This window comes from Gopherus flavomarginatus, chromosome 23 (genome assembly GCF_025201925.1).
Source record: "Gopherus flavomarginatus isolate rGopFla2 chromosome 23, rGopFla2.mat.asm, whole genome shotgun sequence".
Classification (NCBI taxonomy): domain Eukaryota; kingdom Metazoa; phylum Chordata; order Testudines; family Testudinidae; genus Gopherus; species Gopherus flavomarginatus.
The window spans coordinates 17,537,331-17,793,403 of NC_066639.1; the positions used below are offsets into that span (position 1 = coordinate 17,537,331).

The following is a 256,073-nucleotide window of genomic DNA, read 5'->3' on the forward strand; positions in this document are numbered from 1 at the left end:
CACTGCAACACAACACATACTGCAACACCCTGTCCTACACATACAATACCCCTATACACTGCAACACCCCGTCCTGCCCACTGCTACACAACACAACACTCTGCTACACCCCGTCATACACACTGCAACACAACACACAGGGCTACACCCCATCCTGTACATTGCTACATAACACACACTGCAACACAACAATCCATCCTACATACTGCAACACAACACCCCATCCTACACACCGCAACACAACACACTGATATATAACTCACGCTGCTACACCCTGTCCTACAGACTGCAACACAACACATGCAGTTATACCCCGTCCTGTACACTACAACACAACACACACTGCAACACCCCTATACACTGCAACACAACACATACTGCAACACAACACCCTGTCCTACACACTGCTACACAACACACACTGCAACACCCTATCCTGTACACTGCAGTACAAACTGCCACACAACACACGCTGCAACACAATATACTGCTACACAACACACACTGCAACACTCCATCCTACACATTGCACCACAACATACACTGCAACACCTCATTCTGTACTCTGCACCACAACAACCCATCCTACACACTACTACACAATACACACTGCACCACAACACACACTGCACCACAACACACTGTCCAACATGCTATAGCACAACGCACACTGCAACACACCATCCTACAGACTGCAACACAACACACACTGATGTAAATATTGCAACACAACACACTCCAACACACACACTGCAATACACTGCCCTACATACTACAACACAACACATGCACACACTGCAACACTACAGCACAATCCAACACACTGTCTTACATACTGCAGCACAGTCCAACACAACAGTGTCCTACACATTGCAACACAAACACTTCAACACAACAGTGGCCAACATTCTGCAACTTAATCCAACACACAGATACTGCAACACTACAACACAATGCCCTACACATTGCAACACAATCCATCACACACACACACACACACACACACACACACACACCAGTGTCCTACTCAATGCAAAAGTCCAACACAGTCCAACGCTCCACAACACACGACTCCCCTCGCCTTCCAAACACACACAAAATGCTGTACACACTGCAACACAACACACTGCAATATCATTCAACACACCATCACACATGACACCGTTTGGCTCTTCCCCTCCCCCGCACACTGTGACACAGTGTACCACAGCACAATATTGTGATGTACAAGACAACACTCTAGAGTACAACAGCAGGCTGTTGCATTGCAGTGAATTGCAGTATAGTCTGGTGTGTTGCGTAGGTCGTGTTGAATGCACAGCCCACTGTGTCTGTGAAACGCACATGATGCAATGCCCCGGGACAGCGCAATGCACAACAGATGGGGACTGTGAAATGCACCACAACGCCCCACAGCACAACACAATGCAGTGTCCCTAGGGCCCAGCAATGCACTACACACATCGGGGCTGTGAAATGCAACAACACAACACACAGGACTTGGTGGCAGTCCTACCCATCCCCCACACCCCCAGTCTCCTGTTGTGTGGGGGGGTCCTACCCCCCACTGCCCTCCCTTATCTCTGCCTCCCCCATCACGCATCCAGCCCTGGCAGGAGGCCCCCCTGGCATCACCAGGCCAGGCATGTGCGGCCCCTTAATGAGTGTTTTGTCCCCGGGTCCTAATGACCCAGCAACAGAGTCATTAGCGGAGCTGCCAGGAAAGCAGGACACTGCTGGTGCCAGAAGTGGGATTCCTGTGCCTAGCCCCCCTGGGCTGAGACAAATGCCCCATTCAAAGCCTGGGGGCCCTGAGGGGGCCAGGGGTGTATGTGTGTGTGTGTGTGGTCTTCCAAGGGCAACACACACAGGATGATCCCACCAGGGCCAAGCCCTCCCTCCCGTGCCCTTCCTGCCAGCCACATGTAAACACTGCCCGCCTCCGGGGTCCCAGACGGGGACAGGGGGCTGGGTTAGGCAAAGAGCCGACCCCCACCCCATAACTCCTCCTCGAGCCAGGCAAAGCTCTGGACCTCCTCCACACTTGGTGCAGAGTGTATGGGGGGGAGGCCACTGTTGGTGTTCAATCCGGACTGACTCCCAATTCAACTCGCAGGGACAGCAGGACCATGAGGTTTTTTTTGGTTAGGCGGGGTGGTAAAACCAGAGAGTTGAGTCCCCCCCACGCTTTTTCCGCTCCTCCTCCGTCCCCCCACCCCCGTAGCCAGCAGGCAGCTGGGGCGCCCGTCGCCCAACCCAGCAGCCCGGCGCCGTGGCTTAGTTGGTTAAAGCGCCTGTCTAGTAAACAGGAGATCCTGGGTTCGAATCCCAGCGGTGCCTGCAGCGGGGGGAGGGGTGCTCCTTTTTCCTGGGCGGGGACCCCCAAAAAAATCACAGCCCCACCCCCGGGGACCCCCAAAAATCACAGCCCCACCCCTGCCCTTTTGCTGCGGGAAGGATTCGCGGAGTCGGGTAGCTGCAGCAAAAGGCCAGTCGCGAGCACACGCAGGTGCGGGGGCGGGACAGCCCGGTGCATGAAGGGGGAGGGACCCAGGCGTCCGGTGAAGTAGGGGCGGGAGAACCTAGGACATGAAGGGGGAGGGACCCAGGCGTCCGGTGAAGTGGGGCCGGGAGAACCTAGGGCATGAAGGGGGAGGGACCCAGGCGTCCGGTGAAGTCGGGGCGGGAGAACCTAAGGCATGAAGGGGGGAAGGGACCCAGGCGTCCGGTGAAGTCGGGGCCGGAGAACCTAGGACATGAAGGGGGAGGGACCCAGGCGTCCAGTGCATGGAGGGCAGGAGCCCGGTGCATGAAGGGAGAAGGGACCCAGGCGTCCGGTGAAGTCGGGGCGGGAGAACCTAGGGCATGAAGGGAGAAGGGACCCAGGCGTCCGGTGAAGTCGGGGCGGGAGAACCTAAGGCATGAAGGGAGAAGGAACCCAGGCGTCCGGTGAAGTCGGGGCGGGAGAACCTAGGGCATGAAGGGGGAGGGACCCAGGCGTCCGGTGCCTCGTGACATGGAGAGGAGTGAGAGAAGGTGCCCCCCCTCCCAGCACCTCATCTCCCCTGGCACAGGCCCCCGCCCAGCCCCCCTGTCCCACTTTCCCAGGGCTGGAAATTTCCATGAGTCACAGAGCAGCAGCCCCCCCCCCCCCCGGCCAGTCCCTTCGGGGGAGGAGCTGGTGTCTGTGCGCACAGGCATGCGCCCCCCTCCCATTTGTCACTCCCAAATCCTTCATCCCAGCCTGATCTCGGGGGTGAGGGGGTCTGGGCAGGGCCCGTATCTCAGCTGGGGGGTCTGGGCAGCCCCTGCTGCCGGTCTGTGGAGGGGAGGGACAGCGGGGGGGGGGAGGGCTGGTTTGCATCCCTGGCGCTGCAGAGGCATAAAAATCCCTGGAGGCTGGAGGTGCAAAATAAACTCAGAGCGTTTATTGAGGGCAGGAAGCGGCTCCCCCCCGGGTGGGGGCGGCCGCAGGGCTCGCAGCAGCAGGACAAGGGGGGGGCCCGGCCCGGCCCGGGGGTGCAGCGCGAGCCAGGTGACCCCGAGCCGGCCGGACAGGGGGAGGGGCCTGCGTGGGGGGCGCAGGACCCCCAGACAAGGCCAAACTGGCAGGATCCTGTGGACTGGGTGCAGGGGGGGGTCCCCCGCTGATGCTAAACTGGCAGGGGGGTGAAGCAAGAAGGGTCCTTACACCACGCCGAGCTGGCAGGAGGCCGAGGAGTCAGCACAGGGGTCCGGCTCGGGATCTCTACACCACGCAGGGACGGGGGGGCCCGGGGGCCCAGCCGGGGCCTTACACCACGCTGAGCTGGCAGGAGCTGGAGGGGTCCAGCTGGGGGTCTCTACACCAAACAGGGATGGCAGGAGGCCGGGGGGGCCTGGGGGCCTAGCCGGGGGGCCCTACACCACGCTGAGCTGGCAGGATGCCTGGAGGTGCCCAGGGGCCCGGCTGGGGGACCCTACACCACACCAAGCTGGCAGGAGTCCAGGAGGTGCCCGGGGGCCCAGCCGGGGGGCCCTACACCACGCTGAGCTGGCAGGATGCCTGGAGGTGCCCAGGGGCCCGGCTGGGGGACCCTACACCACACTGAGCTGGCAGGAGGCTGCGGGGGACCCAGGGGGACAGCCAGGGGGTCCTACACCACGCTGAGCTGGCAGAAGGCCGGGGAGCCAGCACAGGGGTCCGGCTGGGCGTCTCTACACCGCGCAGGGACGGCAGGAGGCTGGAGGGGTCCGGCCGGGGATCTCTACACCGCACAGGGACGGCAGGAGGCCGGGGGGGCCCGGGGGCCCATCCGGGGGCCCTACACCACGCTGAGCTGGCAGGAGGCTGCGGGGGACCCAGGGGGACAGCCAGGGGGTCCTACACCACAGTGAGCTGGCAGGAGGCCGGGAGGTGCCCAGGGGCCCAGCCGGGGGGCCCTACACCACGCTGAGCTGGCAGGAGTCCAGGAGGTGTCCGGGGGCCCTACACCAGGCTGAGCTGGCAGGAGGCCGGAGGGGGCCGTCCGGGGGCCCTACACCACGCTGAGCTGGCAGGAGTCCAGGAGGTGCCCGGGGGCCCTACACCAGGCTGAGCTGGCAGGAGGCCGGAGGGGGCTGGCCGGGGGCCCTACACCACGCTGAGCTGGCAGGAGGCCTGGAGGTGCCCAGGGGCCCGGCTGGGGGGCCCTACACCATGCTGAGCTGGCAGGAGGCCGCGAGGTGCCCGGGGGCCCTACACCAGGCTGAGCTGGGAGGGGGCCGGAGGGGGCCGGCCGGGGGCCCTACACCACGCTGAGCTGGCAGGAGGCCGCGAGGTGCCCAGGAGCCCTACACCACGCCGAGCTGGCAGGAGGCCGCGAGGTGCCCGGGGGCCCCACATCACGCCGAGCTGGCAGGAGGCCGCGAGGTGCCCGGGGGCCCCACATCACGCCGAGCTGGCAGGAGGCCGCGAGGTGCCCGGGGGCCCTACACCATGCTGAGCTGGCAGGAAGCCGCGAGGTGCCCGGGGGCCCCACATCACGCCGAGCTGGCAGGAGGCCGCGAGGTGCCCGGGGGCCCTACACCACGCTGAGCTGGCAGGAGTCCGCGAGGTGCCCAGGGGCCCTACACCACGCTGAGCTGGCAGGAGGCCGGAGGGGGCCTGCCGGGGGCCCTACACCACGCTGAGCTGGCAGGAGGCCGCGAGGTGCCCGGGGGCCCTACACCACGCTGAGCTGGCAGGAGGCCGCGAGGTGCCCGGGGACCCCACACCACGCTGAGCTGGCAGGAGGCCGCGAGGTGCCCGGGGGCCCCACACCACGCTGAGCTGGCAGGAGGCCGCGAGGTGCCCGGGGGCCCCACACCACGCTGAGCTGGCAGGAGGCCGGAGGGGGCCTGCCGGGGGCCCTACACCACGCTGAGCTGGCAGGAGGCCGGCAGCCCACAGCTGACTTTGTGGCGGTCGAAGAGCTGGCGAAGCTGCTCGACGTACAGCCCGTGGTAGTGAGCGACCTCGGCGCGGGTGGGGCGGGGGCGGCGCGGCACCGGGATGGGGCTCCCCACTGTGGAGAGAGGGGGGGTTAGCAGGGGGCTGGGATCCCCCACCCCTGCCCGGCCCAGGGACTGGGACCACCCCCTCCTCAGGCTCCTCACCCACGACGGTGACAGGCGAGGGGAAGGGCAGCGGCCCGCGCCCCCAGAACAGGCAGGGCGCGAAGCCCGTCAGGTCCTTGAAGCGGAGCTGCAGGTGCCGGAGCCGGCTGCCCGGCCGGAAGATGAGCTGCCGGAAAACCTCGTTCTCCCCGAAGGAATAGACGGGAACCAGGGCGGCCCTGCCACAAGACGTGGGGGGGCGGGGGGGTTAGAGCAGGGGAGCAGCACCAGCCTCCACCCGACACGGTGCACCCCCAGCAATGCAGCACCCACCCCTGTGCCCTCCAGAATGCACTGGCCTGGTGCCCACCCCAGCGTGCCCCCCAGCAATGCAGCACGCGCCCCAGTGCCCCCCGCAATGCACTGGCCTGGTGCCCGCCCCAGCCTGCCCCTCAGCAACGCAGTACCTGTCCCCGGCACCAGCTCACCCACCCCAGTGCCCCCCGCAATGCACTGGCCTGGTGCCCGCCCTAGCATGCCCCCCAGCAATGCAGCACCCACCCCAGTGCCCTCCTGCTGCAATGCACTGGCCTGGTGCCTGTCAATCTGCCCCCCAGCAATGCAGCATGCGCCCTGTGCCCCCCACAATGCACCGGCCTGGTGCCCACCCCAGCATGCCCCCCCAGCAATGCAGCACCTGTCCCTGGCACCAGCTCACCCACCCCAGTGCCCCCTGCAATGCACCGGCATGGTGCCCGCCCTAGCATGCACCCCAGCAATGCAGCACCCACCCCAGTGCCCTCCGCAATGCACCTTCCTGGTACCTGCCCTAGCGTGTGCCCCAGCAACACAGCACCTGCCCTGTGCCTCAGCTCACCCGTCCCAGTGCCCCCCACAATGCACCTTCCTGGTGCCTGCCCTAGTGTGCCCCCCCAGCAACACAGCACCTGCCCTGTGCCCCAGCTCACCTGTCCCAGTGCCCCCCGCAATGCACCAGCCTGGTGCCCACCCTAGCGTGCCCCCCAGCAATGCAGCACCCGCCCCAGTGCCCCCTCCCGCAATGCACCAGCCTGGTGCCTGTCCCAACCTGCCCCCCCAGCAATGCAGCACCCGTCCCCGGCACCAGCCCACCCGCCCCAGTGCCCTCCAGCAACACAGCACCCGCCCCAGTGCCCCCCCCTGCAATGCACTGGCCTGGTGCCCGCCCCAGCATGCCCCCCAGCAATGCAGCACCAGTTTCCGGCACCAGTTCACCCACCCCAGTGCCCCCCACAATGCACTGGCCTGGTGCCCACCCCAGCGTGCCCCCCAGCAGTGCAGCACCCGCCCGGTGCCCCAGCTCACCCGCCCCAGGCACCGGTGTCCCCCGACCCCTGCCCAGCCCTGTCTCAACACCCCCCCAATGCAATCACATGGCACCCACCCAATGCACCATCCTCGTGCCCCCTCAGTGTGCCCCACAGCAATGCAGCACCCGCCCTGTGCCCCAGCTCACCTGCCCCAGGCGCCAGTGTCCCCCCACCCCTGCCCACCCAGTGCCCAGCCACCCCCCCAATGCAATTACATGGCACCCACCCAATGCACCGGCCTGGTGCCCACCTCACGTGCCCCCAATGCACCTGTCCATATCTCAGGGCACCCAACCTGGACCCACCCAGCACCCGCCTCGTGCCCCAGCTCCCACACCCAATGCTCCAGCCTCCCACCACCCCGCTGGTACCCACCCGTGCTGCAGCGCCAGGCGCACAAAGCCGGAGCGGCGTTGCAGGGTGACGCGGTGCTGCCCGGGGGCGCAGTCCAGCGACTCAGCCGCGCCCCCCACCACGATCACCACCGCGTTGCCGGGCCGGGCAAGCAGGAAATCCAGGCTGGGGCGGCTCACGGGACACATCCCTGCGGGGGGTGGGGGGATAGTGAGCTGGGGGGTTGGCTGAAGCAGCAACCTCTCTCCACCCTGGGGTCAAACACCCTCTTTTCCCCAGGGAACAAGCTGGCAGCTCCCCCAGGTCCACTCCAGAGGACAATTAACCCCCCCCAGAGCATGGGGAGCCAAACGGGGGACAAGTCCCACTTCCCCGGTGAGGCAGGTGAGGAGCCTGGACATGGGGGGGTCCCTCGGGGGGGCACAGGGGTAAGTGCAGTGGGTGACCCCCAAATAAACTTATTATAGCTGGAAGAGGCAGAGGCCAGAAGAGAGACCCCCCTATAGGGATGGGAGACCCCCCCACACACACATACACACCCTATAGCACATGGCCATGGGAAGGGAGCTACAGGCTTCTCCCTCCATGTCCTCCTCCCCAGAGCCCAAGTCCATCCCCCTTGTCCCTGCCCCCCTCCCAAGCCCACCATGTCCCATTGGGAGGGGAGTGTCTCTATGCCCCCCATCCCTGCCGCCCCCACTCCCCAGAGCCCACCATGTCCCGGGGTGGGAGTGTCCCTGCCTCCCCAGAGTGCCCCCATGCCCCAAGGGGAGGGGAGTGTCTCTGTGCTACCCATCCCTGCCCCCCCAGAGCTCCCCATGTCCCAGGGTGGGGGTGTCTGTGGCCCCCATCCCTGCCCCCCCAGGCCCAGGGCAGGGGTGTCCCTGCCACCCCCCAGAGTCCTCCATACCCAGGTGGGGGTGTCCCTGCCCCCCCGGAGCCCTCATGCCTGGGGTGGGGGTGTCTGTGCCCCCCATCCCTGCTGCCCCCCCGAGCTCCTCCTGCCCCAGGGCGAGGGGAGTGTCGCTGTGCCCCCCATGCCGGGGTGTCTCTGCCCCCCAGACCCCCCATGCCCAGGTGGGGGTGTCCCTGCCCCCCAGAGTCCCTCCTGCCCCAGGACGAGGAGAGTGTCGCTGTGCCCCCCATGCCGGGGTGTCTCTGCCCCCCAGAGCCCCCCTGCTGGGGCCCCGCCCCTCACCAAAGCCCATCATGTACTCGCGGTAGAGGGGCAGGCGGAAAAGCCCCGCCAGCAGCGCCAGGCTGGGCCGCAGGCCGGGGAAGAGACAGGAGAAGCCGGGGCCCTCGGTGCAGAAGGCGGCCGCGGCCCCCACGCACATGATGCCGTGGGGGTGGGAGCCCAGCACGTAACTCCGGTCGGGGGGCAGCGCCGCCGTCTTCACCAGCTGCGGGGGGCAGAGGGGGGAAAGGTCAGCGAGGGATGTGGGGGTCAGGAAGGGGCCAGGGATCATTGTGGGGCAGAGAGAGCAGCAGACTCAGCCTGGGGGCTGGAGGGGATAAAGGGGGGTGCTGAGGGGTCACTGTGGGAACGGGGGTTCATGGAGCGGTTGGTGTGGGGCAGAGGGGGGAGCAGGGGGGCAGCCCCTGGAGGCAGGAAATGGGTGGGGAGAGATGGACAATTTGGACAGAAGACATGAGCCAGTAGGGGCAAGGGAGGGTCGGACAGACAGGCAGTCCGGGGGGGGTTGAATATTCAGACTCTGATGCGACCTCCCCAACATACCCACCCTGTCCCAGCCCCACTGCCCCAACCCCCCCTTCCTGCCTCCACTGCTCCTCAATCCCCTCACCCCCCGCCCCATTCCTTACCCCCTTGAGCTGAGCAGATGCCCCCTGAGACCCCCCCCCCATTACCTTGACGGGGTAATAATCAGTCAAATGCTGCCAGACTCGCCAGCGTCGCATCCAGTCTGAACGTCGGCCGCCTGCAGGGAGAGATATGGGGGGAGGAATGGGGCCTGTCCCCTCTGGGGGGGTGCTGGCTCCCACTGGCCCCAGGGCAGGGACTGGCTGGCTCAGGGGGGTGGGGAATGAGGTAGGGGCCTGTCCCCTCTGTGGGGCACTGGCTCCCACCTGGCCCCAGGACTGGGACTGGCTGGCTCCGGGGGCCGGGGAATGGGGCAGAGACTGGCTGGCTCCAGCAGGGATGGTGGGGAACGGGGTCGGGGGGCAGGGACACTCACCTCTCTCTGGGGTGTCGCGGTCGAGCACCCACCACATGAAGTACAGCACAGAGACGGCCCAGAGACGGGTGAAGAGCAGATAGAACAGCAGGGACGTGAAGAAGGCACCTGTCGGGGGAGGACAGAGCTGAGGGCCGGCCCCACACTGAGGTGTCCAACGAGGAGATTGTAGAACAAATGGATCCATCACACAGCGACCCGCCGCAAGGCCCAGCCGGGATCACCCCAGATCTGCAGGAACTCGGGAAACTGCAGAGTGTGTCACCTATCACCTAACTCAGCCGCTGGACCCGATGCCTGGAGGCCAGCTAACCTAACGCCAAGGTGATCCCGGCAATCACAGGCCAGTAAGCCTGACTTCAGTACCGGGCAAACTGGCTGAAACTCTAGCAAAGAACAGAATTGTCAGACAGGGAGATGAACAGAACTTGGGGAAGAGTCACCGTGGTTTTAGTAAAGGGAAATCGCGCCTCACCAATCTACTAGAATTCGTGGAGGGGCTGAACAGACACGTGGCCCAGGGGGACCCAGTGGATAGAGGGTATTTCGATTTCCGGAAAGCCTTTGCCCAGCCCCCTCCCCTAAGGCTCTTAGGCAAAGTCAGCTGTGATGGGACAGGAGGGGAGGTCCCCTCCTGGATCAGTAACTGGGTAACAGACAGGAAACAAAGGGTAGGAACAAATGGGCAGTTTTCAGCGTGGAGAGAGGGAAATCGTGGTGCCCCCAGGGGCCTGTGCCGGACCCCGTCCTGTTCAACAGAGTCATAAACCATCTGGATAAAGGGGGAAGAGTGAGGTGGCAACATCTGCAGATGATACAAAACTGCTCAGGATAGTTCAGTCCCAGGCAGGCTGGGGAGAGCTACAAAGGGATCTCCCAGAACTGGGTGACGGGGCAACAACGTGGCAGGTGAAATTCAGTGTTGATCAATGCAAAGTGATGCACATTGGAAACATCATCCCAACTCGGCATCTCCAGGGATGGGGGCTGAATGAGCTGTTCCCGCTCAGGAGAGATCTTGGAGTCCCTGTGGAGAGGTCTCTGCAAACAGCCACTCCAGGTGCAGCCGCAGCCGGAAATGCGACCAAAAAGTTGGGAATCATTAAGAAAGGGAGAGAGAATCGGACAGAAAATATCCTGTTGCCTCTCTATAAATCCATGGGACGCCCACCCCTCGAATACTGTGGGCAGGTGTGGTCGCCCCATCGCAGAAAGGATCTAGTGGGACTGGCAAAGGTTCAGAGAAAGGCAGCACTGGTGATCCAGGGTACAGAACTGTAGAGAAATCCCTGTGTTGAGCTATTTTCATACAACTTTGTATCAGACCCCTGTGTAGGAAAACGTATAGAGAACCTAGTGTCCAGCCCTGGGATAACGTTGTAGCCCCTAAGGAGAGTTACAGTAGAAGAAACATGTCTTTTTGCGAGCAGAATAAGATCCCCCCCCCACTCCCTTAATCAATTGCCCCGTTGAATGACCGAGGTGTGAATGAGCAAGGTGGGAAGGCAGCACCTCCAGACAGCTGCACCCCTTGCAGAGGAGCTGGGAGCCAGACCCAAGGACACTAAAACGTGTCAAGTGGGCTCAGGAAAGAGGAGCAGACACTGACGGCCTCCCTGGGGGGTTAGAAGCCAGCACCTGCTTTTGGAAACACCTCGGTGCAGCATTGGGACAACCCTCAGAAGAAAGCAGGACAAAGGCCCAACAGACACAGATTTCGGAGCTGGTAGAGATTTTCAGGAGAGAGAAGCTGCTATAAATGTGAGCCCGTGCACAGGACCCTGAGTCTCGTCTTGTCAACATGGAGCATCGATCCGGATCGGCAGAAACCCGGCTCCACCCCTCCCGCAGCTAACTCACCTGGCCAGTGCAGTTAGGGGGAGCAGCTAGTTGGTAACAAGACGACGACGCAGTGGGTGAGTGTGAGCTAAGAGGTGAAAACATTATCTGGAAGTTATAGCTCATCTGCATAGGATACAGTGGTAACCAATACCTGGATTACTAAGAAATGTGCCGTTTTGCCCTAATCCCCCTGAAAAGATCCTGCACAGAACTTTAAGTACAAGAGAACGGCTCCCGTCCGAGGCCAGACTACGAAGACGGAGCCTGGTCAGCTTGGAACAGAGACGCCTCAGGGGGGATCCGATCGAGGGCTATAAAACCAGGAATGGTGCACAGAAAGTGAAGAGGGAAGTGTTATTTACCCCTTCACACAGCATAAGGCCCCAGGGGTTGCCTGACGAAATTAACAGGCAGCAGGCTTAATACAAACGAGATGAAACGCTTTGTTAACCTGTGGAACTCCTTGCCAGGGGATGTTCTGACCAGCGTATTTGGCAGCACCCACCTCCCTCATTGCAAGAGTCAGACCCCCCCTCCCCCTGCCCCTGCCCCTCTTGGCCTCACTTACCGAAGAAGAGGAAGGTCATAACCCACTGAAACACGCTCAGCAGCTCAAGGTGCTTCTTCAGGGCGCCAGTCATCCTGCTTGGGGGAGCCTGGCTCCACAAAGCCCCTGGCTGGGATGAGAGAACCGAGTCCGGGCCCGGCCGGGCACCTCCTCACCCAAGGACCCCTCGCCCGGCACTGAAATGCAGCCACCTGTGGGGTAGGGGAGCTGGTGACACAGGGACCCCCTCACCTGGTGATGAGATGTGCCCACCTCTGGGGCGGGGCGGCCGGTTACCCAGGGACCCCTCGCCTGGTGCTGAGATGCAGCCACCTCTGGGATGGGGCGGCTGGTTACCCAGGGACCCCTCGCCCAGCGCTGAGATGCAGCCACCTCTGGGGTAGTAGAGCTGGTGACACGGACACCTAGCCTGGCACTGAGATGCGCCCACCTCTGGTGCTGGGCGGCCAGTTACCCAGGGACCCCTCGCCCAGCGCTGAGATGCAGCCACCTCTGGGGCAGGAGAGCTGGTGACACAGGGACACCTAGCCCGGCACTGAGATGCAGCCACCTCTGGTGCTGGGCGGCTGGTTACCCAGGGACCCCTCGCCTGGTGCTGAGATGCAGCCACCTCTGGGGTGGGGCGGCTGGTTACCCAGGGACCCCTCGCCTGGTGCTGAGATGCAGCCACCTCTGGGGCGGGGTGGCCGGTGATGCAGGGATCCCTCGCCCAGCACTGAGATGCAGCCGCCTCTGGGTGGGGCACGGGGCTGGTTATATGTTCCTGGCTCTGAGACAGGGCATGGGGACTGTTACCCTACAACCCCCCCCCGCCAGACTCACCCAGCCCCTGCCCTCCCAACCCCTCCCCCCGAGCCTGGCCCCTGCCCCCCAGCAGCAAGGGGCTCTCACCACCAACTCCACGCCCAGGGGGCTGCTCCCAGCTCCGGATCCACGTCCCACTCACGATGACGCACTTTGGCCCCGGAAGCGACATGAGACTCCGGCGGGGCAGGAGATAAGCGTGGGGGCGGGAGGGAGAGATTCAGAGCGAGGACATGGTGCTGATCGGACACCTGGGTTCTCTCCCGGGCTCCAGGAGGGGAGTAGGGGCTGATGGGTTAGAGCAGGGGGGGCTGGGAGCCAGGACTCCTGGGTTCTCTCCCGGGCTCCAGGAGGGCAGTGGGGGCTGGTGGGTTAGAGCAGGGGGGCCTGGGAGCCAGGACTCCTGGGTTCTCTCCCCGGCTCTGGGAGGGGAGTGGGGGCTGGTGGGTTAGAGCAGGGGGGCCTGGGAGCCAGGACTCCTGGGTTCTCTCCCCGGCTCTGGGAAGGGAGTGGGGGCCAGGACTCCTGCTAGACTTAGGCACCTCTCTTCCCCTGTCTGCACCTCATTTTCCTCAGGGTTTAACAAGCTACCAGCTGCCTTCACTTGGCCCAGGGAGACCCCCGCATGCCCAGCCCTGATCCGAGGTGCAGAGCTGGGTGGGGCATGATCAGGGCAGAGTCCAGGCCCCTCCTCGACCCACTGCAGCCCCTTACACAGCCCCTAGCCCAGCTGCAGGGGGCACCCCACCTCTCCCACCCAGCCTCAGACACGAGCTGGCACACAGTTGCCAGTTCAGTCCCCCAAGCTGCAGAGAGGGGCAGGCCCCCTCCCTACTTGTAGCTGGCTAGGTAAAGTATCTCAAACAGGCCTGTGTGGGGGGAGCTGGGATATTTTGCAGAACAGCTGGTGTTTCTGGTGTCAGCCACTAGGAGGCGCACATCCCCCTTCAAACCAGCCAGGACGCCAGGGTAGATGGGCCCCTCAGCGGATGAGTTCGATGGTGGTACCATAAAGCCCGGGGGGGGGGCAGGCCCCAGGCCGTTGTGTCCTGCTCTGGGCATCCCCTCCCACACAGCAGCGAGCAGACCGGGGAAAAGGCAATGAACAGAGACCTGCTCCCGTCCACGGAGCGACTGGAAGGACTAGGGCTGCTGGCTGGAGGAAGAGACGACTCCGGGGGCACCATACGACACGGGGCTGTAAAACCAGGCCTGGCGGTTCCTCCTTCCCCTCACACCTGAGCCAGCAGCACCTGCCAGCGGGGTTAACACAAACCAAAGGAAGCCGTGGTTGGCCACACAACTAACCTGTGGGACTCCCTGCCAGGGGACAGAGGTCAAACCCCAGCTCAGTGCCTGGAGGGCAGCCCCCCATGCTGGGTGTCCCTATGCCCGGACAAGACACCAAGGGGATTCCCCCCACACTGTTACCCTGTTCTCTGCAATCCCCCTGGAGTCGTGGGACCAGCCAGCGTCAGACAGGACACAGGGCAAGACAGACCATGGGGCTAACCGAGCTTGGGAGCTCATGTTTGTAAGGAAGAGGATGTAATGCAGTTAGAACATAGGGGGTCAGAAGGGAACCCAGGAGTCCTGGCTCCCAGCCCCCCCTGTTCCAACCCACCAGCCCCCACTCCCCTCCCAGAGCCAGGGGGAGAACCCAGGAGTCCTGCTCCCAAGCAGATGTCCCCAGTCCCAGTGCCACGCTGCCTCGGTTTCTCAATGCCTGGCCTGTCTGCTTGTGCCCTTTGCCCAGCCCTGGGCTGAGTTTGCAGAAAGATAAATGTTTAACTGGCCCCAGGCCAAGGCCCTGGGCCCACCAAGCCCCCACCACCTTTGAGTGCCTCAGGGCAAGGGACTGGCCTTTCAGTCAGGACTCCTGGGTTCTCTCCCTGGCTCTGGGAGGGGAGTGGGGGCTGGTGGTTAGAGCACGGGGGGGCTGGGAGCCAGTACTCCTGGGTTCTCCCCCGCCAGGCTCTGCCCCTAAGTTGCTGTGTGACCTGAGGCAGGGTGGAGGCAGCACTCCCCTCCCTACACAAACCCTGGTAGCCCATCACCCCCTGCCTCATACTCCTGGTGCCACCCCCCAGCGCCCCCCCTTCCCCCCCCACAGAGCACGCCAGCCAACTGCACAGGAAGGTCTTTTATTGCACGCCCCATGGGGCTGGAGTTAGTTTGGCCCAGTAACCAGGGAGCTGGCACCAGGCCGGGGGGGGGGCAGATGCTGCCCAGACAGCCCTGGGGCCCACAGCCACAGTTGCACAACCACTGCCCTATTGCAGTAGGGTGAATCCAGGGGGGGTGGGAGTGGGGGGGCAGGAGAAAGGGCAGTCTCTGCCCCCCCATACCCTCTGACTCAGAGCGAGGCTGGCTGGCAGCACACCCCACAGCCCCTCCCCTGCCCCACACCCCTGCTGATGGGCAGCCAGACCCTGGGGCAAAAGTGGGGGGGGCAGGGAGCAGCCCAGCCTGGCCCAGGGGGTTGGGGTTCCTCCAAGTTCCCCCTGTAGGGCCCCCTCCCCACTGAAGGGGGAACCAAAACAAGCCTCCAAGGGCTCCCCATGGGGGGGAACCAATAAGAACTGCCCCCCAGCAGAGCAGCCCCCGGTGCTCCCCACAGGGCCTGTCCCCCACATCAGGGCCCTGGCATGGGGGGCAGCGCCCCTAGATGAGATTGAGGTGCTTCTCCGGGGGGACCCCGTACTTGGTCTTGTGCTCCTCGAAAAGCGCGATGAGCCGCTCCAGGTAGGTGGCGTGGAGCCGGTCGACGGCCTGGTGGGACGGGCAGGGCGTCCTGGGCACCAGAATGGGCGCCCCCACTGGGGGAGGAGACAGGGTTAGCGGCAGATCCCCCCCCAGAGACGCACCGGTAAAGCCTGGCTCTGTATGGGGCAATAGTAATGATCCCCTGGGGCGGGCATGGGGGGACTGGGTCAGAGAACAGCTGGCAAGGCCCCCGTCCTGCCAGACACTGCAGACAGACACGCCCCAGCCGCCAGCTCCCCCCACAGCCCAGCTGGGGTCTCTTCCCGCTCCCCGCCCCCACCACCGCCCCCCCGGCACACAGCTCCCCGCTACTGCTGTTCAGCACAGGATGTGCCAACTTCAGCACCCCAAACTTGCTGCAGGGAGAGAACCCAGGAGTCCTGGATCCCAGCACCCCCCTGCTCTAACCATCAGTCCCTACTCCTCTCCCAGAGCCGGGGACAGAACCCAGGAGTCCTGGCTCCCAACGCCCCTGCTCTAACCCCCCAACCCCCACTCCCCTGCCAGAGCTGGCAGGAGAACCCAGGAGTCCTGGCCCCCATTCCCCTGCTCTAACCCACCAGCCCCCACTCCCCTCCCAGAGCCGGGGAGAGAACCCAGGAGTCCTGGCTCCCAGCCCTCCCTGCTCTAACCCACCAGCCCGCACTCTCCTGCCAGAGCCAGAGAGAGAACCCAGGAGTCCTGGCTCCCAGCCCCCCTGCTCCAACCACCAGCCCCCACTGCCCTCCCAGCACCGGGGAGAACCCAGGCATCCTGACTCCCCGCCCCCGGCCCGGCTCACCCACGGTGTGGATGGGGCGCCGGAAGGGCAGCAGGCCGAAGCTGTACTGAAAGACGCCGCGGGCGTGGAACAGGGGCAGCGCCAGCCCCATGAGCTTCTGCAGCCGCTCCTGGACGGCCCGAACCAGCGAGCCCCGGGGGTTCGGCACCTGGTGGAACAGCTCGTTCTCCCCGAAGGAGAACACGGGCACCAGGGCGGCGCTGCGGGGAGAGGGGCGGGTCAGGGGCGGCCTCCCGGAGCCATGGCCCTCACTCCCCATGTCCTGGCCCCCTTGCACCGGCTGCTGCTCTGCCCGGGACCCCTCCCCCAGATGCCTGCCCAATGCCCCTCCTCCAGCCCCTGCCCAATGCCCCCCTCTCCTCCAGCCACTGCCCCCGATCTGTGCCCTGCCCTATGTCCCCCTCTCCTCCAGCCACTGCGCCCCTGGTCTGTGCCCTGCCCTATGCCCCCCTCTCCTCCAGCCACTGCGCCCCTGGTCTGTGCCCTGCCCTATGTCCCCCTCTCCTCCAGCCACTGCCCCCCTGGTCTGTGCCCAGCCCGATGCCCCCTCTCCTCCAGCCACTGCCCCCGATCTGTGCCCTGCCCAATGCCCCCCTCTCAGCCAGCAACTGCACTCAAGCTGTGCCTGGCCCAACACCCCCCTCTCCTCCAGCCACTGCCCCCCCCATCTGTGCCCTGCCTGATGCCCCCTCTCCTCCAGCCACTGCCCCCCCCATCTGTGCCCTGCCTGATGCCCCCTCTCCTCCAGCCACTGCCCCCCCCATCTGTGCCCTGCCCTATGCCCCCCTCTCCTCCAGCCACTGCGCCCCTGGTCTGTGCCCTGCCCTATGCCCCCCTCTCCTCCAGCCACTGCGCCCCTGGTCTGTGCCCTGCCCTATGCCCCCCTCTCCTCCAGCCACTGCGCCCCTGGTCTGTGCCCTGCCCTATGCCCCCCTCTCCTCCAGCCACTGCGCCCCTGGTCTGTGCCCTGCCCTATGCCCCCCTCTCCTCCAGCCACTGCGCCCCTGGTCTGTGCCCTGCCCTATGCCCCCCTCTCCTCCAGCCACTGCGCCCCTGGTCTGTGCCCTGCCCTATGCCCCCCTCTCCTCCAGCCACTGCGCCCCTGGTCTGTGCCCTGCCCTATGCCCCCTCTCCTCCAGCCACTGCCCCCGATCTGTGCCCTGCCCAATGCCCCCCTCTCAGCCAGCCACTGCACCCAAGCTGTGCCCGGCCCAACACCCCCCTCTCCTCCAGCCACTGCCCCCCCATCTGTGCCCTGCCTGATGCCCCCTCTCCAATACCCCCCACTCCTCCAACCACTGCCCCCCTGATCTGTGCCCTGCCCAATGCCCCCCTCTCCTCCAGCCTCTGCCCCCCGATCTGTGCCCAGTTCAACACCCTCTCCCCAATACCCCCCATTCAGTGCCCTGCCCGACGGCCCCTGCCCAATGCCCCCCACTTCTCCAGCCACGGCCCCCCCATCTGTGCCCTGCCTGATGCCTCCTCTCCTCCAGCCACTGCCCCCGAGCTGTGCCCAGCCCAACTCCCCCAGCCTCTGCCCCCCATCTGTGCCCTGTCTGACTCCACCAACTCCTCCTGCCTCTGCCCCCCATCTGTGCCCTGCCCGATGCCCCCTCTCCAATACCCCCATTCAGTGCCCTGCCCAATGCCCCCCCACTTCTCCAGCCACTGCCCCCCCAGTCTGTGCCCGGCCCGACATCCCCTCCCCAGTGCCCCCCACTCCTCCAGCCACTGCCCCACAGTTCCAACATCCCAGATCTGTGCCCCTCCGGACACCCCCCCGCTCCACCCTGCTCCCCCAGCCCCCCACACCTCCCCTGCACATCCAGCCCTCAGGATTCCTGCATCCCCACCTGCCCCCAAGTCCTCCCCTGCTGCACCCCTCCACTTTGTCACCCCCTCCCCAGCCCCCTGAAATCCCGAGCCCCCGCATACCATAATCCCATGCGTGTCAATTCCATGCCCCCCCAGGAGTCCCCCCCAACCTGAGCCATTCCCGCTCCCTTCCTCCACCGCCCCCCCCAGCCATTCCCCGCCCCCAGCTCACCCGTGCTGCAGGGCTGCCTTGATGAACCCCTTGCGGCTGAGGATCTGGAGGGTCAGTGCCCCGGGCCGGGCTTCCAGCGACTCAGGGGGGCCCCCCACTGCGATCACAGCCACCTGCCCCCCACCCTCGTGGCCCAGGAGGTAGGAGACACTGGCCTTGTCCGAGGAGACCAGACCTGGAGCGAGAAAACAGGACAGTTACCGCGCTGCCTGGGCTGAGAACCCAGGAGTCCTGGCTACCCTCCACCCCACAACTAAACCCCACACCCCTCCCAGAGCAGGGGAGAGAACCCAGGAGTCCTGGCTACCCCGCACCCCTCAACTAAACCTCACACCCCTCCCAGAGCCGGGGAGAGAACCCAGGAGTCCTGGTTCCCAGCCCCTCTGCTCTGACCCACCAGCCCCCACTCCCCTCCCAGAGCCGGGGAGAGAACCCAGGAGTCCTGGCTCCCAGCCCCCCTGCTCTAACCCACCAGCCCCCACTCTCCTGCCCGAGCCGGGGAGAGAACCCAGGAGTCCTGGCTCCCAGCCCCCTCCTGCTCTGACCCACCAGACCCCACTCCCGTCCCAGAGCCAGGGAGAGAACCCAGGAGTCCTGGCTCCCAGCCCCCTGCTCTAACCCACCAGCCCCCACTCCCCTCCCAGAGCTGGGGAGAGAACCCAGGAGTCCTGGCTCCCAGCGCCCCCTGCTCTGACCCACCAGCCCCCCCTCCCCTCCCAGAGCCAGGGGGTGAACCCAGGAGTCCTGGCTCCCAACCCCCCCTTCCCTCCCCGCCCCAGGAGAGAACCCAGGCGTCCGGGCGCGCTCACCCCCGCTCATGATGTAGTCGCGGAAGAGGGGCAGGCGGAACCAGAAGGGCAGCATGAGCAGGTGGGGCGTGAGCCCCGGGAACAGCTCCCCGAACCCCGTGGCCTCGGTGCAGAAGTTCCCGAAGGCGCCGGCCACCAGCACCCCGTGGGGGTGGAACCCGAAGAGGTAATTGCGGGAGGGGTCCAGGGGCGCCGTCTTCACCAGCTGCGGAGAGAGGGGAGGGCTGAGGGGGGGCCCCCAACATGGGGCAGGGAAAGCGGGGGTGTCAAGACACCGCAGGGTAGGGGGACCCCCCAGGATGCAGCAGCCCCCCTGCCAAGGACCACTGGGGGGACACAATAGGGGGCCTGGGGCCCAGCCCCCCCTAAGGGTCACCGGGGGGGACCCGCGATACCGGGCCGGGAGGGGGCAGCCCGGGCTCTCACCGTGATGGGGAAATAGTCACGGAAGTGCCGCCACACGGCCCAGCGGCGGACCCAGGGCGAGCGGCGCCCCCCGCGGGCCGGGGTCTCCCGGTCCAGGTAGAGCCAGGCAGCGTAGAGCAGGGCGGGCAGCCAGAGCTCCCCCAGCAGCGCCAGCAGGAACAGGGCCAGGCAGCACTGGGCTGGGGGGGAGAGGGGGGAGTTAGGGACCAGCCCCCTCTGCACCCAGCCCCCCCCGTGGGGCAGGCTGCTCCCCCCTGCACCCAACCCCCCCCCGTGGGGCTGCTCCCCCCTGCAGCCAACCCCCCCCCACCATGGGGCAGGCTGCTCCCCCCTGCACCCAACCCCCCCCGTGGGGCTGCTCCCCCCTGCAGCCAACCCCCCCCCACCATGGGGCAGGCTGCTCCCCCCTGCACCCAACCCCCCCCGTGGGGCTGCTCTCCCCCGCAGCCCACCCCCATGCACCCAACCCCCCACCATGGGGCTGCTCCCTCCTGCAGCGCCCCCATGTACCCACCCCCCATTGTACCTGCCCCAGTCCCCTCAGGCCTCCCCAACTCCGGTCTGCTCCCCCATGTACCCACCCCCATTGCATCAGCCCCACTCCTCCCCAGGGCTGCTCCTCCCATGCACCCACCCCACATTGCACCAGCCCCACTCCACCCCGGGGCTGCTCCCCCCTGCAGCCCCTCTCCCAAATGCACCCCCAACTCCGAGCTGCTCACCCCAATGCATTCCCCCAACACACCAGCCCCACTCCTCCCCAGAGCGGCTCCACCCCATGCATCATCCCCCAACACACCAGCCCCACTCCTCCCCAGGGCTGCTGCCCCCAGACACCCCGAACTCCAGGGTGTTGCCCCCATGCGTCCCCCCATGTACCCACCCCTGATTGCCCCCAATGCACCAGCCCCAGTTTCTCCCCCACAGCTACTGCCCCCGATGCACCCCCGGGATGCTTCACCCCATGCATGGCCCCCATATACTCCGCATATTCCCTCAATGCACCAGCCCCACTCCCCCCCACAGAGACACCCGCTGCCCCACTCCCCCCCATGCACCCCACAACTGGTGCTTACTTTCCCCTCACCCCCCAAAAAATGCCCCCTCCCGAACTGGCCCTGAGTCCAGGGTGGCACATACCGGCCCTAGGGGTAGGTGCGGGGCAGGAGGCGTCTCTCCCCCCACTCACTCTCCCTGCAGCCCCACAAGCGCTGAGAACAGCAGCAGGGATCCTTCCCCCCCGCAGCAGGTAGGGGGCGCTTTGCAGCGGATGGGGGGGTCATATCTCAGCACCCACCTGGCCCCCTCCCCGCACCTGTTAACACCCCCCCACACACACAGAACTCCAAGCGGGGAGCCTACTTGGGAGACACCGCACAACAGGCGGGGTTAGGGGGCAGAGGAGACACCCCTCAGTCAGCATGGGGGGAGCTCAACTCCCACATTTCAGTATCTGGCGTCCCCCCAGTCACTAGACTGCGGGGGGGTCTCAACCCCCACTCCGGAGAAGGGACCCAGGCGTCTGGGAAGGGGAGCTAAGGCTTAGGGGGGAACCCCGTCCCCCTGCAGAGCCTCCCCTAGAGGGACCCCCCGAGCAGCTGCCCCCCAGCACCCCCCGTACCCCCAGCGCCCCTCACCCAGCGCCAGGAAGGAGAAGACCCATTGCAGGACCGCGGCGGTCTGCAGCCGGCGCCGCAGCGGGAGGCGCAGCGGGGCAAAGCGGATCGGCATGGCCGGGCCGGGCCGACAGCGGGACCAGGCTGGGAGCAGCGTGGGGGGCTGGGAGCGCGGGGCCAGCCTGGGGCATTTAACCCATTGCACCGGCCCCGCCCCCTGAACTGACCACGCCCCCGACACGACCCCTTCTGAACGGCCCCTCTCCCACCTGCGCGGCACCGCCCCTCTGCATTGTCCCCGCCCCTTGCACTGACCACGCCCCTCCCTGCGCCGGCCCCGCCCCCTGAACAGACCACGCCCCCGACACGACCCCTTCTGAACGGCCCCTCTCCCACCTGCGCGGCCCCCGCCCCTCTGCATTGGCCCTGCCCCTGAACTGACCCCGCCTCTTGCACTGACCACGCCCCTCCCTGCGCCGGCCCCGCCCCTGAACTGACCCCGCCCCCTGCACTGACCACGCCCCTCCTGCGCCGGCCCCGCCCCTCTGCACTGACTCCGCCCCTACCCGCGCCGGCCCCGCCCCCTGAACTGACCCCGCCCCCTGCACCAACACCTCCTAAACGGCCCCTGTCCCCCCTAGACGGCCCCTTCCCTCTGCATTGACCCCGCCCCTCCCTGCACCAGCCACGCCCCCTGAACACACCCCTCCTGAACTGCCCCCTCCCCAGACCTGTCCCCTCTGCACCACTCCCTCACCTCCCTGCACCGTCCCCTCCCCAATCCGGCCCCACCCACTGAGGTGGCCCCTCCCTGAGTGACCAGACTGGTTCCCACCCCCACCCCCCGAAACCGTGCCTGTATGATGCCCAAGGGCAGGGGTGGAGTGGGCCTGGGGGCCCTGAGGGTGGGTGAGTCCTGGCTCCCGGACCAGTCGCTATTTTCCCTGTAGAGGGGGCTGTTGCTGATCAAACCCGCCGTGACCCCAGGCTGGCCGGGATCAGAATTCAAACCCACCTGGAAAAGCTGGAGGCCCAAACTCAGCACAGAGCAGGGCCCAGGGCCGCCCGTGGGAAGCGAACCCAAAAGACCGGCCGCGCCCTGGGGGGCAGGTGGTCCCAGGCGTCCCAGCCAACATCACGGGGTGCTGGGGCCTCCGCTCCTCTGGCCCAAGGGAACTTTCTGTGATCAGGGGAGAGCTCGTCTGGGCTGGAGACGAAACCTTCTCTGAGGGCCGGTCGGCGACTGTGGGACAAACTCACCCAGGCGCGAGGACCCCCCTGCGCAAGGTGCTGTTCTCTGCCTGGCTGTCTCTCCCACAAACACCCCCCTCCGGGTACATCCATATTCCCAAACCGCCCCCTACACACACCCCACTGTGCCCAAGCAGGAACGTCCTTAACGCTCTCTGAATACTGTGTGCGTGACTCGGTTTCCCCCGTGTGTTACACAAGTATCTAGGGGGCGGGATCGGTGCAGGGCAAGTGTGATGGCGATGGGCTAACGGGGCACAGAGACCGGCCCATGGTCTGTAGCCCGGCACCCCATGGCTGGGCCTGTCCCCTGCGAGGAGCTGGCCGGAGGGGCTGGGAACGAAGCATCCAGGGGACTGGTTTGCCCAGGAGAGAGTCAAAGCCTGGAGGTGTGGGGGCAGCTGGGGTGGGCCTCAGGGGGCAGAGGCTGAGGCTCTGGGTCCCCTCCTAGACGGACACTGCTGCAGGTCCCTGCTCCCGGTGCTAACAACCTCGGTCCTACACCACATTCCCCATGGCTCAGAACCCGGCTGCCTGTGGGGGGGGGGGGACAGAGCCCTTTTGGGGGTGTCACAGGGGTCCCCGGGGGTCCTACCCAGGGGGACTCACTGTGGGGAGCACACAGGGGGCTGAGGGCTCCCAGGTCAGACACAGGGGCTGGGGGGCTTAGCAGAGGGGAGGGGCACTGAGATGGGGCAGTAAATGCAGGGGGAATTCAGACCCCTGGCGCGGGACCAGGTTGCCCCCCTCCAATGAGGAGGGCAGATTTCACACTGTGTGTGTGTGGTGTGTGTGTGTGTAGCACAGTGGGGGGGGGCAGGTCTCTGCGGAGCAGGCCCAGTGTGTGGGGGTGTCGGGGGTGGCTGGGGGTGCAGACAGTGTGCAAGTTGTGTGACACACACCGCTGCGGTACACACCCACACACTCCAAAGGTCAGACAGGCTTTATTGGGGTGAGGGGCAGGCCAGGCCCTGCCCCTGGACAGACGATCAGACAGACACACACACACAGCCCTGGGGGAGGGGGACAATCCTCCCACGATGGGGGGTCCCAGCTTCCAGCCTGGTCTGGGCCCCACAGGGCTTGGGCCCTGCCCCCCCACATGCTCCTTGGAGAAGAATGGAGGAAACACCTGGAGGGAGACACCCCCAAACCTCCCCCAGGCTCTGCCCCCCCAAACCTCACAATGCAGGCCCCCCCCAGGCCCCCATGTCCAACCCAGCTCCAACTCAGGGACCACCCCCCATTCGCCCTCAATCCAGCTCTCCCCCCTCCCATTACCTGCCCTTTCCCTCCAGGGTGGCCCTTCTCCAGCCCCCAGCCCCTCCCCTGGGGATCCAGGCTCCCCCTGGCCCTAGTGGACCCGGACGGCTGAGTAAAGGGTCTCGTCCGTGGGGGCCCCGCGGGGCTCTGGCTGCCTTGGGGCAGTGCCAGGCTCCGAGAAGGCCAGGGCGGCGTAGAGCAAGCCGGGTTCCTCGGGGTCCGGGGGGCGCTGGGGCTGGGGGACATCCTGGCCTGGAATGAGAGGTGGGGCGTGAGCCGGGCTGGGGACAGCAGGGTATGGCTGGGGGCGAGGGACAGAGGGGGGCTGGGATGAGTGAAGGGATGGGGACTGGAGGGAGGGAGGAGGTTGGATGGGTGGAGGAGGCTGGGGGATGGAGGGGATGGAGGGGGACAGAGATGGGGAGTGAGTAAGGGGGAGGGGGACAGAGAGAGGGAGGGGCGAGGGCAGGGGGGACAGAGGGGAGCTGGGGTGAGTGAAGGGATGGGGGCTGGAGGGAGGGAGGGGTTGGCTGGATGGAGGAGGCTGGGGGGATGGATGGGGTGGAGTGGGACAGAGATGGGGAGTGAGTGAGGGGAAGGGAGATGGAGAGAGGGAGAGGGGAGGGCGGGGGGCCTGGGGTGGATGGATAGAAGGGGTGGGGTGGAGGAACAGGGACAGGGATGGATGGAGTCAGGTAGGAGGGGGTGGGTAGATAGATGGAGGGGGACAGGCAGAGGGGCTGGGGAGGGACAGGCAGAGGCAGAGGGGATGGGGCGGATAGAGGGGGATGGATGGAGAGGGACGGGGATAGAGGGAGATGGAAGGAGGGAGAGAGGGATGGAGGAGGTGGGGCAGAAGGAGGGGGACGGACAGAGGGGACAGGGCAGATGGAGGGGGATGGATAGAGGGGGAGGGACAGATAGAAGTGGATGGGGCAGATGGAGAAGGGGATTGGCAGAAGGAACGGTGTGGATAGAGGGGGGTGCGGTGGGGAGGGATGGGTAAAAGGGACGGTGTGGATGGTTGGAGGGGGATGGGTAGAGGGTTTGGGGCAGATGGAGGGGGGTGGGCAGAGGGGACAGGGTGGCTGGAGGGGGGAGGGACGGGAGAAGGGGATGGGGACGGGGCAGATGGAGGGGGATGGGCAGAGGGGACGGGGTGGCTGGGGGGGGGGGAGGGACAGGAGAAGGGGACGGGTGCCCTTCAGGGGCACCCCAGGGGCTCTCACCTCCCACCCCGATCTCCATGTACTCGCCTCCGCCTTCGGCCTGCAACTGGCCATGTGCCCTCCTGCAAGACAGACCCACGGACAGTCACTGGTGGGGGCCCCCAGGGCCAAGTGGGCCCCAGCCCCCCACCCCCATCGGCACTGGCTGGCAGCTGCGGGGGATGAGTGGGGAGCAGCTGGGGCTGGTGTCACTCGGCCACAGGCCTGATGCCAGGGGGATGGGCACAGCTGCTGAAGACTGGGGCAATCCCCTGCAGAGGTGCTGGAGGCTGCTGCCTCACATGGGGCATAGGCAATGGAGGGTTGTAAATCAGGGGGCACGGGGCTCAGAGGGGCTAATTCAGCCCCCCAAGAGGGAATATGGGCCCCCTGCAGGAGCCCCCCCTGCACCCTTTATTTTTATCTGGGGCCCCAGGCCAGGGGCTGGAGTTTCCAGCTGTCCAGAAACCCCTACGTATGGGGCTCCACAGCTCTGGATCCAGCCCTTCCGCAGCCCCCTTGGGTGCAGGATCAGGCCCCTTGGGTTGGTGGGCAGCGGGGAGCAGAAAGGGGAGACTCACCGGGCCGAGGGGTCTTTCTGCCGACCGCCTGAAAGAAAGGGAGAGGAGTTAATAGCCCCCAGGTACACCCCATGGGGGGCAATGCCGGGGGCAGAGTGTGGGGGGCTCAGGGAGATGGGGGGTGTCTGGGAATAGATAGATAGATAGAGGGGGTGGATGGGAGTGGATGGATAGATAGAGGGGGTGGATGGGGCTAGATGGATAGATAGAGGGGGTGGGTGGGGATGGATAGATAGAGGGGGTGGCTGGGAAAAGATAGATAGATAGATGGGGTGGATGGATGGACGGACAGTCACGCTTTGTATCTCATGATGCAGCAGCGGGAGCAGTGCATTCTGGTTAGGATCACACCTTACTGCCCGTGTCACACTCCCAGCAGGATACACACACGTGCCGGACATGCCTGGCTCAGGGTTTGCCTCCTCTCGCTGTTCCCATCCCTGCAGTGCCCAGGGAATTTCCCACAATGCCTTGCACGGGTACCCGGCTGCTCCCTTGGGGCTGACCAATGAGGGGCTGGATGCCCTGGTGGTTTGTGTCCCCCCACCCCGAGCTGCACCCCCAGGGGTGCCGGTACCTGTTCTCTTCTGGGCTCCATACACGGCCAGCCCGATGATCCCGGCCAGCAGGATGGCCCCCGCCAGCGCCCCCCCAATCACCGGGGCTGCCCCCAGCCCGGCTGGCCGCTGCGTCGTAGCTGTGGCTGGGGTCGTCACCTGCTCCGTCGAGGGGACATGGGTTGTAGAGGCTTGGGCTGGGAGCGAGACCAAGGGGGGGCAGTAGGTCAAGATGTGGCCCCTCGCCCACGTGTGTGCACAGCCAGAGGCACACACTCACACACACAAGCTCTGGCTCTCACACATTCAGCGCACATCCCAGGTGTGCGAGCATGTGCAGCATGTCTGTGGACACCAGGCCCTCCCTAGGAGACACTGTACCATGGACGCACGTGTTCTCACACACACACTCACACGCTTGTGCTTCCCACACCCAGACACCCTCAGCCCTGCACAGTCAGACACACGCTCATTTTGGAACATGCATGTTTGCACACGCACATTCATGCACATCCATCCTTGCACACTCACCAATGCTGCTGCTCTGACACATTCCCACACACTCATTTACACAAACATGTTCATGCATGTGCATCATTGCACACTCACTGCCGCACAACTGACACTTGTTCTGGCACAAACATTCACTCACCGACATACCCCGCTGCTGTGGGATGGGGCCAGAGACCGATCCAGAAAAGGGGACGCCCAGGCGGACGGGGGAGGACACAGCCGGGCATGGGAAGGGATCTCGGTGGGGGTGCCCCTGAGCTCCAGCCATGGGGTGCCATGGATTTGGGGCGCAGTGCTCAGGGAGCTGGGAACACACAGAGGGTCTCAGGGCTGGGGATGGGGGTGGGATTCACCAGGACACAGGAGGGTGTGAAGCTGGGTAGGAGCAGGAGACATGGGGGAAGCCGGGGGGGGGGCACCTGTCACCGTGAGGTTGGTCCCAGGGTGGCTGCGCCAGTGCTCCCATTGGCCATTGTTCGTCTGCACCCGGACTTGGCAGACGTACTCGCTGGTGTCCGACTCCTGCAGCCGGTTGATGTGGATCGAGGCCCTTCGGCTCCCCCATGGGTCCCCGACCAGGGCGATGCGGCCCCTGTAATCCCAGCGGGTGAACCCCTCGGTGTGATTGTAGATAAACTGGCCATAGAATCCCCCTCGTCTCCAGTAAACCCGGAGGTCCCACAGCGGCTCGATCTCACGGGGGTAGGTGAAGGCGCAGGGCAGGGTGACGGAGCCCCCGGCCGGCACCGACAGGGACTCGGGCTGGGTTATCGTGTACCGGGGATCCTGGGCAGCCACTGCAAAGAGCCCCAGAGACACACTCCTGTCACTGCGGCCGGCCCCAGGGTCCCACTCGCAGCCAGTCGGGTGCAGAGGGGACCCCCGGACCCAAGCAATAGGGCAGGTGGGTTTATTATTAGTTGTTGGTATCCTGTCGTGCCTGGGAACCACCACTGGGTGCCCATCGTGCCAGGCATTTCCCCGGGAACCAGGTCACATCCTCATCGCAGGGCTTCCTCCCAAGCAGCTGGAGCTGGGCCCTGTCCCGGATCAGAGCCAGGCCCAGCTCACTCCTTCTGCTGGGGAACAAGATGCCTGGGGAGACGGGCCCCTGGGGAGGCCGGGAGGCCGGGGGAGATGGGCCCCTGGGGAGGCCGAGAGGCCAGAGGTGATGGGCCCCTGGGGAGACTGGGAGGCTGTGGGAGACGGGCCCCTGGGGAGGCCGGGAGACCGGGTGAGATGGGCCCTGGGGAGGCCGGGAGGCTGGGGGAGATAGGCCCCTGGGGAAGCCAGGAGGTTGGGGAAGATGGGCCCCTAGGGAGGCCAGGTGAGATGGGCCCCTGGGGAAGCCGGGGGAGATGGGCCACGGGGAAGTCAGGAGGCCGGGGGAGATGGGCCCTTGGGGAAGCCGGGGGAGATGGGTCCCTGGGGAAGCCGGGAGGCCGGGGCAGATGGGCCCCTGCCCTGAGGATTTGGCACTGGCCGAGCACACCTACCTCCAAGCAGGATCCCCGCCAGGAGCAGCAGGGCTGGGTGTCCCGGTGGCAGCAGCATCTCTGGGTGCACGGGGCTGGGCCTCTGACTCCCCGGAGCTCTGGCCACCCCGCCCAGCACCCCTGACCAGGGCGGGGGCCGGACGCAAGCTGGAAAACAGGACGCGGGAGCTGGTTGCAATACCGCGAGGAGGAAACCGAGGGAGGCGGGTGCGGCGGGGGGGGGGGAGAAATTGGGCAATTGGGCACAGAGCAGACCAGCGTCGTAGTCACTTCCCTTCCACCACCAGCCCCGTGGTGGGAGCTTCCCAGCTGCCCCCGGCCCACACAGCTGGGGTGGGCACTGGGCCCTGGGGTGCAGGGCCAGGTGTCATTCAGGGGATGGGGGCTGCAGGGGGCATGTAGGGCACAGGGGGGCTGGAGGACATGGGGGAATCGTTGGGGCCTGCATAATTGGGTGGGGGGCTGCAGGGGACATGGGAACTCGGGGTAGGAGGGACGCCGGAGCTGTGGGGGAGGGGACTGGGGGGCAAAAGGGATGCTGGAGCTGTGGGGGAGGGAGGAAGGGACGCTGGAGCTGTGGGGGAAGAGACCGGGGGGGGCTGGGGGAAGGGACACTGGAGCTGTGGGGGAGGGGACCGGGGGGGCGGAGTGCCAAGTTGCACTATAATTAGCTGCCCCAGTTCCCCTTTTCCCACGACCCAGCACCTCAGCTGGACCCGCAGAGGAACCAGTGTCTCTGGGCCGGGGGGTATCCCCCCCTGTAGGGGGAGGGGGTCTGGGGACCCCTGCAAATCTGTGGCAGGGCTCAGCGATCACACCGCAGTCCTGGCCACCCCCCGGGAACCACCCCCCAGCATACGGGCCACCACAAAGTCACTAGCACTTGTGAACTGGTGTGAAACCAAACCTCACGGGGCAGCAGGCCGCAGTAACCCGGCTGTGATGGTGACCTGGCCCTTCCCCCCACTCCTGCCCCCAGCCTGTTCCCAGACCCTCTGACCCAGCCAGACTCAGGTTCTGCCCCCAGTTGGCCCCCCAACCTACCCCTCCTCCTCTAACCACCTGACCCCGCTCCTCTCCCAGAGCCAGGGAGAGAACCCAGGAGTCCTGGCTCCCAGCCCCTCCTGCTCTAACCACCAGCCCCCACTCCCCTCCCAGAGCCAGAGAGAGAACCCAGGAGTCCTGGGTCCCAGCCCCCCCTGCTCTGACCCACCAGCCCCCACTCCCCTTCCCAGAGCCGGGGAGAGAACCCAGGAGTCCTGGCTCCCAGCCCCCCTGCTCTGACCCACCAGCCCCTACTCCCCTCCCAGAGCTGGGGAGAGAACCCAGGAGTCCTGGCTCCCAGCCCCCCCTGCTCTAACCCACCAGCCGCCTCTCCCCTCCCAGAGCTGGGGAGAGGACCCAGGAGTCCTGGCTCCCAGGCCCCCTGCTCTGACCCACCAGCCCCCATTCCCCTTCCCAAAGCCAGGGAGAGAACCCAGGAGTCCTGGCTCCCAGCCCCCCCTGCTCTAACCCACCAGCCCCCACTCTCCTCCCAGAGCCGGGGAGAGAACCCAGGAGTCCTGGCTCCCAGCCCCCCTGCTCTGACCCACCAGCCCCCACTCCCCTCCCAGAGCCGGGGAGAGAACCCAGGAGTCCTGGCTCCCAGCCCCTCTGCTCTGACCCACCAGCCCCCACTCCCCTTCCCAGAGCCAGGGAGAGAACCCAGGAGTCCTGGCTCCCAGCCCCCCCCCGCTCTAACCACCAGCCCCCACTCCCCTCCCAGGGCTGGGGAGAGAACCCAGGAGTCCTGGCTCCCAGCCCCCCCTGCTCTAACCCACCAGCCGCCTCTCCCCTCCCAGAGCTGGGGAGAGAACCCAGGAGTCCTGGCTCCCAGCCCCCCCTGCTCTAACCCACCAGCCGCCTCTCCCCTCCCAGAGCTGGGGAGAGAACCCAGGAGTCCTGGCTCCCAGCCCCCCCTGCTCTAACCACCAGCCCCCACTCCCCTCCCAGGGCTGGGGAGAGAACCCAGGAGTCCTGACCCCTGCTACCCCCTCCTCCCGCCCCCCCCCGTGCAGTGTCTCATTGGCCCACGTCAGGGGGGGGATTTCACACAGGAAGGCCCAAGGTGTCACCAGCTTCCTCAAATAAGCAGGGCGGGGTGGGGAGCAGAGCCAGTGGGGCCATGAGCCGGGAGCTGCTGCTGCTGCTGTCCCTGGTGGGGGGTGAGCCCTGGGGCGTGGCACGGGAGTGCACAGAACTGGGGCATGGCCCCCTTGTCACTGGCGAGACCCGAAGAGCAGGGGATGCTGGGGGGACAGGGAGGGAGGAGGGGCATGGGAATGGGGCGGGGACACTGGGAGCGGCTGGCAGGGGTAGGGGAATGGGGCACGGGCACAGGGAGGGGCTGGCTGCGGCGGGGTGAATGGGGATGGGGAGGGGGCATGGGGAGGGGCTCAATGGGGGGGGGCCTGGGGCTGGGCTGGCTTGTGCAGTGTGGGGGCTGGGGGGCTGGAAGGGGGCTGGGGGGTGTTTGTGCCCCACTGGCTGCGGGTGGGACCCCGGGGCTGGCTGCTGTGACAGGACTGTGTCTCTGGGGCTCTTTGCAGTGGCTGCCCAGGATCCCCGGTACACGATAACCCAGCCCGAGTCCCTGTCGGCGCCGGCCGGGGGCTCCGTCACCCTGCCCTGCGCCTTCACCTACCCCCGTGAGATCGAGCCGCTGTGGGACCTCCGGGTTTACTGGAGACGAGGCGGGTACTATGGCCAGTTTATCTACAATCACACCGAGGGGTTCACCCGCTGGGATTACAGGGGCCGCATCGCCCTGGTCGGGGACCCATGGGGGAGCCGAACGGCCTCGATCCGCATCGACCGGCTGCAGGAGTCGGACGCCAGCGAGTACGTCTGCCAAGTCCGGGTGCAGAAGAACAATGGCAAATGGGAGCACTGGTGCAGCCTCCCTGGGACCCAACTCACAGTGACAGGTGAGAGGGGATGAGCCGTGGGGTGCACCGGGATGCCACGTAGGGGGGAGAGAGAGAGAGAGAGCTGTTACCAGGCACAGATCCCCCACATCCATGGGGAAGGGGAGGTCACCCATATCCATATGGGATGTGGGAGGAAGCAGGATCCCACCATATCCAGGGGGCTGTTGGGGGAAGTAGAGTCTCCCATATCTTGGGGGCCATAAAGGGGAGCAGAGACCCCCCATATCCGGAGGGCTGGGGGGTAAGGGGTCACTGCACCCTTTGAGCAGGGGAGTGGGTGGGTTTGGGGGGACAGAATTTGCCAGGGGAGCCCGGACTCACCTGCTGTCCCTGCTCCTTCCCCAGGGCGGGAAGCTCCCAGCCCCACCAACAGCACATGGTGGCACCCAGAAATGGTCACAACTGATGTGGGGGGTGCAAGGAGAACCTACCCCCGACGCATCAACACTGTTCGCCTCGTCCTCATCGGCCTCGTCCTGCTGCTTTCCAAGGCCGGCGTCTCTGTCGTGGTCTTTGCCCTGGGCCGGCGGCTGGGCTGAGGTCACAGCCCGAAAAGCGTCACCGGGAGGGTGTCTGGGAGCGACGCACCGTCGGCATCAGGATTCAAACTCACCTCCCTGGTGCAGAGCTCTTGGCCAGGCATCCCAGGGGAATGACACCGTCCAGCAGCAGTAGAATGGCTGTTATCCTCCAGCAAAACACCCACTAGCCAGAGCAGAGAGGGATGGATAGTGTGCATGGAGGGGAGGGGGGAGTGTGGGGATAGCTAGATAGAGGGGGGGATGACGTTGCACTCCATATGATTGTATGGAAATATGCTAATGAGCGTGACTATAATGTAACTGGAATATGCTTCATGCGAAAGTCTCTTGTAAGGTATCATTACAGAGCTTGTAATCTGCTGAGTGTGACCATCCTGTTTGTATAAATGTACCACTCTTCTATCTGGGACTAGAAAGAAGAAATAGAACTCTGAGGGCCTATTGTAATTGTGCAAAGTGGGGGCCATTAATGGTGCTTTGGAAGCTTGATGGCTCCCATCAACCAGGACAATTGGCTGTAAATGGCTCTGTTTTACCTGTAAGTCTTCCTGTGAGTCAGGCCAGGAAGGATGGAGCTTGGGGGTCCCACAGGACATGTGCCCATGTCACCTGGAACTGGAACCCATCTCAAACCCGGGGCTTTTCCATTTAGTGGGGGGGGGGGCCCAGAGAGACAAAAGATTCCCGCCCTGTGCCAAAGCTATAAGAGGGGTTGGAGCAGGACAAAGGGGGCCAGTCATGAGCAATCCCCCAGCCACCACCTGGGCTGGAACAAGGGCTGCACCGGGGAAAGGACCGAGCCCAGACTAGGAAGGAGTCTGGTCTGTTACAGAAGCTCATTGGAACGACTCTGAGGGTGAGATTTGAGCTGTATTAAGTTTCTTAATATACTAGGCTCAGACGTGTGTGATTTTGTTTTATTTTGCTGGGGCCACTTAGGGATCTGGGGCAAAATCAGTACTTGGTCCTGCTGGCGAAGGTAGGGGGCTGGACTCAATGACCCTTTGGGGTGCCTCCCAGCCCTATGAGATAGGAATATCTCTATATATTATTTATTAAACGAAGCACTCTCTCCCTGGCTGAGAGAGCAAATCAAGCAGGCTGTTTATCTGTAGGACCTACAGGAAGAGGGGAGGGGGCCTCGCTGAGACGGGTTTTCCCCCTGAGCAGCAGGGCCCAGGGGAAGGGATGGGCAGGCAGCAGGCACAGATACAGAGTGACGGACGCACAGTCAGGGCCGGAGCTGCGAGGAACCGCAGTGCTGGTGACGTGCCCACGGGATGAAATAGGCCACCACCACAGGATGCCACACAACATCCGCTTCCCCTACCCTTTTATCAGCACCATCCTCGTGTCCCAGGGCAGGAAACCACTGCTGCTGAGGCCCTGTTCTGAAATGGACCCAGGTGTTTGGGGGCAGGGGGGGAGCTGTCACCATCTCCACGACCCTCCCAGGATCTGGCCAAGATCATCCCCTGGGGGCCAGGGCCCTTAATGCCCCGGGCGTCACAGAGGGACGGGGAATCGGTATCTCAAAGTGTCGCACAAGAGCATGAAAGCGAGACCCTGGCGTGGCACCGAGCAGGGACAGCTCTGGTGCCGGTACCGGGAGGGGATGGCTCTCACGGTCTCTAGGAGGAACCCATGTCCATGTCGTAATCCGGAAGCTGGAGACTCCACCTCAGGAGCTTGGCATTGGCCCCTTTCATCTGGTGTAGCCCCATTGGGGCGAATGGTCGGGGTACATCACGGGAGAGGCCCAGGGGCTGGCGGATGGCTGGATCACCCCTGAGACCAGCATCTCCCCGATCTCGCTCTCCAGGTTCTAGGCTCTTTTCCCTGACACCCAGAACAGGAAGCATCTTACGCGGGCTCCTGTCTCCACCCTGTGGACAGTCAGGTTAATCAGCCCAGGCCGGTGGGAGAACAGCTGCCGGTATGAACCCAGCACCTCTCGGATCTCAGCCTTCTGGGCCAGGGTTAGCAGGTCCGATCGGAGAGGGGAATTGATCCCAGCAAGGGCCGGCCCCAGTCTCAGGGAATAGATCAATCAGGGGATCATCTCCCTACTCCTGCCACTGGCCACCCACAGCCAGCACCAACTTCTCCCTGTCCCAGTTTGGCTTCATCACGTTGACATGGTGCACCCGGCAGCTGTGTGCCCGGATGGACAGTTCCACCACATAGTTCACCTCGTTCACCTGTCCGATGACCTTGAAGTGTCCGTCCCAGGCGGTTTGTTCTTCCTCAGGTCCTTCCCTCTGCAGTGGGGAACCGACACCCCCAGCAGGGCACAGCCCCCGGTATCAGGGCAGAGGGTCCCTCGCTGGATCTGGCTATAGGTGATGACTAGGGCGCTCCAGGGGCCATCCGGCCAATCTGCCAGGTCACTCCCCATCAGCATCTCGGTTGACCTCCGACAGCCCCTCATACTCCTCCTCCTTCTCTGTGTCTCGCTTCCTGGGCCAAAGGTGTCACCTGGTCTCACCCCCCTCCCAGGTCTCAGGTTACACAAGTGCCAACAGCCTCACCTGCCCCAGGGCCTCAGCAAAATCACCCCCCCAAAGTACTGGTGCAGCACACAAGGAAACTGAGGCACACACGGTATTAGTATAGGACAGTAAGACTCACATGCAACATAACAAGATGAATAAAACCCGACTTTGTCACAACTGGGTTTGCCATTGTCTCCAGAGACCCAAGACAGCCAGGCACCGGTCCCCCCTGTGGCATGCCCAGCCTGAGAGCGAGCCGCCTTTTCCCACCACACTGCATATGGGGGAAACTGAGGCAGGCACAGTCTTCACAGTAAATGTTACAGAAAATTCCCACTCCGTCACAACGGCTCCAGGGCTGGTGGCACCAGGAGGAGTTGGCTCCAGCCATGAGGTCCCATGTATGGCATGAGGGGTGGACAATATCCTGTCTTCACAGAGGTGGGGACGGTTGTGATGTTCCCCTCTGGTGTTATCCGGACCGATGATCTGCTAGGTCACCCCAATCCTTGACTCTGGGAGCCAGCCTGACCCTGCTTTGCTGGGAGAGCCCCCACTCCTGGGCTGGTCACGCACAGCCTCTGGCGTGTCAGCTGCTCCTTGGATCGTGCAGCCGAATGACACTGGCCAATATCTCTGGTCCCAGACACGACCCTGGGAACCTCCATCTGGCAGTGCCCAGCTGTGCCCGCTGGATGCTGCAAGCTTATATGAGCTCGTCAATTTAACAAAGAAACTGATATGTACCAGGCTTGTTATCCCAAGGGGAGTCTCTGCCACGCTGCAAACCAAACGCACGGCTTCAGGCAGAATAAACAGACAGATTTATTAATGCTAAAGATAGATTTGAAGTGATTATAAGTCAAAGCACAACAAGTGAAGTCAAAGCAAACGCATTCTATGCTGATCGTAACACTTTCAATGCCCTGACAAACTCACAAACAACCAGGAGTCTGATGGCACCTTAAAAACTAACAGATTTATTTTGGCAGAAGCTTTTGTGGGTAAAAAACCCACTTCTTCAGATGCATCCGATCTGATTCTTCAGAAGCAACCCACATCTGAAGAAGTGGGGTTTTTACCTACGGAAGCTTATGCCCAAATAAATCTTTACGGTGCCACCAGACTCCTTGTTTTTGTGGCTACAGACTAACACGCCTACCCCCCGATACTGACAAACCTGGATGTTTTCCACCACAGGCTGGCTGGCTGCTCTTCAGCCAGGCTGTCCCCTTCGATCAGCGCTCCAGTCACTTGGCGCTGGTGTCTGTAGCTGGAGGTGGAAGAGAGAGCGAGAGCCTGGCAAACGTCTCTCCCTTTTATCGTGTCTTTTCTTCCCTCTTGGTATTGCCCCCTCCCCTTCAGAGCCAGGGGAGCATTACCGGGTCTCTCTAAGCAAGGCTGAGCAATTCCCTTGGTGGGGCCTCAGGCAGGTGCGTCATTGCAATGTAGCTCCCTTGCTGGACAAGGGTTGGTTGACACCCGCCTGGGCACTGGTTACTTTCCTTGCTGTTGCCTCTGGGGAGCTAATATCTGACTGGTTCCCCCAACTTACAGCACATTTTAGTGGCAACCACACAACACAGTTCCCATAACTTCATATGCATCAATGACAGACATATCTGGAGAGAGAAATGACTTCCAGCAGCTCATAACCTTTCCCCCGATACCTTACAAGGCACGCGTTATAGGTGAGATCATGATGATATGAAAATAAGAAATATGGAGGTTACAGGAGGCTCCCCCCAGGTAGAGAATGTCACAATGGTCTCTCAAGCTTTGCGGGGCGCCGAGTCCCGAGGGGAAGGAAGCCAGTGTCACGTCCTGTGCCGGCAGCCCAATGTGACGATGTGGGGTGTTTTTCACCTTGTTATGTTGCATGTGAGTCTTACTGTCCTGTACCAATGCTGTGTGTGCCTCAGTTTCCCTGTGTACTGCACCAGTGCCTTGATGGTGGGAGTTGGGTGTGTGACTTTTACGGAGGCCCTCGGGAGCAGGTGAGGCTGCCCAGCTGTCTGCAGGTAGGCGATGGACGGGGCCCTTCCTAACCAGAGAACCAGTGGAGGGATGCGACCAGGTGACCCGGGAAGCAGGACAAAGACCAGAGGAGGAGCAATGGGCACGCTGGCAGCAGCACAGCTCAGGACAGTCTGCTGTGGGGAGACTGGAAGAGGGGGAGCCCTGGGCATCCTGCCCGGGGGCCCCCCAAATGGACTTGGCTGAAAGTCACTGATGTTTGTGCTGACGAGTTCCGCTCTATTGTTGTACAGACAAAACTGCACAGGATCTTTTCCGGGGGCAAGACAAAGATGCCACATTTATTCTGATAACAATCTGATCTATGATCAATAACTAATATCTTAATCCTTATACACGCACATTATACCTAATACCTATACACACACACACACACACACACACACGTGTTCGTTCGTTCTGCAGCTGCTGCATAGTTCCCAGTCCTGGACATAGCTCGAGTTCATGGCTTGATTTCCCAGCTTGGGTTCGTAGCTCGTGGCGGTAACTGGCCAGGAAAGCCGGGCACAAGGACGAGTTGGGTCTCTGTTGGGCCTGCACCGATGCCCGTCCATGTTGGCAGCAGAACATTACCCTCCAACATCTCCCATCTCACCCATCCTTCTTGTAGGCTTTAGTTTGAATCCAGAGTCTCTAGGTCTTGCTGTGTCAGGGTGCCTCTGGGTGTGGTGATTGATCACCCGTCAATTGCAGGCCTGACTTTCAGCGTTGGACCTGGCTTTGATCTTCCTTCTATTGTACCTTTTCTCTTTAGGGTGGACTCCTCTTACTTTGTTAGGGCTCTTGTCTGCATCTTCAGCCGGTGGGGTTTGAACTTTTATCTCATCAGGACAGGCTGGGGCTGGAGTTTGATTCCATCATCCATCCATGCCTCAGTCACACAGCGAAACTAAACTAATAAGATTACAGCAGGGTTTGCACAATTGAAGGTTGGAGGAAGCTTTTACAAAATGGAGTGAGTGTTTGAAAACGGGGTTTGAATTACACTATGGCAAACAGTGAACAGAAGGTACAATGTAGGCAAGTGCAGTGGATGGCGAACAGCAAACAGAAGTTATATTGATAAAGTGAACAATTAAAAACAATTTCATATATCGGTTCTACACTATGCCGTGTTCCTGTCGACTGACAAACCTTCTGATCTCCCGGCTGGCCGAGAGTCACGTCTCACACACAGCGTTGGGATGCAGGGCCCGCTGGCTGCCCCAGGAGACAGACTGCTCCCAGAGAGAGGAGGCTCCCCCAGAGTCTGGGCTGGCTTCGTAGGGAGCAGTTCCAGAGCACAAGGGGGCACATAGGGCACAGGGGGTGGAGGACATGGGGCCTGCATAATTGGGTGGGGGCTGCAGGGGACATGGGAACTCAGGGGGAGGGGCGCTGGAGCTGTGGGGGAGGGGACCGGGGGGCCAGGGTGTAAAGCTGCACTATAATTAGCTGCCTCAGTTCCCCTTTTCCCACGTCCCAGCAGCTCAGCTGGACCCACAGAGGAACCAGCGTCTCTGGGCCGGGGTATCCCCCCCCGTGGGGGGAGGGGGTCTGGGGACCCCTGCACATCTGGGGCAGGGCTCAGCGATCACACCGGAGTCCTGGCCACCCCCCAGGAACCAGCCCCCGGCACACAGAGCGCCCCAGGGTCAGGGCCGTCCTTAGGCATAGGCAACATAGGCAGCTGCGTAGGGCACCTGAAAATTTGGGGCACCACTAGGTCTTAGTGTCCACCGCTTCTTTTCCTATCCCTGTTCTGACCCTTCCTGCAGGCTCCCACAGATGGCTGCTCTAGCCTGGTGAGTCTTCCTTGGGAGGGAATCTAGTAGTTAAAAGTAAAAAAACCTCCAGCCTAAATAAGCAGGCTAGCGTGTCTGGCTCCACAAGGCAGGGTGTTGGAGTCCCAAGCTGGCAGGGGAACCAGGCTCAGAGGTCATTTCAGCACATCAGTTGACGGTCCCAAGGTGGTGCCTGTGATCAAATCCGCCCTCCTGCTTGGCCCAGCTCCGCCTCCTGCTCCCATCTTCCGCAGCACTTGGGAATCTCCCACGATGCACTGCAGGGGCGCTGGTACCCGGGGTACCCCACGGCTCCCTGCACCCACCAGCAATGAACGTGGTGGCAGCGGGAGACGGGTGCAGTGAGGTGGCATCAACACCTGCCCTGCTGCTGTTAACAAATAAAGCACCTGCCCCCTGGCCAAGAGAGCGAATCAAGCAGCCTGTTTATCTGTAGGACCTACAGGAACAGGGGTGGCCTCGCTGAGACCAGGTTACCCCCTGAGCGCTGGGGCCCTAGGGAAGGGGTGGGCGGGAAGCAGACAGACAGACACAAAGCAATGGACGGACACTCAGGGCCGGAGCTGCGAGGAACCACAGAGCTGGTGACACACCCATGGGGTGAAATCAGCCACCACCACAGGATGTGACACAACATAGCAGCAGCATCTTCGCAGTCCGGGGCCAGGCAGGAAACCACTGTTGCTGAGGCCCTGCTCTGAAACGGACCCAGGAGTTCGGGGGGGCGGGGGCGAGGGGCAGCTGTCGCTGTCCCCAAGACCCTCCCAGGACCTGGGCAAGATCATCCCCTGCAGGCCAGGGCCCGAGATGGCCCATAATGCCCTGGCCAGCTCCAGGGCAGCACCGAGGGGCGAACGGCTGCAGACCTGGCACCGGGAGGGGAAGGCTCTGCGGGTGGCACTGGGGAGGGACAGCTCTCACGGTCTCTAGGATGAACCCGTCAGTGTACTAGAGCCCCGCGGGGGTCTCCTCCTTCCTCCAGGGTCAGCCCTGCGGCTTCACCGCCTCCCCAGGCTGGAGATCGGAGCCTGCAGCCCCCCCGATGCTGTCCATGAGCTCCAGTCCCTGGGGGGGGACTCGCCCACTCCGTCACTCACAGCCGCTGCCAGAACCAAACAAAGCACCCGCCTCTTGGCCGAGAGAGCGAATCAAGCAGCATGTTTATCTGTAGGACCTAGAGGAACGGGGGCGGGGGGGGGCTCACTGAGACCAGTTTCCCCCCCGGGTGGTTTATTTGTGGAGAACACAGAGGTTCAGCCTGGCCCACCCAGGTCACCCAGAGCCCAGCCCGGCTTGGTTCTTGGCTTTCTGGCTGGGCCCACCCAGCCGGCTGCCTGCGGGCGGGGGCTGTTCATGGTCGCTCGGTACCAAATGTCCCGGTCACTCACTTTGCCATTGTCTCCAGAGATTGGGACAGCCCGGCGCCGGCCCCCCCTATGTTGTGCCCAGCCCGAGAGCGAGCCGCCTTTTCCCACCACGCTGTGTGTCTGGGGAAACTGAGGCACACACAGTCTCCACAGAAAATGTTCCAGACAATTCCCATCCTGTCACAACGGCTCTGGGGCGGGTGGCTCTGGGAGAGGTTGGCTCCAGCCATGGGATCCTGCGCGTGGCACGAGGGGTGGACAACGTCCTGTCTTCGCAGAGGCGGGACGGTCCCTCAAGCTTTGGGGGGCGCCAAATCCCAAGGGGAAGGAAGTCAGCGTCAGGTCCGGGCACTACTCCTCACGCCCCTGCTCCCAGCGCGTGGCCCTGCTCTTCCCCGGGCCCTGCCCTCTGTCCCGGCCAGGCCGGGGGACTACAGTAGGGTGCAGGGGCCCCCCGTGGGCTGCGGCGCTGGACTGGGGGGTGAAATAGTCCAAGTTGATGAGTACGTAGGGGGCGGAGAAAGAGTTGCGCCGCCCCGGCAGCCCCTGCTGCACCCACAGAGCCATGGGGGTCTCCTGGTAACACAAGATGAGCATTAGGGAGGGGGACCTGCCCCACTTACCGCTCCCACTAGGGCAGAGCCCCCCACTGCACCCCCCACAGAGACTGCAAGCTCCCAGCATGCAATGGGGCCTGCATTCCCCCCCACTGAGACTACAACTCCTAGCATGCAATGGGGCCCAGCATCCCCCCACAGAGACTGCAAGCTCCCAGCATGCAATGGGGCTCAGCTGCCCCCCCACTGAGACTACAACTCCCAGCATGCAATGGGGCCCAGCTGCCCCCCCCACTGAGACTACAACTCCTAGCATGCAATGGGGCCCAGCATCCCCCACAGAGACTGCAAACTCCCAGCATGCAACAGGGCCCAGCTACCCATCTGTGCCCCTAGGGGGCTGCAACTCCCAGCATGCAATGGGGGCCAGCATTCTCCACTGAGACTACAAACTCCCAGCATGCAACAGGGCCCAGCTATCCACCAGTGCCCCTCGGGGGCTGCAACTCCCAGCATGCAATGGGACCCAGCAAAGTGTCATTCCCCATGCCACCCGAAGGAGACTACAATTCCCAGCATGCAATGGAAGCTGAGCTGGATGCTGCCATGAAGCAGGGCATCCCGCTGCACCATGGGATACATAGTCCCAAAGGGTTGCCGTTCTGCACGCTCCCTGGGGCAGGGTCCGTGCGTTAGGGGGCTCAGGCCGCAGCCCGGACCCGTGCCCCACGGAGGCCCTGCAGGATCCAGGCTGTGGGGGCAGGACAGGGGCGGGACTGAGCCGAGTGGCAGGCGAGGACCTGAAAACAGAGGTGGTTTCCTGTTCAGTGATGCTGCAGCCCATGTTTTCCAGCAGGCGTCTAGGTGGTGGTGGTGGGTGAATAGATGTGTGTGAGGGGGTGAATAGAGCAGAGCCCATCCGCTTTGTAGAGTCCCAGAGCAGGGGGGCGGCTAATGTCCATGCCCTCCCTCCCCCTCCCAGGGGCTGGCTCGTACTGATCCCTCTGCCCCATGGAGGACTGGCCACGGGGGCCTCGGTGCCCCAGGCCAGCAGACAAAGTGCATGAGGTGCACCCCCCTCATCAGGGTCCTCAGTGTCATCCCACCCCTCAGCCCCGTGGAGAGCAAGGCAGCGTCACCTGAGAGCTGGGCAGGTCGGGGTGGGGATGAGAGACCTTCAGTTTCCTACAGAGAAAGAGAGGGGGGTACGGTGAGGGAGTGGGGAGAGAACCCAGGCATCCTGGCTCCCAGCCCCCACCTGCTCTAACCCACGAGCCCCCGCTCCCCTCCCAGAGCCGGGGAGAGAACCCAGGAGTCCTGGCTCCCAGCCCCCCCTGCTCTAACCCACCAGCCCCCACTCCCCTCCCAGAGCCGGGGAGAGAACCCAGGAGTCGTGGCTCCCAGCCCCCCCTGCTCTAACCCACCAGCCCCCACTCCCCTCCCAGAGCTGGGGAGAGAACCCAGGAGTCCTGGCTCCCAGCCCCCCCTGGTCTAACCCACCAGCCCCCACTCCCCTCCCAGCACTGGGGAGAGAACCCAGGAGTCCTGGCCCCCAGCCACCTCCCGAAGGCAGGGGTGTCCTGTCCCCTCCCCTGTCCTGCTGTGGGGGTTGCTGGGATTGGGGGGGTTCGTGTCTCCTACCTCCGCCTCCTTGTCCACTCCCGCAGGAGGTGGCCCAGCAGCAGGACGCTCCCCAGCAGGAAGAAGCCCCCGGTGCCCAGCGTCCCCAGCACGTCGGGGCGCAGGAAGGTGCGGCCCAAGGAGTGGGGGGCCGGGGAGGGGTCAGTGGCTGCAGGGGGGGAGATGGATTGGAGAGTGTCCAGGGACGGAGAGTGTCCAACCATCCCTCCAGCCCTTCCTCCATCCCCCCTCACCCCTCCATCCCTCCCATGCTCCGCACCCCACTTCCACCCCTCCCTCCAACCGTCCACCCCACCGCCCGGGACGGCTGCCCCACGCACCGGGCTCGGGGATCAGGACCTGCAGGCACTGCTCCGACACGCCGGAGGGGAAGGTGGAGAACTTGCAGCAGTAGCTGGTGTCGTTGTGCGCGAGCTCCAGGCTGGGCACCGTGAGCCCCACCTGCCCGTCGTCGGACACATTGGTGATCCGCAGGCGGCCCCGGACAGCGGGGAGCACGTGGGCCCCGTGTGTGGGGTGTATCACGGCCAGGTCCTCACGGCTCCAGTTCTGGCCCCAGCGCCACCAGCTCACCAGGGTGATGTGCTCCTGGCCCGGGAAGGCGCAGTGAAGCTGCAGGGGGGACCCCAGGGCCACGGGGTCCTCGGCCCAGAGCTTCAGCCCTGCCTTGCTGGTCCCTAGTGGGGAGAGAGGAGAGGGGTTAGACCCCTAGAACCACTGGTCCCCCTGCCTCGCTCCCAGCCCCCTGCTCTAACCACCAACCCCCAGCCCCCTTCCAGAGCTGGGGAGAGAACCCAGGAGTCCTGGCTCCCAGCCCCCCTGCTCTGACCCACCAGCCCCCACTCCCCTCCCAGAGCCAGGGAGAGAACCCAGGAGTCCTGGCTCCCAGCCCCCCTGCTCTGACCCACCAGCCCCCACTCCCCTCCCAGAGCTGGGGAGAGAACCCAGGAGTCCTGGCTCCCAGCCCCCCCTGCTCTGACCCACCAGCCCCCACTCCCCTCCCAGAGCTGGAGAGAGAACCCAGGAGTCCTGGCTCCCAGCCCTCCTGCTCTGACCCACCAGCCCCCCTCCCCTCCCAGAGCTGGGGAGAGAACCCAGGAGCCCTGGCTCCCAGCCCTCCTGCTCTGACCCACCAGCCTCCCCTCCCCTCCCCGAGCTGGGGAGAGAACCCAGGAGTCCTGGCTCCCAGGCCCCTGCTCTGACCGGTGTCCAGGCACTGGCTGAGGAGCAGGGCGACGAGTGGGAAGCTGCCGGGCCCGGCCATGGTGCCGTGGGAGCACAGGCAGCAGCAATCGCAGCTTTTGCTTCCCCCCTCGCCGGCAAACAGGAAAGCGCCTCCTCCCACACGCCCCGCAGGCTCCGGGGCCCTGCCAGCCCCACATCTCCGGCCTCACCGATGGGCTGCCTTGTGCCTGCTGCTAACCACATCGTGCAGGGCCGGTCCCTTTTCCTCGCACGCACACCCAGCCCCGTGCAAAGCTCTCGCACAGCCTGTGCCAGGCACGCCAGTCCCGGGTCACCAGGGTCACGCCTGCCTCGTCCCAGCTGGTGTGCCCAGCTCCTGGTGAAGGCATGGGAACAGAGACTCCCCCACACACAGCTGAGCCCTGGCAACACCCTACACGGGGCGGTCAGAGTCCGCAGTTGGGAGAGGTGACGTTATGTTTTTCTGAATACTGTGTGGGTGCCTCAGTTTCCCCATATGCATTTCTTAAGTATCTAGGTGGGGGGGATTAGGGGGTGTGATTGTTGCAGAGCCCTAGAGGGCCCATGTCTCCCCCACCCCCACCCCACAGCCCAGGACACTTCCCCCCACACACACTTCACAAGAGCTCCTCTGTTTTCAGTCAAGTTTTTGTAACTGAACTGGCATGTGGGGGGTCCAGAGTCAGCAGCCAAGCGCAGTGCATTGTGGGCTGGCCAAGGCCAGTGCATTGTGGGCCAGCCAAGCCCAGTGCATGGTGGGATGGTGCGTGGGGGTGAGAGTGCACAGCTGTGCGAGTGCACACCCATGGGCATGTCTGCCTCACGCCGTGCGCAGGGCAGTGCACAGCCGTGCACGTGTGTCAGTGCGTACGCGTGTTTCAGAACCGCAGGGCTGGAGGCCGGAAGGAACCACTCGACCCACCTTCGTTACTGACGACCCGGAAGAAAACGATCTCGAACGCTCCTGGGTCAGCGTCCTAACCCATGAAGCCCAAGATGGAATGGGAGTTCGTGTCTGCTGCAGACACAAGGAACAGGATGACCGGCTCCGTAACCATCTATCTACGAGGTGTGGGGGGGAACTGCCGAATCACGGGGGTTGCAAGTTGAGTGACGTATTCTGGAGTCTCGAGCTGCCCTTGAGATGACAATTTCCTAGCTCAAAAAGCGTCGCAGTCGAAACAGGGCAAATCCTCGATTAGACCCTGTCTTGGCAGAGAGAGACACTGAGCACAGAACTAAAAATGAATGGTCACTTTAGGTACCGTAATCACAGCTTTATCACATTGCTAACGTGCAAAGTCCCAACCTGCACTAGATCTGCTGGACGCTTTACAAGAGAGCGTTTCACAAAGCGGAAGACATTTCTGCCTGACCTCAGCTGGGAGGAAGAATTTAATTAGAAAAAAGTTAATGATACTCAGAAAGCCACATTTCCACCATCGAAAGGAAGAAGTGCATATTGGTTAGAAAAATAACCTGGTTTAGAGGAGGAAGTGAAGGCAGCTAGAAAAAAGTAAAAATAAATAAATGGAAGAGAGAGAAAGTTGGCTGTAATGAAAATGGATCCGAAGCTAGAGATTGTAGAAAATTGTTAAGGGAAGCGAAGAGACACCAGGAGAAATCTGTGACTGGCAGAGTTAAGGACAAAGAAAAGTGTTTTTAAAAGTACATTAGGAACAAAAAGAAATTCTGACAATGGTATTGGTTCATTACAGGAGTGACACAGTAGAATTATCATCAGTAATAATACAGACGGCAGAAGTGTTTACTAATTATCTCTGTTCTGTATTTGAGGTTGCTGTCATCACGTCACATGATCACTTCATTCATATTGATTCTAGTCAGGCTTTTGTCAAGTCCCACATGCCAGGCTCGTAAGCAAACCAGGGAAATGTGCTCCCGATGCAGTTCCAAAGAGTCGTCGTTAAAGGTTTGTGGTCGAACTGGGAGGGCGATTCTACTGGGGTCCCACAGGGGCCAGTCCTGGGTCTGTTCGGTATCCTCATTAAGGACTCGGCTAAAAGAGTGGAGAGGATGCTCCTAAAAGCGGCAGAAGCTGGGCGGGGTCGCAAGCACTGGGTCGTTCTAGGCCTGTCGGCCTGATACCTTCCCAGGCAAGAGAACGGAGTGGCCGATACAGGATTCGACTGCTAACGAATTAAGCAGGATATTATAATTAGGGCCAGTCCCCGCGGCTGTATGGAGAACTGATCCAGTCCAGCCAAGGCGCGCTCTGCTTGTGCGGCGAGGACGGGTGCGGCTGGCGAAGGTCGCAGGGCGGCTGTGACAGCCTTAGGCGTCAGCGGGACTAACGCGCGCCGTGCCAAACGAACCCGGCCCGCGTCCTGTGGCTGAGAAGCGGACCCCCGGCCAAGCCTCCCCGTGGGAGGGTGAACGGGATCCGGCGTGGCCCAGGCCCGGCAGACAACCTCAGCTCACCCCCTCCATTGAGTTTGCAGAACACCCAGAAATTGGAGAGGAATTCAATCACGTCAGATGACCCACGGCAGCCCCCCGGAGCTCTCATGTGGCCACGGGCAGAGACCGAGGGGCCCCCGGCGCCCTGGGGGTGAGACGGGCCCAGAGGATCTAGCAATGCTCTGCCCCACGAATTACTGAGCTGGGGGGTGGGGGGAAATCCCTTCCCTGCTCCCCACCCGGTGTCCCAGCTCGTGCGAGCCAGCTGGACGGAGCGTGGGTGCACGAGGGGTGTGTGCGGTAAGCCCCACAGCCAGGGGCTGCACTTCCCTCTTTCGTGCACCCCCCAGCCCCTCTTGGGGGGGGTTTGCAGCCCCAAGGGGAAGGACCCTCCCTGCACCCCCAACAACCAGTGGGACAAGGCTGGGCCCACCCGGCAGCCAATCACCTCGCTCCCCATGCGCCAGCCCTCCATGACATCACAGCTCAGTCCTCTATGACATCACTGTAGGGTGGGAAGTTGGGGGGGGAGCAGAGCCAGCAACACACCCCTCCCCCAGCAGGTCGGGGGGGGGACGGCTAACTCCCCCCCAGCCCTTGACCCCAGACCCCTCTAATACCTCATCCTTGCCCCCTCCAAGGGCCCCACCCCCACCCTGGGGAGTGCGGGCCCCAGCCTCCCTTTCCCGCTCCACTATGAGGTCACAGGCCCTGGGTGCTGCCTCACAGCAGGACCCCCCCCAGCCATGGGGCTGCCCCCCAGGACAGAAGCTGCTGCCAGTCATGCCCTGCGACTCCTGCCAGCGCCTGGGCGACGCCATGCTGGGGGTCCTGGGCCTGCTGGTGCTGCTGTGTGTGGGGCTGAACACGACCAGGCTGGTGAGAGCCTGGGGGGCCGGCCCCATGGACCTGCCCCCCAGCCAGTTACCCCCCAGCAGGGCGCTCTCCCGCCCTGCACTCAGAAATACCCTCATGGGGGGACACCGGGCTGGGGGAGCCAGTGAGTCTGCAGGGGGGATACTGGGTTGAGGGGAGACATCTGGAGGGGGTGGGCTGAGGGGGGGAGGACATGGGCTGGGTCTGAGAGTAGGGGACACCGGGCTGGGTCTGAAGGGACCGGGGGGTCTGATCCATTTTCCTCCCCTCCAGCTCTGGCTGCACCTGACACCCCTTGTCCAGCATCTGCTCCACCTCTGTCCCCCAAAATGTGAGTCAAGTGCAGAGTCAGGGCAGAGCCCCCCCTACTCCCAGCATCCTCGGAGGCAGAGCCCCCCTAACCCCAACGTCCTCTGGGGCAGGCCCCCCTTCTCCCAGCGTCCTCTGGGGCAGAGCCCCCCTAACCCCAGCATCCCCCAGGGCAGGAACCCCTCTCTCCCAGCCGCCTGTGGGTCAGGGGCCCCCTTCCCCCAGCGTCCTCCGGGGCAGAGCCCCCCTAACCCCAGCATCCCCCAGTGCAGGAACCCCTCTCTCCCAGCCTCCTGCGGGGCAGGGGCCTCCTTCACCCAGTGTCCTCCGGGGCAGAGCCCCCCTAACCCCAGCATCCCCCAGTGCAGGAACCCCTCTCTCCCAGCCTCCTGCGGGGCGGGGGCCCCCCAACCCCAGCATCCCCCAGTGCAGGAACCCCTCTCTCCCAGCCTCCTGCGGGGCAGGGGCCCCCTTCACCCAGTGTCCTCCGGGGCAGAGCCCCCTCAACCCCAGCATCCCCCAGGGCAGGAACCCCTCTCTCCCAGCCGCCTGTGGGGCAGGGGCCCCCTTCCCCCAGCGTCCTCCAGGGCAGAGCCCCCCTAACCCCAGCATCCCCCAGCACAGGAACCCCTCTCTCCCAGCCTCCTGCGGGGCGGGGGCCCCCCAACCCCAGCGTCCCCCAGCACAGGAACCCCTCTCTCCCAGCCTCCTGCGGGGCAGGGGCCCCCTTCACCCAGTGTCCTCCGGGGCAGAAGCCCACTCATCCAGCATCCGGGGCAGCCCCCCCACTTCCCCTCTACTAGCATCCTCCATGGCAGGACCCCACTTGTCCCAGAATCCTCTAGGGCAGAGACCCCCCCCCCACCGAACTGTGGGGGGGGGACACTCTGCTCCCACAATGCCCTGGGGCAGGGGAGGACCAGGGGGCCCACGATCTCAGGCTGGTGTGGGGCTGACACTCCCTTTCTCTCCCCTTCTAGTGGATGCTCTGAGCAGACCAGCTGCCTCCCCGGCCAGGCCCCACAGCCCTCCAGCAATGCCAGGAGCTTGGGGGGCCTCCAGCCCCACGGAGGCCAGCCGAAGACCCCGTCCGGGGGCCCATCTCAGATCCAAATGCCCCCCAGCCAGTGCCCCCACCAGCCTCAAGATGGAGGAGCCCTGGGCACGTCCTGGAGCCCACCCAGCTGTGCCCCACACCCTGGGGGGCCACCCGGCCCCACGCCCCGCCCACCATGCCCACATCTATGTGAGCCCTGGCTGGAGCCTGCTGCCCCCCAGCCCAGGCGGGGTCACCTCCGAGGGCTGGCAAGGGGACTCTGCTGGGGAGGGAGTCTCCGTGTGCCCCCCCAGCCCCTCCTTCGCTTGCTGGAACCGGGAGGGCTCAGGGGTCCTGCGCTAGCCCCCCCACGGGGGACAATAAACTGCAGAGTGTGGAGCGGCTGGGGGTGACTCTCTGAGAAAGGGTGACCCCCCCAATTCCACCCAGCCCCACAGCTCCCCCTCCAGGGGCAACTGGGGGGAGAATGGGGGGCTGGCCCTGGCCCCTGTGAGCTTGGGGGGCCCCCCTAGCCCTAGCCCATGGTGATGGCTGACGGACCCTCATCAGGGGAGATCTAGGGGAGTGCAGGGCTGACTAGTGTGGGGGAGAAACTCCCCCCTCCCCCATTCCCAGCCCCCTACCTTAAACCCCAGGGGCCGCTCAGCTCCCCTGCGATGGGCTCTGCCCCACTCTGGCACTGGGCCAATATGGGACTGCGCCCCATGGCCCCAGGGAGAAGGCAGAGAAACGCCCTGTCTCTCTCCCCGTCCAAGAGGGGGGATGAGGGGCCAGGATGCCTGGGTTCCCTGGAGGCAGAGCTGGGCCCCGCAGGCAGGGGGATGGGGGGGCCAGGACTCCGGGGTTCCCCAGAGGCAGAGCTGGGCCCCGCAGGCAGGGGGACAGGGGGACAGGACTCCGGGGTTCCCCAGAGGCAGAGCTGGGCCCCGCAGGCAGGGGGACGGGGGGCCAGGACTCCGGGGTTCCCCAGAGGCAGAGCTGGGCCCCGCAGGCAGGGGGACGGGGGACCAGGACTCCGGCAGAGCTGGGCCCCGCAGGCAGGGGGACGGGGGGCCAGGACTCCGGGGTGCCCCGGAGGCAGACAGGCAGCAGAGATGAAGGCAGGGCTGGTTTATTGGGAGTTAGCAGGTTTACAGCACGGTATTCACAGCTATGTACACGGGGGGGCAGCCCCCTTGTCACCCCCCCACTCCAGCCAGGCGGGCACTGCAGGTGAGCGTGGATCCGTTAGCCTCTGGCGCCCCCCGCTGGCCTTTGCTGCCAGTGCAGCCACCCCCCACACGCCGGGGGGGGGGCCTGGGGTCAGATCCCCCCCATCACCGACCCCAGCCCCGGGGACACCATGGGGGAAGGGGGGGTCGCTGTGGCCCAGGTCACTGGGAGGGCTGGGGTGACCCAGCCACGCCCCCCTGTGCCCCGTTGGCCTTGCCAAAGGGGCTGGGGGTGCCAGGGGGGGCTTGAGGGCTGTCGCCAGGCTCCTGCTTGATGGTGGGGTTGCTGGCGGGGGCCAGGCCGGGCAGCGCCAGGCCCGGCGGGGCCGAGGGGGAGAGCTGGGCCCCGGGGGGACCCCCCGCTTTGCCCCCCTCGCCCGGGGGCGGCAGCGAGACCACGATGTACTTCTGCAGGTTGCCCGTCACCGTGGCGCTGGGCGCTGTCTGGGCCGTGGAGACCAGCTTCACCACGGGCTGCACCCCGGCCGCCGTGGTGCTGATGGGGGAGCTGGCCGTGCCCAGCGGGCTGCTGCTGAAGGTGATCACCTGCCAACGACAGACACGGGGTCAGCCGAGGGACAGACCCGCCCACGCCAGCCTGCCCCCCAGGACCCACCCGAGGCAGCATGGGGGAGCCCTGCCCTCCCCCCATACCAGCCTACGCCCCAGGGACCACTCAGGGCAGCATGGGGGAGCCCTGTGCCCCCCATGCCAGCCTTCCCCCCAGGCCAGTACGAGGGAGCCACCACCACGCCAGCCTGCCCCCCAGGATCCACCCGGGGCAGCATGGGGGAACCTTCCCCCCAGGGCAGCATGGAGGAGCCCTGCCCTCCCTCGAGCCGCGCCTCCCCCCAGGACCCACCCAGGGTAGGATGGGGGAGCCTGGCCCTCCCCCTACCCTCCATGCCAACCTGCCTCCCAGGCCAGGGATCTGATATGCTGAACACCAGGCAGCTCCGAGAGGGGGGATCCAGAGGGGCAGATGTGGGGGCCGAGGGGCAGCGCAGGCTGGAAAGGCGGCTCCGCGGTGACCCTGCCCGACACCCCGGATGGGGGGGTGTGGCTGGGTGGCCGAGCCAGGCTGCGGAGTGGGGAAACTGAGGCAGAGATGGCGCAGGCCCGTAGCTGACCATGGCGCTGGAGCAAAAACGTCCCCCCCAGCCCCGTACCTGCTGGGAGGCGCTGCTGCCGGAGGCGGAGGACATGACAATGTACTTGGTGGGAGGCGGGGAGGGCTGGGTGGGGGTGGAGGGGCGGCCGGACACCAGGGTCTGCACGGGCAGCGTGATGGAGCTGGGCACTTTGATGATGCTCGGGGCCCGCGGGGGACCCTGGGGGGCCTGGGACAGGGTCAGCGTCGGGCGGGGCTGCCGGGGGGGAGAAATAGGCGTGGTCAGACAAACCCACTCCAGTACCCTCCCCGTGCCCTGTCACCCGTCCCCAAGTACAGGCCTCAGCCCCACAGCCTTCTCCCTCGCAGTGCCCACGGGAACCCCCCCCCTCCTCCTGCCCCTCCACAACCCCCCCAACGGACTCTCATCAGCCTGCCCTATAGGTCCCTCCCAACTGACCTCTGCTGCCCTCCACCTGGATCCCCAACTCAGAATCAGTTCCCTGCCCCCCATGACATCTTTTGTCCCCCCCAGCTCCAGTTCCAGCCCGTGCCTTGTCCCTCGTGAGCCTGCTGCCCCCCCCCACAGCCAGGTACTCACCCCAGAGCCAGCCACCCGCCTGCCCCTCCCCACTGACCTCTCTCCCCCTCCACCTGGATCCCCACCCCAGAATCAGCTCTCTGGCCCCAGGCACCCCAGAATCAGCTCCCTGCCCCCCATGATATCCTCTGCCCCACCCGGATCGTTCCCTGCCCCCAGGCTCCCGGTTCCAGCCCGTGCCTTGTCGCCCCCGCCACAGCCAGGTACCCACCCCAGAGCCAGCCGCCCAGCCGCCCACCCGCCCGTCCCTCCCCAGAGCGAGGAGCCGTACCTGGGTGATGGTGAGGGTGGTGCGGTTGACCTGCTGGGCTTGCATCGCGGCCTGCGCCCGGGCTTTCACCACGTGGGTGCAGAGCAGGGAGCCCAGAGACCCGAAGTCGGCCTTGTACGAGTCCTGGTTGTCGGGCGGCGGGCGGATCTTGGCCAGCACCGGGGCACAGTGCTTCTGTGGGGTGGGTGGAGGGGAGAGGTGAGCAGGAACCTGGCAGGTCAGGAGGGAGGCGGGGGAGGAGAGGTGCAGAGTGGGTGGGGCCCAGGAGAAAGGGGCGGAGCCCCAGGCTGTGGGATGGACCACAAAGGGGCGGAGTCTCATGGACTAGGCGGGACTAGAGAGAAAAAAACAGGGAGTAGGAGGAGCTCCAGGGGATACTAAATTGCAGCGCCATATACAGAGCCCCCAGGCCACGCCCCCACTCCAGGCCACACCCCCTGACACCAGGCCACGTCCCCCACCCCCAGCACTCACCAGCAGCAGACTCTGGACATGGTCGGCCCCAATCTTGTCGATGTTGCTGACAACCGGCCCCTCCACGATGGCGCGCACCCGCTCGCCCTCCACCTGCAGCCGCGGCAGGATCAGGGTCTTGATCACCTGGGAAGAGGAGCTGTCAGCTGGGAGGCCACCCCAACACCCGCCCCTCCCAGCATGCCCCAGGGTCTGTCCCCCCCCACCGCCACCCTCAGCAGCCCCCTTCTCCCCCGCGGGCCCGGGGTCTCACTCACGTCGTGACCCAGCTCGGCCAGCCCAGCGATGGAGCCGTACCGCGTGGTCCAGGGCGTCTTCTCGTCCACCCAGCTCTGCGGGGACAAAGGCGGGGTGAGTCCTGCATCCCTAGCCCCGCCCCCTCTCCCCAGGCCCCGCCCACCTTGGTGATGCAGGACTGGATGGTGGTGGTGCTAGGCCCCGCCCCTCTCCCAGGCCCCGCCCCCTCTCCCAGGCCCCGCCCACCTTGGTGAAGGTCTTGGGGATGCAGGACTGGATGTTGGTGGTGGTGCTAGGCCCCGCCCCCTCCCCCAGGCCCCGCCCCCTCCCCCAGGCCCCACCCACCTTGGTGAAGGTCTTGGTGATGCGGGACTGGATGTTGGTGGTGGTGCTAGGCCCTGCCCCCTCCCCCAGGCCCCCCCCCTCCCCCAGGCCCCGCCCACCTTGGTGAAGGTCTTGGAGATGCAGGACTGGATGTTGGTGGTGGTGCTAGGCCCCGCCCTCTATCCCAGGCCCCACCCCCTCCCCCAGGCCCCGCCCACCTTGGTGAAGGTCTTGGTGATGCAGGACTGGTTGGTGGTGGTGGTGCTAGGCCCCGCCCCTCTCCCAGACCCCGCCCCCTCCCCCAGGCCCCACCCACCTTGGTGAAGGTCTTGGTGATGCGGGACTGGATGTTGGTGGTGGTGCTAGGCCCCGCCCCTCTCCCAGGCCCCACCCCCTCCCCCAGGCCCCGCCCACCTTGGTGAAGGTCTTGGTGATGCGGGACTGGATGTTGTTGGTGGTGGTGCTGAAGTTCTTACAGATCTGGGCGATGAGGCGGGCAGCGAAGTCCCGCAGGGCCCAGTGATTGTCCACGTCCGGCCGCAGGCAGAGCTGCCGGCTCACGATACAGGTCATCACGGCCGGGATCAGCTCGTGCAGCTGCGGGGGGCAGGGGAGAGGGGTTAGCCGCTGCCAGGACCCAGGTCCCGTCGCCTCCCGCTGCCCAGCAGGGACACAGAGGGCAGAGAACCCAGGAGTCCCGGCTCCCAGCCCCGCCCCCCGAAGAGATGAGCCAGGACCCCAGCGTCCGGGAGGCCACTCACGTATTTCTCCAGGTACAGGGTGGGGTTGTCCATCAGCGCCTTCACCATCCGCATCAGGTAGATGAGCAGCGCCAGGTTATTCTGCACCACGTTCACACGCACCTGGGGGGAGACCTGGTCAGGGGGACGGCGCTGGGGGGCTGGCCCAGCTCCCCACCCCCCCAAGGGGCCCTCCAGACTACAGGGGGAGTCACAGCCTGGGGGGCTCAGCCCAGCTCCCCACCCCTCCACAGGTGCCCCCCCCCCCCAAGCCTACAGGGGAGACAGGCCAGGGGATCACAGCCTGGGGGCTCAGCCCACCCCCCAACAGGGTCCCCCCAAGCCTAGAGAGGTCAGACGGGGGTCAGGGATCACACTTGGGGGGCTCAGCCCAGCTCCCCACCCCCCCACAGGTCCCCCCCAACCTTGAGAGGACAGATGGGGGTCAGGGATCACACCTGGGGGGCTCGGCCCAGCTCCCAATACCCCCCATGGGTCCCCCCCAGCCTAGAGGGGACAGACAGGGTCAGGGATCACACCTGGGGGGCTCGGCCCAGCTCCCAACACCCCCATGGGTCCCCCCCAGCCTAGAGGGGACAGACGGGGGTCAGGGATCACACCTGGGGGGCTCGTCCCAGCTCCCCACCCCCCCATGTCCTCCCCAACCTAGAGAGGACAGACGGGGGTCAGGGATCACATCTGAGGGGGGCTCGGCCCAGCCCCCCCTTACCCCTTCGGAGATGAAGGTGCTGAAACGAGGTAACATCTGGTAGAGCCCGGGGTCGGTGGCGATGCTCTGCAGGGCCTCCTGGGGGAGGCAGAGAGAGAACGGCCCGTCAGCGCTGGGGGGCCCGGGGATGGGGGCCCTGTCGCACACAGGAAGGGTGCATCCAGGCTCTGTGGGGGGACAGGCCAGCAGGAACCCCTGGGGGGCAGGGGGAGGCACTCACGGCTCTCTTGGCCTCGCAGGAGCCCACGCAGGCCTCAGTGATCTCCTTGTAGTACAGCTGCTGCTCCACCGACAGCTCATGGATACTGCGCGGCTTCAGCTTCAGCGGGGCCCCCTCCAGCACGGGGGCCTTCTTCTCCTTCCCTGGGGGGCCAGGGTGTGAGCAGAGCCCCGCCCCTTCCTGCTAGCCCCGCCCCTGGGACATAGCCCTGCACACTCCAGCACGGAGGCCTTCTTCTCCTCCCCTGGGGGGCCAGGGTGTGAGCAGAGCCCCGCCCCTTCCCACTAGCCCCGCCCCTGGGACATAGCCCTGCACACTCCAGCACGGGGGCCTTCTTCTCCTTCCCTGGGGGGCCAGGGTGTGAGCAGAGCCCCGCCCCTTCCTGCTAGCCCCGCCCCCTCCAGCATGGGGGCCCGCCTTCTCCTTCCCTGGGGGGCAGGGTGTGAGCAGAGCCCCGCCCCCCGGGACACATCCCTGCCCCCTCCAGCATGGGGGGCCGCCTTCTCCTTCCTGGGGGGGGCAGGTGTGAGCAGAGCCCCACCTCTTCCCAGTAGCCCTGCCCCCGGGACACAGTCCTGCCCCCTCCAGCACAGGGGCCTTCTTCTCCTTTCCTGGGGGGGGGCAGAGTGTGAGCAGAGCCCCGCCCTCTCCGACTAGCCCTGCCCCCTGGGACATAGCCCCATCCCCTCCAGCACAGGGGCCGTCTTCTTCCCAGGAGGGCGGAGGGTGTGATCAGAGCCCCACTCCTCCAGTATGGGGGGTGGTGCTTTCTCCTTCCCTGGAGGGACAGGGGCATTAGACAGTGCAGTCACTCCCCCACTAACGGCTCCCCTCCACATTGACATAGAGCCACCCCCAGCTCCCACCCTTCCCTCCCCCTGCCAGGCCCCTCCCTCTCCTGGCCCTGCTGCCCCCCTGCCCACCTTTGCCATCCGGGGTGGCTGCGCTCTGCCCCTGGCCCTTGAGGGGGCCGTTCTCCTCCTGCCCGGGCTTTGTGGATTTCAGCGGCTCTGTAGCCTCCGCTTTCTGCTGCTCCTTGGGGGCTGGAGAGAGACACGGAGCTGGGTCACGAGCCAGCCCCTCGCGTGGGCGGCTGTTTGCACAGGGACGCCTCACCCGGCGTGAGTTGCAGCCACCTCTGGGGCGGCGCAGCTGGTTACACAGGAACCCCTTGCCTGGCGCTGAGATGCAGCCACCTCTGGGGCGGGGCACAGGGCTCCACCAAGGGCATTTCTCTGTCGGGAACACACAAACTTTTGAACAGCCGCATTTCGGGGAGCGTGGCGGGCATCACCCGGAAAAGCTCGTCTGTTGTGGTGAGCGGCCGGCCGGCCAGGCCAAGCTCACAGAAGGAACAGAATGCAGAGGAAGCAGAAGGTCCGGTTCCCCGTGGGGCAGCACAGCGGGCGCTGCGCCCGGACACTTGGATCGACGACTCACCTGGGGGCGGGTTCTCGGGGATGGCAGGCTGGGTGCCTTCGATGCTGAGCCAGTGAGCTGGAAGGAAGCGGAGAGCAGAGTGACAGCTGGCCCAGAGGGAACCCCCCAGGTCTTCCCTTCCAGGCACGCTTGCCCCCCGAGTGCCCTCCCCCCACGGCGCCCCCACCTTTGAGGCAGACGTCCAGCGGGACGCGGGGCAGCGGCGTGTTAATGATGTCGCTCAGATCCACTTCCTTCTCCTCGTAGAAGTAGAGCTCCCGCCCGCCCCCGCTGGCGTAGCGGAAGGGGATGAACTCCTGGGCGTGGAAGCCATAGAGCGGCTGCGGGGGAGAGGGGAACACAGCTCTAAGACGCGTTCGCGGCGCCGCTACGGGCCAGTTTGGCTAAGCAGGGACGAGAGCCGAGCGGTCGCCCGGGCATCCGGCGACAGATGCAGCCAGGTCAGAACACAGCTAACAAGCTGTCCTGGTGTCTGATCAATGCAGCTCACCCCCATTCCTCGCAGGGCTTCCCATCAGCCGCCAGGCAAATGCCACCAGTCTGCCAAAGGATGAAACCTCGGCCCACCCCTCTGCTTCAGGCCCAGAGAGAGTGTTGGCTGGGGCCTCAAGAGCTCCCCCCCGCGAAGGCATTTCCGGGTCCTCTCATCTGTGCAAGCCCTCAGGCTGCGCCTGGCCCTGACGTCAAACATGGCCTGGCTCCGTGGCTTTCTGTTCCGACTGGAACGGCCCCCGGTACGATACGCACCGGGCCCGTGGGGGAGGCCGACTGGAACGGCCCCCGGTACGATACGCACCGGGCCCGTGGGGGAGGCCGACTGGAACGGCCCCCGGTACGATACGCACCGGGCCCGTGGGGGAGGCCGACTGGAACGGCCCCCGGTACGATACGCACCGGGCCCGTGGGGGAGGGGTTCGCCAGCCGCCTCCAGGCCCCATTCTCAGGAACAGACATATCTATACCGGAAAATAACTCCCTGCACGTCACAGGGGTCTTGCCATGGCGACTAGCAGGCTGCCAGGCCTTGGGAGGGACCCCCCAGAGCTCCCAGGCTCCTCTGCTCCAGGAATTCAGGGCCCCCCCGAACAGCCCAAGCGTGTGCCCCACCCAGAAACACCCTGAGCTGCAGGACCCACCCCCTAAGGACAGACACCCAACCCTTAGAGCAAGGGGCCTCCTAGCACGGAGCCCAACCAGCTCATGAAGCCCAGCCCAGACCCTGCCCCGCAGGCACAACACCGCAGGCCCCCTGCCCCACCAGCTTCTCAGCAGCAGGGGCTGGAGCAGGGGGTCTCCCCCACCCCGTTACCTCCACGTTTTTCAGTTTCAAGGCGAAGTCCACGTCGCCCGTGGTCAGCTTGCGGCGTTTGCTCATGTGCATGAACTTCAGGGCATCCTGTGGGGAGACGGGGGAGGGGGTCGGTCTCACGTGGGGGGCAGGGCAAGCACAGCAGGGGGCGGCCCCTCTTCGCCCCAAGGGCCCCTGGGCAGGCGAGGGTGGGAGCAGAGCGGTGGGAGGAGGGCAGGGTCCGGTGGGGGGCACTGGGGTTGTCGTAGGGCCGGGATGGGGCCACACCCTGGGGCGTGGGGGACTTTCTCTGGGGGTGGCTGTAGGTACGGGCAGTGTGTGGCGGGGGGGTTGTGAGGGGCTCCCCCCAGGGCAGAGGCCCCCCCCGTACCTGGGCGATCTCCTTGATGCGGTAGCTGACCTCGTCGGCCAGCAGCTGGGAGGTCTCCTCGGGCACCTGGGCGATGCCCACGGCCTCCGCCATCACCTTCATGGACTCGGCCGGCAGCAGCGTGTGGCTCAGCTTCAGCTTCTTCTCCTCCGCCATCCCGGTCCGGGGAGCCGCTGACACCTGCGGGGGGGGGGCGGGGTGAGAAACGGGCCGGGGGGGCGGCAGCGGCAGGCGGGAGCTGGGCCAGGCTGCGTCTCCCTCGCACCCGGAGCCGGCGGAGCCCCAGGGCCAGGGCGAGGGGCCCCCACCTGATCTCGGCTTGTGCCCCCCCGGCCTCCCCCGCGAGCTCCCCCCTCGCCGGCCTCCCCTTCTCCCCAGCTCCTCTCCCCCGCCGGCCTCCCCCTCCCCCAGCTCCTCCCTCCCCCGCCGGCCTCCCCCTCGCCCAGCTCCTCCCTCCCCCGCCGGCCTCCCCCTCCCCCCAGCTCCTCCCTCACCCGCCGGCCTCCCCCTCCCCCCAGCTCCTCCCCCCCCGCCGGCCTCCCCCTCAGCTTCCTCCCCCCTCGCTGGCCTCCCCCTCCCCCCAGCTCCTCCCTCCCCCGCCGGCCTCCCCCTCCCCCAGCTCCTCCCCCCCCGCCGGCCTCCCCCTCAGCTTCCTCCCCCCTCGCTGGCCTCCCCCTCCCCCCAGCTCCTCCCTCCCCCGCCGGCCTCCCCCTCCCCCCAGCTCCCACCCCCCGCCGGCCTCCCCCCTCCCCCAGCTCCTCCCCCCCCGCCGGCCTCCCCCTCCCCCAGCTCCTCCCCCCCACGCCGGCCTCCCCCTCGCCAAGCTCCTCCCCCCCCGCCGGCCTCCCCCTCCCCCCAGCTCCTCCCCCCCCCGCCGGCCTCCCCCCCCAGCTCCTCCCCCTCCCCCGCCGGCCTCCCCCTGCTGCCAGCTCCTCCCACCCCCGCTGGCCTCCCCCCCCAGCTCCTCCCCCCCCCGCCGCCTCCCCCTGCTGCCAGCTCCTCCTCCCCCCGCCGGCCTCCCCCTCCCCCAGCTCCTCCCTCCCCCACCGGCCTCCCCCTCCCCCCAGCTCCTCCCACCCCCGCCGGCCTCCCCCCCAGCTCCTCCACCCCCCGCCGGCCTTCCCCCCCAGCTCCCCCTCCCCGCCGGCCTCCCCCTCCCCCCAGCTCCTCCCCCCCCGCCGGCCTCCCCCTCCCGCCAGCTCCTCCCTCCCCCGCCGGCCTCCCCCTCCCCCCAGCTCCTCCCCCCTCGCCGGCCTCCCCCTCCCCCCAGCTCCTCCCCCCCCGCCGGCCTCCCCCTCCCCCCAGCTCCGCCCCCCCCGCCGGCCTCCCCCTCCCCCCAGCTCCTCCCCCCCGCCGGCCTCCCCCTCCCCCCAGCTCCTCCTCCCCCCCGCCGGCCTCCCCCTCCCCCCAGCTCCTCCTCCCCCCCGCCGGCCTCCCCCTCCCCCCAGCTCCTCCTCCCCCCCGCCGGCCTCCCCCTCCCCCCAGCTCCTCCCCCCCCCGGCCTCCCCCTCCCCCCAGCTCCTCCCCCCCCCGCCGGCCTCCCCCTCCCCCAGCTCCTCTCCCCCCGGCCTCCCCCTCCCCCCAGCTCCTCCCCCCCCGCCGGCCTCCCCCTCCCCCTCCCCCCAGCTCCGCCCCCCCCGCCGGCCTCCCCCTCCCCCCAGCTCCGCCCCCCTGCCGGCCTCCCCCTCCCCCCAGCTCCTCCCCCCCCCGCCGGCCTCCCCCTCCCCCTCCCCCTCCCCCCAGCTCCTCCCCCCCCTCCCCCTCCCCCTCCCCCCAGCTCCTCCCCCCCCGCCGGCCTCCCCCTCCCCCCAGCTCCGCCCCCCCCGCCGGCCTCCCCCTCCCCCCAGCTCCTCCTCCCCCCCGCCGGCCTCCCCCTCCCCCTCCCCCCAGCTCCTCCCCCCCCCGCCGGCCTCCCCCTCCCCCTCCCCCCCAGCTCCTCCCCCCCCCCGCCGGCCTCCCCCTCCCCCTCCCCCCAGCTCCTCCCCCCCCCGCCGGCCTCCCCCTCCCCCCTCCCCCCAGCTCCTCCCCCCCCGCCGGCCTCCCCCTCCCCCCAGCTCCTCCCCCCCCCCGCCGGCCTCCCTCTCCCCCCAGCTCCGCCCCCCCCGCCGGCCTCCCCCTCGCCCAGCTCCTCCCCCCCCGCCGGCCTCCCCCCAGCTCCTCCCCCCCCGCCGGCCTCCCCCTCCCCCCAGCTCCGCCCCCCCCGCCGGCCTCCCCCTCCCCCCAGCTCCGCCCCCCCCGCCGGCCTCCCCCGCTCACCTCTCACTCCCGCTCCCCGCTCGCCGCCGCCGCCATCTCGCTCCCGCCCCGCCCCCTCCCGGTCCTGGCAGATGCCCAGTCCCCGCCCATCGCCCTGAGGCAGCCCCGGGCTCCGCTCACACCGCCGGGCCCGGATCCTCTTCTCCCCCGACCCCGCACCCGGATCCCCCCTGAGCCCGGCCGCTGCCCGCCCCTCGAGCCCGCGCCCCCGCCGGCCCCTCACTACACCCCTGCCAGGACCCGAGCACCCGAGGGGAGGGGCCGGCGCTGGAGACTGACCGCTGCCTAGACAGGGCACTGCGCAAGCGCGGGATGGGCGGAAGACTGCAATGCGCATGCGTCGAGGCAGGCAACGGAACTGCGCATGCGTACCTCGCGCTTATTCATTCTACCGAGCATGCGCAACATTGGGCTGAGGTGATGTTATTACGCATGCGCATTTGGGCCCCCCGGCCTTTGGCTTACGATGCTCATGCGCAGTGTGGTCCTTTGTTAAAACAGGCGGTGCTACAGAGCTTTCCCCAGCCCAGCCCCCCTGTTGCGCATGCGCTTCCCCCCCATGGACCGAGGCGTCTACGCGCATGCGCCAACCGTCCCGGCGCTGAGTGCGCATGCTCGATGCCAGCTCCCCGTTAAAGGGCCAGCGCCGCTATTTCCCTGCCGGGGCGGGGGCGCAGCCATGTGGCTCCCCCTGCTGGGGCTGCTGCTGCTCGGGGCGCTGAGGCAGGGGGCGGGGCAAGAGGAGGAGGAGGAGGAGGAGGACGACGAGAGGCGGCCCACCCCCTGCGAAGGTAAAGGGGGAGGGGCTCCTAAAGGGGCCACGCCCCCTGCCTGGGGCTGTAGGGACCGGTCCATATGGGGCTATAGGGACCGGTCCATATGGGGCTATAGAGACCGGCCTGTATGGGGCTATGGGGACCAGGGGCAGGGCCTGCAGAGCTCTGCCAGCTAATCGGGGCAGGCTGGCTTAGTGCACACCCTTGAGCTCTCCCCAGATAGTCATATGGGGCTATAGAGACCGGTCCATATGGGGCTATAGAGACTGGCCCGTATGGGGCTACAGGGACCAGAGGCAGGGCCTGCAGGGCTGCGCCAGCTAATTGGGGCAGGCTAGCTTAGTGCACAGCCTTGAGCTCTCCCCAGATAGTCATACAGGGCTATAGAGACCGGTCCATATGGGGCTCTATGGACCAGGGAGGGGCTGCAAGGCCCAGGCAAGGGAAGGGGGCATAGCCGTGCTATGCAAGCCAAGCAGGGCCTGGCTGGGTCAGGGTAGGGTGGGAGAGGTGACCAGGCCGTCCCTATGGGGCTATAGGGGACCAGGGATGGCCCCAGTGGGTGGGCATGGGGCAGTGTGGCCACAGACAGTGGCACATGGGCCAGGCAGGCGGCTAACACCCCCACCCCACCCCCCGCAGTGTGCAAGTACCTGAGCCTGGAGCTGCAGGAGACCCTGGCACAGAGCGGCCGCTCCAAGGAGGTGCTGGAGCTGGGGCAGGTGCTGGACTCGGGCAAGCGGAAGAGACGCATCCAGTACAACACCTCGTAAGTGGGGGGAGGAGCTGGGGTCCCGGACGCCTGGGTTCTCTCCCGGCTCTGGGAGGGGAGTGGGGGCTGGTGGGTCAGAGCAGGGGGGCTGGGAGCCAGGACTCCTGGGTTCTCTCCCCAGCTCTGGGAGGGGAGTGGGGGCTGGTGGGTCAGAGCAGGGGGGCTGGGAGCCAGGACTCCTGGGTTCTCTCCCCAGCTCTGGGAGGGGAGTGGGGGCTGGTGGGTCAGAGCAGGGGGGCTGGGAGCCAGGACTCCTGGGTTCTCTCCCCAGCTCTGGGAGGGGAGTGGGGGCTGGTGGGTCAGAGCAGGGGGGGCTGGGAGCCAGGACTCCTGGGTTCTCTCCCCGGCTCTGGGAGGGGAGTGGGGGCTGGTGGGTTAGAGCAGGGGGGGCTGGGAGCCAGGACTCCTGGGTTCTCTCCCCGGCTCTGGGAGGGGAGTGGGGGCTGGTGGTTAGAGCAGGGGGGCTGGGAGCCAGGACTCCTGGGTTCTCTCCCCGTCTCTGGGAGGGGAGTGGGGGCTGGTGGGTTAGAGCAGGGGGGGCTGAGAGCCTGGACACCTGGGTCCCTGTGATGTGGCCCTCTCAATTCGCTGCTCCCAAAAGCACTGCGCAGCCCAGCTGGCCGTTCGCCTCTGACCCCTGCTCTGCACAGAGCGTCTCTCTTTGTCTGCCCTGTAAACGTACCTGAGGTTATTTAACAAGTGGGGATGGGGGGGACCCCAGCAGGGAGACGTATCGAAAACCTGCACAGCCTGGAACTATAACCCGTGTCCTAGAGCCTAGACTGAATTATTCCCCACACACACACACCAGCCCCCGAGCGCTCAGTAGAACCGGGCCCTCAGCGTGTCGTGAGTCCTAGAAACCCAATATTCTTTTTACCCAAAACCCAGAATTTTCTTTTTTTTGCTAACGTCCAAAAGCAAATCTTATTTTTTTAACCAAACCAAATTTCTATCCAAAATTGTTCAGTTTCTTTTAGACCAAAACCAGGAAAATTTCACCCTTTGCACAAAACCGGTTTGCTTGGGGCGATTTACTAGGGTGGGGAAAATGATGCTGACTCAAGAGAGGCCCCTGTCGCATCCCCCACCAGGATCCGGGCCCCAAGCCAGCCAGGATCCGGACCCAGCCCAGAGCCCCAATCCTGGCTCCAGTCCGACCAGCTGCGAGGGGGGGTTTAGACTCAAACCTGACCTCAGCTTTGCGGAACAAACGCTTTGTGACAACCCCGATTCAACTCGTCCCCCAAAGCCTCACCCCCCCCCCTTCTGTCCGCCTAGGGAAACCCGGCTGGCCGAGGCCCTAGAAACCGTGTGTGAGCGATTCCTGCATTACAGCGTCCATGCCGAGCGCCCGGGCAGCCTGCGGTATGCCAAGGTACGGCCAGGAGCCAGGACTCCTGGGTTCTCTCCCCGGCTCTGGGAGAGAAGTGAGGGCTGGTGGGTCAGAGCAGGGGGGGCTGGGAGCCAGGACTCCTGGGTTCTCTCCCCGGCTCTGGGAGAGAAGTGGGGGCTGGTGGGTCAGAGCAGGGGGGGCTGGGAGCCAGGACTCCTGGGTTCTCTCCCCGGCTCTGGGAGAGAAGTGGGGGCTGGTGGGTTAGAGCAGGGGGGCTGGGAGCCAGGACTCCTGGGTTCTCTCTCCGGCGCTGGGAGGGGAGTGGGGGCTGGTGGGTTAGAGCAGCAGGGCCGGGAGCCAGGACTCCTGGGTTCTCTCTCCGGCGCTGGGAGGGGAGTAGGGGCTGGTGCGTTTGAATGGAGGGAGGGGTTTGGTAGCCCAGGACTCCTGGGTTCTCCTCTCTCCCCGCAGGGTCAGAGCCAGACCATGAACACCCTGAAGAACCTGGTGAACAAGGGGGTGAAGGTGGATCTGGGGATCCCCCTGGAGCTCTGGGACGAGCCATCGGTGGAGGTGACGCAGCTGAAGCAGCAGGTGAGAGTGTGGGGTGACGAGTCCGGGGGATGGGGGGCAGTGGGCTCCACGCGGCATCAGAACAAGAACTAGCAACCAGCAGCCGAAACCGGACGAATTCCCCTGAGAAACGAGTGAGATGAGCTGGGTGAGGCCACGTCCGTCACTGGACCGGTGGTGGGTGGGGACGACCAATCCTCAGGAGGCCGCTTCTGAGGGGGGCATCCCAGGCAGGGGGGATCTCCCCCTGCCCCCCATCTCTCACGCCCTGGGGCCGACCCGGCGCTGACCACCCTGCAAGGGCTGGATCGTTCCCAACGCGGGTAAATCAGCCTGGGGCCCGGTTCCGCAGCACCCGGGGGCGTCTCCTTCTCCTGGTGGCTTCCAGGCCGGCCCGGCGCCTCTCCGGGACACGCAGGCGACTGGTTTCCCCCCGGGGGGCCAGGGTCTCTGGGCTGGGCTGTGCGGGCCGGGGGGTTACTGGGGCCTTGTGACCTTCCGCCCCATGGCCGGGTCCCCTCTCCCCACAGTGCGAGACGATGCTGGAGCAGTTCGAGGCCGTGCTGGAGGACTGGTACTTCCACCACCAGGAGACGGCGCTGGGAGCCTTCCTGTGCGAAGGGCACGTGCTGGCGTCGGGGGAGAGAGGTGGGTAAACCACCCCCCTACCTGCACCCCCAGCTCTGCCGGTGCCCTTCACTCCCGACCCACAGCCCCTGCTAGCCCAGCCCTGCCGGTGCCCCTCGGCCCTGACCCACAGCCCCTGCTAGCCCGGCCCTGCCAGTGCCCCTCGGCCCTGACCCACAGCCCCTGCTAGCCCAGCCCTGCTACCCCGGCCCTGCGTCTCCCAGCCCTGCCGGTGCCCCTTGGCCCTGACCCACAGCCCCCGCCAGCCCGACCCTGCTGGTGCCCCTCGGCCCTGACCCACAGCCCCCGCCAGCCCAGCCCTGCCAGTGCCCCTCGGCCCTGACCCACAGCCCCCGCCAGCCCAGCCCTGCCAGTGCCCCTCGGCCCTGACCCACAGCCCCCGCCAGCCCAGCCCTGCCAGTGCCCCTCGGCCCTGACCCACAGCCCCTGCGAGCCCAGCCCTGCCAGTGCCCCTCGGCCCTGACCCACAGCCCCCGCCAGCCCAGCCCTGCCAGTGCCCCTCGGCCCTGACCCACAGCCCCCGCCAGCCCGGCCCTGCCGGTGCCCCTCGGCCCTGACCCACAGCCCCTGCGAGCCCAGCCCTACTGGTGCCCCTCGGCCCTGACCCACAGCCCCTGCGAGCCCGGCCCTGCCGGTGCCCCTCGGCCCTGACCCACAGCCCCCGCCAGCCCGGCCCTGCCGGTGCCCCTCGGCCCTGACCCACAGCCCCCGCCAGCCCGGCCCTGCTGGTGCCCCTCGGCCCTGACCCACAGCCCCTGCGAGCCCAGCCCTACTGGTGCCCCTCGGTCCTGACCCACAGCCCCTGCTAGCCCAGCCCTGGGCTCCCCCAGCCCTGCCAGTGCCCCTCACTCCCAACCCACGGCCCCCGCTAGCCCAGCCCTGCCTGTGCCCCTCACTCCCGACCCACGGCCCCCGCTAGCCCCAGCCCTGCCTGTTCCCCTCACTCCCGACCCACGGCCCCCGCTAGCCCCAGCCCTGCCTGTTCCCCTCACTCCCGACCCACGGCCCCCGCTAGCCCCAGCCCTGCCAGTGCCCCTCACTCCCGACCCACGGCCCCCGCTAGCCCCAGCCCTGCCTGTTCCCCTCACTCCCGACCCACAGCCCCCGCTAGCCCGGCCCTGCCCCCACCCCCCAGCTCAGCCAGTGCCCATCACTCCTGATCCGCAGCCCCTGCCAGCCCTGCCCTGGGCTCTCTGAACACACAGGAGATTTTTCTGTTCTGCCAAATCCCCTTCCCCCTGCTGTTGTGTTGGCTGCTGCCCCACCCCAGAGGCAGCTGCCTCCTGTCACAGACTCGCAGATCGTGCCCACTCTCAGCCCCGTGCGGTCCGTGGGGGGTGCCCCTTTCAGTGTGACAGCCCTTCTCAGGGGGGCCCCTCTCTCCTGGGGTCAGGCCCCTCCACCTCCCGGAGCCGCACCTCTCTGAGCCTCAGCACGTCTGTCTCTGCCGTGGGCCCCCTCAGGGAGTCCCCTCGCTCTGGGGCCCTGGGCCTCTTCACCCCCAAAGGGGTTGATGCCCCCTGCTCTCTAGACCAGAGCGACTCTCAGCCAGCATAAAACAGGAGGGTTTATTGAGAGTTGAACCCAGCACAGGAAACTCTCCAGGCCTCAGGCCTGGCCTCCCTCAGCCCAGCACATCCCAGTCTCCCTGCAGCCAGGGGGGCTCTGCCTGCTCCCCGCCTCCAGCCCCGAGCCCCCCTGCTTCCCAGCTGGGCATCCGATACCCCCGGCCCCAAGCCCCCTCTGTCCACTGGCTTCTCTCCAGGGAGACAGGGTCATAAACAGGGTGACCTGGGTCTCCTCTCCTCTCAGCCACCTCTGGCCGGTCAGGTCACCGGGGTCCTCTCCCCGCAGTCCATTGTCCCCCCACGGGCCAGAACCAGCTGTGACTCCTGAGCTGGGTCTCCGGGTCGTCAGTCGCTGGGGTCTCCATCCTCCAGGCCATCGGCTGGGGTCCCAAGTCCCTCTCCAGTCCTGTGTCCCAACGAACTCCCTCTCCCCTCCCCTCCCTAAACCCGTAGCACCCGGGGAAACTGAGTCCCACCCCCTGTGCATGCAACCCCCTGGAAAACACAGAAAACCCCAAGAAAACCCCCCACTTCATCACACCTACACAGCCAAGGAGGGGAGGCCCCAGGCCTATTAACTACTCTCTGCCCCCACAGGGTGTCTGAGCGAGGTCTGGACAGGGAGGAAGGGTGATGAGGGAGCCCAGGAAGAGGAGGAGGAGGAGGAAGAGACAGCGAAACAGCCTAGCCCACCCACCAGGCATGCAGCTCATGTCCCCGGGGAACTCTGAGTGGGGGGGAGGGGGGTTGGTACATTCAGGGGGAAGGACTTTGATACCCCTTGGTGCCTTCTCCACCCTCCCCCCAGGGGCTGGGGGTCCCTGCTGGGGACAGGGGGGGAGGGAGGGATCTGTCTTTTTGGTGCCTTATGCACTGCGGCCTGGGGTGGGGGTGAAATTCCCCCTCCCCCTGCCCCGTTGTTCTGTCCGTGTGTCTGTCCGTCTCTGTTTTTTATACAGAAATGCCGGGTTCGGTGCCACAGTGAAATAGTTTTTTTGTTGTCGTTGGCTTGTTCCCGTGGGGGGCGGGAGAGCTGGACTGGGGGGGAGGAAGTGGGGGGAGAGCTGCGCTGTGGGGGCAGGGAGAGCTGGGCTGTAGGGGGGGTGCGGGGGGCAGGAGGGAGCTGGTCTGAAAGGGGGGCTGGAGGGGGGTTGGGGGTTTGTGACCGGGGTCCTAGTGGGGACCCAGCTATGGTCACTCAATGAGGGTGAACGGCCAAGAAGGGGGCAGACAAACCCCAATCGCTGGTGGAGATTCCAGCACTGAGATTCACCAGCCCGCACAGAACGGCTCCTTCGTTACCGCGCTGGTCCCTCGGGCGTCCAAACGCCGCAGCTCCCGTACAGCGATCCCGCCTCAGGCCCCCAGCCAGGTACCCACGGCAAATATGATGGAAATTTCTGTACTTCCTATTCCATCCTAGAAAAGAACAGGTTCTGCCCACCCCGAAGGGTCCGCGGGTAGTGACTAGTCCCGATCGTACCCAAGTACACGCTGCAGCCAGTTCTTAACTGAGATAACCGTTATTGGAGAACAGACGAGAGAGACCCGGGTTGAGAGACGACCATACATGCAGACGTGAGCGCCGTCGTGCGAGGTGCGGATTCACGGCGGAGAGGGGGAGCTGTGCACTTGCAGAGGCCCCAAAGCTCGTATTCAGAGCGGAACGGGGACCTCAGGCGTGTGACTCGGGCTTCCCCCGCTGAACAGGGTCAGGACCCAAGGATCTTTTCTACCATCCCATGTCCTGTCTGGGCAGTGGGGAGCTCCTCGGGGGACGGAGGCATTCGGGGGACTTTGAAGCAGGCCCCGCACCGGTGCTTAGCTGCAGGAATGAACATAAGGCGATTTGCTGGTTCCTCCACCATTCACGGAGCATCTCAAAGAGAGACGGATGCCGCGATATCCCCTGTTCACAATTCATTTCAGTGATACCCGAATGCAGCCGAGACAGGGACTCTGGGTGACGCTGTCACATGTAAACACACAAACATGGTCTCCCCACGTCTTCTGTGGGTTATTTATTTGGCAGGATGTTTAACCCTTTCCAGGCATGTGGCACAGGAGGGCAGAGGGAGCTGGGCTGTGAGGGGGGCAGCAAGGAGGTTGGGGGGGGTGCAAGCTGGGCTGGAAGAGGGGGCAGGAGGGGATTTGGGGACACGGGGGCAGAAGGGGAGTTAGGGAGCTGCACTGTATGGGGCAGGGGTGCAGGAAGGAACCAGACACAGACAGCTTGTTTGCTCAGGAAGGCGCCCCGTCGTCACGCGTGGCAGCCCTTTTATTAGCTTCAGTTACAGCATTAGCATGATCAACAGCCCTGTTTACTATCCTCCTATTGGTGGCCTTGGGACTCTCCCCTTTGTTTCCCACACTCCGCGGCATGAGCATAGAACGTGCTGTACTGATCAGAGAAAGGGTTTGTGTAAGGAACAATCATCTGGTGGTTTGCCAGCCAGGACCGATCCCTACATCTCCCCCTTTAGTTTTAAGGATACGAAGCATAATTTTGTTTGGCCCATGGACAACCTCGGGTGCATAAGGAGATTAAGGAGGGGATACATTGAATACCACAGCAGGTGAGTATGAGGAACAACAGGCAGAGTCCTCCATAGGTTATGAGCTGATGCAGCCAACCCCATCCTGGCAGCCAACTAGACAGCCAATCCCACCAGGAGGAAAAGGGATCATTGTGAATCTGTATTTGAGCCGTGAGATTTTTTATTACGGCTAATTGATTATCAATAGCGTGAGAGTGATCAGAAATATTAAAACAACACATATCATTAACCTTTTCACAGCCATAGTGATGTAATAGAAGAAGATAATCAATAGCAGCTCTATTTTGCAAAATGCCATGGCGCAATTCGGTTTGTTCCTCATTGAGCAATGCCACAGCAATAGAAGTAGCATTAAGGGCTTTAACTGCTAAACACGCTAGCCGGTTAATATTGTTGCCATTAATAATGGTTAGGCCAGGTATACCAACCAGGGAGGTGGCCAAGGCTACATACTCGGTTTTGGAAAGAAGGTGAACTTCGGAATCACACTCGGAGGTTAATTGAGAATAAGAGCGCTTACTTCGCATTGCCTGTTCAGGTCGAGGGGCAAAGATGAGAGACAATCGGCTAACGCAACAGCGGGTGCCATCAGTGAGATTGGCAGGAATATAATTGAAAGTTCGATCAGCACAGGTCCAAAACCATCCAGGGGGCAGCTTTATATATTTATATAAATAAGAAGCATTATATTGCGTAGAGCAATTAAGGGGGGAGTCGGGCAGGGTGACACAGGTATGCGCAGTGCAATTAGTCATACGCACACAACTGGCGTTCAAATCAGCAACGTAAGGGGTAAGCAACTGAATGGCCCCATTTGGAAGGTGTTGGGATTGAGGTCCCCAGTTGTGATAGGCTGAAAAGCCCAGATTTTTAATCGTGGTGTTGCTTTTTAAACTGGAATAGAACCATGTGCTGTTTTCTATTTCGTTTGCATTGTGGCAAACTGGGATGAGACATGTCCCAAGAAGCTGTCCTACCGCTGTTTGCTGGGAAAGACAAAATTTAGTGCGATTGATAGATAGGGCCAGGGCTTCCCACACGTTAGCGGCCGGGGGTAATTTAGAACGCATCGGTGCCCCATAACCTGAAGGCAGACAAACAACAAACATCATTATACATAACATCACACAAGAATTAGCATTCAGGCAAGCAATAAGAGCAGTTAACAAATTCTCTGGGGTTTTCTCCTTTTCCTGTTGTTCCAGCAGACGCTCAGCTTGCTGTGAGAGGGACTTTTTGTCCCCACGTCACTGGTGCATTGGGAGTACCGCGACGCCGTTCTTGAGACAGCGTAACCGTTGTTGTTAATAACTGATTGAAATCAGGAATGGGATTGTTAAGACCCTGGTGCCACGCCATGCTGCGGGCCGCCTGTGAGGTCCTCTTTCCACGGACGGATGTAACGGGCTGGGACCCACACAGGCCCCTCAGGTGTGTTGACGGCTGCGTAACCTCGCCCCCAGGTAATCAAGGGGACTGGGGCACTCCACGTTGTTCCAGGGAGTTGCCGATACGTTACTTTAGGGGCGGGGAGTTCTTCCTTGCACCGAAAGTGTTTCTGTAAACGGGATACATAATGGGTACCATCAAAGACAAGATTCAAATGATTAATTGTATAGAGCACATGTGCTAACCACTCCTCTTTGTCCGGTAATGTGGGCGGGATTCCCCCTTTTGTTTTTTGTTGGAGGAGAGCTGTTTTTAGGGTGCGGTTGGCGCGCTTAACGATGGCTTGACCCTGCGAGTTGTAGGGGATGCCAAAAGTGTGCACGACGCCCCAACGGGAGCAGAAGTCAGCGAATTGCTGAGAGCAATAAGCCGGCCCATTATCAGTTTTTAACTTGGCCGGGATGCCCATAACAGAAAAACAACGGACAAAATGGTTGATAACGTGTTGAACACGTTTACCTTTGTGGGGCGTGACCCAAAGGTAACCGGAATAGGTGTTAATAGTAACATGAAGAAAATTTCACGGGGAAAAAGGGGGAAAACGTGTGACATCCATTTGCCAAAGCTGATTGGCGCCGAGACCGCGGGGGTTAATTCCGGTGGGGGGGGTAGGAGCGGAGGGAGGAACATTGCGGGCATTGTTGGACAACAGCTTTAGCGTCTTCCAAGGGGATGGAGAACTCCCGAGTGAGGGCTTTAGCATTTTGATGATGGAAGGCATGGCTGGTGATAGGGGAATGATCCCAGGAAATACGCACTTGTGCATCAGCATAAGCATTGCCCTCTGACAGGACCCCGGGAAGAGGAAGGTGGCTACGAATATGTGCAATGAAAAACGGTTGAGACCGGGAGCGCAAAAGTTGTTGGAGGGTAAGAAAGAGGGCAAGGAGTGGTTGTTCCATGAGCGGAGTCACATAGCTACCAGCTATAGCGGTACCAACATTAGCAACATAAAGACTGTCCGTAATAACGTTAAGGGGGACAGTAGAGAAGTGAGAAAAGGCCAAACAAAGGGCAGCAAGTTCTGCCCGTTGAGGGCTTGTTTGGGGAGGGGTAAAACGCGAATGCCACTGCGTACCACTACGCCAAGAGACTACACCGCGGGTTGGACTGCCATCAGTAAAGACCGTAAGAGCACTAACTATCGGGGTATGCTGGCAAAGATTACGAAACACAGTAGGAATGTGACGGATAGCATGCAGCCGAGGATTTTTGTTAGTGTGATAGGAAAGGGAGCCCACAAAACCGGCGAGAGCCAGTTGGAGGGCATCGGAGAAAGCGAGAGCTGACTCGGTACCGCGTAGCGGGAGCGGGAGAACAATTTCCACGGGATCCAGTGCAAAAAGGGCACGACAGCGGTGCCGGGCCCTTGGTAATGAGTTGGGCGATCATGAGCTTCAGAGGGGATAGGGTATTGGGAGGGGAATGCGGGAGATAAAGCCATTCAAGGATTTGCAGTGGGGAAGTACCGGGGTCCTGAGCCACAATGGCACAAGGTTGTAGGGTGTTACAGAGACAAATTAATTTTGGTGGTACATTTTTACAGGCACGGTCCACCCAATGGCGGGCCAGGAGCTGGTTAAGCTTAGCTAAAGCGGCCAATTGCTTGGTGGAGAGGGTAATAAGATCAGAGGGATGAGTGCCCTGGGTAAGGGCCAAAAAGAGGGGGCGCAGGGTACTGGTAGTGATTTGGTAATACGGACGTAACCAATTGATGGCCCCCAAGAGCTGTTGTAGGACCACATAGGTGACCGGGTTGGGTATTTGTAGCGAGGGAATGATCGGAGTGGAATAGGCAGCCTGAGGCTTATGGCCCAAATATTGGAACGGCTTATGGAGTTGGACCTTTTCCGGGGCAATTTGCAGGCCATAAGTTCCAAGGGAGGAGGTTAGCTGTTCAAGCCAATCTTGTGGGAGGACTGGGGCAGCAACCAGAATATCATCCATATAATGGTAAACAAGGAGAGAGGGGAAGAGTTGTCGAAAAGAAGACAGAGCTGTATCCACATAGTGTTGGCACAAAGTGGGGCTATTAAGCATGCCTTGGGGAAGAACGGTCCATTGATAACGATGAGTTGGTCGAGAATTATTAAGAGTGGGGACAGTAAAGGCAAAGTACTTTTTGTTTTGCTCCTGAAGAGGGATTGGAAAAAAAACAATCCTTTAAGTTAATCACGGCCAGTTGGAAGCCTTGTGGGATAAGATTGGGATTTGGGGTACCACATTGTAGGGGGCCCATGGGTTCTAGGATTTTATTAATAGCTTGCAAATTGTGTAATAGCCGCCATTTTCCTGATTTCTTTTTTATTACAAAAACAGGAGTATTATAGGGACTGGTAGTGGGTTTAAGATGTTGTGCCTTGCACTGTTCCCGAACTAAGGTGGAGAGTGCGGTCAGCTTTTCGGCGGGCAGGGGCCATTACTCCACCCAAACAGGGGAGTGTGTTTTTCAGGTGAGGGCTAGTGCAGTGGGAGTGGTTGCCATATAAAAACAAACCAGATTAACTTAACTAAAAGGTTGAAAAAATTCACGATATAGGTGGTCCAGCTGCTCCCAGTCGGGACTTAAGGAAGTTAAAGTGAGGCACCAGTTACGGTCCCTGCTATATTCAGCCTTATAAAACGCCGCAGGCGGGTGGCTAGGATTGGTGGGTATAAAATATACTTCAAAACGGCCCCGTATTTGTCGAATGCAGAGAAAGGGGCGCAAGACCGCAAGACAGGCGGTGTGTGATAGGGAGCGCCAGACAAACAACCGGATACGATGATTGGGGTGGCATATTAATCTATAGGCACATTGTGCTTCCGGGTTGGAATTAGAACGGTGGACCCCTTCGTTAAGGAGGAGGGTGACGAAGGCCGAATAAATGTCAGATGGGGCCCAAGCTTTACTATAGTAGTGATTGCAATATGGGTGCATTGACTTACGGTAAAACAAGCGTAGCCCCTAGTTGAGAAAGAAGATCCCGGCCCCACAAATTAAATTCTACGGGAAGAATGCATGGTTTAATCTGGGCCACTGTCTGCTGTGTCGTAGGGTTTACCACCGGCAGCCAGTTGCTACTTCGTCTAGAGGCTTGGCTGCCCCCGACACCCCACACCGAGGGGGCCACCTCGGAGGGCCAGGAGGGGTTCCACTCCTTGCCTGCGATTACGGAGACGTCAGCACCCATGTCTAAGAGCCCCGTCAAGGCCTTACCGTGAATTTGATAGAGGTATGTAGGCTTACGGACGTGTATTTGCTGAATCACGGCAGCGACTTGAGGATGATAAGTCGCGGTATCGGACGCCACTCCACCGTTAGTTCGGAGATGCAGGGGCTCGGCACACGTGGAACCAAATCCCCCTTTTTGTTCCTGTTGGGACACTGCAGGACAATAATAAGGGAGCAACAACAGTTGGGACCAGGATTCCCCTTTTTTAAGGGACAGCGGAAGCTGCCCCCAATATTGGGCATAGATGGTGCCGCTATAATTAGCGTCAATCACCCCTGGGACAGTCATAATGCCTTTATAATGGGCAGAGGAGCGGGGGAGCACGAGCCCCACCGTTCCGGGAGGGAGGGGGCCCCGAAGCTGAGTGGGCATCAGGAGTACTTCTCCGGGGAGCTGAGAGCTCATGTCTTGTGCGTTTTCCAAATTGATGCCCGCACTGCCAGAGGTGGCAGGGGGGGGAAAACCGCCCCCTCCCTCGGTTAGACCGGGGCCCGAGGGGGGCCCGACCGGGAGTTTCCCGAGGGGGCAGAGCGGCACTGATTAGCCCAATGGAAGCCTTTGTTACACTTGGGACATTTTTTATTTGGGCGCCCTCCACCTTTTCCTCCCGGTGGTTGCCCTCGGTCTCTGCTGGCCCCTCCTCCTGGCGCCCGGCACTCGCGGCGGAAATGACCTGGCTTATTACAATTGAAGCAATTACCTAGAGGCTTGCTGCCGGCGCGTAAGGCGCCGGCAAGTAACGCCATGGTGTGGGTTTGTGTCCCCACTTCGGCGCAAGCCTGAATTATGTCCGCCAGAGAGTACTGTGCGCGATGAATGACTGTCTGAAGGATGCGACGGCAATCAGCATTGGCTTGTTCAGCCGCCAGTCGGCGGAGTAGTTCCTCTTGGGCTTCTGGGTTGTCGATTTGCCGGGCAATGGCTTCTTTTAACCGATCCACAAATTGATGGAAAGGCTCAGAGGAACCCTGTCGAATGCTAGTAAAGGATGACAAGGGTTTACCCGTGATAGGAACCCGGCGAAACGCCCGCATGACGGAGAGTGCGGTGCGTTTAAAGGACGCTGCCGGGAGTTGCAGTTGTGCCGTCACCTCCGCGAATGCACCCGACCCGTATATCTGGTCGGGAATGTTATCCGCAGAGGAGATGGCCAACGCCGCAGCCCGGAACTCGCTGTCCCATACAACATATTGGGCAGGGGATAAAATCATTCGGAACAGATGTTTCCAGTCCGTTGGCAATATAACATAAGTATTGCCTAATCCTTCGATAAGACCCTCCACATAAGTAGATCGGAGGCCAGATTGGCGGACCCCTTTATTTAGCTCACTAATGATCGCATACTGTAATGGGTGATGGGTGGCGGTTGCCTCCACTTGAGCGTTTGTGCCAGAAGTGACCGGGTAAAGGGCTGGGAGTTCGCCCTCCCACTCCTCCAACAAGGGAGAAGCGCCCGCCGCCATCGCCTGCTGGAGGGCTGCTTGCACCGCGCTCTGAGCCGGCGGGGGCGGCGGGGGCGGCGACGGCAGCGAGGAGTCGGGGGAGGTGAGGCCGGGGGCCGTCGCCACGGGCGCAGAACAAGGGGTTTTCGCCTCTGAGGCATAGGAAGGGGGTGGGATAGAGGTGGGAGAGGCAAGCGGGGGCGCCTCCTTCCGCAGACGCCCGATTGCCTCTGCACAATGTTGGCACAGCAAGATGTGTTGGACGGGCGCTCGTGGCTCTCTTAGGAGCCGTTCGCCCACGCTCTGCCAGTCAGAAACCTCGAGAGACCCTCCCTCGGGGTACCAAGGGCATTTAACCTCTATTACGTGGAGCAATTCCTCCACTTGTCGCTGCGATGCTGTCGTGCGACCGGTTACCTTGAGTAATTGAACCAGCTCTTTCGCATGAGCCTTCTGTTGCACGGATAAACCCCCCCCCATACTCACGAGGGAGTGCGAAGACGCACTGCGGTGCAGCACGGCTCGGCCAGCCGGTGGGTACGGAGGAGATGCGGGAAGGAACCAGACACAGACAGCTTGTTTGCTCAGCAAGGCGCCCCGTGGTCAGGCGTGGCAGCCCTTTTATTAGCTTCAGTTACAGCATTAGCGTGATTAACAGCCCTGTTTACTATCCTGCTATTGGTGGCCTTGGGCCTCTCCCCTTTCCTTCCTCCCATGCAAAGAGCAGAAGCGCAGCGCGTGTTGTGATTAGACAAAGGGCTTCGTAGGGAACAGTCACCTGCTGCCTTGCCAGCCAGGACCGATCCCCACAGCTGTGCAGGGGCAGGAAGGGGGGGGGAGCGTAACCCCCCCCAATCCAGTGGGGGCCCAGTTGTGTGGGGGAGGGGTCAGGAGGAGGAATTTAGGGTCGCGGGGGAGGGGTTGAAGCGAGAGGCCGTGTTGGGGAAGGGGCCGGGGGGAGCTAAGCCTCGCGAAGGCTTTTTCAGTTATTTAATATGTTTGTCCCTCGGCGCTCACCGTGGAGCGCCGAGTTCCCAACATGGCGGCGCCCTCACTACACACACTTATGACCACGTTCAATATGGCGGCGCCCAGCTGCCAACTTCCGGTGAGCGCCTACGTTCAATATGGCGGCGCCCGGCTGCCAACTTCCGGTGAGCGCCCACGTTCAATATGGCGGCGCCCAGCTGCCAAGTTCCGGTGAGTGCCCGCATTCAATATGGCGGCGCCCAGCTGCCAAGTTATGGTGAGGCCCGCATTCAATATGGCGGCGCCCAGTAGCCAACTTCCGGTGACGGTAACGAACATGGCACCGCCCTGAAAAAAATCGCTTCCGGTAAGGTAAAAAATGGCGGCTTCCATGTATTCACTTCCGTCTCTCCTTCCTCTTCCAAAATGGCGGCGCCCAATTTTCGCTCCGTTTTCCATTCCCGCCTTCCAACGTAGCGCCGCCCGGGGAGCCATTTCCGGTAAATATGGGCCCGTCCTAAGGCCGCAACCATCGACGGGTTAAGGGAGGGGGTGAGGCCGTTCGATGGCGGAGACAGAATAAGGGCTGAAGCCATTGGGGGGGATGGGCTGTACGGGGGGCAGGAAGGGACACGCCGGTCACCAGGGCGAATGGCCGCAGCCCTGTCTGAACCCCGGGGGACTAAACCCCGCGACAGACTTTCTGTTTATTTGAATATATGGGTCCCTCGGCGCCACCCGTCCAGCCCCGTGTTTCTAACATGGCGTCGCCCATCAGCACGTATTGCCCAGGAAGAGCCAGTTTAAAGATGGCGGCGCCCAGTTCCTCACTTCCGGTAAGGACCCACCGGAGGGGCTATCAAGATGGCGGCGCCCAGATCCTCACTTCCGGTAAGGAGCAGGCGGAGGGGCTACCAAGATGGCGGCGCCTCTCAAGCCACTGGTGTGATGAACTTCCGTAGTCAATATGGCGGCGCCCAGGAGGGAACCGCTTTCGCTCAGGTCATTGTTGGCTTCCGGTCAATGACTTCCGGTTCGGGTTCTGCCTTCCAACGTGGTGGCTCCCAGCAGCTGTTTCCGGTATCGCGCGCCAGCGTCCGGACGAGACCATCGTAAGGGTTAAATGGGGGGGTCTGGCTGGGGGGAGATGGGGTCACAGGGGAACAGGGCGGGGGTGAAGGGGGGTCTGGCTGGGGGGAGATGGGGTCACTGGGGAGCAGGACGGGGGGTGAGGGGGGTCTGGCTGGGGGGAGATGGGGTCACGGGGGAGCAGGGCAGGGGGTGAGGGGGGTCTGGCTGGGGGGAGATGGGGTCACAGGGGAACAGGGCGGGGGTGAAGGGGGGTCTGGCTGGGGGGAGATGGGGTCACTGGGGAGCAGGGCAGGGGGGTGAGGGGGGTCTGGCTGGGGGGAGATGGGGTCACGGGGGAGCAGGGCGGGGGGTGAGGGGGGTCTGGCTGGGGGGAGATGGGGTCACAGGGGAGCAGGGCAGGGGGGTGAGGGGGGTCTGGCTGGGGGGAGATGGGGTCACAGGGGAGCAGGGCAGGGGGGTGAGGGGGGTCTGGCTGGGGGGAGATGGGGTCACAGGGGAGCAGGGCAGGGGGGTGAGGGGCGTCTGGCTGGGGGGAGATGGGGTCACGGGGGAGCAGGGCAGGGGGGTGAGTGGGGTCTGGCTGAGGGGAGATGGGGTCACGGGGGAGCAGGGCAGGGGGGTGAGGGGGGTCTGGCTGGGGGGAGATGGGGTCACGGGGGAGCAGGGCAGGGGGTGAGGGGGGTCTGGCTGGAGGGAGATGGGGTCACGGGGGAGCAGGGCAGGGGGGTGAGGGGGGTCTGGCTGGGGGGAGATGGGGTCACGGGGGAGCAGGACAGGGGGTGAGGGGGGTCTGGCTGGGGGGAGATGGGGTCACAGGGGAGCAGGGCAGGGGTTGAGGGGGGTCTGGCTGGGGGGAGATGGGGTCACGGGGGAGCAGGACAGGGGGTGAGGGGGGTCTGGCTGGGGGGAGATGGGGTCACAGGGGGGCAGGTCAGGGGGTGAGGGGGGTCTGGCTGGGGGGAGATGGGGTCACGGGGGAGCAGGTCAGGGGGTGAGGGGGGTCTGGCTGGGGGGAGATGGGGTCACGGGGGAGCAGGGCAGGGGGGTGAGGGGGGTCTGGCTGGGGGGAGATGGGGTCACGGGGGAGCAGGACAGGGGGTGAGGGGGGTCTGGCTGGGGGGAGATGGGGTCACGGGGGAGCAGGGCAGGGGGTGAGGGGGGTCTGGCTGGGGGGAGATGGGGTCACGGGGGAGCAGGGCAGGGGGTGAGGGGGGTCTGACTGGGGGGAGATGGGGTCACGGGGGAGCAGGGCAGGGGGGTGAGGGGGGTCTGGCTGGGGGGAGATGGGGTCACGGGAGAGCAGGGCAGGGGGGTGAGGGGGGTCTGGCTGGGGGGAGATGGGGTCACGGGAGCAGCGCAGGGGGTGAGGGGGGTCTGGCTGGAGGGAGATGGGGTCACGGGGGAGCAGGGCAGGGGGTGAGGGGGGTCTGGCTGGGGGGAGATGGGGTCACGGGGGAGCAGGGCAGGGGGTGAGGGGGGTCTGGCTGGGGGGAGATGGGGTCACAGGGGAGCAGGGCAGGGGGTGAGGGGGGTCTGGCTGGGGGGAGATGGGGTCACAGGGGAGCAGGGCAGGGGGTGAGGGGGGTCTGGCTGGAGGGAGATGGGGTCACGGGGGAGCAGGGCAGGGGGTGAGGGGGGTCTGGCTGGGGGGAGATGGGGTCACGGGGGAGCAGGGCAGGGGGTGAGGGGGTCTGGCTGGAGGGAGATGGGGTCACGGGGGAGCAGGGCAGGGGGTGAGGGGGGTCTGGCTGTGGGGAGATGGGGTCACGGGGGAGCAGGGCAGGGGGTGGGGGGGTCTGGCTGGAGGGAGATGGGGTCACGGGGGAGCAGGGCAGGGGGTGGGGGGGTCTGGCTGGGGGGAGATGGGGTCACGGGGGAGCAGGGCAGGGGGGTGAGAGGGGTCTGGCTGGGGGGAGATGGGGTCACGGGGGAGCAGGGCAGGGGGTGAGGGGGGTCTGGCTGGGGGGAGATGGGGTCACGGGGGAGCAGGGCAGGGGGGTGAGGGGGGTCTGGCTGGGGGGAGATGGGGTCACGGGGGAGCAGGGCAGGGGGGTGAGGGGGGTCTGGCTGGGGGGAGATGGGGTCACGGGGGAGCAGGGCAGGGGGGTGAGGGGGGTCTGGCTGGGGGGAGATGGGGTCACGGGGGAGCAGGGCAGGGGGGTGAGGGGGGTCTGGCTGTGGGGAGATGGGGTCACGGAGCAGGGCAGGGGGGTGAGGGGGGGGTCTGGCTCAGGGGAGATGGGGTCACGGGGGAGCAGGGCAGGGGGTGAGGGGGTGTGGCTAGGGGGAGATGGGGTCACGGGGGAGCAGGGCAGGGGGGTGAGGGGGGTCTGGCTGGGGGGAGATGGGGTCACGGGGGAGCAGGACAGGGGGTGAGGGGGGTCTGACTGGGGGGAGATGGGGTCACGGGGGAGCAGGGCAGGGGGTGAGGGGGGTCTGGCTGGGGGGAGATGGGGTCACGGGGGAGCAGGACAGGGGGTGAGGGGGGTCTGGCTGGGGGGAGATGGGGTCACAGGGGAGCAGGGCAAGGGGGTGAGGGGGGTCTGGCTGGGGGGAGATGGGGTCACGGGGGAGCAGGGCAGGGAGTGAGCGGGGTCTGGCTGGGGGGAGATGGGGTCACGGGGGAGCAGGGCAGGGGGTGAGGGGGGTCTGCCTGGGGGGAGATGGGGTCACGGGGGAGCAGGGCAGGGGGTGGAGGGGTCTGGCTGGGGGGAGATGGGGTCACAGGGGAGCAGGGCAGGGGGTGAGGGGGGTCTGGCTGGCGGGAGATGGGGTCACAGGGGAGCAGGGCAGGGGGGTGAGGAGGGTCTAGCCGGGGGAGATGGGGTCACGGGGGTGTGGGGGGGTCAGGGGGGTCTAGCCAGGAGAGATGGGGTCATGGGGGAGCCGGAGGGGGTCTAGCTGGGGCAGATGGTGTCACGGGGGTGTGGGGCGCATCGGGGGCTCTAGCTCGGGGAGATAGGGTCACGGGGCTGTGGGGGGGTCAGGGGGGTCTAGCTGGGGTTGATGGGGTCACAGCGGGGTGGGGGCAGTGGGGGGTCTAGCTGGGGGAGATGGGGTCACGGGGGTGTGGGGGGGTCAGGGGGTCTAGCTGGGGGAGATGGGGTCACGGGGGTGTGGGGGGGTCAGGGGGGTCTAGCTGGGGGAGATGGGGTCACGGGGGTGTGGGGCACATCGGGGGCTCTAGCTTGGGGAGATGGGGGGGTTAGGGGGTTCTAGCTGGGGTAGATGGGGTCACGGGAGAGCGGCAGGGGCGAGGGGTCTTTCCAGGGGAGATGGGGTCACGGGAGAGTGGGGGGGTCAGGGGGGTCTAGCCGGGGTAGATGGGGTCACGGGGGAGTGGCAGAGCGAGGGGTCTTTCCAGGGGAGATGGGGGAGCGGGGGGGTCTAGCTGGGGTAGATGGGGTCACGGGGGAGCCGGAGGGGTCGGGGGGGTCTAGCCGGGGTAGATGGGGTCACAGGGGAGCGGGGGGGATCAGAGGGGTCTAGCCGGGGTAGATGGGGTCACGGGGTAGCGGCGGGGGCGAGGGGGGTCTAGCTGGGGGAGATGGGGTCATGGGGGAGCGGGGGGGTCGGGGGGTCTAGCCGGGGTAGATGGGGTCACAGGGGAGCGGGGGGGTCAGAGGGGTCTAGCCGGGGTAGATGGGGTCACAGGGGAGCGGGGGGGTCAGAGGGGTCTAGCCGGGGTAGATGGGGTCACGGGGTAGCGGCGGGGGCGAGGGGGGTCTAGCTGGGGGAGATGGGGTCATGGGAGAGCGGGGGGGTCGGGGGGTCTAGCCGGGGTAGATGGGGTCACAGGGGAGCCGGAGGGGTCGGGGGGGTCTAGCTGGGGTAGATGGGGTCACGGGGGAGCGGCGGGGGCGAGGGGTCTTTCCAGGGGAGATGGGGTCACGGGGGAGCGGGGGGGTCGGGGGGTCTAGCCGGGGTAGATGGGGTCACAGGGGAGCGTGGGGCAAGGGGGGGTCTAGCTGAAGTGAGGCGGGGGAGCAACTCAGGGCACAGGGTCCCGCAGCCTCTCACATCCCCCCGCCACTATCTCTGTCTCTAGGGCAGGAGCAGGCCCCAGGAGGGGGGCGCCGTCCGGCCAAGACTTGGGACTGTCTGAACCCCCCCTCGGAGGACCCCGCGCCCCATGAGCCTGCCGGGGCCCCCCCCCGCCCCCCTGGGGCTGGCCCGGATCCCCGGCGCCCCCTACGAGGTGCTGGTGCTGCAGGAGGGCTACAGCCAGGCGCTCCCGGACGGCTCCACGCGGGCCGACGGCTCCGTCACGCTGCTGCGGGGGCCCCGGCTCACCCTGGTGGACACGGGGGGGCCCTGGGGGCGGGAGCGGCTGCTGGGGCTGCTGGCGGCCCAGGGGGTGGCCCCGGGGGACGTCTCCCACGTGGTCTGCACCCACGGCCACTCCGACCACGCCGGCAACCTCAACCTCTTCCCCGCCGCCACGCTGCTGGTGGGCTTCGACCTCAGCCGGGGCGAGGGGCTCTACCTGCCCCACGGCCTGGGGGGCGGCGCCCCCTACGCCATCCACCCCGGTCACGTGGAGGTGCTGCCCACGCCCGGCCACACGGCCGCCCACACCAGCGTGCTGGTGCGGGGCACGGCCCTGGGCACGGTGCTGGTGGCCGGGGACCTGTTCAAGCGGGAGCGGGACGAGGGCGCCTGGCAGGCGCTCAGCGAGGACCCCGCCCGGCAGGAGCAGAGCCGCCGGCAGGCGCTGGCGCTGGCCGACGTGGTGATCCCCGGCCACGGGCCCCCCTTCCGCGTGCTGCGGGCGGGGGGCAGCCCCAGGGGGGAGACGCCCCCTGGGCCCCACTGAGCTGGAAATAAACCCAGATTGGCCACCCCAGCGCTGCCTCTTAGGGGGTCATTTCACAGTGACGGCACCCCGAAACGCAGCCAGTGGGGAGTGGGGGAGACAGAGCCAGGCACCCCGAGACGTGCCCCCAGGGCCTCCGCAGCGGGGGGGCTGCCACGCCCAGCCCCGATCGGCAGGGGAGGCCTAGGAGCAGCAGCACGTGCCCAGAGGGCAGCCATGGGAGCGGCTCTGGGGGTTCACCCCACAGGCAGGCCAGGCCCCTTTATGGCTTAATGGCCCTGTCTGTGTCACAGATACAGCCAGAGAGAATGGGGGACTGAACCCCGTTACGGACAGGCACCCCACTCCAGAGCTGGGCGCATCTTGGAACTAGGATGCGTAACCGGCCGCCCCGCCCCAGAGGTGGCCGCGTCCCAGCACTGGGCGAGGGGTCCCTGGGTAACCGGCCGCCTCACCCTACAGGTGGCCACATCTCAGCACTGGGTAACAGGTCCCTGGGTTACCGGCCACCCCACCCCAGAGCTGGCTGCATCTCGGCACCGGGCGAGGGGTCCCTGTGTACCCGGCCGCCCTGCCCCACAGCTGGCTGCATCTCGGCACCGGGCGAGGGGTCCCTGTGTACCCGGCCACCCTGCCCCAGAGGTGGCCACATCTCAGTGCCGGGCGAGGGGTCCCCGTATCTCTGGCCACCTGGCCACCCCACCCCAGAGGTGGCTGCATCTCAGCGCCAGGCGAGAGGTCCCTGTGTCACCGGCCGCCCCGCCCCAGAGGTGGGAGTATCTCAGCACTGGGCGAGGGGTCCCTGGGTAACCAGCCGCCCCGCCCCAGAGGTGGCTGCATCTCAGCGCCAGGCGAGAGGTCCCTGTGTCACCGGCCGCCCCGCCCCAGAGGTGGCTGCATCTCAGCGCCAGGCGAGGGGTCCCTGTGTCACCGGCCGCCCCGCCCCAGAGGTGGCTGCATCTCAGCACTGGGCGAGGGGTCCCTGGGTAACCAGCTGCCCCGCCCCAGAGGTGGCTGCATCTCAGCGCCGGACGAGGGGTCCCTGAGTAACCGGTCGCCCTGCCCCAAGGGTGGCTGCATCTTGGTGCCAGGCAAGGGGTCCTTGTGTCATTGGCCACTCTGCCCCAGAGGTAGCTGCATCTTGGCACCAGGTGAGGGGGTCCCTGGGTAACTGGCTGCCCCGCCCCAGAGGTGGGAGCATCTCAGCGCTGGGCAAGGGGTCCCTAGGTAAGCAGCCGCCCCGCCCCCAGAGATGGCCGCATTTCGGCACCAGGTGAGGTTTCCCTGTGTCCCCGTCTGCTCCGCTCCAGAGGTGGCTGCATCCCAGCGCTGGGCGAGGGGTCTCTGGGTAACCGGCCGCCCCACCCTAGAGGTGGCTGCATCTCAGCTCTGGGTAATGGGTGCCTGGGTTACCGGCCGCCCCGCCCCAGAGGTGGCCACATCTCAGCGCCGGGCGAGGGGTCCCTGGCCTCCCCACCCCAGAAGTGGCCGCATCTCAGCACCAGGTGAGGGGTCTCTGTGTTCCCGGCCACCCCGCCCCAGAGGTGGGCACATCTCAGCGCCGAGCGAGGGGTCCCCGGCCACCCCGCCCCAGAGGTGGGCACATCTCAGCACCAGGTGAGGGGTCGCCGGCTGCCCCGCCCCAGAGGTGGCTGCATCTCGGCACCAGGTGAGGGGTCCCTGTGTCCCCAGCCATCCCAGAGGTGGGCACATCTCAGTGCCGGGCGAGGGGTCCCCGACCGCCCCACCCCAGAGGTGGCTGCATCTCAGCACCAGGTGAGGGGTCCCTGTGTCCCCAGCTGCCCCGCCCCAGAGGTGGCCGCATCTCAGCACCAGGCGAGAGGTCCCTGTGTCCCCGGCCGCCCCGCCCCGCCCCAGAGGTGGGCACATCTCAGCGCCGGGCGAGGGGTCCCCGGCCGCCCCGCCCCAGAGGTGGGCACATCTCAGCGCCGGGCGAGGGGTCCCCGGCCGCCCCGCCCCAGAGGTGGGCACATCTCAGCGCCGGGCGAGGGGTCCCCGGCCGCCCCGCCCCAGAGGTGGGCACATCTCAGCGCCGGGCGAGGGGTCCCCGGCCGCCCCGCCCCAGAGGTGGGCGCATCTCAGCGCCGGGCGAGGGGTCCCCGGCCGCCCCGCCCCAGAGGTGGGCGCTGTCTGCGCCTGGCCGGGGGGTTCTCAGGCGGAGGCGCTGCGCGGGCTACGTGTGTCACTGCTGACAGCGCCGATCGATGCCCTGAGCTATTAATGACCCTTGTGATGGTTTATGGCTCCAGGACACGGGCGCCTGGCACCGTCTGGCACCACCCACGCCCCCTGCGTGAGGGATCCCAGCCCCACATCACTGCACGGGGGGGGGAGTCAGGGCCCTGCACCCCCAGCTCCTGCGATGCACCGGGACACTCAGGAGGCCTGTAACATGGAAGGTTTATTAGACAGGAACAGACCCCAGCCCGGGGGACCCCTCTGCTTCCCCGACCAGCCCCCCACTGAACCCCCCGTCCAGCGTCTCCCCCAGCCCCTCCTTGCTCAGGTGTCTCCTCAAGTGATGTCACCCCCCTGCTCTCCCCACACCAGTGCAGCCAGGCCCAGGAAAACTCCCCCGTGACACTCCCAGCCCAATCCGCCCCCCCTCCCTGCTCCGGCTGGGGGACTGGGAGCCAAGACTCCTGGGTTCTCTCCCCAGCTCTGGCAGGGGAGTGGGGGCTGGTGGGTCAGAGCAGGGGGACTGGGAGCCAGGACTCCTGGGTTCTCTCCCTGGCTCTGGGAGGGGAGTGGGGGCTGGTGGGTCAGAGCAGGAGGGGCTGGGAGCCAGGACGCCTGGGTTCTCTCCCCAGCTCTGGGAGGGGAGTGGGGGCTGGAGGGTCAGAGCAGGGGGGCTGGGAGCCAGGACTCCTGGGTTCTCTCCCTGGCTCTGGGAGGGGAGTGGAGGCTGGTGGGTCAGAGCAGGGGGGCTGGGAGCCAGGACTCCTGGGTTCTCTCCCTGGCTCTGGGAGGGGAGTGGGGGCTGGTGGGTCAGAGCAGGGGGGCTGGGAGCCAGGATTCCTGGGTTCTCTCCCTGGCTCTGGGAGGGGAGTGGGGGCTGGTGGGTCAGAGCAGGGGGGCTGGGAGCCAGGACTCCTGGGTTCTCTCCCTCCATCGCCGGTGGCCTTGGCGCTGGGGTGGGGTGATGCGATAGCAGGAATGTGGCCGCTAACCCCATGACGTCTCCTTTGCCCTGGGGCGTCCCCGGGCACGTGGCCACTCTGCCCTGAACCGAGAGCTGGGCCCGGAGCTCCAGGGGCCGGCTGGGGGGGGCGGTACACAAGCCACCCGTGATGCTGGAGTCCCAGCATCCCATCCCCACTCCTGAGACCCTACAATAACAGCCCCCCCATCCCCGGGACCCTACGCTGCCCACTCTGCGCAGCCCGGCCTCTGACCGCAATGAGACCCTACAATAACACCCCACCCCGAGGGACCCTACGCTGCCCACTCTGCCCAGCCCGGCCTCTGACCGCAATGAGACCCTACAATAACACCCCACCCCGAGGGACCCTACGCTGCCCACTCTGCGCAGCCCGGCCTCTTACCACAATGAGACCCTACAATAACGCCCAGCGTTCTCTTACCACAATGAGACCCTACAATAACACCCCGCCCCAAGGGACCCTATGCTGCCCAGTCTGCCCAGCCTGGCCTCTGACCGCAATGAGACCCTACAATAACAACCCCCCCCCCCAAGGGACCTACGCTGCCCAGTGTGCCCAGCCCGGCCTCTTACCGCAATGAGACCCTACAATAACACCCCGTCCCGAGGGACCCTACACTGCCTAGTCTGCCCCGCCCAGCCTCTTACCGCAATGAGACCCTACAATAACACCGCACCCCGAGGGACCCTACGCTGCCCACTCTGCCGAGCCCAGCCTCTTACCGCAATGAGGCCCTACAATAACACCCCGCCCCAAGGGACCCTACGCTGTCCAGTCTGCCCAGCCCGGACTCTTACCGCAGTGAGACCCTACAATAACAACCCCCCCCAAGGGACCCTACGCTGCCCAGCCTGGCCTCATACCGCAATGAGACCCTACAATAACACCTCGCCCCGAGGGACCCTACGCTGCCCAGTCTGCCCAGCCTGGCCTCTTACCGCAATCAGACCCTACAATAACACCCCGTCCCGAGGGACCCTACACTGCCCAGTCTGCCCAGCCCGGCCTCTTACCGCAATGAGACCCTACAATAACACCCCCCCTCCCGAGGGACCCTACGCTGCCCAGTCTGCCCAGCCTGGCCTCTGACCGCAATGAGACCCTACAATAACAACCCCCTCCCGAGGGACCCTACGCTGCCCAGTTTGCCCCGCCCAGCCTCTGACCGCAATGAGACCCTACAATAACACCCCACCCTGGGGGACCCTACGCTGCCCAGCCCAGCCTCTTACCGCAATGAGACCCTACAATAACAACCCTACACCCGATGGATCCTACGCTGCCCAGTCTGCCCAGCCCAGCCTCTTACTGCAGTGAGACCCTACAATAACACCCCACCCCGAGGGACCCTACGCTGCCCACTCTGCCCAGCCTGGCCTCTTACCACAGTGAGACCCTACAATAACACCCCACCCCGAGGGACCCTACGCTGCCCAGCCCGGCCTCTTACCGCAATGAGACCCTACAATAACAACCCTACAACCGATGGACCCTACGATGCCCAGTCTGCCCAGCCCGGTCTCTTACCACAATGAGACCCTACAATAACACCCCGCCCCGAGGGACCCTACGCTGTCCAGTCTGCCCAGCCCGGCCTCTGACCGCAATGAGACCCTACAATAACACCCCGCCCCGAGGGATCCTACGCTGCCCACTCTGCCCCCCCCCGGCCTCTGACCGCAATGAGACCCTACAATAACACCCCGCCCCGAGGGATCCTACGTTGCCCAGTCTCCCCAGCCTGGCCTCCTACCACAATGAGACCCTACAATAACAACCCCCTCCTGAGGGACCCTACGCTGCCCAGTCTGCCCAGCCTGGCCTCATACCGCAATGCGACCCTACAATAACACCCCCCCATGCTAACAAACACCCTCAGTGCAAACCCCTCCTCCCCAGCTGTGACCCTCCGCTCACCCCAGGCTGGGTGCCAGGCGTCTGTGCCCTGGGAGCAAGCTCCAGCGGGCGTGGCGGGAGGCGTGGCTGCCCAGGGCACCCCCCCGGGGTATAACCCCCAGGCCCTGCCGCCCCCCCGCCAGTGGGCACGATGTGCACAGGGAAGTGCTCCCGGGTGGTGGGCGTGGGGCTCTGGCCCCTGGCCCTGACCTGCACCATCTGTAACCTGCTGCTCTGCTTCCCCGACTGGGACACCCGTACGTGCAGGGCGGGGGCCGGCTGCTCCCCCCCCGAGGTGCTGCAACAGGGGGGCCTCGTCGGGGGCGGCGCCATGGTGAGCCCGGGGCTGGGGGGGCTGGAGGAGGGGAGGGGGGCTGGGCCCCCCCCACTGACTCTCTCTCTCCCCAGATTCTGATCCCAGCGATCCACATCCAGGCGACCGGCCGGCAGGGCTGCTGCGGGAACCGCTGTGGGGTGAGTGACACCCTGTAGCCCCCCAAGCCCCCCCCAGTCTCTCCCCACCGCTGGGAGCTGAGGCTCTTCCCCCGTCCCCAACAGGGTCTTTGCTCCCATGCTCCTCCGATGGCACTAGCCGCATCGGATCCCCAGCACTAACGGGGTCCCCCCTCCCCCAGATGTTCCTGTCCATCCTCTTCGCCCTGGTGGGGGTGGCCGGCTCTGTCTACGCCGTGAGCGTCTCCGCCCTGGGGCTGGTGAACGGGCCCCTGTGCCAGGTGCAGGAGGCCAACGGCAGCCTCAGTACATGGGCACAGCCCTTCCGCAGCACCCACGAGGAGCTCAGGTGGGACGGCAGGGGCAGCGGGGCGGGGGGCACCGGCACAGCCAGGGGGCTGTGGGGCGGGGGGCACCGGCAGAGCCAGGGGGCTGTGGGGCAGGGGGAAGTGGCAGAGCCAGGGGGCGGCGGGGCGGGGGGCACTGGCAGAGCCAGGGGGCGGCGGGGCGGGGGGAAGCGGCAGAGCCAGGGGGTGGCAGGGCAGGGGGCATCTGGCAGAGCCAGGGGGCCGGTGGCTCAGGGTCGAAGGGCTCTGGCAGAGCTGGGGTACAGCGGGTCGGGGTTCGGGGGCACCAGGCCCGGGGGCACCTGGCCAGCCCCTCTCTGTCCGTGCAGCGAGCAGAGCTACCTGTTCAACACCTCGACGTGGGACGCGTGTGTGAACCCGCCCGGCGTGATCCGGTTCAACGTGATCCTCTTCTCCCTGGTGCTGGTAGCGGCGCTGATGGAGCTGCTGCTCTGCAGGGTGCAGGTGCTGAACGGCCTCTTCGGCTGCCTCTGCGGGACCTGCAACAAGAAACAGGACAGGGGCCCCAAGGTCAGACCCCACAGCCGAGCCGGCCCCGCGCCCCACCCCAGAGCCAGCCGCATCTCCGCACCGGCGACAGATCCCTGTACAAACAGCCCGTGCCCCACCCCATAGCCAGCCCCATCTCCGCACCGGCGACGGGTCCCTGTACAAACAGCCCGTGCCCCACCCCAGAGCCAGCTGCATCTCCGCACCCACGACAGCTCCCTGTACAAACAGCCCACGCCCCACCCCATAGCCAGCCCCATCTCCGCACTGGCGACGGGTCCCTGTACAAACAGCCCGCGCCCCACCCCAGAGCCAGCCGCATCTCCGCACCAGCGACAGGTCCCTGTACAAACAGCCCGCGCCCCACCCCAGAGCCAGCCCCATCTCCGCACCGGCGACGGGTCCCTGTACAAACAGCCCGTGCCCCACCCCAGAGCCAGCCGCATCTCCGCACCCACGACAGCTCCCTGTACAAACAGCCCACGCCCCACCCCATAGCCAGCCCCATCTCCGCACTGGCGACGGGTCCCTGTACAAACAGCCCGCGCCCCACCCCAGAGACAGCCCCATCTCCGCTCCGGCGACGGGTCCCTGTACAAACAGCCCGTGCCCCACCCCAGAGCCAGCCCCATCTCCGCACCCACGACAGCTCCCTGCACAAACAGCCCACGCCCCACCCCAGAGCCAGCCGCATCTCCGCACCAGCGACAGGTCCCTGTACAAACAGCCCGCGCCCCACCCCAGAGCCAGCCGCATCTCCGCACAGATGACGGGTCCCTGTACAAACAGCCCGCGCCCCACCCCAGAGCCAGCCGCATCTCCGCACAGACGACAGATCCCTGTACAAACAGCCCGCGCCCCACCCCAGAGCCAGCCGCATCTCCGCACCGGCGACGAGTCCCTGTACAAACAGCCCGCGCCCCACCCCAGAGCCAGCCGCATCTCCGCACAGACGACAGGTCCCTGTACAAACAGCATGCGCCCCACCCCAGAGCCAGCCGCATCTCCGCACAGACGACAGGTCCTGTACAAAGAGCCCGCACCCCACCCCAGAGCCAGCCGCATCTCCGCACCGGCGACAGATCCCTGTACAAACAGCCCGCGCCCCACTCCAGAGCCAGCCGCATCTCCGCACAGACGACGGGTCCCTGTACAAACAACATGCGCCCCACCCCAGAGCCAGCCGCATCTCCGCACAGACGACAGGTCCTGTAGAAACAACATGCGCCCCACCCCAGAGCCAGCCGCATCTGCGCACACACGACGGGTCCTGTACAAACAGCCCGCACCCCACCCCAGAGCCAGCTGCATCTCCGCACAGACGACGACGGGTCCCTGTACAAACAGCCCGTGCCCCAACCCAGAGCCAGCCGCATCTCTGCACAGACGACGGGTCCCTGTACAAAGAGCCCGCGCCCCACCCCAGAGCCAGCTGCATCTCCGCACAGACGACGACGGGTCCCTGTACAAACAGCCCGTGCCCCAACCCAGAGCCAGCCGCATCTCTGCACCGGCGACAGGTCCCTGTACAAACAGCACGCGCCCCACCCCAGAGCCAGCCGCATCTCCGCACAGACGACGGGTCCCTGTACAAACAGACCCCCCCCACCCCAGAGCCAGCTGCATCTCCGCACAGACGACGACGGGTCCCTGTACAAACAGCCCGCGCCCCACCCCAGAGCCAGCCGCATCTCCGCACCGGCGACGGGTCCCTGTACAAACAGCCCGCGCCCCACCCCAGACCCAGCTGCATCTCCGTACATACGACAGGTCCCTGTACAAACAGCCCGTGCCCCACCCCAGAGCCAGCCGCATCTCCGTACAGACGACAGGTCCCTGTACAAACAGCCCGCGCCCCACCCCAGAGCCAGCCGCATCTCCGCACAGACGACGGGTCCCTGTACAAACAGCCCGCGCCCCACCCCAGAGCCAGCCGCATCTCCGCACAGACGACGGGTCCCTGTACAAACAGCCCGCGCCCCACCCCAGAGCCAGCCGCATCTCCGCACAGACGACGGGTCCCTGTACAAACAGCCCGCGCCCCACCCCAGAGCCAGCTGCATCTCCGCACAGACGACGACGGGTCCCTGTACAAACAGCCCGCGCCCCACCCCAGAGCCAGCCGCATCTCCGCACCGGCGACAGATCCCTGTACAAACAGCACGCGCCCCACCCCAGAGCCAGCCGCATCTCCGCACCGGCGACGGGTCCCTGTACAAACAGCCCGTGCCCCACCCCAGAGCCAGCCACATCTCTGCACCGGCGACGGGTCCCTGTACAAACAGCCCGCGCCCCACCCCAGAGCCAGCTGCATCTCCGCACCGGCGACAGATCCCTGTACAAACAGCCCGCGCCCCACCCCAGAGCCAGCTGCATCTCCGCACAGACGACGAGTCCCTGTACAAACAGCCTGCGCCCCACCCCAGAGCCAGCCGCATGTCCGCACCGGCGACGGATCCCTGTACAAACAGCCTGCGCCCCACCCCAGAGCCAGCCGCATCTCCGCACCGGCGACAGATCCCTGTACAAACAGCCTGCGCCCCACCCCAGAGCCAGCCGCATCTCCGCACCGGCGACGGATCCCTGTACAAACAGCATGCGCCCCACCCCAGAGCCAGCCGCATCTCCGCACAGACGACGGGTCCCTGTACAAACAGCCCGCACCCCACCCCAGAGCCAGCCGCATCTCCGCACCGGCGACAGATCCCTGTACAAACAGCCTGCGCCCCACCCCAGAGCCAGCCGCATCTCCGCACAGACAACAGGTCCCTGTACAAACAGACCCTCCCCACCCCAGAGCCAGCCGCATCTCCGCACCGGCGACAGATCCCTGTACAAACAGCCCGCGCCCCACTCCAGAGCCAGCCGCATCTCCGCACCGGCGACAGATCCCTGTACAAACAGCCTGCGCCCCACCCCAGAGCCAGCCGCATCTCCGCACAGACGACAGGTCCCTGTACAAACAGACCCTCCCCACCCCAGAGCCAGTCGCATCTCCGCACCGGCGACAGATCCCTGTACAAACAGCCTGCGCCCCACCCCAGAGCCAGCCGCATCTCCGCACAGACGACGAGTCCCTGTACAAACAGACCCCCCCCACTCCAGAGCCAGCCGCATCTCCGCACCGGCGAGGGGTCCCTGTACAAACAGCCTGCGCCCCACCCCAGAGCCAGCCGCATCTCCGCACCGACGACAGATCCCTGTACAAACAGCACGCGCCCCACCCCAGAGCCAGCCGCATCTCCGCACAGACGACGGGTCCCTGTACAAACAGCACGCGCCCCACCCCAGAGCCAGCCGCATCTCCGCACAGACGACGGGTCCCTGTACAAACAGCACGCGCCCCACCCCAGAGCCAGCCGCATCTCCACTCCGGCGACGGGTCCCTGTACAAACAGACCCCCCCCACCCCAGAGCCAGCCGCATCTCCGCACCGGCGATGGATCCCTGTACAAACAGACCGTCCCCCCCCACCCCAGAGCCAGCCGCATCTCCGCACCGGCGAGGGCTCCCTGTACAAACAGCCTGCGCCCCACCCCAGAGCCAGCCGCATTTCCACGCCACGGGAGGGAGGGGGGGGGAAGAGGCTCCATAGGGTCTCCCTGGGGAGAATTTACCCCCTTTGTTCCCTGTTTCCAGCAAACCCAGCACTGAGCCGAACAGCCACCAGCGTGACCTGAGGAGCCGCGCCACAACCGCCCACCCCCTCCGGACCCCTCCCTGCCTGTCACGCCCAGGAACCCAGGCATCCGGGACCAGCTCTGCCTGGGATCACGGGGACACAGAGCTTACAGACAGCAGCGCTCGTGCAACGCACCAAGCACCCCCCCACCCCGTGTCACCAGCCACCCTGAATAAACCCGAGGGGCCGTGGGGAACTCCGCGGGGGGCGGAGCTGGGAACTGCGGCCTCTGTTCTGGACAAACCTCCACCTGTCTCATTGTCTGGGATTGTCACAGGGAATCGGGGCTGGGGGGCTCCCCAAACGCATCCGAGCCACGACACTGCCTGCTGTTCTACGCCTCCCCCGCCCCCCAAAGTCTGGGGGGCCCCTCACTCCCGACCCACAGCTCCCTGGGACTCCATCTCTGCCCTCCCCCCGGCTCTGCTGGTGCCCCTCACTCCCGACTCGTAGCCCCTGCCGGTGCCCCTCACTCCCGACTCATAGCCCCTGCCCCCCTAGCCCTGCCGGTGCCCCTCACTCCCACCCCACAGCCCCTACCCCCCCAGCCCTGGGCTCTGCCCCCCCAGCTCCGCGGGCACTGGTGCCCGCAGCCCCCCTGTGACATGGGGCAGGAAGTCAGACTCTGATCAGCTGTTCACTGCTGTGGTTTGGCCACTGGCTCACACTGCAGGGGCGGAGTGCAAACGTTCTCAGCCCGTTTCTCTCCCTGGAGCCCCCCAGGGAGTCACAGCTGCCAGAGGCCCCCCCAGAGGGTAGGTGACCAGTCCTCAGGCCAGGCCCCCAGCAGAGGAGGGCTCCGTCTGTGGGGACTCCTGGGCCCTCACACTCTGCTGGGGCTGATGGTGGGTGTGGGGTGGTTTAGTGCTGGGGGTGGGGAGTGATGAGCTGGGCTGAGATCAGACAGACTCATTCCACACATGCACCACGGAGCAACTTCCGTCATGGGCCCAGAACGGAGCTGGCGCCCCCCAGAGGGGACAGGCCCCTGCCCCATTCCCCACCCCCTGAGCCAGCCAGTCCCTGCCCTGGGGCCGGGTGGGAGCTGGCACCCCCCAGAGGGGACAGGCCTCGCCCCTCAAACCCCATGACTTTAGCTGCTGTTATTACAGGAAGCCGTTTTATCTGTCCAGCTCACCAGAAAATAGCAGCAGGAAGTTCCCAAGATACAGCCTAGATTGTGACATGAGCCATCCAGCTCGCTGCTCTGACCCCACCAGCCCCCACTCCCCTCCCAGAGTCAGGGAGAGAACCCAGGAGTCCTAGCTCCCAGCCCCCCTGCTCTAACCACTAGCCCCCACTCCTCTCCCAGAGCCAGGGAGAGAACCGAGGAGTCCTGGCTCCCAGCCCGCTGCTCTGACCACCAGCCCCCACTCCCATCCCAGAGCAGGGGAGAGAACCCAGGAGTCCTGGCTTCCAGTCCAGCTTCTCGCCCATAAAACCAATTTGTAACCAGGCTCCTCCTTGAGTGGTTTCAGCTGGGCTAAGGGTAGGGCACACCTGGACATCACCCCCCCACCCCATGGGAAATGTCCTTATAAGGAGTGGGAGAGGGGCCCTGCTTTACCTTAAGTGGGTGGGGCCGGGGGGCTATAAAAGGCCAGTCCCAAGGAAGGGGGCTATAAGACAGACTGAAGGTAGGAGTTGTGAGGGAGCAATTCCCAGCTCATTGGTGGGCTGGCAGGGGCTGTGGGGTGGGAGTGAGGGGCACTGGCAGAGCTGGCCTGGGCTAGCGGGGGCTGTGGGTCAGGAGTGAGGGGCACTGGCAGGGCTGGGGGAGCCCAGGGCTGGGCTAGCGGGGGCTGTGGGTCGGGAGTGAGGGGCACAGGCAGGGCTGGGGGAGCCCAGGGCTGGGCTAGCGGGGGCTGGCGGTCGGGAGTGAGGGGCACAGGCGGGGCTGGCTAGCGGGGGCTGTGGGTTGGGAGTGAGGGGCACAGGCAGGGCTGGGCTAGCGGGGGCTGTGGGTCAGGAGTGAGGGGCACAGGCAGGGCTGGGCTAGCGGGGACCGTGGGTCGGGAGTGAGGGGCACTGGCAGGGCTGGGGGAGCCCAGGGCTGGGCTAGCGGGGGCCGTGGGTCGGGAGTGAGGGGCACAGGCAGGGCTGGGCTAGTGGGGGCCGGGAGTGAGGGGCACAGGCAGGGCTGGGCTAGCGGGGGCCGGGGGTCGGGAGTGAGGGGCACAGGCAGGGCTGGGCTAGCGGGGGCCGGGGGTTGGGAGTGAGGGGCACAGGCAGGGCTGGGCTAGCGGGGGCCGGGAGTGAGGGGCACAGGCAGGGCTGGGCTAGCGGGGGCTGGGGGTCGGGAGTGAGGGGCACAGGCAGGGCTGGGCTAGCGGGGGCCGGGAGTGAGGGGCACAGGCAGGGCTGAGCTAGCGGGGGCCGGGGGTCGGGAGTGAGGGGCACAGGCAGGGCTGGGCTAGCGGGGGCCGGGAGTGAGGGGCACAGGCAGGGCTGGGCTAGCGGGGGCCGGGAGTGAGGGGCACAGGCAGGGCTGGGCTAGCGGGGGCCGGGAGTGAGGGGCACAGGCAGGGCTGGGCTAGCGGGGGCCGGGAGTGAGGGGCACAGGCAGGGCTGGGCTAGCGGGGGCCGGGAGTGAGGGGCACAGGCAGGGCTGAGCTAGCGGGGGCCGGGGGCCGGGAGTGAGGGGCACAGGCAGGGCTGAGCTAGCGGGGGCCGGGGGCCGGGAGTGAGGGGCACAGGCAGGGCTGGGCTAGCGGGGGCCGGGAGTGAGGGGCACAGGCAGGGCTGGGCTAGCGGGGGCCGGGAGTGAGGGGCACAGGCAGGGCTGGGCTAGCGGGGGCCGGGAGTGAGGGGCACAGGCAGGGCTGGGCTAGCGGGGGCCGGGAGTGAGGGGCACAGGCAGGGCTGGGCTAGCGGGGGCCGGGAGTGAGGGGCACAGGCAGGGCTGGGCTAGCGGGGGCCGGGAGTGAGGGGCACAGGCAGGGCTGGGCTAGCGGGGGCCGGGAGTGAGGGGCACAGGCAGGGCTGGGCTAGCGGGGGCCGGGAGTGAGGGGCACAGGCAGGGCTGGGCTAGCGGGGGCCGGGAGTGAGGGGCACAGGCAGGGCTGGGCTAGCGGGGGCCGGGAGTGAGGGGCACAGGCAGGGCTGGGCTAGCGGGGGCCGGGAGTGAGGGGCACAGGCAGGGCTGGGCTAGCGGGGGTCGGGAGTGAGGGGCACAGGCAGGGCTGGGCTAGCGGGGGCCGTGGGTCAGGAGTGAGGGGCACCCCAGCTCTAACACGCTCTGTGCCCCCCAGCTCCCGCTGCCCAGACCCCGTGACATGGCTGAGGACCCAGATGGCAGCAGGGCCCCTCTACTGCCAGGCACTGCAGAGTCCCCTGTGCACCCTGCCCTGAACTGTAAGTGTGGGGGCCCCTGGGGGCTCCTGGTGGGGGGGGGGGGCAGGGGCTCGCTGACCTCCACCCTTCCCCCTCGCCTGCCCCTAACCTTGGTGTGTCTCTTCCAGTCCTGGGGAAGGTGGTGGTCTCGGCGCTGCCCATTGCCAGCATCGTCATTGGTGAGTGTCCGGTGCTGATCTGACCCTGTGTGGGGGCCCCCGTGGGCAGGGGCTGGCCTGGGCACTGACCTCCCTCTTCCCCCCATGCCAGGAGCCCTGTACCTGGGCCAGTGCCCCGGCCAGCACCTCCTGCCCTATTACCTACTGGTGGGGGGCAGCACGGTCCTGCTGTTCCTGCTGCTCAGCTGCCTGCCCTGTGGTGATGGGACGGACCCCCCCCAGCTGAGCCCCGGTGCCCGCGGCTGGAGGGCGCTTTTCCTGCTCTTTCTCTTCGCGTGGTTCATTGCTGGTGAGCGCCCCCTGGTACCCCTCCTTTATCCCAGGGAGGGGCTGAGCCCCGCCTGGCTCCCACTGCCCCCCTTCCCCAAGGGCTGTGCTACTTGGCTTTAAGGCTAGGGCCCTGGCTCCCCACGCCCTGCCTTGGGGCAGGGCGTGGGGGATTAGCTGGGGAGGGTCTCTGTGCCCCCTTTGGGTTGGTCCTCTTCCCCCTGGCTGGGTTTGCCCCTTCCTGACCTGGCATCGGCTCCCTTTGGCTGCATTTGGGGTAGGGTGACAGGACTGGGGTGGGGGGGTAATAGTAGCCCATATGAGACCCCCAAATGGGGGCTATCCCTATAAAATTGGGACATCTGGTCACCCTAATTTGGGGCCCCCTCCCCAGCCAGCCTTGACCTCTGACCTCCAGTCTCTTCCCCCCACCAGGTAATGTCTGGGTCTACTCCATCTACCCCCCAGAGTACAAGGACCCCCACGATCCGAAGTTCTGCCACCAACTCCTCTACCTCTTTGCCTTCTGGGTCACCACGTTGGTGTACGTGGGGCTGGGGGTCACGCTGCTGGCTGCTCTCGGCATCCTGGGCTGCCTGCTGCTGCTGCGGGCGCGGCTGCCCTGGCTGCAGCGGGGAGACGGGTACCCCTAGCTGGGGCTGGGGGGGAGGAGACAGAGGGGGGTTAATAAAGACCTGAACCACGGCTGGTGAGCGGAGTCATCCTTGTCTGTGGGGCACCTCCCGTCAGCCCCCTGGAGTGTCTATGCCTCAGCCAGACTCCCAGGATCCCCTAAGGCAGAGCCCTTGGAGCCAGACCCGTGCTTGGGTAGCAGCTATGGGGGTTCTCCTGCCTCCCCCGCCTCAGGGCAGTGGGGTCCAGGTAGGGCTGCCTGCTGTGGCCCGAAGTGGGGTAAGCTAGACCCTTCCTGTGGGTATCCTCCTCCAGGCTTGGGGAGCTGCTGGGGGGGAGGATGGGGGCCCCTCCTCAGCCTGAGGGAGTGGGCAGCCCTGTGGACTCCCTTGAGCTCTGACAAGGGGCCTGCCCTAGGGCTGTGGGCTTCAGCCGGGGGGAGGCTAGAAAGGGGAAGGTTGTTAGTTTATGGGGGGCCTATAGCAGTGTGGGGCTGGGAAAAGAGGGCTGTGGGACCCCAAAGCTACTGTCCCACAGGGGCACAAGCTTCCCCTCCCCATGGTACAGCAGAGAAGGTGACCTTGACCTGCCTCCCCCAAGGGGATGGGGGACCCCTGAGAGAGATGGGGGGGGAAGGAGCTTGGCTGGTCCCTGTCATGCTGGGAGCAGGCTCCCATCACCTGCTGAGGCAACTGCCTGGTTTAGGGGTGGGTGTTGAATGCCCCCCCCTTTAGGGAGACTCCCATGAGCCCCTGGGGCAGGTGCCCCCTCACACCCCTGCTTAGCTAGACTCCCATGAGCCCCTGGGGCAGGTGCTTCCCCCCCTTAGCGAGACTCCCATGAGCCCCTGGGCCAGGTGCCCCCCTCCCCCAGTGAGACTCCTATGAGCCCCTGGGGCAGGTGGTTTCCCTCCCTTAGCGAGACTCCCATGAGCCCCTGGGGCAGGTACCACGCCCGCTGCCGCTTAGCTAGACTCCCATGAGCCCCTGGGGCAGGTACCACGCCCGCTGCCGCTTAGCTAGACTCCCATGAGCCCCTGGGGCAGGTGCCCCCCTCCCCCAGTGAGACTCCCATGAGCCCCTGGGGCAGGTGCTTTCCCCCCCCTAGCTAGACTCCCATGAGCCCCTGGGGCAGGTGCCCCACACCCCGCCCCCTTAGCGAGACTCCCATGAGCCCCTGGGGCAGGTGCTTTCCCCCCCCCTTAGCTAGACTCCCATGAGCCCCCGGGGCAGGTGCCCCACACCCCGCCCCCTTAGCTAGACTCCCATGAGCCCCCGGGGCAGGTGCCCCACACCCCGCCCCCTTAGCGAGACTCCCATCAGCCCCTGCGGCGCGCGGCCGTTGGCCTGGGCTCCCATCAGCCCCTGCGCTGGGCGGTCACGCGCGCGGGGGCGTCTCCCGCGGCGCCTTCGGCAGCACCTGCCTCATGAATATTTATCAGCTTATTCCAACGGGCGGCCGGGGGCGAGGAAGCGGAAGTGGCTCAGCCCTCAGACCCCGCCCCCCGGCCTCACGCGAAGCGGCCTGGGCCAATGGCAGCGCGGGGCGCGAGCGGGCGGGGACGGACAGCGCCGCGGGCCAATGGGCGGGCTGAGGGGCGGGGATAAGAGGGGGCGGGGCGGGCCGTCAGCTGACGGCGGGGAGGGGAGCGGCTGGTGCTGCGCTGAGATGGTGAGTGGGGACCGCACTGCACGTGGGGCGGTCCCCCCCTTGCACGGCGCCGGAAAGAGCCCCTCCCCTCCCCTCCCGGGGCCTGGACCCCCCCATTGCACAATGCTGGGGAGAGCCCCTCCCCTCCCCTCCCCTCCGGGGGCCGGGACCCCCCCATTGCACAATGCTGGGGAGAGCCCCTCCCCTCCCCTCCCCTCCGGGGGCCGGGACCCCCCCATTGCACAATGCTGGGGAGAGCCCCTCCCCTCCCCTCCCCTCCGGGGGCCTGGAGCCCCCAGTGCACGGAGCTGGGGAGGGGCGGGAGAGCCTCCCCCCGGGGCCTGGAGCCCCCCATTGCACGGAGCTGGGGAGGGGCGGGAGAGCCTCCCCCCGGGGCCTGGAGCCCCCCATTGCACGGAGCTGGGGAGGGGCGGGAGAGCCCCCCCCGGGGCCTGGAGCCCCCCATTGCACGGAGCTGGGGAGGGGCGGGAGAGCCCCCCCCCGGGGCCTGGAGCCCCCCATTGCACGGAGCTGGGGAGGGGCGGGAGAGCCTCCCCCCGGGGCCTGGAGCCCCCCATTGCACGGAGCTGGGGAGGGGCGGGAGAGCCTCCCCCCGGGGCCTGGAGCCCCCCATTGCACGGAGCTGGGGAGGGGCGGGAGAGCCTCCCCCCGGGGCCTGGAGCCCCCCATTGCACGGAGCTGGGGAGGGGCGGGAGAGCCTCCCCCCGGGGCCTGGAGCCCCCCATTGCACGGAGCTGGGGAGGGGCGGGAGAGCCTCCCCCCGGGGCCTGGAGCCCCCCATTGCACGGAGCTGGGGAGGGGCGGGAGAGCCTCCCCCGGGGCCTGGAGCCCCCCATTGCACGGAGCTGGGGAGGGGCGGGAGAGCCTCCCCCCGGGGCCTGGAGCCCCCCATTGCACGGAGCTGGGGAGGGGTGGGAGAGCCCCCCCCCGGGGCCTGGAGCCCCCCATTGCACGGAGCTGGGGAGGGGCGGGAGAGCCTCCCCCCGGGGCCTGGAGCCCCCCATTGCACGGAGCTGGGGAGGGGCGGGAGAGCCTCCCCCCGGGGCCTGGAGCCCCCCATTGCACGGAGCTGGGGAGGGGCGGGAGAGCCTCCCCCCGGGGCCTGGAGCCCCCCATTGCACGGAGCTGGGGAGGGGCGGGAGAGCCTCCCCCCGGGGCCTGGAGCCCCCCATTGCACGGAGCTGGGGAGGGGCGGGAGAGCCTCCCCCCGGGGCCTGGAGCCCCCCATTGCACGGAGCTGGGGAGGGGCGGGAGAGCCTCCCCCCGGGGCCTGGAGCCCCCCATTGCACGGAGCTGGGGAGGGGCGGGAGAGCCTCCCCCCGGGGCCTGGAGCCCCCCATTGCACGGAGCTGGGGAGGGGCGGGAGAGCCTCCCCCGGGGCCTGGAGCCCCCCATTGCACGGAGCTGGGGAGGGGCGGGAGAGCCTCCCCCCGGGGCCTGGAGCCCCCCATTGCACGGAGCTGGGGAGGGGCGGGAGAGCCTCCCCCCGGAGCCTCGACCCCCCCATTGCACGGAGCTGGGGAGGGGCGGGAGAGCTCTCCCGGAGCTTGGACCCCTCCATTGCACGGAGCTGGGGAGGGGCGTGGTGGTTCTTGGCCTGTTATCTGGGGGTCTGGTAATGAACCACAGGGCCCATTTACCTGTGTGGGGCTGGGTGGGGAGGGGATTTTCCATCATGGACCCGATTTCTATCTAGGCCAGATTCCTGCTGGCAGGACCTGCTGTCCCGGGACCCAGAATGGCAGGTGGCCCTGGTCTGGGTCCCAGGAGCCCTGACTAGTGGGTCTCAGGTCCCTATGGGAGCTAGGAACCCACCTCTGGGCCGGTCCCCTCACGCCTCTGCCCCACACGCCTGCTCTGACCTCCCCTCCCACCTCTCCAGACCACGGCGCTGACCCAGGGGCTGGAGCGGATCCCCGACCAGCTGGGCTACCTGGTGATCTGCGATGGAGCCGTGCTGGCGGTGAGTGCAGGGGGCAGGCAGGACTCCTGGGTTTTCTCGCAAGCTCTGGGAGGGCAGTGGGGGCTGGTGGTCAGAGCAGGGGGGGCTGGGAGCCAGGACTCCTGGGTTCTCTCCCCGACTCTGGGAGGGGAGTGGGGGCTGGTGGGTCAGAGCAGGGGGGCTGGTGGCCAGGACTCCTGGGTTCTCTCCCCGGCTCTAGAGGGGAATGGGGGCTGGTGGGTTAGACCAGGGAGGGTGGGAGCCAGGACTCCTGGGTTCTCTCCCCGGCTCGGGGAGGGGAGTGGGGGCTGGTGGGTCAGAGCAGGGGGGGCTGGGAGCCAGGACTCCTGGGTTCTCTCCCCAGTTCGGGGAGGGGAGTGGGGGCTGGTGGCCAGGACTCCTGGGTTCTCTCCCCGGCTCTGGGAGGGGAGTGGGGGCTGGTGGATTAGAGCTGGGGGGCTGGGGTTTCTATAGTCAGTTGTGCTGCTGACCCACTGTGTGAATCTGAGGGTTGGGCAGAGGCAGGGGGGGTTCCTTACTCTCTAACCCCTGGCTCCCCCCTCCCCTGCTGAGCAGTCGGCCGGTGACCTGGAGAATGCCGAGCACACGGCCGGGGTGATATCGGAGCTGGTGGCCACAGCCTGCGGCTTCCGGCTCCAGCGTAGCCCCGACCCCCCGTTCAAACGCCTCTCAGGTGAGCCCTGGGGGGGGGTGCGAAGGTGCTTGGGAGGGAGTTACTGTGGCTAGGCAGGGGGCAGAGGTGCTGGCATGGGCGGGAGGGGGTGGGGGGCTGGTGCTATAGGCCCTGTGTCCCAGGCCTTCTCCTGTTCCCAGCTCCCTGTCAGTGACCCATGAGGATGAGTGATACAGCCTCTGCGCCCCCAAGGCGTCTCTTTCCCCCCCGTCTCCGAGACTGACCCACTACAGAGACTTCCCATGGGGCCACGCTCCCCGTCCGCCTCCCATCGACCCCTGTGGGGGAGAGGAGTCTCACTCGATCTCCCGTGAGCCTCTGGGGTAGCAGTGGCGGGTCTCTCCCCACCCCTAGCAGGGGGTCTCATGCCAAACTCTCTCCCCCCCAGTGGTGTTCGGGGAACACACTTTCCTGGTGACTGTCTCCGGCCAGAAGATCTTCGTGGTGAAGCGACAGAAGCACTTGCGGGAGCCGGTCGCTGTCTGAGCCGCGGGGACGGGTTCCACGCGCCAGTGTGGCTGGGTGAAATGGGGGGAGGGCTCCCCTTGAATTCCTGACCTGGCCCTGGCTTGACCTGTGGGGGTGTCACGGGCTGGTTGGGTACCCCGCCCCCAGCTTTCCCCTGGCAGCACCTGCCCCCCATGGCTGCCTGAATGAAGCCTCTGCACCTGCTAGGACTAGCTGGGTGGGGTCCCCCACTTCACCAGGGTCCCCTGCTGGGGCAGGAGGGCTCCAGAAATGCCCCCTGCAAACACCCCCAGCCGGTGGTGACAGGAGGGGAGGCTGCAGTGGCATCTGTGGGACTTTCTGGAGATTTGGGGTGAGGGGAAATCTGCTCTGGCCAGGGGCCTCCCTGTAACTGTTCAGAGAATAAAGTGTCTTTCCTAGCTGGTCTGGGGGGTTTCCTTCCTTGGGGGCACGGGGGGGGGGTGTGGGGGCCCTACCCCCCATGCTCCAGGAGAGCCCTTGAGATGCTGTGGGTCACTGCTGCACCCTTTCCCTCTGCAGCTACAGCCTGCGTGGGTCACGGGGGGTAGCTCCCCCCAGCTCGCAGGGATGGCTCAGGCTCCCTGCACATGCAGCCAGTGGTGGTGGGTCGTTCCCACTCAGAGTGACAGACTCCGGCAGCACTGTTCTGTGGGGGCCGGCTCCCTGCAGGTTCTGGCAGCGCTGTTCCCACAGGGGCCGGCTCCCTGCCCTTGGAGCAAGCGGCTCAGGCTCTGGCAGCACTGTTCCCATGGGGGCCGGCTCCCTGCCCTTGGAGCGACTGGCTCAGGCTCCCAGCAGGCTCTGGCAGCGCTGTTCCTACGGGGGCCGGCTCCCTGCTCTTGGAGCGACTGGCTCAGGCTCTGGCAGCGCTGTTCCCACGGGGGCTGGCTCCCTGCCCTTGGAGCGACTGGCCCAGGCTCTGGGCAGGTTCTGGCAGCGCTGTTCCCACGGGGGCCGGCTCCCTGCCCTTGGAGCGAGCGGCGCAGGCTCTGGCAGCGCTGTTCCCACGGGGGCCGGCTCCCTGCCCTTGGAGCGAGCGGCGCAGGCTCTGGCAGCGCTGTTCCCTCGGGGGCCGGCTCCCTGCCCTCAGAGCGACTGGCTCAGGCTCTGGGCAGGCTCTGGCAGCGCTGTTCCCACAGGGGCCGGCTCCCTGCCCTTGGAGCAACTGGCTCAGGCTCTGGCAGCGCTGTTCCCACGGGGGCCGGATCCCTGCCCTTGGAGCGACTGGCTCAGGCTCCTGGCAGCACCATTCACACAGGGGCCTGCTCCCTGCCCTCAAAGGCACTGGCTCAGGCTCCCAGCAGGCTCTGGCAGAGCCAGTCCCATGGGGGCCAGCTCCTTGCTCTTGGAGCGAGCGGCTCAGGCAGTGCCAGTCCCAGCTGACTCCCCCACCTCGGCCTGCCGGAAAGCCTTCCATTCCCAAGGGCAGGCAGTGGGCAGTCAGTGGTGCTGGCTGGCAGCTGCCACGTGCCCATTGCTCTGCTTTGGCCGGGCTGCTCAGGCTGTCTGTGTCTGCATGGACCCCACCCCACATGACTGGGTGCAGCACCTGGTGGGCTGGGGCCCTCCTGCTCCCGGTCGGGGGGTGGGCGCAGTGCGGGGTGTTACGCTCCCCTGACATGCAGCAAAGCCGGGCTGGTTCCATCCCATGAGGTTTATTCACAGATACAAATCGCGGCCAGTTCAGAGACAAATAAATAACAAAAAATGGAAATAAAGTGCAGCGGGGGCCCCTGGTCCAGTGAGTCCCTCTAGGCTAGATGGGGCGGCGGGGGGGCAGCCTGAGTTGGCCCCCCTTCCCCAGCAGCAGGGGACAGGGAATGTACCGTCACCGAGGCATGTGGGGCTGGGACCTTCCAGGGGGTGGCTCGGGGCTGGGCTAGGCGCCTTCCTTCCCTCAGCCGGCTGGGATGGGGGCTGGCAAAGCTCAGCTAGAGTGGTGGGAGGGGGCAGCCCCAGGGGCTGATGGGAGTCTGGCTCTCAGGGGGCTGCTGCCCTGGGGGCTAATGGGAGTCTGGTTGGGCAGTGGATGCTGCCCCAGGGGCTGATGGGAGTCTGGTTGGGCAGTGGATGCTGCCCCAGGGGCTGATGGGAGTCTGGCTCTGAGGGGGCTGCTGCCCCAGGGGCTGAGGGGAGTCTGGTTGGGTGGTGGGCACGGCCCCAGGGGCTGATGGGAAGGAATGCGTTCACTCCAGCCCAGCCAGGGCCAAACAGTACCATGGGTCCCTGCTCCCCAGCTCAGGAGGGGGGGGAGGGGCCCCCAAATTAAAAAGGCAATGCAGGAAGCAAAGGGTTTTGTAAACAGAGACTGGGAACCAGTAAGGAGATGTGTTCACCCCACCCATACTCAGGGGTCCCCCCTGGCACCCCCATAACCAACAGCAGCGAAACAGCAGCAGGATCACCCTGAAAATGGCACCCAGCAGCCCCAGCTCCCCCCTCCAGCACTGACCCCCTCACCAGCTGCGTCCGAGTCTGCGGTTCCCTCCCCCCCTTGGCACATGCCAGCCTCTCCCCCTGCCCCATGGTCCCAGGCCTCCAGCAACATGAGCTCTGGGGAGAAGCAGCGGGGCTGGGCAATGTGGGGGGCTTGTCCCATGGCCCAGGATTGGCGGGGGGGTGGGGGGTGTTTGGCCTCTTCACTTGATGGGCTCCACCACCAGCACCTTGCACTCCCGCTTGGCGATCTTGTCCAGCGACAGGACACTCTTCTCGGGGGGCAGGTAGAGGGGGCGGCCCACGGGGGAGCCCACGGGCGGGGTGATAGCACGGCGCTCCATGACACTGCCTGACCTGTTGGCGGGGGGCACCAGGGGTCAGTGGAGGCAGGCTCCGATTCCACCCCTCCCCCCGACAGCTCTCCCCCCACCCCCTTTTCAATCCATTCCCCTCCCACAGCCAGAAGAGGGACCCAGGAGTCCTGGCTCCCACCAGGTGGGGGTGGGAGGGAGGAAGAGCACCAATGCCCTCACCTGATTGGCCACCCTACTGCAGACAGGCGACTGAGGGGGAGGGGCCCAATGTTAGAGCCCCACCTCCCCAGGCTCCACCCACTTGCCAGGCTCCTCCCCTCCTTAAATACTGCAGCACTTCTGGGCGGAGCTCCCCTCCCAGGCTCCCCCATTCCCCGGCAGCCCCCCGTGTACCTCATGAGGTGGCTGCGGGATGGCTGCTGGTGGGAGAAGGACTGGGACCGGCCCAGCCCGGCCTGGTGCCGCTCCACCAGGTCCCGCACAGCCGGGCTGCCGGGGCTGCTCCTGCGCGAGACGGGCCGGGCGTCGGGGGGCGGGTTCGAGACGCTCGCCGTGAATTGCAGCTTCAGCTTCATGTGCTGGGAGAGCTGGGGGAGGAGAGAGAGGAGTGGGGAAACCGCCCCTCCCTGCACCCCCCCAGAGATCCCAGGAGTCCTGGCTCCCAGCCTCCCCACTCCCCTCCCAGAGCCGGGGAGAGAACCCAGGAGTCCTGGCTCCCAGCCCCCTGCTCTGACCCACCAGCCCCCCTCCCCTCCCAGAGCCGGAAGAGAACCCAGGAGTCCTGGCTCCCAGCCCCCCCTGCTGTGACCCACCAGCCCCCACTGCCCTCCCAGAGCCGGGGAGAGAACCCAGGAGTCCTGGCTCCCAGCCCCCCCTGCTGTAACCCACCAGCCCCCACTCGCCTCCCAGAGCTGGGGAGAGAACCCAGGAGTCCTGGCTTCCAGACCCCCTGCTCTCACCCACCAGCCCCCACTCCCCTCCCAGAGCCGGGGAGAGAACCCAGGAGTCCTGGCTCCCAGCCCCCCTGCTCTAACTACCAGCCCCCACTCCCCTCCCAGAGCCGGGGAGAGAACCCAGGAATCCTGGCTTCCAGACCCCCTGCTCTCACCCACCAGCCTCCACTCCCCTCCCAGAGCTGGGGAGAGAAACCAGGAGTCCTGGCTCCCAGCCCCCCTGCTCTAACTACCAGCCCCCACTCCCCTCCCAGAGCTGGGAAGAGAACCCAGGAGTCCTGGCTCCCAGCCCCCTGCTCTAACCACCAGCCCCCGCTCCCCTCCCAGAGCTGGAGAGAGAACCCAGGAGTCCTGGCTCCCAGCCCCCCTGCTCTGACCCACCAGCCCCCACTCCCCTCCCAGAGCCGGGGAGAGAACCCAGGAGTCCTGGCTCCCAGCCCCCCTGCTCTAACCCACTGGCCCCCACTCCCCTCCAAGAGCTGGGGAGAGAACCCAGGAGTCCTGGCTCCCAGCCCCCCTGCTCTAACCCACTGGCCCCCACTCCCCTGCAAGAGCTGGGGAGAGAACCCAGGAGTCCTGGCTCCCAGCCCCTCCTGCTCTAACCCACTGGCCCCCACTACCCTCCCAGAGCCGGGGAGAGAACCCAGGAGTCCTGGCTCCCAGCCCCTCCTGCTCTAACCCACTGGCCCCCACTCCCGTCCCAGAGCCGGGGAGAACCCAGGCGTCCAGACCCCCCGCGGGTACCTCGAAGAGGCCGGCGCGCAGGGCCTGGAAGGCGACGCGGATGGTCAGGGCGCTGCCCTTGCGCGAGTAGCCCAGGCTGTTGAGGGGCGTGTGGCAGACGATGGAGTCCAGGGCTGCCTGCGTGGCCCGGCGCTCCTCGCTGGACAGCTTCTTCCCTGAGGGTGGAGGGGGGCAGTCAGAGCCGCCTGGAGCCTCCTGCGCACACCCCCACAATGCCAGACCCCCGCCGGACCCCTGGCCCGTCGCCGAGCCCTCCCAGTGCTCCCAGCCCCTCACCAAACCCTCCCAGCCCCTCCTGACCCCTCCCAGGGCTCTCAGCCCCCCCCCCCGGAACCCTCCCAGCCCCTCCTGACCCCTCCTAGTGCTCCCAGCCCCTCATCGAACCCTCCCAGCCCCTCCTGTTCCCTCCCAGGGCTCCCAGCCATCCACCGAACCCTCCTAGCCCCTCCTGACTCCTCCCAGGGCTCCCAGCCCCCCACCAAACCCTCCCAGCCCCTCCTGTCCCCTCCTAGTGCTCCCAGCCCCTCCTGACCCCTCCCAGGGCTCCCAGCCCCCCACCAAACCCTCCCAGCCCCTCCTGACTCCTCCCAGGGCTCCCAGCCCCTCCTGTCCCCTCCTAGTGCTCCCAGCCCCTCCTGACCCCTCCCCGGGCTCCCAGCCCCCCACCAAACCCTCCCAGCCCCTCCTGACCCCTCCCAGGGCTCCCAGCCCCTCCTGACCCCTCCTAGTGCTCCCAGCCCCCCACCGAACCCTCCCAGTGCTCCCAGCCCCCCACTGAACCCTCCCAGTGCTCCCAGCCCCCCACCAAACCCTCCCAGCCCTTCCTGACCCCTCCTAGTGCTCCCAGCCCGCCACTGAACCCCCAACCCTGGGCCAGCCCAGCCTGCTCACGTTCCCCACAGCTCCATCCCGCAGCCCCCCATGCCTGCCCCACAACATCAGGCCCCCGCAGCCCCCCCTACCCGCCGTGGCGCTCTCCGGGGTCCAGACGAGCCGCACGGCCAGGAAGTCCTGCAGGTTGTTGAGCAGGGTGTAGGTGACGGTAAAGCGTCGGCGCAGGGGCACGGGCGACTCGCAGGCAGCTGTCATCACGAACCGTGGCCGGTCCAGCCGGATGCTGGGCAGCCTGGAGGGGCAGCGGGGGGTCAGCGCAGGGCACTGGGACCGCCCCACCCTTCCATGGACACCAGGATCCCCCTCACAGCTAACCTGGGCAGCCAGAAGGGGCCATGGGAGGTACTGCTACCTTGGAGCCCTTGAGCTGGAGGCAGGGGGGGTCTGAGCTTGGGGGGGGGCGTCAGAGCTGTGAGAACAGAAAAGCAGCCAGACTGGGTCAGACCGAGGGTCCATCGAGCCCAGTGTCCTGTCTGCTGACTGCGGCCAGTGCCAGGCGCCCCCGAGGGAACGAACAGAACTGGGAATCACCGAGTGACCCAGGCCCTGTCGCCCATTGCCAGCTCTGGCAAACAAAGGCTATGGACACCATCCCTGCCCAGCCTGGCTAGTAGCCATCGACGGGCCCATCCTCTGGGATCTTCTCTAGTTCTTCTTTGAACCCTGGTATAGTCTTGGCCTCCGCAACACCCCCTGGCAAGGAGTTCCCCAGGTTATCTGTGCATTGGGTGCAGAAATACGTCCTTGTGTTTGTTTTAAACCTGCTGCATATTGATTTCATTGGGTGACCCCTAGTTCTTGTGTTATGAGAAGGAGTAAATAACACTCCCTTATCTACTTTCTCTGCACCCGTCATGATTTTATAGCCCTCTATTCACATCCTCTCTTAGTCTCCTCTTTCCCAAGCTGAACAGTCCCAGTCTGATTAATCTCTCCTCACACAGCAGCCGGTTCAGACCCCTCATCAGTTTTGTTGCCCTTTTCTGAACCTTTGCCAGTCCCACTAGATCCTTTCTGCGATGGGGCGACCACACCTGCCCACAGTATTCGAGGGGTGGGCGTCCCATGGATTTATAGAGAGGCAACGGGATATTTTCTGTCTGATTCTCTCTCCCTTTCTTAATGATTCCCAACTTTCTGGTCGCATTTCCGGCTGCGGCTGCACCTCGAGTGGCTGTTTGCAGAGACCTCTCCACAGGGACTCCAAGATCTCTCCTGAGCGGGAACAGCTCATTCAGCTCCCATCCCTGGAGATGCCGAGTTGGGATGATGTTTCCAATGTGCATCGCTTTGCATTGATCAACACTGAATTTCACCTGCCACGTTGTTGCCCCCTCACCCAGTTCTGGGAGATCCCTTTGTAGCTCTCCCCAGCCTGCCTGGGACTGAACTATCCTGAGTAGTTTTGTATCATCTGCAGATGTTGCCACCTCACTCTTCCCCCTTTATCCAGATGGTTTATGACTCTGTTGAACAGGACGGGGCCCGGCACAGACCCCTGGGGGCACCACGATTTCCCTCTCTCTCCACGCTGAAAACTGCCCATTTGTTCCTACCCTTTGTTTCCTGTCTGTTACCCAGTTACTGATCCAGGAGGGGACCTCCCCTCCTGTCCCATCACAGCTGACTTTGCCTAAGAGCCTTAGGGGAGGGGGCTGGGCAAAGGCTTTCCGGAAATCGAAATACCCTCTATCCACTGGGTCCCCCTGGGCCACATGTCTGTTCAGCCCCTCCACGAATTCTAGTAGATTGGTGAGGCGCGATTTCCCTTTATTAAAACCACGGTGACTCTTCCCCAAGTTCTGTTCATCTCCCTGTCTGACAATTCTGTTCTTTACTAGAGTTTCAGCCAGTTTGCCCAAGCCAGGCTTACTGGCCTGTGATTGCCCAGGGCGGGAGGGACCCCAGGACCAGGAGGGCATCGGAGCTGGGGGCAGACCAGAGCCATCGGAGTCAGGAGGTGGGACAGGGGTGTCTCTCACCTGTAGTGGGTGTAGATGCTGCTGGTGAAGGGGAGTTTGGGTGTCGACCACTGAACCACAGCCACCAGGGGGACCTCCAGACCCTGGGGGAGCAGGGGGGAGAGTGAGTGACAGCCCCATGGCCCCGCCCCCACTGCCCTTTCCCCTCCTTTTGCCCTGTGGCCCCACCCCCTCATGGCCCTGCCCCCGCCCCCTGCCCCTTGCACCCACCTCCTTGGTGTCCTCCTGGGGCCGCTCGGGCGCCTGTAGCTGGAAGAGGAAGTTCTGCTCCTCCAGGGCGCTCAGGGCGCAGGGGCAGCCGGAGCCGGCACCGGCCACGCGGCAGAAGGCGCCGACGGGCACCTCGCCCGAGTGATGGCTGCGGGGGGAGGGACAGGGAGGGAGTGTCATCCCCATAGGCTGCCCCACAGAGACCCCCCTGCACCCCCCGATACACACACTGAGCCCCCACAGCTCACCAGACGTCGTCGACCAGCAGCACGGAGCCGTCGGGCAGCATGGGCAGGTAGCTGGCGTTGAAGTTGGGCAGGATGCGGACATCCCACAGGGAGATTTCCTCCTGGGAGCAGCCGTTCAGCACTGGGGAGGAGGGCGGGCGGGTCAGAGACGGGGCGCCCCACACTCAGCCCTGCCCCCCCCATAGGCCCAGGGCCCCCCAGCCCCCCCCCGCCCACAGCTCCAGCACCCCCCTCAGCCCCTGCCCCCCGTCCTGCTACCCCTCCCCCAACGGCTCCAGGCCCCCCACCCCTCCCTAGCCCGGCTCCCCGTTACCCTTGAGCACGGTCAGGTATTTCCCGGAGACGTTGAGCTGGCGGCATTTCAGCCCCGGAGGGGGCAGCACGGTCAGCATGGTGCTCACTGCGGGGGCAAAGGGCAGGGGTCAGAGGTCAGAGCGGTCACTGGGGCAAAGGTCAGGGGGGTTGGGAGTGACCGTGGGGCAGGGGCTGTCAGTCTGGGCTGAAGGGCAGAGGCTGGGGGCCGGGACTGAGGGGCGCCATGGGGCAGGCTGTGGGGCAGGGCCGTGGGCTGTCAGTCTGGGCTGAAGGGCAGAGGCTGCAGGTCGGGACTGAGGGGCGCCATGGGGCAGGCTGTGGGGCAGGGCCGTGGGCTGTCAGTCTGGGCAGAGGGGCAGAGGCTGCAGGTCGGGACTGAGGGGCGCCATGGGGCAGGCTGTGGGGCAGGGCCGTGGGCTGTCAGTCTGGGCAGAGGGGCAGAGGCTGCAGGTCGGGACTGAGGGGCGCCATGGGGCAGGTTGTGGGGCAGGGCCGTGGGCTGTCAGTCTGGGCTGAAGGGCAGAATGCAGGTCGGGACTGAGGGGCACCATGGGGCAGGCTGTGGGGCAGGGCCGTGGGCTGTCAGTCTGGGCTGAGGGGCAGAGGCTGTGGGTCAGGATTGAGGGGCGCCATGGGGCAGGCTGTGGGGCAGGGCCGTGGGCTGTCAGTCTGGGCTGAGGGACAGAGGCTGCAGCTCGGGACTGAAGGGCACCATGGGGCAGGCTGTGGGGCAGGGCCGTGGGCTGTCAGTCTGGGCTGAAGGGCAGAGGCTGTGGGCCGGGACTGAGGGGCGCCATGGGGCAGGGCCATGGGGCAGGGTCGTGGGCTGTCAGTCTGGGCTGAGGGACAGAGGCTGCAGGTCGGGACTGAGGGGCGCCATGGGGCAGGCTGTGGGGCAGGGCCGTGGGCTGTCAGTCTGGGCTGAGGGGCAGAGGCTGCAGGTCGGGACTGAGGGGCGCCATGGGGCAGGCTGTGGGGCAGGGCTGTGGGCTGTCAGTCTGGGCTGAAGGGCAGAGGCAGCGGGACTGAGGGGCGCCATGGGGCAGGGCCATGGGGCAGGGTTGTGGGCTGTCAGTCTGGGCTGAGGGGCAGAGGCTGCAGGTCAGGACTGAGGGGCACCATGGGGCAGGCTGTGGGGCAGGGCCGTGGGCTGTCAGTCTGGGTTGAGAGGCAGAGGCTGCGGGACTGAGGGGCGCCGTGGGGCAGGCTGTGGGGCAGGGCCGTGGGCTGTCAGTCTGGGTTGAGGGGCAGAGGCTGTGGGACTGAGGGGCGCCGTGGGGCAGGCTGTGGGGCAGGGCCGTGGGCTGTCAGTCTGGGCTGAGGGGCAGAGGCTGCGGGACTGAGGGGCGCCGTGGGGCAGGCTGTGGGGCAGGGCCGTGGGCTGTCAGTCTGGGTTGAGGGGCAGAGGCTGTGGGACTGAGGGGCGCCGTGGGGCAGGCTGTGGGGCAGGGCCGTGGGCTGTCAGTCTGGGCTGAGGGGCAGAGGCTGCGGGACTGAGGGGCGCCGTGGGGCAGGCTGTGGGGCAGGGCCGTGGGCTGTCAGTCTGGGTTGAGGAGCAGAGGCTGCGGGACTGAGGGGCGCCGTGGGGCAGGCTGTGCGGCAGGGCCGTGGGCTGTCAGTCTGGGTTGAGGGGCAGAGGCTGCGGGACTGAGGGGCGCCGTGGGGCAGGCTGTGGGGCAGGGCCGTGGGCTGTCAGTCTGGGCTGAGGGGCAGAGGCTGCGGGACTGAGGGGCGCCGTGGGGCAGGCTGTGGGGCAGGGCCGTGGGCTGTCAGTCTGGGTTGAGGGGCAGAGGCTGTGGGACTGAGGGGCGCCGTGGGGCAGGCTGTGGGGCAGGGCCGTGGGCTGTCAGTCTGGGTTGAGGGGCAGAGGCTGCGGGACTGAGGGGCGCCGTGGGGCAGGCTGTGGGGCGGGGGCTGCACCTACCTTGGGCTTTGAAGGCCCCCTGCTCCTCGCGGAAGAGCTGGGCCGGCGCCCGGTTCTGCAGCAGGCTCAGGTACCCCCGTTCCCGCACCTCCGGAGCCTCCTGCTCCCGCTTCCACACCGTCACCACAATCTGCGGGGGGCGGGTGTCATGTCAGCGCTGGGGGGCTGGCCCCACTCCCAGCCCCCCCCAGCCCTTGTCCCACAGGGCCCCGGCCCCCCTCACTCACCTTGGCCTTGACGGTCCCGGGGGGCAGGTTGTCCAGGGAAATGGTCAGCGGGAAAATGACCTCGTCCGTGGAGACGATTGGTTCTTCCACGGGTATCTGGGTGGGTTGGGGGGAGCCGTGAGTCCCACAGTGACCCCCAACCCGGACCCGCAGCCCTGTGTCCCCCCAGGTGCCCCTCACTCCTGCCCCACAGCACCCAGTACCCGCCCCTTGCTCCTGCCCCAGAACCCCTGGGTTCCCCTCACTCCACCCCACAGCCCGGAGCCCCCCACCCCTGGGTGCCCCTCACTCCTGCCCCACAGCACCCAGTACCCGCCCCTTGCTCCTGCCCCAGAACCCCTGGGTTCCCCTCACTCCACCCCACAGCCCGGAGCCCCCCACCCCTGGGTGCCCCTCACTCCTGCCCCACAGCACCCAGTACCCGCCCCTTGCTCCTGTCCCAGAACCCCTGGGTTCCCCTCACTCCACCCCACAGCCCGGAGCCCCCCACCCCTGGGTGCCCCTCACTCCTGCCCCAAAGCACCCAGTACCCGCCCCTTGCTCCTGCCCCAGAACCCCTGGGTTCCCCTCACTCCACCCCACAGCCCGGAGCCCCCCACCCCTGGGTGCCCCTTGCTTCTGCCCCCCGGTTTCCCTCACACCCACCCTGCAGCCCCCACCTGCCCAGGCCCCACACCCCCTCTCACCCCGGCGGCCGGTCGGCCCAGGGGTCCCTGGCCGTGGGTCAGCAGGGGCCGGCAGTCCCGGAAGGAACCGGGCGCCGGAGGGGGTGCGTCCTCATCCCTGCCCGGCTCCTCGGGGGGCTCCCCGTCCCCCTCGCCCCCCGGGTCGAGCCCCCCGGGGCTGACGCTGGCCAGGGCGGCCAGGGAGGAGCCCAGCTCCCCCCAGGGGGTGCGGGCGCCCCCCGGCCCGGGCCGGCCCCGCAGCACCAGCAGGAAGCAGACAGTCTCGCCCAGGTAGAGATGGTTGCGCCGGGGCAGTGCCCGGTACCGGCCCGGCTCGCCCCGCAGCAGCTCCCGGGCCGGGAAGGGCACGGCCGGGAAGTACATGAAGTAATCGCACTGCGCCTCCATGGCGGGGTGGGGAGGCTGGGGGGACGATCTGGGGGGCTGGGGAATTGGGGGGCTGGAGGAGGATCTGGGGGGCTAGGGGCAGGATCTGGGGGGCTGGGGAATTTGGGGGGCTGGAGGAGGATCTGGGGGGCTAGGGGCAGGATCTGGGGGGCTGGGGAATTGGGGGGCTGGGGGAGGATCTGGGGGGCTGGGGAATTGGGGGGCTGGAGGAGGATCTGGGGGGCTGGGGAATTGGGGGGCTGGAGGAGGATCTGGGGGGCTGGGGGAGGATCTGGGGGGCTGGGGAATTGGGGGGCTGGGGGAGGATCTGGGGGGCTGGGGAATTGGGGGGCTGGAGGAGGATCTGGGGGGCTAGGGGCAGGATCTGGGGGGCTGGGGAATTGGGGGGCTGGAGGAGGATCTGGGGGGCTGGGGGAGGATCTGGGGGGCTGGGGAATTGGGGGGACTGGAGGATCTGGGGGGCTGGGGAATTAGGGGACTGGGGCAGTGTGGGGCTGGGTGGGGAGAATTGAGGCTGGAGAAGACCCCGAGGGAATGGGGGGGGTTGGAGGGATCTGGGGCAGTGGGGGGGGATCTGGGGGGCTGGGCTGGGGGGATTGGGGCCCTGCAGGGATTAGGCTGGGATCCCGGGGGGCTGGGAGTGTGGGGGGGGAAGGGATCTGTGGCAGGGTGAGGGGGGGCGCTGGGAGTGGGATTCCGGGAGCTGGGGCAGTGGGGGACCCGGGGGGGTTGGAGGACCGGGGGGGGCGCTAGGACCCAGGAGAGTTGGGGGGGGGATTGGCGGCCCCGGATGGGGGGCACTAGGACCGGGGGGGGGCGCTAGGGGCGGGGGGGCCGGGGGGGATTGGCGGACCCGGGGGGGTTGGTGGATCCCGTGGGGGGGCGCTAGGGGCGGGGGGGGTTGGGGGGGATTGGCGGACCCGGGGGGGTTGGTGGATTCCGTGGGGGGGCGCTAGGGGCGGGGGGGCCGGAGGGGATTGGCGGACCCGGGGGGGTTGGTGGATCCCGTTGGGGGGGGCGCTAGGGGTGGGGGGGTTGGGGGGGATTGGCGGACCCGGGGGGGTTGGTGGATCCCGTGGGGGGGCGCTAGGGGCGGGGGGGTTGGGGGGGATTGGCGGACCCGGGGGGGTTGGTGGATCCCGTTGGGGGGGGGCGCTAGGGGTGGGGGGGTTGGGGGGGGATTGGCGGACCCGGGGGGGTTGGTGGATCCCGTGGGGGGGGCGCTAGGGGCGGGGGGGTTGGGGGGGGGATTGTCGGACCCGGGGGGGGCCGGGGGGATTGGCGGACCCGGGGGGGGCGCTAGGGGCGGGGGGGCCGGGGGGGATTGGCGGACCCGGGGGGGGCGCTAGGGGCGGGGGGGCGGGGGGGATTGGCGGACCGGGAGTGGGGGGCGCTAGGACCCGGGGGCGGCGCTGGGGCCGGGCGGGTCCCGCTCTCGGGGGGATCCCGGGCCGGGCGCTGCAGCCGGGGCCGGGCGCGGAGGGGGCGGAGCCAGAGAGGCGGGGGGGGGCCAGGGCGCGCAGCCGAGCGCCGAGCGCATCGATCGGAGAGCGCGTGGGGGACACGGGACAGAGGATGATGGACAGAGCCAGTGACCAATCCCGGCGCTGCAATGAGGCGGGACTTCCTGGCTTCACCTCCCGTATGTGACGGATGGAGCCGCTGCCCAACCTCGGCCCTGAGGAGGCGGGACTTCCGGGTACGCCGGGAGCGCGCCCAGGGAATGATGGACAGGTAAGGCGGCTCCTGGGAGCGTCTCAGAGGGCGGGACTTCCTAGTTTGCGGGCCTGAGGCCCAGCAGGATAGACAGGCCCAGGGGCCAATCCCCAGCCCTGGCACGCCCTCGGGGGCGGGACTTCCTGTTTTGTGGGCCTGAGGCCCAGTATGATAGACAGGCCCAGGGGCCATTCCCCAGCCCTGGCACGCCCTCGGGGGCGGGACTTCCTGTTTTGTGGGCCTGAGGCCCAGTATGATAGACAGGCCCAGGGGCCAATCCCCAGCCCTGGCACGCCCTCGGGGGCGGGACTTCCTGTTTTGTGGGCCTGAGGCCCAGTATGATAGACAGGCCCAGGGGCCAATCCCCAGCCCTGGCACGCCCTCGGGGGCGGGACTTCCTGGTTTGCCTTGGCTGCTTGAGGTCCTGAGGCCCAACCTCCTTCCTGTAACCATTGGGGGCCCTGCCCCAAGCTCCCCCCCTCCAACTGGGCAGGGGGCAGGGCTTGTGCTGCCTGACTGGGGGAGGGGCTGGGACATGGGGGGCTGTCTCCATCTTCCCAGCCCCCTCGTCTATCCACCCCCCCAGCATCCTCCTACTTTATGCCCCCCCGAGCCCATCTTGTGTCCCTCTCCCCTGTCCCCAGCCCCCCGGCCCGTTCCCGCGCTGCCCCCCGCTTCGGGGGTTGGTTGGCGACTCAGAATCTCCAGGCCGGGTTCCTGATTTAATTATTTTATAAAAAGGAAACAAACCAAGCGAAAGTGGGAACCGTTGAGCTGGGAATTTAACGACCCGGCTGTGGCGGGGAGGGGGGAGGAGAAGAGAGGTACCAGGTATCCCCCCTCCCCCCCAGGCATCCGCTGCCCAGGTACAGGCCTGTGATAACAGACCAATAAATATTGTCCAGGTGGAGCCCGGAGACATCGGGGCTGGAAGTGTGCAGGGTTTACCCATTGTCCCAGCCCCATCTGTCCATACCAGGAGCCAGGATATTGGAGGAGGGGGGTTTCTGCCCCATTGAACCCCCATCTGTCTGTGTCGGGGGGCTGTGCCCCATATCTCTCTCTGTCTGTGCCAGGGGGCTTGATCTGGGGTCCCCACAAGGGCATGTACCGCATTCCCCCCATCCGTCTGTACCGGGGGCAGGGGGTGGGGAGAGGTGGCCCCCGGCTACCTACCCCGCCCTCCACCTGCGCCCTGCGAGCCGTTGGCCCCGAACTGTCGGGCGTCCAGCCTGTCCTTGTACTGCAGCTCGGGGGTGACCATGCGGGTGCAGAGCTGCTGCTCGGCGGGCCCCAGCCCCGGCCGCAGCGCGTAGCCCAGGATCTGCGCCTGGCCGAACTGGAAGGGGCGGATCTGCTCGTCGGGGATGCCGGCCGCCTCCACGGGGCCCCCGCCCTGCAGGCAGAGCTCGGCCAGCGCCCGGCGCCGCTCCCGCAGCCGGGCCACCTCGGCCTGCAGCCGGGCTGGCCCAAAGGCCTCCACACGGCGCCAGAAGCTGCGGTTGAAGTGGGCGTAGAGCTGCCAGTCCAGGTCGTTCCAGGCCCGCAGCCGGGCGGCCTGGGAGAGGTCCAGGGGCCGCACAGCCCGGGGGTTGCGCCCGTTGTGCCGGAAGGCGTCCACGTCCTCCTCTGCCCAGCACAGCGCCTCCCGCAGCAGCACCAGCGACTCGTCGAAGTGCTCCGTCAGCAGCACCAGCGGGAAGGTCCGCTCCAGCTGGGCCAGCACCGCCCGGACGGCCTCGGGGCCTGACGTGGCCGGCGGCGCCAGCCCAAAGTCAAACCACAGCAGATTGCGGGCGTAGTGGTTGCCCCGCTCGGCCGGGTCATAGAAGCGCTCGGGCGCCGCCAGGAACTGGGCCAGCGAGCCTGCCCGGCGGAAAGCCGGCGCCACCCCCCGGTAGTAGGAGAAGGCAGATTCGGCCAGCGACCCCGGGTCCCGTACGATGGAGAAGTAGAAGCTATCGGGGGGCATCACTTTCTGCACCTGGGGGAGAGGAATGGGGGGGAGAGTGGGATAGTGGGACAGGAACCCCCAAATCCTTCCTCCTGGAGCCCCCCATGTTCCCACCTCAGGCTCTCCCCCACACCCCTTCACAACTCCCGCCAGTCTCCCATGCTGCCCTCTCCCAGCCCCCTTCCCCGTGCTCCCCCCAAATGTAAACCCCTTGGTCCCCCCAAGCTCCTTCCCCCATTCTCCCCCCAATGCACAACCCCAGCCCCCCTGAATCCCCTCCCCTGTGCTCCCCCCAAATGCATGCTCCCTGAGTCCCCTCCTTCCACACTCCCAGCTCCCCTGAGTCCCTCCCCTGTGACCTCCCCGAATGCATGGCCTCTCGCCCCCCCCCAGGTCATTCCCTCGGCCCCTCTGAGCCCCTCCCCTGGGCTCTGCCTGAATCACAACCCCTGCCCCCCCCTCGTCTCACCTCGGGCAGGTCAAAGCGCATGTGGTGGCAGAGGATGTCGAACCTGGGCCCCCCCGGCCGGTAGCCCTTCACCCGCCGGGCCTGGAAGGGGTAAGGGTACCCGAACTGGTAGCGGGGGGGCAGGGCGAAGCGCAGGCCCCGCGTCTCCCCGAACCGGTGCAGCAGGTTCACGATGGTGCTGCTGCCCGTCTTGTGCGTCTTCAGGAAGACGATGTGGCGCCGGGGCTGGCAGTGCCGGGGGAACAAAGGGTTGGAGGGAGCCCTCTCCTCAGCCCCACCCCTGGGGAGCAACCGGAGGTGGGGCAGCCAGTCCGGGGAGCCCCTGGAACAAAGGGGGGAGGTGAGAGATGGATGGAGACCCCCCCTGACCCCAGCCATGGGGGCTTCTCCCCCCATAGGACTCCCAGCCCCCGACCAGGGGGGATCCCTCCCCGTGCAGGGCTCCCAGCCCCATCCAGACTTTGGGGGCATAGAGGTCCCCCTCTAGACCCCAGGGATCTCCCAACCTGGAGAGGGGCGTCCCCATGTGACCCCAGGGCGCAGAGCTTGACAGCTCACTATGGCCCAGCCTGACCCCTGCACTGCCTCTGGAACCAGTCACCTCCCACCCCCTTAATGCCCCTGGGCCAGCAGGAGATCAGCCCTTTTGGCCCCCTCCTCGTGTTGGTGGCTCGTGCTTGGTCTGCGACCCACCCAAACCCCCAGCTCCGTGTCAGCGGTGCGGCCGCCTCTAGCTGGGAGTCCCCCCCTCACCCCATTAGTAGGAATGTGTGTGATTTTTCCTGCCCCCGGGTGGCCCTTGGCTCTCGTCTGTGCTGAGTGTCGCCAGGTGGATTTCGGACCCCTCCTCCAATTTGTCCGGGTCGGCTTGAACTGTGATCCCGTTTCCCTCGCTGGCTTCTGGACTGTCCTGCCTCAAATGGCAGACTGAAAAGTGGTGAGCTCGCAAGGCTGCGGCTTCCCCCGCATCCCCCAGGCCGGTCGCCCCGTCAGTGACAGAAATGACACCGGGGTGACACACCAACGCTGGCTGCTCCTCGTCATCCCGACCCTGTCCAGGGGCTCCCCACTGGCTTCTCATTCCCTGCGTCCTCCGTGTTCCCCTGTGTAAGGACCGGTGCCCCGTTTCCCTTCTCCAGGCCGCTGGGCCTCCCCCGTCCTCCCGGGAGTTCTCCGAGATCATCGCTAATGGGTCTCATGACTCCAGCTAGTTCCCGCAGGAGCCACGGCTGAATTAGAGCCCTGCCGCCTCGGCTACGTCCAACGTGTCTACGGGGTCTTTAGGCTCTTCCTTCCCGTGTTCGGCCGGCTTTCCTGCCCTCGCCGCGCCCGGCAGCCTGGCAGAGAAGGGGAAACGCTGCTCTTCCTTCCCCTGTTCGGCCGGCGTTCCTGCCCTCGCCAACCCTGCAGCATGGCAGAGAAGGGGCAGCGCTGCTCTTCCTTCCCCTGTTCGGCCGGCTTTCCTGCCCTCGCCGCGCCCGGCAGCCTGGCAGAGAAGGGGAAACGCTGCTCTTCCTTCCCCTGTTCGGCCGGCGTTCCTGCCCTCGCCGCGCCCGGCAGCCTGGCAGAGAAGGGGAAACGCTGCTCTTCCTTCCCCTTTCGGCCGGCGTTCCTGCCCTCGCTGCAGCCTGGCAGAGAAGGGGCAACGCTGGTCTTCCTTCCCCTGTTCGGCCGGCGTTCCTGCCCTCGCCGCGCCCGGCAGCCTGGCAGAGAAGGGGAAACGCTGCTCTTCCTTCCCCTGTTCGGCCGGCGTTCCTGCCCTCGCCAACCCTGCAGCCTGGCAGAGAAGGGGGAACGCTGCTCTTCCTTCCCCTGTTCGGCTGGCGTTCCTGCCCTCGCCCACCCTGCAGCCTGGCAGAGAAGGGGTAACGCTGCTCTTCCTTCCCCTGTTCGGCCGGCTTTCCTGCCCTCGCCGCGCCCGGCAGCCTGGCAGAGAAGGGGAAACGCTGCTCTTCCTTCCCCTGTTCGGCCGGCTTTCCTGCCCTCGCCGCACCCGGCAGCCTGGCAGAGAAGGGGCAACGCTGCTCTTCCTTCCCTGTTCGGCCGGCTTTCCTGCCCTCGCTGCACCCGGCAGCCTGGCAGAGAAGGGGAAACGCTGCTCTTCCTTCCCCTGTTCGGCCGGCGTTCCTGCCCTCGCCAACCCTGCAGCCTGGCAGAGAAGGGGAAACGCTGCTCTTCCTTCCCCTGTTCGGCCGGCTTTCCTGCCCTCGCTGCACCCGGCAGCCTGGCAGAGAAGGGGCAACGCTGCTCTTCCTTCCCTGTTCGGCCGGCTTTCCTGCCCTCGCTGCACCCGGCAGCCTGGCAGAGAAGGGGAAACGCTGCTCTTCCTTCCCCTGTTCGGCCGGCGTTCCTGCCCTCGCCAACCCTGCAGCCTGGCAGAGAAGGGGCAACGCTGCTCTTCTTTCCCCTGTTCGGCCGGCATTCCTGTCCTCGCCGCGCCCGGCAGCCTGGCAGAGAAGGGGCAACGCTGCTCTTCCTTCCCCTGTTCGGCCGGCGTTCCTGCCCTCGCCGCGCCCGGCAGTCTGGCAGAGAAGGGGCAACGCTGCTCTTCCTTCCCCTGTTCGGCCGGCGTTCCTGCCCTCGCCAACCCTGCAGCCTGGCAGAGAAGGGGCAACGCTGCTCTTCCTTCCCCTGTTCGGCCGGCGTTCCTGCCCTCGCCAACCCTGCAGCCTGGCAGAGAAGGGGCAGCGCTGCTCTTCCTTCCCCTGTTCGGCCGGCGTTCCTGCCCTCGCCAACCCTGCAGCCTGGCAGAGAAGGGGCAATGCTGCTCTTCCTTCCCCTTTCGGCCGGCGTTCCTGCCCTCGCTGCAGCCTGGCAGAGAAGGGGCAACGCTGGTCTTCCTTCCCCTGTTCGGCCGGCGTTCCTGCCCTCGCCGCGCCCGGCAGCCTGGCAGAGAAGGGGCAACGCTGCTCTTCCTTCCCCTGTTCGGCCGGCGTTCCTGCCCTCGCCAACCCTGCAGCCTGGCAGAGAAGGGGCAACGCTGCTCTTCCTTCCCCTGTTCGGCCGGCGTTCCTGCCCTCACCGCGCCCTGCAGCCTGGCAGAGAAGGGGTAACGCTGCTCTTCCTTCCCCTGTTCGGCCGGCGTTCCTGCCCTCGCTGCACCCGGCAGCCTGGCAGAGAAGGGGAAACGCTGCTCTTCCTTCCCCTGTTCGGCCGGCGTTCCTGTCCTCGCCGCGCCTGGCAGCCTGGCAGAGAAGGGGCAACGCTGCTCTTCCTTCCCCTGTTCGGCCGGCGTTCCTGCCCTCGCCGCGCCCGGCAGCCTGGCAGAGAAGGGGCAACGCTGCTCTTCCTTCCCCTGTTCGGCCGGCGTTCCTGCCCTCGCCGCGCCCGGCAGCCTGGCAGAGAAGGGGCAACGCTGCTCTTCCTTCCCCTGTTCGGCCGGCGTTCCTGTCCTCGCCGCGCCTGGCAGCCTGGCAGAGAAGGGGCAACGCTGCTCTTCCTTCCCCTGTTCGGCCGGCGTTCCTGCCCTCGCCCACCCTGCAGCCTGGCAGAGAAGGGGCAGCGCTGCTCTTCCCGGGAACACAGTCACTGCAGATGCTCTGAGGACGTTGGGGTTTTGTAGCTGGGAGCTCACCGCTGGGGACCCACCCGGGTACGGCCCTGATGGCGGCTGGTTTCCTGCGCCGTGGCTGCCGTTTGCTGGGAGCGGGCCAGAGGCCCTGGAGCTTTCCTGCCTCTCTGCCACGCCTGGCGCTGAGCGGACGCTGGCTGTTTCGGACGGATCACCGCAGGGGAGAACAGCCGTGCGCCAGCCGAGAGCGGCAGGACAGTGGTGTCCATGTACGGTTTGGCAGCGGGAACGGCTCACTCCAAGATGTGCTTACTGCTGCCTTGCGGGGTCAGGCTGAATATCCAGCACCAGAGCTTTGGGGGAGTTCTGCAGAGATCGGCCCCGACTGCCACAGCTGGCAGAGATTGGTCTAGGGACACGCAGAGCATGGGGCTCTGTCCTGGACCATCTCGGCTAGTAGCCATTGGTGGACCTAGCCTCCAGGAACTTCTTGTTTGAACCTGGTTAAGCTTTTGGCCTTCACAGCATCCCCCGGCAAGGAGTTCCGCAGGTTAGTTGTGCGACAAAGTGCTTCTTCTTGGTATAAAACCTGCAGCCTGTTAATTTCATCAGGTGACCCCTGGTTCTTGTGCTGTGTGAAGGGGTAAATAACACTTCCCTCTGCGCTTTCTCTGCACCATTCCTGGTTTTATAGACCTCGATCATATCCCCCCTGAGGTGTCGCTTTTCCAAGCTGAACAGCCCCTGTCTATTTGATCTCCCCTCATATGGGAGCCATCAGACACTACCGGTGTGGAGATCTGCTCTGGTCAGTGTTGGTATCAGTCGGCTGCGCTCATGTTCCCTCCGCGTGCTGCCCCGGCTCTGCAGACCCCAAGGGAACCCCAATGACCACAGGCTCCGATAAGGGACGAAGGCACCCAGCCAGGTTTACTGCCAAACAGTCACCAGCTCCCCGGATTAGATATCCAAGGTGCTGCTAGTACATCTGTGCTCCTTGGCAATGGACCGGCTCAGTCAGTGGTGGGACTTTCCACTGCCCCTGAGGCCGGACAAAGACACCGCCCCAGGAGTGCATTCTCCTACACAGGGACGAACAAGTTGCACATCACTGCCGACGTTTTGCGGTGCAGCCCCTCCACGTAGGAAGGTACAAACCCTCTATGCAGCATGGTGCCGCACACCTTGTACATGTTGGTTTGAACAAAACAACCCCATCCATCATCCTCCCCTTTGGCCCCCGTCTTTAGAACAGATCAGCCTGTTCTTGGTTATCTGCATGGAATGTGCCAGTACCCGAGCGTCCTGGAACCACGTTTCTAGCTCTGGGATCCCAGACGCTGTAGGTATGTTTATGCAACAGAAGCCCTGGCCTCGCCAACGTCTGGGAGCAGGGCCTGCCTCTGGCTCACGCCTCCCTTCGCTTTACGCTGCCAGCGGCTTAACCATGACTTCAGTTCAGGCCTCCGGCCTCAGAGAAAGAAGTTTCGATCTCAGGGCCTCCTCTTACCACACCTGTGTTGCCTCTCTCTGAACCCATGCCAGCCCCACGCGCTCCCTTTTCAGCGGGGTAGAAATTGTTCCGTTTACCCCATGGTTCCTGCGTAAAACCCTCTGCAAAGTGGGGGTCTAGGGCGGGGCTCGAGCAGGAGTTTTCAGTGGTCAGGGGGCTTTGACCCAAGCAAAGCTCAGACAGCACCCTGGGCCGTGTCTCTGTTTCGCGCTGGGCACCGTTCCCAGGCAGTTTCCTCCCCACATGCAGGCCGGCCGTACACACCTCAGCCCTCTCGATGCCATGTATTCCCAGCTCTCCTTCCCCGCTACCACTTCCCCCGTCTTCCTCCTGCCCCGGATGCTCTGAAAGCCCCTTTTCTGCCTCCCGTTCCTGGCCCATCTGATTTCCTCCCGCCCTGCCTGTGCAGCTCGTTCCTTTCCCTCCGCGGCCATTCGCCCGGGTTCCTGCTTTGGGGAGGGTTCTCTTGGGATCAGCAAAGCGCTCCAGGAAGCCATACTGGCCCCGTCCTAGTCTCCCCACCCTCCCGTGTGACAGAAATTGCATGGTCTCCTGTTCCCCTAGGGGCAGCGTGAGGAGCGCTGCGCTCTCCCCTCGGCCTGGGAAGGGGGATTCGCAGAGTCCAAGGGCAGACGGGACCGGCCAGTGGGCTCACCGGCTCCTGGAAACCTGGCAGAGATGCTCAGCCCCACCCCGCCTGTTAAGGAAGGTGCAGGCCTCCATGGTTCCCCTGCGTGGCCAGCAGGTGGCGCCCCATTGCAGCTGCACCCTGGGGACTCACCTCCCTTGGAAAGGGACCCCCAGCAGCTGGAGGGTGAAGCCAATGGTCATGCACACGGCCAGGGCGGCCCCGAGGACCTGGAGCCGGCAGCACCGGGGGAGCAGCTTCATCCTCCTGCCGGGACCAAGAGGTGTCAATGGGACCCAGGCGTCCTGGCTCCCAGCCCTTCCCCACCCTCGCTCTAACCCTGCTCTCCTCCCAGCACTGGGGAGAGAACCCAGGAGTCCTGGCTCCCAGCCCCCCCTGCTCTAACCCACCAGCCCCCACTCCCCTCCCAGAGCCGGGGAGAGAACCCAGGAGTCCGGGCTCCCAGCCCCCCCTGCTCTAACCCACTAGCCCCCACTCCCCTCCCAGAGCCGGGGAGAGAACCCGGGAGTCCTGGCTCCCAGCCCCCCCGCTGTAACCCACCAGCCCCCACTCCGCTCCCAGAGCCGGGGAGAGAACCCAGGAGTCCTGGCTCCCAGCCCCCCCTGCTCTGACCCACCAGCCCCCCCCTCCCCTCCCCTCCCCTCCCCTCCCAGAGCCGGAGAGAGAACCCAGGAGTCCTGGCTCCCAGCCCCCCTGCTCTAACCCACCAGCCCCCAGTCCCCTCCCAGAGCCAGGGAGAGAACCCAGGAGTCCTGGCTCCCAGCCCCCCTGCTCTAACCCACCAGCCCCCACTCCCCTCCCAGAGCCAGGGAGAGAACCCAGGAGTCCTGGCTCCCAGCCCCCCTGCTCGGACCCACCAGCCCCCACTCCCCTCCCAGAGCTGGGGAGAGAACCCAGGAGTCCTGTGCTGCTAGTGCTGGCTCCGCTGAGCATCTCTCTCCCTCATGCCATCCTGACCTCCCCCATTTCCTCCCCCACACCCCATGTGCTGCCGCCTGCCTTTTGCTCCCTGCCTGGCAGGGGAGAGCTCCCACCCCGCTCCCCGCAGCTCAGCGCCCCTAGCGCCTGCTCTGGGGCATCAGGGCCAGAGCTGAGTGAGGGGGCAGCCATGGGACCTGCTCCCTGCATTGCCCTGGGTTGTCTCCAAGAGATGCTGCTTCCCAAGCAGGATGGGACACCTTCCCAGATGGGGCAGACAGACAGACAGATGGCTCGGTCTCCTTCCTCCCCCCCCACTCCCCGGCCTGTCTTCATGGATTTCCTCTGTGCCCCAGCTCTGCCAGTGCCCCTCACTCCTGACCTGCAGCCCCTGCTAGCCCAGCCCTACTCCACCCCCCCAGCTCTGCCGGTGCCCCTCACTCCTGACCTGCAGCCCCTGCCAGCCCAGCCCCGCTCCACCCCCCCAGCTCTGCCGGTGCCCCTCACTCCTGACCTGCAGCCCCTGCTAGCCCAGCCCTGCTCCACCCCCCCAGCTCTGCCGGTGCCCCTCACTCCTGACCTGCAGCCCCTGCTAGCCCAGCCCTGCTCCACCCCCCCAGCTCTGCCGGTGCCCCTCACTCCTGACCTGCAGCCCCTGCTAGCCCAGCCCTGCTCCACCCCCCCAGCTCTGCCGGTGCCCCTCACTCCTGACCTGCAGCCCCTGCTAGCCCAGCCCTACTCCACCCCCCCAGCTCTGCCGGTGCCCCTCACTCCTGACCTGCAGCCCCTGCTAGCCCAGCCCCGCCCTCCCGCAGCTCTGCCGGTGCCCCTCACTCCTGACCTGCAGCCCCTGCTAGCCAGGCCCTGCCCCACCCCCCCCAGCTCTGCCGGTGCCCCTCACTCCTGACCTACAGCCCCTGCTAGCCCAGCCCTGCCCCAGCCCCCCAGCTCTGCCGGTGCCCCTCACTCCTGACCTGCAGCCCCTGCCAGCCCAGCCCTGCTCTGCCCCCCCCCAGCTCTGCCGGTGCCCCTCACTCCTGACCTGCAGCCCCTGCCAGCCCAGCCCTGCTCCACCCCCCCAGCTCTGCCGGTGCCCCTCACTCCTGACCTGCAGCCCCTGCCAGCCCAGCCCTGCTCCGCCCCCCCCCCAGCTCTGCCGGTGCCCCTCACTCCCAACCCGCAGCCCCTGCTAGCCCAGCTCTGGGCCCCCCCCAGCTCTGCCGGTGCCCCTCACTCCTGACCTGCAGCCCCTGCCAGCCCAGCCCTGCTCCACCCCCCCAGCTCTGCCGGTGCCCCTCACTCCCGACCCGCAGCCCCTGCTAGCCCAGCTCTGGGCCCCCGCAGCTCTGCCGGTGCCCCTCACTCCTGACCTGCAGCCCCTGCTAGCCCAGCTCTGCCCCCCCAGCTCTGCCGGTGCCCCTCACTCCTGACCCGTAGCCCCTGCTAGCCAGGCCCTGCCCCACCCCCCCAGCTCTGCCAGTGCCCCTCACTCCTGACCTGCAGCCCCTGCTAGCCCAGCCCTGCCCCCCCAGCTCTGCCGGTGCCCCTCACTCCCAACCCGCAGCCCCTGCTAGCCCAGCTCTGGGCCCCCCCCAGCTCTGCTGGTGCCCCTCACTCCTGACCTGCAGCCCCTGCTAGCCAGGCCCTGCCGGTGCCCCTCACTCCCACCCCGCAGCCCCTGCCAGTCCAGCCCTGCCCCACCCCCCCAGCTCTGCCGGTGCCCCTCACTCCTGACCTGCAGCCCCTGCTAGCCCAGCCCTGCTCCACCCCCCCAGCTCTGCCGGTGCCCCTCACTCCTGACCTGCAGCCCCTGCTAGCCCAGCCCTGCCCCCCCAGCCCTGCCGGTGCCCCTCACTCCTGACCTGCAGCCCCTGCTAGCCCAGCCCTGCTCCACCCCCCCAGCTCTGCCGGTGCCCCTCACTCCTGACCTGCAGCCCCTGCTAGCCCAGCCCTGCCCCACCCCCCCAGCTCTGCCGCTGCCCCTCACTCCTGACCTGTAGCCCCTGCTAGCCCAGCCCTGCCCCCCCAGCCCTGCCGGTGCCCCTCACTCCTGACCTGCAGCCCCTGCTAGCCCAGCCCTGCTCCACCCCCCCAGCTCTGCCGGTGCCCCTCACTCCTGACCTGCAGCCCCTGCTAGCCAGGCCCTGCCGGTGCCCCTCACTCCCACCCCGCAGCCCCTGCCAGTCCAGCTCTGCCCCCCCCCAGCCCCGCCAGTGCCCTTCAGTCCTGACCCGCAGCCCCTGCTAGCCCAACCCTGCCCCCCAGCCCTGTCGGTGCCCCTCACTCCCAACCCACAGCCCCTGCCAGCCCAGCTCTGCCCCCCACCTCTGCTCCGCAGCTCCCATAGTCTCAGCCAGGGCCCCCTTTGCTCAGGCCGGCCATCCCAGGCCCGGCAGGAAGGAAGCCAGACCCGGGTGCGTACCGGGCAATGGTGGCCAGTGTGGCTTCCTCCTGCTGCTCATTGGGGCCAGAGCAGGGGCTCCAGGGGGTTCGGGGCCCTGAGCACTGGTTCTGTCCCAGGCTGGTGCAGGGGTCCCCCGTTGTGACGCCTGACCCCTAATGCAGCGCTAAGCTGCCAGTGAGCGGATTAGCTGGGCCCTGCCCCCCAGCAGATGGGAGTGGGGGGGAGGAGGGAAGGGAAAGGAAGTACAGGGCCTGGCGCTGCATTCCTGCTCTGGGGGGGCGCTGTCTGCTGGCACAAGGACTGGCCCCAGTGCAGGGAGTGGTGGGGGGCGCTGGGGGGCACGGCGCTGTGGGGAGAGGAGGAGGAGCTGCTGGGGGGTCCTGTGCTATTGGGAGGTGCTGGGGGGGGCTGTGCTATGTGGAGGGGGAGGTGCTGGGGGGCTGCACTGTGGGGAGGGGAAGGTGCTGGGGTGGTGCTATGGGGAGGGGACAGTTGGCGCTGGGGGATCTGCGCTATGGGGAGGGGGGCAGGCGCTGGGAAGGCTGCGCTAGGCGGAGAGGTGTCACTGGAGGGGCTGCGCTATGGGGAGGAGAGGGGGAGGCGCTGGGGGGCTGCGCTAGGCGGAGGGGGAGGCGCTGGGGGGCTGCGCTATGGGGAGGGGAGGAGAGGGGGAGGCGCTGGAGGGCTGCGCTATGTGGAGGGGGAGTTGCTGGGGGGGCTGCGCTATGGGGAGGGGAGGAGAGGGGGAGGCGCTGGGGGGCTGCGCTATGGGGAGGGGAGGAGAGGGGGAGGCGCTAGGGGGCTGCGCTATGCAGAGGGGGAGGCACTGGGGGGCTGCGCTATGGGGAGGAGAGGGAGAGGCGCTGGGGGGCTGCGCTAGGCGGAGGGGGAGGCGCTGGGGGGGCTGCACTATGGGGAGGGGAGGAGAGGGGGAGGCGCTAGGGGGCTGCGCTATACAGAGGGGGAGGCGCTGGGGGGCTGCGCTATGGGGAGGGGAGGAGAGGGGGAGGCGCTGGGAGGGCTGCGCTAGGCGGAGGGGGAGGCGCTGGGGGGGTTGCGCTATGGGGAGGGGAGGGAAGGAGAGGGGGAGGCGCTAGGGGGCTGCGCTATGCAGAGGGGGAGGTGCTGGGGGGCTGCGCTATGGGGAGGGGAGGGAAGGAGAGGGGGAGGCGCTAGGGGGCTGCGCTATGCAGAGGGGGAGGCGCTGGGGGGCTGCGCTAGGCAGAGGGGGAGGTACAGGGGAGGCTGCGCTATGGGGAGGGGAGGAGAGGGGGAGCCGCTGGGGGCGGCGCTGGGAGGAGGGGAGGGGAGGGGGAGGCGCTGGGGGGGCTGCGCTATGGGGAGGGGAGGCGCTGGGGGGGCTGCGCTATGGGGAGGGGAGGAGAGGGGGAGGCGCTGGGGGGGCTGCGCTATGGGGAGGGGAGGAGAGGGGGAGGCGCTGGGGGGCTGCACTATGCAGAGGGGGAGGCGCTGGGGGGCTGCGCTATGGGGAGGGGAGGAGAGGGGGAGGCGCTGGGGGGGCTGCGCTAGGCGGAGGGGGAGGTACTGGGGAGGCTGCGCTATGGGGAGGGGAGGAGAGGGGAAGCCGCTGGGGGCGGCGCTGGGAGGAGGGGAGGGGAGGGGGAGGCGCTGGGGGGGCTGCGCTATGGGGAGGGGAGGGGAGGAGAGGGGGAGGCGCTAGGGGGCTGCGCTATGCAGAGGGCGAGGCGCTGAGGGGCTGCGCTATGGGGAGGGGAGGAGAGGGGGAGGCGCTGGGGGGGCTGCGCTAGGCGGAGGGGAGGCGCTGGGGGGGCTGCGCTATGGGGAGGGGAGGAGAGGGGGAGGCGCTGAGGGGGCTGCGCTATGGGGAGGAGAGGGGGAGGCGCTGGGGGGGCTGCGCTATGGGGAGGGGAGGGGGAGGCGCTGGGGGGCTGCGCTATGGGGAGGGGAGGAGAGGGGGAGGCGCTGGGGGGGCTGCACTAGGCGGAGGGGGAGGTACTGGGGGGCTGCGCTATGGGGAGGGGAGGAGAGGGGGAGCCGCTGGGGGGCTGCGCTAGGTGGAGGGGAGGCGCTGGGGGCGGTGCTGGGAGGAGGGGGACGGAGCGTTTGGCCCCATGGCAGTTGTGGGGCGAGGTTGGCGGTGGGGGGGGGGGTGAGGGGTCGGGATTCAGTGGGGCAGGGGCAGTGGGGCCCGGCGGGCGGGGCCGAGGCTGCCTGTGGCTGCCGCGGGGGGGGGGCTCGGCCAGCTGGCTCCGGCCCCGGATCTTGGCCCCTCCCTGCCCCATCTGGATCCCATTAGGGAACCGCAGCCCCACACCCGCCTCCGCCCCACAGGGAGACAGACAGGCGGGCCCCGCGGCCGGGACACCCACCCCCCGGGCCGGGAGCGGTGTGGGGAGATGTGGGGGGCTGGGTAGCATGTGGGGCTGAGTGTGAGAAGATGTGGGCAGCCTGGGGAGGGGGGCAGGATGTGGGGCTGGGAAATAGCATGGGAAGGCGGGACAGCGTGGGGCTGGGAGGCAGTGTGGGGCGATGGAGGTAGCGTGGGGGGCTGGGGGTCAGCATGGAGGGCTGGGGGGGCAGTGTGGGGCGATGGGGGTAGCGTGGGGGGCTGGGGGTCGGCATGGAGGGCTGGGGGGCAGTGTGGGGTGATGGGGGTAGCGTGGGAATGGGGGTCAGCATGGAGGGCTGGGGGGCAGTGTGGGGCGATGGAAGTAGCGTGGGGGGCTGGGGGTCAGCATGGAGGGCTGGGGGGCAGTGTGGGGCGATGGGGGTAGCGTGGGAATGGGGGTCAGCATGGAGGGCTGGGGGGCAGTGTGGGGCGATGGGGGGTAGCGTGGGGCTGGAGGGCAGTGTGGGGGGCTGGGAAATAGCATGGGAAGGCGGCACAGCGTGGGCTGGGAGGCAGTGTGGGGCGATGGGGGGTAGCGTGGGGCTGGAGGGCAGTGTGGGGGGCTGGGGGTCAGCATGGAGGGCTGGGGGGCAGTGTGGGGCGATGGGGGTAGCGTGGGAATGGGGGTCAGCATGGAGAGCTGGGGGGCAGTGTGGGGCGATGGAGGTAGCGTGGGGCTGGAGGTCGGCATGGAGGGCTGGGGGGCAGTGTGGGGCGATGGGGGGTAGCGTGGGGCTGGAGGGCAGTGTGGGGCGATGGGGGGCAGACAGGGCTGGGAGCTGCGTCTCCATCCCTCAGCCGTGTCCAGTCCCCCAGATGTTCGTGTCGGTGACTCATGGCTGAGTTCATGAGGGGGTTCGGGGGGGGCTCACACCCGGCCGGGGGGGCCTGGGTCCATCCCTGCCCCACGGGGGAGCCCCCCGAGTCCCCCCCACTCTGAACGCAGCTGCCCTGGGCTGGGAGCGGGGAGCGCCCGGACGAGAGACGCTCAATGGGGTCACCCCCGCATGGGGCTCAACCCCCCCCAAAACCCTCCAGCCCCCCCAGGTACTCACTCTGCTTTGGGGGCGGGGGGGAACCGGCGGAGTTTTCTTCAGTCCCGCTCCCAGCAGCCGGGACCCCCCATTCCTGGGGGGGGACCTGTCTCCGAGACCCCCCCCGCCTGTCCCTGAGCCCCCAAAGCCCCCCCCGGCCCTTCTCCGCCCCCCCCAGGTTTGCCTCACTCCCTGCAAACTTCTCTCTTCTCTAACTTCTCCGCTCCCTTTGTCTCGCCCCCCCTCCCCCCCTCCCCCTTCTCCACCCCCAGCCCCCCCCCGCCTCCGCGGTGCCTTTCCCAGCCCTTCCCAGGATCCTTCACAAGAAAAGTCCCATTCGGGGGGGGAGTCTCTGATATTTCCCCCCAAAAAAACCCACCTCCCCTAGTCCCAACCCAGGCTGCTTGCCCCCCCCCCCGCCCCCGTCTTGTGCCGAGGGGTGGGGCGGAGTTGGCAACCGGAAACCAAGGCTTGGGAGGTGAGAATCCACCCGCCCCATCTGTCTGCCCCCCCACCCCCTGCTGCCCCCCCGGCTGTGCCCCCCTTTCTGGGTTCAAACCACAGAGCAGCCGACAGCTCGGGGCGGAGGGTCAGCCCTAGACCACCCCCCCCCCCGAAAAAAAAACCCAGAGGGAACAAGAAGTGGCCCCCAGGTCCTGCCCCCTGCATCCCCCCAGCCCTGCAGACAGACACAGGCCCCAACACGCAAATACACAGAGACAGGCAACACGGGCCGGCCCGGCACACGCGTCCGGGCGCAGGCTGGCAGCCGGATCACAGAGCCCCCCGCAGACACGCTGCCCGGGGAGAGGGGTCATCGCCTGGCCTCTGTCCCAGACACACACGGACACATCACACCACATGCACCAGACACGGGACACCCACACAACACGGGCCGGCCCGGCACACACGTCCGGGCGCAGGCTGGCAGCCGGATCACAGAGCCCCCCGCAGACACGCTGCCCAGGGAGAGGGGTCATCGCCTGGCCTCTGTCCCAGACACACACGGACACATCACACCACATGCACCAGACACGGGACACCCACACAACACGGGCCGGCCCGGCACACACGTCCGGGCGCAGGCTGGCAGCCGGATCACAGAGCCCCCCGCAGACACGCTGCCCAGGGAGAGGGGTCATCGCCTGGCCTCTGTCCCAGACACACACGGACACATCACACCACATGCACCAGACACGGGACACCCACACAACACGGGCCGGCCCGGCACACACGTCCGGGCGCAGGCTGGCAGCCGGATCACAGAGCCCCCCGCAGACACGCTGCCCAGGGAGAGGGGTCATCGCCTGGCCTCTGTCCCAGACACACACGGACTCATCACACCACATGCACCAGACACAGGACACCCACACAACACGGGCCGGCCCGGCACACGCGTCCGGGCGCAGGCTGGCAGCCGGATCACGGAGCCCCCCGCAGACACACTGCCTGGGGAGAGGGGTCATCGCCTGGCCTCTGTCCCAGACACACACGGACTCATCACACCACATGCACCAGACACGGGACACCCACACAACACGGGCCGGCCCGGCACACGCGTCCGGGCGCAGGCTGGCAGCCGGATCACAGAGCCCCCCGCAGACACGCTGCCCAGGGAGAGGGGTCATCGCCTGGCCTCTGTCCCAGACACACACGGACACATCACACCACATGCACCAGACACGGGACACCCACACAACACGGGCCGGCCCGGCACACGCGTCCGGGCGCAGGCTGGCAGCCGGATCACAGAGCCCCCCGCAGACACGCTGCCCAGGGAGAGGGGTCATCGCCTGGCCTCTGTCCCAGACACACACGGACTCATCACACCACATGCACCAGACACGGGACACCCACACAACACGGGCCGGCCCGGCACACGCGTCCGGGCGCAGGCTGGCAGCCGGATCACAGAGCCCCCCGCAGACACGCTGCCCGGGGAGAGGGGTCATCGCCTGGCCTCTGTCCCAGACACACACGGACACATCACACCACACGCACCAGACACGGGACACCCACACAACACGGGCCGGCCCGGCAGACGCCTCCGGGCGCAGGCTGGCAGCCGGATCACAGAGCCCCCCGCAGACACGCTGCCTGGGGAGAGGGGTCATCACCTGGCCTCTGTCCCAGACACACACGGACACATCACAGCACACGCACCAGACACGGGATGCCCACACAACATGGGCCGGCCCGGCACGCACCTGTGGGCGCAGGCTGGCAGCCAGATCACGGAGCCCCCCACAAACACACTGCCCGGGGTCATTGCCTGTCCCCTGTCCCCTGTCCCAGACACACACAGGACCCCCACACAACACGGACATACACACAACAAACGGAAACACACACGGCACACAGACACCCGCCCACACACACACCCAGGGATGCCCACTGGCAGAGACCCTGTTGGAAGGGGCTCCAGGCCACCCCCCATGTGCAGCGGAGACCTGGCGACAGACGCCGGCCAGGAGATCAGGCGGCGAGTTCATCCCAGAGGTGGCTGAATCTCAGCACCAGGCGAGGGGTCCCTGGGTAACCGGCCGCCCTGCCCCAGAGGTGGGCGCATCTCAGTGCCAGGCGAGGGGTCCCTGGGTAACCGGCCGCCCCGCCCCAGAGGTGGGCGCATCTCAGCACCGGGCAAGGGGTCCCCGGGTAACCGGCCGCCCTGCACCAGAGGTGGGCGCATCTCAGCACCGGGCGAGGGGTCCCCGGGTAACCGGCCGCCCCGCCCCAGAGGTGGGCGCATCTCGGCACCGGGCTAGGGGTCCCCGGGTAACCGGCCACCCCGCCCCAGAGGTGGGCGCATCTCAGCGCCGGGTGAGAGGTCCCTGGGTAACTGGCCGCCCCGCCCCAGAGGTGGGCGCATCTCAGCGCCAGGCGAGGGGTCCCTGGGTAACTGGCCGCTCTGCCCCAGAGGTGGACGCATCTCCACGCCGGGCAAGGGATCCCTGGGTAACCGGCCGCCCCGCCCCGGAGGTGGGCACATCGCAGCGCCGGGAGAGGGGTCCCCGGGTAACCAGCCGCCCCACCCCAGAGGTGGGCACATCTCAGCGCCTGGTGAGGGGTCCCTGGGTAACTGGCCACCCCGCCCCAGAGGTGGACACATCTCAGCGCCGGGCCAGATGTCCCCATGTAACTGGCCGCCCCGCCCCAGAGGTGGGCGCATCTAAGTGCCGGCCCAGGGCCCTGTGCATGACACAATTCTGTGGGTCCATGGCTCTGGCCTGTTTCCTGGCCAGCTGCAGGTTTGGGAAGTTCAGAGAGACCTGGCTCCATTCCCAGCACAGTGCGCTGACGCCAGAGACACGGCTCCCTCTTGGGCGGGGCGCAGGGGCTGTTTGTACAGGGACCCGGCGCTGAGACGCGGCCAGCTCTGGGGCAGGGCGCGGGGGCTGTTTGTACAGGGACCCAGTGCTGAGACGCGGCCAGCTCTGGGGCAGGGCGCGGAGGCTGTTCGTACAGGGACCCCTCGCCTGGCGCTGAGTTGCGGCTGGCTCTGGGGTGAGGCGGGGGGGCTCTGTTCGTACGGGGACCCCTCGCCCGGTGCCAAGACGTGGCTGGCTCTGGGGCGGGGCGCAGGGGCTGTTCGTATGGGGACCCCTCACCCGGCCCTGAGTTGCAGCTGGCTCTGGGACAGGGCGCGGGGACTGTTCGTACAGGGACCCCTCGCCTGGCGCTGAGTTGCGGCTGGCTCTGGGGTGAGGCGGGGGGGCTCTGTTCGTATGGGGACCCCTCGCACGGCGCTGAGTTGCAGCTGGCTCTGGGACGGGGCGCGGGGGCCGGTCGTACAGGGACCCGTCACCCGATGCTGAGTTGCGACTGGCTCTGGGGTGAGGCGGGGGGGGCTCTGTTCATACAGGGACCCCTTGCCCAGTGCTGAGTTGCAGCTGGCTCTGGGGCAGGGCACTGGGGCTCTGTGTGTACGGGGACCCCTCGCCCAGCGCTGAGTTGCGGCTGGCTTTGGGGTGAGGCGGGGGGGCTCTGTTCGTAAGGGGACCCCTCGCCCAGCGCTGAGTTGCGGCTGGCTTTGGGATGAGGGGCGAGGGCTCTGTTCGTACAGGGACCCCTCGCCCGGCGCTGAGTTGCAGCTGGCTCTGGGGCAGGGCACTGGGGCTCTGTGTGTACGGGGACCCCTCGCCCAGCGCTGAGTTGCGGCTGGCTTTGGGGTGAGGCGCGGGGGCTCTTTGTGTACGGGGACCCCTCACCCGGTGCTGGGTCCTTCAGCCCTTTCTGCCCCGAGCTGTGCCCAGAGAGCCGGAACCAGAGCTATGAGCACCCAGACAAGGGCCCTTTGTTCTCTGTCCTACTGCAGAGATTTGGTGACACCAGGCCGGGGCGGGGGGTGGGCTCTGGCTTTTCTCTGGGCGCTGACCCCACTTGGGGTGGTCAGAGGTGGGGGGGCTGCGCCCGTGAGGTACCAGCCCTGCACCGGGTTCGGATTCCCCAACCCTCTGGTGCTACATAGACTCATAGACTTTAGGGTCAGAAGGGACCAATGTGATCATCTAGTCCGACCCCCTGCACAATGCAGGCCACAGAACCCCACCCATCCACTTCTATAACAACCCCCTAACCTATGTCTGAGTTACTGAAGTCTTCAAATTGTGGTTTGAAGACCTCAAGCTGCAGAGAATCCTCCAGCAAGTGACCCGTGCCCCACGCTGCAGGGGAAGGCGAAAAACCTCCAGGGCCCCTGCCAATCCGCCCTACAGGAAAATTCCTTCCCAACCCCAAATATGGCGATCAGCTAAATCCTGAGCATGTGGGCAAGACTCACCAGCCAGCACTCAGGAAAGAATTCTCTGTAGTAACTCAGATCCCATCCCATCCCATCTAACATCCCATCACAGACCACTGGGCATACTTATCTGCTGATAATCCAAGAGCAATTGCCAAAATTAAGCTATCCCATCATCCCATCCCTTCCATAATCTTATCAAGCTTAGTCTTAAAGCCAGATATGTCTTTTGCTCCCACTACTCCCCTTGGGTGTGGGTGGGAAAGGGGGTGACCCACCACACGGGGCAGTGTGGGCAGTGGTGGGGAGAGTGCCCCCCACTGAGACCCCCCTGCTCCTTGCCCCACAGCACCCCCTAGCACCACCCTGGGCCAGCCCTGCCTGCCAGGGGAGAGTGCCCCCTGCTGCCCCCACCCTGCCCCACAGTGCCCCCTACCACCCACCCCCTCTATCTATCTATCTATTTGGGTGACTGGCTGGGAGTATATGGGAACAGCTATATAGAGAAGAGGGTATGGAGGGATGGGGTGTGTGTGGAGGGATGGAGGAGGGGTGATGGAGGGATGGGGTGTGTGTGGAGGAATAGAGGGCGGTATGAAGGGATGGGGGGCTAGAGGAGGAGTATGGAGGGATGCGGTGTGTGTGGAGGGCTACGGGGGTATGGAGGGATGGGATGTGTGTGGAGGAATAGGGGGGTATGGGGGCTAGAGGGGGTATGGAGGGATGAGGTGTGTGTGGAGGAATAGAGGGGGTGGGTATGGCGGGCTAGAGGATGTGTGTGTGGAGGGCTAGAGGGGGGTATGGAGGGATGGGGTATGGGGGGCTAAAGAGCAGGTATGGAGGGATATGGTGTGTGGAGGAATGGAGGAGGGGGTATAGAGGGATGGTGTGTGTGTGGAGGAATAGAGGGCAGTATGAAGAGATGGGGGGCTAGAGGAGGGGTATGGACGGATGGGGTGTGTGTGGAGGGCTAGAGGGGGTGGGGGGGCTAGAGGGGGTATGGAGGGATATTGGAGGAGGTATGGAGGGATGGGGTGTGTGTGGAGGAATAGAGGGGGTATGGGGGGCTAGAGGGGGTATGCAGGGATATTGGAGGAGGTATTGAGGGATGGGGTGTGTGTGGAGGAATAGAGGGGGGTATGAAGGGATGGGGTATGGGGGGCTAGAGGAGGGGTATGGAGGGATGGGGGGATGGGGTGTGTGTGGAGGAATAGAGGGGGGATGGGAGACTAGAGGGGGTATGGAGGGATGGGGTGTGTGTGTGGAGGAATAGAGGGGGGTATGAAGGGATGGGGTATGGGGGGCTAGAGGAGGGGTATGGAGGGATGGGGTGTGTGTGGAGGAATAGAGGGGTATGGGAGACTAGAGGGGGTATGGAGGGATGGGGTGTGTGTGTGGAGATATAGAGGAGGGTATGAAGGGATGGGGTATGGGGGAATAGAGGAGGGGGATGGAGAGATGGAGGAGGGGGGATGCAGGGATGGGGTGTGTGTGGAGGGCTAGAGGGGGGTATGGAGGGATATTGGAGGAGGGATGGAGGGATGGGGTGTGCATGGAGGAATAGAGGGGGTATGGGAGACTAGAGGGGGTATGGAGGGATGGGGTGTATGTGGAGGAATAGAGGGGGTATGTGGGCCTAGAGGGGGTATGGCGGGATAAAGGAGGTGGGTATGGGGGGCTAGAGGGAGGGATGGAGGAATAGAGGAGGTGGGTATGGGGGGCTAGAGGGGGTGTGTGTGGAGGGATAGGGGGGGAATGGAGAGACAGGGGTGTGGGGCTGGCTGGGGCTGGACAGGAACAGGCAGATAAAGGGCAGGGGGATTGATGGGAAGAGACCCCGCCCTGGTCTCCCTCCGACCCCCAACCCCCCTCCCTCCAGTGACAGACCCTGCAGCCTGTACCAGCTGTGCCCCCACCCCGGCCATGGGCAGCTCCTGGGTCCTAATGCCCCAATGTTCAGCTCACCAGCGGGCCTGGGGGGGTAGGGCTGGGGGCGCTATGGGTTAGGAGTGAGGGGCTCCAGAAGAGCTGGGGGGCTGTGGGTTGGGAGTGAGGGGCTCCAGCAGAGCTGAGGGGGCTGTGGGTCGGGAGTGAGGGGCTCCAGCAGAGCTGGGGGGCTGTGGGTTGGGAGTGAGGGGCTCCAGCAGAGCTGGGGGGCTGTGGGTTGGGAGTGAGGGGCACCAGCAGGGCTGGGGGGGGCAGAGCTGAGGGGGCTGTGGGTCGGGAGTGAGGGGCTCCAGCAGAGCTGGGGGGCTGTGGGTTGGGAGTGAGGGGCTCAAGCAGAGCTGGGGGGCTGTGGGTCCGCAGTGAGGGGCACCCCAGAGGCAGGGGCAGGGCTGGGGTAGCCGGGGCGGGGCTCGAGGGGCCCCGTCACCCGTCACCCGGCGGGCGCTAGGACCCTGCCCTGGCTCCATTGTCTTGCGGCGGGCGGCGCTAGGGCCCCGCGGACGCCCCGGCCGCTCGCGCTCCCATTGTTTCGGCGGCTGCCTGCGCCGGGTGCGGGTTCGGGTCCGGGCTCGGCGCGGGACGCGGCGGCTCCGTTTTTCTCCGGGTCGGGCCGCCTCGCCGCCGCCGCGCGCCGCCCTCCCCGGGCCGGGCCGCTCTTCCCCCACCCGCGAGGCCTTTCACCTCGCGCCATGGGGCCGCCGCCGCCTCGCAGGGCCGCGCCACTGCTGCTGCTGCTCCTGCTCGGGGCGACCGGGCCGGGGTCGGGGGCGGCCGCGGGGGCGCGGGGCTGCGCCGAGGCGCGACGGGCGCTGGGGGCGCGGGGGCTGGGGCCGGGCGCGGTGCCCCCCGCGCTCATCTCGGGTAAGGGGCCCTGCAGCCAATGCGCCCCCCCGGAGCCCCATTGCACCCAGTGCACCCCTGGAGCTCCCCTGCCCCCCTGGAGCCCCAGTGCACCCCCGCGGCCCCCTGGAGCTCCCCTGCCCCCCTGGAGCCCCAATGCACCCCCCGCGGCCCCCTTTGCACCTAGTGCACCCCCGGAGCCCCCTTGCACCTAGTGCACCCCTGGAGTTCCCCTGCACCCCCGGAGCCCCCTGCCCCCCCTGGAGCCCCAATGCCCCCCGCGGCCCCCCTGGAGCTCCCCTGCACCCCCGGAGCCCCCTGTCCCCCTAATGCACCCCCCGCGGACCCCTTGCACCCAGTGCACCCCCGGAGCCCCCTTGCACCCAGTGCACCCCTGGAGCCCCCCTGCCCCCCCGGAGCCCCCTGCCCCCCTGGAGCCCCAATGCACCCCCCGCGGCCCCCTTTGCACCCAGTGCACCCCCGGAGCTCCCTTGCACCTAGTGCACCCCTGGAGTTCCCCTGCACCCCCAGAGCCCCCTGCTCTCCTGGAGTCCCAATGCACCCCCTGCGGCCCCCTTGCACCCAGTGCACCCCCAGAGCCCCCCTGCCCCCCTGGAGCTCCTCTGCCCCCCTGGAGCCTCCTGCCCCCCTGGAGCCCCACTGCACCCCTGCGTCCCCCCTGCACCCAGTGCATCACTGGAGCCTCCTGAACCTCCTTGTGGCCCCCCTGCACCCAGTGCACCCTCATTCGAGCCCAATGCACCCTCCCAAGCCCTCTAGAGCTACCTGCATCCCTGGAGCCCTCTGGAGCCCCCCTGTACCCAGTGTGCCCCCCTGTACCCAGTGCACCCCCCTGTGGCCCCCCTGTACCCAGTGCACCCCCCAGAGTCCGCCTGCACCCAGTGTACCCCCTCTTGGCCTGCTGTGCCCCCCCAGATACCCCTGTGGCCCTAGTGCATCCCCCTGTAGCCCCCCTGCACCCAGTGCATCCCCCTGTGGCCCCAATGTACCCCCCAGAGTCCTAATGCACTGCCCCCCGCGCTCCCCGGAGCCCCCTGCAACCAGCGCAGTCAATGGACCCCCTTGAGGCCCCCTCTGCAGTCAGCACCCTCTGGGGTACCCCCAGCAGCCTCCCTGGGATCTCCCCATCCCTTCTTCATTGCTCTGCAGCCACTGCACCCTCCCTGTGGCCCTTCCAGCAGCCTCCCCAGGTCCCTGGCTGTGCCTTCCTCACTGCATCCTCCACCCTGCAGCCAATCCACCTCCTGGGGTCCCCCTGTACCTATCCCCTGCAACATCCCCATTTCAACCTCCTGTCCTGTGCATGGGACCCCCCATAGCACCCCTGGGGTCCCCCCAGTATCTACCCCCTGCACCATCCCCATTGCAACCCCCTGCCCTGCAGCCAGTTCACCGCATGTGCCCCCTGCCCCTGGGTCCCCCTGCATCTTCCCTAATGCACTCCACATGGGACCTGCTCCCCACCGCACCGCCTTCTCTGCTCCCCCTGTGCCCCCCGGCTCATGTCAGGGGACACCCTCCATCCTGCCCCAATTCCCCCTCCAGCCAGGGACTGAACACCCTCAGCTGGAGGGGCAGCAGCCCCTGTACGGCAGGTCCGTGGGGGGGATGAGCCTCTAGCCCCCATATGAGCTAAATCCTCCCTTCCCAATTGCCCCCTGCACCCCCAAGCATCTGACACTGGTTCCTCCCCCCCCCAATCCTCAGCCCCCCACAAGGCCTGCTCCCTGGGTGTGGGGACCAGATGGTGTGTGTGGGGGGAAACTGTGGACAGCTCTAGCTGTCTGAGCATGGCGGGGAGACAGACTCTGTGTACTGCCCCTTCCCCCCCTTCTGTGGGGATGGGTGGAGTGAGGGCACCCCACGGCCAGGCACTGAATGGTGGCATCTGTCTCTGCCCCCCCTCAGGTGAGCACCTGCGGATCTGTCCCCAGGATTACACCTGCTGCTCCAGCGAGATGGAGGAGCAGCTCAGCCTGCAGAGCAACCGGGACTTCCGCGCCCTGGTGGAGGACGGGGCCAGCTTCCTGTCCAGCACCCTGGCCTCGCGCCACCGCCGCTTCGAGGGTGAGAACCCAGGCGTCCTGGCTCCCACACCCCTGCTGTGACCCACCAGCCCCCACTCCCCTCCCAGAGCCGCGGAGAGAACCCAGGAGTCCTGGCTTCCAGCCCCCCCCTGCTCTGACCCGCCAGCCCCTACTCCCCTCCCAGAGCCGCGGAGAGAACCCAGGAGTCCTGGCTTCCAGCCCCCCCGTGCTCTGACCCACCAGCCCCTACTCCCCTCCCAGAGCTGGGGAGAGAACCCAGGCGTCCTGGCTCCCACCCCCCTGCTGTGACCCACCAGCCCCTACTCCCCTCCCAGAGCCGGGGAGAGAACCCAGGCGTCTTGGCTTCCAGCCCCCCACTCTGACCCACCAGCCCCCACTCCCCTCCCAGAGCCGGGGAGAGAACCCAGGAGTCCTGGCTCCCAGCCCTCCCCACTCTGACCCACCAGCCCCCACTCCCCTCCCAGAGCCGGGGAGAGAACCCAGGAGTCCTGGCTCCCAGCCCTCCCCACTCTGACCCACCAGCCCCCACTCCCCTCCCAGAGCCGGGGAGAGAACCCAGGAGTCCTGGCTCCCAGCCCTCCCCACTCTGACCCACCAGCCCCCACTCCCCTCCCAGAGCCGGGGAGAGAACCCAGGAGTCCTGGCTCCCAGCCCTCCCTGCTCTAACCCACCAGCCCCCACTCCCCTCCCAGAGCCAGGGAGAGAACCCAGGCGTCCTGGCTCCCAGCCCCCCCTGCACTAACCCACCAGCCCCCACTCCCCTCCCAGAGCCAGGGAGAGAACCCAGGCATCCTGGCTCCCAGCCCCCCGCTCTGACCCACCAGCCCCCACTCGGGAGAGAACCCAGGAGTTCTGGCTCCCAGCCCCCCCCCCGCCCGCTCTGACCCACCAGCCCCCACTCGGGAGAGAACCCAGGAGTTCTGGCTCCCAGCCCCCCTGCTCTGACCCACCAGCCCCCACTCTCCTCCCAGAGCCAGAGAGAGAACCCAGGAGTCCTGGCTCCCAGCCCCCCCCCTGCTCTCACCCAGCAGCCCCTACTCCCCTCCCAGAGCTGGGGGGGAGAACCCAGGAGTCCTGGCTCCCAGCCCCCCCTGCTCTCACCCAGCAGCCCCTACTCCCCTCCCAGAGCTGGGGGGGAGAACCCAGGAGTCCTGGCTCCCAGCACCCCCTGCTCTCACCCACCAGCCTCCACTCCCCTCCCAGAGCCGGGAGCCGGAATTAAGACTGAGGGGAAAAACAACTGAGGAAAGTTGGCAGTTTTTCAAAGGGACGCTATTAAGGGCCCAAAAGCAAGTTATTCCGATGGTTAGGAAAGATAGAAAATGTGGCAAAAGACCACCTTGGCTTACCCTTGAGATCTTGCGTTTCCTACAAAATAAAAAGGTGTCATATAAAAAATGGAAACTAGGTCAGATCACGAAGGATGAATATAGGCAAATAACACAGGAATGCAGAGGCAAGATTAGAAAAGCAAAGGCACAAAATGAACTCAAACTAGCTATGGGAATAAAGGGAAACAAGAAGACTTTTTATCAATACATTAGAAGCAAGAGGAAGACCAAGGACAGGGTAAGCCCACTGCTCAGTGAGGAGGAGGAAACAGTAACGGGAGACTTGGAAATGGCAGAGATGCTTAATGACTTCTTTGTTTCGGTCTTCACTGAGAAGTCTGAAGGAATGTCTAGTATAGTGAATGCTTACGGGGAGAGGGTAGGTTTAGAAGAGAAAATAAGGAAAGAGCAAGTAAAAAATCACTTAGAAAAGTTAGATGCCTGCAAGTCACCAGGGCCTGATGAAATGCATCCTAGAATACTCAAGGAGTTAATGGAAGAGGTATCTGAGCCTCTAGCTATTATCTTTGGGAAATCATGGGAGACGGGGGAGATTCCAGAAGACTGGAAGGGGGCAAATATAGTGCCCATCTATAAAAAGGGAAATAAAAACAACCCAGGAAACTACAGACCAGTTAGTTTAACTTCTGTGCCAGGGAAGATAATGGAGCAGGTAATCAAAGAAATCATCTGCAAACACTTGGAAGGTGGTAAGGTGATAGGGAATAGCCAGCATGGATTTGTAAAGAACAAATCGTGTCAAACTAATCTGATAGCATTCTTTGATAGGATAACGAGCCTTGTGGATAAGGGAGAAGCGGTGGATGTGATATACCTAGACTTTAGTAAGGCATTTGATACAGTCTCGCATGATATTCTTATAGATAAGCTAGGAAAGTACAATTTAGATGGGGCTACTATAAGGTGGGTGCATAACTGGCTGGATAACCGTACTCAGAGAGTAGTTATTAATGGCTCCCAATCCTGCTGGAAAGCTATAACAAGTGGGGTTCTGCAGGGGTCTGTTTTGGGACCGGTTCTGTTCAATATCTTCATCAATGATTTAGATGTTGGCATAGAAAGTACGCTTATTAAGTTTGCGGACGATACCAAACTGGGAGGGATTGCAACTGCTTTGGAGGACAGGGTCAAAATTCAAAATGATCTGGACAAATTGGAGAAATGGTCTGAGGTAAACAGGATGAAGTTCAATAAAGATAAATGCAAAGTGCTCCACTTAGGAAGGAACAATCAGTTTCACACATACAGAATGGGAAGAGACTGTCTAGGAAGGAGTATGGCAGAAAGAGATCTAGGGGTCATAGTGGACCACAAGCTTAATATGAGTCAACAGTGTGATACTGTTGCAAAAAAAGCAAACGTGATTCTGGGATTCATTAACAGGTGTGTTGTAAACAAGACACGAGAAGTCATTCTTCCGCTTTACTCTGCGCTGGCTAGGCCTCAACTGGAGTATTGTATCCAGTTCTGGGCACCGCATTTCAAGAAAGATGTGGAGAAATTGGAGAGGGCCCAGAGAAGAGCAACAAGAATGATTAAAGGTCTAGAGAACATGACCTATGAAGGAAGGCTGAAGGAATTGGGTTTGTTTAGTTTGGAAAAGAGAAGACTGAGAGGGGACATGATAGCAGTTTTCAGGTATCTAAAAGGGTGTCATCAGGAGGAGGGAGAAAACTTGTTCACCTTAGCCTCCAATGATAGAACAAGAAGCAATGGGCTTAAACTGCAGCAAGGGAGATTTAGGTTGGACATTAGGAAAAAGTTCCTAACTGTCAGGGTAGTTAAACACTGGAATAGATTGCCTACGGAAGTTGTGGAATCTCCATCTCTGGAGATATTTAAGAGTAGGTTAGATAAATGTCTATTAGGGATGGTCTAGACAGTATTTGGTCCTGCCATGAGGGCAGGGGACTGGACTCGATGACCTCTCGAGGTCCCTTCCAGTCCTAGAGTCTATGAGTCTATGAGAGAACCCAGGAGTCCTGGCTCCCAGACCCCCCTGCTCTCACCCACCAGCCCCCACTCCCCTCCCAGAGCCGGGGAGAGAACCCAGGCGTCCTGGCTCCCAGTCCCCACTCCCCTCCCAGGGCCAGGAAGAGAACCCAGGAGTCCTGGCTCCCAGCCCCCCTGCTCTAACTCACCGACCACCACCGCGATGGGGGTAGGGAGCAGGAGGCATGTCCCGGGGTCAGGGGCTGAGGGTCCCCTCAATCTGCCTTGGCATCTCATGGGGGTTTCCCCCCCGGTGCAGAGTTTTTCCGGGAGCTGCTGGCGGCGGCCGAGCGGGGGCTGCAGGCCATGTTCACGCAGACCTACGGCCGCCTGTACGCCCAGAACGCCCGGCTCTTCCAGGGGCTCTTCGCCGAGCTGCGGCGCCACCAGCAGGGCGCCCGGCTGAGCCTGGACGAGGCGCTGGGCGAGTTCTGGGCCCGCCTGCTGGAGCGGATGCTGCCGCTGCTCAACCCGCAGTACCAGTTCCCCCCCGAGTACCTGGAGTGCGTGGCGCGCCAGGGGGAGGCGCTGCGGCCCTTCGGCGACGTGCCCCGCAAGCTGCGTCTGCAGGTGAGACTCGGCTGCCCCCCCCCCCGGGGCTGGGCCCGGCGCTGCCCCCCTGCGGCGCTGCCCTCCTGTGGCGCCCCCCCCCCGGGGCTGGGCCCAGCGCTGCCCCCCTGCGGCGCCCCCCTCCCCCGGGCTGGGCCCAGCGCTGCCCTCCTGCGGAGCCCCCCTTCCCCCCCGGGCTGGGCCCAGCGCTGCCCTCCTGCGGAGCCCCCCTCCCCCGGGGCTGGGCCCAGCGCTGCCTCCCTGCGGCGCCCCCCTTCCCCCCCGGGCTGGGCCCAGCGCTGCCCCCCTGCGGCGCCCCCCTTCCCCCCCGGGCTGGGCCCAGCACTGCCCCCCTGCGGCGCCCCCCTTCCCCCCCGGGCTGGGCCCAGCGCTGCCCCCCTGCGGCGCCCCCCTTCCCCCCCGGGCTGGGCCCAGCGCTGCCCCCTGCGGCGCCCCCCTTCCCCCCCGGGCTGGGCCCAGCGCTGCCCCCCTGCGGCGCCCCCCTTCCCCCCCGGGCTGGGCCCAGCGCTGCCCCCCTGCGGAGCCCCCCTCCCCCGGGCTGGGCCCAGCGCTGCCCTCCTGCGGAGCCCCCCTCCCCCGGGCTGGGCCCAGCGCTGCCCCCCTGCGGCGCTGCCCCCCTGCGGCGCCCCCCTTCCCCCCCGGGCTGGGCCCAGCGCTGCCCTCCTGCGGAGCCCCCCTCCCCCGGGCTGGGCCCAGCGCTGCCCTCCTGCGGAGCCCCCCTCCCCCGGGCTGGGCCCAGCGCTGCCCCCCTGCGGCGCTGCCCCCCTGCGGCGCCCCCCTTCCCCCCCGGGCTGGGCCCAGCGCTGCCTCCCTGCGGCGCCCCCCTTCCCCCCCGGGCTGGGCCCAGCGCTGCCCCCCTGCGGCGCCCCCCTTCCCCCCCGGGCTGGGCCCAGCGCTGCCTCCCTGCGGCGCCCCCCTTCCCCCCCGGGCTGGGCCCAGCGCTGCCCCCCTGCGGCGCCCCCCTTCCCCCCCGGGCTGGGCCCAGCGCTGCCCCCCTGCGGCGCCCCCCTTCCCCCCCGGGCTGGGCCCAGCGCTGCCCCCTGCGGCGCCCCCCTTCCCCCCCGGGCTGGGCCCAGCGCTGCCCCCCTGCGGCGCCCCCCTTCCCCCCCGGGCTGGGCCCAGCGCTGCCCCCCTGCGGAGCCCCCCTCCCCCGGGCTGGGCCCAGCGCTGCCCCCCTGCGGCGCTGCCCCCCTGCGGCGCCCCCCTTCCCCCCCGGGCTGGGCCCAGCGCTGCCCCCCTGCGGCGCCCCCCCTCCCCCGGGGCTGGGCCCAGCGCTGCCCCCTGCGGCGCCCCCCTTCCCCCCCGGGCTGGGCCCAGCGCTGCCCCCCTGCGGCGCCCCCCTTCCCCCCCGGGCTGGGCCCAGCGCTGCCCCCCTGCGGCGCCCCCCTTACCCCCCGGGCTGGGCCCAGCGCTGCCCCCTGTGGCATGTGGGGCTGAGCCGGGGGAGACCCTGGCATCCTCTCTCAGCTCCCCAAGCCAGGCTGGGGGCCCTGGGGTGTGGCCAGGGCCGGGGGCTCGGGGCTGGGGGCTCTGGGATGTGGCCAGGGCCGGGGTTGCTGGGGGCCCTGGGGTTTGGCGAGGGGGTTCTGGGCTGGGAGGGTCTCTGGGGGGCTGGGGATGTCCCCTCACCTCTCCCACCCCCCCCCCAGGTGACGCGGGCGTTCGTGGCTGCTCGGGTCTTCGTGCAGGGACTGGCCACTGGGCGTGATGTGGTCTCCAAGGCCTCCAAGGTAAGTGTGTTGGGGGGGGAGCAAAGGGGCTGTGGGGGGCAGGGGCCTGTGGAGTAGGAGGTGGGGAGGGCAGAGGGGTAGAGATGCAGTGGGATGCTGGGGGTGGCATGGGGCGGCAGGGGACTGTGGGGTAGGGGGCAGAGGGGTAGGGATGCAGGGGGGAGCCATGATGGGGCGGGGGAGGGACGCTGGAGGAGGCATCTCTGTGTCCCTCTGGCTGCCCTTTGGAGTCGACCCAGAGCCTGGGGACCCCCCTAGATTTTTCTCTCCCACCCCACAAAGCCTGAAGGGCTGCTTGGGGCTCCCCCATCGACACAACTGGGGACCCCAGCAGGGACTGCCAACGGGAGGGGGTCCCCTCTCTGCCCCCCGTGACCCCCAGGGCAGTGTATTGAGGGGTCCCCTCTCTGCCCCCCATGTCCTCCCAGGGCAGTGTATGGAGGGGGAGGGTCCCCGCTCTGCCTCCCGTGTCCCCCCAGGGCAGTGTGTTGGGGGGGTGCCTTCTCTGACCCCTGTGTCCCCCCAGCTGCCCCCCAGTGGGGAGTGCCTGCGGGCCGCCATGCGCATGTCCTCCTGCCCCCTGTGCCGTGGGACCCCGGCTCTCAAGCCCTGCAATGCCTTCTGCCTCAACGTCATGAAGGGCTGCCTGGCCCGCCCGGCCGAGCTGGACCCCGAGTGGAACCGCTTCCTCGGTGAGACCCCAGGCCGCTGCGGGGAGATGGGGGGGGCATGGGGCAAGGGGGGGAAGGTGGTGTGGAGGAGTCTCCTCGGGGATCTCCCCGCCTGGGCTTTGCCTCCACTACCGGCTTGTGTGGGCCTGCCATGGGACTGGCACTGGCCGGGGGCTGTGAGCCCCACAGGGGATCTCTCGGGGGGGCTGTCCATGGTGTAACCAGCCTCCCCGCCCCCCTAGATGCTCTGATCCAGGTGGCTGAGCGGCTGGAGGGGTCCTTCAACGTGGAGCTGGCGGCCGACTCTATCGGGGTGAAGATCTCGGAGGGAATCATGTACCTGCAGGAGAACGGGGTGCAGACCTCGGCCAAGGTCGGGGGCTCGCGCTGCCGGAGGGAGCTCACGGCGGCGGTTGGGGGCACTGCTGGGGGGAAGCTCACAACGCTGGGGGTGGGGGCACTGCTGGGGGGAAGCTCGCGGCACTGGGGGCAGGGGTCTGGCTGGCCCTGAGCTGGCCCCTCCCCCTCATCTCTCCCCCTGACCCCCCCCCCCCAGGTGTTTCAGGGCTGCGGGACCCCTCGCCCAGCGCCTGCCCGATCCCGCCGTGCCGCCCGGGATGAGACCAAGCGTCGCTTCCGCACCTACCCGCCCGAGGAGAAACCCACCACGGCTGCGGGGACCAACCTGGACCGACTGGTACGGACCCCCTGCGGCGCCCTCTGCCCCACTGAGCCAGCCGCCCAGGAGGGGTGCCCCTCACACACCCCACACACAGCAAGTCTGAGCAGACCGGGTCAAGCACCACTTTGAAGCTGCCCCCCTTATGTGTCTCAGATTCAGCACCTCCTTATCCCCCCTCTCACATCACAACTGCACCGGCAGTAACCCCGGACTTGGTGAGCAAACCCCACAGGATGTGGGGCGCTGCAGGGCTCTTTCGCTTAGGTACCAGGAGCGTCGCTGCAGAGTGATGGGGGGAAGCTGAAAAGTTCAGCCACAGAGAGATGCAACCAGCTCCACCGTACAAGTTACTTATTGAATAACAGTGGTAATGGAGCTTACCCCAGCGTAACAGACGTTATGAAAGGCTAATCCCTCAGGCAGAAAAGAAAAGTGGGGGATCTCCCCGACTCCGTGAGGCCTGATCTGGTCAGGGGTCCCAGGTGCTGGTGGGAGCTCAGGGTCCAGGGCAGGAGACCAGCAGAGCCCCAGCCCGATCAGTCAGGAGAAGGTGAAGCCCCGGTGGAACGGCTGCAGAGTTTGGGTCCTGGCTTGGGCACAGGTAGGGGGTTTGTAGAGAAAGGACAGTGGTTCAGGGCAGAACACTCGATTTGCTTAGGGGTGGGCTGATGGCTCCAGGGTTTTCTTTCGGCTGGACGAGAGGAGCTAATCGCTCTTGGCTGTGGGTGGTGGGTTCTTCCGAGGAGCTCATCATGCAACTAGGCTGCTTCAGTATTTAGGAATCAGCTGAGGGTTCGTCGCTAGAATCGGTCCGATACCTGCCGAGGGCTCGTCGCTAGAATCGGTCCGATACCTGCCGGTTAGAATCGGTCCGATACCTGCCGAGGGTTCGTCGCTAGAATCGGATCGATACCTGCCGGTTAGAATCGGTCCGATACCTGCCGAGGGCTCGTCGCTAGAATCGGTCCGATACCTGCCGGTTAGAATCGGTCCGATACCTGCCGAGGGTTCGTCGCTAGAATCGGTCCGATACCTGCCGAGGGTTCGTCGCTAGAATCGGTCCGATACCTGCCGAGGGTTCGTCGCTAGAATCGGTCCGATACCTGCCGGTTAGAATCGGTCCGATACCTGCCGAGGGTTCGTCGCTAGAATCGGTCCGATACCTGCCGAGGGTTCGTCGCTAGAATCGGTCCGATACCTGCCGGTTAGAATCGGTCCGATACCTGCCGAGGGTTCGTCGCTAGAATCGGTCCGATACCTGCCGGTTAGAATCGGTCCGATACCTGCCGAGGGTTCGTCGCTAGAATCGGTCCGATACCTGCCGGTTAGAATCGGTCCGATACCTGCCGAGGGTTCGTCGCTAGAATCGGTCCGATACCTGCCGGTTAGAATCGGTCCGATACCTGCCGAGGGTTCGTCGCTAGAATCGGATCGATACCTGCCGGTTAGAATCGGTCCGATACCTGCCGAGGGTTCGTCGCTAGAATCGGTCCGATACCTGCCGGTTAGAATCGGTCCGATACCTGCCGAGGGTTCGTCGCTAGAATCGGTCCGATACCTGCCGGTTAGAATCGGTCCGATACCTGCCGAGGGTTCGTCGCTAGAATCGGTCCGATACCTGCCGAGGGTTCGTCGCTAGAATCGGTCCGATACCTGCCGGTTAGAATCGGTCCGATACCTGCCGAGGGTTCGTCGCTAGAATCGGTCCGATACCTGCCGAGGGTTCGTCGCTAGAATCGGTCCGATACCTGCCGGTTAGAATCGGTCCGATACCTGCCGAGGGTTCGTCGCTAGAATCGGTCCGATACCTGCCGGTTAGAATCGGTCCGATACCTGCCGAGGGCTCGTCGCTAGAATCGGTCCGATACCTGCCGGTTAGAATCGGTCCGATACCTGCCGAGGGTTCGTCGCTAGAATCGGTCCGATACCTGCCGAGGGTTCGTCGCTAGAATCGGTCCGATACCTGCCGGTTAGAATCGGTCCGATACCTGCCGAGGGTTCGTCGCTAGAATCGGTCCGATACCTGCCGGTTAGAATCGGTCCGATACCTGCCGAGGGTTCGTCGCTAGAATCGGTCCGATACCTGCCGGTTAGAATCGGTCCGATACCTGCCGAGGGTTCGTCGCTAGAATCGGTCCGATACCTGCCGAGGGTTCGTCGCTAGAATCGGTCCGATACCTGCCGGTTAGAATCGGTCCGATACCTGCCGAGGGTTCGTCGCTAGAATCGGTCCGATACCTGCCGGTTAGAATCGGTCCGATACCTGCCGAGGGCTTGTCGCTAGAATCGGTCCGATACCTGCCGGTTAGAATCGGTCCGATACCTGCCGAGGGTTCGTCGCTAGAATCGGTCCGATACCTGCCGAGGGTTCGTCGCTAGAATCGGTCCGATACCTGCCGGTTAGAATCGGTCCGATACCTGCCGAGGGTTCGTCGCTAGAATCGGTCCGATACCTGCCGGTTAGAATCGGTCCGATACCTGCCGAGGGTTCGTCGCTAGAATCGGTCCGATACCTGCCGAGGGTTCGTCGCTAGAATCGGATCGATACCTGCCGGTTAGAATCAGTCCGATACCTGCCGAGGGTTCGTCGCTAGAATCGGTCCGATACCTGCCGGTTAGAATCGGTCCGATACCTGCCGAGGGTTCATCGCTAGAATCGGTCCGATACCTGCCGAGGGTTCATCGCTAGAATCGGTCCGATACCTGCCGAGGGCTCGTCGCTAGAATCGGTCCGATACCTGCCGGTTAGAATCGGTCCGATACCTGCCAAGGGCTCGTCGCTAGAATCGGTCCGATACCTGCCGGTTAGAATCGGTCCGATACCTGCCGAGGGTTCGTCGCTAGAATCGGTCCGATACCTGCTGGTTAGAATCGGTCCGATACCTGCCGAGGGTTCGTCGCTAGAATCGGTCCGATACCTGCCGAGGGTTCATCGCTAGAATTGGTCCGATACCTGCTGGTTAGAATCGGTCCGATACCTGCCGAGGGTTCATCGCTAGAATCGGTCCGATACCTGCCGAGGGCTCGTCGCTAGAATCGGTCCGATACCTGCCGGTTAGAATCGGTCCGATACCTGCCGAGGGTTCGTCGCTAGAATCGGTCCGATACCTGCTGGTTAGAATCGGTCCGATACCTGCCGAGGGTTCATCGCTAGAATCGGTCCGATACCTGCCGGTTAGAATCGGTCCGATACCTGCCGGTTAGAATCGGTCCGATACCTGCCGAGGGTTCGTCGCTAGAATCGGATCGATACCTGCCGGTTAGAATCGGTCCGATACCTGCCGAGGGTTCGTCGCTAGAATCGGATCGATACCTGCCGGTTAGAATCGGTCCGATACCTGCCGAGGGTTCGTCGCTAGAATCGGTCCGATACCTGCCGAGGGCTCGTCGCTAGAATCGGTCCGATACCTGCCGGTTAGAATCGGTCCGATACCTGCCGAGGGCTCGTCGCTAGAATCGGATCGATACCTGCTGGTTAGAATCAGTCCGATACCTGCCGAGGGTTCGTCGCTAGAATCGGTCCGATACCTGCCGAGGGTTCGTCGCTAGAATCGGATCGATACCTGCTGATTAGAATCGGTCCGATACCTGCCGAGGGCTCGTCGCTAGAATCGGTCCGATACCTGCCGGTTAGAATCGGTCCGATACCTGCCGAGGGTTCGTCGCTAGAATCGGATCGATACCTGCTGATTAGAATCGGTCCGATACCTGCCGAGGGCTCGTCGCTAGAATCGGTCCGATACCTGCCGGTTAGAATCGGTCCGATACCTGCCGAGGGTTCGTCGCTAGAATCGGTCCGATACCTGCCGGTTAGAATCGGTCCGATACCTGCCGAGGGTTCGTCGCTAGAATCGGTCCGATACCTGCCGGGCTGTGTGGGGCAGGTGAAGGTCCATTAGCATCTGGAGCAGGGATTCCCAGGATGCCGTGCAGTCCGGGTCTCTCTTCTCCGTTCGTTCCTATGCTAATCCCTGGCCCATCCTTCATGCAGATGAGCCTGGGGCATCGCCTCTGCTCCCATTCTGTATGCAAATGGAGATGGCTTAATCTTGTCACCCTTGTCAGGAGGGGTCGAGGTGTGTCCCCCACCACCCTTCACTGAAGCCTTCTCTCTGGTCGCCTTGGGTCAAGCAGAGGCCTGCGTGGGGGTGGCCCTCATGCGCCCCGGTTCCCCAAAACACAGAGCTGACTGGTATCGTGGGCTTCGGGGCTGTGGCCAGGCCTGTCGAGAGGTGGGGGACAGTCTCCGTCCTCTGGGGGGGTCCTGTCACCTCTGGGGGGGGGTCCTCCTTTGAGATGGGGTCACCAGCACTCACCCCAAGAGCAGACTTCACCGTTTCACACCCACGCGGAGGGGAACAGGGATGCACAGGCTTCGTAGGCATATTACAGAAGCCCCCCATTGCACCCACAGCCCCACCCCGCCTCCCTGGCCCATGAGCGCTGATCCCACCCACCGCCCCCTCTCCCCAGGTGACGGATGTGAAGGAGAAGCTGCGGCTGATGCGGGGGTTCTGGGTCACCCTGCCCCACACGCTCTGCAGCGACGGGAAGGTGGCGGCTGACGTGACAGACGAGGACAAGTGCTGGAACGGGCAGGCCCGGGGCAGGTGAGGGGGTGCCCGGGGAAGGCTCGGCTGGGCAAAATGAGGGGGGACTGGGGGAGCTTCCCCCACACCCAGCACCCCTGCTCCACAGTGCTCCCTTCTCGGAGAGGCCGGGGCTTGGGGTGCTGGGAGTGTCCCCCCCCCACACACACCGGGAGAGGCTCGGCTGCAGTAGCCGTGAGCTCCCCCCGGCTGGGAGTGGCGCTGTCTCTGATCCCCTCTCCCCAGGTACCTCCCGGACGTGACAGGGGACGGGCTGGTGAATCAGATCAATAACCCGGAGGTGGAGGTGGACATCGGGCGGCCCGACCTGCTCACCCGCCAGCACATCCTCCAGCTGCGGGTGGCCACCAGCCGCCTGCAGGGGGCCTACGGGGGCCGGGACCTTGACTTCCAGGACACCTGTGAGTCTGGGGGGTGGGTGCAGGCCCCCCTGGGGGCTGGGGGGACTGCTGGGGCCTTCCCTGATGGGGTCTGCTCCTGGCCCCCCTCTCAGAAGGGTGATGGGGGTGGGACCCGGGCGGCAAGTGCCTCGTCACCTGTTCTCCTGGGGTCCAGGGTTTGGGGGGGCTGATCCCCATGTGTTGCCCACAAACACCCACTCCAGGCTCTTGCAGCGCCCTCAGGAGGCATGGCTAGAGGGGGCCCCCTGTATCGCTAACACCCCCCACCCCTTTGCTCTGGTTGCAGATGAGGACGGCAGTGGCTCGGGAGGGGGTGAGCAGTACAGCGAGGACTGGCCGGCTGGAGGGGGTGGCGGCAGCAGCCATTCGGGGTCCCGCCCCCCCGACTCCCGTTCATCCCGCAAGGACCGGCCGGGCAAGGGCTCCAGGCAGAATCACCGTGTGGGGGGCAGCAGCAGCCATGCCGCCTCCCGGGGGGGTGCTGCCCTCCCCCTCCTCCTGCTCCCCGCCCTGGCGCTGCCCCTGCTGGGGCGGTAACTCCCAGGTGCCACGAATGTAGGGGGATCGCTCACTCGGGGTGCAGCTGGGGGGATTGGCATCTTCCAGGGACTCCCCCACCAGCCTGGGGATCGAGGGGGGTGGAGAGCGAAATGGGAAGTAGAATTAGGAGAGGAGGGATGGAGGGGAGGGTTTAAGGGGGCTAGGAGGTGAGATTTATCGAGCCCCCCAGGGGGAATTGCCAAGGGGAGTGGAGGGCTACATTAGTTAGGCCCCAGGCCGAGCATGGATGAATGTACCGGGGGTGGGGGGCCCCACACAGAGCTTTTATTTTTTTACGTTGTTTTTTTTACAGGGTGTATTTATTTGGGGAGGTCTTTTTTAATGAGGCAACAGCCAGGTTAATTTTTTATAGGGTGGGCAGCGGGGGCAGGACTGATTTGTTTCCTACTCTCTTTCCAGAACACACATTTTCTCCCCCAGCTCCCCCTGCCCCGGGGTCCCAGCTCTGAGCAGCCCCAGCCGGTCTCGGTCTCGCTCACCCCCCCCGGTATCCACCCTACAGCAGGGCTGCGAGTGGGGCGTGAGCTCCTGCCCTGCTCCCCACAGCACCCCCGTGGGGAGGGGGGCAGGGCCTGGGTAGCCAGGCACTCCCCTGTGGCAGGGGGGCAGCGTTCCCTGGCCTGGCACAAGGGGTTTTGTAGCACAATGTACAGTAGATGCCGCTCTGGCTTTTTTAGGGAACGAACCTTTTTTTAATGAGTTTGGACAACTTTCCCCGTGTTGGGTTTTGTGTCTTTTTTTTTTTTTTTAAATCACATAATAAAACATTTAATTTATTGACCCTCATTCTGGTAGCATCTTACTCTGGGGTGGGGCGCAAGGGCCTGTTCCCAGGGGGACCCACCACTGGGACGTGGCCCCTTTAGGGTGGGGCGTGGAGGCAGGATAAGGGGGGGGCCCTTGCCCAGCACTGGAAGGCAGCTGCCTCTGGGGGGCGGGGGAGGAGGAAAGCAGTCAGGGAAGGGGTGGGGCTTCTCTGATTTAGAACTCTGTGTGGGTGGGGTCTAGGCTGCAAGGGGGAGGAGCCAGGGGAAGGGGTGGGGCTTATCAGATCAGAATGAGGGGCGGGGTCTAGGGCTGCAAGGGGAGGGGGAAGGGGTGGGGCTTATCAGAGAACTAAATGAGGGGCGGGGTCTAGGGCTGCAAAGAGAGGGGGAAGGGGCGGGGCTTATATGACAACAGCAGGGCGGGGTCTAGGCTGCAAGGGGGAGGAGCCAGGGGAAGGGGTGGGGCTTATCAGAGATCAGAATGAGGGGCGGGGTCTAGGGCTGCAAGGAGAGAGGAAAGGGGTGGGGCTTATATGACAGAACGGCAGGGCGGGGTCTAGGCTGCAAGGGGGCGGAGCCAGGGGAAGGGGTGGAGCTTATCTGACAACTACAGGAGGGGCGGGGTCTAAGTTGGAAGGGGGAGGAGCCAGGGGAAGGGGTGGGGCTTATATGAGAGAACCCCCCAGCAGGGGCGGGGTCTAGACTGCAAGGGGGAGGAGCCGGGGAAGGGGTGGGGCTTCTTGGGGCACGGCTGGCTGGAGAGGCGGGGCTTCTCCCACGAGCGCGGGGGCGTGGTGTCCGCTCAGGGGCCGGGCCGGGATGGGCGTGGCCGGCAGGAGGAGGCGGGGCTAGGCCGCTGGGACGGAATGGGCCTGGGTGCTGCGCCTGCGCAGTGTTGGCGCGCCGGCTCCTCGTGGGGGGCGTGGCCGGAGCGTTTCCCGCGCTGGGCCCGCGGCTGAGGAGAGCTCGGCCGTTGGAGTGTCGCGCGCCAGGCGGGGGAAGGGGGCGCGAGGCTCCACCCCACGTGACTCCCCTTCCCTGACTCTCAGCGCGCGCGCCCTGCCCCTCCCCCCGCCAACGGACCGTGCAACGGCCGTGAGGTGCGGAGGGGTCACGCGAGGAGCAGCCCCGCCCCCCGTGTCCCTGCGGGGGGGTGACTCCCCGGGGCGGGTCCCTGCGGGGGGAGGGGCGGGGGGTGACTCCCTCGGGGCGGGTCCCTGCGGGGGGAGGGGCAGGGGAGGTGACTCCCCCGGGGCGGGTCCCTGCGGGGGGAGGGGCAGGGGGTGACTCCCCGGGGCGGGTCCCTGCGGGGGGAGGGGCAGGGGGTGACTCCCCGGGGCGGGTCCCTGCGGGGGGAGGGGCGGGGGGTGACTCCCTCGGGGCGGGTCCCTGCGGGGGGAGGGGCGGGGGGGTGACTCCCCGGGGCGGGTCCCTGCGGGGGGAGGGGCGGGGGGTGACTCCCTCGGGGCGGGTCCCTGCGGGGGGAGGGGCAGGGGAGGTGACTCCCCCGGGGCGGGTCCCTGCGGGGGGAGGGGCAGGGGGTGACTCCCCGGGGCGGGTCCCTGCGGGGGGAGGGGCAGGGGGTGACTCCCCGGGGCGGGTCCCTGCGGGGGGAGGGGCAGGGGGTGACTCCCCGGGGCGGGTCCCTGCGGGGGGAGGGGCGGGGGGTGACTCCCTCGGGGCGGGTCCCTGCGGGGGGAGGGGCGGGGGGTGACTCCCCGGGGCGGGTCCCTGCGGGGGGAGGGGCGGGGGGTGACTCCCCGGGGCGGGTCCCTGCAGGGGGAGGGGCGGGGGGTGACTCCCCAGGGCGGGTCCCTGCGCGGAGGGACATGGGGGTGACTCCCCCGGGGCGGGTCCCTGCGCGGAGGGACAGGGGGGTGACTCCCTCGGGGCGGGTCCCTGCGGGGGGAGGGGCGGGGGGTGACTCCCTCGGGGCGGGTCCCTGCGGCGGGGGGTGACTCCCCCGGGGCGGGTCCCTGCGGGGGGAGGCTGGTCCCTGCGGGGGGAGGGGCTGGGGTGACTCCCCGGGGCGGGTCCCTGCGGGGGGAGGGGCAGGGGGTGACTCCCCGGGGCGGGTCCCTGCGGGGGGAGGGGCGGGGGGTGACTCCCTCGGGGCGGGTCCCTGCGGGGGGAGGGGCGGGGGGTGACTCCCTCGGGGCGGGTCCCTGCGGGGGGAGGGGCGGGGGGTGACTCCCCGGGGCGGGTCCCTGCGGGGGGAGGGGCGGGGGGTGACTCCCTCGGGGCGGGTCCCTGCGGGGGGAGGGGCAGGGGGTGACTCCCCGGGGCGGGTCCCTGCGGGGGGAGGGGCGGGGGGGTGACTCCCCGGGGCGGGTCCCTGCAGGGGGAGGGGCGGGGGGTGACTCCCCAGGGCGGGTCCCTGCGGGGGGAGGGGCGGGGGGTGACTCCCTCGGGGCGGGTCCCTGCGCGGAGGGACAGGGGGGTGACTCCCTCGGGGCGGGTCCCTGCGGGGGGAGGGGCGGGGGGTGACTCCCCCGGGGCGGGTCCCTGCGGGGGGGGGTGACTCCCCCGGGGCGGGTCCCTGCGGGGGGAGGGGCGGGGGGTGACTCCCTCGGGGCGGGTCCCTGCGCGGAGGGACAGGGGGGTGACTCCCTCGGGGCGGGTCCCTGCGGGGGGAGGGGCGGGGGGTGACTCCCCCGGGGCGGGTCCCTGCGGGGGGAGGGACGGGGGGTGACTCCCCGGGGCGGGTCCCTGCGCGGAGGGACAGGGGGGTGACTCCCTCGGGGCGGGTCCCTGCGGGGGGAGGGGCGGGGGGTGACTCCCTCGGGGCGGGTCCCTGCGGGGGGAGGGGCGGGGGGTGACTCCCCCGGGGCGGGTCCCTGCGGGGGGGGGGTGACTCCCCCGGGGCGGGTCCCTGCGGGGGGAGGGGCGGGGGGTGACTCCCTCGGGGCGGGTCCCTGCGCGGAGGGACAGGGGGAGTGATTCCACCGGGGCGGGTCCCTGCGCGGAGGGACAGGGGGAGTGATTCCACCGGGGCGGGTCCCTGCGCGGAGGGACAGGGGGGTGACTCCCTCGGGGCGGGTCCCTGCGGGGGGAGGGGCGGGGGGTGACTCCCCCGGGGCGGGTCCCTGCGGGGGGAGGGGCGGGGGGTGACTCCCCGGGGCGGGTCCCTGCGGGGGGAGGGGCGGGGGGTGACTCCCCGGGGCGGGTCCCTGCGGGGGGAGGGGCGGGGGGTGATTCCACCGGGGCGGGTCCCTGCGGGGTGAGGGGCGGGGGTGATTCCACCGGGGCGGGTCCCTGCGCGGAGGGACGGGGAGTGATTCCACCGGGGCGGGTCCCTGCGCGGAGGGACAGGGGGGTGACTCCCCCGGGGCGGGTCCCTGCGCGGAGGGACAGGGGGGGTGATTCCACCGGGGCGGGTCCCTGCGCGGAGGGACAGGGGGGTGACTCCCCCGGGGCGGGTCCCTGCGCGGAGGGACAGGGGGAGTGATTCCACCGGGGCGGGTCCCTGCGCGGAGGGACAGGGGAGTGATTCCCCCGGGGCGGGTCCCTGCGCGGAGGGGCAGGGGAGTGACTCCCCCGGGGCGGGTCCCTGCGCGGAGGGACAGGGGGGTGACTCCCCCGGGGCGGGTCCCTGTGCGGAGGGACAGGGGGGTGACTCCCCCGGGGCGGGTCCCTGTGCGGAGGGACAGGGGGGTGACTCCCCCGGGGCGGGTCCCTGTGCGGAGGGACAGGGGGGTGACTCTCCCGGGGCGGGTCCCTGCGGGGGGAGAGGCAGGGGGCGTGACTCCCTCGGGGCGGGTCCCTGCGGGGGGAGGCTGCTCCCTGCGGGGGGAGGGGCTGGGGTGACTCCCCGGGGCGGGTCCCTGCGCGGAGGGACAGGGGGGGTGATTCCACCGGGGCGGGTCCCTGCGCGGAGGGACAGGGGGGTGACTCCCCCGGGGCGGGTCCCTGCGCGGAGGGACAGGGGGAGTGATTCCACCGGGGCGGGTCCCTGTGCGGAGGGACAGGGGGGTGACTCCCTCGGGGCGGGTCCCTGCGCGGAGGGACAGGGGGGTGATTCCACCGGGGCGGGTCCCTGCGCGGAGGGACAGGGGGAGTGATTCCACCGGGGCGGGTCCCTGTGCGGAGGGACAGGGGGGTGACTCCCTCGGGGCGGGTCCCTGCGGGGGGAGGGGCAGGGGGTGACTCCCCGGGGCGGGTCACTGCGGGGGGAGGGGCGGGGGGTGACTCCCCCGGGGCGGGTCCCTGCGGGGGGAGGGGCGGGGGGTGACTCCCCGGGGCGGGTCCCTGCGGGGGGAGGGGCGGGGGGTGATTCCACCGGGGCGGGTCCCTGCGGGGTGAGGGGCGGGGGTGATTCCACCGGGGCGGGTCCCTGCGCGGAGGGACAGGGGGAGTGATTCCACCGGGGCGGGTCCCTGCGCGGAGGGACAGGGGGGTGACTCCCCCGGGGCGGGTCCCTGCGCGGAGGGACAGGGGGAGTGATTCCACCGGGGCGGGTCCCTGCGCGGAGGGACAGGGGAGTGATTCCACCGGGGCGGGTCCCTGCGCGGAGGGGCAGGGGAGTGACTCCCCCGGGGCGGGTCCCTGTGCGGAGGGACATGGGGGTGACTCCCCCGGGGCGGGTCCCTGTGCGGAGGGACAGGGGGGTGACTCCCCCGGGGCGGGTCCCTGTGCGGAGGGACAGGGGGGTGACTCTCCCGGGGCGGGTCCCTGCGGGGGGAGAGGCAGGGGGCGTGACTCCCTCGGGGCGGGTCCCTGCGGGGGGAGGCTGGTCCCTGCGGGGGGAGGGGCTGGGGTGACTCCCCGGGGCGGGTCCCTGCGGGGGGAGGGGCGGGGGTGACTCCCCGGGGCGGGTCCCTGCGGGGGGAGGGGCTGGGGTGACTCCCCGGGGCGGGTCCCTGCGGGGGGAGGGGCGGGGGGTGACTCTCCCGGGGCAGGTCCCTGCGCGGAGGGGCAGGGGAGTGACTCCCACAGGGCAAGGCCCCACAGGGTGGCTGGGCTGGCTCAGGACCCATCTCCACGTAAATAGAGCCTGGGTGGGTGACTCTGCAGGTGGTTTCCCCTTGTTGGCCTTTGGGAAGGCCCCGTTATCCCTGCTATCCCGTGATGTGTGCTGTGCTCTTCCCACAGGCTGCTCCGGGATCCAGGCCTGGCTCCCTCCCACCATGTTACTGCGGAAATCCTCCCGCGTTCTCGACTCACCACGCAGCTCCAGTTCCTCCCTGGTGCAGCCGCAGGGCTCGCGGACCAGCTCCAGCCCCTCCGTGGCGCAGGAGGTTGCGGAGATGGGCTCCCTGCCAGCCTCTGGGGTGCCAGACGTCCTGTGAGTGGGGCGCAGAGCACTGTACAGGCTGTCTGGGGGCGGGGGGAGCACTGGAGGACTGCCGGTGTGGGGACCGTGTGGGGACTGCAGGGCAGTGGGTTAGGTGCTAGCACTGGGTAATGGCATAGAGAGTACACCTACACAGCTTGCCAACAGTACCAAACAGGATGCAAAGATTAGACTTCCAAGTGGACAAACAGGAGAAACGATCTGAAACAAATGGGGTGAAATTGAACAAGGACAAATGCAAATTTCTACCCTGAGGGAGGAATAATCAGCTGCACAAATACGAAATGGGAGTGTGAGTGCCTAGGAAGGAGTGCTTGAGGCAAGGATCTGGGTGGAGGTGGATCCCAAAATAAATGTGCTGTCAAAAGAAGTGAACATCATTCTGGGTTGTATGAGCAGGAGTGATATAAGCATGGGGGTGTGTAATGGAGTAGGGACTGTCTATGTGGGGAATGGGAGAGTAGGGGGTAACTTTAGGTGTGGGACAGGTGCTCAGCCTGTAACCTGAGCCAGGTAGGGGGGGGAAGTGTGTCAGCACCTTTGCCCAGGAAGCTGGACAAAGGAAGGGGCCGGCTGGAGGGAGTTAGTTCAGTTTCGGTTTTGGGCTGCGTGTTTGGAATTCAGGAAATCCCAAGCTGGGGACTAAGCTTCCTGAACCCCAGAAGGACTTGATTGAGGGGTCTTGGTTGTGCCCACAAGCTCTGCTGTAACCTTCATTCCTGTTGTCCAATAAACCTTCTGTTTTACTGGCTGGCTGAGCATCACTGTGAGTCCCAGGAAGAGGGGTGCAGGACCAGACTCCCCCATACTCCATGACAACTGGTGGTAGAAGTGGGATTTACTGCACCCCGTGGACGGCGCTTCCTGCAGGAAATGACTGGGGAGCAGTAAAACGAAGAGACGACTTCAGGGGTTATTAACCCCTGGGAGTGTGTGCCCAGTGAGAAGGTCTTTGCAGTAACAGGGTCCCCCGGGGGATTGCAGCGAGTGGTCCCAGGGGCGGAGGAGTCTGCAGCTCGACCTTGGCAGAGAGGTGGTGACCTCAAGAAGGGCTGGTGCACTAGGGGTCTCCGTGGAAATGGTGGGGAGTGGCGAGCACCCCAGCCTGCGAGTGGCCAGCAGGAAGATGTATACCAAGCGGCTTAAGTGCGACCTGGTGGAGCTGTGCAAACAGAGGGGGCTGCGCAGAGGGAGGCTCACCAAAGACCAGCTGATTGCCCAGCTGGAGCAGGGAGACCGCTTGAATGAACTGATCCCTGTCTCTGAGGGAAGCAGCCTGGCAGATGCTGTGCAGGCATCAGGGTCTGTCCCTGCTTGGAGTGGTCAGCCGGCGGCTGAGGGCTTCCCGAGACCCCCCATTTCTATGCCTAGGGGAAGGGCAAGGAGGAGCCCAGCAGCTACCGAGGGCACCGTGACCCCCCTGGCCAGCAGGGGATCCTCCTGGCGAAGCTCACCCACCAGTAGGGGACTGTCCCGGCGACGCTCGGCATCCATGGAGCGGAAGCAGCTAGAATGGGAGAGAGAGCTAAAACTAAGAGAGCTGGAGGATCGTGAGTGACAGAGGCAACATGACCGGGAGGAGAAAGAGAGAGAGCGTCATCATGAGCTGGAACTGGCAAGGCTGAGGGGCAGCGGGCCCCCGGCTGCGGTGAGCGAGGGGGGGCCCAGGACTCCGTGGAGCTTTGAGAAGTGCATCCTGGCCCAGCATAAGGAGAGGGAGGACATGGATGACTTCCTGGATGCCTTTGAGATGGCCTGCGAGCTGCACCAGGTAGATCCTGCGGACAGGCTCCGGGTTCTCACCCCCTTACTGGACCCCAAGGCCGTGGCATTGTACCGCCAGCTGGGAGAGGAGGAGAAAGGGAACTAGGAACTCTTCAAGCAGGCCCTGCTGCGTGAGTTTGGGCTGACTCCTGAGATGTACCGGGAGAGGTTCCGGAGTTAGTATAAAACCCCTGAGGTCTCATATCTGCAACTAGCCTTCCGCATGGAGGGATACGCCAGCAAGTGGGCAGATGGGACCCAGACGAAGGGGGACATGGTTAAACTGCTGGTATTGGAGCTACTATATGAGCGGTGCCCATCCGACCTGACGCTGTGGTTGAGGGACCAAAAGCCAGAGAACCCGCGACATGCAGGGCAGCTGGCTGATGGGTTTGTGAAGAGCCGGTTGAGGGGTGGCAGGGAGGAGTCTCAAAGGAACAGGCCCGCCGTGACGCAGAGAGAGAGTCATCCTGGGACCTCCCAAAGGGGGAATAGGGAGAACCCCCTCCCAAGGGGAACGCCCAGCGTCAGGGACAACCGACCGGTTCGAGGGGACCAACGGGGTATGAGCTGCTATCAGTGTGGCCAGAGAGGCCACATACGGTCCCAGTGCCCCAGGCTCAAGGACAGACTGAGCAGACCGACCCCACACCGGGTTAACCTGGTAGAGACCCAGCTGGACGAGGGGCAGCGTTCGCAGGAAAGGTGGGCTGGCCACGTACCACCTGTGAAGGAGGGAGGAGGGCCCCGGGTCAGCTCCTCTGGGGGGCTGGATGCTCCAGGCTCCAAGGTTTTGTTTACAGAGTGGGCGCAGTGCTGCCCCTCCGGAGAGAGTGCCTTGTTCCCCTGGAGATAGATGGGAGGAAGGTCACTGAGTACTGGGACACAGGCGCAGAGGTGACGCTGGCCCCGCCCGAGGTGGTGGCCTCAGATCGGATGGTGCTCAACACCTACCTGACCCTGATGGGTGTGGGCAGGACCCCATTCAAGGTGCCCGTGGTGAGGGTACACCTGAAGTGGGGGGCCAAGGAGGGCCCCAAGGACATGGGAGTACACCCACATTTGCCCACGGAGGTGTTAATGGAGGGGGACCTGGAGGTCTGGCCAAGCAACACCCGGGGTGCCCTGGTCGTGACTCGTAGTCAGAGTCAGCGCAGTGCACTGCGCCCTGACAACGGGGAAAGTACTCTGCCCGAGGCACAGGACCCTAACCTGGTGGGGAGGGAATGCCCAGGGTCACGGTTCAGAGAGGCTGCAGCCTCAGACCCAGCCGACGAGAGAGAGCAGGTCCCCATCCCTGTCCCAGCTGCTAAGCTCCAAGCCGAGTTGCAGAAAGTTTCCTCCTTGCGGAGGCCAAGGGACCTGGCTAACCTGAGTGCGGTACAGACCATGAGGAGAGGTTGCAAGGAGAGGTTCCTGTGGGAGAAGGGGTTCCTGTACCGAGAATGGGCTCCCCCAGGGGAAGCAGAGCCATGGGGGATCAGGAGGCAGCTGGTGGTTCCCCAGAAGTTTCGCCACAAGCTACTGTACCTGACCCATGACATCCCTCTCGCAGGGCACCAGGGAATCCGGCGCACCAGGCAGAGGCTGCTACAGAACTTTTACTGGCCTGGGGTCTTTACCCAGGTCCGACAGTACTGCCAATCCTGTGACCACTGCCAGAGGGTGGGGAAGGCCCGGGACAAGGGGAAAGCGGCTTTGAGGCCTTTACCCATCATAGAAGAGCCTTTCCAGAAGGTGGCCTTGGACATAGTGGGACCTCTCAGCAAGGCGACCCGGTCGGGGAAGAAATACATCCTGGTGGTGGTAGATTTTGCCACTCGCTACCCCGAGGCTTTGGCCTTGTCCTCTTATCGAAGCAGACACCGTGGCAGATGCGTTGCTGATCATTTTCAGCAGGGTGGGGATCCCCAAGGAAGTCTTAACGGACCAGGGGTCCAACTTCATGTCGGCCCTGCTCCGGTGCTTGTAGGAGAAATGTGGGGTCCAGCACAACTGGGCCTCAGCGTATCACCCTCAGTCCAATGGGCTGGAGGAAAGGTTCAACGGGACACTAAAGATGATGCTAAAAACATTTATGAGCCAACACCCGCAGGACTGCGACAAGTACTTACCTCACCTGCTGTTCGCGTACAGGGAGGTACCCCAGGAATCTACTGGGTTTTCGCCTTTCGAACTGTTATATGGAAAGTGTGTAAGGGGGCCCCTGGACATGGTGAGAGACGAATGGGAGGGCAAGGCCGCTCCTGATGAAGAGTCAGTGATGGAGTATGTCCTGACCTTCCGGGAAAGACTTACCGAGCTCATGGGCCTGGCCAGGGAGAATCTGGCCCGAGCCCAGAGGAAGCAGAAGGTCTGGTATGACTGCATGGTGCGAGCCTGTGCCTTTGCCACTGGGGATCAAGTGATGGTTCTCATCTCTGTGAGGAAAAACAAACTCCAGGCTGCCTGGGAAGGGCCCTGGCCCAGCACGCTGAGATCAGAGGGGTGCTGCATCTATACCGACAGCTGTTTTCCAACCAGCCTGGACGCACTAATTTGACTGTCCACCGGGTGGAGACCGGGTCACATCCCCCTATAAGATGCTCCCCTTTTCGGGTCACTGGTAAAACTGCCCAGGACCTAGAAAGAGAGGTCAGGAACATGCTGGCTTTGGAGGTGATCCAGCCGTCTTCCAGTCCTTGGGCCTCGCCAGTGGTGCTGGTCCCCAAAAGGGATGGGTTGATCCGGTTCTGTGTGGGCTATCGAAAGCTCAATGCCATCATCGTACCTGATGCCTACCCCATGCCCAGGCCTGATGAGCTCCTAGACAAGCTGGGAGGCGCTCGGTACCTCACCACCATGGATCTTACCAAGGGCTACTGGCCAGTGCTGCTGGACGTAGATGCCAGGCTGAAATCGGCCTTTATCAGCCCTCTGGGGCTCTACGAGTTTCTGACCCTGCCCTTCAGCCTCAGAGAAGCGCCGGCCACCTTCCAGTGCCTGGTGGATCAGCTACTGAGGGGGTGGAGAGTTTTGCCATGGCGTATATTGACGACATCTGCATCTTCAGCCAGACCTGGGAGGACCATGTGTCCCAGGTTAAACAAGTGCTGGACCAACTCCGGGAGGCTGGGTTAACCATAAAGGCTGAGAAATGCAAGGTGGGGATGGCTGAAGTATCTTACCTGGTGCCATCGGGTGGGGAGCGGCTGCCTAAAGCCAGAACCAGCCAAGGTGGAGGTGATCAGAGACTGGCCCACTCCCCAAACCAAAAAGCAGGTCCAGGCCTTTATTGGGATGGTGGGGTACTATCGAAGGTTCGTGCCCCACTTCAGTGCCATAGCCGGCCCCATCACTGAGCTGTGCAAAAAGGGAAAGCCAGACAAGGTGGTCTGGACCGAGCAGTCCCAGCAGGCTCTCCGAGCGCTGAAGGAGGCTCTGGTTAGTGGCCAAGTTCTGGCAAACCCAGACTTTGACAAGCCCTTTGTGGTGTTCATTGATGCCTCAGACACGGGACTGGGGCCGGTGTTAATGCAGAAGGATGAAAAGGGGGAGAGACACCCCATCATGTACCTGAGCAAGAAGTTGCTCCCCCAGGAGCAAAACTACGCGGCCATCGAGAAGGAATGCCTGGCCATGGTGTGGGCCCTTAAGAAACTGGAGCCATATCTCTTTGGGCGACACTTCACCGTGTACAGCGACGGACCACTCTCCCCTGACCTGGCTGCACCAGATGAAAGGAGACAACGCCAAGCTCCTGAGGTGGAGCCTGCTCCTGCAGGACTATGACATGGACGTGGTCCATGTGAAGGGAAGTACCAACCTGATAGCGGACACGTTGTCCTGGAGAGGGGCCCCTGAACTTCCCCAGGTCACTGGGCAGAGTGACCCCGCTCAGTTCAGTCTCGAAGAGGGGAGAGATGTGATGAGTAGGGACTGTCTGTGTGATGGATGGAAGAGCAGGGGGTAACTTTAGGTGTGGGACAGGTGCTCAGCCTGTAACCTGAGCCAGGTAGGGCGGGAGGTGTGTCAGCACCTTTGCCCAGGAAGCTGGACAAAGGAAGGGGCCGGCTGGAGGGAGTTAGTTCAGTTTCGGTTTTGGGCTGCTTGTTTGGAATTCAGGGAATCCCAAGCTGGGGACTAAGCTTCCTGAACCCCAGAAGGACTTGATTGAGGGGTCTTGGTTGTGCCCACAAGCTCTGCTATATCCTTCATTCCTGTTGTCCAATAAACCTTCTGTTTTACTGGCTGGCTGAGCGTCACTGAGAGTCCCAGGAAGAGGGGTGCAGGACCAGACTCCCCCATACTCCATGACGGGGGTGGGAGGGATAGCTCAGTGGTTTGAGCTTTGGCCTGCTAAACCCAGAGTTGTGAGTTCAATCCTTGAGGGGGTCGTTTAGGGATCTGGGGCAAAAATCTGTCTGGGCATTGGTCCTGCTTTGAGCAGGGGGGTTGGACTAGATACCTCCTGAGGTCCCTTCTAGCCCTGAGAGTCTATGATTCTATGACACCTCCAGTCAGCACTGATGAGGCCTAAACTGGAGTATGTGCCCAGTTCTGGCCCCACACTTCAGAAAAGATGTGCACAGATTGCAGGATTTTAAGAGCAGGTTAGACAGACACTTGTCAGGGATGGTTTAGTTCAGTGGTTTTCAAACTTTGTAGGCTGCATGCCCCTTCCAACTAATATAATGTACAACGTATCCCCATCTGAGAGAGGGTTGTAATGTACTTGTGATTGCAGAAACAAGGTCGGTAAGGGATAACACCGTGCGTTGTCTGCCGTCACAGGATTTTTCTCACGGACCCCCTGACGAGAGCTCGTGTACCCCAGTTTAGAAACCGCTGGTTTAGATAATATTTGGTTCTGCCTCAGTGCAGGGAACTGGGCTAGTTTAACCTCTCGAAGTCCCTTCCAGTCCCACATGGCTAGCACTGGGGAGTCCTCAGACCACGGAGGTGCTGGGGTGGTGTGAGTGTGTCGGGTGGCATGATGGGAGCTCTGGGGCAGTGAGGCCATGGGGGCTGTCTGGTCAGGACGTGTGCTCTGCCCACAGGGACCTAAGCAGCAGTGAGGATGGAGGTGGCTCCGACTCAGGCAGTGACTTTGAGGACATGCTCTGGAAGGGTGGCAAGCGGGATGCTAGGACCCCTCTTAGCCGCACCGTGGTATGCATGGTCCTTGCCCATCTCCTCTCCAGTCTCCCAGCCCCCTGAGCCACACCCTGGTACACCCCCTTGGCTCCCCAGCCTCCCCTCAACCCCCTGAGCTTCAGCCTGGTCCTCTGTGCCCCACCCCCAGCCTCTCTCTGCCCCCACTCAGTCTGATCCCAGCTCTTCTGCTACAGCCAGCCTTGTGCCATGGAGCTCATGTGATGCAGTGCAGCAGAGCCCAGTAGCTTCTGCCCCTGGTCCAAGCCTCCCTCTTCCCCTTGTTGTGGCCAGCCACAGCAGGAGCCCCAGCCTCCCTGCACTATGGATTCAGCAGTGTCTCTCTGGGACACTTCTCATGAAGCTGTGATATACTCGAACCCAGGGGTCAGCCTGTGTCTTTTCTCCTCACCCCCCTCCCCCAGGCAGCCAAGCGACCCCGGAAAGATGCCAGCAGAGATGGAGAGAGCCTGGCTGAGAGAAACCTAGAGCCCAGCAACCTCTTTGAGGTAGTGAGGCTGGCGAAGAGTGCCATGGAGGTAACCACGCTCTCTTCACTCCCCTGGTTCCACCCTCCCCATGTCACTGCACTGGAGTCTCGCTGGGACTCTGGGTTCTGTCCCCGGCTCTCGGAGGGGACTGGGAGCTGGTGGGTTAGAGCAGGGGCGCTGGGGGCCAGGACTCCTGGGTTCTCTCCCCAGCTCTCGGAGGGGACTGGGAGCCAGGACTCCTGGGTTCTCTGCCCGGCTCTGAGAGGGGAGTGGGGACTGGTGATTAGAGCAGGGTGGGGCTGGAAGCCAGGACTCCTGGGTTCTCTTCCCAGCTCTGCTGACTCACTCTTCGACTTGAGGTGCCCAGGCCCTATCTCTGTGTCCCTCGCCCTGCGAAACCCCTACTTCACTTTCTGTCTCTTTCCTCACGTCTCCTGCCCCCTAAGTCCGTGGTGGACGATTGGCTGGAGAGCTACAAGAAGAACAAGGAAGCCGGGTTCCTGGAGCTCGTCAACTTCTTCATCCGCTCCTGTGGCTGCAAAGGTGAGAGCCCTGGGCCTGCATCCTGAGATCCCTGGCCCAGCCCTGTACCCACCTGTGTCTGTGTGGCACTGCCCAGCTCCTCGCGCTGGTACCCACCTCTGGATTTGCTCCCAACACCTCTTTTTAGGGTGAGCTCCAAGCCCCATTCCCTGCCTCTGCCAGGGGAGGAACTGCTGAGAGATCCCTGGGTAGTTTGTGGGTTGTGGGGAGCCCAGGGCAGGAGTCCTGGCTGGTTGTCCCCATGCCGCCCGCTCTCACCTCTCTCCCCTTGGCAGGTGTGGTGACCCCGGAGATGTTCAGGAAGCAGCAAAACTCGGAGATCATCCAGCAGCTGACGGAGCAGTTTGATGAGGTGCCCGGTGTGTGGGGCAGGGGAGGGAGGAGCTATCCAGGCAGGACTCCCAGGGCGGTAGGGAGTTTCCGGTAGGGTGACCAGATGTCCCGATTTTATAGGGACAGTCCTGCTATTTGGGGCTTTTTCTTATGTAGGCTCCTATTACCACCTGACCCCCTGTCCCAATTTTTCACACTTGCTGTCTAGTCACCCTAGTTTCCAGTGGGGTGGATGGGGGTCATGCTGCATGAACTCACTAGGATGCTACCCCCTGGATATAGGCCCAGCATATCCCCTGTAAAGGGGCAGGGTGGCTGGGAGGAGACAGAGAAGTGTGGGGGCTGGCATAGGGGGCAGTGGGCGGTGCCCCCCCCATGCCTCTTGGTAAATCGCTGGCCCCTGCTTAGGGTGTATGAGAGTGCCTTTTCTGTGCCCACTGGGGTACACTCTCCCAAAACTGCTGGCAGCACAGGGGTTCCACTCTGGGCTGTAACAAGCCCCATCTTTCCCAGTGTGGGCTAGCAATCCACACGCACTTGAGTGCCCAGCCTCTTATCTTCCAGACACCCGCAGTGCACACCGGTCTGCTGCCCCGTGGAAACAGCACGCCCCACTCCACCAGCCTCTCCTCTGTTCAACACTCCTGAGCACAGGGCTCTTAGATGGGTGTCTAGTAAAACGAGAGTGAAGCAGATTTAACAAAACTTAAGCTAAAGAGTCAAATAAAAGCCAGGAAATGGATTTGGAAACATAAGGGTACAGTGCAAAGAAACGCTTGATTTGCAGTGTGTAGCCTGTATTTACTAACAGCCCCATAAGGTGTTTCTAACCCAGTGATCTGTCCTGACAGCACTTGTCCAGCCCAGAAAGCTGGGATCCGCTTTTCATCAGATACTCCTGCTGACGAAGTGTTGGCTGCAGGGTAGATCACATCTTGTGCCCGTCCTTCTCCCAGACTTTCTGTCTCTTTTCATAATGAGGGTGTTTCATTAACCTCAGCTTAGTCCTGAGGGTTCCCTGCTCCGAGGGTTTTCTTGGGGTTCTTCTGTCTAAATGCTCAGGCCTGCATATTGACCAGACTGTAAACACAGGGTTGGGCTGTGTCGAGGGAGATTAATTATCCTCGCTCTTGGCTGAGTTAGCTCTGAGACGCACCCTGCTTCAGATGACGTGTTTCAGCTCCCACAGTTTTGGAACAGAATGAGGCTATATTTTAGATCGCTTTTAAAATAGTTCCTGTGCAAACATCTCTCAGTAACCATGGCGATCCGCTAATCCTTAGCTTTCAGTGGCGACCACACATGACCCCCGGCCTTTGGTGGAGGATCGAGAAAATGGCCAGACGGAGGTGTAACTGGGCACGTCTGCGTTCACGCCAGTCTCACCCCTCGTACCTTCCCTCTCCTCCTCTCCGTAGGACTCTGCTGAGTACCCGCTGGTCCTGACCACCCAGCCCTGGCGAAAGTTCCAAGCGGGATTCTGTGAGCTGGTGACAGTGCTGGTGCGACGCTGTCAGTACAACATCATCTACGATGAGTATCTCATGGACACCCTCATCTCCCTGCTCACTGGCCTCTCCGACTCCCAGGTGCGCGCCTTCCGCCACACCAGCACCCTTGCAGGTGAGTCCTGCCCTGGGACGCGAACAGCATCTGCAGGGTAGCAGTTAGAGCAGTGTGCCTGGGGTCTGCTCCCACTGCAGGGAAGAGAGTGGGGTCTGGTGGTTATAATGGAGACAGGTGGGGTGTGGGGAATCCTGGCATGCTGCAGTGCGTTCTTGTACGGGCTTAGAGGGCTGGGAGCCCCCGGATAGCCTCTTTGCAGAGGAGAGTGGGAGCGTATCTTGTAATATTATTATGAGTTCTGTTTGTATCTCAGTTTCCCCTGTATGCTGCATTGTTACCCAGGCCGGGACAAGTGCAGAGTCCTGCACTTAGAACAGAAGAATCCCAGGCACTGCTACAGACTAGGGACCGAGTGACTAGGCAGCAGTTCTGCAGAAAAGGACCTAGGGTTACAGTGGACGAGAAGCTGGATCTGAGTCAGCAGGGTGCCCTTGTTGCCGAGAAGGCTAACGGCATTTTGGGCTGTATAAGTAGGGGCATTGCCAGCAGATCGAGGGACGTGATCATTCCCCTCTATTTGACATTGGTGAGGCCTCATCTGGAGACTGTGTCCAGTTTTGGGCCCCCCACTACAGAAGGGATTTGGACAAATTGGAGAGAGTCCAGCGGAGGGCAACAAAAATGATCAGGGGGCTGGAGCACATGACTTACGAGGAGAGGCTGAGGGAACTGGGATTGTTTAGTCTGCAGAAGAGAAGAGTGAGGGGGGATTTGATAGCTGCTTTCAACTACCTGGAGAGGGGTTCCAAAGAAGATGGATCTAGACTGTTCTGAGTGGTGGCAGGTGACAGAACAAGGAGCAATGGTCTCAAGTTGCAGTGGGGGAGGTCTAGGTTGGATATTAGGAAACACTGTTTCCCTAGGAGGGTGGTGAAGCACTGGAATGGGTTACCTAGGGAGGTGGTGGGATCTCCACCCTTAGAGGTTTTTAGGGCCCGGCTTGACAAAGCCCTGGCTGGGATGATTGAGTTGGGGTTGGTCCTGCTTTGAGCAGGGGGTTGGACTAGATCCCTCCTGAGGTCCCTTCCGACCCTGATCTTCTATGAATCTATGAATCTAGGCCAGGGGGAGCGGGCAGGTGGTGACTGTCTGCTCTCAGGGCAGGCGAGGAGGCTGCAGGGTGAGTGCTAGCTGTCTGGGCCTCAGGTCCCATATTAGTGGCGCTCTTTGAGAACACAAGGGCAGATCCAGTTGCCAGGACCCAGAGGGAGATGGACTCCCCCCCTCTCAGCAGGGAGGCTAACGGCATTTCCCCAGCTCCAGAACAAACAGTTAGATGAGGTGGAGGACGAGTGCTGGCTGGTGGAAGGTGTGGGGGCTGCCAGCTGGAGTCTGGCCCAGGAGGTCGGATGGACGGACAGACAGAGCTTAAACCAAGGGGTTCCCTACAGCGTGGCTGGGCTCTGGGCCACCCAGAATGGACGATGCTTTAACCTTCATTTCTCTAGAGTCCCCTAAGCTTCCTGTGCTGTGCACCGCTTAATGAATAAACGCGGCTGTTCTGACAGCGGCGTGTGAGTGTCACAGCGAACCGCGTGCCATCCCCTGAAAGAAGAGGAGACCCCTGGGGCCGTAGCCCTGATCCTGGGGCTCCGTAATGGGGGTACATGCAGAGCTCCCCCTTTTGCTCACTCCATGCTCTTTGCCAGCCATGAAGCTGATGACGGCGCTGGTGAGGGTGGCACTGAGCGTGAGCCTGCACAAAGACAACAACCAGCGGCAGTATGAGGCCGAGAGGAGCAAGGGGCCGAGCCGCAGGGCCACGGACAAGCTAGAGGCGCTGCTGGAGAAACACAGGGAGGTGAGTGAAGACTAGGCCCTGGGCTGGCAGGTGCAGCGCTAGGGGACGCTGGGTTGGTCGGGTGGGGCATGGTGCTGGGAGTGCTGGCCTGGTGGGGATGGGATGGGAGTGTTGAGATGGTAGGGGCAGGGTGGTGCTGGGGGAGGGTGCTGGGCTAGTAGGAGCAGGGCCCACAGGAGTGGGTGGATGATACCGGTGTCTGTCTCAGCTCCAGGAACAGCAGGAGGAGATCGAGAACATGATGAACGCCATCTTCAAAGGGGTCTTTGTGCATCGCTACCGGTGAGTGCGGGGAGGGGGCCCCGCCAGCTCGGTGTGGTGCTGCAAGGTGTCCGTGGCTTGCCCTGGCACGTGGCACGTGGCACGTGAGGCTGGGGGCGGGGCGGGGCGGCGGCTCATGCATGCGGGGGGGACGAGGGGCGGGCATCACAGGGGCATGCTGCATGTCTTGTCTGGCAGGGACCTGGTGCCTGAGATCCGGGCCATCTGCATAGAGGAGATGGGGAACTGGATGCAGAGCTACAGCGCCTCTTTCCTGACAGACAGCTACCTCAAATACATCGGCTGGACCCTGCACGACAAGGTGGGGGGCTGGGGCCTGGGGGCTGGAGGGGAGCCCGGGGAGCCCGAGGGGGTTCTGGCCTGTGGGGCAGGGAAGGGACGGCCGCTGGGGCTGGCCTGGCTCTCAGCGTTTCTGTGTCCACAGCAGCGGGAGGTGCGGCTCAAGTGCCTGAAGGCCCTGCAGGGCCTATACCGCAGCCGGGAGCTGGCTGCCCGCATGGAGCTCTTCACCAGCCGCTTCAAGGTGAGTGTGCTGCCCTGGGACACCCCCCTCCTGCCTGCCTGCCCGCCCCTGGGACCAGCCCCCCATCTTGGGGAGCCTGCCCTGCCGCCTGCCTGCCTGCCCGCCCCTGGGACCAGGCCCCCACTTGGGGAGCCTGCCCTGCCACCTGCCTGCCTGCCCGCCCGCCCCTGGGATGCCCCCCGGTCCTGGGGAGCCTGCCCTGCCGCCTGCCTGCCCGCCCGCCCCTGGGACCAGCCCCCCATCTTGGGGAGCCTGCCCTGCCGCCTGCCTGCCTGCCCGCCCGCCCCTGGGACCAGCCCACCATCTTGGGGAGCCTGCCCTGCCGCCTGCCTGCCTGCCTGCCCGCCCCTGGGACGAGCCCCCCATCTTGGGGAGCCTGCCCTGCCGCCTGCCTGCCCGCCCGCCGCTGGGACCAGCCCCCCATCTTGGGGAGCCTGCCCTGCCGCCTGCCTGCCTGCCCGCCCGCCCCTGGGATGCCCCCCGGTCCTGGGGAACCTGCCCTGCCGCCTGCCCGCCCGCCCCTGGGATGCCCCCCGGTCCTGGGGAACCTGCCCTGCCGCCTGCCTGCCTGCCTGCCCCTGGGATGCCCCCCGGTCCTGGCGAGCCTGCCCTGCCTGCCCCGGGACACCTCCCACCTGGGAGCGCTGCCCTGCCACCCATCTGTCCCCCTGCAGCGCGCCCTGGGACACCTCCCTCCTGTGGGGCCCTTACCCGTCCTGCAGTGCCCCCCTCTCATGAGTGACTCTATGTTTGGTGGCGCTCAGGGTCGCATGGTGTCCATGGTCCTGGACAAAGAACCCGACGTGGGTGTGGAGGCCATCAAGCTGCTGACCCTGATCCTGCAGTGAGTACGGAGCTGGGAGCCAGGCGTGGACATGGGGGGAGGCCAGGCACATGCCGGTCACTTAAGGAAGCTGGGAGGGGCATGTAGTGAGCCCCATGGTGTGGGGCAGCTGGAGACCCCTCTCCCTGCTCAGGCTCCCGCTCTGTGGGCAGGAACATGGAGGAGATGCTGACAGATGAGGACTGCGAGGCCGTTTACCCTGTGGTGTATGCTTCCAACCGGGCGCTGGCTGCCGCCGCCGGGGAGTTTCTTTACAAGAAGTGAGTGAGTGAGCGTGGTCACAGCACCGCCAGCAGGGGGCGTGGGGCTGCCAACAAATATACACCCTCCTCCCCCCACAACCACCCCATTCAGAGGGGTTTCACCTCCCTCCTCCCTTCAGGCCTTAACCTGCAATCTCAGCCTGTGCTTTTCACAGGTGGCTGAGATACAACATTCCCTCTCCCCTGTTCCAACCCACCAGTCCCCTGTTAAGGTTTTTTCCCCCACTTTGAACTTCAGAGTACAAGAAGTGGGGACCTGCACGAGCACTTCTAAGCTTAATTACTAGCTTAGGTCTGGTACGCTGCCACCAGCCAGAATTGAGTGTCTGGCACACTTTCTGTTCCCCCAAGACCTTTCCTGGGGAACCCAGACCCAAACCCCTTGGGTCTTAAAACAAGGAGAAATTAACCATCCCCCTCCTTTTCCCCCCAGACTTTCCCCTTCCTGGGTTGCCTTGAGAGGCTTTACACCGATCCAAACTCCTTGGATCTTAAAACAAGGACAAATCAATCAGGTTTTTAAAAAGAAAGCTTTTAATTAAAGAAAGAAAAGGTAAAAATTATCTCTGTAAAATTAGGATGGAAAACGCTTTACAGGGTACTCAGATTCCTATAGACCAGAGGGACCCCCCCCAGCCTTAGATTCCAAGTTACAGCAAACAGAGGTAAAAATCTTTCCAGCAAAAGAAACCATTACAAGTTGAGAAAACAAACATAAGACTGATCCGCCTTGCCTGGCTATTACTTACGATTTTGAAACATGAAAGACTGATTCAGAAAGATTGGGAAAGCCTGGAATGATGTCCCGTCCCTCTCAGTCCCGAGAGCGAACAACAAACAAAACAGAAAGCACAAGCAAAGACTTCCCTCCACCAAGATTTGAAAGTGTCTTGTCCCCCTATTGGTCCTCTGGTCAGGTGTCAGCCAGGTTCACTAAGCTTCTTAACCCTTTACAGGTAAAAGAGACATTAACCCTTAAGCATCTGTTTATGACACCCCCACTCACCCCCAGAGCAGGGGAGAGAACCCAGGAGTCCTGGCTCCCAGCCTCCCAATTCTCCAACCCACCAGCCCCCACTCCCCTCCCAGAGCAGGGGAGAGAACCCAGGAGTCCTGGCTCCCAGCTTCCCAATTCTCCAACCCACCAGCCCCCACTCCCCTCCCAGTCCTGGGGAGAGAACCCAGGCGTCCTGGCTCTCCCCTCTCTAATGTGTGTGTGGTTTGCAGGCAGTTTGACCAGGATTGGGAAGCTGGGAAGGAGAAGGGGCGCCGTGCAGGGAGCAGGGATTTCTTCAGGCTGCTGCTGGCTTTCTTCATCGAGAGCGAGGTGAGGGGCACAGTGGGGTTGGGAGGAGCATGGGGGAGTCTGTGTGGGGGCTAGTGTCACCAGGTCTCCCCTACCCTCCCCCAGCTCCATGAGCATGCGGCGTACCTGGTGGACAGCTTGTGGGACTGTGCTGCCCCCTTGCTGAAGGACTGGGATGGCCTGACGCACCTGCTGCTGGAGGAGTCCCCGGAGGAGGGTGAGTGAGGGACAGGAGGCTGCGACACACGGGGTGACAAGGGAGTCACAGCTGCCTGGCAGCCTTCAGGGCTGGTCCTGATCCCTCTCCCCCCAACAGGCTGGGGCGACCAGCAGGAAAACGCCCTGATCGAGATCCTGGTGTCCAGCATGCGCCAGGCCACGGAGGGGAAGCCGCCAGTTGGCAGGGGCCCTGGCAAGAAGGTAAATGCGCCCGAGAGCAGGGAGGGGAGCGCAGTCCATGAGCTCCCCCAGGGTCGTTGGGTGGCTCTGGCTGACATGTCCCCATGGGCCTGGAGACATCAGCACTCCCCCAAGGAGGTGCACGCGCTGGGTCCCTGTGCCCCTGCCCGGAGGTGTGCACGCTGCACCATCTGCAGCCACTGGGCAGGGGAGCCAGCTCTCACAGCACCATTCCTGCCCCAGGTGCTCTCCGCCCGGGAGCGGAAGGCCCAGGAGGACGACAGGGAGAAACTCACTCAGTACCTCATCCCGCAGCTGCCCCAGCTGCTGGCCAAGGTAAATGGAGGGGGAGTGCAGGGAGGGAACCTCCCAGAGGTGTGCCCTGGGCCCCTTCCTGCCTCTGCTCTTCACCTGCGCTGGGGAGAGAGGGGCCATGTTGAAGCAGGAACCCTGGGTCTGGCCTTTGCCCTTCTCTGGGCACCCCAGGGCCTCACGTGCCATAAACTGGAGGGTTCTGCTGTGAGGCTGTTCCCAGCTAGGTTGTACCTAGTGGAAGGTGCAAGAGGGGGGCGTCTCTGCCCATCCTGCTGCCTCCCTGCTTGCGTGACACCTGCTTTGCTCCCACAGTTCTCAGCTGATGCGGAGAAGGTGGCGCTCCTGCTGGCTGCTCCGCGCTACTTCAACCTCAGCCTCTACAGCAGTGGGCGGCTGGAGAAGGTACTAAGGGTGGGGCTTAGCAATCTTGGCTCCTGGCTCCCAGCCCCAGCCCCCTACGTCCCTCCCATAGCCAGGGAGAGAACCCAGGAGTCCTGGCTCCCAGCCCCAGCCCCCCACATCCCTCCCAGAAGTCCTAGCTCCAGAGCTGCCAGTCCAGGAGCAGGGGAGGCCCAGGTGCTGTGGGGCCTGCAGTGCCATGGGAACAGGAGCATCTGGGGTGCGGGGAGTGGGGACTCCATTAGCTGCTTCCTTTGATGTGCTTGCTGAGTTGCACTTTGCTGTCTGGGGACCCCTCCTCTCCAAGTGATGCAAGTAGTGCTGGGGGTCCCCCTGGAGAGGGGTACAGCGAGTCACAGCCTGCGAGCCCTTCTCCTCCCTCTGCAGGAACTGGAGATCCCCCTTTTCCTTCTCCAGTCTGTTCCCCTCCACCACCTTCCCAGGAGCTCTCCCACCTCTGCCCAGCCCCACCATACTCTCTCTCCCCACAGTACCTAGAGCAGCTGCTGGCCCAGCTGCGGGAGGTGATGGAGAAGCACACTGGCCAGGAGGTGCTCGAGGCTGCTGCCCGGGCGCTGTATGTGCTCTGCAACCCGGAGTTCACCTTCTACAGCCGCGTGGACTTGGCACGCAGCCGCCTTGTGGACACGCTGGCTGACAAGTTCCAGCAGGAGGTGTCCGAGCTCCTGCAGGTAGCTCCCAGGGCTGTGGCCGAGGGCTAGGGTTGGGACCCCGTGGGAAGGGGAAGTCACTGCAGGGAGTGCTGGGGTCTGGAATGGTAGCCAGACAGAGGAGTGGAGAGGGCATCTCTCTGTGGGGGGAGGGGGGCCACCAGTGGCATGGATTCACAGCTGCAGAATGGTCTCTAGGAGGGATCCTTCAGTGGGCCAGACCCCCAAGGGGTGGTGGTCTTCTTCTTCCAGTGGAAACCATGTGGCTTCGCCACCTCCTCAGGCTGGACCTCTGGGCCTGCAGCCCCCCTACTTCCCTTCTGCCCCCCCATGAGCTCCATTTAGCAAGTCGCAGGGAGAATCTCGCCCACTCTACAGGGATTAACGGCCCTTGCCTGGTGCTTGCAGTCAGGGTTTTCCCCAGGAATTGAAATTAGGGGGGGTGTTTGAATTTACAGGGTGGGGTGTGTGTCAGGGCCGATGAGGGGTGAGACTGTGAGGGTGAAGGCGGCTCTATGGCACTATAGTAAAACTGAAAACTCTTTCATGACCATTTTATAAGATTTAACTCATGTTTTGAAATCATCACACAAATTAATGTTGGCTACTCAAGCCTTCTATGAAGCGCGACATCTACGTCCTTCTTGGTTTCTTGTTATAATTTTGCATAACTCTGTTAATGAACTTCTTGAATGCAACACGCTCATCTATGGTGGCTTCTCGCGTGTTCAGTATTTCCATTCCCTCAGTTGATATGCTCATTAGTTCATTCACATGATCAGGCAGAAGGCGACTTCTTTCCGAACACAACATTCTATTCAATGGTGAAAAAGAACCCTCACCTGTAGGTGTTGTGACTGGGAATAGCAAGAGATAAATTCCTCCTTTCATCCCAGGAAACAGCACAAAGATCGGGTCGAGCCACTAGCGATGATAAAAAAAAGAAGTTGAAGTCAAATCTTCATTCATTCATCGTATGATATTCCACTCTGTGTTCAAATTCTCTATGCTGTCCTGAGCACATGGCAGCCCCATTGCTGGTAGTGCCTCGCTCCACTCAACCGTTGGTGTTTTATAGGACAGGAAGCTGTAAAAGCTGCGTAGAGGTTGAGTAGAAGCTAGAAGTCGCTGTTGTAGATGTTTAAGAATCAAGTCTGTGTACTTCTTCAGTTGTCTTAACAAACACTTCTTGTCCTCATCACTTAAGGATTCAATATAAATGCCTTCATTAGTCAACTTCTGGACTGAAGTCTCTGCTTCTTCCAGTACTTGTTCGATGGATAGCTCTCTGATTGACCCACATGTAGCTTCTGTTGCTGGACAAAGACAACCCTGTGACAACCCACATCTTAGAAGAGTCTGGGGCGGAGTCGTCTGCGGCTCGACCCTGGGAGAGAAGTGGAGACCTGAAGAAGGGCTGGCACCCTATGGGGTTCCTCCTAGAAACCATGGGGAGCTGAGAGGACACAGACCTGCGAGTTCACAGTAATTACAGTAACTTGGGGCCAGCAGGAAGATGTATAACCATCACCTTAAGAGGGACCTGGTCGAGTTGTGCACACAGAGGGATTGCACGTTGGGAAGCTCACCAAAGAGCAATCCTCGGCTGTTGTCTTAAAATTCCTCCAGCCAGTATTACCGACTTTGGAAAGTATCTACCAAGATGGGCTGGATCTAAGTAGTGAGGCTGGTGGATGACTTTTGCTTCTATGTTCAGAGAAGACTATTGCCATTCTCTCTCTCGTAAGTCTACATTTAACTCTTCTAAGATGTGGGTTGTCACAGATGCAGCCGATGTGTCTTCTATAACTTGAATATCTAGAAATGCATCTACTGGCCTACCGCGGACATCAAGATAATGTACACAATGACTTAATACTTGATGCCCATTTCCATCGGTGCATTCATCAGCCATGTATGCAAATCTTTTGAATGGGGTGAGAGAGGTCTTGTGATGCAGTAGGGACTGTCTGTGTGGGGAGTGGGAGAGCAGGGGAGGACTTTAGGAGATGGACGATGCCAGAGCCTGTAACCTGAGCTAGGTAAGGGAGGGGAAAGGTCAACACCTTTGCCCGGGAAGGGGACAAAAGAAGGGAGTGGCAGGAGGGAAGCAGTTTGAGTTTGGGCTTGGGGCTGTGTGGGCGGAATTCAGGGTATCCTAGCTAGGATCCAAGCACCCTGAAAGCCCAGAAGGACTCGGTGGAGGGGTCCTGACTGTGCCTGCAAGCTCTGCTGTAACCTGTGTTCCTGTTGTCCAATAAACCTTCTGTTTTACTGGCTGGCTGAGAGTCACTGTGGGTCCCAGGAAGAGGGGTGCAGGGCCGGACTCCCCCACACTCCGTGACAACTGGTGGCAGCGGCGGGAGATACTGCACCCCGTGGACGGCGCTTCCTGTAGTAAGTGACTGGGGAGCAGTAAAACGAAGGGGTGGTTAACCCCTGGGAGTGTGTGCCCAGTGAGAAGGACTTTGCAGTAACAGGGTCCCCCGGGGGATTGCAGCGAGCGGTCCCAGGGGCGGAGGAGTCTGCAGCTCGACCCTGGCAGAGAGGTGGTGACCTCAAGAAGGGCTGGTGCACTAGGGGTCCCCCTGGAAACCGTGGGGAGCGGCGAGCACCCCGGCCTGTGAGTGGCCAGCAGGAAGATGTATGCCAAGCGGCGCAAGTGTGACCTGGTGGAGCTGTGCAAGCAGAGGGGGCTGCACCCAGGGAGACGCACCAAGGACCAGCTGATTGCCCAGCTGGAGGAGGGAGACCGCATGAATGAACGGAGCCCTGTCGCTGAGGGAAGCAGCCGAGCAGATGCCGCGCAGGCACCAGTGTCTGTCCCCGCTGGGAGTGGTCAGCCGGCGGACGAGGGCTTCCCAAGACCCCCCCTTCCTAGGCGTAGAGGAAGGGCGGGGAGGAGCCCAGTGTATACCGAGGGCACCGTGACACCCCCGGCCAGCAGGGGATTCTCCCAGCGACGCTCACCCCCCAGCAGGGGATCCTCCCGGCAACGCTCAGCATCCGTGGAGCGGATGCGGCTGGAATATGAAAGGGAGCTGAGACGGGAGGAGCTCGAGTTAAAGAGGCGAGAGCTGGAGGAGAAGGCGAAACAGCGTGAACATGAGGAGAACCAGCGTAAACATGAGGAGAACCAGCGTAAACATGAGGAGAACCAGCGCCAGCATGAGCAGGAGGAGAAGGAGAACCAGCGTAAACATGAGCGGGAGGAGAAGGAGAAACAGCGTAAACATGAGCTGGACCTGGCCCAGCTGAGGAGCAGTGAGGCCCCAGCTGCGGTGAGTGAGGGGGGACCCAAGCCTACAAAGAGCTTTGATAAGCACTTGCTGCCCCGGCGTAAGGAGGGGGAGGACATAGATACCTTCCTGACGGCCTTTGAGAATGCCTGCGAGCTGCACAGGGTTGACCCTGCAGACAGGATCGCAGTTCTCACCCCCTTACTGGACTCCACAGCCGTGGAGGTGTACAGCCGACTGAAAGGGGCGGAGGCAGGGGACTACGAACTGTTCAAACAGGCCCTGCTCCGCGAGTTTGGGCTGACTCCTGAGATGTACCGGAAAAAGTTCCGGAGCCAGCGTAAAACCCGTGAGGTCACGTACCTACAACTGGTCAACCGGGCGCAGGGGTATGCCCGCAAGTGGACAGCTGGGGCCCAAACTAAAGAGGACCTGCTTGACCTATTCATACTGGAGCACCTGTACGAGCAGTGCCCGTCCGACCTGAGGCTGTGGTTGATGGACCAGAAGCCGGAGAACCCGCAGCATGCAGGCCAGCTGGCCGACCAATTTGTGGACAGTCGGGCAGGGGATGGCAGGGAGGAGTCTCGAAGGAGCAGGCCTGCCTCAACGCAGAGAGAGAGTCAACATGGGACCTCCCAAAGGGGGCCTATGGAGAACCCCCCCAAAAGGGGAACATCCAGCGGCAGGTCCCTCCGACCCACTCAAGGGGACCCACGAGATATGGGCTGCTATCGCTGTGGCCAACGAGGTCACATACGGGCCCAGTGCCCCAAGCTCAGGGACAGACCAAGCAGACCCAACCCGCAGAGGGTGGACTGGGTAAAAACCCAATCGGAGGAGGGGCTACATTCCCAGGAAAGGGGGGTTGGCAACGTACCACCTATGGATGCTCCCGGTTCCGGGTTTTTGGTTTACCGGGTGGGCGCGGGGCTGCCCCTCCGGAAAGAGTGCATTGTTTCCCTGGAAGTGGATGGGAGGAAGGTCACTGGGTACTGGGACACGGGCGCAGAGGTGACGCTGGCCCGGCCCGAGGTGGTGGCCTCAGATCGGATGGTGCCCGACACCTACCTGACCCTGATGGGCGTGGGCGGGACCCCATTCAAGGTACCCGTGGCAAGGGTACACCTGAAATGGGGGGCCAAGGAGGGCCCCAAGGATGTGGGGGTACACCAATATTTGCCCACTGACGTGTTAATGGGAGGGGACCTTGAGGACTGGCCTACTAACACCCAGAGTGCCCTGGTCGTGACTCGTAGTCAGAGTCGGCAAATGGCACTGCACCCCGAAAACGGGGAAGGTACTCGACCTGAGGTGCAGGACCCTAACTCAGGGAGCGGGGAACGCCCAGGGGCACAGTGCAGAGAGGCTGCGGCCTCAGACCCAGCCAGCAAGAGAGAGCCGGTCCCCATTCCTGTCCCAGCTGCTGAGTTCCAGGCCGAGTTGCAGAAAGATCCCTCCTTGCGGAAGCACCGGGACCGGGCTGACCTTAGTGCGGTACAGACCATGAGGAGAGGTTGCAAGGAGAGGTTCCTGTGGGAGAAGGGGTTCCTGTACCGAGAATGGGCTCCCCCAGGGGAAGTAGAGTCATGGGGGATCAGGAGGCAGCTGGTGGTTCCCCAGAAGTTCCGTCACAAGCTGTTGTACCTGGCCCATGACATCCCTCTCGCAGGGCACCAGGGAATCCGGCGCACCAGGCAGAGGCTGCTACAGAACTTTTACTGGCCTGGGGTCTTTACCCATGTCCGACAGTACTGCCAATCCTGTGACCCCTGCCAGAGGGTGGGGAAGGCCCGGGACAAGGGGAAAGCAGCTTTGAGGCCTTTACCCATCATAGAAGAACCTTTCCAGAAGGTGGCCATGGACATAGTGGGACCTCTCAGCAAGACGACCCGGTCAGGGAAGAAATACATCCTGGTGGTGGTGGATTTTGCCACTCGCTACCCCGAGGCGGTGGCCTTGTCCTCTATCGAAGCAGACACAGTGGCAGATGCGCTGCTGACAATTTTCAGCCGGGTGGGGTTCCCCAAGGAGGTCCTAACGGACCAGGGGTCCAACTTCATGTCGGCCCTGCTCCGGTCCTTATGGCAGAAATGTGGGGTCCAGCACAACTGGGCCTCAGCGTATCACCCCCAGTCCAACGGGCTGGTAGAAAGGTTCAACGGGACGCTGAAGATGATGCTAAAAACATTTATGAACCAGCATCCACAAGATTGGGACAAGTACTTACCTCACCTGCTGTTTGCGTACAGGGAGGTACCCCAGGAATCTACTGGGTTTTCACCTTTCGAACTGTTGTATGGAAGGCGGGTGAGGGGGCCCCTAGACCTGATGAGGGACGAATGGGAGGGGAAGGCCTCTCCCGAGGGAGAGTCAGTGGTGGAGTATGTCCTGACCTTCCGGGAAAGACTGGCCGAGCTCATGGGCCTGGCCAGGGAGAATCTGGCCCGAGCCCAGAGGAGGCAGAAGGTCTGGTATGACCGCACAGCACGAGCCCGTGCCTTCGCCACCGGGGATCAGGTGATGGTTCTTATCCCCGTGAGGAGAAACAAACTCCAGGCCGCCTGGGAAGGGCCCTTCAAGGTTATCAAGCAACTGAATGAGGTAAACTATGTGGTGGAGCTGTCAAACCGGGCACATCACCGTCGGGTGTACCATGTGAACATGATGAAACCATACTATGACAGGGGGAATGTGGTGTTGGCCGTGTGTGGACATTGGGAGGGGCAGGGAGATGACCCCTTAGTGGATCTATTCCCTGGGACAAAAGCTGGTTCCCCCCTGGAGGCGATTCCCCTCTCTGATCAGCTGACCCCGGGCCAGCACGCTGAGATCAGAGGGGTGCTGCATCTGTACCGACAGCTGTTTTCCAACCAGCCTGGACGCACTAATTTGACTGTCCACCGGGTGGAGACCGGGTCACACCCCCCTATAAGATGCTCCCCTTTTCGGGTCACTGGTAAAACTGCCCAGGATCTTGAAAGAGAGGTCAGGGACATGCTGGCTTTGGGGGTGATCCAGCCGTCTTCCAGCCCTTGGGCCTCGCCAGTAGTGCTGGTTCCCAAGAAGGATGGGTCAATCCGGTTCTGTGTGGACTATCGAAAGCTCAATGCCATCACCGTATCTGATGCCTACCCTATGCCCAGGCCTGACGAGCTCCTAGACAAGCTGGGAGGTGCACGGTACCTCACCACTATGGATCTTACCAAAGGCTACTGGCAAGTGCCGCTGGACGCAGATGCCAGGCTGAAATCGGCCTTTATCACCCCTCTGGGGCTCTATGAGTTTTTGACCCTGCCCTTCGGCCTCAAGGGAGCGCCAGCCACCTTCCAGCGCCTGGTGGATCAGCTACTGAGGGGGATGGAGAGTTTTGCCGTGGCGTATATTGACGACATCTGCGTCTTCAGCCAGACCTGGGAGGACCACGTGTCCCAGGTTAAACAAGTCCTGGACCGACTCCGAAAGGCTGGGTTAACAGTAAAGGCTGAGAAGTGCAAGGTGGGGATGGCTGAAGTATCTTACCTGGGCCATCGGGTGGGGAGCGGCTGCCTGAAGCCGGAACCAGCCAAGGTGGAGGTGATCAGAGACTGGCCTGCTCCCCAAACCAAAAAGCAGGTCCAGGCCTTTATTGGGATGGCGGGGTACTATCGAAGGTTCGTGCCCCACTTTAGTGCCATAGCCGGCCCCATCACTGAACTGTGCAAAAAGGGGAAGCCAGACAATGTGATCTGGACTGAGCAGTGCCAGGAGGCTTTCCGGGCGCTGAAGGAGGCTCTGGTTAGCGACCCAGTTCTGGCAAACCCAGATTTTGACAAACCCTTTATGGTGTTCACCGATGCCTCAGACACGGGACTGGGGGCGGTGTTAATGCAGGAGGATGAAAAGGGGGAGAGACACCCCATCGTGTACCTGAGTAAGAAGCTGCTACCCCGGGAACAAAGCTACGCGACCATCGAGAAGGAATGCCTGGCCATGGTGTGGGCCCTTAAGAAGCTAGAGCCATATCTCTTTGGGCGACACTTCACCGTGTACACCGACCACTCTCCCCTGACCTGGCTGCACCAGATGAAAGGAGCCAACGCCAAGCTCCTGAGGTGGAGCCTGCTTCTGCAGGACTATGACATGGACGTGGTCCATGTGAAGGGAAGTGCCAACCTGACAGCGGATGCGTTGTCCCGGAGAGGGGGCCCTGAACTTCCCCAGGTCACTGGGCAGAGTGACCCCGCTCAGTTCAGTCTCGAAGGGGGGAGAGATGTGATGCAGTAGGGACTGTCTGTGTGGGGAGTGGGAGAGCAGGGGAGGACTTTAGGAGATGGACGATGCCAGAGCCTGTAACCTGAGCTAGGTAAGGGAGGGGAAAGGTCAACACCTTTGCCCGGGAAGGGGACAAAAGAAGGGAGTGGCAGGAGGGAAGCAGTTTGAGTTTGGGCTTGGGGCTGTGTGGGCGGAATTCAGGGTATCCTAGCTAGGATCCAAGCACCCTGAAAGCCCAGAAGGACTCGGTGGAGGGGTCCTGACTGTGCCTGCAAGCTCTGCTGTAACCTGTGTTCCTGTTGTCCAATAAACCTTCTGTTTTACTGGCTGGCTGAGAGTCACTGTGGGTCCCAGGAAGAGGGGTGCAGGGCCGGACTCCCCCACACTCCGTGACAGGTCTTCACTTTTTCAACGGTTGAGTTTTTCACTGTTGCATCACATGCTTCTAGCCAGTCAGTTGTGTTTCTTGCAGAAAGATAGTGAGCATTTGCTGGTCTTGTTCGGAACCAGTGTTCAGCTTCAGGATGAGCAAGTGACAACACACTTAATATTGGCCTCCAGTTCGTAGTGTGTGGTATCTCTTGCTTAAATAGAAAGTATGGTGCCACAGCAATGTTTGTTTGCATGTCTCTTGAGGTTCCACCCAGCTCACAGTGATTTCAGCTGAGCTCTCAGTGGGGGAACCTCGCTGCTAGTGCAGACTGGGCCCTCTCTTCCACTTAGACCTGATTCTCAGTGATTTCAGCTGTAGCAGTCGTGTAACAGAACAAAAGCCTATTTATGGAGCCTAATCAGCTCTGTCTTTAAACAGTGGAGAGGGGCAGGTCAAATAGTACTTGTGACTCGGGCAGACCATCAAGCAAAACACCTGTCCCCATCCTCTCTCGATGCCCTCAATCAGCACAGGCTAATTACAGTTCTACTGCCCTTTCCTCCAAACAATCACTACATTGGCAACACTGCACGTAACTAATTCACAAAATGGGGGGGCGGGTGTGGGGAAATCCCTGCTTGCAGTGACAGTCACACGGCACTTTCAGAACAGCTGGGTTTATTCGTTAAGGAGCGCACAGCACAGGAAGCTTAGGGGAGCCTAGAGAAATGGTTAAAGCATCGTCCATTCTGGGTAGCCCAGAGCCCAGCCACGCTGTGGGGAACCCCTGTGTGTCTGTCCATCCGACCTCCTGGGTCAGACTGCAGCTGGGAGCCCAGGTGCCTTCCAGCAGCCAGCACTTGTCCCCCACCTCATACGCCTCCAGTCCTTTGTTCTCCAGCTGGGGAAATGCGGTTCTTTTTCCAGTGATTGCTCATATTGATTCCAATTAGGTGTGTGCGCGTAATGTGCACACTCGTTGGAAAGCTTTTCCCCTAGCAGCACCCGTCGCGTCGGCTGTGGAGCCCCCTGGAGTGGCGCCTCCATAGCGCTCGTGACAAAGTGGGAATGTTCTTAATGTTGTCTCTGAATACTGTGTGGGTGCCTTGGTTTCCCCTATGCATTTCTTAAGTATCTACGTAGGGGGATCAGGGTGTGTGATTGTTGCAGATCCCTAGAGGGCCAGTGTGATGCTGTCTGCACAGAGAATGGCCAACATCCTGTCTCCTGATAACTGATGGCCTGGGCCCCTCCTTTGCAAGTGCCAACTGAAGGTGTTGGAGAACAAAGAGATCAGGTGGACTCCTGGCCTGGGAAAGGAACAAAGCCCGGAGGAGGAGGGGCTGGAGAGTTTCAGTTTGGAGCTGGCTGGGGAAAGAGAGAGAGGCCCAGACCCAGGTTCTGGCCGCTTTGGCCCCAAGATGGGCCTGACTTAGGGCTCCTGTTTCCTGTACCTACACGCTCTGTTTTGGACTGTGTTCCTGTCATCTAATAAACTTTCTGTTTTACTGGCTGGCTGAGAGTCATGTCTGACTGTGGAGTTGGGGTGCAGGGCCCTCTGGCTTCCCTAGGAGCCCCGCCTATGTGGACTCGCTGTGGGAAGAGCACGGTGTGAAAAGGGTGCGCCCGAAGATGGAGCGCCTGTCTCAACACCCGATCCTTCCCTGTGTTTTTTGAACTGTCTATCCCACTTCTACCAGACATGGTCCCAAATAACATTGGACTGCTGGGTTCTTCGCATAGTGGAAGTGGGATATTTTCTCCAATTCTACTCCTACCTCCCTCCCACCCTTCTTCCCCGTCCCTCTTCAGGGCCCCTTCTCATGAGCAGATCCTTATCCAGGAGGTGCAGGTGCTCCTTGCCATAGGAGTGACAGAGGAGGTTCCTCAGGAGCTAAGGGGCAAGGGATTCTACTTCTGTTACTTCCTAATCCCCAAGGCAAAGGGGAGTGGGGGGGGGGTCTCAGATCCATTCTAGACCTGCAAGGACTCAAGAAGTTGAAGTCCTGCACAGTCTCCCTCAATACAATCGTCCCTTCCCGTGATCCAGGAGACTGGTTCGCTGCCCTCAGCGTGAAAGATGTGTGCTTTCACATAGCTATTTGCCCTGTTCACAGACGCTTTTCAGGATTCATGATCAACCACAAACATTATCAATTCACGGTCCTTCCCTTCAGCCTGTTGACAGCCCCACGAGTGTTCACCAAGTGTGTTGTGTAAAGCCTCCGCTCAATCCAGTAGAATGCGATTGTAAGATTTGTAACTTTTCAGTCATTGCTACTATGATCATTAAGTTCTGTAACCTCTTGCAGACTTGGTAACTGTTAGTCATTGTTAGCATAGCCTTTTAAATTTTGTAACTTTTCCAAGCTTTTTAACCTTTTAAATTACCACTTGTATAACCTCCAGGCTTGGCAATAGTCCATCGCGGGATCAGAGAGAGTGTGATCAAGGGAGCGTGTGTGGGAGATAAGGGAGTGTATGTGGGATGGGTGGAGTGGAACTACAAGGAGAAAAGAGCCCTGATGTAATCTGCCCTGATCAGGCAATCACAGGGTCCTCTAAGGAAAAGAAGAACTGGTATGCGTGAAAAGAACGAGGTCTGGGAATGCTGTGATGGACGCAACAGGAAAACTCAGTGTATGTGACGTGCCTCCCAGTTCCAATAAAAGGAAGAAAGCACGCTCACAGCTCTCTTCTTCTTGGCCTGCTCACGGCTCCGTGACTGCAGGCGGACGCACCAGATCTACTGTGCTTCGGCTTCTCCGCTTCCTCTGCAGTCTCCAGTAACTCTCCGCCTGTGTGTGTGTAAGGGGGTGCATAAGGGTATGACCGCATTGAATGTGTGTGTGCATGAAGAAGCTCTATCCCTTTTCAGTTTGATCCAATAGCGGCTTTTAATAAAACCAATATAAGTGTAACCCTGGGTTGGTTTCTAGTGAAATCGAGGTAACAAAGTGCATGTCTGTGGTAGCAGCCTTCTTCCGAAGGAGGCAGGTGTGGGTATACCCCTGCCTTGACAACTGGCTACTGGGGGGCACACCAGAGAGCAGGTCAGTCTGGTCACATCCATGTTCGAGAGCCTCAGTCTCCTTCTCAGCATGAACAAGTCAACAGTGTCACCGACCCAGAGAATAGAATTTATTGGGGCAGTGGTTGGACTCAGTCCAGGCAAAAGCAGATCTGCCAGAGTCCGATTCCAAGCCATGTCATGCATCGTTCGATGTATGAGAGTCCCCGACCACTACAGCGAGGAATTGCCTCACTCTCCTCAGTCAAAAGGCCACCTGCATGTACGTGGTCCGGCAAACCAGGCTGAGGCTCAGACCTCTACAGACGTGGCTTGCCTCGACATACCTCCCGGGGCGTGACAGCCTGAACTTAGTGGTCACGGTGCCACAGCAGGTGCTCGGATAGTCTGCGAGGGAACTCCCCTCAACTCTCTTTGTCTCTAGTTACGGACACATCAGCTCTAGGTCGGGGCGCACATCTGGGAGATCTCTGAACGCAGGGCCTCTGGGCACAGGATGTGCTCTCTCTCCATATCAGTATCGGAGAACTCAGAGCTGTGCGACTCGCATGCCAGGCTTTTCAGTCTCAGCTGCAAGGCCAGTATGTGGCAGTCATGACGGACAACACCACTGCAAAGTTTTACATCAACAAGCGGAGTGGAATCAGTCCTCATCCCCCTGCCAGGAGGCCCTCAGATGCTGAGAATTCTGTATAGTCCATGCCATTCACCTGGAAGCAGGGGGTCCAGAACGTACTGGCGGACTGCCCCAGCAGGTCCTTCCACAACCATGAGTGGGCCATCCAACGTCATTCACGCCGTTTTCCAGAGTTGCGGGTTTCCTCAGGTCAACCTCTTTGGCCCACTCAGAGCAACAGGAAGTGCCCAGTGGTTTGCTCCTTCCAGAAAAGCAGCCCGGGCTCAATCGCAGACACATTCCTGTTACCCTATGGAGGCCGTCTCCTCTACGCCTTTCCCCCAAGCCCTCTCGTGCACAAGGTCCACAGATACAGTGTGACAATCTTCTCTGGTGTTATCCGGACCGTTGATCTGCTAGGTCACCCCAATCCTTGACTCTGGGAGCCAGCCTGACCCTGCTTTGCTGTGAGAGCCCCCACTCGGGGCTCCACCGCCGACCTAACTGGTGCCACTAGGGGAAAAACTTTCTGACGACTGTGCATGCAATGCACACCCACCTAATTGGAATGGATATGAGCAACACATCTCGAAGAACAAAAATTACGAGAAGGTGATTAACCATTTTTTAGCCTCCCTGCTGAGAGGTGGGGAAATCCATCTCCCTCTGGGTCCCGGCTTGCGGGTTCCTGGTGAGTGGATCTGCCATTGTGTTCTCAGATGTTCCATGGATATGGAGACTAAGGCCCAGGTAGATATGAACACCCACCCTTCTGTCTCTTGGACTGTCCTGAGAGAACACTCCTTTTGCAGACATGGGGTAACAGGTCCAAACAGGACTACAAAGTATTCCCACTTTGTCACTCCCAGGCATTCAAGGAGTGGGGTGTATGGGGCATGTTACTGCAGGCAGTGAGGGTTGGGGGGGCAGGCATTCAAGGAGTGGGGTGTATGGGGCATGTTACTGCAGGCACTGAGGGTTGGGGGGGCAGGCATTCAAGGAGTGGGGTGTATGGGGCATGTTACTGCAGGCACTGAGGGTTAGGGGGGCCAGGTGCTCAGGGAGTGGGGTGTATGGGGCATGTTACTGCAGGCACTGAGGGTTGGGGGAGCCAGGCGCTCAGGGAGTGGGGTGTATGGGGCATGTTACTGCAGTCACTGGGGGTTGAGGGGGCCAGGTGCTCAGGGAGTGGGGTGTATATAGCGTGTTACTGGGGTTTGGGGGTACCAGGTACTCAGAGAGTAGGGCGTGGGGGGGTGGGGTACCAGGCGCTCAGGGACTGCTGAGGGTGCTGTGCTGGCTCCAAGGGGTGCCGTAGGACTGGTACCTAGGGGCCTGCCCTGCTGAGATGTCTTGTTCCCCTCCCCCCAGGCCTCATATCTGGACGAAGATGAGGTTTACAGCATGGCCGCCACACTGAAACGCATTTCCATCCTCCACAAGTGAGTGCCAGCCTGTGTCCCATCCCCTCTCCAGCTCCATCTGGGCAGCGGGGCCCGGTCACGCAGCATTGCCCTTCCCTTCCCTTCCCTTCCCATCTCCCTGCTCTGCCTGGGCAGCCGGCCGGTCACACAGCACTGCCCTTCCCTTCCCATCTCCCTGCTCCGCCTGCTGTCTGTTCACATGGGTCCCCTCGTCCTTGCCCTGCGGTGGGAGGGGAGTGGGGGGCTAGGACGCCCCCATGAGTGAGGCGCTCGCGCTCTCTCTCTCTCTCTGCAGTGCTCACGACCTGACCCCATGGCAGCTCTCTGAGCCCTGCAGCCTCCTCCTCCAGCGAGCTGTGGACACAGGCGAGGTCCCCAAGCAGGTATTGGGGGGCCACTCAGGGAGCCAGGAGCCTGGCCGCCTCCCTACAGCAGGGAACCCAGGCAGCGTGGGGGGCTGTGGGCAGAGGATGTCCTTGTCTGGACCCGGGAAGGGGAGGCAGAGGAAGCAGCGATGCAGTGGGGCAGCTTGGGACTGGGGGGACTGCAGCCCCACATTCTTGCTCTGGGCTTCCATTGCAGGTGGTCATCCCCACCATGACCTGTCTCCACTTCGGCATCCTCTGGGAGCTGGCTCATGTCTCCGGCACCATCCCTGCACAGGTGAGGCTGATGGGGAGGTCCCTGCCAAGAAGGGCGGGGTGGGGGTCAGCCCTGGCCCTGCCTCTGGGTCCCTGCCCCTCACAGCCTCCTTTGCTCCTACCCCAGAAGGAGCTGCTAGCCCTGAAGCGCAAAGTCGCCTCCTTCTGCTCCCTCTGCCAGAGCTGCCTGACCGACGTGGACTCCAGCGTCCAAGAGCAGGTGAGAGGTGGACAAGGGCTGGGAGCCGAGGGCTGGACAGGCTGCAGCTTGGGCGTGCTGGGGAAGGGGGTCTGGAGCCCCCCAGCAGCGCTGTTTGTGGGGTGCTCATTCTGCCTCTGTCTGTCCAGGCCTTCGTGCTGCTGAGTGACCTGCTGCTGGTGTTCAGCCCGCAGCTGGCTCGAGGCGAGCGGGAGGCGCTGGAGCTGCTGGTGTACCGGCCCGAGGTCGCCCTGCAGTCCCAGCTTGCCGGATTCCTCATGGATCACGTCTTCAACCACGCCGAGCTCGTGGGCAGTGGTGTGTACTCGCCCCATGGGGCTGGGGGAAGGGGGCGAGGGCGGGAGAGTGGGCAGGCAGGCTGGGGGGGCACAGAGAAATGGGGAGAGGGATCTGCGGGGCCAAAGCCTCACTCCCTGCCCCGTCCTCTGCAGATGACGAGGACACCGAGGGGAAGATCGAGAGGCTACACCAACGGCGCAACCTGCTGGCCGGTTTCTGCAAACTCATCATCTACAACGTGCTGGAGCTGAGCGCCGCCTCCGATGTATTCAAGCACTACGCCAAGGTGGGGGAGATGCGGGAGGGACCCCACAGCACAGGGTGGGGGGCAGGGACGCACCTACCATACCAAGGGATGGGCATCGCCTCCAGTGTCTGAGCTCCTAGAGCTCGGGGTGTGGATTGGGGGATGGACTCTCTAATCTCTGGGGCTGCGCCAGGCTCCCCGCTGCAGGTGTTGTGACACACCCAGCACATGGGGCCCCCACCCCCCTGCTCTCCCTTCCAGTTCTACAAGGACTACGGGGACATCATCAAGGAGACACTGAGCCGGGCACGGCAGATTGACCGGGACGAGTGGGCCCGCACCCTTCTCCTCAGCCTGCAGCAGGTACCGGGGAGGGGCCCGTGCCCATTGCTGCTTGGGGGAGAGGGGAGTCTGTGTATGGGGGGGGTGGGGGAGCTGGGGAGGCCCTTGGGTTGGCCCGTCCCTGTGCGTCTGTGTAGGGAGGTGGCTGGAGGATGGGGCTCGGGCTGCTGTACGGCCCCATGTCTGACTCTCTGCCCCCTGTGCAGCTGCTGACAGAGCTGCTGCTGCAGCAGGGCCTAGACGCAGTTTACGGCAAGGCCTTCCGGGAGATCCGGGACCTGGCACGACGCTTCTCCCTGTTCTTTGGCCTGCACCAGCTGCAGAACCGCCAGGCGCTGGTCGCCCTGCACAAGTGAGACAGGGAGCTGGGTGGGGGCATGCTGGGAGTCCGGGAGCCTCTGGGACTTGGGGAGGGGCATGCTGGGGTCAGCACTTAACGTGGGGGTGGGAGGGCTGGCACTTGGACTTGTAGGGTTTGGAGTCCCCCCCTTCCTCCTATCCTGCTCCCCATCTCTCTTTCTCTCTCCTGCCCAGGGCTGGGATCAAGTTTGCCTTCCAGGAGCCAGCACCCTCTGGCTCAGAGCTGGGGCCCCTCAACCTGCCCTTCCTGGAGGTGCTGAGCGAATTCTCCCCCCGCCTGCTGCGCCCGGACAAGAAACTGCTGTGAGTGCCCAGGGTGGTGGGCCGAGGGGCTGGGAGACAACTGGGCTTTCAGGAATGCTTGGGGGGGTCATTACAGTGGCCCCCATGCTGTAAGGGTTAACCTGCCTTTGAGGAGGTCAATAAGCATGTAGACAAGGGGGACCCAGTGTATAGAGGGTATTTCGATTTCCAGAAAGCCTTTGCCCAGCCCCCTCCCCTAAGGCTCTTAGGCAAAGTCAGCTGTGATGGGACAGGAGGGGAGGTCCCCTCCTGGATCAGTAACTGGGTAACAGACAGGAAACAAAGGGTAGGAACAAATGGGCAGTTTTCAGCGTGGAGAGAGGGAAATTGTGGTGCCCCCAGGGGTCTGTGCCGGGCCCCGTCCTATTCAACTGAGTCATAAACCATCTGGATAAAGGGTGAAGAGTGAGGTGGCAACATCTGCAGATGATACAAAACTGCTCAGGATAGTTCAGTCCCAGGCAGGCTGGGGAGAGCTACAAAGGGATCTCCCAGAACTGGGTGACGGGGCAACAACGTGGCAGGTGAAATTCAGTGTTGATCAATGCAAAGTGATGCACATTGGAAACATCATCCCAACTCGGCATCTCCAGGGATGGGGGCTGAATGAGCTGTTCCCGCTCAGGAGAGATCTTGGAGTCCCTGTGGAGAGGTCTCTGCAAACACCCATCCATGTGCAGCTGCAGCCAAAAAAACGAACAGAAAGTTGGGAATCATTAAGAAAGGGAGAGAAAATCAGACAGAAAATATGTTGCCTCTCTATAAATCCAGGTATCAGAGGGGTAGCCGTGTTAGTCTGGATCTGTAAAAGCAGCAAAGAATCCTGTGGCACCTTGTAGACTGACGTTTTGGAGCATGAGCTTTCGTGGGTGAATACCCACTTGGTCAGATGCATGTACTGGAAATTTCCAGGGGCAGGTATATATATGCAGGCAAGCTAGAGATTATGAGGTTAGTTCAATCAGGGAGGATGAGGCCCTGTTCTAGCAGTTGAGGTGTGAAAACCAAGGGAGGAGAAACTGGTTTTGTAGTTGGCAAGCCATTCACAGTCGTCCTTTAATCCTGAGCTGATGGTGTCAAATTTGCAGATGAACTGAAGCTCAGCAGTTTCTCTTTGAAGTCTGGTCCTGAAGTTTTTTTGCTGCAGGATGGCCACCTTAAGGTCTGCTAGAACTTGGGGTAACCCAATGAAATTAATAGGCAGCAGGTTTAAAACAAACAAAAGGACGTATTTCTTCACACAACGCACAGTCAGCCTGTGGAGCTCTTTGCCCGAGGATGTTGTGAAGGCCAAGACTATAACAGGGCTGAAAGAAGAACTAGATCAGTTTCTGGAGGGCAGGTCCAGCAATGGCTACTAGCCAGGCTGGGCAGGGATGGTGTCCGTAGCTTCTGTTTGCCAGAAGCTGGGAATGAGCGACAGAGGATGAGTCACTTGGTGATTCCCAGTTCTGTTCATTCCCTCTGGGGCACCTGGCACTGGTCACTCTCGGAAGACAGGACACTGGGCTGGATGGAATTTTGGTCTGACTCAGTGTCACGGACTCACAGGTTGTGCCCACTCTTGGCCCCGTGCAGTCCATGGAGGGTGCCCATTTCAGTGCGACAGCCCTTCTCGGGGGTCAGGCCCCTCCACCTCCTGGAGCTGCACCTCTCTGAGCCTTAGCACGTCTGTCTCTTGCTGTGGGCCCTCTCAGGGAGTCCACGCGCTCTGGACCCCCCGGGCCTCCTCACCCCCTGAAGGGGTTGATGCAACCCTGCTCTCTAGACCTGAGCGACTCTCAGCCAGCATAAAACAGGAGAGTTTATTGAGAGTTGAACCCAGCACAGGAAACTCTCCAGGCCTCAGGCCTGGCCTCCCTCAGCCCAGCACATCCCAGTCTCCCTGCATCCAGGTGAGCTCTACCTGCTCCTCCTCTCCAGCCCAGAGCCTCCCTGCTTCCCAGCTGAGCCTCCAATATCCAGGTCCCAAGCCCCGTCCCTGTCCATTGGCTTCTCTCCAGGTAAACAGGCTCGTAAACAGGAAGGCCTGGGTCTCCTCTTCTCTCTTCTGTCCTCTGGCTGGAACCGGCTGGTCGGGTCACCGGGGCCTCTCTTCATAGCCCATTGTCCTCCCACTGGCCAGAACCGGCTGTGTCTCCTGAGCCAGGTCTCCGGGTCGTCAGTCACTGGGGTCTCCATCCTCTAGGCCATTGCCTGGGGTCCCGAGTCCCTCTCCAGTCCTCTGTCCCAACAAACTCCCTCTCCTCTCCCCTCGTTAAACCAGTAACACCCGGGGACACTGAGTCCCACCCCCTGTGCATGCAACCCCCTGGAAAACACAGAAAACCCCCACTTGGTCACACTCAGTATGGCCGTTCTTATGTCCATATGCCTTCCCTCCCACAGCCTGTCCTACCTGGAGCAGACCTGCCAGGCCAGGCTTTCCCCACCACAGAGGGGGAAGCTCTGGAATTCACTCCTGATGTATCGCCGCTCGCTGAAATCCCTGGATGACATGGGCTCCGATGCCAGCCGGATTGCAGCCCCCCGACCCCGCAGGAGACCTGGCTCCGCAGCCAAGAGGAGGCGTCTGGATGGTGAGGGGCAAATGCCACACACTGCTGCCCCAGCTAGGAAATAGCAGGTGTAATGCTGCTTCCAGTGCCTAGTCCAAAGTGTGAGCGCCAGTCTCAGGGCACAGACAGGCCCCTCAGGGACAGGTGGGCTTACCCGTGTGCTAGCTGGTCCCTCGCACGCAGCATCACAGCAGTGTCCAGTTTACAGCCGCTCCCAGAGAGCCAGTCCCTTCCCCCAGGTCAGTTCCACCTGCGGGCTTGTGGCTTGTGAACCTGGGAAAGGAAACCAGGGAGTTACTCACAAGCTTGAAGCAAGTCGACAGAGAGCCACTCAGATGAGTTACAGTGGTAAGTTTCAGGTGATGAAGCTGTGTGTCCCCTGGGGTAAGGCAGTCACACCTACAAACACACCTTTCCCCACCAGCGTGCAAACAGGGTAATCAACTCCTCCTCAGGGGCTTCAGTCCCTACCTGCTGGGAGGAGTCGGCCTGCATGACTCTCCTTCATGGGGCAGAGGGCAGAATGGTAAAAGCCGGTGTCCTTTTGCTGACAGGCCCCAGGGAAGTTCCAGGTGCACTGTCCCAGCCCCTAGCACTAATGACTGTCTCTCTCCTGGGCTGGCGGCTTGCACAGTCACAGGCCCAAACACAAGCAAGCAGTGTGGGACACCGATGGTACACGTGAGATTAGTGCAGGCAGCAGCTCCCAGTTGTAAAGTCTAACCCTGTTCTTCCCATTCTAACACCTGCGTTGCCAGTGCTAGCACACCAGTGAACGGGACGGCTGTCAGCGTTCGACTGAGACACGGGCACATTGGTGCGAGATTCACCTAGGGGGCTGCGGGTCAGGATTGAGGTGCACTGGCAGACCTGGCGGGGGGTGGAGAGCCAGGGCTGGGATAGCAGGGGCTGTGGGTCAGGATTGGGGGGGCACCAGCAGAGCTGGGAGGTGGGGGAAAGCCCAGGGATAGCAGGGGGCTGTGGGGGAACCCAGGGTGCAGGTAGGGGAGAGGGGACAGTGAGGTGACTTGGGGGCCAGGACTGGATCACCTGGCATCTGTCTCTCTCCTGTTGCAGACTCGTCTGAGCGAGGGGATTCCAGTCTCCAGCTGAGCAGCCGCCTGGAGACCCCAATGCTCACGTCGACGGCACTGAAAAGGGGACGCCAGCCGGGCAGCCCGGCGCAGCTGCAGGAGGAGGAGGGGTCCGAGTCGGACTTCGTGCAGAGGTGAGACCCATGGGGGGCAGGGCAGAGCCAGCCAGGATGGGGGGCGGTTTAACCTGCTCTGACCCTGCTGCCCTCCTGTCCCTTGCAGCCAGCCCTGGTTCAGCTCCCAGCGCTCCCGAGAATCACCTGGCCGGCGGCAGCAACTCCTGGCCCCCCGGAGCACCTCGAGACTTGGGCTGGGCAGCAGGATGGACCGGTGAGGAGTCATCACTGTCCTGAGGGGCAGCTCTCCCTCTCTGGGCCGGAGCCCCCTTAACCCTGCCCTGTGTCCCCTAGGCTTAGCCTGATGGAGGAGGAGGATGAGGAGGAGATGGTGATCCAGGAGGAGAGCAGCGACGAGGAGGATGCCCAGGGCCTGGACATGGTGAGGGGTCCCTTGGCCCTGCCCCAGCGGGAAGGGCTATTGGTGATGTGTCTAGGGCCTGTGAGCCCCGGCCTGACTGGGGCAGGCCCCTTACATGCAGCCTGGCTGGGGATGAGCCTAATAGGAGCTGCGTCCAGCGGGGTGTCCAGGGCCTGGCCCCCCACAGCCCCTTCCCCTGGGGCTCTCTCTGCTTTGCAGCCAGGACGCTGTCCGGCTGACTTCCTGGTGGCAGGAGGGGCCTGGGCTGGGGGGCACAGAGGGCACTAAGGCACTGGTGTTTGCCTCTCCAGCCACTGAGCCGCTCGCACAGCTCCCAGGGTGAGCAGCTCCGGGACCTCTTCGACTCCACCATCCTTGGCATCGAGGTGAGCTCAGGGAAGTGTGAGAGCAGGAGGGGGCACCTGCCATGCTGCAGTGGAGAAGCCAAGTCTCACTGGGAATCTCTCCCCCGCAGGATCCCTGACGTGGCTGGAGCACGGTGGAGCCCACCCCTGTCCGGGACCGGGGCCCTCGCTGGGCGTGGCCTTTCTCAGGGAATTACACAGCAGCCTGTTCTTCTGTTGCACTTTTATTGCGTCCGGCTCCAGGACCAGGTTCCCAGTGTGGGTGAGCACCCTGGGGACTCTGGGTCGATGGGTCTGGGCCGGGCTACTGTTACACACATTACGGGGTTGGTTCTATCCATAAATAAAGGTCTTTATTGCCAGACCCCTGTGTGCGGAAAGGTGACTAGCCTGGGAGAGGGGACATCCTAGGACTGGCTGCACAAGGGCAGGGAGATGGATGAGAGAGTCATTGCTGAGGGTGACCAGACAGTGGACATGGGAGTCGCCGTGTGACATGTAGTGCACCCAGCAGTGCGGCCAGACTCAGAGGGGGATGACGTAGGAGTCGCCGCGTGACACGTAGTGCACCCAGCGGTGGGGCCGGGCCGGGCTCAGAGGCGGATGACGTAGGAGTCGCTGTGTGACACGTAGCGCACCCAGCGGTGCGGCCGGGCTGGGCTCAGAGGGGGATGACGTAGGAGTCGCTGTGTGACACGTAGCGCACCCAGCGGTGGGGCCGGGCCGGGCTCTGAGGCGGATGACGTAGGAGTCGCTGTGTGACACGTAGCGCACCCAGTGGTAGGGCCGGGCTGGGCTCAGAGGGGGATGACGTAGGAGTCGCTGTGTGACACGTAGCGCACCCAGCAGTGGGGCCGGGCTGGGCTCAGGAGGGGATGAGGTAGGAGTCGCTGTGTGACACGTAGCGTACCCAGCGGTGGGGCCGGGCCGGGCTCAGAAGGGGATGACGTAGGAGTCGCTGTGTGACACGTAGCGCACCCAGCGGTGGGGCTGGGCTGGGCTCAGAGGCGGATGACGTAGGAGTCGCCGCGTGACACGTAGCGCACCCAGCGGTGGGGCCGGGCTGGGCTCAGAGGCGGATGACGTAGGAGTCGCTGTGTGACACGTAGCGCACCCAGCGGTGGGGCTGGGCTGGGCTCAGAGGCGGATGACGTAGGAGTCGCTGTGTGACACGTAGCGCACCCAGCGGTGGGGCTGGGCTGGGCTCAGAGGCGGATGACGTAGGAGTCGCTGTGTGACATGTAGCGCACCCAGCGGTGCGGCCGGGCTCAGAGGGGGATGATGTAGGAGTCGCTGTGTGACACGTAGCGCACCCAGCGCTGGGGCCGGGCTCAGAGGCAGATGACGTAGGAGTCGCTGTGTGACACGTAGCGCACCCAGCGGTGGGGCCGGGCTGGGCTCAGAGGCGGATGACGTAGGAGTCGCTGTGTGACACGTAGCGCACCCAGCGGTGGGGCCGGGCTGGGCTCAGAGGCAGATGACGTAGGAGTCGCTGTGTGACATGTAGCGCACCCAGCGGTGGGGCTGGGCTCAGAGGCAGATGACGTAGGAGTCGCTGTGTGACACGTAGCGCACCCAGTGGTGGGGCTGGGCTCAGAGGCGGATGACGTAGGAGTCGCTGTGTGACACGTGGCGCACCCAGCGGTGGGGCCGGGCTCAGAGGCGGATGACGTAGGAGTCGCTGTGTGACACGTAGCGCACCCAGCGGTGGGGCTGGGCTCAGAGGCGGATGACGTAGGAGTCGCTGTGTGACACGTAGCGCACCCAGCGGTGGGGCTGGGCTGGGCTCAGAGGGGGATGACGTAGGAGTCGCTGTGTGACACGTAGCGCACCCAGCGGTGGGGCCGGGCTGGGCTCAGAGGGGGATGACGTAGGAGTCGCTGTGTGACACGTAGCGCACCCAGCGGTGGGGCTGGGCTCAGAGGGGGATGACGTAGGAGTCGCTGTGTGACACGTAGCGCACCCAGCGGTGGGGCTGGGCTGGGCTCAGAGGGGGATGACGTAGGAGTCGCTGTGTGACACGTAGCGCACCCAGCGGTGGGGCCGGGCTGGGCTCAGAGGCAGATGACGTAGGAGTCGCTGTGTGACACGTAGCGCACCCAGCGGTGGGGCCGGGCTGGGCTCAGGAGGGGATGACGTAGGTGTCGCTGTGTGACACGTAGCGCACCCAGCTGTGGGACCGGGCTGGGCTCAGGGGGATGACGTAGGAGTCGCTGTGTGACATGTAGCGCACCCAGCGGTGGGGCTGGGCTCAGAGGCAGATGACGTAGGAGTCGCTGTGTGACACGTAGCGCACCCAGCGGTGGGGCCGGGCCGGGCTCAGAGGCGGATGACGTAGGAGTCGCTGTGTGACACGTAGCGCACCCAGCTGTGGGGCCGGGCTGGGCTCAGGGGGATGACGTAGGAGTCGCTGTGTGACACGTAGCGCACCCAGCGGTGGGGCCGGGCTCAGAGGCGGATGACGTGGGAGTCGCTGTGTGACACGTAGCGCACCCAGCGGTGGGGCCGGGCTGGGCTCAGAGGCGGATGACGTAGGAGTCGCTGTGTGACACGTAGCGCACCCAGCTGTGGGGCCGGGCTGGGCTCAGGGGGATGACGTAGGAGTCGCTGTGTGACACGTAGCGCACCCAGCGGTGGGGCTGGGCTGGGCTCAGAGGGGGATGACGTAGGAGTCGCTGTGTGACACGTAGCGCACCCAGCGGTGGGGCCGGGCTGGGCTCAGAGGCAGATGACGTAGGAGTCGCTGTGTGACACGTAGCGCACCCAGCGGTGGGGCCGGGCTGGGCTCAGGAGGGGATGACGTAGGTGTCGCTGTGTGACACGTAGCGCACCCAGCTGTGGGACCGGGCTGGGCTCAGGGGGATGACGTAGGAGTCGCTGTGTGACATGTAGCGCACCCAGCGGTGGGGCTGGGCTCAGAGGCAGATGACGTAGGAGTCGCTGTGTGACACGTAGCGCACCCAGTGGTGGGGCTGGGCTCAGAGGCGGATGACGTAGGAGTCGCTGTGTGACACGTAGCGCACCCAGCGGTGGGGCCGGGCCGGGCTCAGAGGCGGATGACGTAGGAGTCGCTGTGTGACACGTAGCGCACCCAGCTGTGGGGCCGGGCTGGGCTCAGGGGGATGACGTAGGAGTCGCTGTGTGACACGTAGCGCACCCAGCGGTGGGGCCGGGCTCAGAGGCGGATGACGTGGGAGTCGCTGTGTGACACGTAGCGCACCCAGCGGTGGGGCCGGGCTGGGCTCAGAGGCGGATGACGTAGGAGTCGCTGTGTGACACGTAGCGCACCCAGCTGTGGGGCCGGGCTGGGCTCAGGGGGATGACGTAGGAGTCGCTGTGTGACACGTAGCGCACCCAGCGGTGGGGCCGGGCTCAGAGGCGGATGACGTAGGAGTCGCTGTGTGACACGTAGCGCACCCAGCGGTGGGGCTGGGCTCAGAGGCGGATGACGTAGGAGTCGCTGTGTGACACGTAGCGCACCCAGCGGTGGGGCCAGGCTGGGCTCAGAGGCGGATGACGTAGGAGTCGCTGTGTGACACGTAGCGCACCCAGCGGTGGGGCCGGGCTCAGAGGCGGATGACGTAGGAGTCGCTGTGTGACACGTAGCGCACCCAGCGGTGGGGCCGGGCTGGGCTCAGAGGGGGATGACGTAGGAGTCGCTGTGTGACACGTAGCGCACCCAGTGGTGGGGCTGGGCTGGGCTCAGAGGCGGATGACGTAGGAGTCGCTGTGTGACACGTAGCGCACCCAGCGGTGGGGCTGGGCTCAGAGGCGGATGACGTAGGTGTCGCTGTGTGACACGTAGCGCACCCAGCGGTGGGGCTGGGCTGGGCTCAGAGGCGGATGACGTGGGAGTCGCTGTGTGACACGTAGCGCACCCAGCGGTGGGGCCGGGCTGGGCTCAGAGGGGGATGACGTAGGAGTCGCTGTGTGACACGTAGCGCACCCAGCGGTGGGGCCGGGCTGGGCTCAGAGGGGGATGACGTAGGAGTCGCTGTGTGACACGTAGCGCACCCAGCGGTGGGGCCGGGCTGGGCTCAGAGGGGGATGACGTAGGAGTCGCTGTGTGACACGTAGCGCACCCAGCGGTGGGGCCGGGCTGGGCTCAGAGGCGGATGCCGTAGGAGTCGCTGTGTGATACGTAGCGCACCCAGCAGTGGGGCTGGGCTCAGAGGCGGATGACGTAGGAGTCGCTGTGTGACACGTAGCGCACCCAGCGGTGGGACCGGGCCGGGCTCAGAGGGGGATGACGTAGGAGTCGCTGTGTGACACGTAGCGCACCCAGCGGTGCAGCCGGGCTGGGCTCAGAGGGGGATGACGTGGGAGTCGCTGTGTGACACGTAGCGCACCCAGCGGTGGAACCGGGCTGGGCTCAGAGGCGGATGACGTAGGAGTCGCTGTGTGACACGTAGCGCACCCAGCGGTGGGGCAGGGCTCAGAGCGGGATGACGTAGGAGTCGCTGTGTGACACGTAGCGCACCCAGCGGTGCAGCCGGGCTCAGAGGCGGATGACGTAGGAGTCGCTGTGTGACACGTAGCGCACCCAGCGGTGGGGCTGGGCTGGGCTCAGAGGCGGATGACGTAGGAGTCGCTGTGTGACACGTAGCGCACCCAGCGGTGGGGCCGGGCTCAGAGGGGGATGACGTAGGAGTCGCTGTGTGACATGTAGCGCACCCAGCGGTGGGGCTGGTCTGGGCTCAGAGGCGGATGACGTAGGAGTTGCTGTGTGACACGTAGCGCACCCAGCGGTGGGGCCGGGCTGGGCTCAGGAGGGGATGACGTAGGAGTCGCTGTGTGACACGTAGCGCACCCAGCTGTGGGGCCGGGCTGGGCTCAGGGGGATGACGTAGGAGTCGCTGTGTGACACGTAGCGCACCCAGCGGTGGGGCCGGGCTGGGCTCAGAGGGGGATGACGTAGGAGTCGCTGTGTGACACGTAGCGCACCCAGCTGTGGGGCCGGGCTGGGCTCAGGGGGATGACGTAGGAGTCGCTGTGTGACACGTAGCGCACCCAGCGGTGGGGCCGGGCTGGGCTCAGAGGGGGATGACGTAGGAGTCGCTGTGTGACACGTAGCGCACCCAGCGGTGGGGCCGGGCTGGGCTCAGAGGGGGATGACGTAGGAGTCGCTGTGTGACACGTAGCGCACCCAGCGGTGGGGCCGGGCTGGGCTCAGAGGCGGATGCCGTAGGAGTCGCTGTGTGATACGTAGCGCACCCAGCAGTGGGGCTGGGCTCAGAGGCGGATGACGTAGGAGTCGCTGTGTGACACGTAGCGCACCCAGCGGTGGGGACCGGGCCGGGCTCAGAGGGGGATGACGTAGGAGTCGCTGTGTGACACGTAGCGCACCCAGCGGTGCAGCCGGGCTGGGCTCAGAGGGGGATGACGTGGGAGTCGCTGTGTGACACGTAGCGCACCCAGCGGTGGAACGGGCTGGGCTCAGAGGCGGATGACGTAGGAGTCGCTGTGTGACACGTAGCGCACCCAGCGGTGGGGCAGGGGCTCAGAGCGGGATGACGTAGGAGTCGCTGTGTGACACGTAGCGCACCCAGCGGTGCAGCCGGGCTCAGAGGCGGATGACGTAGGAGTCGCTGTGTGACACGTAGCGCACCCAGCGGTGGGGCTGGGCTGGGCTCAGGGGGATGACGTAGGAGTCGCTGTGTGACATGTAGCGCACCCAGCGGTGGGGCCGGGCTCAGAGGCGGATGACGTAGGAGTCGCTGTGTGACACGTAGCGCACCCAGCGGTGGGGCCGGGCTGGGCTCAGAGGGGGATGACGTAGGAGTCGCTGTGTGACACGTAGCGCACCCAGCGGTGGGGCCGGGCTGGGCTCAGAGGCGGATGACGTAGGAGTTGCTGTGTGACACGTAGCGCACCCAGCGGTGGGGCCGGGCTCAGAGGGGGATGACGTAGGAGTCGCTGTGTGACATGTAGCGCACCCAGCGGTGGGGCCGGGCTCAGAGGCGGATGACGTAGGAGTCGCTGTGTGACACGTAGCGCACCCAGCGGTGGGGCCGGGCTGGGCTCAGAGGGGGATGACGTAGGAGTCGCTGTGTGACACGTAGCGCACCCAGCGGTGGGGCCGGGCTGGGCTCAGAGGCGGATGACGTAGGAGTTGCTGTGTGACACGTAGCGCACCCAGCGGTGGGGCCGGGCTCAGAGGGGGATGACGTAGGAGTCGCTGTGTGACATGTAGCGCACCCAGCGGTGGGGCTGGTCTGGGCTCAGAGGCGGATGACGTAGGAGTTGCTGTGTGACACGTAGCGCACCCAGCGGTGGGGCCGGGCTGGGCTCAGGAGGGGATGACGTAGGTGTCGCTGTGTGACACGTAGCGCACCCAGCTGTGGGGCCGGGCTGGGCTCAGGGGGATGACGTAGGAGTCGCTGTGTGACACGTAGCGCACCCAGCGGTGGGGCCGGGCTGGGCTCAGAGGGGGATGACGTAGGAGTCGCTGTGTGACACGTAGCGCACCCAGCTGTGGGGCCGGGCTGGGCTCAGGGGGATGACGTAGGAGTCGCTGTGTGACACGTAGCGCACCCAGCGGTGGGGCTGGGCTCAGAGGCGGATGACGTAGGAGTCGCTGTGTGACACGTAGTGCACCCAGCGGTGGGGCTGGGCTCAGAGGCGGATGACGTAGGAGTCGCTGTGTGACACGTAGCGCACCCAGCGGTGGGGCTGGGCTCAGAGGCGGATGACGTAGGAGTCGCTGTGTGACACGTAGCGCACCCAGCGGTGGGACCGGGCTGGGCTCAGAGGGGGATGACGTAGGAGTCGCTGTGTGACACGTAGCGCACCCAGCGGTGGGGCTGGGCTGGGCTCAGAGGCGGATGACGTAGGAGTCGCTGTGTGACACGTAGCGCACCCAGCGGTGGGGCTGGGCCGGGCTCAGAGGGGGATGACGTAGGAGTCGCTGTGTGACACGTAGCGCACCCAGCAGTGTGGCCGGGCTCAGAGGCGGATGACGTAGGAGTTGCCGCGTGACACGTAGTGCACCCAGCGGTGGGGCCGGGCTGGGCTCAGAGGGGGATGACGTAGGAGTCGCTGTGTGACACGTAGCGCACCCAGCGGTGGGGCCGGGCTGGGCTCAGAGGCGGATGACGTAGGAGTCGCTGTGTGACACGTAGCGCACCCAGCGGTGGGGCCGGGCTGGGCTCAGAGGGGGATGACGTAGGAGTCGCTGTGTGACACGTAGCGCACCCAGCGGTGGGGCCGGGCTGGGCTCAGAGGCGGATGACGTAGGAGTCGCTGTGTGACACGTAGCGCACCCAGCGGTGGGGCCGGGCTGGGCTCAGAGGGGGATGACGTAGGAGTCGCTGTGTGACACGTAGCGCACCCAGCGGTGGGGCCGGGCTGGGCTCAGAGGCGGATGACGTAGGAGTCGCTGTGTGACACGTAGCGCACCCAGCAGTGGGGCTGGGCCGGGCTCAGGGGGATGACGTAGGAGTCGCTGTGTGACATGTAGCGCACCCAGCGGTGGGGCCGGGCTGGGCTCAGAGGGGGATGACGTAGGAGTCGCTGTGTGACACGTAGCGCACCCAGCGGTGGGGCCGGGCTGGGCTCAGAGGCGGATGACGTAGGAGTCGCTGTGTGACACGTAGCGCACCCAGCGGTGGGACCGGGCCGGGCTCAGAGAGGGATGACGTAGGAATCGCTGTGTGACATGTAGTGCACCCAGCGGTGGGGCCGGGCTCAGAGGCGGATGACGTAGGAGTCGCTGTGTGACACGTAGCGCACCCAGCGGTGGGGCTGGGCTGGGCTCAGAGGCAGATGACGTAGGAGTCGCTGTGTGACACGTAGCGCACCCAGCGGTGAGGCCGGGCTGGGCTCAGAGGAGGATGACGTAGGAGTCGCTGTGTGACACGTAGCGCACCCAGCGGTGCGGCTGGGCTCAGAGGGGGATGACGTAGGAGTCGCTGTGTGACACGTAGCGCACCCAGCGGTGGGGCTGGGCCGGGCTTAGAGGCGGATGACGTAGGAGTCGCTGTGTGACACGTAGCGCACCCAGCGGTGGGGCCGGGCTGGGCTCAGAGGTGGATGACGTAGGAGTCGCTGTGTGACACGTAGCGCACCCAGCGGTGGGGCTGGGCTCAGAGGGGGATGACGTAGGAGTCGCTGTGTGACACGTAGCGCACCCAGCGGTGGGGCTGGGCTCAGAGGGGGATGACGTAGGAGTCGCTGTGTGACACGTAGCGCACCCAGCGGTGGGGCTGGGCTGGGCTCAGAGGGGGATGACGTAGGAGTCGCTGTGTGACACGTAGCGCACCCAGCGGTGGGGCCGGGCTGGGCTCAGAGGCAGATGACGTAGGAGTCGCTGTGTGACACGTAGCGCACCCAGCGGTGGGACCAGGCTGGGCTCAGAGGAGGATGACGTAGGAGTTGCTGTGTGACACGTAGCGCACCCAGCGGTGGGGCCGGGCTGGGCTCAGGAGGGGATGACGTAGGTGTCGCTGTGTGACACGTAGCGCACCCAGCGGTGGGGCTGGGCTCAGAGGCGGATGACGTAGGAGTCGCTGTGTGACACGTAGCGCACCCAGTGGTGGGGCTGGGCTCAGAGGCGGATGACGTAGGAGTCGCTGTGTGACCCGTAGCGCACCCAGCGGTGGGGCCGGGCCGGGCTCAGAGGCGGATGACGTAGGAGTCGCTGTGTGACACGTAGCGCACCCAGCGGTGGGGCCGGGCCGGGCTCAGAGGCGGATGACGTAGGAGTCGCTGTGTGACACGTAGCGCACCCAGCGGTGGGGCCGGGCTCAGAGGCGGATGACGTAGGAGTTGCCGCGTGACACGTAGTGCACCCAGCGGTGGGGCCGGGCTGGGCTCAGAGGCGGATGACGTAGGAGTCGCTGTGTGACACGTAGCGCACCCAGCGGTGGGGCCGGGCTCAGAGGCGGATGACGTAGGAGTCGCTGTGTGACACGTAGCGCACCCAGCGGTGGGGCTGGGCTGGGCTCAGAGGGGGATGACGTAGGAGTCGCTGTGTGACACGTAGCGCACCCAGCGGTGGGGCCGGGCTGGGCTCAGAGGGGGATGACGTAGGAGTCGCTGTGTGACACGTAGTGCACCCAGCGGTGGGGCCGGGCTGGGCTCAGGAGGGGATGAGGTAGGAGTCGCTGTGTGACACGTAGCGCACCCAGCGGTGGGGCCGGGCTGGGCTCAGAGGCGGATGACGTAGGAGTCGCTGTGTGACACGTAGCGCACCCAGCGGTGGGGCCGGGCTGGGCTCAGAGGCGGATGACGTAGGAGTCGCTGTGTGACACGTAGCGCACCCAGCGGTGGGGCTGGGCTGGGCTCAGAGGCGGATGACGTAGGAGTCGCTGTGTGACACGTAGCGCACCCAGCGGTGGGGCAGGGCTCAGAGGGGGATGACGTAGGAGTCGCTGTGTGACACGTAGCGCACCCAGCGGTGGGACCGCGCTGGGCTCAGAGGCGGATGACGTAGGAGTCGCTGTGTGACACGTAGCGCACCCAGCGGTGGGGCCGGGCTGGGCTCAGAGGGGGATGACGTAGGAGTCGCTGTGTGACACGTAGCGCACCCAGCGGTGCAGCCGGGCTGGGCTCAGAGGCAGATGACGTAGGAGTCGCTGTGTGACACGTAGCGCACCCAGCGGTGGGGCCGGGCTGGGCTCAGAGGGGGATGACATAGGAGTCGCTGTGTGACACGTAGCGCACCCAGCGGTGGGACCGCGCTGGGCTCAGAGGCGGATGACGTAGGAGTCGCTGTGTGACACGTAGCGCACCCAGCGGTGGGACCGCGCTGGGCTCAGAGGCGGATGACGTAGGAGTCGCTGTGTGACACGTAGCGCACCCAGCGGTGGGGCCGGGCTCAGAGGGGGATGACGTAGGAGTCGCTGTGTGACACGTAGTGCACCCAGCGGTGGGGCCGGGCTGGGCTCAGAGGGGGATGACGTAGGAGTCGCTGTGTGACACGTAGCGCACCCAGCGGTGGGGCCGGGCTGGGCTCAGAGGCGGATGACGTAGGAGTCGCTGTGTGACACGTAGCGCACCCAGCGGTGGGGCTGGGCTGGGCTCAGAGGGGGATGACATAGGAGTCGCTGTGTGACACGTAGCGCACCCAGCGGTGGGGCCGGGCTCAGAGGCGGATGACGTGGGAGTCGCTGTGTGACACGTAGCGCACCCAGCGGTGGGGCCGGGCTGGGCTCAGAGGGGGATGACGTAGGAGTCGCTGTGTGACACGTAGCGCACCCAGCGGTGGGGCCCGGCTGGGCTCAGAGGGGGATGACGTAGGAGTCGCTGTGTGACATGTAGCGCACCCAGCGGTGGGGCCGGGCTGGGCTCAGAGGCAGATGACGTAGGAGTCGCTGTGTGACACGTAGCGCACCCAGTGGTGGGGCCGGGCTCAGAGGCAGATGACGTAGGAGTCGCTGTGTGACACGTAGCGCACCCAGCGGTGGGGCCGGGCTCAGAGGCGGATGACGTGGGAGTCGCTGTGTGACACGTAGCGCACCCAGCGGTGGGGCTGGGCTGGGCTCAGAGGGGGATGACATAGGAGTCGCTGTGTGACACGTAGCGCACCCAGCGGTGGGGCCGGGCTCAGAGGCGGATGACGTGGGAGTCGCTGTGTGACACGTAGCGCACCCAGCGGTGGGGCCGGGCTGGGCTCAGAGGCGGATGACGTAGGAGTCGCTGTGTGACTCGTAGCGCACCCAGCAGTGGGGCCGGGCCGGGCTCAGAGGCGGATGACGTAGGAGTCGCTGTGTGACACGTAGCGCACCCAGCTGTGGGGCCGGGCTGGGCTCAGGGGGATGACGTAGGAGTCGCTGTGTGACACGTAGCGCACTCAGCGGTGGGGCAGGGCTCAGAGGCGGATGACGTAGGAGTCGCTGTGTGATACGTAGCGCACCCAGCAGTGGGGCAGCCCAGGCTGCGGGGCCGTGAAGCGCAGGAAGCGGATCTGCAGGCCGGAGCAGGTGTGCATGGGCAGCTCGAAGGACATGTTCACAGGCCCCACTTCCAGCAGCGAGGAGCTGCTCAGCCCTGGGATCTCCAGCTGCAGGGAGAGAGTCGGGGGGTTATAGTCTGGGGTACAGCATGGCACAGCGCTCCCCCCTTCTGAGGGGTGGAGTTGTCACCCCTCATACCCCAGCATAGATGGGAGAGCCTCAGCCTGCTCCTTTGCACCCCTGCCCCTACAGCCCGTGCTTCTTCCAAAGGGCAGGGGCCCCCTCCCCTCCTGAACACAGGGGTGTGCCCCCTTGCCCCACCCCTCCCCAGCACACATGTGTCCCTCTGCCCATTGTCTGCCCTCCCGAGTACCGGGGTGTGCCCGCCTTCCCCACCCCTCCCCTCCCCAGCACACGTGTGTCCCCCTGCCCCTCGTCTGCCCTCCCGAGTACCGGGGTGTGCCCGCCTTCCCCACCCCTCTCCTCCCCAGCACACGTATGTGCCCCCTTACCCCTTGTCTTCCCTCCTGAGTACAGGGATGTGCCTCTCTTCCCCACTCCTACCCTCTCCAGCACACGTGTGTGCCCCCCTGCCCCTCATCTGCCCTCCCGAGTACAGCGGTGTGCCCCCCTTCCCCACCCCTCTCCTCCCCAGCACAGGGGTGCACCCCCTTCCCCAGCACAGGGATATGTCCCCCCACCTGCAGCAGGGGCTCTCCTTCCTCTCCCCAGCACAGGGCTGTGGCCCCCTGCCCCAGCACAGCGGTGTGGCCCCCTGCCCCACCCCTCCCCAGCACAGGGGTGTGGCCCCCCACCCGCAGCAGGGGCTGCCCCACCCCTCCATGCCCCAGGTCAGCTTTACCTTGAAGAGGGCGGAGAGCTGGGAGCCCCCCTGGACGCGCGGGATCACCCAGCGAATGGCCTTGAGGCTGGGCTGCAGCTCGGCCGTCTGCTCGGGGCTGCTCAGCTCCTGGGAGAGGCTGGGGGAGAGGAGAGAGTCAGGGGTGGGAGTCGCGGCACCAGATCCAGCCCCTGGTACTCGAGGGGAGACCCACCTGACGACCCCCTTCGGCACCGGCAGCTGGACTTGCACGTTCAGGGCCTGGCTGGAGGGAAGAGAAAGTGGTGAACTGGGGCTGGGGTTGCAGTGTCTCCCCACAACCTAGGAGCCTGCTGGGTGGGGAGGGGCCGTCCCACCCCAAGGAGCCTCCCAGCTCCCTGGGCTCTTACCTTTTGGGAGCCAGATCACAGCGGAGCTTGAGGTAAATGCGGAGCCTGTGGGGAGATGGGAAGGGTGAGGGCTGAGGGGCTGGGCCGAGGGGCGTTGTGCTCCCCGCTGCCCCCCTCACTCACCGGCCCGTGGGATCCCGCTCCAGTGTGGGGAAGAGGTGGAAGGGCAGGGCCAAGGGGATGTCGTCTGACAGCTGGTACTGCATCACCAGGAGCTGGGGAGAGCAGAGCGGGGTCAGGCCCTGGGCTTGCCCCCTCGTCCCTACCCCAGGCGCCCGGCCACAGGCTGGGGGGTTTGCTGCCCCGGGTGCCCAGCTGCAGGCTGTGGGGTTCACCCCCCCGGTCCCTGCCCCGGGTGCAGGCTGTGGGGTTTGCCTCCCCCGGTCCCTGCCCCTGGCGCCCGGCCGCACGCTGTGGGGTTTGCCTCCCCCGGTCCCTGCCCCCATGCTGTAAGGGTTAACCTGCCTTTGAGGAGGTCAATAAGCATGTAGACAAGGGGGACCCAGTGTATAGAGGGTATTTCGATTTCCAGAAAGCCTTTGCCCAGCCCCCTCCCCTAAGGCTCTTAGGCAAAGTCAGCTGTGATGGGACAGGAGGGGAGGTCCCCTCCTGGATCAGTAACTGGGTAACAGACAGGAAACAAAGGGTAGGAACAAATGGGCAGTTTTCAGCGTGGAGAGAGGGAAATTGTGGTGCCCCCAGGGGTCTGTGCCGGGCCCCGTCCTATTCAACTGAGTCATAAACCATCTGGAGAAAGGGTGAAGAGTGAGGTGGCAACATCTGCAGATGATACAAAACTGCTCAGGATAGTTCAGTCCCAGGCAGGCTGGGGAGAGCTACAAAGGGATCTCCCAGAACTGGGTGACGGGGCAACAACGGGTGCAGGCTGTGGGGTTTGCCTCCCCCGGTCCCTGCCCCGGCCGCACGCTGTGGGGTTTGCCTCCCCCGGTCCCTGCCCCGGGCGCAGGCTGTGGGGTTCGCCTCCCCCGGTCCCTGCCCTTGGCGCCCGGCTGCAGTGGGAGTCAGGGCAGGCCCCAGGGCTCACCTCCCCCGGGCTGGGGGTGACCTTGAGGATGCGGCTGCTCTCGAACTCGTCCAGCTTGACGGAGCTGTGGAAGGCGCACTGGTCGGCGCGGACGGCGGTGCCGTAGCCTGCCGAGAGAGGGGGGGTCAGAGCCAGGGCACCCCGCTAGGCGGAGCGGAGACCAGCGCCCGCCCGCCCACTCACCTCGCAGCTCCGACTTCCCCACGCAGAACTCCTCCGTCAGCCCGATGCGCAGCTCTGCAGGGAGAGGGGAGAGTGTCACGGGCGAGCTGCCCCACAGCCCCGTGGGGCGGGCCCACGTCAGGGCTGGGGCTGCAGAGGTTACGCACCGGAGCAGCTGGGCAGGTAGCTCTTCAGGCGGATTTCTCCCTGGATGTCGGCCTTCATGGGGGTGCCCTGGGCGGGAAGGAGGGGATGGGGGTGAGTCCCCGATACTGAACCAGCCTGTAGCAGCTTTTCCCGGGGGGCTGGGGCCCTGCTAAGAGCCTGTGGGTCTGTCACGGGCAGGGGATTGCGTGCTGGGGCCCAGGACTCTGGCGCCGGACCCCTCCCCATCCCGCCCCTGACTCACGTTGGCCGTGATGACGACCGTCAGCCTCTCCACCACGTCCAGAAACACCTCATTCCGGGCGCCCTGCAGGGAGAGATGGTTGGGCAGCGGGTGAGGGCTGCGGGCAGGGCGGGGACGGTGGATCCATGTGCCCCTGTGCCCCACGGAGGGACTGGTGTGACGTAGTGGGGATTTTCCCTTGTTGTGTTGTATGTGAGCCTGTGTGAATCTTACTGTTTCACATGAATGCTGTGTGCCTCAGTTTCCCTCGTATTGCACCAGTGTCTAAGGGGTGTGACTTGTCGGGGGCTGCTCCAGCTGCCCCCCCTTTGTAAGCTGAGACCCTGGAGGGGGATGCCACCAGGTGACGCTGGGCCCAGGACGGAAGAGGAGTAACGGGCCGGGCAGGGACCTGGCAGCTGGAAGCGAGTCGGTCTCGGCCGGCTGGGGGCCCGGGAGGGGACCAGCCCTGGCTCTGGGCTCCCCTCCCCACAAGGGGGATTTGGCTGAAAGTCACTGATTGCTGCGCTAACGAGCTCTGCCCTACGCCGTGATACTAACAAACCTGCTGTGTTACTGGCTGGCTGAGAGTCACGTCTGACTGCGCAGTGGGGGGGCCGGACCCTGTGGCCCCCCCAGGACCCCGCTGGGGTGGGCTCGCTGTGGGAAGCGCACGGAGGGGCAGAGGATGCTGAATGCTCCAAGGAGAGACCCAGGAGGTGAAGCCGTGGGAGCTTCCTGCCCTGCAGACAGTCGGCCCCAAGGGAGAGGGGGCTCCCCAGAGTCCTGCCTGGCTTGGTGGGGAGCAGTTTGAGGCCTGGGGACCCTTTGACACCGGGAGGCAGGGGCAGAGCTCTCTGCTGGGGGGCTCGGGGGGTGTCTCACCTGGTCCCCACAAGGGGGTAGCACAGGGCGGCTGGCGGCCGAGCTCGGAGCCACTTTGCTTTGCTGCGTCTCTGCTCCAAACTGAAACCGAAGGGGGCAGGGTCAGAGCAGGGCCCCAGCAGGGAGCCCTGGGGCAGGAGAGGCCCTGGGGGTGTCAGGGGCACCAGGTGCCCCATGGCCTGACCCCTCAGGGTAACACCGTCCCTAGCAGGGAGACCTTCAGTCGGCGGGGGGGATTTGGGGGCCATGCTCACCAAACCTGGGGGGTACTGGGGGTGGGCGGGGACATGGGGGGCAGGGATTCGGGGACTGGTCTCACCAGGCTGCTACTGCCCAGGCCCACGGGGGCACTGGGGGGGAAGGGACACGGGGATTCAGGGACTGTTCTCACCAGGCCGACGCTGCCCAGTCCTGGGGGGCAGTGGGAAGGCAGGGGAGCCGGGGGGTGTGTGATGCGAGGCTGGGCTCACCAGGCCGACGCCGCCCAGTCCTGGGGGACAGTGGGGGGGCAGGGGATGTTGGGGGGTGTGTGATGCGAGGCTGGGCTCACCAGGCCGATGCCACCCACACCAGGGCGTCACTGGGGGGGGAAAGGGGACCTGAAGGGGGGGATTCGGGGCTGGGCTCACCAGGCCAACGCTGCCCAGTCCTGGGGGGCCCCGGGGTGGGGCAGGGGACCCGGAGGGGGGAAGCTTACCAGGCCGACGCTGCCCAGGTCCAGCAGGCTGAAGGCTTTGCTGAGCACGGGCTCCATCTGGATGAAGTTGCGCAGCACATCCGGCGCCGTGGTCTGCACGTAGCCGTAGTCCTGGGGGGGGCACAGAGTGAGGGGGAGGGCCCGGCTCCACCCCCACGAGCAGCAAGGGGGGGAGTGCTGCGAGCTTCCCCCCAGTGGTGCCCCAGCTGGGGTGTCTGACCGAGGGAAGTCCCCCCACCCCCCACACACACACCAGCATCTCGTCCAGCAGCTCGTAGATGAGGGCGAAGTTGAGGCTGACGGTTTTCTCGCTGAGGGAGCCGCAGTAATCGCAGATCAGCGTCACCAGCCTGCGGGAAGGGAGGGAGACGGGGGGGGTGAGGGCGTGGCTGGCTGCTGCCCCCCAGGCCCTGCACCAGGTCCCCCCCCCGGGGGCTGCGGCTTATCCCTTCCCCCACTCCCCCGCCTCACCGGTTGAGGAACTCGATGATGGTGAAAGGGGAGACATCGTGCCCCGTCGTGGCCACGAAGTAGAGGCCAGCGTGTCGCACGTGGACGAAGTGCAGCCCCTCGTGCGCCTGCATCGCGAGGAGGGGGAACACAAGCAGAGTTAGACCCCCCCTTCTCCACCAGGGACATGCCCCCACTTCCCCAAAGACCCTTCACCTGTTCCCATAGCGATCTGTGAGATGCTCCCCGCTGCTGTTACCATAGAGAAATCCCCCTAGCAACACCCCCTCCCCTGTTACCAGAGAGACCCTCAACCCCCCCCCCCCCGTGGTGCCGTTCCAGCTCCTCTCCCCCTGGTACCATGAACACGGGCGCCTGGTCCCTGGGCAGGGCCGTGATCTTCCTATAGAAAGTGTCCACCAGATCGGTGCTGCCCCCGCCGGCCTCGCTGCGGACTGGGGGTGGGTTAAGGAGAAATGACCCCCCCGGCAGTGACACTACCGGGGCAGGGTGCTCGGCGGGACGTCTCTGGGGGAGGAGGCTCCCAGAGGGTGGGGGGGGCAGTGTCCCCTGAGGAGAGGGGGGGTATGACCCCTGGCCTGGGGGGATGGTTTAGTGGAACTTGGAGGGGGTCAGGATACAGCCCTTGGGGAGAAGTTGGTGGGGGCGGCACGGGGGGGCTGAGGGGGTATGTCAGGAGCCACGTGGGGGGCTGCAGGGGTGGCACACGGAGAAGCCCGGGGGGGTGGAGGGGGACACGGGGGGCTCCGGAGGGGCAGGATACAGTCCTTGTGGACGAGTCTGTCTCCCTTGGAGGAGAGAATGAAAATCTGCGACAGCATCACTGGGCCTGCAGGGGAAGGGGAGGAGAGTGAGCAGGACACTGCCCCCGAACTGGGGCCAGGCCCCGCCCCTGAACCTGTAGCCCCGCCCCTGCCCCTGGGGCCCCGCCCCTGAGACCTCACTCCCTTCAGCAGCACCCCATCCCATAGCCCTGCCTTTTCCCTGACACCCTGCCCCATCTCATAGCCCTGCCTCTGCCCCACGACCCCGCCCCCAACCTATAACCCCGCCCCTGATCCAAGACCCTGCCCCCATTCCATGGTCCCGCCCCTGTACTCAAGACCCCGCCCCCATTCCATAGCCCCGCCCCCACCCCGATACCCCACCCCCAACCTATAGCCCTGCCCCTGCCCCGAGACCCCGCCTCCATCCCGTAGCCCCGCCCCTGACCCAAGACTCCGCCCCAACCTATAGCCCCGCCCCTGTACCCGAGACCCTGCCCCATTCCATAGCCCCGCCCCTGCCCCCGATACCCCACCCCCAACCTATAGCCCTGCCCCTGCCCCGAGACTCCGCCTCAACCTATAGCCCCGCCCCTGACCCAAGACCCCGCCTCCATTCCATAGCCCCGCCCCTGTACCCGAGACCCTGCCCCATTCCATAGCCTTGCCCCTGACCCAAGACCCCCCCATTCCATAGCCCCGCCCCTGCCCCGATACCCCACCCCTGCCCCCGATACCCCACCCCAACCTATAGCCCTGCCCCTGCCCCGAGACCCTGCCCCCATTCCATAGCCCTGCCTCTGCCCCAAGACCCCGCCCCCAACCTATAGCCCTGCCCCTGCCCTGAGACCCCGCCTCCATCCGGTAGCCCCGCCCCTGACCCAAGACCCCGCCCCCATTTCATAGTCTGGCCCCTGTACCCGAGAACCTGTCCCATTCCATAGCCCCGCCCCTGACCCAAGACCCCCCCCATTCCATAGTCCCGCCCCTGCCCCAAGACCCTGCCCCATTCCATAGCCCTGCCCCTGCCCCGAGACCCCGCCTCCATCCGGTAGCCTCGCCCCTGACCCAAGACCCCGCCCCCATTCCATAGTTTGGCCCCTGTACCCGAGACCCTGCCTCATTCCATAGCCCCACCTCTGACCCAAGACCCCCCCATTCCATAGTCCCGCCCCTGCCCCAAGACCCTGCCCCATTCCATAGCCCTGCCCCTGCCCCGAGACCCCGCCTCCATCCGGTAGCCTCGCCCCTGACCCAAGACCCCGCCCCCATTCCATAGTTTGGCCCCTGTACCCGAGACCCTGTCCCATTCCATAGCCCCGCCCCTGACCCAAGACCCCCCCATTCCATAGCCCTGCCTCTGCCCCAAGACCCCGCCCCCAACCTATAGCCCTGCCCCTGCCCTGAGACCCCGCCTCCATCCGGTAGCCCCGCCCCTGACCCAAGACCCCGCCCCATTTCATAGTCTGGCCCCTGTACCCGAGAACCTGTCCCATTCCATAGCCCCGCCCCTGACCCAAGACCCCCCCATTCCATAGCCCTGCCCCTGCCCCGAGACCCCGCCTCCATCCGGTAGCCTCGCCCCTGACCCAAGACCCCGCCCCCATTCCATAGTTTGGCCCCTGTACCCGAGACCCTGCCCCATTCCATAGCCCCGCCCCCGACCCAAGACCCCCCCCATTCCATAGTCCTGCCCCTGTACCCGAGACCCTGCCCCATTCCATAGCCCTGCCCCTGCCCCGAGACCCCGCCTCCATCCGGTAGCCCCGCCCCAGACCCAAGACCCCCCCATTCCATAGCCCCGCCCCTGCCCCGATGACCCGCCCCTGCCCCCGATACCCCACCCCCAACCTATAGCCCTGCCCCTGCCCCGAGACCCCGCCTCCATCCCGTAGCCCCGCCCCGACCCAAAACCCCGCCCCCAACATACAGCCCTGCCCCTGCCCCCGACACTGCGCCCCATCACATAGCCCCGCCCCTTCCCCCGATACCCCGCCCCCAAACTTGTGCCCCGCCCCTTCCCCCTGGGTGACCCCGCCCCCTGCCCCCACTCTCAGACCCCGCCCCGGGGCCCCGCCCCTGCCCAACCTACCCCGGCTCCCCCCCACCGGGCCCCGCCCCCGGTACAGGACCCCCCCAGGGGTCGCGGCCCCTTTAAGAGGGGGCGGGGCTGGGGGGCTCCCGCCGTTTCCGCACGAACCTGGGTCCGGCGCGGGCCGCTGCTCTGTCACGTGACGGGGACGCGTGGGCGGGGCCTCCGTCCGAGGCTCTGTCCGAGCTGCGATTGGCGGCCCGGGAGGGGGGGGGGTCACGTGCCGGGCACTGATTGGCCCGGAGCGGGCACGTGGTAGGCGGGAGTCTCTAGTTTCGCGCCACATTTGGTTGCGGCGGCCGCGGCAGCAGCGAGAGTCGGGAGCGGTGTTGGGTGGCAGCGGCTGGGACGGATCCTAGCGGGGACCCGTAGCCAACGGGCCGCGAACGGCCGGGACGGACCCTAGCGGGGACTCGTAGCCAACGGGCCGCGAACGGCCGGGACGGACCCTAGCGGGGACTCGTAGCCAACGGGCCGCGAACGCCCGGAACGGACCCTAGCGGGGACCCGTAGCCAACGGGCCGCGAACGGCCGGGCCGGACCCTAGCGGGGACTCGTAGCCAACGGCTGGGACTCAGGAACCCCTCCCGCCATGGCGCCCCGAGATTACACCGCGGAGAAAGGTGGGTGTGGCCCACGCGGCCGACCTGGGGGCCCGGCGAGATCCTATTGGCCGCGGGCCGGAGGAGGGGGCGGGGCTCGGGCCGCTATTGGCTGCAGCGGGGGATCCGGCTCCCGCGCGGCGGGACGCGGCGTCGCCCCGGAAGTGACGTCACGGCGGAGCTCAGTGCCCGGGGGACCAGGGTCCGTCCGCCGGGGGGGTCCGGGCGCGCGCCGCCTCCACGTGCCGCTTTGTTTACCCGGGAGGGGGCGGGGGAGCTGGGTCCGGGGGGGAGCTGGGTCCGGGGGGGAGGGGGGTCGGCACAGGGAGGGGAGGGGGTTGAGGGGCTGGCTGTGGGGCAGGCTGTTGACAGGAGGTTTAGGGGGGTTGGTGGCGGGGTGGGGCTGGGGGGATGGTTGGGGGAGGGGTGGGGGTCAGCACAGGGAGGGGAGGGGGTTGAGGGGCTGGCTGGGGGGCAGGCTGTTGACAGCAGGTTTAGGGGGGTTGGTGGCTGGGTGGGGCTGGGGGGATGGATGGGGGAGGGATGTGGGGTCGGCACAGGGAGGGGAGGGGGTTGAGGGGCTGGCTGGGGGGCAGGCTGTTGACAGGAGGTTTAGGGGGTTGGTGGCGGGGTGGGACTGGGGGGATGGTTGGAGGAGGGGTGGGGGGTCAGCACAGGGAGGGGAGGGGGTTGAGGGGCTGGCTGGGGGGCAGGCTGTTGACAGGAGGTTTAGGGGGGTTGGTGGCGGGGTGGGGCTGGGGGGATGGTTGGGGGAGGGGTGGGGGTCGGCACAGGGAGGGGAGGGGGTTGAGGGGCTGGCTGGGGGGCAGGCTGTTGACAGGAGGTTTAGGGGGGTTGGTGGCGGGGTGGGGCTGGGGGGATGGTTGGAGGAGGGGTGGGGGGTCGGCACAGGGAGGGGAGGGGGTTGAGGGGCTGGCTGGGGGGCAGGCTGTTGACAGGAGGTTTAGGGGGGTTGGTGGCAGGGTGGGGCTGGGGGGATGGTTGGGGGAGGGGTGGTGGTCAGCACAGGGAGGGGAGGGGGTTGTGGGGCTGGCTGGGGGGCAGGCTGTTGACAGGAGGTTTAGGGGGGTTGGTGGTGGGGTGGGGCTGGGGGGATGGTTGGGGGAGGGGTGGGGGGTCGGCACAGGGAGGGGAGGGGGTTGAGGGGCTGGCTGGGGGGCAGGCTGTTGACAGGAGGTTTAGGGGGGTTGGTGGCGGGGTGGGGCTGGGGGGATGGTTGGGGGAGGGGTGGGGGGTCGGCACAGGGAGGGGAGGGGGTTGAGGGGCTGGCTGGGGGGCAGGCTGTTGACAGGAGGTTTAGGGGGTTGGTGGCGGGGTGGGGCTGGGGGGATGGTTGGGGGAGGGGTGGGGGTCAGCACAGGGAGGGGAGGGGGTTGTGGGGCTGGCTGGGGGGCAGGCTGTTGACAGGAGGTTTAGGGGGGTTGGTGGCGGGGTGGGGCTGGGGGGATGGTTAGGGGAGGGATGGGGGGTCAGCACAGGGAGGGGAGGGGGTTGAGGGGCTGGCTGGGGGGCAGGCTGTTGACAGGAGGTTTAGGGGGTTGGTGGCGGGGTGGGGCTGGGGGGATGGTTGGGGGAGGGGTGGGGGGTCGGCACAGGGAGGGGAGGGGGTTGAGGGGCTGGCTGTGGGGCAGGCTGTTGACAGGAGGTTTAGGGGGTTGGTGGCGGGGTGGGGCTGGGGGGATGGATGGGGGAGGGGTGGGGGTCGGCACAGGGAGGGGAGGGGGTTGAGGGGCTGGCTGGGGGGCAGGCTGTTGACAGGAGGTTTAGGGGGGTTGGTGGCGGGGTGGGACTGGGGGGATGGTTGGAGGAGGGGTGGGGGGTCGGCACAGGGAGGGGAGGGGGTTGAGGGGCTGGCTGGGGGGCAGGCTGTTGACAGGAGGTTTAGGGGAGTTGGTGGCGGGGTGGGGCTGGGGGGATGGATGGGGGAGGGGTGGGGGTCGGCACAGGGAGGGGAGGGGGTTGTGGGGCTGGCTGTGGGGCAGGCTGTTGACAGGAGGTTTAGGGGGGTTGGTGGCGGGGTGGGGCTGGGGGGATGGTTGGGGGAGGGGTGGGGGTCGGCACAGGGAGGGGAGGGGGTTGAGGGGCTGGCTGGGGGGCAGGCTGTTGACAGGAGGTTTAGGGGGTTGGTGGCGGGGTGGGGCTGGGGGATGGATGGGGGAGGGGTGGGGGGTCGGCACAGGGAGGGGAGGGGGTTGAGGGGCTGGCTGTGGGGCAGGCTGTTGACAGGAGGTTTAGGGGAGTTGGTGGCGGGGTGGGGCTGGGGGGATGGATGGGGGAGGGGTGGGGGTCGGCACAGGGAGGGGAGGGGGTTGTGGGGCTGGCTGTGGGGCAGGCTGTTGACAGGAGGTTTAGGGGGGTTGGTGGCGGGGTGGGGCTGGGGGGATGGTTGGGGGAGGGGTGGGGGTCGGCACAGGGAGGGGAGGGGGTTGAGGGGCTGGCTGGGGGGCAGGCTGTTGACAGGAGGTTTAGGGGGTTGGTGGCGGGGTGGGGCTGGGGGGATGGTTGGGGGAGGGGTGGGGGTCGGCACAGGGAGGGGAGGGGGTTGAGGGGCTGGCTGTGGGGCAGGCTGTTGACAGGAGGTTTAGGGGGGTTGGTGGTGGGGGGGGCTGGGGGGATGGTTGGGGGAGGGGTGGGGGTCGGCACAGGGAGGGGAGGGGGTTGAGGGGCTGGCTGTGGGGCAGGCTGTTGACAGGAGGTTTAGGGGGTTGGTGGTGGGGGGGCTGGGGGGATGGTTGGGGGAGGGGTGGGGGTCGGCACAGGGAGGGGAGGGGGTTGAGGGGCTGGCTGGGGGACAGGCTGTTGACAGGAGGTTTAGGGGGGTTGGTGGCGGGGTGGGCTGGGGGGATGGTTGGGGGAGGGGTGGGGGTCGGCACAGGGAGGGGAGGGGGTTGAGGGGCTGGCTGGGGGGCAGGCTGTTGACAGGAGGTTTAGGGGGGTTGGTGGCGGGGTGGGGCTGGGGGGATGGATGGGGGAGGGGTGGGGGTCGGCACAGGGAGGGGAGGGGGTTGAGGGGCTGGCTGGGTTGCAGGCTGTTGACAGGAGGTTTAGGGGGGTTGGTGGCAGGGGTGGGGCTGGGGGGATGGATGGGGGAGGGATGTGGGGTCGGCACAGGGAGGGGAGGGGGTTGAGGGGCTGGCTGGGGGGCAGGCTGTTGACAGGAGGTTTAGGGGGGTTGGTGGCGGGGTGGGGCTGGGGGGATGGATGGAGGAGGGATGTGGGGTCGGCACAGGGAGGGGAGGGGGTGGAGGGGCTGGCTGGGGGGTAGGCTGTTGACAGGAGGTTTAGGGGGTTGGTGGCGGGGTGGGGCTGGGGGGATGGATGGGGGAGGGGTGGGGGGTCGGCACAGGGAGGGGAGGGGGTTGAGGGGCTGGCTGGGGGGCAGGCTGTTGACAGGAGGTTTAGGGGGGATGGTGGTGGGGGGGCTGGGGGGATGGTTGGGGGAGGGGTGGGGGTCGGCACAGGGAGGGGAGGGGGTTGAGGGGCTGGCTGTGGGGCAGGCTGTTGACAGGAGGTTTAGGGGGTTGGTGGCGGGGTGGGGCTGGGGGGATGGTTGGGGGAGGGGTGGGGGTCGGCACAGGGAGGGGAGGGGGTTGAGGGGCTGGCTGGGGGGCAGGCTGTTGACAGGAGGTTTAGGGGGGTTGGTGGCGGGGTGGGGCTGGGGGGATGGATGGGGGAGGGGTGGGGGTCGGCACAGGGAGGGGAGGGGGTTGAGGGGCTGGCTGTGGGGCAGGCTGTTGACAGGAGGTTTAGGGGGGTTGGTGCAGGGTGGGGCTGGGGGGATGGATGGGGGAGGGATGTGGGGTCGGCACAGGGAGGGGAGGGGGTTGAGGGGCTGGCTGGGGGGCAGGCTGTTGACAGGAGGTTTAGGGGGGTTGGTGGCGGGGTGGGGCTGGGGGGATGGATGGGAGGAGGGATGTGGGGTCGGCACAGGGAGGGGAGGGGGTTGAGGGGCTGGCTGGGGGGTAGGCTGTTGACAGGAGGTTTAGGGGGTTGGTGGCGGGGTGGGGCTGGGGGGATGGATGGGGGAGGGTGGGGGGGTCGGCACAGGGAGGGGAGGGGGTTGAGGGGCTGGCTGGGGGGCAGGCTGTTGACAGGAGGTTTAGGGGGGTTGGTGGCGGGGTGGGGCTGGGGGGATGGATGGGGGAGGGGTGGGGGTCAGCACAGGGAGGGAAGGGGGTTGAGGGGCTGGCTGGGGGACAGGCTGTTGACAGGAGGTTTAGGGGGGTTGGTGGCGGGGTGGGGCTGGGGGGATGGATGGGGGAGGGGTGGGGGGTCAGCACGGGGAGGGGAGGGGGTTGAGGGGCTGGCTGGGGGGCAGGCTGTTGACAGGAGGTTTAGGGGGTTGGTGGCGGGGTGGGGCTGGGGGGATGGTTGGGGGAGGGGTGGGGGTCGGCACAGGGAGGGGAGGGGGTTGAGGGGCTGGCTGGGGGGCAGGCTGTTGACAGGAGGTTTAGGGGGGTTGGTGGCGGGGTGGGACTGGGGGGATGGTTGGGGGAGGGGTGGGGGTCAGCACAGGGAGGGGAGGGGGTTGAGGGGCTGGCTGGGGGGCAGGCTGTTGACAGGAGGTTTAGGGGGTTGGTGGCGGGGTGGGGCTGGGGGGATGGTTGGAGGAGGGGTGGGGGTCGGCACAGGGAGGGGAGGGGGTTGAGGGGCTGGCTGTGGGGCAGGCTGTTGACAGGAGGTTTAGGGGGTTGGTGGCGGGGTGGGGGCTGGGGGGATGGTTGGGGGAGGGGTGGGGGGTCGGCACAGGGAGGGGAGGGGGTTGAGGGGCTGGCTGTGGGGCAGGCTGTTGACAGGAGGTTTAGGGGGGTTGGTGGTGGGGGGGCTGGGGGGATGGTTGGGGGAGGGGTGGGGTCGGCACAGGGAGGGGAGGGGGTTGAGGGGCTGGCTGGGGGGCAGGCTGTTGACAGGAGGTTTAGGGGGTTGGTGGCGGGGTGGGGGCTGGGGGGATGGATGGGGGAGGGGTGGGGGTCGGCACAGGGAGGGGAGGGGGTTGAGGGGCTGGCTGTGGGGCAGGCTGTTGACAGGAGGTTTAGGGGGGTTGGTGGCAGGGTGGGGCTGGGGGGATGGATGGGGAAGGGGTGGGGGTCGGCACAGGGAGGGGAGGGGGTTGAGGGGCTGGCTGTGGGGCAGGCTGTTGACAGGAGGTTTAGGGGGGTTGGTGGCGGGGTGGGACTGGGGGGATGGTTGGGGGAGGGGTGGGGGGTCGGCACAGGGAGGGGAGGGGGTTGAGGGGCTGGCTGGGGGGCAGGCTGTTGACAGGAGGTTTAGGGGGGTTGGTGGCGGGGTGGGGCTGGGGGGATGGTTGGAGGAGGGGTGGGGGGTCGGCACAGGGAGGGGAGGGGGTTGAGGGGCTGGCTGGGGGGGCAGGCTGTTGACAGGAGGTTTAGGGGGGTTGGTGGCGGGGTGGGGCTGGGGGGATGGTTGGAGGAGGGGTGGGGGGTCAGCACAGGGAGGGGAGGGGGTTGAGGGGCTGGCTGGGGGGCAGGCTGTTGACAGGAGGTTTAGGGGGGTTGGTGGCGGGGTGGGGCTGGGGGGGATGGTTGGAGGAGGGGTGGGGGGTCGGCACAGGGAGGGGAGGGGGTTGAGGGGCTGGCTGGGGGGCAGGCTGTTGACAGGAGGTTTAGGGGGTTGGTGGCGGGGTGGGGCTGGGGGGATGGTTGGAGGAGGGGTGGGGGGTCAGCACAGGGAGGGGAGGGGGTTGAGGGGCTGGCTGGGGGGCAGGCTGTTGACAGGAGGTTTAGGGGGGTTGGTGGCGGGGTGGGGCTGGGGGGATGGTTGGGGGAGGGGTGGGGTTCCGGCACAGGGAGGGGAGGGGGTTGAGGTGCTGGCTGGGGGGCAGGCTGTTGACAGGAGGTTTAGGGGGGTTGGTGGCGGGGTGGGGCTGGGGGGATGGTTGGGGGAGGGGTGGGGGTCGGCACAGGTAGGGGAGGGGGTTGAGGGGCTGGCTGTGGGGCAGGCTGTTGACAGGAGGTTTAGGGGGTTGGTGGCGGGGTGGGGCTGGGGGGATGGTTGGAGGAGGGGTGGGGGTCGGCACAGGGAGGGGAGGGGGTTGAGGGGCTGGCTGGGGGGCAGGCTGTTGACAGGAGGTTTAGGGGGGTTGGTGGCGGGGTGGGGCTCGGGGGATGGTTGGAGGAGGGGTGGGGTTCAGCACAGGGAGGGGAGGGGGTTGAGGGGCTGGCTGGGGGGCAGGCTGTTGACAGGAGGTTTAGGGGGGTTGGTGGCGGGGTGGGGCTGGGGGGATGGTTGGAGGAGGGGTGGGGGTTCAGCACAGGGAGGGGAGGGGGTTGAGGGGCTGGCTGGGGGGCAGGCTGTTGACAGGAGGTTTAGGGGGGTTGGTGGCGGGGTGGGGCTGGGGGGATGGTTGGGGGAGGGGTGGGGGTCGGCACAGGGAGGGGAGGGGGTTGTGGGGCTGGCTGTGGGGCAGGCTGTTGACAGGAGGTTTAGGGGGTTGGTGGCGGGGTGGGGCTGGGGGGATGGTTGGGGGAGGGGTGGGGGGTCGGCACAGGGAGGGGAGGGGGTTGTGGGGCTGGCTGTGGGGCAGGCTGTTGACAGGAGGTTTAGGGGGGTTGGTGGCGGGGTGGGACTGGGGGGATGGTTGGGGGAGGGGTGGGGGGTCGGCACAGGGAGGGGAGGGGGTTGAGGGGCTGGCTGGGGGGCAGGCTGTTGACAGGAGGTTTAGGGGGGTTGGTGGCGGGGTGGGGCTGGGGGGATGGATGGGGGAGGGGTGGGGGTCGGCACAGGGAGGGGAGGGGGTTGAGGGGCTGGCTGGGGGGCAGGCTGTTGACAGGAGGTTTAGGGGGGTTGGTGGCGGGGTGGGGTTGGGGGGATGGTTGGGGAGGGGTGGGGGGTCAGCACAGAGAGGGGAGGGGGTTGAGGGGCTGGCTGGGGGGCAGGCTGTTGACAGGAGGTTTAGGGGGTTGGTGGCGGGGTGGGGCTGGGGGGATGGATGGGGGAGGGGTGGGGGGTCGGCACAGGGAGGGGAGGGGGTTGAGGGGCTGGCTGGGGGGCAGGCTGTTGACAGGAGGTTTAGGGGGTTGGTGGCGGGGTGGGGCTGGGGGGATGGTAGGGGAGGGGTGGGGGTCGGCACAGGGAGGGGAGGGGGTTGAGGGGCTGGCTGGGCGGCAGGCTGTTGACAGGAGGTTTAGGGGGTTGGTGGCGGGGTGGGGCTGGGGGGATGGTTGGGGGAGGGGTGGGGTCAGCACAGGGAGGGGAGGGGGTTGTGGGGCTGGCTGTGGGGCAGGCTGTTGACAGGAGGTTTAGGGGGTTGGTGGCGGGGTGGGGCTGGGGGATGGTTGGGGAGGGGTGGGGGTCAGCACAGGGAGGGGAGGGGGTTGTGGGGCTGGCTGTGGGGCAGGCTGTTGACAGGAGGTTTAGGGGGTTGGTGGCGGGGTGGGGCTGGGGGGATGGATGGGGGAGGGATGTGGGGTCAGCACAGGGAGGGGAGGGGGCTGAGGGGCTGGCTGGGGGGCAGGCTGTTGACAGGAGGTTTAGGGGGGTTGGTGGCCGGGTGGGGTTGGGGGGATGGATGGAGGAGGGGTGGGGGTCAGCACAGGGAGGGGAGGGGGTTGAGGGGCTGGCTGGGCGGCAGGCTGTTGACAGGAGGTTTAGGGGGGTTGGTGGCGGGGTGGGGCTGGGGGGATGGTTGGAGGAGGGGTGGGGGGTCGGCACAGGGAGGGGAGGGGGTTTGAGGGGCTGGCTGGGGGGCAGGCTGTTGACAGGAGGTTTAGGGGGGTTGGTGGCTGGGTGGGGCTGGGGGATGGATGGGGGAGGGGTGGGGTTCAGCACAGGGAGGGGAGGGGGTTGAGGTGCTGGCTGGGGGGCAGGCTGTTGACAGGAGGTTTAGGGGGGTTGGTGGCGGGGTGGGGCTGGGGGGATGGTTGGGGGAGGGGTGGGGGGTCGGCACAGGGAGGGGAGGGGGTTGAGGGGCTGGCTGTGGGGCAGGCTGTTGACAGGAGGTTTAGGGGGGTTGGTGGCGGGGTGGGGCTGGGGGGATGGTTGGGGGAGGGGTGGGGGGTCGGCACAGGGAGGGGAGGGGGTTGAGGGGCTGGCTGGGGGGCAGGCTGTTGACAGGAGGTTTAGGGGGTTGGTGGCGGGGTGGGGCTGGGGGGATGGTTGGGGGAGGGGTGGGGGTCAGCACAGGGAGGGGAGGGGGTTGAGGGGCTGGCTGGGGGGCAGGCTGTTGACAGGAGGTTTAGGGGGGTTGGTGGCGGGGTGGGACTGGGGGGATGGTTGGAGGAGGGGTGGGGGTCGGCACAGGGAGGGGAGGGGGTTGAGGGGCTGGCTGGGGGGTAGGCTGTTGACAGGAGGTTTAGGGGGGTTGGTGGCGGGGTGGGGCTGGGGGGGATGGATGGAGGAGGGATGTGGGGTCGGCACAGGGAGGGGAGGGGGTTGAGGGGCTGGCTGGGGGGCAGACTGTTGACAGGAGGTTTAGGGGGTTGGTGGCGGGGTGGGGCTGGGGGGATGGTTGGGGGAGGGGTGGGGGTCAGCACAGGGAGGGGAGGGGGTTGAGGGGCTGGCTGGGGGGCAGGCTGTTGACAGGAGGTTTAGGGGGGTTGGTGGCGGGGTGGGACTGGGGGGATGGTTGGGGGAGGGGTGGGGGTCAGCACAGGGAGGGGAGGGGGTTGAGGGGCTGGCTGGGGGCAGGCTGTTGACAGGAGGTTTAGGGGGTTGGTGGCGGGGTGGGGTTGGGGGGATGGTTGGGGGAGGGGTGGGGGTCAGCACAGGGAGGGGAGGGGGTTGAGGGGCTGGCTGTGGGGCAGGCTGTTGACAGGAGGTTTAGGGGGGTTGGTGGCGGGGTGGGGCTGGGGGGATGGTTGGGGGAGGGGTGGGGGGTCAGCACAGGGAGGGGAGGGGGTTGAGGGGCTGGCTGGGGGGCAGGCTGTTGACAGGAGGTTTAGGGGGTTGGTGGCGGGGTGGGGCTGGGGGGATGGTTGGGGGAGGGGTGGGGGTCAGCACAGGGAGGGGAGGGGGTTGAGGGGCTGGCTGGGGGGCAGGCTGTTGACAGGAGGTTTAGGGGGTTGGTGGCGGGGTGGGGCTGGGGGGATGGTTGGCTGAGGGGTGGGGGTCGGCACAGGGAGGGGAGGGGGTTGAGGGGCTGGCTGGGGGGCAGGCTGTTGACAGGAGGTTTAGGGGGGTTGGTGGCGGGGTGGGGCTGGGGGGATGGTTGGAGGAGGGGTGGGGGGTCAGCACAGGGAGGGGAGGGGGTTGAGGGGCTGGCTGTGGGGCAGGCTGTTGACAGGAGGTTTAGGGGAGTTGGTGGCGGGGTGAGGTCAGGGAGGATGGGGGGATGGATGGAGGAGGGGTAGGGGGTCAGCACAGGGAGGAGAGGGGAGGGGGTTGAGGGGCCGGCTGTGGGGTAGGCTGTTGACAGGAGGTTTAGAGCGGTTGGTGGCAGGGTGGGGTTCGTTGCAGGGAAGCTGGGGGACAAATCAGTGCGTGGGGGGGGGTCCCCAGGCCTGACGTTCTCTCGCTCTCGCCCCACAGAGAAGGTGAAGCGTTTCTTGCAGGAATTCTGCCGGGATGGTGAGCTCGGCAAGGAGTTCCCGTATCGGGACCAGCTGGTGAGACTCCCGCCCCACGACACCCCCACCCGCCCCACTGCTCCCGGCTGCCCCAGCCCCCCCCCCCAGCAGGGGGTGCTGCAGGCAGCTGTGGGTCTCCCCCAGCCCTGCAGCTCAGCCCAGCACCCCTCCCTGCCCCCCCAGGTGTCCCTGGCTCACCGGGAGCAGGTGGCCCTGTACGTTGACCTGGACGAGGTGGCGGAGGAGGACCCCGAGCTGGTGGACGCCGTGTGTGAGAACACCAAGCGCTACGTCCGCCTCTTCGCCGACGCTGTGCACGAGCTGCTGCCCCAGCACAAGGAGCGGGAGGTGAGGGGGGCTGGCGAGATGGGGCGGGAGGGGAGGCTGGAGCCGTGCTTGACGGAGCCCTTCTCCGCCCCCCAGGTGGTGAACAAGGACGTCCTAGATGTGTACATCGAGCACCGGCTGATGCTGGAGCAGCGTGGCCGGGACGCAGGGGAGACGCACGGCCCCCAGAACCAGTACCCCCCGGAGCTGCTGCGCCGCTTGTGAGTGTCTGGGGCTGGGGCGGCGCTGACCTCTCTGGCTCCCTCCCCCCACCTCTCAGCCTCTGGGTCTCCCAGCCCTCTGGCCCCCTAATCTCCCTGCCCCGTCGCTAACTCCCTGCTGTCCCTCCCGCCCCTTGCCGCAGCGAGCTGTACTTCAAAGCCCCTTCGGGCTCCAAGGCCCGCGTGATCCGGGACGTGAAGGCCGACTGCATCGGGAAGCTGGTCACCGTCCGCGGCATCGTCACCCGTGTCACCGAGGTCAAGCCCATGATGGTGGTGGCCACCTACAGCTGCGACCAGTGTGGAGCAGAGACCTACCAGCCGGTGAGCGGGCAGGGAGGGGGAGCTGCCGTCTGTCTGTCAGCTCGGGGGGAGTGCCCTGTCCCAGAGCTACGGGGCCTGCGCGGTCTCTTGGGGGAGCCTCAGGGGTCTCCAGGGGAACCACGCAGCCTCACCACCTCCTGAGACTGCACCTCTGGGGCTGCAGCCCCCGCGCGTCTCCCCACGAGCTCTGGGCAGTGAGTTGGAGACGGAGGCCTGGGAGAGACTTGTCCGTCAGGTGGGGACCAACGCGCCCCGGGCAGCAGCCCCGGCACGGGCACTCTGGGGCTTAGCACGGAGAACGGAAGGCAAAGCGTCAGCCCAGGGCTGTTCCCCACGCCAGGCTGGAGGGTTCCCCGTTTTCAGAGTCTGGCAGGCGCCAACACTTCTCCCTCACTTCCCACCTTCTCCAGCTGGGGTCTCTGCTCCCTCACTGGCCCCCCCATGGGTTTGGCTCTGTTTCATCCAGTTCCTTAACGAGGCTGCATCCCCCCTGCCCCAGACAAGGAGGTGACACGCACACCTGTGTCTTTCAATCCGTCCTCAGAGTAAACTTCAGCCCCTTCCCCTCAGTGGGCAGCCAAGTAAACCCCTGGGGGAAACTGAGGCACATAGAGGCCTCATCAAATAATTACAAACATTCTCGCATTGTCACACCCCCACCTGGGCGTGGGGGAGTAGCCGAGTCCCCTGTTTAGCCGCCAGGCAGGGGGTGTGTCTGACCCTCTCTCTCGCCCCCCACTCACAGATCCAATCCCCGACTTTCATGCCGCTGATCATGTGCCCAAGCCAGGAATGCCAGACCAACCGCTCCGGGGGGCGTCTCTACCTGCAGAGCCGCGGCTCCAAGTTCATCAAGTTCCAGGAGCTGAAGATGCAGGAGCATGTGAGTGGAGGGGTTTCAGGCTGGGGAGGGGAGTTGGGGTGTGTGAATGGGGTGCCCCAAAGATTGAAAAAAACAAAGAAAGAAGAAGTGGGACCGCTAAACACTGAGGATGGAAAGGAGGTTAAGGATAACCTAGGCATGGCCTAATATCTAAACAAATACTTTGCCTTGGTCTTTAATAAGGCTAATGAGGAGCTTAGGGATAATGGAAGGATGACAAACGGGATGCCTGCTCTTTATAAATACATTAATTCCTCTGATATTAGGGAGGGAGAGGAATTATTTAAGCCTAGTACCAATGTAGACACAAGAACAAATGGGTATAAACTGGACACTAGGAAGTTTAGACTTGAAATTAGACGAAGGTTTCTAACCATTAGAGGAGTGAAGTTCTGGAACAGCCTTCCAAGGGGAGCAGTGGGGGCAAAAGACATATCTGGCTTTAAGACTAAGCTTGATAAGTTTATGGAAGGGATGGGATGATGGGATAGCTTAATTTTGGCAATTGATCTTTGATTATCAGCAGATAAGTATGCCCAGTGGTTGGTGATGGGATGGGATCTGAGTTACTACAGAGAATTCTTTCCTGAGTGCTGGCTGGTGAGTCTTGCCCACATGCTCAGGATTTAGCTGATCACCATATTTGGGGTCGGGAAGGAATTTTCCTCCGGGGCAGATTGCCAGAGGCCCTGGAGGTTTTTCGCCTTCCTCTGCAGCGTGGGGCACGGGTCACTTGCTGGTGGATTCTCTGCAGCTTGAGGTCTTCAAACCACAATTTGAAGACTTCAGCAACTCAGACATAGGTTAGGGGGTTGTTACAGAAGTGGGTGGGTAGGGTTCTGTGGCCTGCATTGTGCAGGAGGTCAGACTAGATGATCACATTGGTCCCTTCTGACCCTAAAGTCTGAGTCTATGATCTGGACTCTCTCTGGCATCCCATCCTCCCCCCATTGGCTTAAGGGGTTTTCTGCCAGAGTCGGGGGGTGCGACTGGATCGGGGCTGATTTTTTTTTCCCTCTTCCCTATGCAGAGCGACCAGGTGCCAGTGGGGCACCTCCCACGCTCCATCAGCGTGGCTGTTCACGGCGAGAACACGCGGCTGGCCCAGCCCGGGGACCACGTCAGCATCACCGGCGTCTTCCTGCCCCTGCTGAGAGCTGGCTTCCGGCAGATATCCCAGGTGAGAGCGGGGCTGGGGGGGCAGGGGGCCAGGCCCACCTCCCCTGCTGAGAGCTGGCTTCCGGCAGATAGCCTAGGTGAGAGCGGGGCGGGGCGGGGCAGGGGGCCAGGCCCACCTCCCCTGCTGAGAGCTGGCTTCCGGCAGATAGCCCAGGTGAGAGCGGGGTCGGAGGCAGGGGCAGGCCCACCTCCCCTGCCAGTTGCTGAGGTAGTTCTGGGGGGCGGAGTGGGATCTTTCATCCCGTGGGTGGGTGATGGGCGGGTTGGGCCTGGCTGGTGGGTCCCCTGGAGTGACCTGCCCCCCTGCTCCTGCCAGGGGCTGCTCTCTGAGACCTACCTGGAGGCGCATCGCATCGTGAAGATGAACAAGAGCGAGGAGGACGAGCTGGGGTCAGGGGAGCTGACAGAGGACGAGCTGCGCCAGATCACAGGTGAACCCCCCTTCCCGTCCCCCATAGCCCTGCTCATCCCCTGCCCTCCTCCTCCCCACACACAGCCGTGCTGGGGCCTAGGGAGCTTCCACAGCCCTGCGGCACCTCCTGCCAGCCCCCTGGGCGTGCGGAGTGTGGGTGTGATCCCCACCCGCCCGGTACCCTGCGGCACCTCCTGCCAGCCCCCTGGGCGTGCGGAGTGTGGGGCAGGTGTGATCCCCACCCACCCTGTACCCTGCAGTGGCACCTGCAACCTTCCTGGGCGTGCGGAGTGTGGGGCCAGGTGTGATCCCCACCCGCCCTGTACCCTGCGCCACCTCTTGCCAGCCCCCTGGGCCTATGGCGTGTGGGGCAGCTGATGGAGGAGGAACAGGGGCTGCCCATGGGTGAGTTCTCCCCTGTATAGCCTTGTTAGCACTTCCTGCTGCCCCGCCCCCTTGCCCACCCTGGCCTGTTTAGGGGGCGGAGGGGAGTCATGGATCAAGGACCCCCGCCCTGCTGACACCCTCCTGGCCTGCTGCATGCAGAGGAAGATTTCTACGACAAGCTGGCAGCCTCCATCGCCCCCGAGATCTACGGGCATGAGGACGTGAAGAAGGCCCTGCTGCTGCTGCTGGTAGGGGGCGTGGACCGCAACCCCCGGGGCATGAAGATTCGGGGTGAGTCTGAGGTGGAGGGGACGGAACCCCAGGAGGGCGTCGGGGAGGACGCTGGGGTGTGTGTGTGTGTCTAGGGATGGGTCTCAAGGGGCTCTATCCCATGGGGGGCTGCTCTGACGCTGACCCAGCTCCTCGGTCTCTTGCTCCAGGGAACATCAACATCTGCTTGATGGGTGACCCGGGTGTGGCCAAGTCCCAGCTGCTCTCGTACATCGACCGCCTGGCCCCCCGCAGTGAGTAACACCCTACCCTGGGGGCGCCGGGGCCCGGCTGGGTGCATCCTCCAGGGGCTTCCCAGCAGTGCTGGGGGTGGGGACGCAGCGGCTGACTCCCGTCCCCCCATCCCCAGGTCAGTACACAACGGGGCGCGGCTCGTCGGGCGTGGGGCTGACGGCCGCCGTGCTGCGGGACCCACTGACGGGGGAGCTGGCCCTGGAGGGGGGGGGCGCTGGTCCTGGCCGACCAGGGCGTCTGCTGCATTGATGAGTTCGACAAGATGCTGGAGAGCGACCGCACGGCCATCCACGAGGTGATGGAGCAGCAGACCATCTCCATCGCCAAGGCGGGCGTGCTGGCCACCCTCAACGCCCGCTGCGCCATCCTGGCAGCCGCCAACCCCGCCTACGGGCGCTACAACCCCAAGCACAGCCTGGAGCAGAACGTGCAGCTGCCAGCGGCCCTGCTCTCCCGCTTCGACCTGCTCTGGCTGATCCAGGACCGGCCCGACCGGGACAACGACCTGCGGTGAGAGCTGAGGGGCCCCTCTCTGCGTAGGGGCCGGGGCGGGGCATCCAGGCAGCAGCGCTAACGCATGTCGCCCCCACAGGCTGGCCCAGCACATCACCTACGTCCACCAGCACAGCCGGCAGCCGCCCTGCGCCTTCCAGCAGCTCGACATGAAGCTCATGAGGTGAGAGCTCAGCCTGGCCCTGGGGGGTGAGAGCGGTGGGGCTGGGAGCCCAGACTCCTGGGTTCTCTCCCCGGCTCTGGGAGAGGAGGGGGGCTGGGAGCCAGGACTCCTGGGTTCTCTCCCTGGCTTTGGGAGGGGAGTGGAGCCTGGTGGGTTAGAGGAGGGGGGCTGGGAGCCAGGACTCCCTGGGTTCTCTCCCTGGCTCTGGGAGAGGAGGGGGGCTGGGAGCCAGGACTCCTGGGTTCTCTCCCCGGCTCTAGGAGAGGAGGGGGGCTGGGAGCCAGGACTCCTGGGTTCTCTCCCCGGCTCTGGGAGGGGAGTGGGGGCTGGTGGGTCAGAGCAGGGGGTGCTGGGAGCCAGGACTCCTGGGTTCTCTCCCCAGCTCTGGGAGTGGGGGCTGGTGGTTAGAGCAGGGGGGCCTGAGAGCCAGGACTCCTGGGTTCTCTCCCCGGCTCTGGGAGGGGAGTGGGGGCTGGTGGGTCAGAGCAGGGGGGGCTGGAGCCAGGACTCCTGGGTTCTCTCCCCGGCTCTGGGAGGGGAGTGGGGGCTGGTGGTTAGAGCAGAGGGGGCTGGGAGCCAGGACTCCTGGGTTCTCTCCCTGGTTTTGGGAGAGGAGTGGGGGCTGATGGGTTATATCGGGGCGGAGGCTGGAGCCAGGCTTATATGCCCTGAGTGTCCTGCTGGAGGAGGCAGCTTGTTCCCCCCGCCCATATTAACCCCTCTTCCCCTCCCCCCCAGGCGCTACATCAGCATGTGTAAGCGGAAGCAGCCAGCTGTGCCGGAGGCGCTGGCCGATTACATCACAGCCGCCTACGTGGAGATGCGCAAGGAGGCCTGGGCCAGCAAGGACACGACCTTCACGTCGGCCCGCACCCTGCTGGGCATCCTGCGCCTGGCCAGCGCCCTGGTGAGCACCCAGCGGGGTAGGGGGCACCGTTCCCGGCTCCAGGGGGCTGGTCAGCGCCCTGGTGAGCGCCCGTCCCTGCTGGGGCGCACCGTTCCCGGCTCCAGGGGGCTGGCCAGCGCCCTGGTGAGCGCCCGTCCCGGCTGGGGCGCACCGTTCCCGGCTCCAGGGGGCTGGCCAGCGCCCTGGTGAGCACCCTGGTGAGCGCCTGTCCAGTCTGAGGCGCAGGGGGCGCACCGTTCCCGGCTCCACGGGGCTGGCCAGTGCCCTGGTGAGCGCCTGGTGGGGTGGGGGGCACCGTTCCCGGCTTCAGGGGGCTGGCCGGCGCCCTGGTGAGCACCTGGTGGGGTGGGGGGCACCGTTCCCGGCTCCAGGGGGCTGGCCAGCGCCCTGGTGAGCACCCTGGTGAGCGCCTGTCCAGTCTGAGGCGCAGGGGGCGCACCGTTCCCGGCTCCACGGGGCTGGCCAGTGCCCTGGTGAGCGCCTGGTGGGGTGGGGGGCACCGTTCCCGGCTCCAGGGGGCTGGCCGGTGCCCTGGTGAGCGCCCGTCTCGGCTGGGGGGCACCGTTCCTGGCTCCACAGGGCTAAAGTGCTGACAGTGCAGGTAGCTGGCATCTGGTTGCTACTGCAGTGTGGGGGCTTGCGGCTCTGGGGGGCCACTGGCGTCGGGTGCAGGAGCAGAGAGGAGGGCTTGGCCGGCCGGCACGGAGCAGGAACCGCTCGGCCTGTCCCAGAGGCTCCAAAGTGCTGTTCGTGCAGGTAGCGTGTGCAGCCGACTACTGCCGGGTCAGCGCTTCGCGAGCCCCCTGGACACCCCTCAGCGCCCTGTCAGCCATGGAGAGGAACCCAGAGCCCTGGGGGTGGGGGTGGAGCGCCCCCCAGGCTGGGTAGGTCGGGTTGGGATTGGCCAGAAACAGCCCGGGGCATTGCCCCTCGTTTGGATGGGTGGGCGCTGGGGGGCAGAGCGGCACCCCACGCTGACCCCCCTCCCCGTGCCACCTCCCCTCAGGCCCGGCTGCGGCTGGTGGACGTGGTGGAGAAGGAGGACGTGAACGAAGCCATGCGGCTCATGGAGATGTCCAAGGACTCGCTGCTGGGGGACAAGGGTCAGCAAAGCAGGTGAGACGTGGACTGGCCAGGCAGGGCTCCCGCCCCCCAAGGCTTCTCCCCACACACATACAGCCAAGGGGCCTGCAGGGGGCAGGGTGCTCTGGGTTAGGGACATGTTCCTGCTCGGAGCGGGTCCTGTGGCTCCATCGTCCTCTCCCTCCAGCCCCAAGGAAGCAGCAGATGGGAGCAAGGGGGTCTTAGGCCTTGTCTACACCACAAAGTTGCAGCGCTGGTGAGGGGGTTACAGCGCTGCAACTTAGGAGGTGTACACATCTGCAGGGCATCACCAGCGCTGCAACTCCCTGTTTGCAGCCCTGGCTGTACACCCGGTCGAACCTCGGGTGTAGAGGATCCAGCGCTGGTGATCAGGTGTAGACACTCACCAGCGTTTTTCTTGACCTCCGTGGAATAAGCAGGTATCACAGCATACCAGAGGAAGCCTCTCTGGTAATCAAGCAGGTATCCTTCCCCGCGGTTTGCTCTCGCGTTCCCCGAACCCCCCTGCAAACCGCGGGGAAGGAGACCTGCTTGCACGGGGGTTCGGGGAACGCGAGAGCAAACCGGGGAAGGAGACCTGCTTCCCCACGGTTTGCTCTCGCGTTCCCCGAACCCCCCTGCAAACCGCGGGGAAGGAGACCTGCTTGCAGGGGGGTTCGGGGAACGCGAGAGCAAACCGTGGGGAAGGAGACCTGCTTCCCCGCGGTTTGCTCTCGCGTTCCCCGAACCCCCCTTGAAGCCGCTCAACAGCGCTGCAGTGTGGCCACATCTAACACCACTTGCAGCGCTGGTTGCTGTAAGTGTGGCCACTCTGCAGCGCTGGCCCTATACAGCTGTACTAATACAGCTGTAACAACCAGCGCTGCAAAATTGTAGATGTAGACATACCCTTAGTGGTTGGGACTGGAGGCAGTGCAGGAGGGGGTGTGTGGAGGCTGACGGTGTGGGGGTGGCCCTGGAGGCTGGGACTGGGGGCAGTTGGGGTGGGGGGGGGGGTCCCAAAAGCTGAGACTGGCGTAGTAGGGATTTGTGGGGAGGCTGGTACTCGGACTGGGGCAGCGTCTGTGTGTGTGTGTGTGTGTGTGTGTGTGTGGGTGTGGTGGTGGGGGTCCCGGAAGCTGGCACCAGGACGGGGGCAGCGCTGACACATTTCTCCCCCGCCCCCCCTTCCCCAGGCCGCAGCGGGCGGCGGACGTGATCTTCGCGACGGTGCGGGAGCTGGCGGGCGGGCGCTAGTCGGGTGGGGCTGGTGCAGGGGGTGTTCCCCGAGGCTGGCACCAGGACGGGGGCAGCGCTGACACATTTCCCCCCCCCCCCCGTTTCCCCAGGCCGCAGCGGGCGGCGGACGTGATCTTCGCGACGGTGCGGGAGCTGGCGGGCGGGGCGGGCGGGCGCTCGGTGCGCTACGCCGAGGCCGAGCAGCGCTGCGTCTCCAAGGGCTTCACCCCCGCCCAGTTCCAGGCTGCGCTGGACGAGTACGAGGAGCTGAACGTCTGGCAGGTGAACCAGGCCCGGACCCGCATCACCTTCGTCTGAGCCGCAGGGCGTGGGAGGGGCCATTCCTGCCCCCCATCCCATCCCTGGGGGAGGCCCCTCCTCGCGGGGTAGCTGGCTTCAGCCCCTGGGGTGGGAGGAGATGGATCATCTCTCTGGGGCACGCACCCCAGGCCAGGTTCTGGGCTAATTGTTCCCAGCCACCCCTCCAGGGCTGAGGCCGGGCCCCTGTTCTGTGCCGTGGGGTGGGGGAGGCCAGGCCTGTGGCCTGAGGGCTCCTGTCCTTGCAGACGCGTTGGTTCGGCTTGTTCTCTTCCCAATAAACCAGTGTTTGTACGTTACGACGCTGCTGGTGCCGGAGGCAGACCGTGCATGAGGAGCTGCCTGAGGCCGGGGTGTGAGGCGTCTCTGGCTCTGTCCTGGGGGCAGCTGGAGCCCGGCCTCCCAGCAGGTGGGGCAGTGAACCGGGGGGAGCCCCCACTCTGTGGTGAGGTGCTGCCTGAGGGCACAGAGGGGCGGGCCCCATCTCACCAGGCAGCTCCTGTCCAGGCCTGCTGGCGCCCACCTCACCCCATCTCCCCCTCTGCGCCGTGGGGCAAAGTGGCTCCGTCGCGCCTGCAGGGCTGAGCCCCAGGGTCGTGCCCGGTAGCTCTCTGCATCGCCGCTGGCGGCCAAGAAGCCAGGCATCCTGGCTCCCAGCCCCACTGGGTGAAAGCCCTAGACAGGGGCTAGAAGCATGGGCCTGAGTGCGGGCGCCTCCGTTCTCAGCTCTACTGGGGGTGGGACCGGACCGGCCGAGCTGCGGGGGGGGGGGGGGGGGGTGTGAGTGAGGATAAATACACAAAGGGGGTGCCAATGGGGTGGTGCTTAACACACCCGCTGCTCGCTTTCCCCCCACTTCAGGGGCTCCTTGCTGGGGTCTCAGATTCCTTTCCCTGCCCCCCAGTTCCTGCAGCTGGGTGGCCCCCACACATAGGCCAGAGGCGAGCGCCAGTGGGGCGGGGCCCCCAGGGGGTTAGAAAAGCTGCTGTTGGAGGAAAGGTGACAAACACGTGCCCTGGGGGCCGGTCTAGCCCTGAGAAAAGGCAGCGTGGGGGTGCGGAGGTTAGGGGTTGGCACCCCTCTGGCTCTCCCAGGGGAGGTGGGCTCCAGAACAGGCCCCCAATGGAGGTTTTAGGGGTCTGTCCATGAGTGTTTGGTCCTGCCTCACCTGGGATGTCTCCATATGAGAACGGGGTCAGGGCCAGCTCACCCAGTGTGATCTGAGTGGGGTCAGGAGTGGGAATGAGCAGCACAGGCAATACCGCCAGCTCCCGGGCAGCGCTGGGACTGCGCAGAATAGGAGCTGGCAGCCTTGCTCAGCCTGGCGCGTAGCCACTGACGGACCTGCCCTCCAGGGACTCCTCTAGCTCTTCTTTGAGCCCTGGTATGGTCTTGGCCTTCGCAACACCTCCTGGCGAGGAGTTCCCCAGGTTAACAGTGCGTTGGGTGCAGAAATACGCCCTTGTATTTGTTTTAAACCTGCTGCCTGTTCATTTCATTGGGTGGCCTCAGCTCTTGTCATGCGAGTAAATAACACTCTGAGTGACTGTCTCCAAGTAGAGGTGGGTCAATCTCCTGCCGTGGAAGCTGTTCCAGACCCCTCAGAACGTTTGTTCCCCTTCTCTCTGCCTTTCCCACTTCAAACCTGTGTAACCTTCCAGAGCCAGGGTGACCAGAACGCCCCGAAGGCTGCAGGCCGGGGCCTGCCCCGCAGTGCTAGAGCGACACTAGGGTTACTGGCGCTAGCCCTGGCGGGGGTCCCTAACACTGGGTGAGCTGGGCTGCAGCTGCACATGGATGGCTGTTTGCAGAGACCTCTCCACAGGGACTCCAAGATCTCTCCTGAGCGGGAACAGCTCATTCAGCCCCCATCCCTGGAGATGCCGAGTTGGGATGATGTTTCCAATGTGCATCGCTTTGCATTGATCAACACTGAATCTCACCTGCCACGTTGTTGCCCCGTCACCCAGTTCTGGGAGATCCCTTTGTAGCTCTCCCCAGCCTGCCTGGGACCGAACTATCCTGAGTAGTTTTGTATCATCTGCAGATGTTGCCACCTCACTCTTCCCCCTTTATCCAGATGGTTTATGACTGTGTTGAATAGGACGGGGCCCGGCACAGACCCCTGGGGGCACCACGATTTCCCTCTCTCCGCGCTGAAAACTGCCCATTTGTTCCTACCCTTTGTTTCCTGTCTGTTACCCAGTTACTGATCCAGGAGGGGACCTCCCCTCCTGTCCCATCACAGCTGACTTTGCCTAAGAGCCTTTGGGGAGGGGGCTGGGCAAAGGCTTTCTGGAAATCAAAATACCCTCTATCCACTGGGTCCCCCTGGGCCACGTGTCTGTTGCCCCACCTCAAAGTTGGGTTCATCTGTCTCGTAACCCAGCTCTGTGCTGGAGTCACACCCACGGGGCCGGGGCCTAGAACCAGGCGTCCTAGGGGCTCGCGGCCAGTCAGCTGCCCCAAAACCAGGTTTAAGGCCTCGGTTACACACCCCGGGGCCGTGACTCATTTATCACTGTTCCAGCACCACAGCTGGGGGCAGGTCCTCAGTGGCCCAGCCAGACCCCGGGGGGCGCGCGGAGAGCAGGGCCCCGACCAGAGCAAGCGCCGGGTCAGCTCAAAGGCGGGCTCACTCGTCACCACAGGTTAGTGGGATACGATCTCCCCCCGGCTCTCGTATCTCCGCTGCCTGTGACCACCACAGCTACAGCAGGCAGCACGGTGAATGCAAGGGCCCCCTCTCCTCTCCTCCCAGAGCTGGGGAGAACCCAGGAGTCCTGCCCCAGCCCCCCCTGCTCTGACCCACCAGCCCCACTCCCCTCCCAGAGCTGGGGAAAGAACCCAGGAGTCCTGCCCCAGCCCCCCCTGCTCTAACCCACCAGCCCCCACTCCCCTCCCAGAGCCAGGGAGAGAACCCAGGAGTCCTGGCTCCCAGCCCCCCTGCTCTGACCCACCAGCCCTACTCCCCTCCCAGAGCCAGGGAGAGAACCCAGGAGTCCTGCCCCAGCCATTTCTCTGTACACCTGGCCCAAGCTCACCACTCTAATGCCCAGTGTGGGCTGGGGGATATGCTGGGTACCTGGACCTAAGGCCCCCACCCCCCTTTTCCAAAGTGACTCGAGTGGCACTGCTGGGGGAGGCAGGGACCCCCAGCAAAGCACTGGGGTGAGACGGGGGGGGGGGGGGGAGAATTGGTCTCTAGGTCCTGCTCCCTGGGAGCCCTTGCTGGGAGCCAGGCCACCTGCCCCACGCAGCGCCCTCATGACCCATAGCCGGGGGGGGGGGAGGCAGTGAGCAGGCGCCAGCGTCTCTCCAGCAGGAGTTTATTGGGGGAGGGCTGAGGCGGTGTCCCCCCCACCCCCCGCAGAAGAGCCGGCCGGCGGCCCCCCCTCAGAAGAAGAGCCCCCGCATGCGGCGCCCGATGCCCTGCCGGTCGTACAGGATGTTGAACTTGTTGACGAACTGGTTCATGGTGTTGCAGGTTTTGGTGATGGTGCCCAGATAGGCCATGAGCCCCACGTCGTTGCATTGCTGGGGGGGAGGGAAGGGGGTTAGTCACACGCAGCTGTCCAGCCCCTCGGCCCCCCCACCCTGGGGAGACGCCCTCCTGTCCCCCCAGTCTCCCCCACCCTGGGGAGATGCCCTCCTGCCCCCCCACCAACCCCAGTACACACCGCACCACTTCAAGCCAGACATCCAGCCCCCTGTCTGCCCCACCCCAGACACCCCCTGGCCCAGACAGCCCCCCCCAAACCCCACCTGCCCCCACCTCAGACACCCCCTGGCCCAGACACCCAGCCCGCTGCCTGCCCCAGCCCAGACAGCCCCCCTGAACCTCGCCCACCTCCACCCCAGACACCCCCAGCCCAGACAGCCCCCAGAACCCCACCCGCCCTCACCCGACAGCCCCCCCGAACCCCGCCTACCCCCACCCCGCCCCCCAGACCCCCCCCAGCCCAGACAGCCCCCAGAACCCCACCTACCCCCACCCCAGGCAGCCCCCCTGAACCCTGCCCACCTCCACCCCAGACACCCCCAGCCCAAACAGCCCCCAGACACCCCCCGGCCCAGACAGCCCCCAGAACCCCGCCTACCCCCACCTCAGACACCCCTTGAACCCTGCCCACCTCCACCCCAGACACCTCCTGGCCCAGACACCCAGCCCCCTGCCTGCCCCGGCCCAGACAGCCCCCCTGAACTCTGCCCACCTCCAGCCCAGACAGCCCCCAGAACCCCGCCTACCCCCACCCCAGACAGCCCCCTGAACCCTACTCGCCCCCACCCCAGACAGCCCCCCCAAACCCCGCCCACCCCCACCTCAGACACCCCCTGGCCCAGACACCCAGCCCCCTGCCTGCCCCGGCCCAGACAGCCCCCCTGAACCCCACCCACCCTCACCCCAGACACCCCCAGCCCAGACAGCCCCCAGAACCCCGCCTACCCCCACCCCAGACAGCCCCCCTGAACCCCGCCCGCCCCCACCCCAGACCCCCCCTGGCCCAGACACCCAGCCCCCTGCCTGCCCCGGCCCAGACAGCCCCCCCGAACCCCGCCCACCTCCACCCCAGACACCCCCACCCCAGACAGCCCCCTGAACCCTACTCGCCCCCACCCCAGACACCCCCTGGCCCAGACACCCAGCCCCCTGCCTGCCCCGGCCCAGACAGCCCCCAGAACCCCACCTACCCCCACCCCAGACACCCCCACCCCAGACAGCCCCCTGAACCCTACTCGCCCCCCCAAACCCCGCCCACCCCCACCTCAGACACCCCCTGGCCCAGACACCCAGCCCCCTGCCTGCCCCGGCCCAGACAGCCCCCCCGAACCCCGCCCACCTCCACCCCAGACACCCCCACCCCAGACAGCCCCCTGAACCCTACTCGCCCCCACCCCAGACACCCCCTGGCCCAGACACCCAGCCCCCTGCCTGCCCCGGCCCAGACAGCCCCCCTGAACCCTGCCCACCTCCACCCCAGACACCCCCTGGCCCAGACAGCCCCCCCCAAACTCCACCCGCCCTCACCCCAGACAGCCTCCTGAACCCTACTCACCCCCACCCCAGACACCCCCTGGCCCAGACAGCCCCCCCAAACCCCACCTACCCCCACCCCAGACACCCCCAGCCAGCCCCCCCAAACCCTGCCTACCCCCACCCCAGCCAGCCCCCCAAACACCCCCCAGCCCAGCCCTCACATCGTAGAAGTCTGTCTTGAACTTGGTGGTGCTGAGGACGGGCAGGCAGTGGCAGAGGGCGTAGGCTTCGCGCAGGATCTCGTGGTTGAAGGGCACCTCGCCTGGGGGGGGGATACGGTTAAAGGGGGCAGCACCCTGGACCCTGCCCCACCTGAGGGGAGACGGGGGACAGCCCAGGCCTGGCACAGCAGGGCCGGGGGATCAGCATCATGGCTGGGGGGGAAGCATGGCCCAGGGCTAAGGGGGGGGGCTGACAAACTGAATGGGGGGGTCGAGGGGCACAGGCCAGCCCTGGCACAGCAGGGCTGGGGGGGGAGCATGGCCCAGGGCTAAGGGGAGAGGGGCTGACAAACTGAATGGGGGGTCGAGGGGCACCGGCCAGGCCTGGCACAGCAGGGCTGGGGGATCAGCGTCAGGGCGGGGGGGGGGGGGGGGGAAGCATGGCCCAGGGCTAAGGGGGGGCTGACAAACTGAATGGGGGGGTCGAGGGGCACAGGCCAGGCCTGGCACAGCAGGGTGGGGGATCAGCATCAGGGCTGGGGGGGGGGGAAGCATGGCCCAGGGCTAAGGGGGGAGGGGCTGACAAACTGAATGGGGGGTCGAGGGGCACCAGCCAGGCCTGGCACAGCAGGGTGGGGGATCAGCGTCATGGCGGGGGGGGGGGAGCATGGCCCAGGGCTAAGGGGGGCCTGACAAACTGAATGGGGGGGTCGAGGGGCACCGGCCAGGCCTGGCACAGCAGGGTGGGGGATCAGCGTCAGGGCTGGGGGGTCGAGGGGCACCGGCCAGGCCCTCACCCGCCTCCGAGGCCTTGACGTACTCCAGGATGAGCCTGACCCGACTGTGCAGCATCTTGATTGCGCTGTGCTGGGCGATCAGGTGCTCGGCCACTGCGGGGGGGTGGGGGGTGGGGGTCAGGCGGCTCAGGAGACACACCTCTGGGGGTCTGCCCCTCAGCATCCCCCCCCGCCCCCAGCGTCCCCCGCACATGCACCCCTGGGGGTCCCCCACACCCTCCCCAGCATCCCCTCCATGCTCACCTCTGGGGCCCCCAGCCTCCCCCACACCTGCATGCCTGGGGTCCCCCCCACACTCACCCCTGGAGTCCTCCGCCCCCAGCATCCCCCACACACATATCCCTGCCCCCCCCCACAGAATCCCGCCCCCACGCTCACCCCTCGGGCCCCCCCATCCCCAGCATCCCCCACACATGCACCCCTGGGGGGTCCCCGCCACACACCCCCAGTGTCTCCCGCCCCCAGCTTTCCCCACACAGGCACCCCTGAGCCCCCCTCCCCGCTCACCCGTGGAGTCCCCTGCCCCCAGCGTCCCCTGGGCCCCCCCACTCACCCGGGGAGCCCCCTGCCCCCAGCGTCCCCTGGGTCTACCCTGCTCACCCAGGAGCCCCCCACCCCCAGCATTCCCCACACAGGCACCCCTGGGGTCCCCCCCCGCTCACCCATGGTGTCCCCTGCCCCCAGCGTCCCCTGGGTCCCCCCCGCTCACCCGGGAGCCCCCTGCCCCCAGCATTCCCCACACAGGCACCCCTGGGGTACCCCCCGCTCACCCGTGGAGTTCTCCCCGCTGCCAGTCGCTGTCATTCGGGCCACGTGGTCGACCCCGATGCGCTCCGCCTCCTCCGTGGCCAGCGTGTAGGTCAGCTCCGCGAACAGCATGGTGGCCTGGGGGCAAGGGGGGTCAGGGGGGCCTGGCCTGGCACCAGCCCCTCCCCCCCGGGGAGTGCGTGCAGTGGGGGGGACTTACCTCTCCATTGATGATGTCGATCACTGACTCAAAGACACTGACGGGCAGCTGGGGAGAGAGAGCGAGAAACATCCCGATAGCCCTGCCCCCACAGCTGGGGGGGCAACAGGCTGGGACGCAGCCCCTGTGGGGCGAGGTGCCGGGCTGGGTTTACGGGGGCCCCTCTGGGGGAGGGCAGGGGCTGGGTTTACGGGGACCCCTCTGGGGCGAGGCGCAGGGCCGGGTTTACGGGGCCCCTCCCCTGGCACAGAGACGCGGCCCCTCTGGGGCAGGGCAGGGGCTGGGTTTACGGGGGCCCCTCCCCTGGCACAGAGACGCGGCCCCTCTGGGGAGGGGCAGGGGCTGAGTTTACGGGGGCCCCTCCCCTGGCACAGAGACGCGGTCCCTCTGGGGCAGGGCAGGGGCTGGGTTTACGGGGACCCCTCTGGGGCAAGGCGTTGGTCCGGGTTTACGGGGGCCCCTCCCCTGGCACAGAGACGCGGCCCCGCTGGGGAGGGGCAGGGGCTGAGTTTACGGGGGCCCCTCCCCTGGCACAGAGACGCGGTCCCTCTGGGGCAGGGCAGGGGCTGGGTTTACGGGGACCCCTCTGGGGCAAGGCGTTGGTCCGGGTTTACGGGGGCCCCTCCCCTGGCACAGAGACGCGGCCCCTCTGGGGCGGGGCAGGAGCTGGGTTTACGGGGGCCCCTCCCCTGGCACAGAGACGCGGCCCCTCTGGGGGGGGCGCTGGGCCAGGCTTACGGGGGCCCCTCCCCTGGTGTGGAGATGTGGCCCTCTGGGGAGGGGCAGGGGCTGGGTTTACGGGGGCCCCTCCCGTGGCACAGAGACGCGGCCACTCTGGGGGGGCGCTGGGCCAGGCTTACGGGGGCCCCTCCCCTGGTGTGGAGATGTGGCCCTCTGGGGCGGGGCGCCGGGCTCAGTTTATGGGGACCCCTCCCCTGGCATGGAGATGCCGCTGGCTCTAGGGTGGAGCACGGGGCCTGTTCAGACAGGGACCCATCACCTGGCGCTGGGATGAGGGCGCGAGGGCTACTGAGCAGTGGTTTGAGACAGGAAGTGACGGGCAGTTCCATACCCAGCCAAAGCTGCCAGGGCAGGGAGGACGGACGCCCTCAAGCCAGACTTGGCTCCTCGGGGCAGGTGAGGGGCTGGTTTCCCATCCCCCCGACCGGGCCCCAGGCCGCCCCCTCTGGATGCGGCTATTAGTGGGGGGCAGGGGGTACTCACGTCCGTGTGCTTGGTCATGGGGTTCAGCTTCAGGAAGAGGGGGCTCTCGATGATCTCGCACACCTGGGCTCGGGGAAAGGCGACCGTCAGCATGGTGCGCGCTTGGCTGCCCCCCGCCCCACCACCCACAGACTGCCAGCACCCAGGGGCTCCCCCAAAGACCCCCAATGGACCAGGGTCCCTCCCCTGCCACGGGACTTGGAAATGGGTGCCTGGGGGGGGGGGTAGCTGGGAGCCAGGACTCCTGGGTTCTCTCCCCAGCTTGGGGAGGGGAGTGGGGGCCAGTGGGTTAGAGCAGGGGGGGCTGGGAGCTAGGACTCCTGGGTTCTCTCCTCGGCTCTGGGAGGAGAGTAGGGGCTGGTGGTTAGAACAGGGGAGCTGGGAGCCAGGACTCCTGGGTTCTCTCCCCGCCCCTGAGAGGGGAGTGGGGCCTGGTGGGTTAGAACAGGGAGGCTGGGAGCCAGGACTCCTGGGTTCTCTCCCCGCCCCTGAGAGGGGAGTGGGGCCTGGTGGGTTAGAACAGGGAGGCTGGGAGCCAGGACTCCTGGGTTCTCTCCCCGGCTCTGGGAGGGGAGTGGGAGCTGGTGGGTTAGAGCAGGGGGGCTGAGAGCCAGGACTCCTGGGTTCTCTCCCCGGCTCTGGGAGGGGAGTGGGGGCTGGTGGGTCAGACAGGGGGGCTGGGAGCCAGGACTCCTGGGTTCTCTCCCCGCCCCCAAGAGGGGAGTGGGACCTGGTGGGTTAGAACAGGGAGGCTGGGAGCCCAGGACTCCTGGGTTCTCTCCCCGCCCCTGAGAGGGGAGTAGGGCCTGGTGGGTTAGAACAGGGAGGCTAGGAGCCAGGACTCCTGGGTTCTCTCCCCGGCTCTGGGAGGGCAGTGGGGGCTGGTGGGTTAGAGCAGCGGGGCTAGGAGCCAGGACTCCTGGGTTCTCTCCCCGGCGCTGGGAGGGGAGGGGAGTGGGGCCTGACCTGTTTATGGACGTGGATGTCAGACTGATCCGGGGGGCCACCCGTCGTGTACCAGCCCAGGAACTCCATATCCTTGAAGACCTGTTTGACTGGGTGGTGGGGACAGAGAGGAGTACGGTTAGTGGGGGGGGCAGATCCCAGGCCCCACCAGCTCCCCCAACTCAGGGCTCCACAGACGGTCAGACCAGCAGGGCCCATTTGATCCTCTGCCGGCTGGGGCAGACTCTGCCCGTGGGGGGACTCTCACCAAGTCCCCCCACGGCATGTTCGGCTGGATGCGCCTGGACTGGAACACGCCCCCCCCCGGGAGGGCTGAAGGCTGACTCGCCCCCTTTCTAACCTGCACTGCTCCAGGTTCAGCGTCTGCCGGCCCTTGTTCTGCTCATGCTCAGAGCCCGGGACCCCCTCCCCGCCCACGGAGGCGCTTCCGTCCCGTCACCGAGTCACCCCGGCTGCTGGCTGGCACCGAACGCCGGCCGGGGGGGTAAGCGTCTCCTCAGAGAATCCCCCGAAGCTGCTCCGTCCCACCCCACGCGCAGAGGTAAAATCCCCTCCCTGCTCCTGCTCACTGCGCCCCGGTTACCCGCCGGCCCCCTGCCACAGCATCGCACTGGGGGCACGTCGACGGAGCCCCCCGAATGCTCCTCATTCTGAACCCAGCGGCCATGCTCTGGCAGGGCCCCCTGGCGCTGGTGAGCGGTGTGAGAGCCCCCCCCCCCCCGACTCACACTGCTCCTCCTTAGTGTAGTAATACTCCTTGTCGATGACCACGTTCTCCTCCACCGCGTGCGCCAGCAGCTCGAAGGAGTTCATCACCTCGATGTTCCGGCCCTCCTGCCGCCCGATCAGTGCCCCGATCACTGGCGGCCACGGGGCAGGGGTGTTACAGGGGGGGCAGGAACCACGGGCCCAGGCCCCCCGACCCATCCCTGCCTGGCCGCTCGGGTCCCCACAGCCGTAGATAGGGGAACTCGTTGCTCTACGGGCTGGACCCTCCCTCTCTGGCTGGCTCAGTGGGTGTGGGGGGCACAAGGGACCCCGGGGGGGGGAGACACGACTCCTTCGAATGTAGCCTTAGCCGCAGAAACCCCCACAGCCCCCGCCAGCCCAGCAGGGCCGGAGGCCTAGGGGGAAGGGGGGTGCCGACTCCCAAGAGCGGACGCGAAGGGAACGGGGACGGGTCAGCAGAGCAGCGCTGGGATGGGACCCAGCCAGGTGATGAGAAGGGGGGACACTGGTGGGCCCTGGGTTGACAGCGGCCGGAGCAGGGGGGATGCCAGGAGGTCTGCCCCAGATATGAGGGGCCCCGAGGCCGGCGGCGGCCAGAGCAGGGGGGATGCCGGGAGGTCTGGCCCGGGTATGAGGGGCCCCGAGGCCGGCGGCGGCCAGAGCAGGGGGGATGCCGGGAGGTCTGGCCCGGGCATGAGGGGCCCCGGGGCCGGCGGCGGCCGGGGCACGGGGGGATGCCGGGAGGTCTGGCCCGGGCATGAGGGGCCCCGGGGCCGGCGGCGGCCGGGGCACGGGGGGATGCCGGGAGGTCTGGCCCGGGCATGAGGGGCCCCGGGGCCGGCGGCGGCCGGGGCACGGGGGGGATGCCGGGAGGTCTGGCCCGGGCATGAGGGGCCCCGGGGCCGGCGGCGGCCGGGGCACGGGGGGATGCCGGGAGGTCTGGCCCGGGCATGAGGGGCCCCGGGGGCCGGCGGCGGCCGGGGCACGGGGGGATGCCGGGAGGTCTGGCCCGGGCATGAGGGGGCCCCGGGGCCGGCGGCGGCCGGGGCAGGGGGGATGCCGGGAGGTCTGGCCCGGGCATGAGGGGCCCCGGGGCCGGCGGCGGCCGGGGCAGGGGGGGATGCCGGGAGGTCTGGCCCGGGTATGAGGGGCCCCGGGGCCGGCGGCGGCCCGGGCAGGGGGGATGCCGGGAGGTCTGGCCCGGGTATGAGGGGCCCCGGGGCCGGCCGGCGGCCCCAGGCAGGGGGGATGCCGGGAGGTTCTGGCCCGGGTATGAGGGGCCCCGGGGCCGGCGGGGGGCCGGCGGGGGGATGCCGGGAGGTCTGGCCCGGGTATGAGGGGCCCGGGGCCGGCGGGGGGATGCCGGGAGGTCTGGCCCGGGCATGAGGGGCCCCGGGGCCGGCGGCGGCCCGGGGCAGGGGGGATGCCGGGAGGTCTGGCCCGGGCATGAGGGGCCCCGGGGCCGGCGGCGGCCGGGGCAGGGGGGATGCCGGGAGGTCTGGCCCGGGTATGAGGGGCCCCGGGGCCGGCGGCGGCCCGGGCAGGGGGGATGCCGGGAGGTCTGGCCCGGGTATGAGGGGCCCCGGGGCCGGCGGCGGCCCGGGCAGGGGGGATGCCGGGAGGTCTGGCCCGGGTATGAGGGGCCCCGGGGCCGGCGGCGGCCCAGGCAGGGGGGATGCCGGGAGGTCTGGCCCGGGTATGAGGGGCCCCGGGGCCGGCGGGGGGCCGGCGGGGGGATGCCGGGAGGTCTGGCCCGGGTATGAGGGGCCCGGGGCCGGCGGGGGGATGCCGGGGAGGGTCTGGCCCGGGCATGAGGGGCCCCGGGGCCGGCGGCGGCCGGGGCAGGGGGGATGCCGGGAGGTCTGGCCCGGGCATGAGGGGCCCCGGGGCCGGCGGCGGCCGGGGCAGGGGGGATGCCGGGAGGTCTGGCCCGGGTATGAGGGGCCCCGGGGCCGGCGGCGGCCCGGGCAGGGGGGATGCCGGGAGGTCTGGCCCGGGTATGAGGGGGCCCCGGGGCCGGCGGCGGCCCGGGCAGGGGGATGCCGGGAGGTCCTGGCCCGGGTATGAGGGGCCCCGGGGCCCGGCGGGGGGCCGGCGGGGGGATGCCGGGAGGTCTGGCCCGGGCATGAGGGGGCCCGGGGCCGGCGGGGGGATGCCGGGAGGTCTGGCCCGGGCATGAGGGGCCCGGGGCCGCGGGGGGAGTGCCGGGAGGTCTGGCCGCGGCATGAGGGGCCCGGGGCCCGGCGGGGGGATGCCGGGAGGTCTGGCCCCGGGCATGAGGGGCCCGGGGCCGGCGGGGGGATGCCGGGAGGTCTGGCCCGGGCATGAGGGGCCCGGGGCCGGCGGGGGGATGCCGGGAGGTCTGGCCCGGGCATGAGGGGCCCCGGGGCCGGCGGCGGCCGGGGCACGGGGGGATGCCGGGAGGTCTGGCCCGGGCATGAGGGGCCCCGGGGCCGGCGGCGGCCGGGGCAGGGGGGATGCCGGGAGGTCTGGCCCGGGCATGAGGGGCCCCGGGGCCGGCGGCGGCCGGGGCAGGGGGGGATGCCGGGAGGTCTGGCCCGGGCATGAGGGGCCCCGGGGCCGGCGGCGGGCCGGGGCAGGGGGGGATGCCGGGAGGTCTGGCCCGGGCATGAGGGGCCCCGGGGCTGGCGGCGGCCCGGGCAGGGGGGATGCCGGGAGGTCTGGCCCGGGTATGAGGGGCCCCGGGGCCGGCGGGGGGCCGGCGGGGGGATGCCGGGAGGTCTGGCCCGGGCATGAGGGGCCCGGGGCCGGCGGGGGGATGCCGGGAGGTCTGGCCCGGGCATGAGGGGCCCGGGGCCGGCGGGGGGATGCCGGGAGGTCTGGCCCGGGCATGAGGGGCCCGGGGCCGGGGGGGGCCGGGGGGATGCCGGGAGGTCTGGCCCGGGCATGAGGGGCCCGGGGCCGGCGGGGGGATGCCGGGAGGTCTGGCCCGGGCATGAGGGGCCCGGGGCCGGCGGGGGGATGCCGGGAGGTCTGGCCCGGGCATGAGGGGCCCGGGGCCGGCGGGGGGATGCCGGGAGGTCTGGCCCGGGCATGAGGGGCCCGGGGCCGGCGGGGGGATGCCGGGAGGTCTGGCCCGGGCATGAGGGGCCCGGGGCCGGCGGGGGGATGCCGGGAGGTCTGGCCCGGGCATGAGGGGCCCGGGGCCGGCGGGGGGATGCCGGGAGGTCTGGCCCGGGCATGAGGGGCCCCGAGGCCGGCGGCGGCCAGAGCAGGGGGGATGCCGGGAGGTCTGGCCCGGGCATGAGGGGCCCCGGGGCCGGCGGCGGCCGGGGCACGGGGGGATGCCGGGAGGTCTGGCCCGGCATGAGGGGCCCCGAGGCCGGCGGCGGCCAGAGCAGGGGGGATGCCGGGAGGTCTGGCCCGGGCATGAGGGGCCCCGGGGCCGGCGGCGGCCGGGGCACGGGGGGATGCCGGGAGGTCTGGCCCGGGCATGAGGGGCCCCGGGGCCGGCGGCGGCCGGGGCACGGGGGGATGCCGGGAGGTCTGGCCCGGGCATGAGGGGCCCCGGGGCCGGCGGCGGCCGGGGCACGGGGGGATGCCGGGAGGTCTGGCCCGGGCATGAGGGGCCCCGGGGCCGGCGGCGGCCTGGGGCACGGGGGGATGCCGGGAGGTCTGGCCCGGGCATGAGGGGCCCCGGGGCCGGCGGCGGCCGGGGCAGGGGGGATGCCGGGAGGTCTGGCCCGGGCATGAGGGGCCCCGGGGCCGGCGGCGGCCCGGGCAGGGGGGATGCCGGGAGGTCTGGCCCGGGCATGAGGGGCCCCGGGGCCGGCGGCGGCCCGGGCAGGGGGGATGCCGGGAGGTCTGGCCCGGGCATGAGGGGCCCCGGGCCGGCGGGGGGATGCCGGGAGGTCTGGCCCGGGCATGAGGGGCCCGGGGCCGGCGGGGGGGATGCCGGGAGGTCTGGCCCGGGCATGAGGGGCCCGGGGCCGGCGGGGGGATGCCGGGAGGTCTGGCCCGGGCATGAGGGGCCCGGGGCCGGCGGGGGGATGCCGGGAGGTCTGGCCCGGGCATGAGGGGCCCGGGGGCCGGCGGGGGGATGCCGGGAGGTCTGGCCCGGGCATGAGGGGCCCGGGGCCGGCGGGGGGATGCCGGGAGGTCTGGCCCGGGCATGAGGGGCCCGGGGCCGGCGGGGGGATGCCGGGAGGTCTGGCCCGGGCATGAGGGGCCCGGGGCCCGGCGGGGGGATGCCGGGAGGTCTGGCCCGGGCATGAGGGGCCCGGGGCCGGCGGGGGGATGCCGGGAGGTCTGGCCCGGGCATGAGGGGCCCGGGGCCGGCGGGGGGATGCCGGGAGGTCTGGCCCGGGCATGAGGGGCCCCGGGCCGGCGGGGGGATGCCGGGAGGTCTGGCCCGGGCATGAGGGGCCCCGGGCCGGCGGGGGGATGCCGGGAGGTCTGGCCTCGGGCATGAGGGGCCCCGGGCCGGCGGGGGGATGCCCGGGAGGTCTGGCCCGGGCATGAGGGGCCCCCGGGCCGGCGGGGGGATGCCGGGAGGTCTGGCCCGGGCATGAGGGGCCCCGGGCCGGCGGGGGGATGCCGGGAGGTCTGGCCCGGGCATGAGGGGCCCCGGGCCGGCGGGGGGATGCCGGGAGGTCTGGCCCGGGCATGAGGGGCCCCGGGCCGGCGGGGGGATGCCGGGAGGTCTGGCCCGGGCATGAGGGGCCCCGGGCCGGCGGGGGGATGCCGGGAGGTCTGGCCCGGGCATGAGGGGCCCGGGGCCGGCGGGGGGATGCCGGGAGGTCTGGCCCGGGCATGAGGGGCCCGGGGCCGGCGGGGGGATGCCGGGAGGTCTGGCCCGGGTATGAGGGGCCCGGGGCCGGCGGGGGGATGCCGGGAGGTCTGGCCCGGGCATGAGGGGCCCGGGGCCGGCGGGGGGATGCCGGGAGGTCTGGCCCGGGCATGAGGGGCCCGGGGCCGGCGGGGGGATGCCGGGAGGTCTGGCCCGGGCATGAGGGGCCCGGGGCCGGCGGGGGGATGCCGGGAGGTCTGGCCCGGGCATGAGGGGCCCCGGGGCCGGCGGGGGGATGCCGGGAGGTCTGGCCCGGGTATGAGGGGCCCGGGGCCGGCGGGGGGATGCCGGGAGGTCTGGCCCGGGTATGAGGGGCCCGGGGCCGGCGGGGGGATGCCGGGAGGTCTGGCCCGGGCATGAGGGGCCCCGGGGCCGGCGGGGGGATTCCGGGAGGTCTGGCCCGGGTATGAGGGGCCCGGGGCCGGCGGGGGGATGCCGGGAGGTCTGGCCCGGGTATGAGGGGCCCGGGGCCGGCGGGGGGATGCCGGGAGGTCTGGCCCGGGTATGAGGGGCCCGGGGCCGGCGGGGGGATGCCGGGAGGTCTGGCCCGGGCATGAGGGGCCCCGGGGCCGGCCGCGGCCAGGGCAGGGCGGATGCCCCGGGCCGGCCCCACGGGCGAGGCCCAGGCGGGTACCTTGCACGGGGCGCCCCTCCTGCGAGCGCATGCGGATCCAGTGGTCGGAGATGTTGAGGATCACCAGCGGGTGCAGGGCCACGGAGACGCTGCCCGTCACGCCCGACGCCATGACGGTGGGGAGCACTGCGGGGGAGCACAGCCCCACTGTGAGACCCCGGGGGGCCGGCCCAGGGGAGGGGCCCATGAGAAGGGCACAGCCCCATGAGGGGCTTGGGGTCTCGGAGGGGTGTGGCCCATAGGAAGGGGCGTGGCCCATAGGAAGGGGCGTGGCCTATGGGGGCTGAGAGGAGGGGCCTATGAGAGCGGGGGCCCTAGGGTGGGGCGTGGCCTAAGGGGAGGGGGCGGGGCCTGCGCGTGTGGCAGTTCCAAGGGGGCGTGGCCCAAGGGGAGGGGGCGGGGTCTGCACGTGTGGCAGTTCCCAAGGGGGCGTGGCCCAAGGGGAGGGGGCGGGGTCTGCGCGTGTGGCAGTTCCCAAGGGGGCGTGGCCCAAGCGGAGGGGGCGGGGCCTGCGCGTGCGGCGCTTCCCGGGGGCGTGGCCCAAGGGGAGGGGGCGGGGCCTGCGCGTGTGGAGTTCCCAAGGGGGCGTGGCCCAAGGGGAGGGGGCGGGGTCTGCACGTGTGGCAGTCCCCAAGGGGACGTGGCCCAAGGGGAGGGGGCGGGATCTGCGCGTGTGGCAGTTCCCAAGGGGGCGTGGCCCAAGCGGAGGGGGCGGGGCCTGCGCGTGCGGCGCTTCCCGGGGGCGTGGCCCGAGGGAAAGGGGCGGGGTCTCGCTGCCCCCTCCAGCCCCGCGCTGTCCCCTCCCGGCGGGGCCGGTACCTGCCGCGTCCACCTCCATCCCGCCGGCCCCGGAGCCCCCGTTGCTCCCCGCCACCGAGCAGGAGGCATCTGCGGCCGCCGCCGCCGCCATCTTGACGCGGTGTGACCCGGCCCGGCCGCCGTATGCAGCTTCCCGCGCTCTGCGCCTGCGTCCCGCCCCGACCGCGACTCTTCAGAGCGCATGCGCCGTGGGAGGGCGGGAGGCCGGCGGCGTACGGAGCATGCGCAGAGGGACCTGGTGCTTAACGCTGAGCTGCTCAGGTCCCGCCCGGCTCGCGGCGGCGGCTGGGCCCCGCCCCTTCCCCCAACGGCTCCCCCGGCCCCTCCCCCCTGACCCCGCCGCCTCCAACCGTTCCCAGCCCTGCCCCGCCCCCCAGAACCCCCGGGCCCGCCCCTCGCTCCACCCCGCCCTGACCCCCCCGAACCGCCCCCGCGCCCCCCCCCGCCGCCTCCAACCGTTCTCGGCCCTGCCCCGCCCCCCAGAACCCCCGGGCCCCGCCCCTCGCTCCACCCTGCCCTGCCCCGGGCCCCCCCCCGCCGCCTCCAACCGTTCCCGGCCCCGCCCCGCCCCCCCCGAACCGCCCCCGCGCCCCCCCCGCCGCCTCCAACCGTTCTCGGCCCTGCCCCGCCCCCCACAACCCCCGGGCCCCGCCCCTCGCTCCTCCCCGCCCTGCCCCCCCCCGAACCGCCCCCGGGCCCCCCCCCGCCGCCTCCAACCGTTCTCGGCCCTGCCCCGGGCCCCTCCCCCCCTGCCCCCCCAGTTCCCCCCGGGACCGCCCAGCCCCCCCTCCAGCCCTGGGCGCGACTGCCCCCCCCGTCAGCCCCCCCGCCACAGACACCCCCACACACCCCAGACAGCCTGTCACACCCCCCCACACCCTGTCACACCCCCACACACCCACATACCCCCATACACCCTGTCACACACCCACACACCCCAGACAGCCTGTCACACACACCCCCACACACCCACATACACCCTGTCACACACACACATACACCCTGTCACACCCCACCACACCCTGTCACACCCCACCACACACCCACATACCCCCATACACCCTGTCACACCCACACACCCCAGACAGCCTGTCACACCCCCCACACCCTGTCACACACCCCCATACACCCTGTCACACACACACCCCAGACAGCCTGTCTCACACCCCCCCACACCCTGTCACACACCCACACACCCACATACCCCCATGAACCCTGTCACACACACACCCCAGACAGCCTGTCACACACACACCCACACCATGTCACACCTCCCCACACCCCCACATACCCCCATACACCCTGTCACACACACCCCAGACAGCCTGTCACACACACCCCAGACAGCCTGTCACACCCCCCACACCCTGTCACACACCCCCACATACCCCCATACACCCTGTCACACACACCCCAGACAGCCTGTCACACCCCCCCCACACCCTGTCACACACCCCCACATACCCCCATACACCCTGTCACACACACACATACACCCTGTCACAGCCCCCCACACCCTGTCACACCCCACCACACACCCACATACCCCCATACACCCTGTCACACCCACACACCCCAGACAGCCTGTCACACCCCCCACACCCTGTCACACACCCCCACACCCCCACATACCCCCATACACCCTGTCACACACACACACCCCAGACAGCCTGTCTCACACCCCCCACACCCTGTCACACACCCACACACCCACATACCCCCATGAACCCTGTCACACACACACCCCAGACAGCCTGTCACACACACACCCACACCATGTCACACCTCCCCACACCCCCACATACCCCCATACACCCTGTCACACACACCCCAGACAGCCTGTCACACACACCCCAGACAGCCTGTCACACACCCCCACATACCCCCATACACCCTGTCACACACACCCCAGACAGCCTGTCACACCCCCCCCACACCCTGTCACACACCCCCACATACCCCCATACACCCTGTCACACACACCCCAGACAGCCTGTCACACACCCCCCACACCCCCACATACCCCCATACACCCTGCCACACACACACACCCCAGACAGCCTGTCACACCCCACACACACACACCCCCACATACCCCCATACACCCTGTCACACCCCACCACACACCCACATACCCCCATACACCCTGTCACACCCACACACCCCAGACAGCCTGTCACACCCCCCACACCCTGTCACACACCCCCATACACCCTGTCACACACCCACACACCCACATACCCCCATGAACCCTGTCACACACACACCCACACCATGTCACACCTCCCCACACCCCCACATACCCCCACACACCCTGTCACACCCCCACACACCCACATACCCCCATACACCCTGTCACACACCCACACACCCCAGACAGCCTGTCACACACACCCCCACACACCCCCATACACCCTGTCACACACACACATACACCCTGTCACACCCCACCACACCCTGTCACACCCCACCACACACCCACATACCCCCATACACCCTGTCACACCCACACACCCCAGACAGCCTGTCACACCCCCCACACCCTGTCACACACCCCCATACACCCTGTCACACACACACCCCAGACAGCCTGTCTCACACCCCCCCACACCCTGTCACACACCCACACACCCACATACCCCCATGAACCCTGTCACACACACACCCCAGACAGCCTGTCACACACACACCCACACCATGTCACACCTCCCCACACCCCCACATACCCCCATACACCCTGTCACACACACCCCAGACAGCCTGTCACACACACCCCAGACAGCCTGTCACACACACCCCAGACAGCCTGTCACACACCCCCACATACCCCCATACACCCTGTCACACACACCCCAGACAGCCTGTCACACCCCCCACACACCCTGTCACACACCCCCACATACCCCCATACACCCTGTCACACACACACATACACCCTGTCACAGCCCCCCACACCCTGTCACCCCCCACCACACACCCACATACCCCCATACACCCTGTCACACCCACACACCCCAGACAGCCTGTCACACCCCCCACACCCTGTCACACACCCCCACACCCCCACATACCCCCATACACCCTGTCACACACACACACCCCAGACAGCCTGTCTCACACCCCCCACACCCTGTCACACACCCACACACCCACATACCCCCATGAACCCTGTCACACACACACCCCAGACAGCCTGTCACACACACACCCACACCATGTCACACCTCCCCACACCCCCACATACCCCCATACACCCTGTCACACACACCCCAGACAGCCTGTCACACACACCCCAGACAGCCTGTCACACACCCCCACATACCCCCATACACCCTGTCACACACACCCCAGACAGCCTGTCTCACACCCCCCACACCCTGTCACACACCCCCACATACCCCCATACACCCTGTCACACACACCCCAGACAGCCTGTCACACACCCCCCCACACCCCCACATACCCCCATACACCCTGCCACACACACACACCCCAGACAGCCTGTCACACCCCACACACACACACCCCCACATACCCCCATACACCCTGTCACACCCCACCACACACCCACATACCCCCATACACCCTGTCACACCCACACACCCCAGACAGCCTGTCACACCCCCCACACCCTGTCACACACCCCCACACCCCCACATACCCCCATACACCCTGTCACACACACACACCCCAGACAGCCTGTCTCACACCCCCCCACACCCTGTCACACACCCACACACCCACATACCCCCATGAACCCTGTCACACACACACCCCAGACAGCCTGTCACACACACACACCCACACCATGTCACACCTCCCCACACCCCCACATACCCCCATACACCCTGTCACACACACCCCAGACAGCCTGTCACACACACCCCAGACAGCCTGTCACACACCCCCACATACCCCCATACACCCTGTCACACACACCCCAGACAGCCTGTCACACCCGCCCCACACCCTGTCACACACCCCCACATACCCCCATACACCCTGTCACACACACCCCAGACAGCCTGTCACACACCCCCCACACCCTGTCACACACCCCCACACCCCCACATACCACCATACACCCTGCCACACACACACACCCCAGACAGCCTGTCACACCCCCCACACACACACCCCCACATACCCCCATACACCCTGTCACACACACACACACACACACATACACCCTGTCACACACCCCCACACCCTGTCACACCCCACCACACACCCACATACCCCCATACACCCTGTCACACCCACACACCCCAGACAGCCTGTCACACCCCCCACACCCTGTCACACACCCCCACACCCCCACATACCCCCATACACCCTGTCACACACACACACCCCAGACAGCCTGTCTCACACCCCCCCACACCCTGTCACACACCCACACACCCACATACCCCCATAAACCCTGTCACACACACACCCCAGACAGCCTGTCACACACACACCCACACCATGTCACACCTCCCCACACACCTACATACCCCCATAAACCCTATCACACACACACACCCCAGACAGCCTGTCTCACACCCCCCCACACCCTGTCACACCCCCACATACCCCCATACACCCTGTCACACACACACCCCAGACAGCCTGTCACCCCCCCACACACACACACACCCCAGACAGCCTGTCACACACACACCCACACACCCTGTCACTCCCCCCCACACCCACACCCCCACATACCCCCAGACAGCCTGTCTCACACACACACCCCAGACAGCCTGTCACACACACACCCACACCCTGTCACACCCCCGCACACCCATACACCCTGTCACACACACACACACCCTGTCACACCCACACCCTGTCACACACCCCCCACACCCACATACCCCCATACACCCTGTCACACACACACCCCCCAGACAGCCTGTCTCACACCCCCCACACCCTGTCACACACCCACACACCCACATACCCCCATAAACCCTGTCACACACACACCCCCCAGACAGCCTGTCACACACACACCCACACCATGTCACACCTCCCCACACACCCACATACCCCCATAAACCCTGTCACACACACACCCCCACACCCTGTCACACACCCCCACACCCACACCCCCACATACCCCCATAAACCCTGTCACACACACACACCCCCCGTCACACACACACCCCCACAGACACCCACACACACACCCATACACGATGTCACACACCCCCACACACCCCAGACAGCCTGTCACCCCCCACACACCCTGTCACACCCCCCCACACCCTCCCATAAACCCTGTCACACACACACACCCCAGACAGCCTGTCTCACACACCCCCACGCCCTGTCACACACCCCCACACCCCCACATACCCCCATAAGCCCTGTCACACACACACCCCCCACACAGCCTGTCACACACACCCCCCGTCACACACACACCCCCACAGACACCCACACACACACCCATACACCCCGTCACACACCCCCACACACCCCAGACAGTCTGTCACACCCCCCACACACCCTCCCATAAACCCTGTCACACACACACCCCCCCAGACAGCCTGTCTCACACCCCCCCACACCCTGTCACACACACCCACACCCCCACATACCCCCATAAACCCTGTCACACACACACACCCCAGACAGCCTGTCTCACACACACACACCCCAGACAGCCTGTCACACACACCCCCACACCCTGTCACACCCCCGCACACCGATACACCCTGTCACACACACACATACACCCATACACCCTGTCACACACCCACACCCTGTCACACCCCCCACATACCCCCATACACCCTGTCACACACACACACCCCAGACAGCCTGTCTCACACACCCCCACACCCTGTCACACACCCACACACCCACATACCCCCAGACAGCCTGTCACACACACACACCCCAGACAGCCTGTCACACACACACCCACACCATGTCACACCTCCCCACACACCCACATACCCCCATACACTCTGTCACACACACACACCCCAGACAGCCTGTCTCACACACCCCCACACCCTGTCACACACCCCCACACCCACACCCCCACATACCCCCATAAGCCCTGTCACACACACACACCCCACACAGCCTGTCACACAAACACCCGCACAGCCTGTCACACACACACCCCGTCACACACACACCCCCACAGACACCCACACACACACCCATACACCCTGTCACACACCCCCACACACCCCAGACAGCCTGTCACACCCCCCCCACACCCTGTCACACCCCCCCACACCCTCCCATAAACCCTGTCACACACACACCCCCCAGACAGCCTGTCTCACACCCCCCCACACCCTGTCACACACCCCCACACCCACACCCCCACATACCCCCATAAACCCTGTCACACACACACACCCCAGACAGCCTGTCACACACACACCCACACCCTGTCACACCCCCCCACACACCCACATACCCCCATACATCCTGTCACACACACACACCCCAGACAGCCTGTCTCACACACCCCCACACCCTGTCACACACCCCCACACCCCCACATACCCCCATAAACCCTGTCACACACACACACCCCAGACAGCCTGTCACACACACACCCACACCATGTCACACACCCACATACCCCCATACACCCTGTCACACACACACACCCCAGACAGCCTGTCTCACACACCCCCACACCCTGTCACACACCCCCACACCCACACCCCCACATACCCCCATACACCCTGTCACACACACACACCCCACACAGCCTGTCACACACACACCCACACAGCCTGTCACACACACACCCCGTAACACACACACACCCACAGACACCCACACACACACCCATACACCCTGTCACACACACACCCACACACAGACACCCACACAGCCTGTCACACACACACCCCCACAGACACCCACACACACATCCATACACCCTGTCACACACACACACCCCACACAGACACCCACACAGTCTGTCACACACACACCCTCACAGACACCCACACACACACCCATACACCCTGTCACACACACCCCCACACACAGACATCCACACACACACCCACACAGCCTGTCACACACACACCCACACAGCCTGTCACACACACACCCCGTCACACACACACCCCCACAGACACCCACACACACCCCCATACACCCTGTCACACACCCCCCCACAGACACCCACACACACCCCCATACACCCTGTCACACACACCCCCACGCACAGACACCCACACAGCCTGTCACACACACACACACCCACAGACACCCACATACCCCCATACACCCTGTCACACACACCCCAGACAGCCTGTCTCACACCCCCCACACCGTCACACACCCCCACACACCCACATACCCCCATACACCCTGTCACACACACCCCAGACAGCCTGTCTCACACCCCCCACACCCTGTCACACCCCCCCACACACCCACATACCCCCATACACCCTGTCACACACACCCCAGACAGCCTGTCTCACACCCCCCCACACCCTGTCACACACCCACACCCCCACATACCCCCATAAACCCTGTCACACACACACACCCCACACAGCCTGTCACACACACACCCACACAGCCTGTCACACACACACCCCATCACACACACACCCCCACAGACACACACACACCCCCATACACCCTGTCACACACACCCCCACACACAGACACCCACACAGCCTGTCACACACACACCCCCACAGACACCCACACACACACCCATACACCCTGTCACACACACACACCCACACAGCCTGTCACACACACACCCCCACAGACACCCACACACACACCCATACACCCTTTCACACACACCCCCACACACAGACATCCACACACACCCCACACAGCCTGTCACACAGACACCCACACAGCCTGTCACACACACACACCCACAGACACCCCCATACACCCTGTCACACACACAGACACCCACACAGCCTGTCACACACACACACCCACAGACACCCCCATACACCCTGTCACACACACCCCCACACACAGACACCCACACCACACAGCCTGTCACACACACCCACACACACACCTCACACAGACACCCACACACACCCCAGACAGCCTGTCACACACACACCCCCACACACAGACACCCACACACACCCCAGACAGCCTGTCACACACACACCCCCACACACAGACACCCCCCACACCCCACACAGCCTGTCACACACACACACCCACACACAGACACCCACACAGCCTGTCACACACACCCCACACACCCCACACAGCCTGTCACACACACCCCCATACACAGACACCCACACCCACGCCACACAGCCTGTCACACACACCCCCACACAGACACCCATACACACCCCAGACAGCTTGTCACACAGACACCCACACACACCCCAGACAGCCTGTCACACACACACCCCCACACACAGACACCCACACACACCCCAGACAGCCTGTCACACACACACCCCCACACACCCCAGACAGCCTGTCACACACACACCCCCACACACAGACACCCACACACACCCCACACAGCCTGTCACACACACCCCCACACACAGACACCCACACACACCCCAGACAGCCTGTCACACACACCCCCACAGACACACACACACACCCTCACACACCCCTCCCCACACAGACACCCACACACACCCCCATACACCCTGTCTCTCACATCCCCACACAGACACCCAAACACACCCCACAGACACACACACCCCACACAGCCTGTCACACACACCCCCTTATTTCACACAGACACCCTGTCTCACACACCCCCATGCAGACACCCACGCACACCCCCAGACAGCCTGTCACACAGACAGCCTGTCACACACACCCCCCTTATCTCACACAGACACCCTGTCACACACCCCCACAGACACACACACACACCCACAGACAGCCTGTCACACACACACCCCTTATCTCACATAGACACCCACACAGACACCCTGTCACACACACCCCCGCACATTCACAACCACACATTTTATCTCACAGACATACACACAGACACCCTGTCACACACACCCATACACCCTGTCACAACCACACCCCTTATCTCACACACACACACAACCTGTCACAACCACACCCCTTATCTCTCTCTCACACACACACACTGTCACAACCAAACCCCTTATCTCACACAGACATACCCAACCACCCTGTCACAACCACACCCCTTATCTCACACAGACATACATACAGACACCCTGTCACAACCACACCCCTTATCTCACACAGACATACACACGTACACCCTGTCTCACACACACCCCTTATCTCACACAGACACACCCACAGACACCCTGTCACACACACACCCATACACCCTGTCACAACCACACATCTTATCTCATACATACACACACTCTGTCATACACACAGCCATACACCCTGTCACAACCACACCCCTTATCTCACACAGACACACAGCCATACACCCTGTCACAACCACACCCCTTATCTCACACAGACATACACACCGACACCCTATCTCACACACACCCATACACCCTGTTACAACCACGCCCCTTATCTCACACAGACACCCTGTCACAACCACACCCTTTATCTCACCCAGACACACACCCGTACACCCTGTTGCAACTACGCCCCTTATCTCACAGACATACACCCATACACCCTATCACAACTACACCCCTAATCTCACACACACACACAGACACCCTGTCACACAGACACCCACACACACCCATACACTGTCACAACCACACCCCTTATCTCAGACACACACCCACACACCCTGTCACAACTACACCCCTTATCTCACACAAACATACACACAGACACCCTGTCACAACCACACCCCTTATCTCACACAGACATACACACAGACACCCTGTCACAACCGCACCCCTTATCTCACACACACATACAGCCTGTCACAACCACACACCCTATCTCACACAGACACCCTGTCACACAGACACACACCTTATCTCTCTCACACACACAGACACCCTGTCACCCCTCCACACCCACGCACAATCACACACACCCATGCACCCTGTCACAACCACACCCCCACACAGGCACCGTCACAACCACACCCCCACACAGAAACCCTCTCTCACACCCACACCTTGTCTCACACACCCACACTGACACAGACACCCTGTCACACACACACCTTGTCTCACACAGACACCCTGTCACGGACACACACCTTGTCTCTCTCACGCACACAGGCACACACATAGACACCCTGTCACAACCACACACTCTCTCACACACAGATACCTTGTCACAACCACACACCCACACACCCTGTCACAACTATACACCTTGTCTCTCTCTCACACACACTGACACCCTGTCGCAACCACACACCTTGTCTCACACAGACACACACACATGCACCCTGTCACACATGCACCCTGTCTCTCAGACCCACACACGCACCCTGACTCTCACACACCTTGTCTCACACTCACAGAGACACACACACACACCCTGTCACAACCACACCCCCACACAGACACCTTGTCTCTCTTACCCACATGGACACCCTGTCTCACACACACAAACACCTTGTCTCTCACACCCTGTCTCAGACACCCTGTCACACCCCACACAGACACCCTGTCACAACCACACCCCCACACAGACACCCTGTCTCTCTCACACCCCTTGTCTCTCTCACACCCAGACACACACACAGACACACCCACTGTCTCACACAGACACCCTGTCACCCCTCTACACACACACACCATCACTCACACCCCTTGTCTCATACACCCACACAGACACCCTGTCACACACACACCCATACCCCGTCACAACCACACCCCAACATAGACACCCTGTCACACCCACCCACACAGACACTCTGTCATCCCTCCACACACACAGACACCTTGTCTCTCTCTCTCTCTCACACACACACACAGACACCCTGTCTCAGACACCTTGTCACAACCACACACCCACACAGACACCGTCACACACACACACCTTGTCACACACACCCATACACCCTGTCACAACCACACCCCCACACAGACACCCTGTCTCTCACACACAC

The 256,073-nt window shown here is 65.5% G+C and overlaps 19 protein-coding genes, 3 long non-coding RNA genes and 1 other non-coding gene across 85 annotated transcripts; 13 read left to right on the forward strand and 10 right to left on the reverse strand.

The window, feature by feature from the left end:
* The first annotated feature begins 2,266 nt into the window (after positions 1–2,266).
* Positions 2,267–2,340, forward strand: TRNAT-AGU (transfer RNA threonine (anticodon AGU)). The gene has a single exon. It is a non-coding gene; the product is annotated as a tRNA-Thr (tRNA).
* A 1,447-nt stretch (positions 2,341–3,787) lies between these two features.
* MOGAT3 (monoacylglycerol O-acyltransferase 3) lies at positions 3,788–13,423 on the reverse strand. Of its 6 annotated transcripts, none has more exons than XM_050933514.1 (8): positions 12,762–13,423; positions 11,871–12,061; positions 9,461–9,568; positions 9,132–9,202; positions 8,458–8,662; positions 7,281–7,449; positions 5,229–5,795; positions 3,788–3,900 (listed from the first exon to the last, which is right to left on the reverse strand). In XM_050933514.1, the coding sequence occupies exons 2-8, from the start codon at positions 11,941–11,943 to the stop codon at positions 3,843–3,845; spliced, it is 1,251 nt and encodes a 416-aa protein (XP_050789471.1). In that variant the 5' UTR covers positions 11,944–12,061; positions 12,762–13,423; the 3' UTR covers positions 3,788–3,842. The 6 variants fall into 6 exon arrangements, with proteins under 6 accessions (XP_050789471.1, XP_050789469.1, XP_050789470.1 ...); XM_050933512.1 differs by lacking the exon at positions 3,788–3,900 and adding an exon at positions 4,870–5,075 and having other exon boundaries at positions 5,171–5,795; XM_050933516.1 differs by lacking the exon at positions 3,788–3,900 and having other exon boundaries at positions 5,316–5,525; positions 5,617–5,795; positions 12,762–13,418.
* Positions 13,424–15,330: 1,907 nt separating this feature from the next.
* LOC127039673 (2-acylglycerol O-acyltransferase 2-B-like) lies at positions 15,331–21,329 on the reverse strand. Its single transcript, XM_050933519.1, has 6 exons — positions 21,141–21,329; positions 19,504–19,682; positions 19,078–19,282; positions 18,269–18,443; positions 16,222–16,421; positions 15,331–15,493 (listed from the first exon to the last, which is right to left on the reverse strand). Exons 1-6 carry the CDS (start codon positions 21,232–21,234, stop codon positions 15,339–15,341), a joined length of 1,008 nt encoding a protein of 335 aa, XP_050789476.1. The 5' UTR covers positions 21,235–21,329; the 3' UTR covers positions 15,331–15,338.
* Positions 21,330–23,298: 1,969 nt separating this feature from the next.
* Positions 23,299–28,158, reverse strand: PILRA (paired immunoglobin like type 2 receptor alpha). Its single transcript, XM_050933521.1, has 6 exons — positions 27,989–28,158; positions 26,912–27,289; positions 26,000–26,176; positions 25,423–25,450; positions 24,863–24,924; positions 23,299–23,885 (listed from the first exon to the last, which is right to left on the reverse strand). The coding sequence occupies exons 1-6, from the start codon at positions 28,044–28,046 to the stop codon at positions 23,725–23,727; spliced, it is 864 nt and encodes a 287-aa protein (XP_050789478.1). The 5' UTR covers positions 28,047–28,158; the 3' UTR covers positions 23,299–23,724.
* Positions 28,159–30,136: 1,978 nt separating this feature from the next.
* LOC127039677 (paired immunoglobulin-like type 2 receptor alpha) lies at positions 30,137–32,400 on the forward strand. Its single transcript, XM_050933523.1, has 3 exons — positions 30,137–30,192; positions 30,577–30,954; positions 31,303–32,400. Exons 1-3 carry the CDS (start codon positions 30,153–30,155, stop codon positions 31,494–31,496), a joined length of 612 nt encoding a protein of 203 aa, XP_050789480.1. The 5' UTR covers positions 30,137–30,152; the 3' UTR covers positions 31,497–32,400.
* Positions 32,401–36,954: 4,554 nt separating this feature from the next.
* Positions 36,955–42,684, reverse strand: PVRIG (PVR related immunoglobulin domain containing). The gene is made up of 5 exons (XM_050933522.1): positions 42,584–42,684; positions 41,701–42,057; positions 41,381–41,528; positions 40,879–40,924; positions 36,955–39,758 (listed from the first exon to the last, which is right to left on the reverse strand). The coding sequence occupies exons 1-5, from the start codon at positions 42,642–42,644 to the stop codon at positions 39,534–39,536; spliced, it is 837 nt and encodes a 278-aa protein (XP_050789479.1). The 5' UTR covers positions 42,645–42,684; the 3' UTR covers positions 36,955–39,533.
* Positions 42,685–48,344: 5,660 nt separating this feature from the next.
* TAF6 (TATA-box binding protein associated factor 6) lies at positions 48,345–56,467 on the reverse strand. 2 transcript variants are annotated; one of them, XM_050933507.1, is made up of 14 exons: positions 56,288–56,467; positions 55,918–56,004; positions 54,775–54,928; positions 54,609–54,665; positions 54,092–54,211; positions 53,169–53,311; positions 52,949–53,026; positions 52,240–52,341; positions 51,893–52,075; positions 51,175–51,249; positions 50,918–51,043; positions 50,444–50,617; positions 49,630–49,827; positions 48,345–49,006 (listed from the first exon to the last, which is right to left on the reverse strand). In XM_050933507.1, the coding sequence occupies exons 1-14, from the start codon at positions 56,441–56,443 to the stop codon at positions 48,623–48,625; spliced, it is 2,037 nt and encodes a 678-aa protein (XP_050789464.1). In that variant the 5' UTR covers positions 56,444–56,467; the 3' UTR covers positions 48,345–48,622. The 2 variants fall into 2 exon arrangements, with proteins under 2 accessions (XP_050789464.1, XP_050789465.1); XM_050933508.1 differs by lacking the exon at positions 51,175–51,249.
* Positions 56,468–58,801: 2,334 nt separating this feature from the next.
* CNPY4 (canopy FGF signaling regulator 4) lies at positions 58,802–66,224 on the forward strand. Its single transcript, XM_050933527.1, is given in 8 exon segments — positions 58,802–59,100; positions 59,102–59,334; positions 59,962–60,088; positions 61,373–61,469; positions 61,899–62,021; positions 62,531–62,648; positions 64,814–64,916; positions 65,640–66,224. Coding segments are annotated over 8 exon segments (1,134 nt in total). The 5' UTR covers positions 58,802–58,855; the 3' UTR covers positions 65,728–66,224.
* Positions 66,225–74,714: 8,490 nt separating this feature from the next.
* On the forward strand, positions 74,715–79,787 carry MBLAC1 (metallo-beta-lactamase domain containing 1). Its single transcript, XM_050933660.1, has 2 exons — positions 74,715–74,961; positions 78,990–79,787. Exon 2 carries the CDS (start codon positions 79,074–79,076, stop codon positions 79,755–79,757), a length of 684 nt encoding a protein of 227 aa, XP_050789617.1. The 5' UTR covers positions 74,715–74,961; positions 78,990–79,073; the 3' UTR covers positions 79,758–79,787.
* A 93-nt stretch (positions 79,788–79,880) lies between these two features.
* Positions 79,881–86,295, forward strand: LOC127039785 (transmembrane 4 L6 family member 5-like). 14 transcript variants are annotated; one of them, XM_050933648.1, is made up of 6 exons: positions 79,881–80,399; positions 81,513–81,572; positions 81,638–81,741; positions 85,247–85,312; positions 85,474–85,640; positions 85,968–86,295. In XM_050933648.1, the coding sequence occupies exons 1-6, from the start codon at positions 80,132–80,134 to the stop codon at positions 86,272–86,274; spliced, it is 972 nt and encodes a 323-aa protein (XP_050789605.1). In that variant the 5' UTR covers positions 79,881–80,131; the 3' UTR covers positions 86,275–86,295. The 14 variants fall into 14 exon arrangements, 13 of the variants coding, with proteins under 13 accessions (XP_050789605.1, XP_050789606.1, XP_050789607.1 ...); XM_050933649.1 differs by having other exon boundaries at positions 81,690–81,793; XM_050933650.1 differs by lacking the exon at positions 81,638–81,741 and adding an exon at positions 81,742–81,845.
* Positions 83,032–84,869, reverse strand: LOC127039787 (uncharacterized). The gene is made up of 3 exons (XR_007771322.1): positions 84,772–84,869; positions 83,619–83,734; positions 83,032–83,357 (listed from the first exon to the last, which is right to left on the reverse strand). It is a non-coding gene; the product is annotated as an uncharacterized LOC127039787 (long non-coding RNA).
* Positions 86,296–86,315: 20 nt separating the features above from the next.
* Positions 86,316–89,802, forward strand: LOC127039769 (uncharacterized). The gene is made up of 7 exons (XM_050933627.1): positions 86,316–86,673; positions 86,860–87,107; positions 87,919–88,355; positions 88,480–88,913; positions 89,037–89,098; positions 89,160–89,269; positions 89,788–89,802. The coding sequence occupies exons 2-7, from the start codon at positions 86,915–86,917 to the stop codon at positions 89,800–89,802; spliced, it is 1,251 nt and encodes a 416-aa protein (XP_050789584.1). The 5' UTR covers positions 86,316–86,673; positions 86,860–86,914.
* A 595-nt stretch (positions 89,803–90,397) lies between these two features.
* LOC127039701 (transmembrane protein 272-like) lies at positions 90,398–94,442 on the forward strand. 2 transcript variants are annotated; one of them, XM_050933548.1, is made up of 5 exons: positions 90,398–90,585; positions 93,096–93,184; positions 93,292–93,342; positions 93,434–93,631; positions 94,045–94,442. In XM_050933548.1, exons 2-5 carry the CDS (start codon positions 93,106–93,108, stop codon positions 94,260–94,262), a joined length of 546 nt encoding a protein of 181 aa, XP_050789505.1. In that variant the 5' UTR covers positions 90,398–90,585; positions 93,096–93,105; the 3' UTR covers positions 94,263–94,442. The 2 variants fall into 2 exon arrangements, with proteins under 2 accessions (XP_050789505.1, XP_050789504.1); XM_050933547.1 differs by having other exon boundaries at positions 93,082–93,184; positions 94,045–94,440.
* Positions 94,443–95,858: 1,416 nt separating this feature from the next.
* Positions 95,859–99,436, forward strand: LAMTOR4 (late endosomal/lysosomal adaptor, MAPK and MTOR activator 4). Its single transcript, XM_050933251.1, has 4 exons — positions 95,859–95,913; positions 97,796–97,876; positions 98,432–98,549; positions 98,938–99,436. Exons 1-4 carry the CDS (start codon positions 95,911–95,913, stop codon positions 99,033–99,035), a joined length of 300 nt encoding a protein of 99 aa, XP_050789208.1. The 5' UTR covers positions 95,859–95,910; the 3' UTR covers positions 99,036–99,436.
* Positions 99,437–101,579: 2,143 nt separating this feature from the next.
* Positions 101,580–110,361, reverse strand: TRAPPC14 (trafficking protein particle complex subunit 14). Its single transcript, XM_050933248.1, has 11 exons — positions 109,975–110,361; positions 109,289–109,384; positions 109,062–109,191; positions 107,136–107,222; positions 106,823–106,943; positions 106,575–106,722; positions 106,365–106,447; positions 104,451–104,614; positions 103,489–103,643; positions 102,185–102,378; positions 101,580–101,831 (listed from the first exon to the last, which is right to left on the reverse strand). Exons 1-11 carry the CDS (start codon positions 110,359–110,361, stop codon positions 101,678–101,680), a joined length of 1,719 nt encoding a protein of 572 aa, XP_050789205.1. The 3' UTR covers positions 101,580–101,677.
* On the forward strand, positions 107,405–108,280 carry LOC127039531 (uncharacterized). 2 transcript variants are annotated; one of them, XR_007771110.1, is made up of 4 exons: positions 107,405–107,423; positions 107,668–107,749; positions 107,997–108,078; positions 108,239–108,280. It is a non-coding gene; the product is annotated as an uncharacterized LOC127039531 (long non-coding RNA). The 2 variants fall into 2 exon arrangements; XR_007771109.1 differs by lacking the exon at positions 108,239–108,280 and having other exon boundaries at positions 107,997–108,110.
* A 2,647-nt stretch (positions 110,362–113,008) lies between the features above and the next one.
* GAL3ST4 (galactose-3-O-sulfotransferase 4) lies at positions 113,009–127,048 on the reverse strand. The gene is made up of 4 exons (XM_050933663.1): positions 126,922–127,048; positions 120,306–120,419; positions 114,501–114,822; positions 113,009–114,061 (listed from the first exon to the last, which is right to left on the reverse strand). Exons 2-4 carry the CDS (start codon positions 120,413–120,415, stop codon positions 113,246–113,248), a joined length of 1,248 nt encoding a protein of 415 aa, XP_050789620.1. The 5' UTR covers positions 120,416–120,419; positions 126,922–127,048; the 3' UTR covers positions 113,009–113,245.
* Positions 127,049–134,391: 7,343 nt separating this feature from the next.
* On the forward strand, positions 134,392–149,846 carry GPC2 (glypican 2). The gene is made up of 10 exons (XM_050933662.1): positions 134,392–134,449; positions 136,358–136,516; positions 140,101–140,411; positions 142,061–142,141; positions 142,668–142,833; positions 143,055–143,185; positions 143,369–143,509; positions 147,968–148,104; positions 148,330–148,505; positions 148,792–149,846. Exons 2-10 carry the CDS (start codon positions 136,408–136,410, stop codon positions 149,040–149,042), a joined length of 1,503 nt encoding a protein of 500 aa, XP_050789619.1. The 5' UTR covers positions 134,392–134,449; positions 136,358–136,407; the 3' UTR covers positions 149,043–149,846.
* A 4,936-nt stretch (positions 149,847–154,782) lies between these two features.
* On the forward strand, positions 154,783–191,845 carry STAG3 (stromal antigen 3). 3 transcript variants are annotated; one of them, XM_050933386.1, is made up of 33 exons: positions 154,783–155,117; positions 161,930–162,041; positions 162,449–162,562; positions 162,961–163,057; positions 163,333–163,409; positions 164,809–165,013; positions 166,666–166,817; positions 167,026–167,099; positions 167,277–167,400; positions 167,524–167,622; positions 168,387–168,466; positions 168,619–168,726; positions 169,957–170,056; positions 170,141–170,252; positions 170,352–170,455; positions 170,678–170,770; positions 171,062–171,151; positions 171,640–171,840; positions 184,704–184,774; positions 185,052–185,139; positions 185,339–185,419; positions 185,525–185,617; positions 185,746–185,914; positions 186,049–186,182; positions 186,405–186,506; positions 186,692–186,837; positions 187,020–187,148; positions 189,537–189,727; positions 190,784–190,934; positions 191,023–191,130; positions 191,211–191,298; positions 191,589–191,663; positions 191,753–191,845. In XM_050933386.1, exons 1-33 carry the CDS (start codon positions 154,960–154,962, stop codon positions 191,759–191,761), a joined length of 3,735 nt encoding a protein of 1,244 aa, XP_050789343.1. In that variant the 5' UTR covers positions 154,783–154,959; the 3' UTR covers positions 191,762–191,845. The 3 variants fall into 3 exon arrangements, with proteins under 3 accessions (XP_050789343.1, XP_050789342.1, XP_050789344.1); XM_050933385.1 differs by lacking the exon at positions 191,753–191,845 and having other exon boundaries at positions 191,211–191,676; XM_050933387.1 differs by lacking the exons at positions 189,537–189,727; positions 190,784–190,934; positions 191,023–191,130; ... (1 more) ...; positions 191,589–191,663; positions 191,753–191,845 and adding an exon at positions 189,044–189,478.
* A 10,604-nt stretch (positions 191,846–202,449) lies between these two features.
* AP4M1 (adaptor related protein complex 4 subunit mu 1) lies at positions 202,450–210,676 on the reverse strand. Of its 4 annotated transcripts, none has more exons than XM_050933396.1 (16): positions 210,380–210,676; positions 208,179–208,244; positions 207,755–207,849; positions 207,416–207,522; positions 207,198–207,294; positions 206,945–207,055; positions 206,248–206,328; positions 205,384–205,446; positions 205,142–205,208; positions 204,996–205,049; positions 204,813–204,919; positions 203,891–203,982; positions 203,768–203,812; positions 203,593–203,643; positions 203,400–203,517; positions 202,450–202,644 (listed from the first exon to the last, which is right to left on the reverse strand). In XM_050933396.1, the coding sequence occupies exons 1-16, from the start codon at positions 210,555–210,557 to the stop codon at positions 202,453–202,455; spliced, it is 1,524 nt and encodes a 507-aa protein (XP_050789353.1). In that variant the 5' UTR covers positions 210,558–210,676; the 3' UTR covers positions 202,450–202,452. The 4 variants fall into 4 exon arrangements, with proteins under 4 accessions (XP_050789353.1, XP_050789355.1, XP_050789354.1 ...); XM_050933398.1 differs by lacking the exon at positions 210,380–210,676 and adding an exon at positions 210,272–210,292; XM_050933397.1 differs by lacking the exon at positions 203,593–203,643.
* Positions 210,677–210,697: 21 nt separating this feature from the next.
* Positions 210,698–229,198, forward strand: MCM7 (minichromosome maintenance complex component 7). The gene is given in 16 exon segments (XM_050933388.1): positions 210,698–210,894; positions 220,381–220,457; positions 220,602–220,766; positions 220,842–220,966; positions 221,110–221,290; positions 222,036–222,173; positions 223,204–223,353; positions 223,669–223,783; positions 224,311–224,442; positions 224,592–224,675; positions 224,792–224,880; positions 224,882–225,186; positions 225,269–225,352; positions 226,091–226,259; positions 227,266–227,375; positions 228,692–229,198. Coding segments are annotated over 16 exon segments (2,163 nt in total). The 5' UTR covers positions 210,698–210,863; the 3' UTR covers positions 228,900–229,198.
* A 3,014-nt stretch (positions 229,199–232,212) lies between these two features.
* COPS6 (COP9 signalosome subunit 6) lies at positions 232,213–245,171 on the reverse strand. Of its 4 annotated transcripts, XM_050933405.1 has the most exons (10): positions 245,045–245,159; positions 244,226–244,351; positions 238,781–238,912; positions 238,053–238,141; positions 237,087–237,149; positions 235,863–235,910; positions 235,666–235,780; positions 234,896–234,988; positions 234,099–234,199; positions 232,213–232,436 (listed from the first exon to the last, which is right to left on the reverse strand). In XM_050933405.1, exons 1-10 carry the CDS (start codon positions 245,133–245,135, stop codon positions 232,296–232,298), a joined length of 999 nt encoding a protein of 332 aa, XP_050789362.1. In that variant the 5' UTR covers positions 245,136–245,159; the 3' UTR covers positions 232,213–232,295. The 4 variants fall into 4 exon arrangements, with proteins under 4 accessions (XP_050789362.1, XP_050789363.1, XP_050789364.1 ...); XM_050933406.1 differs by lacking the exons at positions 232,213–232,436; positions 234,099–234,199; positions 234,896–234,988; ... (3 more) ...; positions 238,053–238,141; positions 238,781–238,912 and adding exons at positions 238,919–239,335; positions 240,278–240,375; positions 240,452–240,527; positions 240,705–240,830; positions 243,837–243,905 and having other exon boundaries at positions 244,187–244,351; positions 245,045–245,171; XM_050933407.1 differs by lacking the exons at positions 232,213–232,436; positions 234,099–234,199; positions 234,896–234,988; ... (3 more) ...; positions 238,053–238,141; positions 238,781–238,912 and adding exons at positions 238,919–239,335; positions 240,278–240,375; positions 240,452–240,527; positions 240,705–240,830; positions 244,034–244,102 and having other exon boundaries at positions 244,187–244,351; positions 245,045–245,171.
* LOC127039620 (uncharacterized) lies at positions 239,237–244,143 on the forward strand. 34 transcript variants are annotated; one of them, XR_007771207.1, is made up of 7 exons: positions 239,249–239,335; positions 239,399–239,461; positions 239,912–239,974; positions 240,215–240,403; positions 240,642–240,767; positions 241,206–241,268; positions 244,083–244,143. It is a non-coding gene; the product is annotated as an uncharacterized LOC127039620 (long non-coding RNA). The 34 variants fall into 34 exon arrangements; XR_007771213.1 differs by lacking the exon at positions 241,206–241,268 and adding an exon at positions 242,416–242,478; XR_007771204.1 differs by having other exon boundaries at positions 244,034–244,099.
* Positions 245,172–256,073: the final 10,902 nt, after the last annotated feature.

Coding starts and splice junctions, on each gene's coding strand:
- MOGAT3 (XM_050933513.1), bottom strand. CDS start 11,943: ATGACTGGCGCCCTGAAGAAGCACCTTGAGCTGCTGAGCGTGTTTCAG. Junction 9,569..11,870: donor TATGACCTTCCTCTTCTTCG/GTAAGTGAGGCC, acceptor CTCCCCCGACAG/GTGCCTTCTTCACGTCCCTG. Junction 5,796..7,280: donor CGCCTGGCGCTGCAGCACGG/GTGGGTACCAGC, acceptor GTCTTGTGGCAG/GGCCGCCCTGGTTCCCGTCT.
- LOC127039673 (XM_050933519.1), bottom strand. CDS start 21,234: ATGCCGATCCGCTTTGCCCCGCTGCGCCTCCCGCTGCGGCGCCGGCTG. Junction 19,283..19,503: donor GTGACTATTTCCCCATCACG/GTGAGAGCCCGG, acceptor CTCTCTCCGCAG/CTGGTGAAGACGGCGCCCCT. Junction 15,494..16,221: donor GCGCCCCATCCACACCGTGG/GTGAGCCGGGCC, acceptor CTCCTCCCCCAG/TGGGGGCGCCCATTCTGGTG.
- PILRA (XM_050933521.1), bottom strand. CDS start 28,046: ATGCTGCTGCCACCGGGACACCCAGCCCTGCTGCTCCTGGCGGGGATC. Junction 25,451..25,999: donor TGGAGCCCAGAAGAGAACAG/GTACCGGCACCC, acceptor CCTTTCTTTCAG/GCGGTCGGCAGAAAGACCCC. Junction 23,886..24,862: donor CATGGAGATCGGGGTGGGAG/GTGAGAGCCCCT, acceptor CTCTCATTCCAG/GCCAGGATGTCCCCCAGCCC.
- LOC127039677 (XM_050933523.1), top strand. CDS start 30,153: ATGAGCCGGGAGCTGCTGCTGCTGCTGTCCCTGGTGGGGG. Junction 30,193..30,576: donor GCTGCTGTCCCTGGTGGGGG/GTGAGCCCTGGG, acceptor GGCTCTTTGCAG/TGGCTGCCCAGGATCCCCGG. Junction 30,955..31,302: donor GACCCAACTCACAGTGACAG/GTGAGAGGGGAT, acceptor CTCCTTCCCCAG/GGCGGGAAGCTCCCAGCCCC.
- PVRIG (XM_050933522.1), bottom strand. CDS start 42,644: ATGGCCGGGCCCGGCAGCTTCCCACTCGTCGCCCTGCTCCTCAGCCAG. Junction 42,058..42,583: donor CAGCCAGTGCCTGGACACCG/GTCAGAGCAGGG, acceptor TCTCCCCACTAG/GGACCAGCAAGGCAGGGCTG. Junction 40,925..41,380: donor GAGTGGACAAGGAGGCGGAG/GTAGGAGACACG, acceptor CTTTCTCTGTAG/GAAACTGAAGGTCTCTCATC.
- TAF6 (XM_050933507.1), bottom strand. CDS start 56,443: ATGGCGGAGGAGAAGAAGCTGAAGCTGAGCCACACGCTGCTGCCGGCC. Junction 54,212..54,608: donor CCCCGAGAACCCGCCCCCAG/GTGAGTCGTCGA, acceptor GTCTCTCTCCAG/CCCCCAAGGAGCAGCAGAAA. Junction 52,076..52,239: donor CCCTGTACCTGGAGAAATAC/GTGAGTGGCCTC, acceptor TGCCCCCCGCAG/CTGCACGAGCTGATCCCGGC.
- MBLAC1 (XM_050933660.1), top strand. CDS start 79,074: ATGAGCCTGCCGGGGCCCCCCCCCGCCCCCCTGGGGCTGGCCCGGATC.
- LOC127039785 (XM_050933648.1), top strand. CDS start 80,132: ATGCGTAACCGGCCGCCCCGCCCCAGAGGTGGCCGCGTCCCAGCACTG. Junction 80,400..81,512: donor CCGGCCACCCTGCCCCAGAG/GTGGCCACATCT, acceptor CCCACCCCAGAG/GTGGCTGCATCTCAGCACCA. Junction 85,641..85,967: donor AGCACCCACGAGGAGCTCAG/GTGGGACGGCAG, acceptor CTGTCCGTGCAG/CGAGCAGAGCTACCTGTTCA.
- LOC127039769 (XM_050933627.1), top strand. CDS start 86,915: ATGACGGGTCCCTGTACAAACAGCCCGCGCCCCACCCCAGAGCCAGCC. Junction 87,108..87,918: donor CATCTCCGCACAGACGACAG/GTCCCTGTACAA, acceptor TACATACGACAG/GTCCCTGTACAAACAGCCCG. Junction 88,914..89,036: donor CATCTCCGCACAGACAACAG/GTCCCTGTACAA, acceptor CACCGGCGACAG/ATCCCTGTACAAACAGCCTG.
- LOC127039701 (XM_050933548.1), top strand. CDS start 93,106: ATGGCTGAGGACCCAGATGGCAGCAGGGCCCCTCTACTGCCAGGCACT. Junction 93,185..93,291: donor TGTGCACCCTGCCCTGAACT/GTAAGTGTGGGG, acceptor TGTCTCTTCCAG/TCCTGGGGAAGGTGGTGGTC. Junction 93,632..94,044: donor CTTCGCGTGGTTCATTGCTG/GTGAGCGCCCCC, acceptor TCCCCCCACCAG/GTAATGTCTGGGTCTACTCC.
- LAMTOR4 (XM_050933251.1), top strand. Junction 97,877..98,431: donor GCGATGGAGCCGTGCTGGCG/GTGAGTGCAGGG, acceptor CCTGCTGAGCAG/TCGGCCGGTGACCTGGAGAA. Junction 98,550..98,937: donor CCCGTTCAAACGCCTCTCAG/GTGAGCCCTGGG, acceptor TCTCCCCCCCAG/TGGTGTTCGGGGAACACACT.
- TRAPPC14 (XM_050933248.1), bottom strand. CDS start 110,361: ATGGAGGCGCAGTGCGATTACTTCATGTACTTCCCGGCCGTGCCCTTC. Junction 109,192..109,288: donor CCGGGACCGTCAAGGCCAAG/GTGAGTGAGGGG, acceptor CGCCCCCCGCAG/ATTGTGGTGACGGTGTGGAA. Junction 103,644..104,450: donor CCCGGAGAGCGCCACGGCGG/GTAGGGGGGGCT, acceptor CTCCACCCTCAG/GGAAGAAGCTGTCCAGCGAG.
- GAL3ST4 (XM_050933663.1), bottom strand. CDS start 120,415: ATGAAGCTGCTCCCCCGGTGCTGCCGGCTCCAGGTCCTCGGGGCCGCC. Junction 114,823..120,305: donor GGGGTCCCTTTCCAAGGGAG/GTGAGTCCCCAG, acceptor CCTTTGTTCCAG/GGGCTCCCCGGACTGGCTGC. Junction 114,062..114,500: donor TGCGCTTTGACCTGCCCGAG/GTGAGACGAGGG, acceptor CCTCTCCCCCAG/GTGCAGAAAGTGATGCCCCC.
- GPC2 (XM_050933662.1), top strand. CDS start 136,408: ATGGAGGAGCAGCTCAGCCTGCAGAGCAACCGGGACTTCCGCGCCCTG. Junction 140,412..142,060: donor CCCGCAAGCTGCGTCTGCAG/GTGAGACTCGGC, acceptor CCCCCCCCCCAG/GTGACGCGGGCGTTCGTGGC. Junction 143,510..147,967: donor GGACCAACCTGGACCGACTG/GTACGGACCCCC, acceptor CCCTCTCCCCAG/GTGACGGATGTGAAGGAGAA.
- STAG3 (XM_050933385.1), top strand. CDS start 154,960: ATGTTACTGCGGAAATCCTCCCGCGTTCTCGACTCACCACGCAGCTCC. Junction 185,140..185,338: donor CAGGCGAGGTCCCCAAGCAG/GTATTGGGGGGC, acceptor CTTCCATTGCAG/GTGGTCATCCCCACCATGAC. Junction 187,149..189,536: donor CGCCCGGACAAGAAACTGCT/GTGAGTGCCCAG, acceptor TCCCTCCCACAG/CCTGTCCTACCTGGAGCAGA.
- AP4M1 (XM_050933396.1), bottom strand. CDS start 210,557: ATGTGGCGCGAAACTAGAGACTCCCGCCTACCACGTGCCCGCTCCGGG. Junction 205,209..205,383: donor CGGTCGTCATCACGGCCAAC/GTGAGTCAGGGG, acceptor CTTCCCGCCCAG/GGCACCCCCATGAAGGCCGA. Junction 202,645..203,399: donor AGCTCTCCGCCCTCTTCAAG/GTAAAGCTGACC, acceptor CTCTCCCTGCAG/CTGGAGATCCCAGGGCTGAG.
- COPS6 (XM_050933405.1), bottom strand. CDS start 245,135: ATGGCGGCGGCGGCGGCCGCAGATGCCTCCTGCTCGGTGGCGGGGAGC. Junction 244,352..245,044: donor GATGGAGGTGGACGCGGCAG/GTACCGGCCCCG, acceptor GCTCCCCCGCAG/TGCTCCCCACCGTCATGGCG. Junction 234,200..234,895: donor CGTCAAGGCCTCGGAGGCGG/GTGAGGGCCTGG, acceptor TCCCCCCCCCAG/GCGAGGTGCCCTTCAACCAC.